Here is a 236,890-nt window from a genome sequence, read left to right on the forward strand (position 1 = left end):
ATGTAGCTAATGGCTTCTTTTTCCATTTTTTACTTTTTCCATTTTTTTTTTTTTTTAAAGGAATACTTGCTGGCAATTTCATGTTTTTTCTTAAACATTCAGTAAAAATACACTCGATCAATCAGTTGTTCATTGAGGTTTTTTGTAAACATATCCCAGATCATTTCTTAATCAAATTTTGCCAGCCTTTCTCTTGTTAATCCAATACAAGGGGTAAAGCCATTCAGTTCTTCGATTAATTTTACATTGGTCAAACAAATTTCTATAGAGGATGTTTTTTCTTACTAGTGTCAACGGTTTATGGACTGTGACAACTAGTCACAGTAATGAAACACAAGAGTTGACTTCACTCCAGAGACTGTAAACAGGCATCTATCCTTGTTTAATTTTATAGTAAATAAGGTCTTCTATACAGTTGTAGTTTAAGCTATTTTATTTCAATCTCTAATTCATATGGCTTTGTAAATACTAATAGAAGACTATGCTGAACTGCTGCAAGGTAATCACATCTCCAGTGGAAAAGCAAGAAAAGCCACTGAATATGTATTCCTAAGTAAAATAAAATAAACGGCTACCAAGAGAGAACAGAAAATGCATTAATTTCACTACCTCTCCCCCCATCCCTTTGGCACTTCAGGGAACACTGAGTTGGTGAAGATGAAGCTTCTTCAGGAAATAATAGAAAAAGACAATTATTGGCATACTATTGCTGCCAAGTGCAAGAGGGAAAACTGGCAGAATATTAGAGCAGCAGCATGTTTTCTTCATTGCCTTGCTTTTTTGTGAAAACGTGTTCAAAAGGCTGATGGGGAAGGCCAGCAGCATCTGATCGATGGGTTGTGGCTGGCACTGGGAAGGCATCACCTTTTCTGTTTTGTATTCTACTGCTGCAGTTCTCTATGAACCTCCAGAAAGGTAATGATTCTTTATTAAGTTTCCAGAGAGTCTCTTTCCATTCTGTGGTCAGTTCTGTTGTATGAATTCAGTTTTTTTCCATTATTTCTCCACTTCCACTTAATTTATAATTGCTGCTTTCTCCTCCAAAGCTCCTGCCAGTCAACCACCACACTGGTGATTTGGACAGCAGTAGCGCTGAACAAGCTTTAATGATGGACCAGGGACCCTGCTGTGCAAGGTAGCCTGCAGACAGAGGAAGAAAGAGTCCTTTGCTGCCAACAGCTTGCAGTCCCAGCCCCTTCAGTCTGTAATGCTTTGTCTTCTGAGTCTTAAAATGTTATTCAGCAGCATCCAGCCAAGATATTGCTTCACACGCACACACCTCGGGAGACTTCCATTGTAGGGGATGCTTCAAAGTAACATAACAAAGTGGCCTCAGAGTCTTCATTCAGCAGCTTTTTTCCTTCCTTCTCCACTGATTATACACCCATGCTCCCAGTGCTCGTTCCTGTAGGCTGTCTTGACAGGTTGCCTTCTCCAATGCAGCAACATCCTCTCCGAAGCCTGTCAGTGTTCCCCTCCCTTAGCTGGGCCCTGTTGTGTTATAACAACCTCTTTGTCCTCCTCCAGGAGAACCTCTCCAAGCAGCACCTCACGCAGGGAGCCCACAGACTCACTTCCTGCCAGCCAAATTCACAGCCAGCAAACGTTAATCTTATGCTCCCATGGATGCCCAGCTCAGCCCCAGTGCTTTGAGCATGAACAGCACAATTCGGAGTTTCATCCAGCTCCTCTCAAGAACTGGATGCAAAGGACATGTGTGCACTGAACTTAGTCACTGCAGACCTACAAAGCAACCAGAACCACCTCAACACACTGTGAAATGGGAAGAACTCCCCTGCATACCTCACAGCAATCAGCTGTGCAGATAGGAGGATGCCAGCTCTGAAGGCTCCATGCGTTTCATCACACACACAGGGCTAACAATTTAAACACACAGTTAAGAAAGGATAAAAAGTCTCATTCCAAAGACCAAAGCAAAAATGACATTGGATATTATTATATCAACAAGAAACTTATCATTCCTGAGATGAAACAGGAGAGAGAGACCAAAGGTGACAGGGTCTAATGGCTTCTGAGGCTGCAAGGCAGTCTTCAGGAGCTGGGTATCATTTTTCAGTCACTAACATTAAACCACAGTGACCACAAGTACCCACAGAGGATGCAAATTAAATAGAGCCAGGAATGGCACCATGAATACAGAGAAACAATCAATAAGCTTTGCTATCAAAGATATGACAAGACTAGGTGTTAGATTTAATGAGAATTGTCCACTTCCTTTCCATTTTGAGGTAACTTCTGTTTCCCTCAGTTTTCAGGCATTTTCTGATAAAATCATGGAAAGGCTTGGGTTGGAAGGGACCTCAAGGATCACCAAATTCTAACTCCCCTATCACTGGCAGAGCCACTGCCAGCCACATCAAGTACTAGATCAGACTGCCCAGGGCCACATCCAACCTGGCCTTAAACTCCCCCAGGACAGGGCATCCACAACCACTCTGGGCAACCTGTTCCAGCATCTCATCACTCTCTCAGTAAAAAAACTTCCCCCTGACATCTAATTTGAATCTCCTTTCATTTTGTTTAAACTATTCCCCCTTGTCCTATCACTAATGATGAGGCAGGCACTGGAAGTTCCTCCTTTCAAATCATTATCTCCCTCCAAATAAAAGGGTCCTCCCTTCCAGCCTATGAAGGCAAGCAGATGGCAAAATCAAACACAACAGTATTTTAGAAAGAAAGTTTCCAGTGTTCACAGTTCCACTGCTTCCTATCCACAGAACCTTGTGTACTGAAGCAGGCTAATAATCTGTGAAAGGCTATAATTAAAATTATCAGCCAGTTTACCAATATTACGCTTTGGGGAAAGGACAGATCACCCAACGTTATTAAGATGAGGAAAGAAAGCATAGAAAAATTCCTTCCTTTCCAAGGGAAGATGTGGCTAATAGCCTTATACTGAACATGTGTTATGAGAATTTCTAAAAAATACTCCTTACAGGAAAGCTAATACACATTACAAGTAAATTTTGGTCATGTTTGTATCGAAAGCTTTATATCCAGAAGAGATAAGAGTAGCAAAAACTCAGAGTTGTTCCATATTTTGAAAATAATAACATTGATATAATTCTATAACTGATAAAAGAAGGAAAAAAATCTTTCCAACACTTTCGTATACCCCAATGCAAAACTCCAGTAGGTAACTACCAGATACTGAATGACCTGACTTTCCTGATACAACTTCAGGATGACCAAATACAAAGTCTCTTCACCTGAGAACATTAAACCCAGCAGGGCGCCCAACAGCTTACTAAGACCGTGAAATACATCGATACATACTGAAATATATTTATAGTTCAAAAGACACTGAATTAATACATTGCCAAAACTATGCAAGCATCTAGCAGAACACAGAAAATCACCTGGTCCAGCTCAGTTAGCTGCAACACAAAATATTCCACATCAAAGTGTAACTAGCAAAACAAGGTCAAAGTGAAAATTAAAAATGCAGTTCTGTTCTGAACTCATCATAACTCAGTATTTTCTGCTACTGGGAGTTCAAATATTTTACAGATCTAATTGAGAGCCTACATGAAAACTTTGAAATCGCGTTTTCCTGTAGGAATAAAGAAATTTTAATTATTTTTTTGTGAACGAGGTATTTCCTTCCCCATTCCCCCTCTCCATCCCCCTTTCCCCCTTCCCCCATTGAGCTGCAGAAATTGTTAGTCCTGGCTCCAAGAAATCCTCCAAACAGCCACAGAATTGAGGGAGAAGCAAATAGTCCGCTGGAATCAAGAGAGCTCCCACTGTGAAACTGAAACAGAAGGCTCTCAGTCAAATCTCAACCTCCACGTCTCCAGCCAGTGGTGCCAAGCCAGCTCTGCATACTGGTACTATTGCTATTAATCTCAGTACTGTGAAGAAACCTCCCACAAGGCTACATGTGAAGTCCCTGCCCAAGAAAACTTCATCTATGTTTCAGCAAAGTCCACTGAAGTATGAAATAGACAATAGGCTTATCAGGACAACAGAAATTTCTTTAGGCCCTACATTTTCCATAAAAATTAGGAAATTATCCAAAAAAAGTAATGAAAACTACACTGCCTCTCTTCTTAAAATGTTAGAAAACTAGATTACCATACTTGGATATTCCTTCAAAACCCAGTCTTCTCTATCTACAAGCAATTATTTCAACATGAGGGTTCAAACATACAAACTGTACCACCAAGGAGTGAAGTGTGAGCAGCCCTGCCCAAAGATCTAGGCTTGTGGTCAGTACATGTAATGACGAACATCCTCAGTCCAGCACAGCCACAGCCTTCCATTACTGGCCAAGTGAGCCACAACTGTAGATGCTGCCCTAAAGAAAGTTAATGTTCCCAGCAGCTGTTTACAGAAGAAATCATCCCCTAAATAGCCACAGCCCATGTAAAAGAGCTTCAGTGGAAGGGAATGAAGGTCCAAACTGAACTGACTGGTTCATCACAGCTCTAAAATACTGAGCCTTAACTTTCTGTTACAGGATTCTGATGATCTCTAGAGATATTTGGTGGAGAGAGGTAACCAGCGAGAAGCATCACCTCTAGAGAGTCCTGCCCTCTGAATTTTGTAGTCCATACCTTGCCTCAAACATTGATTTCATACTTTTTCATGAGGCTTAGGTGAGCTATCTCCAAGTGTTCTGTGCCTCTCTGCTATCTTTAGGGAGATGCATGCATTCACTTCATAGTCACCAAAGCACTGTCTTGCCCTTCTCCTTGTTTATAGGAAGAGGACAGCAGTGAGCTTCCACGTTTTCCTAGCCTTCACTAACATGCTCTCCATTCTTCCAGGAGCTGCACTATTACGTGATGCCTTTAGCAGCAGAGACTGGAAGCCAGCTCTGATCTAGGAGCCAGCTAGCCAAAAACATGCACCAGAACCTCCAAACTGCTTTCTCCTTACCTCTGAACTTGATCTTGTTTCAGGGCAATCACTGCATCTTCAAACAAGTCTGGTCACTCATATTTTAAAAAGAGCCCTGCAGGAGTCAAAGGAAAAGCATGCAAGCACTTTCCAGCAATGCTTTTAATTACTGATGTAACAGGCTGCTTTCTTTCACAGACAGTAATAGCGAATTCCCTCCCACCTCTCTAACTAAAAATTAGGGTTATAAATGAGATGGCACATTTTAAAAGAAATCTATTTTGATTTTAGAATCCCACACTTATCTTTACATGCCGTGTCAGGATGCCTTAAATTGTTAAATAATTCCCTGCCATCCTCCTCTTTGCAGAAATGTCATTCCTCTATTGCTCCCTCCTCCTCCTTTGACATTAATAATTATAATTGACATTATTGTAGTGGCCTAGAACTCAGATTGTCTTGTGCTATGTTTGAGCTTTGCAGTTTTCTTGTATGACCTTGGAAAAGTCATTTCATAGCTGTGCTTTGATTTCCATGTGGCCAGATGAAGGAAATTTTACTTTACATCCTCCTTCTTCTCTTTGGCAGAGAGGATGCGCAGTGCTGAACAGAATACGGCCCCACTTTAGTTATCACCAGTAGCCATTACTGCTAAATAAACCCTGCTATGCTGCTGTGCATCTTTCCCACAAGTGTTGCCAAAAACACAACGCAAAAACCAATGAGCCATAACCCAAGCCTTCTGGTGGCAAAGAAAGGGATGATTTTAGGAATCAGTTTCAGAGGGTAAATGTTTCCATTGCAGAAGAGCTCCATATTCAGTACTAGAAGATCTAATCATGACACCCTCTAACAGATCACAGCTACAATCAGTAAAAAATAGCACCTAAAGTAGTAAAATATGTAGTCAAATGCCACTGAACATCAGTGGGATCTCAGTGGGAGATCAGTGGGATCTCTGCGTCCAATTCACTTCCTGCTGCTTTGAAAGGCCAAGATGGAAGAACAGTTGATAACTTTCGGAGCTTCCATTATTCCTGCTCCCCATTGCGCTTCTCTCTGTACAGTGGGCCCTCGTCAGTGATACTCGTTTAAGAGCACTCTCCTCAGCAGAGGCCAATAGATGCACCTAAAATGAATTGCTCTGCTAATCAGTAAAAGCTGAAGTTAAAGGGCTGAGTGGCTCTGTGAATATAAAGAGTGGCATTCCATCTGTGGGATGCCATCTGTGGCTTAGGCTCAACCAGAGAGCCTATGTTTAATTAATGTGGTAGTAATTTGCTCAGATCTGAATAGATCATGGACCATTCCACTTAATCACAACACACAATTTGGCATATTTGAACCATCCCACATGATGTTCTGTGGGCTGAGTGGACGCAGAGATAGAACTACCTCTTACTCTCCATCAAAGTCCAGATCACTGCAGAGGTCAATGCTGCCTCAAGAATGGGAAATCTCAGATTGCCACTGCCTGTCCTGTACCTGACCTGTAAATAAACACAGGATTGATGTGCCTGGCTTTGTCACTGCCTTCATGCTGAAAAAAGCAGAGGTCTCACACTTAAAATGTGAGAGCAGTTCCTGCAAGTACAGTGAGGAAGAGCAGCCCAAGGCCAGAAGGAGAGAGACGTCATGGGTAAACTCCTGGATTCTGGAGCAGCAACAGTGAGTAGTGTTTGCAGCAGGAAAGAGGGGATTTCTGATTGAAGGTTGTGGTTAAACAGAGGATGCTGCCAAAAGGGGTGTGAGAATGTATAGGATATGCATGGGGAGGAAAACGAATTGTACTCCTTCACACTAGCCTTGCTCCTTTTTCATCAGGCATCCTCCAAACTGGGCTAGAATATACATCATCACATATATATTTTAAAAAATCAAAAAGTAGGCAGCTACAGAGTGTCTCCAGATCAGAAATCATCATTGCTTATTAGCCAAGATACATGATTAATGTTGCTGAGGAACTGAAAAAATAACTGAGCTGTTTCATGAGTTGTTAGCATAACTCAACGTTATCTTTGATAATAAGGCCCCACATTAAAAATAATACCTTGGCCAGCCTAAATGGTGACCCCATATTCCCGCTCCTTTCCAAGACCCAGTAACCCACCATTCATTTGTTGCTGTTCTCCTTTCAGCCACATATTATTCACTGCCAAAATTTAGCAACTGGTTTAGTGTATAAATGCAGATAACAAAGCTTAATGTTTGAGCAACCCAAAGCTAAGAGTCAGCTGGCGAGTCGGTCCATGCATTGCATTGATGGTGCTCAGGGCTGAAACAGAAGAGAGCTGAACAAACAAGTTGATCTAATTTGGAAAAAAGATCCTCTTCTAAATCACATATATATACAAAGGCTAACAAAGTAGAGGGCTTTCTCTATATGCACATCCAAAAACCATTAGGCTCTGGGGACCATACAAGTGCATGTGTGTAAGTGCACATACAGACAGAGACAATGAACAAAAGGCAGTAAGATCCATTTAGGTGTTTCCCCATTAATGTAGGCTTGTGCTGGAGCTGCTAAATATAAGGTGACAAGAAAACACAAGTTCTCTGAGCACTTTCTTTTTTAATTTGGTTTATAACACAAACGTGAGTTGCAGCATAGGATTGCATATCGTCCTCTCCAGTAACAATGAAAAGGTGTCAGTTCATGTTAACACTCGATGGGGAGCCAGAGATAGACAAAAGCTGCTTGAAAATAAGCACCAAGCAGTCCTTTTCTATTGCTGCTTGTTACAAAACTAAGTGACCTACCAGAGCCATGGGAGATCTGCCAGCATCTGAAGTCCAAACACTTCTCCAAAGTGCTGTTCCCAACCAGTCGCTCTAACGATGGTGTCTGTGCCACCAGTGGGAAGAGACCCAGCATAGAAGCAGTTGGTATCACCTAAAGCTGTGCCATCTGCTGGCTGTGGCATCCTCAGCATCACCTCTCTACACCATCAGCTCTGTGTTGCAAAAATCTGAGCACAATGGCTTGTAAACAGCTCTGGAGCAATACGCTTCTAACACTGCCTTTCTCAGCCAGCACTAAATCAGTCTCTCTGGCATCTCTAGCATGTACCCATGGATCACCCTGAAATGTCAGCACAAGTGTTTCCCAGCAGAAGTAAATCCATCAGTTCTGCCCATATCATGCCTGAGCTTTTGCAGTTTCAGCTACGGTTGTTGGATCTGATGCTCTCCGACCATACAACTCAGTGCACAGTTTCACTGTTCTCCACGCCATTTGGAGTTGTTTCCCATTACTCTGAGCACGTCTCTCTAAATGACAGCACCACTCAGCTGTGGGGACACCTTCCATAACAGTGATGTTCTTTCCAGCTATTGTTTTCCATTTCAGACACTCACAGTGCCATTCTCACAAACCCTGGCAGCATGCATGGCCCTACACTGCACTGAAGGTAATGCAGAGCTTTATCTGCCTGTGCTTATCCATCATTTTCTACATATGCAAGTTGCTGCTGACAATCTGGTTTTCAGCAGGGAACAACTCTTGCTGCACCACTGATGCTGCACCAAGCCACATCCAGGCTGAGTCCCGGCCTGTAGCCCTGTTCAGCAGATAGCTTACAGGACTGGCACTGCTTCCCTTCAGCCCACTGAATTACAGATAATTGGAATTAGCAGCAATATGCACTCCCTGCAAACTGCTTAAATATACGCCATGAAACTCTGGATTGCTGTCAGAGCTAATATGTCTGCTCAGAATAGATGTGACAGGTTTCATCTCAGGCTTTACTGATCTTCTTCCAGGAGGACAGGACAGGGCTATCAATCCAGCGTGGTCCCCCAGCACTGCAGCTCAGTGGGTTGCTTTCAATGGAAAATACCTTGAACGACCCTTTCCTTTCTAGACCTCCTGCCCTATAGTTTCTTGGATTCCTGTTTGCTTAAAATGTATTTCAGTTTTGGTTTTGATAATTTTCTTTTTCAGGCATCGGAGAATGGTTTGAATGGAAATGTTCCATCTCCAAGACACATTTCCTTGTGACTCCAACCCTTTGGGGCATCAACATATGCTGCAGAGGGGCAGCAACATACACACAAATGGCTGGAAAAGACTTTCCAGAGCCAGAACAATGCATTGTGTATATCAGTATCAGTGGTAGGAGGGGGAGATAGAAAAATGCCAGCACATAACAACAGAATCATAATCTCCTAACAAAACAATCAGCAAAACAAACAGCATCTCTCCAGCACAGAGAGGACATGCATGGAGGGAGAGCCTCAGGGCGCCAGAGATAAGAAAATCACATCTGCTGTGCTCTCCTGATGGGGCTGGACTGCAGCCCTGAGCCATCCCCAGCAAGGCCATGTTTATGTCCCTGAAGCAGTGTCCGCAGTTTACCAGCTGGAACGACAGGCACCAAAGTTAGAACCCATCCAATTTCCTCCTGAAAAATCATCACGAGATTGTTTATGTTTAGGCGATAAAGTGATTTCATCCTTAACAGATGGACTTTAAAAAGGTTTAACAAATGGTCGATATAACACAAAAGGGTCGCTAGTGTTTCTGTTCCACAACACAAAGCCCCAGTGGTAGCTGTATCCGTGCCATCCAGGAAGGGGAGGCTTTGCCCCCTCCCGTGAGCTTGTCTTTTGCTGTGAACCAGCAGCAGAATGTGGGGAAGGTGAAGCACACAGTACGAGTCCAAGGGTGCCCAGCCAATGACAGATGTCTGCAGTGACCATGCACACACGGCCCAAACGGGAATGGCTCAGCCATGGGACAGGGAAGCAAAGTCAACAGACTTAGTAGTGCTGTTCATGGAAAGGAAAAGGAGAACAGAGAGAAAGGGTTAAAAAACATTAGAACCAAGCTCTGAGTTGGAAGAGATGCACAGAGAGAAAGCAGAGTCGAAAAGGCAAACCAGGAACTGAGAAGATGCCTAATTTGTAGCAGCCAGACAGCATCACTCCCACCCCTTTAGCAGCTGGAGCATCGGGCAGCTGAACTCTAATGGAGTCAATTTGCTGCTGGAAATAATGACTAAATTACTCCCATTTGCCCAGTGAAGAGGCTGAAGTCTAAGTAGATGAACATCGGGAGGTAACACACTGTTAGGAGCAGACTGATGTGTTGTGAGGCTTTATGTGCCTGCAAAAGGGAGCTGGCAACCCCCGGACCCTTCAGCATCCCTACGCTCCTCTTACTACTGCAGAGCCCTTCCCCCAGTTAAACAAGTTTGTAACTCAGCTCCTGCCAAGCCCTGGGGAAAGAGAGCTTGGCCAAAATGTCAACTAATAAATGAGGGGGGTTATTTGAGGAATAAACAAGGCTTGCAGTCACAGTCCTGCACTGCCCACCCTTTGCAGAGCACTGAGAAAGGGTCAGGATGCTCCTGAACTGGAGAGAGCTGGTTGTTTGCCACTCTGCCCAGACAACAGCAGAGTGAGCTCCTTGCTCTCACACTACGAGGTGACTCGATGGCTCCCTGAGCTCAGGGAGACAGATCCCTGTAAAGCCCTCTGGGACTCTCTTGAAGCTGACATCTCAGCCCTGCAGGATGCTTGCACTACATGCTGAATTGCGCAAGGAGGCTGGGCAACTCATTCTTAGATGCAGTGACGCTTGGCTTTCAGGAGTGAGTCGTCCTCGAATCTTTTCCTAAGGGCCATCAAGATGTTTTTCTCCCCATCCCATCCAGGCATTTACTCAATTGCTGTTCCCAAGATAAAACCAAGAGAAAGTCCTTGACTGCATAAGACCTGTCTATGACATGCCCCGGGAAGCCCTGTCAAAGGGGAAATGAGACTGCAGGAGCCAGTAGCTGATGATTCATATGCTCCCTGTCACTCAGTACGGGAAATATATTGCAACAGTCCTTCAGCATCACCCAGCCCTAATCCACACAGACATCCTTCAGCCAGGCAAGCTCTAGAAATAAGGCAGCAGCAGGAGCAGGGGAGGAATCCAGGATATTCCACACTGAGCCTCGACCACCTAAGGGTTGCTAGGAATATATTCCAGAAGTCATGCAGCAATTTGGCAGCAGCACAGGTCTGTGAGCTCACTTGTCCCCCTGGCTTCAATCACTCCTGTCACTCCATCCTTCCAGTGCATCCATTCAGGTAAAGGATGCCTGCAAAACACCTTAGCACTAAATTTGGCTGTTTAGCATTTTAGGAACACATGTTGTTTTATTTCTTAAAGGAGTTCGGAAGGTATGAAGTGCCAGAGAAGGAGTCAGAGGTGACTTCCAACAGTGTTCTGCCCTGGGAGATAGTGAGGAGCTCATCTCCAAACCTTGCAAACATAAACCAGATCAAGCTGTACACACATAAGCAGCATCCCAATCGTGCTTACAGGATGCCTAGCACATAACAGGACTGACTCCTCCAAATATTTACCTTCAGAAGGGAGGGGATCTACCAGCCCATTACACGCTCTCAAAATAGCTGCATTTTCAAAGCTCTCTTTAGCTGTCAGCTGCAATGCTCCCTCCCTGCCTACAGGACACCTGCTGCCAGGCAGGACCAGGATGAGGTGGCGATCCCACCCGGGGTGCTGCCCCATCACTTCAGCAGACATGCTAGCAAGGATGCCCAGAGCACTTGGACCACCACTTCATCGCTGGCTTTGAGCTTCAGCCTCAGGACACTGGGACACGGCTCAATCTGCTGGCAAGCAGGCAGTTGGCCCCAGCACTCAAATCTCTTGTTGTCATCTCCCTTGCATGGGTCTGTGGTGTGAGTCATGCATTTAAGCAGATTAGCCATCCAGATAAGGTGCTCCGTGCATTAGCCATGACAGAGAAGCAGGTAGTGGATGATCAGAGCTGTTTCAGTCATTTTCTAAAAAGAATGATCTTTCGCTCTTCATTACCCAGCCTTCTGGACTGCAGCATTAGCATGCATGTCCTAATGACTCTCAGGGTGAGTCACCAAATGTAACATATTACAGTGCAACCGAAGCTTTAATAAACAGGGCTCTGATTTTTTTAACTTGATCTCTATTACCATAATAAAAGCTTTCTGTTATTATCTGTGCATGTACTTGTCAAATTAGAATATTCACAGGGATATTCTCAATTCCCAATCACTCAATAACTTATAAAGAATGCAGTGCAGACACAAAAGCCAGGACACCTGGTCTTGTGTTCTGGAGAACAGAGCAATGCAACCCTGAGTACTGTATGTCTTCCTGGAAAGGCTTCCCAGCCTGCGTCAGACCCACATGCAGGAGATGAACCAACAGCATCTTATTCTCAAACAGAAAAACTCTGTGGTCTAGTTCTGTATAAAAGGACACTGGTAGACACCTACCTTTGCTTCCCAAGCAATGTAACTTGGCAGTTTCCATGCTAAGCTAGCTTAGAGAACCCTGTCTCGTGGATTTTCTTGTATTTACCTTATGCACTCAAGACTTCCAAGAATCCTGAATAAGGATCCGAGACATCTACAGTGGGGTATAAGTCTTACAGAGTAACCAAAATGTCTGCATGGTCTGTGCCTCGCTCAATGCTGAGATATTTATGTCCTACTTTCACTTGCAGAGCTTACAGGATACACCCAAGTTAGTATCTTTTCAGTAACGCTTTTCCAATTCTTCCTCCTCATGAAGAATCCTCTTTAGTCTACATTTGTGCTCTGTCCACATTTAGCATCACACAAGATTTCCACGATCCATTCTTATCAAAGCAATGAGCTCTTATCTGTGAACGCACAGCTTTGGCTCCCTGTGCCACCAGTGGAGATCCACAACACCATGTTCACATACCACATCCTGGTCGGTGCCATGTTTCTCACTGTGCAATGACCATGGTGGCCTGGACCTCACAGCATGTTCCTGACCAGGTGCTGCAGCATTGCTTCTAGCTGTGGTCAAGAATAACAGATCCTAAACAGTAACTTTTTGCAGTCTCTTCTTGCCTCCATTCATTCAGTGTGAGCTGTCTCACCTTGGCTCAGAGACAGACAAAAATCAATACCTGACCTATCTTTTGGTGACATGCCTGACATATCTCTCTGCTGCTTCTCTCATATTTGTTTACCTCCAATGAAGTAATGTTTTCAAGATTTTCTAATCAATATTAGACAGGACATTAAAAAAGGTGCTGAGCAAGATTATTTAAAAAATAATCTAAATGAATCAATGAAGACAGCTAGACTACCAATGAAGTAATTAGAGTCATCTCAGAAAGCAAGGGGGTGCTGGGTCAGGCTGGAATGTTGTGAGTTTGCTCTGTGACTGTGCAACAGTTCACAGGACTGGGCTTCAGTGAAACCATTATAAACAAGTAGAGATGGTAATTGTGGAAAAGATACAGCAGGGCCCCAGACAACGGGTCTACATGTAGACCTCCTATGGAAATCGGTTTCACAGAATCATAGAAAAGCTTGGCTTGGAAGGAATCTCAGAGATCATCTAGTTCCAACCTCCTGCACTGGGTGTACTCTTCCCCCTTGCAATGACAAGCAGCAAGCAGATCACAGTCAGTTCAGATGGTGAAGACCAATAGTACAGCATATAATCCTTTGCGACATCCTAAATCCTGGGAGCTAAAACTACTTGAAACAGTGAGGGTTTCAGGCTCAGGCTTCACTGCTCAGCAAATCCTGAAACAAGCTCTGATAAATTCGGGCTCGTTGTAGCAATACAAGAACAAACTGCCTCCATGGAAAGGAAAGCCATGGAAATGATGGGCACTGCAAGTCTGGAGCTCAGCAGAACAAGTGAACAGCCATCAGGGAAGGTTCAGGTTGAATATTAGGAAGAATTTCTTCTCAGAAAGAGTGGTGGTGCATTGGCAGAGGCTGCCCAGGGAGATGGTGGAGTCAACATCCCTGGAGGTGTTCAAGAATGGTAGAGATTTGGCACTGAGGGAGTTAGTGGGCATGGTATGGATGGGTTGGGGTTAGACTGGATGTCCTTAGCAGTCTTGCTAACCTTAATGATTCTATAGGGACTGCCTATAGATTCTATAGGAGACAGCTCCCAGGGTGAAATTATCTCCAGAATAATACCCAGACTTTGACCCAAAGGGAAATAGCTTATTGTCTCTGAGGGACTTTTTCATACCAGAGGAAACATCCATGGCAATCGAGACCAGTGAGCAAACCAGGGCATTGGCTTATTGTGCCTCCAGGAGTACAAGATATTTGTGAAAAAGGTAGTTGCATCTTTGGAGAGAAAGGAAGTGGAGAATCTAGCTTTCACACTAGCAAGATGTTTAAAAAAGGGTGAGGGAGGATGCAGATCTTGACAACCCCTGCCTTGAACAGCTCACAACAGTCACAACAAATGGCAAATCTGAATTTCCTTCCACTTTACCAAAGGGAAGTTCTTTCACCTTTTTTGGATCCAGCTGAAGTGTCTCAGCAGGGCTGTGTGACGCACTGACAAGACATTCTCAGAGCAGCTTTTTGTGTCCCTACTAATTACCTATATTTTTAATTACAGAAAGGGAATTTTGAAAGCCATACAAAGAAGAAAATCTAAAAGCAGGTTAGTTAAGATGAAATAAAAATGCCCTGAAAGTATATGTTCAGGTAGCAATAAAATGACTTTTTTATCGTTACTTAGAGGCATACAATAAAAGTGTATTTCCAGTGCTTGGCTGCCACAAATAACTGTACTACAATTAGATGTGTGTATTATAAAATTGTGTGGGTGTGGTAATTATCACCCTTCGCAGCAGAATATATTTATACAGATCCTAAATTACAGCACAAAGAAATATAATTTGAGAAAGTAAAAAAAAAAAAAAAAAAAAAAAAACCAGGGAGGGGGGGATTAAATTTTCCATCTTATTTTGGGAAGTATTCTATGATAAAATGGGATGCATCACATATAGTGCTGAACTCTAAAAGTGAACTGCAGTCAGATTTGGGTCTGGGAGAGGCAGCCTGCATACGTTTCTCTTCATTCATCTTAGCAGGGTGTGAGAGTGTGTGCACACATGCACGTACACCAGAAGACCTTCACAAAGCTATTTTTAGAGCCACACACCATGTGAAATCCTCCCTGCAATAAGCTGTTGCCTAAAGCAGCAAACCAGGCCTGGATTTGGATGTACAGTCACACAGTGCCAGGGGGAACTCATACCTGCATAACTAGGATGAGAATGAGCCCTGCTCTCAGCAGTGCTTTCTCACCTCATTGCGACTGCATCTGCAAATACTTCTTCCTTGGAGACACCCACAGTCAGGTTGGATGGAGTTCTGAGCATCTGATGGAGCTGTAGGTGTCCCTGTTCAGTGCAGAGATGTTGGACTGGATGGTCTTTAAGAGTCACTTCCAACTCAAGTGATTCAGCACACAGAATAAGTCATGGGTATTGCTGCATGGAGCAGCTGGATCCATGGGTTAATGTCTCCAAGTACGTACTTTGCTTCTTAGTCTTTTCAGCTCCAAACGTGCATTTGGTTTCCAAATGCATGAAGCTCTTGATCCTAAAATCTACTCACTGTATAGCGGGAAAATTAATTGGCCTCTTATGCTGCAGTTCATACATAGCCTCAGATGAATCCATCACAGCTTCCAGCTTTGACTCTACTGTGATTCTGGGGAGATTCTCTTTATCCTAAGAAGTGCTTCTCCTACATGTGAATCCGTCACGTTTATCTCTTATATAAGACTGCTTAAGCACTCACTTGCAACCTCTTAGCATCTGCCTAAAGCCACTACAGCTCTTTGCAATGAGATGGAGCTTGACTGGGAGCTTTTTATTATTTTGAATTCAATATTCCCAACTTGCATATTATACTCACAGAAGCCTTGTGAAGCTTTATAAAAATTCTGTCACATATATTCTGATCATGCTATTTTCATTGTGTTTCCACCTCTATTATTTAAGAATTGTCTAGCTTGCTCTCCCAAATGCCATTTTCAGGCAATTTCTTCTCCTAATTTGATGAGCATCTACTACGTCTCTCTCACTTTTTATAGAGCTCTGTTAAAATTTCCTCAAAGGTCAGCATAGAGGGCAGGACGTGCTCATGATAACAGCTGTATTCAGGATTTTCTTAGCTGTGTAAATGAAATTAATACATTATCCTTCAGCAATATTGTATTGACTGTCCTGCTGAAGGCTGTGGCCTTATTCGGTCCCAGCATTGTTTGCCTGAATAGGGGGCCAGAGGTTAGTAAGGTCATGACTTTACCACAATAGCACTGTCTTTGTGTGCCTCATTTCCTCCCCCGTACATCGATGTTTTCAAAGGACTTGCAGAGCCGGTCTGATGAAACATAGCTGTCTGCAAATTCAGTGCTGAGCAAGACACAGCACTGCCTGGTCTTTGTGCTTATGCCACGTGTCAGGATGATGCTACAGAGGTGTTTTAGCTCCTCCTTGAACTAACTCACAAAGCTACCACTACTCCCTGCTCCTTCAAATGCTTTCTCAATGCATATTTTATACGATACCTACAGCAATGCACCATATTAAAAAGAACAACGCACACCTTTTGCAGACCCACCATTAGTACTATCCCCAGCTTCCAGAGTGTGGCAGCTCCCATGCTTTCAGCCCTTCTCATATTATTGGTCCTATGTGACACCTGGGACAGACCTGGCTGAGCAGCTTTCAGGTCTCGTGTCTGAACTGCAGGTGCCAACTAAAACATTAAATCAATATCCCCTGCATTACTTGCAGCAAATGATTTGGCAAGGCAGCTTTTTCAACTTGCAGAAGTAAAATTCCTGTTGTTTTTAATTTCCCCTAAAAACTTTCAAGAAAAATAACATTTTGGCTGTAAAAAAGCAGATGCTGCAGGTCCACCCAGGAAGCGTCCTTCTTTTCTTGGATTCTCCTTCCTGCAGAGCACAATCCTCAAACGCAGTCTGTTTCCCACAACATGCATCCAGGAGAAGGCAAGCAAGAGACTTGAAGTACAATCAAAAAGGAGGGGTACATCTGGAGGACACAGAATCACGGGGGCACAAAGATCACATTGAATCATAGAACAGTTTGAGCTGGAAGAGACCTTACAGCCCACCCTGCCCCAACCCCTGCCATGGGCTGGTTGCCACTTACCTGATCAGGCTGCCCAGTACCCCGTCCAACCTGGCCTTGGGCATCTCCAGGGATGGGACTCTGGGCAGCAGTGCTGTGGTCTCATCAGCAGTGAAAGATTTCCCACTGACATCTAATCTAAATCTGGTGGGGGTAACCACCAGATCACAGCCCCACAGCAGGGGGTTGGAGCTGGGTAGGCTGTAAGGTCCCTTCCAACCCAACCCCTTCTATGATTCATTCTACAATTCTATGATCCATTCTGGTGGTGATGCAGTTTTAGCTCCTTCTCCAGGTTCCCTGAGTGTCTACAGTCAACAATTATTTTGGGGCCAATAAGACATTTTCCTTTGTGATGCGACAGTAAGATTTATAACATGACATTCTGCTGGAATATATTTATCCCTTCTCCCAGCCAAAGAAGTCTGAAGTACCAGTAATACTGCTCTACAAATAGCCATGCAAATAAATAAATAATATTTGAAAATGTGCGGATGTTTTATTGCACAAGTTTTCCCCCTTCTGCTTGTACTTGATTTGTTTGATGAAAGGAAGATTTTAAGAAGCAGCATCTTCTTTCCTTGAAATTTTCCATTTTTAACTGAAAAAAGAACAACCACTTCAGAAGAGAACAAGAGCATTCAGCCAAAACCCTTGAGATTTTTCACTGACGATTTGTTTTGGGGGTACATTGTTCCTATGCTGATGAAAAATCTGTGCAAGAATGTTTTTCCCCAGCCAGTTCTGAAAACGAGAATTAGACGTTCCTGCTTCTTTTATTGCATTTTTCTCCAATGAGCCCTTCTCAGCCAGGTTTACTATATTTATATTGTGTCCCAGCTGCTAACTAAGCCTTGGCTTAGTGATCTTACTGCAATGATGAGGCATTTCCATTTCTGATTTCTAGCATATGTTGCACTTAATATAGCATTGCCCTTGTGTACCAGTTACCCCGGAAAAATGTCTGTGCCAGCAATGTAACAGTGGTATGGTCCCTGGAGAACCACTGGGTGTCAAAATGCAGATGCCACGGTTAATAGGACAATAATATGTCCTTGAACTATATAGAGAAGTATTTTTTATAGTGTATACAGAAATATGTTTGATACTGTGAAGAAAACATCTTTTTTTGCTTTGTCTTAAATGAAAAATATCTGCAAAAGAGCCGAGAGATAATGACAAAAATCTGAACAATTAATTCTGGGGAGGAGATACACACTGAGCTGATTATTTTTCCTCTCTTATGTTTGTAGCCTGGACCAGCTGATTGCAAAGACCAGGCTCTTGCACATGATTTATGGGGGATTTATCCCTTCCAAAGAAGAAAAGATACACTGCAGCAAAAGCTCCCCATGCAAAATATTTCAGGACTTCTGCTTTGGACAACCAGAGCAGAACATCTGAAAATGGAAATAAAAGCAAAGATTTGAGATCACTCTTGAACATAAATAGTTGTTCATTTCTGATCTCCTGGCCCTGGGACTCGGTGCAGATAGCCTTTGTGAAGGCAGAAACTAGAACTCTCCCATTTATTCCAGACTTCTGGGAAATTCAGCTAAATCTGAACAACAGATCTACCTCAAAACCCAGTTTTTGGTTGACATAGGAGTTTTTGGAAATAACAGTTGCCTCCCACCCATGCAGTAGAGCATAAGTGAGATGCAAACTCAGGAGAAGCTTACCCTGCTGCAGGAGTAGCTGTTTGTACTTCCAGCTAAGGTAAAAGTCAAAGGAAATTCTACCCTGGAGATAAACTGCATTACGTAAGATTTCATATATTCTAAATGGTCCTTAGATTTATTACAGCTAGAGAAAGGCTGTTCTGTCTGTTGGCATAAAATATGGACTTTGTTTTAGGAGGTTAGTGAGGAAGAAATAAATGGTGTATTTGGGGTTCCTTGCCCTAGGGCTTTCCATGCAGGGACCTGTCAAGGTTTTGGAGCTGAAAAGTTTAAAGGCATAAAATATAAATCTCAAGCAGGAGGTTTTGATCCATTTTGCTTGTATGAATAATATTAAAACAAAGCATTAAAGAAAAAAAAAAAAAAATCAAACTTCATGTTCCATGGTAAATTCTGGTCATTCACTGTTTGCTTTTCTCTTCAACCTAGAGAAAGAGCTAAAATATCAAAGTCCTTTTTAGAACTGAGTTCAATGATTATTTAAAGCATGGAAGATCTCATTTTAAGCTATTTGGCAGCAATGGAATCATCTGACAGTCCTCAGCGCCTACTGCAAGTGGCCATCTATGTGTGTATCACTCCTATCCTTTCTGTGGGTTGATTGTCATACCTAGGATGCATTTCCTAGGATGCCTCCACAGGGAGGACCTCCATGATGCACCACAAAGCCCCAACCAAAACCTAAACAGCAGTCAAGGAGCCAAGTCTGTGCAGCAGGCAGCACTTTCATGGCATGGACCGACCCAATATAACAGTGAGCTGGTTCGAAACAGGACTTTTCCATTGGGTTCAACAAACTAAATATTTTTATTCATACATACTGAAGGTATTTTTCCCACCTTGTGGTTGTTTTTAATTGTTTGTTTGTTTTAAATAAGAGGTTTCCTTGCACATTATGATTTTGTAGAAACTGTGTGACGCATTGGAAAACAAAGTGTACAGTTCCTTGTCAAATCTTACAAACAGAAATGCAAGAAAATAAGCAGATGATTTTTTTTTCCAAGTGAAAATTAAACTGTAAAAACCGACCATCTCAATTCTTTGTCTTATAAGCTGATACTTTCCTTTAATGCCCACAAAAATCTCAATGTGCAGGAAAGACAATGAATCTTGACTGGAAAGACAAGGAGCCCCGTCAATAAACTCAGATCACAATTAGCACCAGCTGTAACCCAAGTGAACTCCCCAATTTAATGGTTCACAGGAGAGCATACGCATACAGTAAAAGCTACCAACCAGATCAATTCAGTCTCCTTCTCCCAGACTCCTCTCCTCCCCCAAGTCCTGCAGACAAAAGTCTGTTTCCCTTCTTAGTTGTTAAAAATATTTTTAGAGCTCTTCAAATATGGAAAGCAGAAAAGGAAGAAAAAAAACCAAAACAATAGAATCTGACACAAAAGCACCCTTCTCATTAGGGCTTTTTAAACAGCATTAGAGCTCATTGAATTTCATGCACTAATAACATTCCTACTCAATCCAAGGCAAACCAGTCAAATCTAAATCTATCAAATTTTACAAGGAAAGGAACATTGCCAAGTTCTAATATTTCTCCTGCATTCACTATCAGAATGGGGCAAGGACTGTCTTCCAAACTCCACATTTCTTTTCTTCAAATCCTTTTAAAAGCTACTGCTCAGTGGTGAGGAAGGGAAAAAAAGGAAGAAATAAAATCTCAAGAGCGACATCTATACAGGATTGTCAGGCGCACAGTGTTTTTGGAGCAAAGCAGTCATGAAGCTGGCTTTAGCACAGCAATCAGCCAGGATTTGAGATTAAAAAGTTGCTAAGATCCTACCAGACAAAGCCCTTCGGCAAATGAAGCCGATTGTGGCAATAATAAAGCCCCCAGAGATGCAAAGGATTGTCTGAATCCTTGATCCTTGAGTCCTTTGGCCATTTAACACCAAGCACATCTTCAGCTTTGAAAAGGAAGCCAGCAACTAAATCAGTGAGACCAGTTCCAGGCTTCACTGGGAGCATGGGATATTAGAATCATAGAATACCCCAAGTTGCAAGGGACCCAATACAGACCATTGAGTCCAGTGTATGGGTTCCCCTGGGGATCCAGGACCCAGATTGTTGCTGGATTGGGCCACTCCTGTGGGTTCAAGTTGTGTGGCTAATGGCATAGACCGACTGTCCCAGCCTTCCTAGAAGTGCCAACCACTCACAAGATGTAAGAGATGTACGAGATGCTGTACCAGCTGGGTGTATGTGCAGCACATTTTGATAGAAAGACTAGCAAATGTAAGTGATAAGGTGGACTAAAGCATGTCGTTAGAGCTCATTTTGTATGGTGCTCTGTGTCTTGGGGGTTTTTATGTGTTTAATATATTCTGAGTTCATGTTGGATCTCAGCACAGACCTCCAGATGAGAACATCTACTTGAGATGCAGGTTGCACTACAACTCACCCATAATGACTATAACAACTTGTGAAGTGGATTTAGAAGTCATTGAGTTATAGATTATTTGGGTAAACGGGGTGCAAGAACTGTAGCAAGAAACCCATTTAAATATTAAGGAGAGTTATAAACCGAGAAGAGAACGAATGGCAGAGTAATATCAGGCCAGAATATGCCCTCCAGAGAAAGACCGCTACTGCATATAGATTAGAAAGCACTCCAGAAATCACTGAAAACCCATAAAATTCAGTCATAAATGTGGTCAGAAAAATGAGCATGTAAAGAGAGATCCAGAAGACAAACCAAACTCTGCCCATCTTATCAGATGAGTAACCACACAGCAGTTTCCTCTCTGTGATCTGTAGTGTCTGCACCAACACAGTATTAATCTATTGAGTAGGAGTGCAAGAGTCAGGCCCTTGGACTAAAACATCTCTGGAGGATATATCAGTTCTGTAAGTGTCCACATGCATCTTTCTTGTGTCCATAGGATCATATCTCAGGAAAGGTAAAATCCTGCTTTGTAGGAGTCTTATTTTTCATCATGTCCAAAAGTTTGAATGACTTTGAATAGGGACCACAGAATTAACCCTCTGCTGGAAGAATCCAAGCTGCTGTCTTTGGGCCTACCCACCCAAGGAAGGGCTGCAGAAGCAGCCCCTGCCAGACAAGGGAATGGCAGAAGAAATACTCTGTATGGAACAAGTGGAGAAGGAAAAATTAATGATCAACCGGTACAAAAATACCAATGGTTCTTCCCAGTTATGCCCATAATGTAAGCAGCAAACAGGCTTTTCAGACTTTCCTGGTGCATAAGCCCTGCTTAGTTCAGAGGTGTTTCATTAAATTTTTAGAGCCTCTCTTGAACCCAGCACCATCCCTCCCTGCTGTGCTATGCACACAGACACAGTGAGACGAGGCTTTAAGAACTCTGTGAGAGGTGTCAGCAGCAGCCAATTCGAGCTCACGCAGGGCCTTGAAAAACAAGAGGTTCCTGTTTGGCGTGCAAAGGCCCTTTGAAATACAAAAGCACTGTTCCAGTCACTTATTTTTGATTTGTCTGCCTTTCCCTCCCCCCCAGCTCTGTTTAGAGAATTCTCCCCAATTTTTGCAGAATAAGGGAAAACACTCTACATCTGGCTATCTGGCTGATGGGCCAGAAGCACCTACGAGCAGCTTTAATCACGAAAATTGAAGATGCTTTGAAGGACAAACCACTCTACCCAGCTGAAATAGTGCTGAGGAGCAGAATTCAGAGTGAAGAACAGGAAACTATGAAGGTGTGAACTGTTGCTCAGCCAGCAGAAAAAGAAACAAGCTCCCAGGGAGACACGGACTGCACAGAATGGATGACTCTGTCTCAATGCTACACCTAATGTTAATTTATAGCATGACATTATAACCAGTAATAATAACGAGAGGGCATAACTGGCACTTTTGAAGCTCTTGGATGTGAAGGTCACTCATTTTATCATCAAGACAATCCTTTAAGAACACCGTTGCCGTGAAGGAGGTGATCAAGGCTTTTAATCTAAAGCCCTTTATCAGCAGAGGGCTGCACGTCGTGCACCTGAAGCATGCTCCAGTGAGCAAACAGTGCAACAGTGGCACTTGAATCAAATCATCCGAAAGGAGGCTTCATACCTTGCAGGCCATCACTTTGAGTGGTGGCCTATGGAGGGATGCAAAGCCAAATCCCTGTAACACAGCCCTGAGTTGGCACAGTGGAGGCACCACACCAAAGGGATTGCTTTCATTTAGGTCAGACCCCACCTGCAGCAATTAGTATCAAAGCCCAGTAACAGGATTAATTATGATACTGCCAGAGAGACTTGCTCTGTACTGCAGAGCTATTTAACTCTTTTCTTGGACAAAGGTTTCTCAGTGACTTGTGTGAGCGCTCAGCAAGTCAAGTGCAGGTGTAGCCAAGAGCAGTAGGGAGGAGTGGGGTAGCAATGGGCTGTAAGACTCGTTTATAAAGCATGTGGGCAAGATCCAGCCAGACTTTGCTGTCTAAAGCCATGCTATCCACCAGAGGACAACAAAATCCCTTCTCTGCTAGTTTTCTGAGACCCAGAACTCACAGTTTTCTCATGGATTAGTTAGTAATTTATATGAAGAATGAAAAAAACCAGCATAGTTATTTTCCCTCTGCTGTCACACTGAATTCCTTTCAAACCAGAATTAAGATCACGTTAAATACAATTAATCTAGTGGATTAAATTCTGTATTTTAGCTTTTACAGACACTTACCAAAAAGAACTGCTTTCTCAGGCTTTTTTTGTGTGTACAGAAGTGGAGATGTACATACTCAGATCTCACTTATATCCTTCCTACAGTTTATAAAAACCCACAGCATTCACATGAAACTTAAGGAACATTAATTAATGGATACTCCTCCCAAAAATGAAGCAATAATAATGAAGTCCTGAAAATGTGGTGCTTTGCATTTCACTATTGCCCTGGGGTCAAGCTTAGTGATGCCCTAAATCCAAGGTATGACCACTTCAGTTCTGCTGCAGGCCGCATGGGAAAAATACACTCTGGTTGCACACAGAGCTGTGTTCTCGGAAACATTCTTCATCCCTAACTCTGGCAACAGGCCAGCACTTCAAACATTTTTGGTTACACTGGAATCCCCTAGGACTGCATTTTGGAAACATCAAAGCACAACATGCTCCCCAGCACTCTCCAGCTGCTAGTCTGGCATGCGGCAATGAAAGCGTAGCTGCTTCGTGTTAAAATTGGCATGGTTTCACTCTCACCTACTCCTTGAAATAAGTTTTAAATCAATTGTTGCTGCTGTTTTGAAATACTGCTTTGAAAAGCATGTCACATTCTGCAAGTGTGAATCAAGTCTTTCTGAATGCCTTTGGCACAACCCAGCAGCCTTGCTGAGAGCCTGGGGTCCTTAAACACCCATCTGGGAATTGTGGCTCACCGAACTGATAAGCAGACAGACAGACAGATGAAGCAAGAAACTATCAGGAGCTCCCTGGAGAAGTCCAGCAGTGGAAAGACCTCCATGAAAATTCCAGGTGCTGGAGGATGTTCAATTAGTCAACAGCACTCTCATCCTGGGTACCCCCACACCAAGCAACTCCTGTAACAGTTCCAACAGGGGGAATCGCATGCTATCCTGTTTCCTGGAATTGTACCACTACAAGCTCCAGTCACACTAATTGCTGCTTAATGTTCACTGTCCACAACTTTTACAGCTGGATTTATTTTACCAGGTGCATCCAGCTTCCCTGGAGGAAGAGCCTGTGCCAGCTCTGGGCAGGTGCTACATGGGAGGAGCTTGGGCTCAGAGCAGGGAGGAGAAGGGAGGCAAGGAGAAGATGAGTGGGAGCAGTGGGAAGTGAGAAGAGCTAAACGTGAGTGGAAAAAGTCTGGAATAGCTAAGAGAAGATTCTTCTAGCCAGCTGGGATCTTCAATTTCCCCCTGAGGGGGGCATGGTAACATAACCATGTACAAGGATAGCGTGCACACTGGCCTCCACCACACAGCACTAATCATTAGAAAAATCTCTCATTCAGGTTTGGAGAGGCTTGGCAGCCTCTCTGTCCAAGCCTGACATCAGGACCCAGTTCCCCATCTCACAGCAAGGCTGCAGAATAAATACAGAATGCTTGCTCCATCACCTGAGCAATGAAGCTTGCCAGCGGGCTGAATAATTGCTCTTCACCTGACGTGCTGAGCCAATATCCAGCCATTCCTCATTGTGAAAGAGTTGTTCACACTGCACATTTGGGGTGCTGGGTCACCATCATGTGTTCCCCATGCCTTTTGTTCTCTCCTTCACTTATCTGCATCAATTTTATTTTTTTTATTTTATTTTTTTTTAGTTAGAGCAGTCACTCTGCTCTGCCCTGGCCTTTTCCCCCCACCACCAGGATGATTTAAGTAAAACAAATTATTTGTTTATTCCAGGAAAGTTTTTCCCATTCAGGAGCCAAGCAAGAAGGGGAAATAAGCTTAATTTAGAAAGATTTGAAATTCCTGAAATAGATGACAGCTGAGAGAAGACTGGCATGTTAAATCATTCCACTTCATAAACATCCAGCTCTCATTTGGGCTTGACAGATGTAAATGCTACTTGATGTAGGTACTACCTACCAGTAATGCTGTCTTTCCCTTATTTATGCAAATACATAATATAAAATCCTTTTCATGCACATTAACTGTCTGCAGAAGAGCAGATCTACAGCCATATTTTCCCCCTAGTTTTTCATATACGTCATACATAGTGGTGGGAGGACAGCTTGACATCTTTTTCAGGTTAAAGGATGAAGAGATTATCAAATGCTTCACTTTAACCTCACAAATCATGTCACATGTGTGCCAGTGTCCTGTGCTGAAGAATGTGTTCTTTTCATAGTGATTGCATAAGAAAAACGTATAGACTGGGCCTGAAGTAACTGTGGTAAGGAGATTGCAGGATGAATCCCATCCCTAAGAAAGGCAGTCTTTGCAAACATATACCATACAAAAATGCCATCTGGCAAGATAGGAAATTGAAGCACACTATCCATTTAGAAACCAAGAGGGGAAAAAAAAAAAAAAAAAAAAAATTCTGAGCCAGACTGAAATTCAAACAGAACAGGTTTTGAGGCTACTGCCAGATTCACCAAGCAGCAGCACCTTCTGCTCTGCAAAGCAGAGCCTGGTTACGCTGGCAGCCATAGAGCTGCATCAGGCACAGCACTGAGGTCACAGCACTGCTGTCCTGAAGGTCACCCTGAACTTAATATGCTCCAGAGACTTCAGTTATCTCGGCTGGATTTGCAGGGGGTGGAGGGGAGGATGCTGACATACTTCAGATAACCAGATCCCCAAGTTTTACGTTTTTCACTAAGACAAGATTTTCCATCAGGGAAATTCCCTGCTGCAGTCTCAGCCCCAGCAGCTGTCCCTTGCTTACAGGATGGCTGGCTTCAACAAATAGCTTTCCAACCATGGCATTTTCTTGCTCAGCATGGGGGCCAAGCAAGAACTTGGTCAAAACTGGCTATCTTAGAGGAAGAAAGTTTTGTTATTGCACTGCTCCCTACTCTGCAGGGATAGGGCAACCTGTTGTGGGAGGGGGAATGGGAGCTTCTTCTCATTTTTATCCTGACATGGGATTCAACCAGATTGAAGGAAAAGGCAGTACCATCTGCCTTATCCAATGGTTCCTGCCATTAGGACAGCCCATACCCCGAAGAAAAATGTCTCTGACACCCACCTTGGGTGCCCAAGGGCATCACTCAGAATCAGAACCCTGCATCAAATACCATCCCATGCAACCACCCCCACCCATACCAATACCTTAGTCCTTCCTCTCTCCCTTCTTTAGCTCCACATGTAGGGTGAAACCAGGCAGCCTGTCTGGGTCTGACACACAGACCCTTCGCCTTTCCCATCACATCACTCAAGGTGCTTTGGGAGAGACAAAACATGCCCAGATCCACTGGTCTGCACACAATTTTTATTGTAATTAATCTTACTCTGGAAAGTACTCAAAATTTGGCCTAAACGAATGTTTCCCAGGAGAAAAAAAAAAAAAAGATGTGGCCCAGACATGACAGAAACCCACTGCATCTGCAGTTGGGCAGATCCAGTGCTGTGCATTAGCTCATATCTGCAGATGGGAATCTTTAATGGTATGATTCCCATACCATTAAAGATGGTATAATTCAAATACCCTCTTCTCAAAGCACAGGCAGATAGTGAATTGATCTCAGCTCTCACTACTTATGGTCTTCACTGAAGGATTGTCCCAGTGTTTCTGACATCCCTCCAAAAAACTAAGGAAGAAAACAGCAGTGTTGCTCTCCTCACCTCTTTGTTAATTCCGGTCAGCCCCATGCTCTTCTCATGTTGCTCAGCTCTTCTATCTGGGTAAGAGAGGCTCTTGTAAAGGGACAAAAGGATGCTTAACGCATCCTGAGAACTGCAGGCAGTTTCCACATTGCCAAGCACAGCTGAAAACCTTGGGGGCAGCAATTAGGAGGGCTGCAGGTTTATGCCTGCAATGAGATGCAATGCCAAGAAACAGGATACAAAACCTGCCCCAAAGAAGCATATCTCAGAGCAGCAGATTCAGTGCCATCAGCTCCGTAGGGGTAAGTAGGGCAGAGCCTGGCCCCAAATTCCCTGCACAACCATTCCAAATGCTGTGTGGGGGCTGCCAGGACATGTCCCCATGGCTCACCATGCCGTGTCCTCTCTGGTGAGATGCTGGGTGAGATGCCTCTCACTTGCTTGGCCCCAGTGGGATCTCACAGCATTTGGCTCTGCCGAAGAGGTTCCCAAATATGGGTAAGCCCAGGAGTTTGGCCAACAGGAGTGGGGCCATATTGAATTATGACTTTGCTGCAAAGGTACATGTGCCAGACACTGTCCCTATATATAATTCAGAATACTCAATATAAAGAATGTAATATTTTATACAGAACATTAAATATATAGAATATCTAACCCTGCCCTGCACTGCAGAACTGTAACATAGCTGGGAAGCCTTATGGTACAAGCTCCAGTGGAGATGCTTCACTCCTACTCAGCAGCTAAGCCTATTGTCCAGGAAAAGTTCCGAGGGGCATTCCTCAGAGCTGGGAAAACTTTTTAAACCTATCTGTAAATAACCCTGACAATCTCTCAAAAGAAAAAAAAAAAAAAAAAAAAAAGTATTCTGTTTCATTTGGCTGCACTTCTCCTTCATACCCAGCTGCTCTCTGTGCCCACCCCGGCAGACTCAGTTCAGCCCCAAATATATCAGGATCTCTGGAAGAAGCAAACCCCAAAGAAAGCCCTGTTCTTCCCCTTCAGATGTGTGGAAAAATCCCTCCCTCCCTCCCTGCAATGCAAATTCCAGCTCTCTATGCACCTTTCACATGCCCATCTTTGCTACCACCCCTGAGTTTAGCTGCCACCAAGTTTGACTGATGAAAGGTGACAGCTCTATTATATTAATTCCCACCAGAAAATAGGGGAAAAATCTCACATGCTTTTCATATCAAACACAACACATTCAGAGTTTCTCTGTGTGTGCTGCAGCACGAAGGAAAGGCTCATCTGGCTCTTCCTCAGCACGAAATGTGGCCACTGAGCAGAGCGCTCCCCAGACTAGGGGATGCTCTTGTCAAACAAATGGCAAGCATTCATTTCTTTCCATATTATGCACGCATGCAAGAGTAAATATGCTTGTCCTACACTGGGCTGATCACCGCTTGCAACTGCTCTTGTCTAATGGACCCGAGCCCTGTCTGCACTGCCAGAAGGGCGTATTTGCAGAAGACAGCCCTCAGGCTACAGTGCTTCAGCACATGGATTCATACCAGAGACTGTCTTATCAGAAAGTAAACAAAAACAAAAGCCCCAAACTTTCTCAAAGTAGGAAACTTTCCTCTCCAATCTGTCGAACTGTACAAACTCAAACGAAAGCACATCCTATAATTTCATCTTCACTTTAATGACAGCCTGCTTCCATCCCCACAATTCTCTGCCCATAGCGCCATTATGGATGCTTTTTTTACAGCTTAAACACCATCTTGATATCAGCTAATTGCACCAATCAGTGTGAAGTTTCTCCACATGACAGTAATTCCCCACAAATACTGCCATTAGATCTCACGTGTCTCCAGATTTTCCTTCAGCTCCCTTTTACAAAGACTCTGCTCTGGTTTGTCCTGAATGTGCACCCTACCTGCTGGCAAAACTCCCTTTTTGCCTCCAGATTAATCACAAGAAAGGTTAGATATTGAAATAAGCTTCTCCAAAGGAGTGGTCGGGCACTGGCACAGGCTGCCCAGGGAGACAGCAGTGTCACCCACCCTGGAGGCATCCTAGAAACATGGAGATGTGACACTGAAGGACATGGCTTAGTAGGCAATATTGGTGGTAGGTGGACGGTTAGAGTAGATGATCTTAGAGGTCCTTTCCAACCTTAATGATTCTATGAAAAAGTCTAGACCAAAGAACCCATATCATCCAATAAGAAGGTTATTTATCAACTACCTTCACTGTTCATTCAAGCCAAAGTACAATGAGAGAGAAGGTTGCCTCTTGCATCTTCAGGGACGCCAACCTTTGTTGATCTCCCCATGGTACATTTCCTTCTAAGAAAGGCAGCTCATGCAGACCTAGCCCTCAGCAAGGCATTTCTTGGTGGAAACTTTCAAGCCCATAGTTTGCTTTTGAAACCAGAGGAAGATGCTGAAAAATGGCTCAGTCCCAGCAGAAGTAAAGCAAACATCTCCAGGACACCAAACTCATTTCAAGAAACTGGCCCAGGCACCTAGCTTTGTAGTAAGCTTGAATCAGTCAGAATAGCTGAAAACACTTGACTGTTGTCCTCTCCATCCAGCTACAAAGGAAGGAACAAAACTCCCAGACTGCAGTCACAGCCCAAAGACTCATGATCACAGGGGGTCCCAGCTAAGCCTTGGCTAACACAGGCAGCAGGATGCAGAAACTTCCCTTGGCAGCCAGACATGCCTTTGACAAAAGCAGGGGAACTAACAGTGTTTTGCCACATTTCTTTGCCAAATCCTCAATGCTAAAGCCTCTTTGTGTTGACCACCCAGTGGAACAAAGGGCTAGGGGACAGCCCCAGCTTGAGGCTGCTGCTGTGCTCGCTGGCAGGAGGCTCTTCCTCCAAACCCCTCCCAAGACATTTTCCTTAAGACTTGGTCCAAAATCCTCTGCTCTTTGTGGACTGCACACTATTCAGCGTCCTCCAAGCCAGACCTTTCCTATACCTTACCCTATGGACCACAGAGGTGGGAAACATTATACAGCTCCTGGACAATTCAGAAGAAAAGCAACAGGTGGTCAGACGTGGTTCACCTCCTTAGCACAGATTTCTGGTGCGGAGTCCAACCAGTGGTGCGTGTAGGAGGCTGACTCCAACCAAAAAGGGTTATTTTAAATCCTAACAAGAAGAGACTGTTCTTACAGTAAAACAAAAATTAGAAGTGAAAGAGAAGAGCAAAGTCTCCTCTGCAGTAGTTTCTCGGGCACAAGAGGGGACATGAACAGGTATTGCAGGAGCCTGCAAAGAGGAGGGGGATCTATACTGTGCTAAAATACTGTGCTGAGAAGAGAGGGGTATGCTCTGAAGCTGGGAAACAGCAGATGTGAAAATGGATGAAAGTGGATATACATGCAGACAGGCACGTTCATACAGCTCTGCTCCTTGGGGCTCTCCAGCAAGTATCCTAGTGACTGCAACTCTCCCTGCTACAGCCTGACCTCACACCCAGCTGAGCTGGATTGTGGACCCCTGAGCATGCGAGGGAGTGGGGCTCTCCAGAAGGAGCAGTCTCTGTCACCATGTCAGACCATACCTCCTGCTACATTTTCCTAGCAAAGGAACAGGCCTGCTGACCTCAAAAGCATAAGAAAATACGCAAGTTTTTTTGATGACAAACTGGAACAGAACTGGAACATCTGCATCAAAGCCAGGCAGAGGAGGCAACGTAGGAAAGCAAAGGACACAGAGGCACTTGGGGACAACTGCATTCTGCCCTGCATTGCTCCAGCACTGAACAATTTTTGATAACTGCCCTCCATTTTGAGCCCCAGCTGCTGTAGTAGGGCTGTGCATGTTCAGTGCCTTGCTGGAATCAGAGCCTGACTTTAACTGAGCTTTCAAGCAGCCTTTGGAACAAAACCTGGCTGTGGCACCGATATGTACGACTGCTCACATGAATTTACTGTTTCAGGAAATTCACTTGCTGGTGGATTTATTGAGGAGGAAGGTGCCACAAAATCATGCCACCCAACCCCATCTTTGAAGCCACTGGATCAGCATCTGTTCTCCCAAAGCCAAATCTGAAAGCCGTGAAAACAAGTTCCTTGCCACCAGAAAATTAGGAAGTCCATAAACTCACCCACCATGATCTTGTCTTACCCGTTTTCTACATTAGCTTTGTGGCATTGGTCTGTATTACAAGCCATGGTTCACTGCAGTCTTGGGCAAAGCAGCAGAAAAGTTTGGGACTACAGTTTCATCCACAGCTCAGAGATATACCCAAGGAATTTACCTCCCTCCCTTTATTAGTTGCACTGAAGTGAGGGTTAGGAGCAAATCCATTATCTCACTACAGTCTGGGACAGAAGTGTCAGTGCTCTCCCTCCCTGCTCTCCCCCTTGGATGGGAAGTGTAAACACCTCTCCCTCACACCCTGGCATGTGGAGGGACCAAAGCTCTGTTGCAGAGGCAGCACAGCAGAGTTTGGGTTTCTTGCCAAGGGAGCACAGGGGCAATCCAACATGGTGACAAAACACCAGACGGATGCACTTTGAACTCCTCCTGCTCTGTCTCCATTGACTCACCTCTCACCCAGCTGCTGCTGAAAAGAAAAAAAAAAAAAAAAAAAAAAGCTCTTGGAGTGCTCAGAGGTTATGTAATACGCTGTGGCTTTTTGCCAATTCAGTGAAAAATTATTTTTTTATCTTACTTTTTAAAATTAAGGCTTTAAAACTCCTTTAAGAACCAAGTCCTGCAAAACAAACCTTCGCTGGTGTGGCTTTGAGGCCAAAACATTTCGTCAGCCAACACAACAGCCTGGCAGCAACTAAAGAAATGCTGCAGCTTCTTCTTGTGCTCAGCTCAGTTCACAGATGCCAAAGTCATCAGTGGATGAAGCTGCTGGGAGATTTTGGGATGAGATAAGTTTTGTCAAAAAATCCAAGTTCACTGGAATGGGAGTTACGTTATTCAAAGACTCTGGACTAATAAACTTGGTGCAAGGCAGAAGCCTCCAACAGGTCAGCAACGAGAGTTGGGAGCATTCCTAGGGCAGGTGACAAATACAGTCAAGACAGCCAGGCCCCAAGCAGCTGTATAATGTCATTGAAATGTTGGCCACCATCCTGGTAACAAAGCTGCCTTCACTGAGCAGCTGCAGGGTCTGGGGACATCCACTTTGCCAGAAAAATGGAAATATTTCAGTTACATTCATAGTGAGATCAAAAGCAGACATAAAGAAACCAAAAATTCCAGCCAAACAGACCGCCTGGCTGCCAGATATCTGTCTTCACAGTCTTAGATCCATCTCCCTGCCTCCACCCTCTTTACACTCCCGCAACCTCACTCAATTACCTTGTCTTCCGTGGCACTCTTCTGTCCTGTTTCTACTCATACTTTCCATATAACTTCTCTGAAGCCCATCCACTGTCACCTGTTGAGTGGATCCCACTGGGCTCTGCCCTCAGTGCTGTACTCTCCACTGTGACTTGCCTCTGAGGCAGCCTCCACCCTGGACAGAAATTCAGCTATCCCCTCTACATAGGTGACTCCTGTTCAATCCTGACTCCAGACCTGATCAATAAAGCCTTGAAGTGTCCCTCAAGCAGAAATCTCAATCATGTCCCTGAAACAGACTCCAGTCTTTCACTTCTTTCCATACCAAAATTCATAAAGATGCCCTTGCAGGCACCATTTCCAGTTACAGCCTTTTTCAAAGTCAGCACAGAATCACTGAAACATAGGGGCTATAAAGGACCTCTAGTGATCATCCCCCTGCTAACACAGGTTCCCTACAGTAGTTTTCGCAAGAAAGCATTCAGACACCATCAAGATAAACCAATGGTTCTCTCTCAGTTTAGACACAGGACAAGAGTCATATATTGCCAGTTTGGTCTCTGAAGGACACACAGTGGTAGATGATGATCTAGAGGATCTGCAGGGTGGATGTTATGACTCTATGCTGAGGTCCCTGCTCTGCAAGTGAACAAACTGGCTAGCATAGACTTGTACCAAGCAAAATGTTGTCACTGCTAACCAGCCATCACAAGCGTCACCGCATGACCCTGTGCAGAACAGATATGCCAGCCTGCTCAAAGACTCACATGTGAGCTCCATTCCTTTTGTGCAAATGTGCCCTCAGCAAGCTACAGCCATGACCCCACCTAGAAGGGCTAAACATCAGCCAGATAAGCAGAGTTGAGGTGTGGTCATCTCTGCCTACCTTTTCTTTTTTGTCCTACTAAATGTCCTTTTGCCTTCACTTTCTGTCACTCTATACCAAAGACCACCCCTCTTCCTGCAAAGTGTACCCCACTATTTCATACTCCCTTACCTACTCATGAACTGTCCTCTGTATCCCAGCCTCATGTCTCCAACATGTCTAACTACACTGTAGGTCACTTACTTTCTCGCTGAGTCTCTCCCTTGGTATCCCCATCAAGGACAGAGACTTGCCTTAGCTGCAGGTCTCTTCACACACCATTGGAACACAATCTTAGAGAATTAGTAGGTCTGTCAATATCGATCTTATCCAGGTTTGCAGGCCTGGGCCCTTTCACACTGTCATTCTTCACAAGGCACATTCATCATACTGGACACAGTCACCCAGAATAGAGGCGAAGCAAAATAGCCATAGCTATGTTTGAGCAGAACTGAGACTGCTGAAGCTGCCAGGTTGGGTACCTTGGCCACATCCTGGCTTTGTATTGGAATTAATTCCATTCAACTACCTTTCCCATAGCACTCATGTTTTCTCTGGAAAAATAAATAAATAAATAAATAAATAAATAAATAAATAAATAAAATCCAAGCATGGAAAATTGACTCAAGTCTGAAAACAAAATTTTTCTTTTCCTTGCAGGGTGGTTTGCCTTGCCAGGATAGAAGATGAAAGATGAAAGTTAAAGGGAGTGCCACATCAAGAAGACAGCCACTGTAAATGCCACAGGCCAGAGGCTGATGTGCTTAGATGAACAAGTTTTCATCTGGTCATCAAATGCTATATGAGAAAATAGCAAGAGGCATAAATTCAAGTTCTGGTGGGAACTACATATCGCATTAATTAGGTGCTGTGCAGTGCAGAATGGAATGAGGGCTCTTGCAAATGACAATCACACAAAAACACAACCCAAATTCAAAGCCCAGCGTGTCTGGAGGATGGGTGCACCTGCTGGACCACAACAGAAAGGCAGTAAAGGCTGTGCCCTAAGGGTGGCCTGCATATTGACAACCACTCTCTCCAAGAAGTCAATGAACAAACACCAAAATCTAGATTGCCAAAAGATGCAGTTACTTGTGTGTAAAAAGGAGATATACCCAAAATGCAGGCAGGGAAAACTTGTGAGAAATAACAGAAGTAAACCAGGATGCTATGAATACCAGCTCTAGACACATTTTTGGAAATATTCTGCTGACCCAATGACCCATGTCATTGTACCAGAACTGAATCTTTCTCACGTTTTTCCCCAGTACACGATGCACAGAACAGCAAAGGATCTCCAATGTAAGTACCAACTCTACCCAGATCATCTTTAGCTCGTAAAGCTGTTGGCTGCTTCCAAGCCTGCATTTCAAAACAGCCAGAAGAAATAAACTCACTCAGGTGTATATGAAGAAAAGATAAACTGCCTAGAAAGCAAAAAAAATGAAGTCTAGAGAAAGGAAAATAATTCATAATATTTCTTGTAAGAGAAACTTGTATGGACAGAGGAAACAACCTGGTACTGAGTTGAAAGGCAGTACCAGAGAAATGAAAGACTCCCATCATAGCATTACCCAAACAGAAAGTGGACTGCAAAAAGCAGATAAATCACTTCAGAGAAAAGAGCTGAGGAGCAAGCAAGCAGATGGCGTCACTGACAGGAGATGGGCATCTGAGTGCAGAAGAAAGAGGCCCCACGCTCCTCAGATTTCCAGCCAACAACAAAGCACACAGCCTGCTCACAGACCAAGATGGCACAGCCAAACCCAGGACCACTAACACCAGGACCTGCACACATACTTCTGTATCAGGGGAAAACATGCTGCTTTATTTGATGGAACCCCAAATCCATCAATGGCAACTTGTGGGATATCCAGACAAAGGGCCTGGAGCATCACTTGGGCTCTGCAGTAAACAGGAAAGGCACAAAGGAAACATTGCACAAAAGCCTCCAGAGCCTCCAGCTACTGGTCAGAAACTATCTGCAGCTGGCAGTATGATTTCCTGCCGCCAGGAACTGAACTGGCCCTTTTTTAAGCATTACTGACACACAGTGTTCAAACACTGTGAGGCCTTCTGCAGCACATTAAGACTGGTCAGAGCCTACGGAGGTGGACTTCTGACATCCCCATATGCAAAGCCTTCACCCACACATCTGGGAAGTTGCAGGAGAGGTTCAAGTTGGATTTTAGGAAAAGTTCCTCTGAGAAAGAATAATAATGCATTGGCACAGGCTGCCCAGGGAAGTGGTACAGTTACCATGCCTGGAGGTATTCCAGAAAAGGGTAGGTGTCATGCTGATGGACATGATCTAGAGCAGTCACAGGCATAGGCTGATGGTTGGACTAGATCTTAGTTGTCTTCCCAAATTTAATGAATTCTGTGATTCTATGATAAGAGTTTCCATACAGAAATCTCCGTCTTATCAGGTTTACCTCCATTTTTGCTTTTTGCTGGAGGGGAGAAGTCCTGCCCATCTCCATGACTTTGAAGTTGACTTCCAGCAGTATAATAGCTCAGTCTTCAGTCTCCTCATGTATTATGCCAATTCATTTCCACTGCCATAAACCATGTCATTAGAGCTAGGTGCACAGGGAGACAGGCAAGCACAGAACTAACAATTCTTAGGCTATGAAAGGAGAAAGCGTTGGAAAGCTCCCAAAAAGAAGTCTTATACAGGTCAGTGCAGGAGGCTGAGCCCCATACCAACACAGGAGGAAGTAGCTTTGCATTACCAGTAGGTGAGGTGTGTGAAAGCACAATAAACACCTCAGCAGCAGGATGCTTCACCTCACACCCGAATTAGCACGTCAGAAGCAACATTCATGATGGTGGTAATGCCACAGAGCTGCTACAGCAGAAGCATAGGGTTTCAGTGCATCAGCCCTCCCTGGAAATCATAGCAGTGCCTCTCACTCACAGAATGGCCCCTTCAGGTCCATCTGGCAGAGAACGGTCTCACAGCAGGCACAAACAACGTCACATTCATTGCAGTGCCCTTCGTGCTGAAAGGGGCCCTGTAGCACACACGGAACTCAGCCCAACCTATTCTCTTCAGGGACCAATACAGCCTGCATTAGCACAGTAAACTTTTTCTTCCATAAGAAACTGGGTTCAGAGGACAAGAAACAATTTAAAAATGTGTAAGTTACAAGGTTCCATGGAATTTTTCTTACAGGGCTGTGACAACAATTTCCCCCTTGTTAGGCAGCTTTCCTTTATTAGTATGTTCTTAAAATTTCTGTTGAGTCTGTATAGCACCTTTCAGAAGCACAGCTGGATTTTCAGTCTAGGTGCACTGATAGAGATGGTCTCTTCTTAGATTAGATGTCAGGGGAAAATTTTTCACAAAGAAGGCAGTGAGGCCCTGGCACTGCTGCCCAGAGCTGTGGGTTCCCCATCCCTGGAGCTACCCAAAGCCATGGATGGGGCCCTGGGCAGCCTGAGCTGGTGGGAGGAACCCAGCCCACAGCAGGAGATTGGAGCTGGGTGAGCTTCGAGGTCTCTTCCAACCCACCCATTCCACAATTCTGTGATTCATTTTAAGCTGATTTCTTTCTCTATAGTCTGGGGGGTGGGGGGAAATAACAATAAGCAATGGCATTGGTCTTCCCTAAGCCCAAGGCTTTTCAGATCTAGGTTACTGCTGCAAAATTAGTCATATTCATCCACAGCCAATATCTGCTTTCCCAGAAACTCCACTGGGAGCCTAGCCTTCCACCACCAAGCCCAAAATGCCCTTCCTTCCAGGCATCATGATCTGTTTACAAGCGGCAGATATCGCTGCAGCAGAGATTTATCTAAGTGAAGCCACACCTCACCCCACACGATCGGGAGCCCCAGGCATTGCTGCTGCCAGGCTCTGCCCTGGGTACGTGAGGATACTGGGACCCAGTGCCGAGCGTCTGGCTCGCAGACCGTGCCCCAAGTGCTGCAGGTTCACACGCACCCCAGACAGCGTGTGGCCGGGAATTGGGTTAGCACTGATTGGGGAGAGCTGGAGGGAGCATCCTTTGCTTTGCCCATAGACGGGCAGTCACACGAGGAACAGCTGGAGCGCACACAGAGCCTTCTTTAATTAAAGTGCAGCTCGCCATTTTTCTGGCAGGGTGCCCGGAAAAGCAGTAAAATGGAAACGGAGAAAACAAGCACTACATAACATGCTCCCACTCTCCTTTATGTTCCCTAGCCCCCCTCAAACGTAATCATCTTACTTTCTTTTTTTATTATTATTCTTTTCTTTAGTTCTTTTAATAACCGTTTTTCATGTGTGACAGGTTAGGGAAGGAAAAGGTCAGGAGTGAAGAAAAAAAGGGGCAGGAGAATTGAAGCAGGCATTCATTGCCACTCGTGATTAAACACGTGGAACAATGTACCTGCTTATTAGGACACCTCCTGCTCTGAGAAAACATCTGCAAAGCACACACACACACCTTCTTAGGAGACACATGCAGGTCTGCATCTCAGGGGGATGCTAACACAGCTCACATCTCAGTTGTTTTGGTAACATTCAGTTTTTTCACCCATCCCACAGCTTCTTCCTCAGATCTAATGCTTACACAAGCTTGGAATTTCTAATACACTGAGTGCTGCCATCATCTTGCAAATTTGTCAAAGCTCATTTGGTTTTTCTTCACTTTTCTCCAAGCTCCATCTCCTATCAGCATGCAGAGCTGCCCTGTCTTATGGCATACAGCCCATTTCACAGACCAAGCTGTTCCCAGCGTAAAACCTGGCTGAAGCTAATAATAACCACAATGCTATTTTGGTTGGTGATGCTGTATTATTAGCTTCTTCTCTCTACAGGGCATGGAAGGAAAGACACAGGCACGCTCAGAACAGAAGTGTGAAACCAAAGGCAGGTACACGCTGCTCTCGTTATAAAGGAAATGCATAATTGTGTCCTGAACAGGAGCAAGGTTGTAAGGGACACGTGTGCTGAAAAAGGGTATTTCACACTGGGAAACCACCTTGGAGTACTCTTCTCGTACCAGCAGTGTAACACTGGCTCAGTGGGACACAGGTCTGAGAGCATCTCCCAGTGCAAGGAAGGACCTAAATTAGAAACCAGCCTCAGATCCTCAAATCCAAAGCTCATAAAGGAGCTGATCTGAAATAGAGACTATCAAATCTGGAACAGAATTTTTCAGCTTGAGCCCATCTCTGCATCAGATTTACAGTTTGACATGTTTATATTGAAACAAGATGGCTATAAATGCAGTCTATTTCTCTCCCAGTAGAATCTAAGGAGAGAAATATTTAAAGGCACTCAGCAGGGGACCAGCACTGCTCCCAGTGAATTTAATTATAAACTCTCCCTGCTTTTACTCCAAGTAGTTTAGGCTGGGAGCAGTTAGATTGCTTTTGAAAATCCCGCTTTATTTGTGTAGAGCTACAAATCATTTATATTTATATAGCTGGAAGTGCATCATAGAACATACACAAGAACATATTTATTAGTGCACACCAGGAATTTTCCAAGCAAGTTTTTTTTTTTTTTCCCCCAATCTTTAATTCAGGGGCTGAGGAAAAAAATACTAAGGGAATTGAGTCCATAACCAAAAAACAGTGATTTTTGACAAAACAATTTGATATAGTGACTATTCAAACGTATTCATAGAATCTTTTGAGTTGGAAGGGACTCTTAAAGGTTGTCTGGTCCAACTCTCTCCAGCTCAACTGTGGCTGCACTACCACCTCCCCACTCTGGTGGCATGCCCGTGGGTGATGGGGATTGAGGGATGGACCTGTTCTCTCTGGGCCAGGCTGGCTCTGGCCAGACCACACTCCCCATCTTGCATCGGTCTCATTACTGCTCTAAAAGCAGCCTGGTATCATTCTGAATAAAACCAACACTGCTGTAAAGTAGGTCTGTGTTGCTCAGTAAGTTGTGAGGTTTATCAGATTTGACTGATGATCCATGGCAGGGACATGAACCTGTTGCTAAATTGTATCTGTGGCCATGTAATCCAACACGATTACTTTTCTCATTGTCAGAGCACAACTAGCCTGTATCAGAAGCATTTCTGGCCCTTTGCGCTGCACAGAAAGAGCCAATTTTAAAAAATGAAAAAAAGACTGAAGGCATAAAAGCTATTGTGGCTATGCAGAGCCCTTAATTATAACACTTCACCTTTAGAGAAAACTATTTTTCATTAACTGAATGGGTAATAGTATATGATGGTGATTAACTTTAATGGAGCTGAGTCCAAGCAGGGGGAAGATAAAGTTAGAACTGAGAAACCACTTTCAGTGTAAAGCCAGCTTCTGTTTGGAAAGGTGTTTGATGAAAGCCTACATTGCTTCTAACTAAATGAGACTTCAATAGGTGTAATTCTGTATGTATTAAAATTAAGATTCCTTTAGGTATAAGCCATGCAAGTTTCCATGCAATTACTGCTCTTGAGAAACAGCAGAGAGCATGCATATACCAGAAAGAAAATGGCACTTCCTAATTTTATAAATGAGCCCAAATACATGCTTTTCCAACAAGAGAAGAAAATAGATCCATCAATGAACTAGACTCAGCCAAAATAACCAAACAAACTTCAAAACCATTCTCACCAGCAAGTTTTGACCCTTTTTTTTGTGGGTGCCCTGTCCCTGGAGGTGCCCAAGGCCAGGTTGGATGGGGCCCTGGGAAGCCTGGTCTGCCGGGGGTCAACCAGCCACAGCACAGTTTGGAGTTCAATGATCTTTATGGTCTCTTCCAACCTAAGCCATTTTATGATTCCAACCTAAGGGAAAGGTTTTCCTCCTTCCTCATTCCAGCACTGCTGATTTGGGCTGTGTCACATATCACTGGGTCACTCTCCTGCCCCATGTCCCCAGCTGTAACCACAAGGCCACGTATTTGCACAGACATTTTGCATCTTTTACCTGCCTCCACTCCTGCTTTTAACCCAGCAGTTTCCCATGGGGAGAAGGAGGTACATGTTGCAAGTGGGAATTTCTCCAGCTGGGGCTAATTTGGAGTCAGCTCCTCAAGGGCAATGACCTACCCCACCATATCTCCAGCATTGCAAAACACATAAAAGACCGACTTTATCATTAACCATTGTCACCAGACAGCCAAATAATAAAGAGAGAAGACAATAAACAGATACCATCTCACAGGGATGTCTTTAAGAGACAAATATCAGATGCCTAACAAAACGCATCCCCTCTTAAGTGGCATTTCTATATTTAACACCAGCTAAAATGTGATAATTTACCCTGTCACAACATGTCTCTTAGAAACAGTCCCATTTCATTCACAGTCACAAGAAGTGGGGAACTCAAATTCTGACCTCCTTTCTAGAAAGGCAAAAAATGAGGGGAAAAAAAAAAAAAAAAAGCTAACATCTGGCAGAGCTGGATATTTATTAGCCTTTATAAAACTCCACACTCCTGTTATACATAAGACAGGCACAAAAGGGGCCCCCAAAGTGTTATTTCCCCACTAGTGTGAAACAAGTGGCTTATTCAGTAAGTTTTCAAAGAACAGAGGCAAATGGATTATCTCAAGGCAAAGTAAAACACAGAGAAACGCACTGTAGCCTACTGTTGGGTTTAGCTGCCTGGTGCTTGCGGAGGAAGCAAGGGGAAATCTATAAAATCCATCATCACGGTGTCCAGCTGAGACTTTACACTTCTCAGGGAAATCTGAGCTGTGAACCACCAACAGCTGCTTTTCTCCCAACCTGTGAAATCACCCATGGAAGGAAAATGTTTTCTTAAGAAATTCTCAAAACGCAGCAAGGAAGAGCCTCCTAAATCCTCCGTCTCCTTACATCGGGTCAAGCCGACAAGATTTCTCCAGCCAAGCTGTGACCATCAGGTGCAATGAGCTGTGATTTGCAACTAACATAGCTGTGCTGGCAACAGCCTTAGTCTGGTGAGAATTACGTGAGCTATTGCTTGTTTTCCTTCTTTGTCACTAAAGCACAAGTTGCCCACTGACTGCCAGCACCTCAGGGTGCTTTGGGGCCGAGATCTCCCAGTCTTTTAAGGCTGAAGTCTATAAAGGAAGTCCTAAAGTGAAGGGCACAAGAGGGCTGGTGGGCAGCTCTGTGGGATGAGCAGTATGGTTGTTCGAAGAGATAGAGCTCTAAGACATTCTGGCTCATGTCTGGCTCTGAGAATGGCATGAGTCCCCTTTACACCGGGGCAGAAGCTGAGCCCATTCCTGTGCACTAGTAGAGCTAGGTCACTTCTCCTTATATACTCACATAGTCAAGTTTCTAAAGATTCTCTTTCAGCCAATCTGGAACGGTTTGGGTTGCACTCACCAAATACTCTTAAATGGGTAAACAGTTTCAGGGCATTTGGCACCTTTCACAGACGGTGAGACACAGCTGATGACTCTTCTATTGCAATATCTCATGCACTAATCTCAGTTCACATTCCCTCCTTCATGAATTCAAGGTCTTTCTCCTCTGGAAACAGCCTGATCATCCAGCTACAGGGGACACCCGGGGTGGGCACAGCACTGTCTCTGTGGAGACCAAGATTCTGTGCTTCCCTCCTGGGCTTGGCTGGAGCAGATTAAGGGTAGAATCAGGTTCTCTCCACTATATCCCCTCATGTTTCTCACAGCCTACAGGCAGGGAACCCTGCTGGAGGACCTTGTCCTTGTCCCACATTACTATCACATAACAAGGAGCCATGTGATGAAAGGAAAGGAGAGGAAGGGTTGGGACAGGTATCTGCTCCTACTCTGTGATTCCAGCCCTTTGGTCTTATTTATTCCACTCATACATAATTCATTTTTAGTCAAATAAAGCATTCATTTAACCCTGAAACACCTCTTTTTTTCCCTTTTATTTTGCAAATCCAAAAGCAGTCAATTTGATGCCAACCTAGGTAATTGCAATAATTGCTTTAAGGTTGAGCTATTGACTCAACCTAGATCAACTTATTCAGCCTCTCCCCTTCACCCCAAAGCCCAGATTTCATACCACCAAGCCCAGAGTGTCCCTACAGCATCCCACTGCTCCCAGGGGTGGCCCCTGCCCCCTCATGTGTCAGGTCCACCCAAAGCAAGAGACTCAAGCAGTCACCTCTGTCCTTACTCTTTCTGCAGCAGAGATGTGCTGGTTACCTAATGGCATCAAATTAACAAATGAACAGGTCTGGTAGAGCAATTAGCAGGGAGTGCAAGCAATTTTCAAACAGGCTGCAATTGTCAGCTAATGACCTTGGGAGAAGCTTTTTTTCTTTTCTCCTTCCTCAGAAAAGTCCACATTAAAACCGAGCTGATAGCAGCTGAGTGTCACTTACTGTGCTTTCATCTCATAGAAATACACTGGATTAAGAGGAAAAAAAGAAAAAAAAGAAAAAAAGGACAAAATCGGGAGGCTGTGTTCGTGTAATTCAAGCAGCACCTCGGCTGCTTTACCAGCCGGTTAAGAGGGCCACAGCTTTGCTCAGCAGATGTATCAATTTCTGGGAACAAGGGCATCTCCACATTGAGTAATGCACCACACACAAGCCATGGGGGCTGTGAATGAGCCAGGGAACAGCAAGCTCCCAAATCTCCATGTGAGCCCAGGCCATCTCAGCAGCCCAGTGATTTTCCCTGTTGCTCCTCCTATTAAAATAAAAAAAGGAACACCACGTGACCCTCAAGAAGTTATGCACCTCCAACCTTGTCCACTTTCATCCATGCACATGTCACGTCAGGCTATCTTTGGACAGCACAGACATGTACATGCAGTTGAACAAGGTGGATGTTTGCACAACAGTGCATCTTGTTTGAGACCATGGTTCCATGTAACTGCAGTGTGGGTCACTTCCAGGGAGGTTCAATTTGGATATGAGGAGATGTTTCTTCTCAGAAGGTATGGTGAGACACTGGCACAGGCTGCCCAGGAGGTATTGGAGTTACCATCCCTGGAGGTATTAAGAAAAAGGTAGATGTGGCACTGAGGGACACAGCATGGTGGGATGGGTTGAACTAGATGATCTTAGTGATCAACCTCAATGATTCTATGTTATTCCTCCAGCCAGCCCCTTCTGAAGAGCTGCAATCAGTCCCAAGGCAGTGAAAGCACTGACATCACTATCTCTTGAGACCTCCAGGCTAAAGATGGAAGGTTAGGTCATCAGGTGGGGAAAGCTTTGAGCAACCTGCTCTAACAGGAGGTGTCCCTGCCTCCCATTAGCAGAGGGGTGATCTTAATGTTCCCTTCCAAACCAATGTATGATTCTATGCCGGCATGGTGCTGTTGAAGCTAGCGAAGTCTCAGTGATGTGCATCATAAGACACATAGAAAAGAAAACCCAATGTTCCCTGAGTGTGCTGGTTGTGTTCTGCATCCCTGCAGTGTGGCACAGCAAAGTCTTAAGACTCTGAGCAACTCAGATCAGGTTTCTGGTTTATTTGGCATTTCCTACTTTTCACATCTGGTAACTGCATCTCATGATTCCCAGTGAGATACCACAGGAGATGTGAGAGAGCAAACAAGGGGGTCCAAAAGAGCAGAATTGCACCACTGCTGCGTGGTTTTCTGGAATGCCCTGGCTTTTGGTAAACACCTTCGCAACAGTCCATGTATCCTCACACACTCTCTCAGGTCCTTCCCTCACCACCACCCCACCTGCCTGCACTTAGGAAAGCCATGATTGAGTCTGTAGTGGTGACCCCCACAGGGCTTCCTTCTGCTGCCAGTTTCACAATCCTGATACTGGAGGTATCTTTGAGATCTCTCTCCCCCTGTCAGCTGCAGTTAGCATCATCTGAGAGGCTCACTCTTATTAAAGGTCAAGGGGAAGAGAGAAAGACTGCAACTATATGTGTCTTATTTCTTTAGGAAAGCAGGTTAAAGACAGGATTGAAGTGATTAAACTCTCTCAGAACATTTTTTCCATTTTTACTGCATATCCACAACTCCTCACAGGAGAGAACAGGATGTTAAGATTTTAATGGTTATTTGCCTAAGAGAGACAAATTATGAATTACTTCTGGCTTGGATGCTACTGAGTAATAGATCAGACCAAAATGAGTCTGATGAAGGCTCTGTAATATCTGCTTACCACAAAGTAGTAATAGTATCATCTGTCCTGCAGCATCAGGGTCACAGCTGATTGTGTAAATCAATGAACTAAACAAGCATCTTTCATCTGAATCAGCTATTCTGCACATTGTTTATTTGGTAGAGCACTGATTCAAAACTCTTAATTTTAATTCTGTTATGGGACCTGAATGGAGACCGTAGCAAGATCCTGTGCCTCATTTTTCCCATAACATAATGGGGAAATCCATGTCAACCCAACTTGAGGAAGGGCTTTAAAACATAAACTGATATTCAAGTGTTACTGTGAACTACAGTCTCCTGCTGTCACATAGCCTTCAACATTAATGCTTTCTTATTACTATAATTTAAAAACAAACAAGAAAGTCACCACTCATACAGGTGCAGACAAGCTGTCCTTTAGACATCACCAGAAGCAAGGAGAGAGCAAAAACAGACTGCTGTCCACCCTTCAACAATTTCTGTCTTGGAGTTGCAAGCATAGAGAGACCCATAACCAAGGGATTTGCTTCCCCCTCACCCTGTCCTGGTCCCTCAATACCTGGGCAGTAGGACAGGCCCAGGTACCCACACAGGGTTTTGCTCCCCTTCTCTCACACAGCAATCATCAGGTTAGTCACAACGCTTCCACAAGCATAACACAGGTATTGCCAGTCCTTGCTCACAGCAGGGAATTAGCAACGTAACTCCACAATAACCTATGACCTGTTGTACACCAAGTTATTTTGCACAAGTTCTGTCCCCACATTAAATCTAGAAAAGCACAAAAACACTCATCAAAATAGAAGAGTTAGCCAGAAAGATTAAGCGTGAGACAAGACATTTTCTACTGAGATAAGAAGTGAGATGATGAGCTGAGCTGATAACTAAGGGAGATTTTATGTGGCTATGAATACATTCTGTTTATATTGCCTTATACCATGAGTTAATAAACAAGACGTACTTATATGGCTATCTATCACATCCAGCTGGTGATAAGTACAGTGTAATGACATAGCTTTATATCCCATATATCCAAATACAAATGCATTGCTTCTTTCAGCAATGTATTTTGCTCCTAGTGGACATAAGTGCATCTGTTTGGTATTTACTTGCTGTATATTGTGTGACTACGATTACATTTAATCCACTTGACCATGCATGCTTGCACGTGCTTGGACCCCTGCTACAAACTTCTTCAAACCCCTTAGGATTCAAGCACACTCTGCTCCTACTGCCCAGAAGCTCACCTACACATTCCACATGAGCAAAACACTGAGTTCACAGCACCATGAGACTGCCCAGAAATGAATACCTTAGTTTTCACTCCATCACTTTGAAATCACACTCAAGGTAAGCCAGGCTAACCCAACACCTAACAAAACAAAACTCTAAAGTGGAGCAAAACATTTTAAGAGCTTTTGAAGACAACCATTGTAGAAAGGAGAGAAAAGGGCACTTCAAATTGCTATTAGTTCAAAACCAAAAGAAAACATCCTCCATCATGGTTAGTTAACAGTCTGGAAACATTTATTTACCTCACCGTGTGCTTGGTCACAAGAGCCTGTCTGCATTCTTAGTTTGCATTCACAGGAAGGAAAAAAACAAAAAACATTAAAAAACCAAACAAATTCTAAACTCATGAGGCATCTCACCCTCTTAAATGCAAACTTCTTTTAGTCATGGCATCAAGGAGACACGACTCCCTTCCAATAGGAGGCAATTTCACTAATACTCCCCCTGGGCTGAACAGAGCTCTCCCCTCTTTGTAAATGCACATATGCAGTCGGGTGGCCAGGTGCAGCCATCTCCTGTACTTGAAACCCATTAGCAAATCATTTAACTCCTAAGGAAGCTGATCTTTCCTACCTGGGCAGGTGCTATGCAGTCCTCAGCAGGAAGTCTTTCTGCGTACTTTGTCAAACGAACGTGTCAATTGACGGCTCGATTCTGCCTGAGCGTGCACATATGCTAATTCCTGGTGCTCACAGATGCCTCTTGTTTGAGATTGGAGCCAGGTGAAATCAGTCTCTTCGGGATGCAAATGGATTTAGGGGGGACTATTCCCCCGCTCCCGTACAGAGGAGGTACTGAGAAATGCTCCTGCTCTGTAGGGGGGCGTCCCTCTACCCCTTCTTTGCTTCTTTACCATAAACTGCATTTGTAATTTATTTGCACTTGGGAAAAAAAAAAAAAAAAAAAAAATTCAAACTTTTAAAAAGTTAAAGTTCGTCTGGAGTTGTTGAATTAGTCAAAGGATGTTTCCATTCCCCCAATCAGATAAAGGGATCAATTTGCAAAAAAATATTCTCCTTTTCATCTTTTCTTCCTCCGGTTCTCAAAACTTCTAGCACATCCTCTTTAGCCCTCACTATGAAATCAGATATGCTTTAAATTTCGATAATATGCCTAAATGACCCCTTTCCTGATAATGGTGTGTTATAACTAATGGGGGTAAATCATGTAAAGTTGGGTACCTATGTGAAAGCAGTGAGTTATCCTCCAGACACCACTGCAAAAGCATTGCTTTTACTCTGCCTTTAGCAGGAGGAGGAAACGTTTAAACGCATTAACCAATTTAAATAGGCAAATGAAAAAGGAGTAATTTGCTTCACAATCTATAATGCACTGATAGTCAAAGACACTTTCTGGAAAATGCAGTAGACATTCAATAACAGATAAAAGACAAACCAAAAGAAAAATCAACTAATTGCTATAGAAACAAACAAAAAAAAGGTCAACCTGGTTTGTTAGATCTTTGCTCCTCAGGCACAGAAAAATGGAAAAGGAAACAGGCACGTAGGTCTGGTTTCTGTCTGCCTCAGTCCATCCAGTGTGTGCCCAAAAGATAACCAAGAAAGAGAGTTTTGTCTGTGCTGTCATATATGTTTAATATCTCAGTGAGCCAAAGTGGTACTGAAGATCTTAGGGAAAAGAGCAGCCCTGTTGGCCCACCTTTGATCTTTCGTACAGGAGCTACACAAAGAAGACAATGCATATGAAAATTAGTTTGGTCTTTGAGTTACTAGGATAGAGGCAGTGCTGAAGCAGAGAGATGACTGGAAAGTCAAGTGATGCTGGGTCAGAGGATGGTGAGCACGCGTGGTGACATTTGAAGGCCCTTTTATGTGACAGATGCCAGCTGAGGTTACAGACTGGTCGCACTGCAGTGATGCAGGTAAGCACCCATTCATTCTATCCACCTTGTTGCAGTTGGGTGCAGGACTGCTGCACAGGACGTAGGTCTCATCTGATACTTTGTAGTAAATAATAGCCCTGATTAGTTCTGATTCTCTCTATTAAGGCTTTTTTCCAGGACAGCCCATTTGGCCAGCCTGGCTCCAGGATGGCCCAGCTTCAGGTAGAGAAGCATTGCAGGTAAGTGGGGTGAAAGCGTGCTTCGTCCCTCAGCCCACCTTGCAGCTACCTCATGTCACAGCTTAGCATGTCTTCACTTTCTTTCATCTCCGACGTGGGACATGGATCTGTGATTTAAATGCCTGAGAACATCGCTTCAAATTGCACACATCCCTGCTGAGAGCCTGAGACAGATGCCAAGGCTGCTGCTGTATAGTCAGTAACATCAAGGCTGACTCAGGTTATGAGAGAAACCCATCCTCTACTGAAATCAATGAGATTCCTTCTCAGAGTGCCAAAAACTGTTCATGAACTGTTTGGTTTGTGAAGCATGGGGGCCGGGGAAGCCATTTGGTACAAATATTTTGCTGGCCGTGTCTCATTACGTGGCCACTTGACATTTCTTCACAGCAGCACCGCCTTGCCATAATGAACGGACTTGAGGTATGAGTCAGTGCTGGGCAGCAAAAGAGAGCACTTACAGCCTTCCCTGTCTGCAGGGAGGGAAAGGAGCACAAATGAAGAGAAAAGCACTTGTTTTAGCTGAGAATAACGGTGTGATCCTCCATGCAGCATACTCTAATGCCCAAGGTCTGCTGGCACCAAGGCCAGAGTGCTCCTGCTGCCACAGGCCATGCAGGTGAGGTGCTGGGACAGACTGGGCAGGAATGCGGCCTCGTTGCCCTTGATATCTCCATTCACTTGCCTGGCAGCAACTAGCACAGGAAAAACTCAAAGAAGTCTTTAAGGGAGAACAATAGCTCAGGCTTGGGGCTGAATTAGGATTGTGTGAGCAATCCTGAGCCTGGCTGGCCCTGACACAGACCAGCACAGCACTGCACGCAGCACTGGGGTGTATGGGGAAGCAGCATGTAGCAGTTCACACTAACAGGACAGTGAGTGCAGCGATGTGGATAACTGAAATACTCCTACACACTGTTAGTGAATTCCACTAGCTTTCCTATAGAATTAGGAAAAAAAAAATAGGAGCTGAATGTCAAGTCATTCTTTATTCATTTGCTTCTGATGCTGGAAGCACTCTGTCCCATCCTTTGAGGACTGCTGCTGGCCCTTGTCTTCCTGATCCCTATGCAAACCGAAGAGCCTCTTGCCAGGAGCACACCACAAGGAAACCACTCTGAACCTCCCCTTATCTCCATAGATCTGATTCACTGGGAGTCCAGCCATGATATGACTGTACCACAGCCCGGCCCACAGCCCTGACAGCTATGGGATCAAGACACACGGATGCTTGTTGCCAACAGAGCCTTTTGACTTGGAGTTTCTGCTCTGAACAGTGACCCAGGTGCAGTAGGTCCTCACTTTTAGCTTGACTCGGGAGCAAAGCCTTGCATCAAGGCTCAGGTTTATCTCCAGAGACACCAGAGGATCTTCCTATACTGCAATGCAACTAAAAAAAAGAATCAGGAAAATGAGTGAGACAAAACTAGATGCAATGTTCTTCTCCAAAAGCATATATATATATATATATTTAACAATCTACAATCCCAAAGGGTCTGACCACTTCTCCCTCCTCTCCGGCTATTAGATTGGGAGCAACGCCTCTGCTAAGTGGAGTTTTACTTTGTTAACAGTATCTTCCTTTTTTTCCAGGCTACTGCTTCTCTTCTTCTTGGGGACATTTGCCATCTGTTTTATAATTTCACTATTATCTGATGGTAGGACTCAATGACCTTTCTAGACTTTAATTAAAACTTCTTTCTTTTTGAATCTTCTTCATCAAATCCATGTTTTCAAGCCACCTTTCTTGTGAATATTTTATCATTCTGACTGCAAGGAGATACATGACAGAAATATATTAATTACTTTTTATTTTATCAAACTGATGAATTAATCTGTGATTGGGTGTGAAAAGGGTAGAAAATGTCTCCCAAAGACTATATAGATGTCACATTAGTCAATTGATGAGTCACTTTACAATTTTTACACTATTTGAGTTTTCAACTGCGAATGCAGCCTTCAGCAGTTCAACAAATATGTAATCACCCAGTTACACTGAGCTAAGCATTTACTGCATCCAGACTTTGCTCCATCACACAAAGAGGAGTGGAACTGCAGTGTGTGCTGAAGGTGGTGGAAAGGAGCTAAGGAGGTTATTATCTACCTCGGTTGGATGGGCCAGGAGGGAAGCAATTGAAACACAAGCAGCCTTAGGCCTCTCCTTGTTTCTGGGGCATGTGATTGCACAGGCAGAGCAATCCGAACACTCCCCGAAACCCAGTGGCACCTCCTCAGTGCTTGACGTGGCCCTGTTAGTCAGTGCAGTACCACTTAGCTCCTCTGCATGGGGGAGAATTGCTCCAGCGATGAACTGCAGGCAGAGACCCAGCTGCATCTGTCACCTGCAATTGATGTCGAGACAGCTGCATCCTAGAGCACACACCTGTAAAATGCAAATTTCTGCAAGGGCTGAAAGGTGGTGCTCAGATTAGGAACCACATTCCTCATTTTGCCATCTGTGGAACTTCGTTGTTTTTCCAGAATAGTGTTACACAGAAATATCATAAAAGACTGCATTTAATATCTCCATAACACAATGTACAAGGTTTTACCAGAGTATCTCCGGAATGAAACTAGAGGCACAAGTAGCCTAATATTCAGACTTTTATGTAGTTAAAGAATAAAAAAGAACTAATACTCAACAATGTCCCAGAGAGAGGGAAGAGCCAGCAAGGTGAGCCCAGCCCTCTCTGCTCCCAGAGCATTACATGGTCTCCTGTGTTCCATTTCTGCAAGCAAGGACGGACACAGGGATGGCACAGACAAGCCCAGACCTTTGTAATTTCAGATGGCATTGCATTTCTTTTGTGCCTTCCCTTCCTCCATGGTAAACACCTGAGGCAAGGAAATTCCAGCTTGAGTTAACAGAGGATGATTCCAGATTCACCTCAGGGAAAGAGAAATAGAAACTGAGACATTACACTCTGAATATTGAAAAATACCCAGACCATTCAAAGGGTACTGAAGTGTGCTAGGGGAGCTTGTCTCTGCTCCATACCTCTCCTGCAGCACAGCCTTCTCTCTCTCTCCCTATTGCCCTGCCAGTAGCACAGAGCAGAGCAAAGCACAGGACCCCGCAGAGCCATTAGTTGTTGTGAAAGCAAACCTTTCCCTTCCCACAGCGGGCTCAGCAACACACAGCAGCCCCCCGGAGAAGTAACTCAGCTCCATTGCAGCCATCCATCTCCCTGATCACACCAAGCAGCTCTCCACTGATTTTATGGCACAGCCCAGTTGTGCTCGGGCTTTTCCCCCTCTGGTTGGAGGAGTAATTGCATTTGTCACCTCTGTTCCTACACCCACTGCAAGCGAGCCATTATTCTCATTTACAAACAGGTAGGTAATCTCTTCTCACATGCCCTTAAAAATCATTGTGCTATCAGAGCAGGCTGTGCAGATTAGCCGATACTGGGAGATTGTCTTCAGCAAAGCAGTAAAAGCTCTAAGTGCACTAGATTGGTTTTTGATTGACTTTCGGAGGAATAGTATATCAGAAGAATCCCAATAAGCTCTCCCTGTGGTATTTTAAGTGGATATAATGGTCAGAACTGACAGACAGTAATGAGCCTTGTAGACAGGGGCAACTGTATGTTATTTAATTTCCACTAAAGAAGATATCTCAGCAAGGAAGCTCAGCTTAAAGACAACACACAAATACTCCATGGCCAGATTTTGTTTCCATCAATGCCAAAGCGCAGGGTGGTCTGTCTCCTTCTACGGCTTAAAATTTGGGGGCAAACATCTTAAATGTCACCAGTCAAGTAAAAAATGACTTCCTCTTTGGAAAGACGGAGCGAGTGCAGCTCCTGCACAGCCTGCTTCCTAGCATCTAATGTCTTTCACACAAATCGTTTCAAGCTGAAAATGTGAAATCACTGATTAGCACCTGGGGAATTTCAGCTTGGATGTGGGAGAATGAATCCCCTTCGCATCAAATGTCAGGCAGTGAGGCACGGACACCCTGCAGCCAGAGGTGCGGGGGGTTTTTGCTTTGAAGTTGCAAGGCTTGAAGGAGAGTTTTGTGGAGAGGGCAGATTAATCACCCTGTCAGGGCTTGGGAGGGTCTCCTTGGTTTTGCGTTCTCCACAAAAAGCAATATTAAAAATAACCTTTTAATGGACATTCCTGATGATCCACAAAACATTCTCTAAAATAAACAGGACCGGTTGGAGGCCTTCATCCGCTCTACCAAAGATGTAAGCAGGTTCTTTTCTGGCTCGTGGTGCTGTTGTTTTCTCATGGTTCCTTCCAGATGGCCAACCAGCAACTGGATTTCAGCTCTCCAGGTCCTAGTCAGCAGTGGAGTGAAACCAGGCAGTGACATTGGGAGGGGGAAACACCACCTCCTCTGTGCCCAGGCCTCTACTGGGAGGGGAGCTAGTGCTAGCCCACACCATCATCACTGCCCTGACATTCAGCACAGGTGTGCCTGAGGGTCAGGCCCGGAGGTTAGGGAAAGGCTGTGCCCCAGAGAGTGGTGGGCATGGCCCCAAGCTGCCAGAGCTCAGGGAGCATCTGATCAATGTTCTTGGACATTGAGTTTGGATTTTGGGTGTTCCTGTGTGGAGCCATGGGTTGGACTCGATGATTCTTGTGGGTCCCTTCCAACTCAGGATTTTGTATGATTCTATACTTCTTCTGCTGCATGTCCACTTCCCCTCCTCTCCTTTCTCCTGACTTTTTAACTAGATGCAACCAAAGATGTTGAGCTCCTTAAAGATTTGGTTAAAAGCAGCTTAAGACCTAAATGTATGCCTTTATGATGAGAAAGTTCAGTACAGTTGGGCCTGTCCTTCACCCATGATGAAAGGCAGCAAGCAGCTAGCAAGCAGCACAGCCAGCATCGCCCCAAGTACATCAGCATCTGCTGCTACTCCCACCTGACAAGGAGCTAACAAGGCTGGAGGTGCAGCAGAGGAGAGGATGAGGTGAAATCTATAGGAGAGTAGACAGCAGTAATTCTGCTGGATTAATGAGGGATTCATGCACTGGGGCTCAGCCTGTTCTAGGAAGAAAAAAAAACAACACCAAATCTTCTGCTCAATCCATCTACAGCTGAAACAGAAAGACCAACACAGAAAGATGCTGCTTTCATGCTGCAAGTTGTTCCTCGCTGTATCCACAGGCTCCTATCTGAAACCAATGGAGTCTCATGCAGGCGACAGCACGTGAGCACCCTGACAGCCTGTGCCTGGAGTCACACAGATGGACACGCTGTCCCCCGGCGCCAGCGGATGGATGCTTTTATACAACGCTTTTATATGAATGCTTTCATATGCCCCCAAGGGAAGGGAAGATGCCCTGATGATAAACTCTAGTGAAGTTCAGAGCAAGCCTCAACATGGCTCTGGGAACTCCATCCCAGAGTGGGAGAGAAGCTGCTTTCCCTTCTTCCTGCACTGGCTCAATAAGCCTTGTCCCTGAGTAGAGCCTAGAAACACTAGCACATAGAAGATATAGCAAAATAGGCTTTGGCTTTCTGCTCAGGTTGGGAAGGAAATGACTGAAGGGAGCTGTGGTGAATGTCTGTAAGCTCAGGAGTGACATGGAGAGGGAGCATGGTGAAAAACTTCTCACTGGTTCCATAGCACAAGGATGAAGTGGCATTAAATGAGTGGGCAGCAGGTGAGAAACAAAAAAAAAAGGGGGTTTTATTCAGTGATACAGAAGACATCTGGAAGTTCCCTGCAGCACTACCCTGGGAGGGCTGAGGGATTACCTGGCCTTGAAGGAAGAACAAGCATATCCACAGAAAATAAATTCTGTAAGGATGGTTACACATGTAGACACCACAAGTGGCTGGGGAAGTCAAAGAATCCTAGCCATTGGAGTTGGATGGGACCATTAAAAGCCATCTGGTCTGACACCCCTGCAATGAACAGGGACACCCACAGCTCCATCAGGTGCCCAGAGCCACATCCAGCCTGACCTTGTGTCTCTCCAAGGATGGGGCATCCACCACCTCTCTGGTCCCTGAGCCGAAAAGCAATAGGGGCTGTAGGGACACTCAGAGGAACAGTTATCCCACATCTGCTCTGAGGCCTGGCTTGGGGTGGCTGTGCCTGCGCTCACCCATGGATCCTAAATGGAGGAACGAGTCCACAGTGAACCTTATTTGAAGGTAGCCATGTGCTTAAGGCAGGAACTGCTTGCATTAAAACTGTCCATCGTTAAACAGCCTAAGCCAGCTGCTAGAAAAATGCGTGGCTGAGAGCAGGCTGGGCATTGCTCACTGCATGCTCTCCAAGTGGCTTCATTTCCAGCTGTGGATTCAAAGGGAAAAAACTATCAAGTGCTTAGATAGTGGTTTTCATTTTCCACTGCTTTCTAATCAGCGACTAATTAATTCTCAATGCCCCTGTGAGGTAAATATATCTGTTTCATGCATTAATACATATATACATTATGTTTGATCTTTCTTTAACAAGTCCCTGTAGCCCTGAAAATCTGCCCTGAAAAGAGAGAGAGAGTGGGGTTGGGGGGGGGGGGAAAACAGCACCAGCTTTGAAATCCAAAAGATCTTCATTTGTAAGTCAGGCTGGAAGTAGAAAGAAAACAGGCAGGTCTGTTCCCACTGAGGGACTGGTTTGCCTCAATTTGTATTTAGTAAGTGTACCGCCAAAAAGTATTTAATGCATAATGTATAATATAACTAGCATGACACTAAATAATAACCTGTGCCTTTAAACATTAATGACTGTTTGTGACAATTTCTTTTGACTTTCAAATTACACTGAAAATATTGTCAGCAATAAAAATAAGCCTGCAATAAATAAATGAATTACTGGTGCAATAAACCCAAGTCATGATGGGTCTATTTAAATGCATATACACCTCTGTTTAATGGAGAACAGCAAACATGGTAAGATTTTGTATAATACTCTACTAATATGTATACTACAACACAGTCAGCGTCTTCTGCTGCAGAGGAATTGCAGTCCAATAAAACAGCCACAGGGTACATTTATACATTCTCTCTTCTCTAACCTTATGTTTTTTTGCACGAGGAAATCCTTTCACCCATGTACAGATAGATGGGAGGCTTCGTATCAAGGAGTATGTATATGTGATAAATCCAATTATTACTAGTTCATTTAATTACAGTTCTTACATTTCTGGAAGCTGCGCACAGTGCTCGTGCTCATCATCCAAGCTAACAACAACTCCCATAGAAAGGTTAGAAGTTCCCTCCATAGGGACTTCTGGACAGCAAAAAACTGGTTCTGGAAATTATAAGTGTATAAGGGAACACATTTAATCATAGAATCATAGAATGGCTTGTGTTGGAAGGGATCTCAAAGACCACCTAGTTCCAACCCCCTGCCACAGGCAGGGTTGTCAGTCAGTAGATCAGATGTGTGATTAAATGCTGACCTGGATAGGGTTGTGTTGAATCAACTTCTGGTTTGGTTTGTGTTTGTCTGTTTGTTTTAATTGGATTCGATATCATGCTCAGCTAGCAAAATAAGATAGATGGATAGATGCAACACACAGAATTCACTATGACAGTGACGTAGATCGGTGCCTAGGAGTTTGTCTATCTCAACATGTTTAGTCCTTCTGTTGCACAGAAATCTCCAGCTCTCTGGGAAGCTGCCCTGTGCTGTCCCCAGAGACCATCCAAAAGTTCTCACTGCTCAGCAAAGCTGAAGTCATGCCTGAAATCACAAATGTGCCTCACCCAGAGCTTCCCCATGGGACACAGTGCCAGAGGCAAGGCCTGGGGGCAGCAGACCGGGTGCTCCTCATAGGGAAAAACAGCCAGAGAAGTTAAGGTGAAACAAGAATTTACTACAAAATGAAGTTTTCAAGATGGTCAAATTTTATTACCTTGGAATGAGTCCTCTGGTTTTGCTCCAAATTTGAAAGAAAAATAAAAAGTAGAGGAGTGGAATTCGTGGAAATTCAGGCTTCCTTTTGAAATATGTGGCTTTGTTTCAAACTTGATTATGAGAAAAAATAAGAGTTAAGGATCCAAGCAGTTGGACACTACACTCTCAATAAAACACAGCATTCTGCTTAATGTTTCACCTTGCAAAACAACTTCCAGAAAATCAAGTTTGGATTATCTAGCTTGAGCTTCCTCTTCAGCTTCCATGTAAGTCAATGAACAAAAAAAAATCTAGTATTTGCATAGTTACCTTATGTTTGCTATGAGCCAAACCTGACCTTCCACTCCTGAGATACCTGGTGAAAGGGATCACTCCAGCCCCTATATAGAAACTGGGCACAGGCAAGTGTCCAAGTGTCTCAGAAAGCCTCAGATATTCTGTTTCCAAGTCAAAACCACAAAGTGTGAAATAATTGCAGCCATGCACTCTGGAGTTTGCTGAGAGCCCGGGACAAAGTTCTCAAGGTGCCCAAGCCAGCAGCTGAGCTCACCAGGCAGCCTCACTTCTATACACCTGCAAGGCAACGTAGGAAAAAATAAACGATTTTATTAGCTGCTTATCTTTATAACTAGCAATAGGGCAAGGATGTGAATTTTGGTGCACACAGCTTAACTGAAGCCAACTGCTCTGAAAGTGTTGAGCTCAATGCAATGCTCACCTACAGGCACTCCGCAGCGCACACTTGGTGGGGTGAGATCATGCCCAGCTTTGTGAGCCATTCAGCTCTGAGCCACTGCAGTGACCACTGCAGACAGCTATTCCCAAAACAGAACTACACAGCGCATTATTATGCAGCTCTACTGATTTTAATGAGGCTGCTTCAAAGAGGTACAGCGGACACTCTGTGCTTTTACAAAGAGCCGCGCAACCTCCATCACCTGCACCTCAATTATCCAATTTCCCTGCTACCTGGAAAGGCAATTCATGTTAATTACATTGAAAGTTATTTTCGTAACTCAATCATTCAAATTTTGCAAAGCTTCTCATAAATTCAGAGGAGCCGAGGCTATGCTACAGACATGGGCGTGTTCACATCACCTTTATGCAGCTAAGAAATTAAAGACTTGACAGTGACGTAGAAAATGAGTTGCTGAAGTTTCTTTTAAAGACAAAGCAGATGAAAGGTGTGAGGCAACCCGGGGACATGCTGTCACTGTTAACTATCTTACAAAGGATCACCCAGCCAAGCCATCAGGTAGAGAATTGCTCATAAATGTGTAGGGCAGTTCCGAATCCCCCAGCCTCACAGCAGGAATCACAGAACCATAGAATGGTTTGGGTTGGAGGAGACCATTAAGATCACTTAGTTACAACCCCCTGCTATAGGCAGAGACACTTCCCTCTAGACCAGGTTGCTCACAGCCCCATCCAACCTGGTCTCAAACACCTCCAGGGAGGGGGCATCCACAACCTCAATGGAAACATGCACATGTCATTTACTGCAGAAGGAAAAGAGCCCTCCTCCTTCGGAGTGGTGCTAATCTCAGAGCAAGACAGCTGAAGCAGGAAAAGCCATTTAAGTAATGTAGTGTTTAAAAGGCCTGGGCTGACCTTCATTTCTGTCTATCTGCTTGCTTGCAGCACTGCCCCTGAAGTGCTGTGCAACATAAATAGCATCTACCCTGGGATTTTTAGCCTGAGCTTAGCAGAAATCACTCTGGTGGCTGCAATGCACCTAACCTTTCTCTGTGATTAGTCGCTGAAGTTCTGCAGTTCTTCTGACATTTGGTGCACATGTTACACTTCTATTTATCTAGTCAGGCCTGGGGAGGTGGCTGATGAGGTGTGGCATAGGGCAGTCTGCTCAGCAAAGCTCTGCTCCTGGCAAAGTGGAAAGCATGGAAAGTGGGAGGCTGAGAGCTGAGAGGCAGCTTTGGCATATGCTTTCCTTCAGTCTCTAAGCATCTTCTCAGAAAGAGTGGTGATGCAGTGGCACAGCTGCCCAGGGAGGTGGTGGGGTCATCATCCCTGGAGGTGTTTTAAGAATCATGGAGATGTAGCACTGAGGGACATGGTCAACGGGCATGGTGGGATGGATTGGGGTTGGGCTGGATGATCTTAGAGGTCTCCAGCCTTTATGATTCTATGATTCTATGATCCACAGCACAAGGGAGCTTATAATGGCTTCTCACCGTGGCACCTCTTGCTCATGACCACAGGAGCCCATCTCTAGCAGTTGGTTGACTCATGCACCCCACCTGCCTTGTGCAGTTTGGTGATGCCACATTCAGCCCTGCAAGGTCTCAGCTTCCAGAAAGAGAAGCACACAGCCATGACTGCAGCAAACTTCTCCACACAGAACAACCCAAAGCATTGCAGTTTTGATAGCACTTCTCTTCAGTTCATCACTTCCCACCTGAGTGCAATTGCAGTGCCATCCATTTCCTGAATGACGCAGCTGCTGCCTACATGATGCTCTTCCCAAAGGCTGCACAAAAATGGCCTTATTAGCTTTAACAAGTAGGTTGCTTTGTCCCTGTGATGCTTGTGGACTTCGGAGGGGCTGGCAGGCAGCTGTGGTGCCTTCGTCCTAGAATCAACCATAGAACAGGTTGGAAACCACAGTTTGGAAAAGACCTCTAAGATCATCTAGTCCACTGTGCCCACTGAGCATGAACCTCAGTGCCACATTTCCATGGTTCTTAACACCTCCTAATATCAGGCTCTGGAGAGCAAGACATTGCTTCTCAGAAGAGCTACCTGGTACACCAGGAAGCAGGATCCTCCCACTACTCCCCCCTGAAAAGTTGGACTTCATGCTCTTGAAAGTCTTCCAATCTAGATGATTCTATAATTCTAGGATTCTGTGTTAGCAATTTGCAAAGTCTTGCTTGAGGTTTCCCTTACAGTTCCTGCCTGAACATAATACACCATATGGACTCCTCACGAGTCCGCAGGCACTCTGTGTGGTGTCACACACAAGAACTGCTGCCTGAGCCCTGGGTTTTCTTTCTGGGAAGCCTGGGGAGGTGAAAGATGGGCAATGGGAATAGCAGCATCCTCAGGCTGCAAAACTCAGTGTGACCCCTGAACAAGTGGTGACTATTCAGTACTCTAGATCTGGGGTTGGTTTTTACCCTGGTCTAGAAGGATGTATAATACCATCGGGGGTTTGGTCTTTTGGGACACACAGAAACCCTCAGCCATCATCGGGCTGAAAAAAGGCACAGTGATCAATTTCTGACACATTTGTCTTTCTGTCACATCCATATGAGATAAAGAAACACCAAAGAGCATGAAAGCACTTCTGTTCTCTCTAAAACAAAAACAAAAATGAGAATGGGGGCCCAGCTTCTTCCTTCTGCCAAGAGCAGCTGAAGAAAGAGTTATCACCCAGGGGTAAAGAAACCACCAAAGAGTGTTTCCATTTCTCTCTCTCCTTAGATGGAAGATCGTAGCCTCCTCTAGAAAGTCCTGGAGCAACACGTCTCATCCAAAATCAACCATCCTGAAAGGGAGCCTGGTGTCAGCGTCCAAATCCAAAGTCCAACGTTGCAGTCTTTAAATAAACGGAACATGAAATGAAAACAGAGAGCAGACAGGCAGCATTCACTGTTTCCAGCACATTTCCAGGGAGCAGTATTCCCTCCCCAAAATTGAGGAGGAATCCAAAGAAGACAGCAGGAAGATGTTAATAAAGTTTTTTTGTGTGTGATTCTTTTCTGGTGCCAAATGTCGTCCCGTTTGCTCATCTGGGATATTAATAATGCAAATAGTGCTAAAGGTTGCTTTGCTCAGAGTAAGCCACAGGAACTTATAGAGTTCATTAGACTCACGTATTTCCTCTCCTCCCATATAAATAAAGAGAAGGGATGCCTCGCCGTTTCCTTTCACACAAAACCGTTGGGCTTTGGCAAGGTTCTTACACTGTTTAATTAGCCCACTCAAATTTTCACTGCATTGGGAATATTCTGGTGACAAGAATGTCCCACTCCTGCTGAGTATCAGAAGGTGGAAAATAAAAAGCTCTGTCATGCAAGCATGGCCTCAACAACATGCCTGAGATGGTCGGAAAATACCATTCAGTCACATTATTCTTTCTGTGAAGTTGGGGAAATGAAATCAAACCGGTTTTTGCCCCTCTAAAACCTGCTGCCGCTTCCCCCTGTGAAAAGCAGCCCGTATTTCAGCCTCATCACTGTTTGTATGATATCTCATAAACCCTTGCAAACATATCTTGCGATCACAAAAAACAACAACAAACAAAAACAACACAAAAACCCTAAAATATGATAAGCAGCCAATAAGCATGATGCAGAGTCTAATGTAAAATATCCCTCTGCCATGCATCGAAGTTAGCGAGCAGACACATTACTCACTGATTGATATATTATCCTCCCCTGCCAACGCATCTGGGCACATCACAAACTGGAAAACAGTACATTAATCTCTGTCAGAGGGAAATCAATGGGAATCAGGCACCTAATTCCCTTAGCTGCTTTGGGAAGTCCCGCCCTTCTCCACTTACCATAAATCACATTTAGGAGGAACCTTTCCCCTGCCTGTGTGCATGCTGTGACCCTGCTCTGCTCCTGCTGCAGCGAGGACCCTCATGGCTTCGTGCTCTCTGATAATCTCCGAGCAGGGGAAAACTAAAATGGAAGTGACACCTCAAAATAAATATGGAATGGAGAGTCAACCATTAATTTTGCAGTCAGGTACCGGCTGGCTGAGTTATTCTGCTCCTCAAAGCACTGTGGCTTCTATATGTGGTAGGAGCATTTGTCAAAATCACATTTGTTATTTGCTTGGTACCAGTTCAGCAATTTAGATACATATCTATGAGCAATCACTTTCTCATTCCTGGCTTACTACGTTCTGGGTTGGTTCTGCATAGGAAAAGCTGATTAATTACAGGAATGGAAGGATAACATCAGATGGGCTGAGCGAGGCAGACAGCTGGTACCTGGTGGGTTTGCCTGCTGCATGTGATGGAACTGGATTCACAGTGCCATAGAACTTTCCCACTGCCAAAAGCTGCAACAGTTCACTTCCCAAACCACAAGAGCACTGAGCAGCCATGCCGGATCCAAGCGAGACGCACCACAGCCATGCTACAGAAGCCCTGCTAGATGTGTGCAAGCTGACATCCATCCATCACAGAAGGGCCGGGGTGCTTACAGCCCTGCTGTCCTTGTTGCATAGGGAAAGAAGACATCAGCCTCCATTGTCCACTGCTGAGCAGCACCATCCCGGTGCTAAAAGCAAACAGATTTTCCTTTTTTTTTCCCCAGGGTTTTTTTTTTTTTGTTTGTTTGTTTGTTTGTTTGTTTTGTTGTTGTTGTTGTTTTGGTTTTTTGTTTTTTGGTGTTGTTTTTTTTTCCTTTTAATCTTCAGGAGCCGTTCATTCATGTTAAATTGTATGGAAATAATTCTCTTTTTACAGCACCACCCAAAACCCTTTCTGTCAAACCGGCCCACTTCTGGCTTTATGTCTATTCATTGCCTCCTTCAGAAACCAGCAGGAACATGGGCAGGGGCTGCTCCTGGGAGACAGAGCTCAGCCAGGAGCAGGGAGCAGCACACAGACCCAAAAACACAGAGTGCATCGCTGCAGAATGCTGTGTCCTTGCTTCAGGTTGGATATCAGGAAAAATTCCTTCTCAAAAGGAATGGGCTGCCCAGGCACATGGTGGAGTCACCATTCCTGATGGTGTTCAAGGAACGTTTAGATGTTGTACTGAGCATCTCGGTTTATTGGAAAATATTGGTGGCGGGTGAACAACTGGACTGGATGATCTTGGACGTCTTCCAGCCTTGGTGATTCTTCGACTCACCTCCAACGTTGCCACTGGAGGAAAGAAGCAATGCTGGGGCAGAGGTTCCAAAGGAGCAGGGATAGGTGCCAACATCAAGGCAGTAGAGTCCCCATTGTCACCAGGAGACTTGTTTGTTCAGAGCTTGTGTGATCAGAAACACAGATTCAGATGGGCCCAAGAAATTCACAAACCTGTGACAAATTTGTTAAGGCAAAAGGGATCCCAAAGGGATGCTGGCAGGGGAAAGTCTGCATGCTGTTTCTTAACAAAAAACATATTTTAACTTTTCTTTTTAAAGCAGTATTTCAAAAGTTTACTTACAGCCCCTCAGTTTAAATGTTAAAGCATGTGTAACTTAGTGGAGGGAGGATGGAAATAAATAAAATACAGTTTATCTGAAGTGTAATGAGACATCTGGATTTAGACCAAGCAAAATATTTAGAGCTGCATTTCCCTTCAGCATCCTGGCTCAGCTGGCAGACCCAGGCTCTCAGGCAGAGATGGGGTGCTGCCTGCAAAGCCACCATTCCCTGTCAGCCTGCAAGAACTGCAAAGGAGCTGAAAAAATATACGAGAATGTGAACCCTGTCACATCAGGGCTGTTCATCCATCTGACAGGCTCTGTCCCACACAGTTAAAACAAATCTCCCATACCAGCAAGGCTTCCCTCGAAACAAGCGCACATCAAGTGATCAGAGCATTTCACTTTCTTGCAAAGTGCCTGCTTCCCAGCAGCTGTTCTGAAGCCTCTCTCTGATCTTGCTATTTTTGCATCTATCAAGACTTCAGTCTCCCGCTACTCCAGCAGCACGGTGTGTGGGTATGGTTGGCCCTTTTGGCTGTCAGCACAACATCTCACCCTTTGTCAGCATCCTGCACATACCGTGCAGGGAATGTGGATGCACCGGGGTAAGGAAGGAAGTTTTTTTATTCTAAGGAAAAAAAAAAAAAAAAATAGAAAATTGACCAGGTTGTTTTGAAGTATACTTTTGCTCAATCCCTGCATTGGTGGGTCCATTCATCAGGTGATCAGTGTGACACTGCAAGATGGAGTGTTTTAGGAACTGGGAGAAGAGCTTGCAGGGGAAAAGGCAAGAACTACAAAAGTGCAAGGCAAAGAAATCCCAAGGTAGGATTTCAGCTGTTGACACACAGCTCCAGTGCAAGTGGCAGCAAGCAGAGAAAGGAGCTGGTTCCCCCATGGACAACCACCACCTGGCAGCTGTTCAGCAGGAGCTTTTGTCTCCCACAGGGCTGCCATGGGTCACAGAATCACTGGATCATTGAGGTGGGAAGCAACCTTCAAGATCATCAAGTCCAGCCAGCAACCTCACCTACTGCATCCCACTGCTGCACCACATCCCTTAGTGCCACATCCACACACCTCTTAAATGCCCCCAAGCACAGGGATTCCACCACTCCCTAGGCAGCCCATTCCAGTGTTGAGCCAGGCCCTGTGGAGCAAAGAAACCTGCACCCTCCACCTCATTTCAAAACTAGGTTTGTTTAAATTGAATACCAAGAGTGAGCATCCAAATCAGCACAGTCCTATTCTTCCCCTCACCAGCTTCATCTTCCTGTGGCATTTTTCTGTTTGATTTAATTGACCCCTCCACTGGCCTCACACCTCACTGCTGCCAGGCCAGGTGTTGTACCACTAGTGCTTGAACCACTGGAGAAACTGCCAGCAATGGGGATGCCAGAGGTGGGACGGAGGCGGGTGCTGGCTGTCACAGGGTGCTGGCAGGGCTCGGAAACAGACATAAGCACACTAATTTTATGCTGCTGCCAGAAGCAATCAGCAGCAGGACGGTCAGCAATGCTGGCAAGTACCCAGTTGGTCATTATGTTTCAGACTCATCCTCTGGGATGAAGGCTGCAACCTTTATCTCTCTCTCTCTCTCTCTCTCATAAACAGAACATAAAACCGGGAGAGACTTCACAGAACACCGACAAACCTTTCAGTTTTCAGCCTAGATTAGCTCGTGGTTAATTTATTCTTATTTATTCTTATGCAACCTTATTTTCATTGCTTTTTCCTTCCCTGGTGTTTGCCCCTTTGAAGTATTTATAGATTGAACTCAGATCCCCTCTTTGCCTTTGCTGTCTGAGGCAAGCCACGCTCTTAGAAGTCTCTCAGAAGAGAAATGCTCTATTTTCCTACCAATCTCCTAGCATTTCCATCCATACTATTGGATTGACCACGATATGAGGTTGGTTATAGTTGCCTACCAGCTCTCATTTGAAAGCATTTTGGCCATTGGCAGGTGATGTCCCAAACTCACCTTTGGAGGCAGGGCTGTGGCCAACCCTGTGTTGCCGAGCCCCAGGCAGCCAACTTTCCCCACTAAGGCCCTACCTCGCATTGACCTCACTCACTCAGCACCCTATGGGCCAGATGTCTTCTGGGACCAGAGTGCACAGCTGCAGCCCTTCCCTCAGCCCCGGCGGCTGGCACAAAGCACCCAGACAGTTTATTTTCCATCGCTGCTCTGCTCACACCCCACCAGTTCAGCCCCTGCCTGTTTCATCTTTTCTCTCTGTCAGGAGCACTTACGGAAATTTCACGGTGATGAAAATCCGCAGTGATCAGCCGTGTTTGTCTGGGAAACAGCGAGCGGCAGAAATGGTCTAAATACTTTCAGTCCTCTGGCAGTTCACAGAGCAATACCCCAGGCAAAGAAAAAGATATCTTGATTAGAATAATTATAATTGTCTTTTTCTTCATTCTTTCTACAGAAATTCCAGGCTAAATTATCATCTAATTTCAGAGAGCTCCATGACCGAGATTATCTATGAGTCATTTGTAATTATGTGCCAGATTGTATTAAAGCATGAAAATACAAAGGTTTTTCATCAAATACTAAGAGGGGGGGGTGAGAATCAAATTACATTGGAGCAAGATAACAGTCCCAGGCACTTTTTGATTCACAGTGTCCAGCAAACGCAAAGAGAAAGGAGAAAAATCTCATTTTAATAATTGTAGAACTGTGAAAACTGAGAAATTACAGGAAATTCCAGTTTAAGGCCAACATACCTTCCTCTTCCCATGCTGCTCCACAAGCAGTGTCAGGCACCATCTGACTCTCCCACTCTGGCTCAGCTCTAATTCCCATGGGAATTTCTACTGCAGCTTCACCCTGACTCTGGGTTTAGCATCAAGTGGAGACAGGTGCCATTGAGAAACAGCCCAAGGCCTTCCCAGCCTGGCTGGGAGCAGCACAGAGCCTTGCTATGGCTGCGAGGTGGATTTTGGACGACCATTGGGAAGCAAAGGAAGACAGAGGTTCGCAGTGTTCAGGATGTGGCTTAGCTCAGCTCACATGAACTTCACATTTCATTGATGGAGCTCCAGTTAAATGTGCACGTGTACCAGGATGTGACACAACTTCAGCAATAAAACCACAGTGTGGGAATTGCCAGAGAAAGAAGCTAGCAGCAGCACTTAGCGTGCAGGGCAAGTAGGCCAGCTGCAATTTGTTCTGCATGTGCTTCAGACATCTCAAATTGTCTTCATTCCTCACAAAGTTTTTGCAATGCCTGCCGCATGAGTGCATGTAAAACACCAAATCTTATCTTGGCAATTGACTTCTTTCAGGATGGGCCTCCATACAAATACCTGCTCTTGGACAGAGCAAATGGCACAACATGCCAAGAGTCTTTATTACCAAAGAATAGCTAAGGAACAAATAGAGGACTGTAGGCATGTTGACAAAATGATGAATGTCGCCCATTTGCTACTTAATATTAGCATTGCTAACATACTTCCTGCTGGAGGTACACCTACACACTCAATGTGCAGAGAAAGAAGAAGGCTTTTCCTAATGACCTGTGCAATGCGTATAGCTGCATATCTGAGAAATGGCTTCTGAGATTAGATTAGATAGATCTGGAACAAGCAGAAGGGTGATGGCCTCCAGCAGTGCAAAGAGGTGATGCTGAAGCTCAGCCAGTTGTACCAGGGTCAGCAGACCAGGGCAGGACCAGAGGACAGTGAAGTTTGAGAAGGTAGACACTTGCTCTTAGTGGGCATCTTTTACTACTTTTATCGAGCTTCATTCATCTTTTATTACGTTTGGGGACAGTCAATCCTGTGCCTGTGCAAATGAATCACTGCACGCACCCATGGGGCCAAGACCCTACATGGCCAGAACAAATCTCTGGAAGAAACAGCTCTGCATGCCAGCAACCAGTCCCATGAAAAGCTACAGCCAAGAACCTGTATGCTTAGAGGAAAATAACCCATCCTTTCACAGAGTGGGAGCTTATTCCAGATGTGAGTATATTTACCAAGAGCCTCTGAAAAATGTGGTGTTGGTTGCTCACAAAAGAAAGAGGCCAGGACAAACCACCAAAGCCTTGAGATTTTGGGTTGGTCGTTTCTTGGTTTTGTGGGTTTTTTTTTTTTTGACAGCCATAGTGCTACTTCCAACATTACTGCCTTGTATTTCAGAAAATTTAACATTGGCAGGAGAAGGAAGTCAAAACTAATCATGCTATTCCACATGATAGTCAAGAAGGGGCTGGCATTCTGCTGCCCTGCCAATAAGCTTCCCCAAAACATCCCTTGACCGTGGCAAAGGAAAGAGGCAAGTATCTGAGAAATGTAATATTTCTCCTGAACTGCATCATGTTAATCACATTTCACTCTCCCTTTGCACCTCTGTAAATCACAGAGTAACTGTGGAACTCAATGATGTTACACTGATGCAAAACCACTCTCAGGAGGGAACCAGTCAGCATAAATCAATCCCTTCTATTTCCTTGTACATAATCTGGTGCCAAGCTCTGCCAAATCAAGGAGAAAACATTCCCAAGAATTTTCCAAAGGCAACAGCCTGTCTAAGCACAAATTTATACATCTGCCATTAAAGTTTTCTTTATCTCATTAAAATGACTTGCAAAACCATCTGCTAGCTAATAAAAGACTTTTTAAAGCTTTAATATGATATTTTATAATGAAATATACTAGGGGAAAAACAGGACATGTACTTAGACAGAACAGCAACAATCTGCAGTTCTTTCACTGAAAGCCAATGGTGTTCACTCCCGTGACTAATTAAAGAGACTGAAGACTTCAGCCCTTTGAATATTTCTTGTACAAATACCATAATTCCTAAATACACACGCATTTTTATTCAGACTACTCCCAGACACTGCAGCTTTGCTGATATCACACTGTTTTCATGTTAAAAAAAGGCAGATTTCCCTTTCATGTGTGACTTTGTTCCATTTTGTTAGCACTTTACAAGTCCAATATTTATTACATATCTGAGGGGTTTCAGTGGGTAATTTCCCTTCTCCCACAGACATTTCTTGCTGTCAAATACGATGACCACAAGGGACTTACACTCAGCCATAAGCGTGCCTCAGTGGCACCAAATTCTTGCAGAGGAAATGAGGTATTTCAGGTTAGAGCTTACCAGAGCAGGTCTCTGCTGTGTTTGCAGCTTTCTTCTCCTCTGGTGTGGGACATCCCTGGCTCTGCCACCTGCAGCAAACAATGCGTTCACATTCCAAGTCTCACCACAGTTCTTCATCTGTGCTGTTTTTCCCCTCTCTTTCTTGTACCATTTGACACTGCTGCTCTTCAGTAGTGATTGCTCACTCCTGCTGGGCACAGAGGACTCTGCTCGGAAGGAAAGCTGCAAATCACAGCAATGTGCAACTTACAGAAATGGAGGGAATAACTCAGGAAAAAAAGAAAAGACAAAGCCACCTGTGCCTTCAGCCAACTCAAGATCTACTCAAGAAGTAGATAGCTAAGCTTGGCTGTAAAAGCAAGTTTGAAACGACACTGGCACAGCCACAGCCTTCCTTCCAAACCTTGCCTATGTCCTGCAATAGCTCTGTATTTATTCTGCCCACTTCCAATCTTTACTTGAGGTGCCTCAACTGCTTATCTCCTGGACATATGTGCTGTAGTAGTAACTGTGGGTAAACAGACGGGACTGATCCATGAGCTGAACACAGCCCTGGATCTCTGCACAGTGGTATCAGCACATTGACATCTCCTCACTCAGATCTGCAGCAGATGGGGACATACATCATCTCCTTAAAGATGTACCCACAGAGCACAATCACCTGAGACGTGGCCACTTCACACCACTGTTATGCCCACGAGCAGCAACAATGCTGGGGTCTGAGCTGGGCTCCTGTACAAAGGCTGGCAATGTCCCTATGGTCAGAGATTCTGCTTCACAGGCTAGAGGAGACCGGAAAACTGCATGAATACCAAGCACACCAGCTAACAGTGCTTTAGATGGCATTTTGTTAATGCAGTGCAGCCAGCTTCTCTGAACCAAACTAAAATATACAAGGAAGATCAAAAAGATGAAAGATCCTTCATCTTTCCACAGGCAGCAAAACACACTCAGACTTTTTCTCTTGGTGCTGGATAGTCCAGAAAGAAAATACAGTGATTCACATCGCACTGCCTTGCTGCTGGAGACCTCAGAGCTTACGGTAGGTCCTTCTGATTTAATGCAGCATGCAGCCGTGTCAAACAATTTCCCAGTGGCCCTGTGTAAGAGTTTGCTTGGAAACAGTGAGTGGAGTTTCAAAACCATTTGCTTTAGCTGTATTTTACCCTGTGTCAAGCCATGAATCTTATTTGAATTGTGCTGGTGTGTTTGTATAGACTTTCCTTTGGTGAGCTCTCAGCGTAGGGGGAGGAATCAAAGCAGGTACACGGATCTTGCCTGCTTCCCAGACACAGCGCTGCTCTGAAGAATCATTATTCAATTACAGATATGTGTCGGAGTAGTCTATTACCACCTAGAGAGAGAAAGTTTTGACAGCTGCAGCCATCGCCAAAGAGAGCTGAGGAGGAATGCATTATGTGCTGCACGCTACAGCTGTATCGCCACTGAAATTCCATTTTCTCATTTATTTTAACATCACCAGAACAGGTAACTCCACTCTGCTGGTTAATGAGGAAAGGCAGACTGATGGGCTTGACAAATAGAGCAAGAATTGGCTTTGGGCAACATACTGCATATCACACCATTACGTACCCTGGGCACTTTTCTCCCTCTCCTGCTGTTAGCACCCTTGGGACTGTCATTAATGGCACGGACCCTCAGCTGATGTAAAGCAGCAAAGCTTACTGCCTGATGCAAAGTCACAGGAACCAGTTTGCAGTGACTGTGCAGACCTGTCACGGATATGTCCACGCATCCCTCTGTTTTTATGAATCTTTTGCCTTTTGGGGAACTTAAGACCCCTCACTACCAACAGACATCTACTTAGAGCAGGGCTCACACTCTTCACATAGGATTACGATGTTTGCTCCAAAATCCTGATCTGCAGAAGGGCATACAACCAAGCACTTCTGACATAAAGACAGATCAGGGAGACCACATCAGTGCAGGGGACAGGAGCTGAAGACCTGCCAGCCCCACCACTCAAGATGCAACTTTTCTACTTTTTAGTCTCCCTGTACAAATAGTTTCTACCGTTCTCACAGAAGAGCACTGAAAATCACTTGGTACGAGCAGTTGGTGCCGTTTCTTTTCATTGCTTTGTCCAGATTCCTCTAATTTGCAGTATTTTTCTGGTTTTGAAGAATTGAGAAACCTCACTAGGAGCACTAAGAGCAATAAGAAAGCATCCTTCTTGCAATTGTGCAATGGAGACAGCTAATAAAACGCCTGCCGTCCCGGTGTCTAGTGCAATGCCACTTACTGCCAGCCCATACAACAACAAACACAAGATTCAGACAAGAAGTCATTAAATCACGTGGCAGGATGGGATTTTCATTTTGCATTTTTATGAAATGTATCTGCCTCCCTCATTTCCATGAAAATGCACAACGGTCCCAAAAGAATAAAACAATTAAGATGAAGAAACTCATCAAGTAGATTTGCTAGGCTGTAAGCATTCCTCCTGCCTCATTTCTCAGTGCTTCACCTCTCTCACTAAACAAACACCACTCAGGCAGGCACCAGGGCAAAAAATCATGGAATATCATCCTACAGCTCTTCTTATGTGTGTGCCCAGAGTAGGAAATTACAGCACCTCTTCTATTACAATATTACAAACAACCCAAACACAAGGACGTTACGATCTGCTGCTGACAAATGAAGCTAATATAAATCTTTGCAATATTTCAGCTTTGTTAATATTATTTAATTTTCAGACCCTTAAAGGAGGCGTACTTGATGAAGGCAGTTGGGAGGACAGAATGGTTTTGGCTATGACAGCCTGATGTGGTAGGAAGACAAAAAATTACAGGACAAAGGTAATAAACTGCACAGCTTGGGAAAGGCAGTAAATATGAGGCTGAGGCAAACAGTACTTCATTGCAATTTAGATATTATAATGGAGAGAGCACCAGTGATGGACATCACTGGAGAAATTCCCAACCGCCATTGGAAAGGGTTGGAATAGCTGTAAAGAAACTACAAATAAAAACATCCTGATGTCAAAGAGAGCAAGACTGTACCTAAGGGAGATGAAGGGAATGCAGTAAAGCTAGAATGAAGCACGTTCAACATCATATCATAGAATCATAAAGGTTGGAGAAGACCATTAGGATCATCTATTCCAACCATCCCACCATGCCCCGTCACCAAAACACAGAATCATTAAGGTTGGAAGAGACCACCAAGATCATACAGTCCAACCATCAAACCATCCCCATCATGCCCACGAACCCACAGCCCTAAATCAAAACTACTGGTAACTGCTCTACTATATACTACATACTGCTTTAGTCAGTTAATTATATAGCTTGGTGCTAAAACCTCGTTAATGTAATGCAGTTTACAGAAAGTATCTACATTTATCAGCAGAACAATTTCTTGTAAGAAACACTTACCTCACTTTTAGAGACAGAAGAAAGCTCTGAGTTAAAAGGATTTCTTCCACTGTCAACCAATCAAAAAAACATTCACAAGAACGAAGACAGAAGAATCAGAAATCAGTAGAAGAGCATCATAAAAGATGGGTTCTGCAAGGGTTTTACTTTTTATTTGCAGCAAATATATTACAGTAAAAAAAAAAAATCTTAACATAACTCACATTGTGGTTGTGTAAGGAAGATACATGTGCTTACATCTAACAGGTTTAACTTCCCTGGCACTAAGTGAACCAAATGCAAGGATTCAACATGAAAATAAGAAACAGAACATTTATTAAGCAAAACTCTACATTAAGCGCACACGCATTTGCGAAGAGAGTTTCAATGCAATCCAAGGAATACAAACGAGCCATCAGGATGGCAAGGACTTTTTAGACAAATATGTTTAACCCTCAAAACAAGGCTGTCTGTCTGGCACCATTTCTGAGTTGCTGAAGTGAACACAGCAGTCTTAAAGAAACGTCATGGATGATTAAGACACTGAAAATACAGTCGCCCCAGTGAAGAATCTTATTATTTTCCTTATTTCTTTCATTTTTTATCCCCACAATAAAAGATTGTTAAAAGGCTGCATGGCAGACAAGCTGGATGCAACAGCTGGAGAATTTTGCCTGTCAAGCAAAGTGACTTGCAGCAAGAGACATGCTTTATGCAAGAAAACCTATCATCTACAGCTTGTGTGAGTTCAAGAAAGACGACCCAGGGACAACAGATGTTGAAGCCCTATGGTCTATCTTTGTTATCATCGGAATCCTGAAAAAAGCAAGGTCCAAATGATTCCAAGAGAATAAAGGCTCACTTACATACAACAAAATAGTCCAGATACATCAACAGTAGTAAACAGAGTTAATGCAGTGTTAATCTTTTTACATTTTAATGACTAGCTATAAAAACAGAAACTAGCATGTTCTAATCTGTTTACATTTCCTGAGCTTAGTTAAATCAAGAAGGAATGAACATTATAAAAATCCCGGTAAGTCACCAATAAATTAAAAATATACATAATATATTATGAGGAAAGGTTGAGGGAACTGGGCTTGTTTAGCTTGAAAAAGAGAAGGCTCCGGGGAGACCTCATTGTGGCCTCCCAGTACTTGAAGGGAGCGTATAAACACGAGGGGGAATGGCTGTTTACAAGGGTGGATAGTGATAGGAAAAGGGGAAATGGTTTTAAACAGGGGAGGTTTGGGTTAGATATGAGGAGGAAGTTTTTCACACAGAGGGTGGTGAAGCACTGGAACACGTTGCCCAAGGAGGCTGTGGATGCCCCATCCCTGGAGGCATTCAAGGCCAGGCTGGATGTGGCTCTGGGCAGCCTGGTCTGGTGGTTGGTGACCCTGCACACAGCAGGGGGTTGGAACTGGATGAGCATTGTGGTCCTTTTCAACCCAGGCCATTCTATGATTCTATGACTCTATGATAACCACTATAGATTAAGAAGCCTGCAATGCTCAGAGCAATACCATGGCTCTGCCTTTAGGACTCCTGTGCAGAAACCATGCCATTAGCTTCACCAGCAATACTGAGATGCTATGGGTTTGCAGGTCCTTTTTTGCTCTCTAACTGCCCTTCTAGCAGACTATGAGATAGCCTTCTCCAATCAGATCTCATGAGAGCTTCCAAAATCTGCAAGTATTTTCCTGTCTGATACAGAAAAGCATTCGCTGCTCCCAGTGCAGGAGACAATGTTCTCAGAAACACAACGTGAGAACAAAACTAACATTTGCTAGCAGGAGTTATTCAAGTGGACTCTCAGCTCTCACACATAATGTCCTTACTTTGGCAGCAGGTTTAATATTCTGTAGGGCTAACAAACCCATGAAAATCGACACAGAAAACTGCAGGAAAGACCCTCAGCAATACGGAACTCAGCCGTTTCTTTACGCACCAACATTACGCATTTGAGAAACGTTCTCGACCTACATGAGTCATACACATGTTTATTGATGCGTGTTTATTTCCTGCATGGAGAATAATGTGTACCCTGGAATAAAACCCAGCTCTGAGAATACACTGAGAGCACGGTTACTTGTAACAGTGCTACTGACAGATTAATTCAAACCCCAGTGCTCAAACTCAGCTGTCTCAAAGACTCGCAGACCATGAACTTTGATAAAACAAACTACTTTTTTATTTTTATTGTCAGCTTATAGCATGATTTTGAATTATGGTATAGATAAAAGAGAGGTAGAAAGGTTTATCTCCTCCATGAACTTTTTTGTGCAGTGCTTATAAAGTATCCGAAAAAAAATGCTATGGCTGTTTGATGAAAGCACCAGCCGCTTCCCAGCAATTATAAGGAATCTCTTCAGTGTGCTGCAAACTGAAATCTGATTCAGAAGAGCTTTTATTCCCATTAGTCTTACAACATCTTCTTCTTTATTATTGCATTTTTTAACCAAGCTCTATTGTTAAGAGAGATCACTGAGAAATACTCCTATTTGGGACTCAAAATATCTAGCAAATAAAACCTAGTCAATACACTACATTTACCACCCAAACAAAATCAACTCTGTGCCTAAAAAATGCACTCATTCTGGCTCTATTTACATGATCCCCTTTATGCAAGCTACTGAAAGGGACAGAAGAAGTATGGAAGGTCCTTTCCCTTGTTGGCAATGGCCACAGGTATGAGAACCATCACTCCCTTCCTCTCTCTGGGGTTTGTCCCTTCCCAAGGCAGCTTCTTCTCCTGACACTATCCACCCTCTGAGGCAACAGAATTACTGGTGCCTTAATGAGTGGTGCTTTAAAATGGTGCTTCAAAATCCCAGAAAGGGTAGGAAGGAAGAGCTAGCCAGGAAGGCCAGCTTAACAGAACCCATAGTGGTAAGATAAACATCCATCTTTGCCCGATATAAGAGAAGTCTGCAATACTAAAGCATTCATGATTGTCACAGACAAGGGAGAGAGATGAAAGCACCCTATCTCCTGCAGCTGCAGCCATCAAGACGGCAGTGCATCTCACACTGGGCTGGGAGCCTTGGAGACCCAGCAGTGTCAGGGAAAGGCAGCACAGAGGCAGCAGGGTGGGATCCAGCACTGCAGATCTGTTCCTGATCCACTGTCCCACCACAGCGTGTGGATTGCTGATCTGGGTGACAAGGATCTGCCTGTTGACATTTTGGGGCACATACAGCTGAAGCCCCAGCATTATTCATGTAGCAGAGACTGTTTAAGGGTAGGATTTGAGCCATGAAATTCAGGCTGCTGCATGGTGACCTTTAATTTACCCACAGAAAGTTAAATATATTACATAAAATTAAATTCAGCCAAAGCAGATGCTAGCTTATTTATTAAAAAGCTCAGCTTTCTCTTGCTTTCAACCGGTTTTAAAGCCAGGCAGCTCTTGGAGCAGACCTGCACTCCAATTCAGTTGGATGGGAGCAGCTCTGTAGAGATGGCTGGAGTCACTCCCCTGCAGCAACACCAGCCACAACACCTCCTGGCTGCCCCCAGTGACTCTAAAGGTACGTGACACCAGCAGTGTCTCCAGCTTTCTCTCTCCAATTCTTGCCTCACCCAGGGTTTCTCCTTCCTCACACGTAAATATCTGACTTACAGCGTAAGTCACTTCCTCACTGCCAACATTACCTTCTACTGAGACAACTTCTAGACATCTATGAATTGATTAGTATCAGTAAATATTTACTCCATTTCAGAGAAACAGGTACAATACATAACTTGTTGTCAATTTATGATAGGCTTGAGCATGGAAGATTGCATAGAATGACAAGGGCAATTTGTCAGTAAATGTTGGAAGTGTTCTCTGTTGGCTGTAGTATTTAAGACAATTAATCCTGGTGTACTCAATCAGGTGGTGAGCTTCTCATTTTTATCCATCCCACTGTCTGTCCTTCTGTATGCTCCTTTTCAATAATGTGCACTAAGCAGAGTCATATAACTCTTTTTACGTTGCCTATTTTGTCTCTTTCTTTTGTTGTCTGAAAACATGACTCCCAATAATTTTATTCTCAAACCACAACCACCAAAATAAAAATAATTCAAGTACAAACCCAAACATTATTGCTGGGTTATGAGTCAATGTAAACTGACCAGAGCCAATGCAAAGCTAAAATTCACTTTACAGAAGTAAGGATTGCTTGATAACATTTGCAGACCATAGACTGCTTCTTTCACCATTCACACAGTTTGAAGATTGCAGTTTTTCTGGGAACAAGAAATAGTCCATGTCTTTAGAAGTAAACAGAACTAATAGCCATCATCATCGTCCATATCACAGCCATAATCTGAAACACATGAAGACAAAGATAAATAAAAATGCAAATATTCCAGGTAGGTGGAACATTCAACATAAGTACTTGCAAGTTTCAGGTTGTGTTCTTGCTGTCCAGCTAGATGATAAATTCTGCTATAAAAAAGCATTTTAAAAAATCACATATTTTCTTCGGGTTGATGAAAAAGTTCTTCCATTCTTCCTCCATGTAACAAAATTATTTGTAAATGTATGTGTATAAATATTTCTACTCACTTGTCACTGGGACCTCATTACATAGAATAGAATAGGGTCCCTTAGGGTTGGAAGGGACCTTTGAAGGTCCCCTAGTCCAACTCCCCTGCAATGAACAGGGACACCACAGCCCAGGGCCTGATCCAGCCTTACCTTGAAAGCCTCCAGGAGTGGGTTTCTGTCACGCAGTGTATCCCATACATCTGACTCAGAACTCCCACACCTACTTACTCCTAGAGGCACAACTTAAAATTTTGTCAATTTTTCCAATCCTGTTCTGTTTCCTAAAATGATGCTGGCTGTAAAGTCTGTGTGTTCTGGGCATTAGAAGGCACGCTTGTGTGTTTCTAATGCACAACTTCTCTTCTCTGTCCTTCCTGAATAAAGTGAGAAAGACATTTTCTGTTGCAAAGTCAAACCTAAAGATAACGATTACATGTGAGCATTCCGTGATGTTAACCTTTATATTCCAAATTTAATATACTGCAGCATTTGATCCAAAGTCAAGCAAATGCTCTGAAGCAGAAATAAAGTGTAATCTATAATAATTCGTCTAGAATGGATGATGTTCAGCATCTGTAATTCCTGCAGTTATTCCAGGCAGACAGGTCTAAAATCCATAAAGAAAGCAGTTAGAAAGGAGTTATTTGTTCTGCTAAACAGCTCTGCACACCTGCATTTGAATTCTGGGAATAGTCCTTTCCTTTTTTATTTTATTTTATTTAACTCTGATTTTTCAGCTGTTGTCCAAACCAGACAGGGAGCAGCGGAATGTTCTCAGAATGGTTTTAAAATAGTAACATTTACAAATAAAAAATAGCTCCGTGACCTTTATTCTATTTTTGTTGGGGATTTATTAATAAACATGGACCCACCCTCCCCCACATGGGTGTCTTTTCTTGGGAACATTATTCTAATAATACATGCAGGCAACAAACTGTTTTTTCCTAGGGTTCAGCAATTATTTTGAAGTGGAAAAATCAATTTAAAAGCAACACATGCTTTTATGAAAACTATATATATATATATATATATATATATTGTTCATGAAAGGTAAATTAATAGTTCTGGAAACATTTTTGCAGTAAATAACATTTCAGGAGGAGACTTATCCTCATCTTGCTTTTTCAAAACCCATAATTAGCTACCCTCATTTCAAAAATATTTTTGTATATTTTCAAGGCTTAACTTCTGAGGGGAAGTTTTTAATAAAAGATAAACATGGATGTGTCCTGCTAGGAAGAACACAACAGAAAGGATACTGCCCTTTCCTGTCAGCAGAGAAGTCCAATTAAGTGAGAGGCTTTGCTGGGTAGCCCAAAGAAATCAGCACACATCTGCATACCATACAGCACACCACACACTATCGATATCGTTTCTGAATTTGGAGAACTCCTTCCTCTGACACTTATCCCAGAAATAGGCTGTGATGACTGCCTTGAGCTGGGCAGTCAAGTCTAAAGGGCCTGTGCACCATTGTGAGGCAACAAGCCCCAAACTCTTTTAATAGAGGGGTTACTTAATTCTTCAGATTCACATTAATAAATGTCATTCCAAAGAAGGCCCAACGTCAGTTTCCTCTTGAGAAACCTTCCTAACCTAAAGATCGAGACACAGACTTTTCTCTGGAAGAGTCCCTAAGGAAGTCCCATTTTTGACAGAGGTGACTCCAATCTCTCACAAGAGCAAGCTCAGCTTGGAATGAGCTGCCAAAGCGCTGAGACAAGTACAGGAACCCCGTCTGTCCTGAACTCTGCACCAAGAAACCTGACAGCACCAGAGAAATAAAAGGCTGTAATGCAGACAGCATCCCAACTTACCGTTTCCTCCCATTAACTGCAATGCACTCATGCAGTGATCATCTTCTTCTTCTGCTTCTTCCTCTTCCACCTCTTCATCAAGGTTATAAGCTATTGGGCCACTCTCCACTAGCACAGTCGCTGGCTTTTCTAAGTTAGAGGCTTCTGCTTGTGCATTTGGAAAGGTCACCTGCAAAACAGAAGACAGGGCAGTAGGACAGTCCTTTTTATTCAGTATTCTTACGTAATGCTTAGCAAGAAGAGAGCTGGAAGCTCACATCAAGTGCTGGAGGTGTAGCCATTCCAGAGAACAGGCAAGTCAGAATCACAGAATGGCTTGGGTTGAAAGGAAACTCAAGGATTGTGAAACTCCAATCCCCCTGCTGAGTCACCAACCTCCATATCTAACACTAGACCAGGCTGCCCTGGGCCCCATCCAATCCAGCCTTGAACACCCCCAGGGATGGGGCATCCACAACCTCTCTGGGCAGCTGTTCCAGTACCTCACCACTCCGAAAGAACTTTCCCCTGAGGAGAAGGTATGGAGAAATTTAGGCCTGAGGGCTCCTCAACAGAGCCATGCAGGAAAGCTCACAACCTTTTCCTTACTGTGCTTGACTCACATCAAGCCTATTACACAGTAACAATGCTATTGGCGCTTCAATGATGGTAAAAATGTACCCTCCAAATTAGGAAAAAAAAGAAAGACTTTAGCTTTGACAGCTCAGGTTGGATTTATTTGGAGGCACAATGAGCTGTGAAACAAATGGCACTCTTTAGACAGCACTTAATGCTATGGTAGAGCACTAAGTTCATAATACACAACAGCATCTGTACCATTTCCTTTGAAATATATCAGAATAACAACCTCCAAGCTCTAATCTGGGAATTGGTCACTGCTGGACCTATTCCAGCATCTGCACCTAGTCAGATGCTCCAAGGTTAGGTAGGACACTGGGAGAGAGAGCAACAGCAGCACACAGCAAGCAGACAGCAGTGAATGTGGAGGAGCAAGTAATGCTGTCTCCACTTCAGGAATGGGGCAGGCACCAAATCCATCTCCTGCAGCAATGTGCCCTGCCCTATACAGCTTCCCTCACCCCTACCACAAGAAAAGCCCTGCAGTGCTCCAGGCTTTAAATCACATCACACAACCACGTACTGCTGCGTCTTCTTCAGTTCTGCTGGCAATAAGGTCTGTCGCAGCATTGTAATTATTTATTTGGTAATGTATTTACTTCTGATACAGAAACTCCCAGAATCTTTCTAACTCCAAGCACTTTAGAGGTATGCCATAACAGAAAGTCCCCATATCAAAAAGCTGATGGTCTAATTATTTAAATGTCAAAGCTGCTCCTAAAATTGTCACATATCACATACCATGCCAGTCAAGCAATAATATGTCTGAGATACTCACAGCCATCTATGGGTTTGCTTCAATAGCTCATTAATAAGCCACAAGGCACCCATTAATTTTAGCAGAAAACGTTTAGGTGTTTGGATCACTCAAAGGCAAGTTTTCATTATTTCGAATGCTCAAATTAATAATACAACTTAAAGGAACTTCCCTCCAGTTTATTTTGTATTTCCTACCATTGTTTTTGCCTCTAGACTGATGAAGTTGAGTCCATCTACGTTTCAGGTACAAGCAGAAATAGACCCAACCATTTGACATGAATCATAATGTCTACCAATTTTTATGCTGGAAGTATCCATCTGCTCTGAAAAAGTGAGCGAATATAAAAGAGCTACAATTGAGTCATTATTTTTTAAAATTGCACTATGCTAATTAAAATGTGACCTTCTTCTAATTATCATGTCCATTTCCAGATTGCTATATTTCTAAAAATGTGCAGGGTTTTCTAATGAGTGTAACATAAGTGAAAATGTATTTCCCTAGGCAGGATATCAAACTGTTTCTGAAACTCAGTGGATTTTAGTCATTTTAAAAATAAAGCAGTCAAACAACATCTTTAAATAGAGCTTCCTGGACTCACTTCTAGACAACTTGGACTTCACTTTGGCATGCAACTTTACATATGCATGGGCATTGTGAAAGCACATCAAGCTATCAGAGTTGGCCAGCACCCTTTCAAAAGGGCATCGGTATCACCCATACATGGGGAAAAAAGAAAGGAATGACAAATTCCTTTGGTATATTAGGAACAGAATTGTCAGACACACAGTTCTTTTATCATCAGCAAAATGCATGTGTTTACTTTGTACAGTGTAAATATAAAAGCAAAGGAAAGCTGTTACTGCTGTGAGTGATAACAGCCATGGCCCTTTCAGCAGAACATTCACATGCACAAAGCCACCCTGGGAGGGTTTCTGATGGTGACCACTTACTAGCTCTAACTTTTCAATGGAAATATAATTATTTCCAAAGCAAACCAAACAACAAAAAAAAGAGTAAGCCAATTTATTACCGGGTAAGCTGTCACTTCGTGCTTCCTCACTGATCTCTTTAGGCAGGCTCCAGAATATCAGCCCTTCCCTTGTGTCACCACCAGCTCCACAGAAGCAGCACTTATTATCGTCCCCCATTTCTGTGGGCACAGTCCAAGTGATGAAACAGGCACAAAGCTCTGCCTCTCCTACTACTCGTTCAATATATACCCTTTTAGATGCTTGCAGAGAATCTTTCCTTTTTTCCTACTGAACTAGGGGTTATGAGGCTAAAGTTACTGACGGGTAAGTAAAGGCAAATCTTGTTTAGAAGACACAACTTCAGTGTTGCACTGCTTGTAGTAACCAGCTCCTGCTCTGACCGCTGACACGAGTCTCATTTCTTTTGCCCATATTTACTACACAGCCTGAGACAGGCTGAGAAAAGCTTGTGGGAATTTCCAGACCAACGGAAGAGGTTCAGAGGAGGTTCAGGTTGGATATTAGGAAAAATCGTTTCTCAGATAGAGCAGTGATGCAGTGGCACAGCTGCCCAGGGAGTGGTGGGGTCACCATCACTGGCGGTGCTCAAGAACTGTGGAGATTTGGCACTGAGGGACGTGGGCAGTGCGCATGGTAGAGGTGGGCTGAGATTGGACTGGGTGATCTTAGTGGTCTTTTCCAACCCTAATGACTCTACAAAGAGTTGAGCTTTGCATACCTCCTCAGTGGCAGCCTTCTTAGCCAGCTGTGTAGAAATCAAGGGTCTTAACCTGCAAAAAAGGAAAGAAATGGTGAACATCAGAAAAGTTACACAATATACAAAAGAGCTTGATGTATAGTATGCAAGGAACGAAAGCACTTTGCTAGTGTTCTGCTGTGCACTAACTTTTTTTAAAACACAAAGCAAAGCTAACAGCAGACAGTCACAAACCATACAATAGTTAGTACACACATTCCCTTCTAAGCATCTGCCCCAATTCAGGATCATGGAGAAAAATGCCAGTCAACAAGCACAAAATTTCAGCTCATCCTGAAGGTCCATGAAAGAGATGTTTTGATCAGATATTACAGAAACAAAAAGACTCAAGGAAGCGGTGAGGAAGAGAAGAAGCAGGCAGCCCTCACAGCAATGCCTCATCCCTCTGCTGCCGTTCCAGTGTGCAGCAGCAGCACTTCCAAGCACAGCAAAAGCTGCACCTGCAGGCTGCCTGCCAGGAAGGAACACAGTGGGCTCAGAGGGGCAGGTCACACTTTGGGGACAAACAAAGCATTTTTGGAACAATGCAGACATGGCAAAACTGAGCCACCTTCTGAATTACCCACCACTGCTCTGCAACTACTACCCTTCATTTGATGACATATGCAAGATACCAGTAAGACTCTATACACAGGATTCCATAATTATCAGATTGAACGTTAAACTCCAGTTATGGAAATCATCATCAAAAACAAAGGGACCCTGCATACCTGGAATAACAAGTGACAGAAACTGAACATAAACTTTTTTTTTTAATTGCATCAAAGAAGACCTGCATATCCGAGGAGAAAAGATGAATCAGTATTACACCACAGCTGAGCATTAAGTATCATTCTTTTCTGAAAAGCATTTCACAGACTGTTGTCTCCTTACTGCCACGAAGGCTGTTCTCAATCCATCAGTTATTGTTGCTTTTCAGGCTTTCCTCCTCATCTAGATACATCCAGTCGTGAAAAGCATGACTTGTTTTCTACTGAACCACGGCTCTAACAGCTCCTCAACTATGTCTTTTAACTAACTCTACGCAAACAACTTAATGAATACCAATTTCATGTTTCTGGAGATGTAGTCTTTTATGATAAGCAGTATCTCTGCTCTCCCTTTTCTATTAGTCATTCCTTCCTGTTGACACACAGATATCAGTTGTTTTCCTACTTATTTATTTATTTCAAATAATCAGCAGGAGGAAACATAACCCCAGAGAACGAGCAGGGCGTACTTCAGATCATTATCTGTGATGAAGAAGACAATATTAAAATACAAGGCGCTGGCTGAGCTCCAAAAACGGTCATCTCTGGAATGCTTTGCAGGACCCGAAAGGCATTTCAGCAACCAAAGGAGTCCAAGGTGACTCCTTGCAGCAGATACAGATGAAAAGATGGTACAGGAGTGCTTTGGGAGCTGCACTGCTGCACGATCCAGAACACATTCTTCTGTGACAGACACCTCTTGTCATATCTTATGATGATCAAAATCTTCAAGAAAGAGATCCTCTTGACCTACATAAATTATCTATTACTTACAATTCCTGGCGGACTTCTGGGCTTAGAGAGAATGCATGTGAAGGCACGGGCAATCTTCACCCCAAGTGCCTGACCGTCTCCTTTCTTTACCTAGCCTGAATTGTACAGTGCTCCCAAAATTTGAGGCTACCTGTCAATCTGTGCTTTCCAAAAGTCACTCTGTTCAAACATTTACAAAAACACAAATGCAGAGGTGCCAAAAGGTTAAGCAGCTGAGGGATGCTAATTATCATCCAGGTTGTATTTCACTGACATAACTGAGAAAAAGCCCAACGGGGGTAAGCAATGAAGGACCTTTATTTTAAACCACTAGAAGTGATTATTGTAATTAACATTGCACCAAAGATAGCACCTATTGCTTCATGATACCAAAAGGCTTCAGACCTCCCTAGAGCACCCAGAAATCTTTCCTCCCCCCAATTAAAATCAAGCTGTTGAGTAAGACTCACAAGGTAATCAGAAACTGCTGACACTTCTTTTAGAGCAAATTATGCGAGTGCTCACACAGTGAAGAAAACCATCACAAGCTACAGGAAGCAGAAAGTAAACATTCCAGTTTCACTTTAATTAAAATGGTCCCCTAATGAAAATAATAAGATTCACACTTACGAAAAGCCTACTTGCAAACTAATGCCATATCCAAGAGCCCTTCCATGCCATTTTTCAGCAGTGAGTGACTCTTGCACCCGTTCTGAAATTAAAGCTGTATTTCTGCTCCATGCCAATTGCTCACAAAGCGTATTTCGTCACTTCATAACTAGAAACACAGCACTGTCATCCAGTTTAGGTAATGTGGTTTCTCTCTCAGCACACCGTTTCATGCACCATAAAGCTCAGGGCCGGGCTGAGCCCTCTGCATTGTGCTACTGCAAGCTACAGCAAGAACTGAGAAGAACTAAAAACCATCCCAAAAACTTCTTTTCCCTCTAAAATAATGCTTTCCAATATCATTTAAAAAAGAAAGTAAGTTGATTTCTCTCCTTTTGGTCTCACACCCATGGAAAAGCTTGCTATTACTGTACAAACTCATTCAGGAAGGCTTTATAGGGATGCCTAGGTTTGGTTAGTTCCTTAAATGCCCCGATGCCCTGACCTCCTTAAACCAGAGCAGCTGCAGCACACCGGCCATATGGAGCCATCAATTACTGGCTGCCATGGCTACCCATACGGCTCCTTCTGCTGCCTGGCTGCACTACAGAGCATGAAGGAGAGGGGTGCTGTGTGTCCTCACGGAAAAGCACGACTGCTCCTGAGGTTGAGACAGGTCTGAGCATTATGGATCAAACAAGCAGCTTGAAAAAACAGGGAAGTGAAGAATCTCACCCTACTTTTAATCTATAATATGCTTTCATGGGATGCAGAAAAACCCTGTCCGTTGAAGTCCAAGAGCAAGACCCCTAAGTGAGCATCCCATCCTGCATTAAGGTGTGATCCCAAATACACGAAAGCAACAGCCTCTATTTCAAATGTAATGCTGTGACTGGAAAGCAGTGGTGCTCCTGGTCTTCCCAAACCTTCCACCAGTTGCTCGTTAGCAATGACAATTTCTAGCTTGAAGCACTTCTGTTATGAATTCTACAATCAAAGACAGTCAGCACACTGTATTACAGTACAGTGGGAGGCAGCAACAAACCAGCAACTTTCTGAACAGCAATACGAGCCATCAGAAGGAGGGAAGAAAAAAAAAAGAAAAAAAAAAAGAAAAAAGAAGACTTCAAGACTTCACACAGCCCTAAGTGTTATATCCACATTTCAAACTGCTTCAGAAATTATACAGATCTACCAATGCTCGTGTCAGCCAACACACGTAGCGCTGGAAGCAGATAATGTTGACATGTTCCCGACAAAACCAGCAGCACAGTACATGTCATCAGAGGCTGCTCCCCACCGAATCTGCTCCGCTCTCGGCTGAGATGTGCACGATAACATCGAGGTTTGTCCTCCAGCTGAACGATTTAAAAGAAGATGCAGTATAATAGCTTCTGACAGGGCTAAGATCACACAGACTGAACTTTCAAAGGGAACAAATTCTCTGGAAAACAAGCTGGCTGTGACAAACAACTGTTTTTATTTTGCTTATTATTTAATAACAAAAGATTACACTGCACAGTACATAAAATAGGAGGAGTACTATGAGGCAATAAAAGCACGTAACTCGCATCAGGCTATTTGCCCACTGAAAAGGTTTATGATTCCATAACAATCTCCTCAGCAAAACCCTGAAAGTAATTTGGAAACTCACCCAAAGCTGTGTTTCTTACTGAATTTTAATTTAGTCAATCCAAGTAGGGAACATCTTACTGCTGCTTACCACACATACTAATTTTATACACAGACAAACCTAGAATACACGATTGGAAGTGGAGCCTGGAGCCACCAGCATGCAGTACCATTATGCAGGTCTTCCAAGGCAAACGTGTACAAAACCTGTCTAACTCTACTGCAGGTATTTCATGTGTCTGCCACTTCAGTGACAGAAAAAGCCATTTAGAAACAGTCCAGTGGGAGTTGGGTCAGGTTCTTCATGCTGGTTGAAATACCCCTCCCACCTGAGGCCAGATGGTTTTGCCTCAGGAAGTCAGTTTACCAGACATCTGTGTGAGAAGGAAATTAATATAAATGTTTATCCCGGCTAAAAGTGCCCTTTAATTAGGTACTGTCAACGTTATCCTTACCAGAAAGCTGGGAATTACCTCTCTGAGAGGTTTTAATGATCTTGTTGGAAAGAAAACAGCATCAGGAGATGATGACCCATGGTTCTGCCATTTCAGCACAAGAGAGAAGTGACCTCCCTGGACAAGGACCCCAGCTCTTTTCCAGAAGGCAACGCAGACTGGAATATGACAACAATCTCACAGTACTTCAGGGTTTGCATATACAGCTGCAGACCCACTGCTAGCTATGAGCTGGGTGCTCACAAGAGTCATTCCCTTCCCCCAGGAAGGAAGCCAAGGCACATGGCCGAGGCCATGGCCGGTTATGACACTGACCAATGGCCATCTGATGCCTGGAGAAAATGGACTGTGGTGCGAGGGTGCACCGTGGCATATCTAAAAGAGCCCATAGAAAACATCAGCTCTATAGAATGACAAAACATCACTGATGCTCACACCTTGAAACCATGTGCACTTGAGTTGTTTGACTTTGAGGCAGCCATGCTGACCAGCCCTTCGCCCAGCCCAGCTCATCATCCACATGAAGGCATCAGGGAGTTTCTCTGAATCACTCTTCCTAGCTATAGGGCCGCACAGACCTTAGCTAATGACAAAGAGATGCCAACCAAAAGGTTGTGGCACCACATGGCAGTGACCTCAGTTCATGCACAGCAAGCTGCTTTACGGCTATACCACTGAGACTGATGGAGTAGCAGGCAGGATATGAACCCTACCAGGGATCCTTCTCTCTGTGCATGAAGTATCATAGAAAGAGCCATTTCAAGTGGAAAAACACAAAGCTAAAATGACAACAAAAAATAGAGTGATATGAGAAATTGTTCCCACTTTTGATTCCCACTCAGTTCTCTTTAATGCTGGATCAGAGGAGCTACGCTTTCATCAGCGCAGCATCAGACAGCACCGCACTGAGAACCTTCAGCACTAATGAGGTTGGCCTCTTCTAGCAAATACCCAGGCTGAAGTATTCAGGCTGTACAAACTCGCAGAAGTAAACTGGTAAAAAAAATAAGAGCCTCTATTATCCGGTACAGGAAATGTCCATCAGCAAAGAAATAAGCACCTACATCATTCACCAGTGCACTTCTGAATGTCTCTTGAAAAGCCAGAAGTTTGCTAATGTACGGTGAACTAAGCACTGATTTCACACCGCTCTGAGAAGGGCAGAGGTTGCCAACATCTGCTGTCTTCACTAACCCAGCTCAGAGTGAGCAATATTCTCCATTGCTGCAGCACTCATTCCTCAATCAGATGCTGTAAAATGGCAACTTGCTGTTCTTTCCACTAAAACAAAAGGTTTTCAACAACAAAAATGGAAAGAATGACATCGAAGGCCACCTTATTGGGACCAAATGAAATTATACTACAGCAGCAGATCCAAAACAATCTCTGCACGTATCTGATTCTAAAGGAAATTGCTGCAGACCATGGGAAATTACAATTGCTCCAGGACAAGAAGGGCTGACTGATTTAATATTTCTGGCTGACACACCTTCTTCCTGGCCTTGTCAATAAGGATACTGATGAGCTCATCTCTCCACAGGTCAGGAAAACATTAGCTGAAAATACGCTATTCCTTTCGCCATGCTAATTTTTTCAGATAAAATGATGGCAGAGAAACAGATTTGTACCTTGCTGAGAAAAGCTATTTAAAATAAGGAAGCTATGAAGCATTTTAATGAAGGTAAATGAGTAATCATGATGGTCTCAGTTAAGCAAGCCTAATGACTATGTCATTTTTAAAACACAGGTGTGAGACATCTCATGTGGTGATGATCCAGATATGTCCAACTACCTTGTAGCATGGCCTTACATATGCTAACAGTGCAGAATTTATCTATAATGGCAGAAATTCAACAATTAGCAGATAAGGCAAACATAAATCATTTTAAAATCATGCCTGGATCTATAGTAACTGGAACAAAATTCAGAAAGTCAAACAAAAACATTACCACCTCAACAGAAGCCTTATGCTATTGAAACACTCTCAGCCGTCGCACTGCTGCTTTTATTTCTGACACAAATGCGTTTTGCTAGACTCAAGAAAGGAGGATTACAAATATTTGCTTTTGGACAGGTGTTTTGATCAATCTCAATCTCATGAAAACAGTTAATGAGGCAAAAGATGAAAAGAAAAACATCTCAGTAACCTGCAGCCTCTGAGAACAGCCCGTCGAGATCGTTATACCCAAAGGTGATGGCAGATCTTCCCTGGTGACATCACGAGGACAAAAATAACACCAGGCAACATAATAACTCGCCTCTTCCACCACTACTGATAGCATGCAGTACTGAGCAAATTAAGTTGCTCCCATCAGATTATGCAACAAAATCAGTATTTCAAAAATCAGGTATCTACAGATTTGCACAAGCAATCCATCAAGGAAAAAAGATGGATGTCAGATTTTTTTTTCTTGTATCTGGCCTATTCTACATTAAAGAGTAATTTAAACTGCCAGCCATCTGGAAATCAATGTATTCCAAGCTTTATTTTATGATTACCAACATTCCCTCTCGTAACTCATTTCTAATTATAAGCAATAAATCATTCCCTCTTGCTTGTAATTTGTAACAGCCAATTAAGGCAAACCTCTTATTTAAATAGCAAATCTAGCTTTAAAACATCCCATATTTTGAGGTACGCATGGAACACATCTAATCAAGCAGACAAATGGCATTCGACAATTTAACATGGCTGTAGAAGTCACTGAGGAGAGACACAGGAAAGCACACGGCCTTCTCACATGATTTAGGTACATCAAGACTTTCCAAAACTGAAGACACGGCTCTTATCTGCCTGATCTAATGCAGAGGAGACTGACATGTTGCCACATGAGCCAATATGTTCCTCCAGGAAGTCTGGTGTCAAGACTTCCCTTCAACATATCAGGAAACTAATAGAAAGGCTGTAACAAGAGAAGAAGCTGTAGGTTGATCTGGTGAGAAGTTCTGGATGTTTTTTTAATTCCATTTGAACGAAGGTGAAAAGTACACAGCACTAAAATTAAGACTAAAAAACCCAATTAAAGCAGCTTTTCTTGCGAGTACATTTGATTAAGATATGGCCTGGACTCCACCTTCCAAGCCCAAGGACACCAGTGTATACTCCTAGATGCTCACCCTCTCAAGTATTTTCTGTTGTAAGATTTTGCAAGTTTTAGCCCATAGTGTCAGGCTGGGCACAAGAAAGGCACCCACTTGAATGACTCGTCTCCATCCAGGATCAGGCAGATAAAGCAATGTGAAGGAAAGGCATCAGCAAATAAATCCAGATCATCCCTCAGGGAGAAGTCTTTAATGGTGATTTCCTATGTAACTCTTACCAACGGGAGAATATGAAAGAAATGTGGTGGAAGATTTCAGACAAGACAAAACAAGGTGGGTCTAGCAGCACTGGCAAGGACACTGAGAAATTTTTACACGTATTTGCTCTTCAGTGTAGGTCTAAAAAACAGGCATGTGAGAGCAAACACAAGAGAGAGGCTTCCTATAAACAGCTCTGCTGGGATTTGTCCGTTAGAAATAAAAACAACTGTTGTCAGAAAAGTATTTGATATAATTTTAGCTGCAGAATTTATTACATGAGAAACTGATCTTAGGAACGTGGAAGTGGTTTCCACTGAGATTTTATTTGGTCATCACACAGCTCAAGTCTGTTCCAGCTTCGCATCGTGTCATCTGGTAAGCGTTTACAGTAGGAATCAAGGGAACTGGATTTGGAAAAAATCCATCTCAACTGACCTAAATCTGATCTGACCTGAATAATCAAACTAATACAAAATTCAAATATGGCTAGACAAAAGCAAATAGAGTAATTCATTAGCTGCAGTTCTTTCAGGAATTTCCTGCCCTTTCCCACACATGAGGGTATGCATCCCACTCTGCTTTTCTTCCTATAAAGCAGTGAAGGTGAAGTGGGCATCTCCTTGTACCAGAGATGTCAAAGGCTGAGAGCAGAAGCCCTGAAGGCTCCACTGGATTCACTTTCTCCTTCAGACACTGAAGGATACGATGCCACAGCACTGTCACAACAGACACACTCTGTACTTACACTGTCAGCTTCACTTTATTCCTAAGAGTCTGAGCTGAAGGCATGCAGGTGCAGCACTATTCAAGCAAACACACAGCAAGTCTCCATAGATGGATCAGCACTCATATAGATCCTGCCCAGAGTGTTTAACAAAACTTTCAAGACTCCTTAACTTCTTTGCACAAGAGATCTAAGTATTGCTATTCATCTTCTCCAAACACGAAGCTCAAAGACATCTTAGCTGGTTTACATCTGGCTTACTCTCTTGGTGAGACTGAAGAAGAAATCTCACTTGGAAGAAATCTCAAAAATCACTGGTTTGATGTTGGTGAAACTTGGACAGCATTTCTGGCAAAACCTTTGGATGAGGATGCAACATAAAAGCGTGAAGGGAGGGAGAAACAGACACCAAAGCTTATACACTTCAGTTTGAGAATAAGGCATCATTCTCATTATGCCTGTGGATGTGTATCTTCCTCATACGAAGTTTTACAAGCTTTATATAAACTATACTTCTAAGCAAGCTTGTAATTAGCAAGGGGCAGGCTTGGTTCTAATTATAACTTGCACAGACACACATTATGGAAATACTTAGCTAATAACCATAGCAATGCTCTGCTGATGGCTGAAGTCAGGCCGGCATGTGATTGCCTTGTTACCACTTGCGTACTTTCTGTCTTGTGCAAACTGGGCTCCCTAAGAAGCCTGCAGGACCGGTCTGCCAGCTCTTCCTCCCAGCTCTGCTACATAGGGTAATCCAGGCTTGGCTTCCATCAGTGCTGTGATGATCTGTCTGCCTGCGTCCAGCATTCCTGCTCCATGCAGGTATGCTGTGGGATACCTGCTCTCACCTCACCAGGCATGCTGACACCAAAAGGACCAGAGAACCTGACAGATGTAGCCAACTTTGCTCCATTTTACCAACAGACTGTGCCCACTGTGAATATGTGCACATTGTTCCTTACAGCCTTTCTCAAAGTTAAAATGAAAGACAGTTCAGCATCTCATCTCAAAGCCAAAATATTTGAAAAGAAAAAAGCAACAACCAAGAGCCCGATTGGATGTTCAGCTACAAGAACTTCCCTGCAAGTCAAAGTCCCTGTAAAATCATGCACGTCTCTCACAACTTTGGATATGAATTCTGACACAGCAAAGGTCCAGAAAATAAGTGGTACCCTTTAATTCCAACCCTGGAAGCTACGTGCATTGCAATCTCTACTTGGGTATAAGCATGCATGGTTAATAAAGTACAAATATGGTACAAATAACTGGGAAGGCAGCCATTTACCACTGAACATGACATTAGTGTAAAAGAAGCATTGCTACACACCGCAAGTCCTTGTTTGCACATACTATTATATATTAATGAGTCACTGAACTGAGTCTCAGAAGCCCTTCATGTTATAAAAAAAGCCCACCCCCTCAGCAATGCATTTGTTACAGAAAGATCAGTATTAAAATGCAGCCAACTTTCCTATGGAAAAAAATATCTAAGTAGAAGTGTTAAGAAGGAAAACAGATCTAATTGCTGTTTTAAAATGTGTACAATATTTGCAATTCCTTTCAAGAGAGGATGATACAATTTCAAGTGTAGGGAGCAGACAGCATCATCTCCTCCAATGCACTGTGTAAGTTCCACGCTGTGCTGCTCAAATTAAGTTAGGTTACCTATTGAAAGGGAATCCTACATGGAAAGCTGAGTTATTTTCAGTTAATAGTGGCTTTAATACAGCTTAATACTCATGCTAACATATACACATTAATCAATGAAACCTCATTCAAACTACAAAGGAGATGCCTCTTGCAGCATCCTGCGCTGGTTTCACCAGTCCACAGGCCTGCTTCACCACAGAATCATAGAATCATTTGAGTTGGAAGGGTCCTTTAAAAGCCATCTGATCCAATCCTCCTGCAATGAACAGGGACACCCACAGCTCCATCAAGTGCTCAGAGCCCATCCAGCCTCACCGTGTCTCCAGAGATGGGGCATTCACCACCAACCCGGGTAGCCTGTGCCAGTGCCTCACCACCCTTATTGAAAAAACCTTTGTTGTAAATAAAGCTCAAACAGGTCCACATTTCTCCTGTACTGAGGACTCCAGGGGTGAAGTCTCATCAGTGCAGAGTAGAGGGGTAGGATCACCTTTGCTCTCCTGGCCACGCTTCTTTTGATGTAGCCCAGGATACAGTTGGCTGTCTGAGCTGTGAGGGCGCATTGCTGGTTCATACAGAATCATATGATTCTGTGATTTTGTGATTTTGAGTCCAGCTTCCCATCCATCAGCACCCTCAGGTCTTTTTTGGTAGGGGTATGCCCAATCCTTTCATCGCCCAGCTTGTATTGGTGGTGAGGGGGGTGGGCTGCCTTGACCCCGGTGCAAGACTTTGCACTTGGATTTGTTGGACCTCATGAGATTCATGCAGGCCCACTGCTCAGCCTGTCTAGATCGCCCTGGATGGCATCCTGTCCCTCAGGCTTGTCAACTGCACCCACAGCTTGGTGTCATCAGCAAACTTGCTGAGAGTGCACTCAATCCCACTGTCAATGTCATTAATGAAGATGTTAAAGAGCACCTGTTCCAGTAATGAACCCTGTGGGACACCACTTGACACTGATCTCCATCTAGATATTGACCACCATCCTCTGGGTATGATCTTGCAAGCAGTTCCTCATTCATCGAACAGCACACACAAAACAATATCTTTCCAGTTTGGAGAGAAAGATGATATGGGGGACCATGTCAAAAGCCTTATGGAAATCCACACAGATGACATCAGCAGCAATTCCCTTGTTCACTGACACAGTTACACAATTATAAAAAGACATGGTCGGTCAGGCAGGACCTGCCTTTATTGAAGCTATGCTGGCTATCCTGTATCACCTCCTTCTCTTCCATGTGCTTTAGCATAGCTTCCAGGAGGATATGCTCCATGTTCTTCCCCAGCAAAGAGGTGAGGCTGACAAGTTGGTAGTTCCCTGGGTTATCCCTTCTACCCTTCTTAAAATGGATGTGACATTGTCTTTTTTCCAGTCATCAGGGGCTTCATCTGACCACCATGGCTTTTCAAACACCATCGAGAGTGGCCTGGCGACTATGTCAGCCAATTCCCTCAGGATCCTGGGATGCTTGGGCCACTGGTCCCTAATTTGGCTCAGTCAAAACCAGCTGGGTCAGCCTAAATAGACTGTTGCTAATTATTGCCTTTTGAAATTGCTGGAGTTGCCAAAATGGGTTAAAGGGCACATACAAAAGCAGGTCAGCCGACTGGCCCGAGGGACACGGGGCTGACGTGGCCTCACAGCCCTTCCAGATGGCTCCTGACGCCTCCTCTCTCACCGAGCTCTCTCTCACCTGCACAGGCAGAAGGCTGACCTCAATCTTATAAATTCGGGAGGCCTTTCCCTTTTAAGATATTGTGGTCCCCAGCCCCTTTATTCTTCAACCATCAAATATCCAACTGCTCAAGAAGGTCAGCATAAAAGTGAGGTGAGCAGCTCCCACTGCCATGCAGCATTCTTCCTCCCCAAACAGTGGCTACAGAAGATGCATTAAAAGAAAATTGCTGCAGCTCAATCGTGGGATTGCTCATGCACATCCTTAGCTCTGTATATATATGAAAACACTGAAAAGCTCTAACAGTTACAGTTATCTGTCAGTGCTCCCTCAGAAATGTACAGCTATGACCAAATTGGGTCATCTGAGGAGCAGTAACACACATGTTGTGCAAGGTACCTTCCTATTATAAGGAACATGGGCTATGAACGGTAAAAGGAGTTCAGCTGACCGTGAAATGTGCAAATACTACAATAAATAGGTATTTATACACTGTCTTATTTATACGAAGCCCCTCATTCCTAAGCCATCATTTATATTTTGACACTGAATTCTGACAAGCTTTTCAGACAAGTGGTGATGTGCAGCAGTTCTTAGTACTACTCTAGAAAGAACGAGTAAATCATGAAGCAAACTTTATCCATCTCGAGTAAATCCTTGCTCCTTCCTTTGTACCTCAGAGAGCTTGCACTGCAACTGCGTCACGAAAAAACAACTGTATTGAACAGAGGAGACAGTGAATTCCCACTGTAGCTTAAATCCTTCTGCATACTAAGCTCTGTTTGAAGATCAAAAATGTACTTTCAGGTTAATCTTGTGCACTTTGAACTTTAACTCCTTGCATAGCAAAGGAAAAATTCACGGAAAATAACCTAATATTCCTACAAGCCCTGAGCTACTTCAAGTTAAGTGCTGGAGAGCATTGTGACACTTCGTATGCAAAGACCCTTTCTAGCCTTTGTGCTGTTTGCATCCCTCTCCAGAGCCAAAGGGCTCCCCGCTGCACACAAAGAGAAGGCTGTTTGGGCTGGAGTCACAACTTCAAAGACCAGCAGCACAAAATTTGCCAACTTGCTTTGCCATTCAAGCAAATGTCAACTGGAACAAAAGCACACAGAGTAAAGTTGTTACAGAATGCCACGCAGGGAAAATAATGCAAATTTGTATCAATGATCAACTTAGCCTTAACTAAGTCTAATGAGCAACTTTGCCTTTGTTCTTTTCCATCATCACACTCATTTTGCTCTGTGAGTTTGAAAAGGCATTTCTGAAGCATTAGTTAAAAAGCCTAGCTTAAAAATTTAAAACAAGCTCCCACCTTTAAAAAAAAATAAGTTTTGAATGTGTCAAGTTTAGATTTCCTACATTCTATACTTGGTAAAAATATGCAACAAATGCCTAAGAAGTGCTTGGCCCCAGCGAGACAACAGTCAGCACAGACTCACTCCAAATACGTCTGCCTTTCAGTTGTTTAACCTCCATACACTGCATTGCCTTTATCAGCATCACAGCATCGTTCCAGTTTGCCTCAGTTTTTTGTCCTCAAAATATCGTGGGAACATCAATAGTTGGCAAACTAACACTTGGGCTTTTAGCATGAGGCTACAGATCTCTCTGCTACTTTCCTCGGTCAGTTAGCAAAAACTCACAGTAAATAAACAGATGCACAATATATATATATATATTTAATGTAATGTAATGTAACTGCCATATTGTAATGTAAACACATTTCACAGTGTGCTTTTTTATGGAAGAAGTTTTTTAGAGCAAACTGTTTTAAAGGAACTCAATCAAATTTAACACATGCACAATACATTTACATTTGGAAAACAGTTTGGTAGCGATTTATAGCCCTTTGACGTGAACTTTCACAGTCATTCTTAGAGCAAGAATGCACTATAGTTCAGAAGTGTAATGTTTTGGCTGGCCTCAGTGGGAAAATTAGAGCTAAAGTCTCTCGAAGGCTCTTTTTACCTCTAGGACTCTGCATTTTAATATCTTATTTGAAAATCTTGACAGACGAATAAGAAAGAAGAACAAATTGCTAGTTTCTTCATTAACAAAATATACACTTCCAGCACGAACTGAAAAAAAAGTATCACCAACAACTACCGACAGCAGCAAAAAGTTGATCCATGCAATACCAGAATTGTTTATTGCCTCTGCATCTTCCCACTGGATTACAACATTGTACAGGTAGTCTGAACGTTCAAACGCCTCAGTCAATCTCACCTAACACAACTGGAAAATGCATGCTTCAGAAACAGCATATGCGATGCAGTATTTTTACCAAGTGGCAGCACGGTGCAGAGAACCATGGCAGATTTCTCTCATCCCACTACAAAAGCAATGCATGGAAGTCATTGAGCAAGCGCTGCCCCAGCAGTCCTACCCAGGGGTCCTGGCCCATCAGCACTCATGGTAACACAAGAAGCACGTTTGGCTTGGGAAGTTGGGAAGTTGGGATCGCCAACTTGTTTCCTGCAGACATCACCCAAACAATTTGTGCAAGATAAGGCAGGAGGTGCTGAGCTGACGCCGGCTCCATCCTCTCCTCATATAAAAGACAGCTCCATCAGACTCCAGTGGGAACAGTATTAGGAACAACCCAACGGACACAACCAAAGCTCCCAAATGCTGGTATTCACTATGGCCAGTAAGAAAGTCCTGCTGGGTATTCTCTCACACAACCAGTATTTTTGCAGGCTAGCTTTTGCTTTCCGTTCATTATACACGTTAGCATTGCAGTTTTTAAAGGAATAACACTGTTAGTTGAGTGGGTGACTTTAGGAGGAAGAGCTAAAAAGTTAGACTCTAGATGTCAGACTGAAATGCAAAGTTAGCTTTAGTTCTGACATAAATAGCATACAAGTCTCACGTTTGCTAACACAGATGAAACAATTCCCAATTCTTTTTGAATAGCAGAACTACTGAAGAGACCTGGTGGAGTTTAGCACAGTGGGAGTTACAGTCGTCTATTGCTACAGATTTAAACACTTGAGGACTTTGCGATAAATGCTGAAATGAATTCACCATCAAAAGACAAAATCCATGTTCTATCTGCCAAAACCTTTAGCAGCCTAAACAGAAAATGTCACAATTGATTTTCAGCAGTGGTATAAAAATAAAAAACAACGTTTTAAAGTCTTCAGGGGAAAGATAGATAGACAGATAAACAGCATGACAGACAGATGGATTTATCGCTATAGGTAATTTTTTACTCTTCTTAAGCAAAAAATCAGGCTTCAAATGGCTTGATACAACTAAACAGATTAATTTAAAAAAACACAACTAATGAGTAATTTTATTTTTAAATTCACCAGTCTGTCAGGGTCATCAGCCTGGAGGTATAACGCTAACAGAATTCTGTTACAGCACTGCTGGGTTTTTTTGCATTAAAGTTAAAGAGCTTCCTCTCTCCTTGACTGGTGTCAGCTGTAATAGAACAAAAACATTTGAAAGGGGGAAAAAAAAAAAAAAAGCCAAAAAAACCCGGGGCTATTAAAAGTGCTGTTTTGGAGGCTCTTTTATTTCCTTTCTCTTTCAGTCAGTCAGTTACAAATTAAACTCGAGGCTCAGTTCGCACCCACAAATCTGCTGCTCAAGGGAAGGTCTGCAGGTCCACCACATCCACAGACCCTCTGCCAGGAAGAGGCCATTTTGTGGGAGGAGGCAGGGCTGGTGTATTCACAGACCCCTTCTTCACTCTAAATTTACCAGGATTTACAAATTCCCAATTTAAATCATGTGGCAAAACAGAGATGGAAACATAAGACAATGTCTTTAAACTCTCAAGGTTGTCTGCTGGGCTGATAAGCTGTCAGCCATGCTTATAGACAGGTTTGCACATTTAAAAGGACTGAGAAATAAGCAACTTTATCATTCTGCTGCAAAAGGATCAATGCTAATATTAGCATTGAGTGTTTGAGCGATCAGCCTTCGGGAAATGCAGTTTTAACTAACAGCAAGATGGACTACTCTAGAAATTAGCAAGTAAACAACCTGTTTTCATACAGCCTTTAGAAGATGAGCAACTGAAGTGCAGCCAGGATTACTGTAAGTCAGATTTTAGTTTTACTTTCCACTTGCTGCATGGAAGAAAACTCATCAAATCAATCATTCCTACTTAAAATGGAAAAATGTCTCTGAGAAAGGCAACTGGAGTGGAGAAATAATTACCTGCAGGTCGGTCTATTTAAGACTAAATTCACTCAAACAGAGTCAACAGAAGCACTGTTGGAGAAAGGCAACAGGTTCCCTCTAGACCTTCTCTGTGCAGAGGCTGCAGGCTGCTGCAGCCTTCCCACATGGCGGAGCAGGTGAGAGCTCATCTCCTGCAGGAGACACAAACTGGCTCCTGTCATTTACAAGTTTCTTTTAAGATGCTTTTAAATTCTTTCACACTCCTACTTGGCTTATCAGCTGAAAAAATAAAGGGCTGAAGGTGCTGACTCCAACGCATGAATATGAAATGGAGCCATTGCTGCAGCTGCGCACAGCAGCCCAGTGCCCTTCCATCCCAGGGCCTGGCGTATGGAACGCCCAGAAGTGACAATGTTGTACAGCACCCTCTGGATTGCCACAGTGTATTTAAGTTTGCCTCCAGCCTCAGCGGACCCATGGGATCACATGCACGCTTCATCATTCCAAAATTACAGAATCACAGAATGGCTGAGGTTGCAAGGGGCCTCTGGAGGCCATGCGGTACAACACTGTGCTCATAGGGTCACCTACAGCCCACGACGACTAAGCTATTTCTTCAAGCCTAAGAATACCTCAAGGATGAAATTCAGACTTGGTTTGATCAGATGTAGCTCAAGAAAGACGCAGATCTCATTATATCTCTTCTGTACCTGGCCCCAAACCTGTATTTTGACTATGCTATCTTCAAATATGGCACTCAACCTGACCACCAACATCTGCTGTTCCACTGAAATCAGTCTTTTCTCTGGTTTCATCCTACTTCTGCCATGCCATATGCAGTTGCTCCACTCGTCCTTGCTTTAAATGTCTGTAGTGTTCACCTGTATGTAAGTTTCTATTGTGAAGCTCTGTACCTGTATTTCAGCATTTCCTCCAGATCATCACCATTTTATTTCTTGCTGAAATCATCCTAATGACTCCAATTCTCTCATCCGCAGAAACGAGTGGTTCTCCAAGAAAGGCCTAATGCCCCTCTAATCTGTCACGTGGTGCTTCTCCAACATGTGGCCCAAATTGGTCCTTTTGTACAGCCTCATATCTAATTTGCAGCCCGCTATCTCTCTATCTTTTTCAGCCTTATGGCTTTTACAGCTTGTGCTCCCATGTATGTCTGCATTTCAGATTATATTTCTTTGGCTGCATTAGCCTGGATTTTTTCCAAGATGCTCTTTTATTTCCTGCTCTCAGTTTTTTCTTAGTGGCACTGTTTTGCATGGCTGTTTTCAGTGTTCTTTGCTGTATGACTCACTTTATTGTCTCCTGCAGATTTCATTAGCACAGTTTTCTGTGTCATTATGAAGTAGGACTGGGTTTCACACGCTGTTCAAGCTTTCCACTAAGCATCTTCTTGAAAGCTAGCACCATTCTCACCATTTGCTTGGGCAGATACTGGTACTCCTCAAAGGAAAGATCTTGGGGTAAGAGAATCTGTCTAAACAGTGCAAGTTTCCTGAAGTGCTGGGAGGAAAAGGGTAACGGAGTGGAGAAGCAGGGTATGCTAACATCATTAGCTCCTGGAAGATTTTTTTTTCCCATGACCTGTTTTGTTAGGTATTCAAAGGTAACTTCTGCCAGGAACAGATGGTGTTCAAGCAGACAACTGGCAAGTGGTCTCAAAGAGTGCACTGAGATGGTGTTGTGAGTAAGTCTGGTCAGTTATCCAAAAATCAGTATGAGTACAACAGGAGCTGCCAAAAGGCATTGTTTCTAAAAGAAAATTTAGTAAGTAGGACAAATAAACCCATAGGTAATTTTAAGAAACTTTCTGAGAGAAGGATGGTGTCTGTTAGCAGCTCCGCAAAGTGTCTGTATCAAATAGTTTATGGATGGTTGGAAGTAAGTTGCTTCCAACTTTGATACGTGCTTCGATACGTGCCCTTATTAAAGAATATGATAATGATCTTCCAGAGATACGATGACGAAACTAAAGTAATAGACACAAGAAGCACTTTTTGAGAAACATTTTAAACAAACAAGCCTTAATCCTCCATATTCAGTCTTCAAGTGGCTGAATAAATTTCCTCCCAATTGTTACTCCAATATTCTTCTGCTTTAGACCAAAAAAGGCTAACATAGACCTTCAAATGAATTACACTATACATTATTTATGTGTTTCAGATAATCCCTGCTAACTGTCCAAAAAACATCTCATTTGCAGAAATTGCATACTCTCTCAGCATAAACATTACTAATGACAGAAAATAAAACCAGAAGGGATTCATCCCCTTTTTAATGCTAAATATTATGCAAGTAACTAGCAGCTATGTAACCTCAATGCTGCCTCAACACAATTTGCAAAATTGTATACAAAATTGAAAATAAATTGTTAGGAGATTATTCGAAAGAACTATCGCCGGTAATCTCCTAATAAGACGTGCTGCTTTCACCTTCATGCATATATTTTAACACTTTCCCTTGCTGCAGTGTTTCTGTGAGCCTAAGTGCCACGAGGAGCTCATTTAAAAAGAAGTCTCTCCTGCATTACGTCTCAACAAGCCACAGGCTTGAAATATCCATGGAACCGTTTAAAATATTTACAGTCAGCAAGGTCAAGCTGGAGATCCCGGACAGAAATCTATCACACTCTGAGAAATGGAAGGATTCCTTTTCACTCCCACCTCCCGCATCTCCCCAGAAATACATTTAACAAAGACTTCAAAGCACTGTTACAAGCAAACCCTGCAAATGCAGGGAAAACCATGCAGAATGCGTTTTCTCTATCCATAACTGACCTCTCTGCAACACACAGATAAAATTAATCTTTACATGTCCTCTATAAAATCTAGATGGAAGGGGTCCTACCAACAAGATTTCAAGCCTTTTCTGTATTTGTGGGAAACAGGGGATGCTGCCAGTGGGAAGACACAGACTGCAATACAGATCCAAGTGCCAAACACTGAAGCAGAAAAGCCACATAAAGCTGTTTACCAAAGATAGCCCTGATACACTATTACTCATCAGGGGATGGTAGGGCCAGAGCAGCAGCTGCACTTCAGACCGTGATGTAATCCACAGTTCAGTTGCAGGGGCTTCACTAAATGCCCTGAGGTTTCATCATCCTTTGGATGACAGGTCCATGTTTCTCTCATACCAGTTCATATATCTAGCATTTAACAGACATGGAGGCAATTCCACAGTTTGGAACGCCACAATTCATTCTGAATTTGTGTCCCTAAAGCATCCCTCCTTGGTACATAATCTGTACATGATTTTGGAAGTGGTGCCTTACGATGGTTTTGATTATTATATGATATTTTCACCATCTGGTGAAATGTTCTGGTTTTCCATAGGTACCATTCTGAAAAAAAATGTTTGCCCTTTTCCTCCCACTTAAGCAGTACATGCTCCTTCTTACCCTAACCACAGCAAAACAAACAAACAAAAACACCAGTACAATCACTAACTCAATATTTGCTGGGATCAAAGCAAAAATTTAAAAACATTAAAGCCACTGAAAGCAAATCACAGGTGACCCAGAATGTCACAACACTCTCAGAGAAGAAGAACTGTCAGGAAACTAAAGCTGACAACTTTCCTGCCCATCAGGACACTGGCAGAAAAGGCCTAAAGAAATCTTGTAATTTTTTTTAACAAGATCTTAGTCTGTCTCACAAGTACGGTTTTCCTCTGCCAGATGGTCGATATGAATGCTAATGGAAAGAGTTGAAGCTGAAATAAATCTGCCACTTTTAATCAATCACAGATGACTGTGTCATCAATAAGCGACTCATGTTATGACAAACTCCCTTTGGTTAGCTACAAGCAAAGCTGATGAAATGCATCATGCCTACGTATTCATTGCCAATACTCGGCAACTTTAACACAGGCATTTTGAGGCTTAAAGATTATTTTTCCCACCTACGTATTCATTGCCAATACTGGGCAACTTCAACACAGGCATTTTGAGGCTTAAAGATTATTTTTTCCCTAGGAGTGCTGTGATCTCGGATTCACAGTGAAAATTGCTCAAAAGAGCAACAGTTTTTAACTGTTGGAAGCTATTCGATAGTAACTCAGCCAAAACACACACACACAAACACACACCAACCTTAAAAATCCCCTTAAATCAGAGGAATAGAAACCCACTCATGAGCAATGTGCGAGGTGCACTCTCCACTGCACAGCAAAGATAATGGTATAGGAGGTGCTCACAGCGCATCCAACAGTCATTCACTTCACTCTAACCCCTCCACCCATCCACGGACCCCAAAATGTAACATGCCCTTTGTGGAAAGCGTAAATGGGAAGCAGAGACCCAAAGATATCCTTAAGGGAGAAAGTAATGAATCACAGAATCGTAGAATGGTCTGGGCTGAAAAAGACCATCACGATCATCTAGTTGATACCACACAGGTATCAGCTGGGCTTTAGCTACGTGTCACACCAAAACAACCCTGGTTGAGTTTGCAGGAAAGGCTCACAGAGCCTAAAGAGAGGTGTTGCTCGAGAGGAGAAAGGAAGTGACCGAGGGTAAAATGGTGCAAGGGGTAGAAGCTAAACTTTAATGATTACACAGCTGGCGAGACAGGTTGTTTTCTGTCCATATTTTTAACCAGCTTCCAAATCCACCCTCGATTAAGAATTCTGTCTTTTTGCCTTCACTGACTTCACTGTCCATCAGTGTTTTGAAATATAATTGGAAAAACAAGACTCTAAGATTAGGCTACGGAAATTTAATATTTTCCCAATTTAGAGGCAATATGGCACTCAGTTGCTTGAAAGGAAAAAGAATAAATGAAAAAAAGTTACTACAGCATAAGAGCAAACAAAGTAATTTCAAATCCACTTACGGAGACACAGGAAATTACAATTAGCCCAAACTTCATAACTTGTCTATCAGCACAGGAATAAGTCTATCACTAAAAATGTTGCTCTCTCTCCACCAAATTATAAACCCCCAGAATCCAACTTACAAAGATCAGAAGTCATCACAAAAACTTTCAGGTTGTTTTTGTGGCTCTCACTGAGCGCAGCTGTGATGACACAGATGCTCTACTTCTTTCTCTTCATCTCCCAGCAAAGAGGGATGAGACCTTTATAATGAACGAGCACCAGATATAAACCAACCACATTTTGCTTTCTCCAAGCTCTGCTTTTTTTTTCTTTTCTTTTCTGGTGTCCATCCAAGCATGACCGTGCTGGACAAGATTGCTGGAACAACATGATCACCTTTCAATATTGTTTTGAAAGAGTACTGTACTCCGAGCACACAAAGAACACCCTTGATCCATTTTATGAAATAATGAACACCAGGATGAGTGTTCCAATATCTTCAGAATTTAAAACGACCCATTTTTAGTCCAGTAATAATACTCTGAAAGATAATACGTTAGAGATATTATAGACTGCCACAGCATCCTAGATTAGTCCCACAGTATCGATCTTCAGGAGACCAAACAGCTGATATGTGAATGTTCCCTGCAGTTTAATCAGTCTGCACCTTTCAGTGTTTCTGAATTATTTCTCGATTTTCCTATTTCATCTTCATTCTGTGCTTTTGAAGTCCTAAGAAAAACACAACTTTTTCCTGTTTGTGCGAATCAAAAGGTCCTTTTCCTAGGTTTTGAGAGAGACTGAAGTCCAAATGGCACCTATGAGCTCAACAAAACAAAAACAGAATAAATAACACTGACAGATAGCTGATACGAGCTAAAGCAAGGCAAGACCATTAATCACAAGGCTATTCCCAAAATTACTGCACAAAAGAAAGGAAGAGAAATTATCTGTAGCAATAGGCATGGAGAGCATGTTCAGTAAGTTATCAGGGAAAGCTGTAACACCCGTTGGCAAGAATTCAGGTATTCTTAAGTGGATTGTTTTACCATTTCCTTGCAAAAGCGTGCACAAAGCCTGAGAGCATGCACTCGACCAACGATGTGCCTCGTTAGGGACTGACTCTCACAACTCCTTGCACACATACCAAAACACACAGCACCACGTCCAGACAGCGTAAACCAGAGCCAACTGAGGGCAGTGGGACAAAAGCCAGCCCTACATATGTTACCATGCAGAGAATCTTAAGGTGATTCACTAATAAAAAGTTGGAGTGATTGAAATCACTTATCTAAAACCTTCCCTACCTCACCTTAATGACCTTATTAAAGCAGCTACAGTTAAATTCCTCTTTAAAAACTCCCTTAAAAATCAGCACTTCCACAGCTCCTGTGACTTTGACCCTCCAGTTACGGTGGTAAATTAAGAGCGTTTAAATCATTTCAGATTTACCTTATTAAGACAGTTTAAATTGGAAGCTAGCCAGATCTCTCCGAAGCTGTGAAGTGGAGCAGCATACAAGAAAGAGGAGCTCTGCTATGCTCTGGAGCCTGCTTGACTAAAAGTTACATCTTCAACAACAGCCTGAAAATCTTCCTTTACAATGGCCTGAAACTAGAGCCCAGCCACAGGTACCCTCAGCCCCAGTATGTCTCCCACAGCTCTTAAAACTATGGGCCATAGAGATGAAGGATATTGAAAGCATGGATTACTGTAATGAAAAAAATCCTGGTTTCATTTGCTTTAAAACGGGTTCTAAAATGAAATCAACAGTTACTGAGATTGAAAAGAGAGGGAAAGTAATTTAGACAAAAATGCATCTGTTACTGAAGTTGGCCTCCTGTAAGCTCTCTGCAAAAAACATCTAAAATCTAGATTTCCCTGAATTGCAAATCCTATCTGCAAATGCTGAACTGTAAACTTGAGTTTTCTGGTCTCCAGTCTTCACTGAAAAGCTAATATAATGCTGTGCTTAATATCTCTTAGCTACCAACACTGCAACAAAATAGTCACTATATACTACTCACTACTCACAGACTCACTCCAGGCTCAGAATTCCCTAATTTAAGACCTGCTTATGTTTTAAAGAATAATTTCAAATTGCAACTCAAAGCTAATAGAAAAACTGCAGCCTAGCAATCACTGGATCTTAGAAATGTTTTCTGCCAATGCTCCTGATGAGGTAGAAGTAAATGCAGAAAAACTGCATCTTCCTGCAACAGCTATTTAAGGGACATTTTCTGTACAACTTGTCTTTTTTCTCTGTATCCACATACATACATATATATAATGAATATACATGCGTGTGAATATATGTATGTATATGCATATACCTATATAAAATCCAGAAACAGAAGATTACCATGTGCTGAAAGATGCAAGAACTATGAATTTTATCCACTCCTGAAGAGAACTCAGGAAGCACCTGAAAATATCGATCCAAGGAAAGCAGCCAGCCCTCCATCCAGCTTTGGGCAGATGACTCAGGGGGTCGGGCTCCCCATCCATCACACAGGAGATGTGCATTGTTCAGAGCAGGCAGAGGCTGCAGACTGAATGCCTGCCCGACAGCAGTGGTGCTGCTCTGTGTTGTTGGTGCCAGCGGGTGAAGGCTCCGGAGCAGGCAGGCTGCTGCCTCCTGATAAATCACCCCGAAGCACAATGGGACCCTTGGAGACAACTGTGTCTGTGGGTCCCTTTTGATGTGAAGAGCTTTCTGATCTCTTCAGGTTGGATAGACAGAGTGGCAGCCAGGGTCTGCAAAGGTCAGCAAGATGAGGTTTGTTTGTATAAAACAGTCACCTTTCAACCCAGAGCTCTCCAGCTAGTAAGTCACTTGCCGGTAAGTTACTTTACATTATATAAAATTCATGATTTCTCATGGCTTATACTCAACTCACTTCACATGGGACTCACTTCATTAGTTACAGGGAAAAAAAAAAACAAGCATAAACCCACAGGTTTAGAACCCTTAATTAGACATTTATTTTCCTTTTCCTCCATCCCTCAGTGCAGTGTAACAGAACCACAGAATCGCAGGGGTTGGAAGGGACTTCAGAAGATGACTGAGTCCAACTCCCTGCTAAAGCAGGTTCCTGCAATAGGTCACACAGGTAGGTGTCCAGACAGGACTTGAGTATCTCCATAGAAGGAGATCCCATAACCTCTCTGGGCAACCTGTTCCAGTGCTCCATCACCCTTACCATAAAGAAGTACTTTCATATGTTAGTATGGAACTTCCTATGTACAAGTTTTAGGCCATTACTCCTTGTCCTGTTGTTACAGAAGGGCCTGGCCTCTTCAATCCTAAACAGAACTAAGCTTTGTCATTTCATGCTTTTAGTGTGCATGAATCAGTCTTATGTTCACGAGATGTAAGGCACGGTCTATCTGAGCTGTAAAACATCAACGTATTCTGACCAGTAGCTCATCAAAAGCATTCAGAAGGAACAAAACTGCATAAAAATGTCATATACAGATCAAAATTGATAACAACATTTTGGCTGTATGGAATAGTTTTGTAATTCTTGCTATACATTATGCCATAAGACCAAGAATGTTCACAAAGCATCTATACACAGCACCAGACTGACCAAATGAGATACATCAATACAATCTTAAATGGATTCTATGAAGCACTATTGTTAAGTGTTAAGGACACTTTCTTAACCTGGTCAAACCAAATTCTTTTGCTTCCCCGACTCTTTCCTGGTGAGAAGGAACAAGAATAATAAAAAAAAAACAACAGGAAAATGCAAATATGGCTCCCCAGATGAAAAGTAGCTTCTGTGTCTACAGGAATGAAAGGAAATTTAAGTCACAGAATCACCAAGGATGGAAAAGACTTCTAAGATCATCCAGTCCCATCATCCACCTACCACCAGTACTTCCCCAATAACCACGTCAGTACAACATCAGAACATTTCTGTATTCAGAATATTTCCTACGATGAGACTGAAGCTTTTTCATCAAGTCCTCTCTTACAGTTTAGGAGTACAGTGCATTCTGATTTTAAATGGAAGTCATATAAAAAATTATTGGGTCTTAAAGTCAGATTTTATGTTCCTGATTATCCAAAGGTAAAAATCTCATTTGGACTTGACCAGGTCATAGGAAAAGAAAGGTCGTATTTCACCAATGCATTTAGAGGATTTGAAGAGACAGATCCTGTATCATAAATAAACACATCAGCAATAAACATATGGCACATTACTGAGAGACAGTAATGATCCTAATGTCCCAAACATCGCCTGGAGGAGGAGGAGAAGAGGCTGCAAACAGCACAGCCTGGTGTAGGAATGCCCATAAGAAATCTACAGGAGGCATCAATGAGTGACATGAGCAACCCAGATTGCTCTCCTACCTGAAATGCTCCATAAAAAACCTGCACAAAGAGTTAACTTTTCTTCCACTTTGTTCCCATAATCTTTTTTTTCTGCAATATTTTAAAAGGTATGAATGAAGTGCAAACATGTTTAAGACGTGCTATTATTTGCTGATCATTTTTGAAGCCAATATTGCTTAATAAAGAATGCTTGCACACAGTTAATTTGGCAGAAAATAAATAGAAAAAGAGCAAGTAGTGTCTAAACCAACACTATTGAAGTAGTGTGCTTAGGCACAAAATTAACCCATGGAGTGGCTTTTCAACCCAGTAATTGGAAGGGCCCACCTGCAGCCTCCAGGAGCTGGGCAGCAGGTGATGCTCACTGCATATCCCACCTTCCTGCCCTGCAATAACCAGTCCTACATCCTAGAACACCCAGATTTCTGCTTTGCTTCTCTCCATCTAATCACTTGATTCTATGCTGATTTTAATCTCTGCTATTAATTCATCAGCTGATTGATTGATTGAACTGCACTTTAATGTGATGATTGTGTTGCTCAGTATTTTAGTTAGGATTCCAGGTTATCTACTTCTTTACTGCTGCATGATAAAATCCATGCAGTACACAATGCCATTTTTCTATTAAAGCTATCACAACACCACTCTAGTCAAGCAAAGATAACCTTATAAAATAAATACTCCAGCCACTTTATTCTCCTTTCAAATCTATACATTGTTCCTTCAGATTTCAGATCCCCAAATGCTCAGATTAAATAGATAACTTTTAAAAGACAACTATGCTGTCAATATATTTCTTTCATAAAAGTACCACATTTAAAACAGTTTCTGAATACAGACAGCAGACAATTAATGTATGCCCAGTACTTCTGTCCTGAATGGGACCTCAGAGCACTGTGTCCAAGGTTCTTCCTATGCTTGAATGTTCAACTTTGAATATCAATACAGATTCCAGATCTGTCACACCACGTGTCTCTCATCACATCCTTTCCCTGCCAGCTATCACAGCCGTGCTTGAAAAGAAGCATCTCCACACAGTTGCAGTTTTTGACAGCTGCTGAGGCACGGGATGCCTTGCAAGAGCACAAAGAATGAGAGGATCTTCACTTGAATGTGCACTGGGAAGACGGGCTGTGGGACTTTGGGTCCATATATACTACGTTCTATACCATCCCATCCCACCCCTGCAGCAGCACAGGTTTCTTCTCTGGTGTAAAAACATGGAAAGAGGAAAACATATGCAGAAGTCAGTGGTTTGCTCCCTTGCACCTTTCTGAGTCACTCGGTGGGGACCTGTATGAGAGAACACGTACTGCTCTAGAAAGAGTGGGGAAGTTAGCTTGGTTGCTGCAAATGTTGAACACAGCAATCACTTTGTTCAGTCCATTGCTGGAGGAGGGTGCAAACGCTGGGCTGGAACTTTTGATTTAGAATGAATTGCAAATTCAACAGCAGGAAAGTTGAATTTGCTGTATATATCTTCCAAGAACACATTTAGAAATAACCTCAATGTGTTTTATCCTATTTTTAGTAACAAATGCAATAAGGTAAAACTGAAATCAGTCAGCCTGCCAGCAACATCACTGGGTAATGGAACAGCACTTCCATAAATGACTGAGATACAGAACAGTGGCCCATTTAAAACTAATTATGCAGATTCTGCTAAATATTCTGTGAGCAACAAAGTACCTCAAGTTTTACAACAAACTGCCATAACTTTCCAATATTTTATGCAGCTGTGGTGAATGAACAGCAATCACAGCCACACAATGATTGCCAGTTACCCTGTCTGGTAATGTACACAAACATCAAGAAATAAAATGCTTCCCGTAGCTGCTCTCCTGGTTTGAGTATCAGTATTGAAGAATAATGTATGGCCTATCCTACAGAGAACAAGGCAACTTGTGACTTGTTTTGTCCCATTTCTTTGAAGAACTTAATAAATATCCACTGAAAACTCAACTTCATTGGCAAATGTAAAGCACATCAGCTTTAGTCTTCCTTTGTATTATATAGAGAAAATTAGCAAATACATACTGTGAAGATCAACAAAAAGACCCAAACAAAAAGGACTAGAATCAAGGAAAATATAAATTCAGAAATCAACCGTTTTCCATTCATAAAATAAAAAAGAAAGCATAAAAATCTACAAACTAATGTGAACATTTCACAGCAACCGAGCACTCCTGGCTGTGGCAGCAGAACATACACCTTTAGCTCTGGACAGCAAGAACCACTGCACTTTGTATTGCCTTCCTTCTTCCCACTGCCTTCCTCCCCCAAATCACGTACAGCTTCTGCTAAGACACTATTGAAATGTGCATACATATTTATATTAAGCCTCCTGCTAGACATACCGAATCCAAATTGGAAGAAAAGGATCATAGAGCATTTTCATCTAATAAACCTGAAAATGAGAATAGAGACAAACAAGGAGCTCGCAAGACAAGTTTCATGCAAAATTATCTTCCGGGCTAAAACCGCTCCTCTTTGGTCTTCGATGGAAGATGAAATTACTTGAGACAGTCACAAAAATCCATCTGCATTTTTGCACTGCCCAGCTGACCTCCCCTGGAATCTGACAAGGAGACGATTTTCTTGAGTGGGAGGCGGAAAAGCAATATCCAATTTGTATTAAACAAACAACAAGGCTGCTGTAAAAAGAAGGAGCTTTGACCTGGGTATGGGCCACGAGGTCAGCCAGATCAATGCCTTTTTAGTTTTAAATTGAAGGCCTTCTAATTATTGTGGGTAAATGGAGCCAAGCGCTGAATTTGGCAGAAACTTGTTACAGCTGAAACCCTCACACAACTCTACACGTGTCTTCACCCTATCTTGAAGGGTTTATTTTTATAAGGTTCTCCAAGTATCTCGTAAGATTAAACAGCTCAGGAATACTCCTCCGCAGTGGCACCAGACCGTATTCCCTTATGCTTACACTAAGCCAAATTCTGACAACATTAAAAGTCTGTACTATAAAATTTGAATGCTCTTAATGAATGATGTACAACTAGAGATGATTTGCAGCATCACTGAACTTACATAAATTGGTTCACATTGAGAAAGCTTTTTAATGCTATTTCTTCTATCATTGAGCCATAGCAGGGGCTTTTGTCTCCGATTATATTTTACAGAGAGAAAAACACAGACAGCTTTGTTGCAGTACTGAAATTTTAGTATTTTAAATTCCAGTGCTCTAAAGCAAATGACTCCAGAACTTTTACGGAACTCATCTTCTAAACAGCTGGAGTAACCAGAGTAAACATCCAGTCCTGACAAACACTCCCAGCTGTTGGATGGATAGGTTTGGGAAGTTTTAAAAGAATCTTTCCTTCTGTCTCATCTCAGTGTGAAGAGTTGGAGGGAGAGGAACACCTTTCTCCTGGCTCTTCTCTCCCAGGTGTCTCACTGCTGCCTAGCTCTGCATATGCACAAGTGGTGCATGTAGAAGAAATGCATTTCTCCTCCCCTGTTCTCACTTGGTGAGGAGGGAAACACTGAGGTCATCTGATTTGAGCACTCATAGATTTTAGCATACATGTTCACTTTACCAAGTGTTGGGCCTGATGAGTTTCTCCCCAGCTCTCGCCTCTGGTTTATCTCCTTACAAAAGGCTTCTCAGCTCACACGAAGAGCAGGAACCAGCACCTCCAGCCAGGCTACAACGTTCTGATGGGCTTTACTAAATCAACTCCTCAAACTTACTGTGAACAAGCAAATAAATGCGGGTCAGCTGCTCCCAAGGCCCTTGGTAAAGCTCTCCCCTAGACAGCCACATTTGCTAATGCAGATGCATGAATTGAAAAGCAGAGGCTTGGAAGGGCTGAATTCATTTCTCCTTGGCTTTGTTGTTTTTTTTTTTGTAAATAAAATACTAACCATAATTTGCATAAACGTGTCCCTCTAAAGTTACAAAACTGGAAAATACTTGCAGGATTTATTTTAAGTGGTGGTACTTATCAAATGTCACCGTTTTCCTGTTTAAAATGACTAATCATTTTGATTAACCTCTGATTTAAATGATTATATACCACAGCAAAGCACAAACATACATCAAATTACACTCCACAGAATTTCTCAAAGCAGGAATCACATAAGAAAACAGTTATGTCGGAGTGGTTGGAGAATTTATTTACCAAGTGCAGAAGATTCAAACTGTGCTGCCATATGCCCACATGGGAAGGCTCTCGCATGCACACTCATACCCAGGAAATAGAAGTGGATAATCCCACAGCCAACAAGAGGGTGCTTTAGGAGGAAACACCAAAACGCCAACGAAAAATAATCGTGCAACAGAAGAAACTCCTAGCTACCATCTCAACACACGCTCCCAGTATCTTCTGTAAGGAATTTTGTCTCTGTTGGGAAATTTGTGCTAGCACATTTGTCACATAAGAAAAGAAGGCCTGAAGCACTGCGTAAAGATGAGAAATAAAGTTTAATATCTCACTTTGAGTAATACATATGAATTCCAAGCCACGTAATAAGACTTCAAAGCAGAGAGGGAAAAAAACAGCCTATCAAAGGTAAATTAGACAAAGAGCTGAAGGCAATACTGAAAAAATAAAAATTAATGGTGGAAAAATTAAAGAATATAAAAACACTCTTAAGATCTCATCTCAAAGGACCAATTTGTAAGGAGAATACATACTAAAGTTGGTACAGAAAAGACTTTCAAAAGCCTCACATCTGCCAGACATGAGGACTTCTCCCTACTGAGCAGCAAAGCTTCGTGACGAAGAGCTTGCCCATGGATATCCTCACAGATGCCTGGCAGCCCACCAGCCCCCACTGTGCCCCCTACAATCAAAGGACCTCTCAGATACCCTCTTCCAAATCTCTTAAACTATTGCTGCAATGTTATTTTTCCTAATTAGAGATTCTGAAACAACTCACTTCTATACACAACAAATCAAGGATATACAGATGTATACATTCTTGAATTAATGAATGACCATTTGAGTCTATTTGGTGTAAAGGATAGCTAGAAACATAACAGAAATATCACTTTCAGGGTTTTGCAGACATTCAGGCATCCCTTGGAATACTCAAACTGAGTTTTGTCTCATGCTCTGGATTGATATAAGCAATCTGGAAAAACTGAGTTCACCCTCTTCCCCTCCACAAATACCAGTCTGGTAATATAAAATAAACTAAAAGTACTGTGCATTAAAAAAAATAAATCTGTCTGCTTTGAGTTTATAAAAATAAATCATAAGCCATAGCAAATGTAGAACAAGCATCATGGGCACTCAGACTTGCAGTTGGGTTAGCAGCAGTGCAACAGTACGGCACTCAGCACCTGCCTGGGCAACACAGCTGAAAATAAAGAGTTGTCATTATCAGTAATCCTGGATGTGGGGCTTCTTCTCTTCCTATTCACAGGAAAAGAACAGACAGGTTCTGCCAGGTGCTCGCAGAGTTAATAATTACATGGAAGAGGCAGTGTTGGGCCAAGCACACTGCACAGTGCTCGCTGCCCTCGCATATCCAGACCAAGCACCCAGTAAGGGACAAAGCCTGTAGCTGCCAATGCTTTTTCTCTAAAACAACTCTACCAAAAATCAGTAAATTAGGCTTCTGCTCTTATTTTACCCCTTATGGGAATCTGACTTCAATCAGAGCCAAGAAAGTACCAGGCAACATATTGTGAGATGAGACGCCAAACATGAGGCTGTAGAAAGCATCCGATATATTATCCCTCTTAATAAAGGAGATTTTTCATACAGTTATAGAATCACAGAATGTCTCATATTGGAGGGGACCTTAAAGATCACCTAGCTCCAATCCCCTGCCATAGCAGGACTGCCATCCCCCAGCTCAGGCTGCCCAGGGTCTCATCCACAGCTTCGGACACCTCCAGGGATGGGGCACCCACAGCTCTGGGCAGCAGTGCCAGGCCTCACCGCTCTCGGAGTAAAGAATTTCTTACCTAACATCTAAGATAAATCTCCCCTCTTTTAATTTAAAGCTCCCTCTTGTTCTATCACTATCAGACTGTGTAATACGTCTGTCCCTCTCCTGCATGTTAGCCTTCAGGTATTGGACGGCCTCAATGAGGTCTCCTCAGAGCCTCCTCTTTTCCAAGCTAATTTTTCTGGGGTTGTGACACCCCCTGAGAAGTCAACAAAAACACAGCTGGAGCAGATGCTAAGCCAAAGCATCCCTGAAGGCCAGGACTGAGTCCCACAGCCCCAGGCACTGCACCCTGCTGGAGGGAACATTACCAGCAAAAGGACACAAGTGAGACCATGTAGAGAACCTGGTGGTGAGACTCAAAATTTAATCAAACCTGAAATCTCTACCAAGGGCTTTTGTCGTATTTGCAGCAAGCTTGATTTGGCTTTCTATTATATATTCATATGCCTCCATTCAGAACAACCTTGTTTCATTACAGTGGATTCAACTGTGCTTTGCAGTCCTGCTCCACTTCTTCCAAGGCAAATTCTTTAGGAGATTAACCTGACACATTTATTCCCCTGATGATATATCCCATCCTCTCTAATATCGTTACCAATTTCAAGTACACAGCAATAAATGGGCATAAAATTTTTAAAAAGTAGTGACTTGAAAGCTTTTTTGTTCCCACATTTTCTTGGAACAACACATTTCACTTTGCAAGCAAGATTCGGCTCAGGCAAATACAAAATAAATTATTTAGCTTTCAACCAAAAGCTCGCAGACTCTGTTTTTAGTGGACTTGAAGCTCACACTGGAGTTTAGGTTTTAAGTAGCTCAAAGTGGCAACTGCTCTTCGCTAGGAGTTCAACACATTCATCTTCTGTGACGCCTGTTTCATATGCACAGAAGACATTAGTGAAGATAAAATGTGCAACTGGTAATTGAAATTAAAGTCGCAATCTCTATTACGGTAATATCCACTGTGCCACATCTCTGTAACACACAATGAAACAGCTTTTGCTTCTGAAGCAGCAACCACGATATCCACCGGAACCAAAAGAAACCTTGCCTGATGCACTGAGAAATGCAGTGAAATATACTCACAAAAAAAAAATTTCCTGAAGTTGCTTACATTGTATTCACTATTTTTACATTCTCTTGACAAATAGATTAAGTACAACTCCAGTATACTTAGGGAAAATGTGTCTGTAAAAAAGCATCTCTTTTTCTTACACTCTGAAAGTGGCACAGTTTTCAGTTTTTCACTCAGAGGGTGGTGAGGCACTGGCACAGGTTGCCCAAGGAGGCTGTGGATGCCCCATCCCTGCAGGCATTCAAGGCCAGGCTGGATGTGGCTCTGGGCAGCCTGGTCTGGTGGTTGGCAACCTGCACACAGCAGGGGGGTCTAAACTAGATGATCACTGTGGTCCTTTTCAACTCAGGCCATTCTGTGATTCTGTGATTCTACTCACAGTAAAGAAAACTGTTCAAAAATCCAGTTTGCTTTTGAAAATACTGGTGAATATGGATATGCTCATCTAAAAAGGGTGGACTCCGCACTATCCTTGGAGTTAATTCTTCCAATGTACCTTCCTGAGGAAATTTCAGAAACAATTCCCAGATTTCTAAATTGGGAATTTTGAAGGAATAGTGTTGAGATATGTTCTTTGGCTCCAAGTAACTATTAAGTTAATGCTGATTATAATAGCTCTGATGTGACTCTGATGTGACTATGCCACTGGCGCATGCTCCCTGAGGATGGTTAGCATTCAACAACTTGCAAATCAACAACGTTTTACAAGGTTTAACAGACCAACACTGCTAACTAACTACTATTTTACATCACATTAGAAAACAAAGACACTGCACCATGTCTGGCTGTGGCAACCACATCTTCAAATGAAGATCTGAAGTCCTCTTCCCAGAAATACAAGTGCAGCATATTTTACAGCAAGAGACCATATGAAAAATGGAGATAAACCTCCTGCTTCCAAGGTGCTACCTATTGGATAGGAGGATGGTTTCTGAGACACGTGACAAAGCCAGCTGTGTTTATAGGACCTCTGCCTGCACATAGAAAGCAATCAAATCTACTTTCCCAATCTAATACTTTTACTGGAGTAGTGCTTTAATCACCAAGAAGCAGTACTCCTTTTCCTAGCCCTAATTGGGATCAGGACTAAATCAGCTGCTCTTTAAATCCTGACTACTTCTCACACAAACTAAAGGACTGCATCAAAGCACCGTTATGCACGGTGCTGCTGCAGTCACACAGAGCTTGCTAAATATTTCAGACATATAAAGCTGAATAGGCTGGACTGTAAATCACTACAAACCAAAACAGTTAGCAAGAACTCCACAAATGCCTCCTGGATAACGCTACATTATGTGCTTCAATCATTTTCTAATGAGCAATGTTCCACGTTTTTATTATTATTAATTGCATATAAATTGCCATTATTTTTGTATCGCTGGGAAAGTATTTAGCCATTCACCTCTCAGAGGAACAATGCTGAACAAAGGAAATGAATGCATGGCATATTAGAACAATACAAAACACAAAAATTTATGCATGCCATTTAAAAGACATGGCATTCAGACTACTAGCAAAAAAATCAAAAGTATGTCATAAATCTTTCATGGTAAGAAATAAAAAAACGAACGGTTTGCCAAGTCCTTGATATTATTTAATCAGAAATGTTGCCTACTTCTGGAGTGCAAAATCTTAACCACGTATCTGCATGTATCACCAACCTTCTCTGAAGTGCTCTGCTGCAAAATTCATTGTATCTAAGATCTGCTAATCATCATCAGGAAACTGTTATGCATCTTAAGGACATACTTTAGGCACTCAAGAGGAAAAATAAACACATTTTATTAGCTGCTTTTGGAAAATACTGATTTGTGTATTTATTTAGAAACCTTTTCAAGTTGCCCCACTGTTAAATTAAATATTTATGGCATGATTTTCCAAAGAGTTTAACACCTGTTAAGGTGCTAAGGGTTTAACCTGCTGGCTTCAACAGGAGCTTCAAGTGCCCAATGCTGTTGAAAAGCAGGCCAGGAGGGACACAGGATGGATGTGCTGAAGCAGCAGCTCGGGTGTTTGTGTTACTGCTAAGTCCTGAAAAGCAGTGGGTCTCATACAAGTCCATACTGCCCATCACAGCAATCCATTTCTGCAACTGCATCAGAGCTGTGCTTCACTAAAAATTACAGAAATATGACTCACTATACCTGTCAAATAAAAAAAACATATGTCAGTGCTGTGAGATAATCCTGAATGCATCTTTACTTTCCTTCTATTAGAAAATGTGTGTTTAGGTCATTAAAGATGACCTGAAGTAGCAACTCATGTAGGAAACTAAAATCCTCAGTGAGTAATGAATTGGAAACTGTTGATATTAGAGAGGTGAGAAGCTGAATGAGGACAAAGCCATTTTGATAAAACACGGGATGAAGAAGGAAGAGCAGAAAAATAAAAGATGTTTGTTACACTCCAAAGATCTGTATCCCAGTGACAGTGAGACCAGACACAACTTTGGCTGAGAAGCTAAAAGCATTGGCCAAAGCCAATGCAATTGGCCAAGTGCAAACCAGGTCATAATCACGGGTTTGTGTATAGCCATGTCCATAGCAGCTGCACCTCCACAGGTATGCTATGTCCCCACTCCTTTGCTAATGGATGAATTCTCACACCTTATGGTTGCCTTTCTCTCCCCAAAGCTGCTTCATTTAGGAAGGGAAAATATCACATCTGAAGCACCTCCAGCTGCAGCTCCTTCCTGATTTTCACTTCAGACAACCCCAAGCCTCCCATGGGCCCTGCCCACCTCAGTGCTGCTGCAGGCAGTGCTGTCACTGACCCCAGCTCTCTGCTCCCTCCATTCCCTCCCCTGCCCTTCACTCTCCAAACAACAGTATGAAGATACCATCTAGCATTTCTGTACTAAATCTCTGAATTTCCTGGTGGTGTAGAGCTTTGAAGCAGAAAAACAACATCTTTTAGGCAGTAAATAAATATCTAACAACTAAATAAGAAATTACTATAGAGAGAGATCATCCAAATGATCATCCAACACGATTTCAGGAACTGCAGGCTAATAAAACAGTTGAATATTGCAGATAGGACATATCAATCTCCTTCTACACATTACAGCACACCACAAATCTGCCCAGCAAGTCTGAATATTTTGCACATTAAAATAGTAGCTTTCATCACACTATAAAACATTTGCAAATGCAGACCAGAAAACCGACGAGCATATTTACTGTAAAGCTTTATATCTGTGTCACCAATTAACAACAAAAGTTTGGAACAAAACTAAAATAAAAGCTAATCAAAACAGCTAGCTGTCATAACAGATGGGAACTGTATTTTTCAAATGAAGCAAAAAGCCAAAGCTTTTGAGCATTTAGTGTCATGTCAGCAGATACAGACAACCCAGAAAGGGAGGACACCAAATGTCAGAGATATATGAAGAAAAGCTGTTTGTGGCCCAAAGATTGATGTTTATGAATTTCCACTGATTTTTTTTTTTCTCCAGAATGATTAACTCACACCAAAACAGACCTTTGATATGCGAACCATAAATAAGTTTCCACTGTGACACTGCAGGCAAAACAAATAAAAACAAGACCCCAGCATTATTTTAGCCTCAGACAAATGTTTCAGTACCTACATTGTCTGGCTCAGAAAGATACATAGACAGTCTCACAGACAGAGATAGAAATGAACAATTGCAGTACCTTTTTCCCACACTGTTTACAGGGCTGGCTATATTCCTACTGGCAATAGATTTTCTTCTTGACAGCTTCTTGGTGTTGGTGCTGTCATCAGTGCTGTCATCCTCTTTCTTTGGTGTGTTACTTCCTTTGCTGTTCAGGTCCCTTAGCACATTATAATTAATTTTACTTGAGATTTTCTTCTGTTCTAACATCTTTTCAATTGCCTCTCCTGCTGTGCTGGCTTGAATTGGCTCCCGCTTCTTTGCAGCTTTCTTTGGCTTAATTAAAATATAAAATTAGTGATGTAGAGACAAACAAAATGGTTGTGCACAGAAGGGCAACCTGTGGCTCAGCAGTCCCTGCACAGGTGCTGGTGACTCGGGGACAGGATGGGCGATGGGGCAGAGCCAGGTCACACTCTCTGGCCTGGGGCTGAGCAAGACTAAGGGACTTCTCTTTCTACAGGAATTCAGTGGAGGCTTTCCCATTTTTGCCAAATGCCCACACAGTTTATTACAAATTCTTTACTGCACATTTGTACCGCTGCCAGAAAAGAAACGTGGGCCATTTCTCACATGTGAAAAAAGTGGAGAGAGCTCCCGTTACGGGAATAGGGACCTTGATAACATCACCCAGCATGTAAATAAATTCCTCTGTTAAAACTACCTTCCAAGTGAGAGTGAAGCTGGGGCACTTCCCTAGGCACTGACAACAGCATTTCATATGAAGTCCAAAAGCTGCACATCCAACTCTTCCTCAAAATAGAAAAAAGTCAAGAAAATTAGCAGCGGCTTGCTAAGCAATAATGCTGTTGGAGAGGAAGCAGGACGCTGCAGCAACATCACCTGCCCACAGAGAGAGGCAGCTTCCCTCGGCCAAGCACTGCAAGCCCAGCATTAACACTGCGCGGCAGTTTGATGCTGCACAGACCCAGACAAAGAGAAATGACACCAGGGAAACTTCTATCTGGGACCGGTGCCTAGCTAGGTACCAAAAAAAAGATCTTCTGTTTCTCATTCAGCCCTTTCCTTTTCAAAGGAAGGTTTTAACACCAAGCTCCGCAGGAGATTTATTTTTTAATGCATAATAGCCCCTCTGTTTACCTACATGGGTCAAGTGCTACCTTGAAATTGGAAAGCACTATATTAATCAAGTTCTACTCGAGCTGTCAGAAACAATACAGCTAGAGAAAAACTCCCGTGTTGTCAGAACAAAAAGGTGGGTTGTTCGGGCTACTTCTCAGTGCCAGAGAGTTATACAATTTTGAACATTGCTGGTAGAATTCCACGGCCCTGGAAGGGCGGGATGAATGAGAAACTCTGAAGCATAAAACAGTGTTTCATTGTCTGGTTTTGTTTTTACTATTGAAATACCTAGGGGAGGTAGGAAACTGTCTTTCACATTAGCCAGAAAAGAAAGATACAAGATACACACATTAAAAACGAACACGGATTTCAGTTGCATGTGGAAGATTTGACTTGTCACTTGCTCAATTACACAAAACACTAACAATATAAATTGTGAATATATGGCCAATTAGGTTGCTTTAAACTGCTAAACATGGAGACAGGATGAGCCATTTGTTAACATAACCATCGCCTTCTTTATGAAAGGTACAACTAAATACTTCTTTAAGTGGCTGTAACAAAGACCTCTTCAGTTGTCCATAAAGAAATCATTATAGCAAGAGCAGAGGAAGCTGCTAAAGTTAGGGCAAGTACAAACAAATTCCCCATGCACACATTAAAAAAGTCAGGCATGTCCTAAGAACCACATTTAAATAAGTGAGCATTTAGGGCTGCAATCCTAAATGCAAGAACTAGCTCTGATTTTACCATGCACTGAATTTTTTCCTGATAGTAGCTCAGAATAGACATTTGGGCAAGAAAGTGTTTTACTCATCATCTGAGAAATTATAGTGTTCTATCTATGTAATGCATAGAAATATACTGGGTTTGGCTTGTTTAGTGCTGACCCATCCCTTTACCCCCACATCCTACACAGGGTGATCAACAGATACAAAGAATTTCCAAGACATTTTCAAACAGACACAATTAGCACACAGTTTGATACCTTGTGTTCCTTATAAATCCCAAGTTCTTTCTCTTTTGCTATTCTTGCTTCCTTTTCTGAAAGATGACAAAAGGGTAACCAGCATGAAGATTACACAGACTGCATATTTCAGTAACCCTGGCCAAAAGAAGAAATTCAGTCCTATCCACTTACCTTTTTGTTCCTTCAAATAATCTGCATTTTCTTTCATCCACAGCTCTGCTTTTATCTGAGCTTCTGTTTCGTTAAGTATATACTAAAAGACAAAACAAGTTCATCTGCTTTCAGAAATCGACTTAAAAATCATAGTGCAAAACTGAACTGAAAAACCACTAACAAGGTCAATTCATATTTTATTAAAAAACAAACGAACAAAAAAGCATGAAAGAAAACATGACCAAGATGCAACCATCAGAGCATTTCCAGCAAATTCTAAAGCTGGAAAAACAACGACCTGCTTTCAAAACACAGTGCTGGCTTTCCAAATTGTGTTGGGGTGGTCGACAGTCATCCAGGACTCATTATACATGATCGTAATACTTGATCCATAATTAATCTGGAATGATCTTGTTTTTATGATCTTTTTCAGATGATGTAAGAGAGTGTCATGACAACATGGCAGTCTGCAAGTAATTCTGAGAGGTGGTGGTGGTCTGTAATTCAAAACAGTATGGGAACCACTGCCTTGCACTACCAAAACAGAAACATGTGTCTTCTAGGTAGGTTTCTGGGAAGGTTATGCACAAAATTATGGTCTGAGTGAATGAAAGCAGCTTAGTTTGTTGGAGGTTCAGTCCTCTAGACTTCAGAGCTGGGTGCAGTATACACATCTAAACTTCCTGCAGTTAACCCCACTAAATCACAGCAACACTGTTAGTAAGCTTGGAGCTGTAAAGCAACTAGAACTATTCAAGTAAATCACAGGAATAAGCAAATAGGTGGGTAGGTAGGCAGCAAGCAGGCTGGCAGATTGCTAGATAGATGTCCCCTTCAATTTCTCACACACAAATATAAGCCCAGCTGTCTGCAAAGCAAAGGTTCTGTATGGCACATGCTGTCTGGCAATGAAGAACTTCTGCAGAATGGAGAAGAGAAACCAGATAATCTTTCATAAAGAAGACAATTTACTTGTAAGCAATGGACCCCAAACTTGTAAAACAGTGTTTAAGTGCTAGAAGAATAATCTAATTTTCTCTGTCTTACAGGATTTAGTAGTCCAGATTTTCTCTGAAGTAAAATGTAGACAGAAAAATGAGAAAAGTAACTCCAGGCAAATGACACTAATGTAGGGAGGGGTCCTTCCTTGGACAGCAAACAGAGTGAACAAGCAGCTGCATAGGTGCTGGTTTATCAGGCCACTATTTCACTATTTCATCTGTTTCTATTAAAGGTGGTCATAATAGTAAAACTTCCTCATAGCTCAGTTATTCATCTTTCTTATGCTTTTAGCGAGTTCATAATCTTGGGCTTACAATATTACAGTCTATTGCCATGGAAATGAACATGAGGTCATAAAAGCAGAGTTATGACCTCACTAAGGGCTACAAAGTGGAGAAAAGGTGCTTTTTTCTTTCTCCGTTTTTGTTTTCAAAGACTGATCTGCTCTTTCGAAGCCCTTCAGAATCAGCTCTGGGAGCTTGCAGGTCACCAGCTTCCCTGCCCTCCATCTCGTGCCTACTCCATTTTCAACATGCTCTTCCTCACACCCAGCTCAGCTGACCGCAGGCTGAGCATTTGCCTACCTCTCCATTCCTCACCAAGAATAGTCTGCAGATCAAGCCTGATTCTCAACAATCTCTATGAAACCCTTCTGTTTCCAGTGACTCTGTACCCCAAAAAGGAGTTTTTAGTACCAGCGTTATCCATTCAAATTGCACTTTTCATTTCCAACTCTCATGGCAGCTGAAGAGGACATCAGGCCCTGATGGGAGGACTCATGCATTAACCTGCTGTGTGCCCTTTAACAGGCCATTTCCACAGCTGTCTTTTATACTCAGGCTGTTATGGGAAGGGTACCTTGTGCTGCCACACCAATAATAATAAATCCAGAAGATGCTACGGGTATCTTTTTAAGCACACAGAAGCTGTATGTGCTGCTTCTACATCATGGTTTCCATGGCAGCCTCATACGATGAATATATTGCAATTAAATAATGATTTTAGAGATCCACCAAACTTTTAAAAGTTCTTCTAAGGATAAAAGGCATTCTAAAACATAACTACACCAGCACAGTATGAAAGCAGCAGCAGCAGTCCCATACATACATAAAATAAGCACTAAATTCACAGGCTTGCATGAATATTAGCTTTGACCCCAGATCACTGAAATCACTTGAACCTCTCTGTAGATCAGAGGCAAGCACTGCCAGAGTGAGGAGGCAGAGATGGAGAGAATACACCAGATAAGAACCATTTTTTTCTTTCTCAGATATGCAAAGGCAGAGAGACTCGGGATAAAAGCGCATCTTACCCTATCTATTTCACTGTCGTCAATTCCACTGAGATCTAATTCACCATCTCCTGTATTTTCACCTACATAAAAGAACACATTTAATTAGCTAGACATTTCTTCAAAATCAATTGCAATTCAAGTCCTATGGTAAAGTAACACTTTGCCTTTCCTTCTGCACTCATCGCAGTGAGGTTTAAGCAATTGCTGAGTATTTTTCATTCGAGGGTATCCACACCAACATGCACCACACTGAACTAATTTCTAATTCAGGAATCAGAATGGTTCTCTTTAGGACCAAAAATCCACCACGCATTTCTAAGCGTCCTTTTTTTTCTTTCTTTTTTAATTTATAGCCACATTTTTTCACCATGAACCTGGAGAAACCATTTCAGATGACACCATTTTTCATTCACCATAACATGGATTTCTCCACCAAAGCCTACATCCTGGTGATTTATCTGTAAATTACGGCTTAGAAAATATTTTCTGTTTACAAGGAAGCAGCACAAATCAGTGAATAATACATCACACTGACAGTCATACCATGGCTCTATTCTTAATTCTGATCTACAGTCATTCGAACCATCTAACTCATATCAGTTCTGTAAAAATATGCATTATTTTTTTCAAAAATGGGAATTATGAAAACATTTCCAAACCTTAAAATAACTTGAAAGCTATGGAAGGGTCTAAATGAATGTGCAGCAATAATGAGTTTCTGTAATTACAACATCACTGTCATTTTTATAGCTACATATTTACTAAGACTTCTCCCGAAAACAAGAATTTTTAAGATTCATTCCATTCATTAAAAGTCATGACAGCAAAGAACTAAGATCTAATTTGGGACCAGCACAACTTGCAGCAGCAAAATTGATTTTCCACATCATGTTAATGTACAGTAGTAATATACCATTAGTACTGTCCAGGTAGAGAAGAAAATACATTATTCAACACAGACTTATTCTGAGGAATGAAGAAAACCCCTTGATCATCTCCATTACATCTAATCAAGATTGGACAACAGGCGACCCAAGCTGATGATGTGCAGGAAAAATAAAGTTTCTGCAATCTGCAACAGCAGGAAATTGTATGGAACACCTTAGTAACTTCAGGGACATGGTTCCCCATTCCTGAGCACATGCCCCTCAGCTTCCCAAGGCTGCTGAATGTTTCGGTTGCCTGGGCTGGTGGCTCCTTGCAGAGCAGAAAGCAGGGCCCTGAGGGGCATCAGATGGAGCCATCAAGCAAAGGGAGGAATGCAGAGCACAGCAAGTGATCCTCAGCTTGGCAGAACCCAGGCATTAAAGCAGTTCCTGAAGTACATAAAACCATAGGGCTGGATTCCAACCCAAACTTCTGCGTAGGAATGAGGGCTGAGCTCTTTGAGGTGGTGCACAGGATCAGCCCTATAGACATTACTGGTATCAGACACAGAGCACTTACAGTTTGCTTTTCAAAATTCAACTTAATCAACAGAAAGTTTTTAATTCTTTCCACACCAAATCATACACAGAATGACTTTCAACCCAAAGAAAATGTCCTGATGCAAGGAATCGCCCAACACTTTGCTTTGAGTTTCTTCTGAGATTGTTTCATACAGTATCAACTTTACCAATTCGGATAATCTCATGCAAATATGACTGAACAAGCTTTCAGGAACGTATCTCACTGATATTACATTTAGAAATTAACTATACTTTAGAATCCCAGGGTGTGAAAGTTTTGCTTTATGACTGTTATAACTATTAACTACGTAATTGTTCAGCACATATGCTTATCTTCTGCTCTTATCTCTACACTAAAGTGTGCAGTAAGAGCACACCTTGCCCTGGGGCCTCCAGCTCCTCATTCAAGCACCCACTACCACAAACACAGAGATGTGGCCCAAGGATGCATGGCTGGATCTTCTCTCAAAGAGTGGTGATGCAGTGGCACAGCTGCCCATGGGGTCACCACCCCTGGAGGTGTTCAAGAACAGTGGAGATGTGGCACTGAGGGACATGGGCAAGGGGCATGGTGAGGGTAGGTTGGACTTGGACTAGATGATCTTAGTGGTCCTTTCCAGTCTTAATGGTTCATAAAATCATAGAATCGCAAGGTTGGAAATGACCTGCAAGATCATCTAGTTCAACTGTCCTCCCATTACCACTGCCACCACAAGCTACTAGATCATATCTCGTAGCTACTCATCCAGACACCTCTCAAACACTGCCAGGGATGGTGACTCCTCCAGCTCCCTGGGCAGCCATTCCAGTGCCTGACCACTCTCTGAGAGAAAAAGTTCTTCCTTATATCTAACATAAACCTCCTCTGGTACAACTTGTGGCCATAACTAGACAACAGAACTTGGTTCTTTGACTCTATGAAAGCATGCCCTCATTCGAGGTTGGAAAGGAAAATCAAAGTGAGAAAATACATCCAAGTGGTTTGTTACCTCTTTAAAATACCATTAATACAACTGACTGGATTTTTTTAGCAAGCTGTAATCATGCACAGCACAAAGAGGATTGGTTGTGTGCTGCATCCCCAACGGGAGGCTGGGGCATCCAGCCGAGCACCACTGCCAGTCCCTCCTGCTGGAACCGATACGTGAATTTCCAGTGAGTGAAACGCTTAAATAATCACCGAGACGAGGAGTGAACTCTGTAGTCTACTGTCTGAGACGCCTTCCCAGGAGACAGCACACCTGGCTCTCAGAAAGGTTTCATTAGGTACACAAAATAAAATAACTTGAGAGCAGAAAGCAGGAGTGTGCCCGAGGCTGAGTCATCCACCTTGGGTTAAGGAGTCTGTGCAGAACCGGGTCTCCTGCGCTCCGGGTAGGTGCTGCAGGCACTAAGCTGTAGGACAGAAGGATGGGGTTTTCCTTCTCTTTGTTTCACCAGTCTCTTTTATCTTCAAGATTTTGGGGAAAAAATAAGCTAACATATTGACTACTTATACATTAAGGCCAAAATTAAAAAGGAACCAAACTGAAAGATCACTCCCTGCTAAGGTCTGTACATCATCACAGGCTAGAAAACCAAAATCTGGCAGTGGTGTCTGAGAACTGCTCTTATGTTAAGCTCAACTTAACATAAAATTTTCTGCATCCCCAAAATATTTGCTGCTAAAACTGTCACGGCGTTTTAGGAACAATAAAAATATCCCAGCAAAATCAACTGCCGCTGCTTTTATTTGACATTAAACACCTTGCTTCCCCTATATTCTGCCACATTTTTGGATCAGAGGTTTAAAATTTAATATGGCACAGTACAGTAGATGACTGTTTCCTTATACAGTCCTACTATGCCAGACTGAAAATGATGTAATTTCAGGCACCATGAACAATTTCACGTGTCATTTTAAATATAACTTGTTACTGAATTAGGTGCCAGTTCTTCTCATTAGATCAATTAGCACAAGGGACAGAAAACTCATTCTCCAACTGGTAAACTGCAGAGAAAAATCCAGAAGCAAGTTGTATATAATAAGCATTTCTTAGACCCCATAACAGCAGCAGAGGGAGTAATTGTAGGATATCTACTCTGCCTGCAAGTAGCCCTTTCTTCTGCCTATGTGATAGGCATTCATTAACTGCAAGGGGCTTTTCAGATGAGAAGGAGCCTTCAATTCTTTAGTTTAACACTATCACTGGGAAAAAAAAAAAGTGTTTTGTTACACAACGCCGATTCAAAGAATAATACATCCACTTTGATCTGAGAATTTCCATGGCAGTCATGAGCACACCCTACCAGCCACCATCATTCATCTGCTCGCTCCGGGGCACTGAAAGCATACCCCTTTACTTTTATTATACCAGAAAGATCTTCCCAGCTGCTAAACTTCTCGAAACAATTTTCAAATGATAATTTTCCCCTTTAATAAAAGGGTTGAAATGAAATTTTCAACAAAATGAAAACACAGATGTGGCCAACATCTGGTCCAACCTCTTAAAAGCTTATTTAAAAGCAGTAGTGCCATGTGACACGGCTCTTAGCGGGGATTTCTTCTGTTAAGAAAAACAACCCGCTCTGCTGCAGGGCACAGACAAAAAATAAGTTCTGCGTTCAAAAAAAAAGCAAAACCAAAAAATGCCATGTTTAAATGAAACTACTGTTGGGCAGAGAGGACAGAGAGCCAGAAGGAGAAGTGGGGCAGCCGGCTCCTTCCTCACTGCATTTCTCACTGCAGGCAGAGGAAGAGGAGCTCCCAGAACTTTCATCACGGTCAGCCACATCCCTGTAACTTACTGTTGCCAGTCAGACAGCCGTCTCCCTGCATATTTAAAAATAAAAAACAAAAAAGCCCTTTCTTTGCAGCCTCTTAACATCTTTGCCAGCGGACTCTAATAGACATGAGAGCTACAAACAGACATTCGGGATTAGGTTTGTAAACCTGCAGGATTATTTACTGTTCTTGTCATTACTAAATGCATACTAAGCCCTCTTCTAGCACTGCCTCCCCCTCTCTGTATATCTAGTTAAATGTATACATAGCACGCTATTACGGGGATTTATTACAGAAGAATAATTCCTGCTGATGTACTTTAAAAACCCGCATTTTCGATGACAGACATTTGAAGAATGTGTTTTTCTGTTTCTCGCACAGGAGGCACAACTATTTATTGCGCTGCCCAGATAAGAGGATTTCCTTACAGACAGCAATGAAGGCTGAACACTTCCCAGGAAATCCTCTGAAGCTCATGTAATAGCAGGCGCTCGGCCCTCCTGTCCCACGCAGCGCCCACATCCTCTGCCACATGACTGCACAGCAGTGCCAGAGCTGAGGCTGCAGCAGAGATCCCCAATGCAAAGCACGCCACAAATGAAAATCGAAATATAAGGACGCAGTAAAATTAATTGCTCTTAGTGGCAAAATAAGTGTCACAAAAAATGTATGGCTTGTATTTTCATGGTTAGGTAAAAACGAGGCCTTTCTTTTATTGTACCTGAGGCCACCTTGAAAATTACAGCCTACTCCTTCACAGTGCCAATTCCACATCGCAATTTCAGGCTAAAGAACTACAGAGCACACGAGGCCATGCATACAGTATAAAGATAAATGAAGTCTGTCACATTATTATTTCCTTCTGCCAAGGCAAGGTTAAGGGGTCCTCTCCAGCCGAAGCCAAGTTTCCAGCCTGCCTGCTTCTCAAGAGAAAGAAAACACGGCACGTCGGGAGCAGCCAGGGCCCTTCTTCCCAGCAGTGCTCCCTCCAGCCGACGGGAGACAGGCGGACACGGCACAGGCTGGCGCCAGGACGCCCAGCAGCACAGGGACAGGGCTGGCACGGTCAGCACCTGGCATGGGGATGGGAAGGAGTGCAAAAACGAAGCTCAAAATGGGGCAAAGGAAAGGCAAAGAGGGAAAAAGTCTGAGCTAATAAAAGCAAAGAAACGCCACGTATCTGCTACATGTTGTGCTATTGTAAGCATGAGGTAACAGCTTGCAATAGCAACCTGCAAGCCTTAATACTTTGTTTGCAAGGTAAGCCCTTCCAAAAATGGGGATGTACAGGCTTCTTAGTTTTGTCTCTGCTCTTAAGTGGGACCTCATCACTGAGCAAACAGGAATACAACCTGGGATCAGCCTGGCTGGTTTGCAGTCACTGCATCAGGCTCATCTACCTCTGCGTGTGCAGAAGGTTTTCACAGAATCACAGAATCACTAAGGTCGGAAAAGGCCACTAAGATCACCCACTCTAACCTAACCAGCGACCACGTCCCTCAGGGCCACATCTCCACTGTTCCTGAATGCCTCCAAGGACACTGGCTGCACCACTCCCTGGGCAGCTGTGCCACTGCATCATCACTCTTTCCAGTAAGAAATATTTCCTAATACCCAACGTATAAGAACTGTTCCTGTGAGTCTCGATCTTAACACCATGCAGAACTACAAGCCCAGCTTTACCAAGCATCTGCATCTCCATTTCCTCGCACTGGGACTCAAACTCCAGGTGCTGGGCTTTTTTCTGCAGCAGTTGATTGACATCCGATGGCCTTCCTGCGTTTGTCGCTTTCATACAGCAGCCGCAGAACAATTATCCCATCACAAGAACAGAATTTCAAATTTGTGTGCTTAATGATATATGTGAATGAATTACAAGAAAAGCTTTTCCTGCAGTCAGTCATCTCTTACAGAACTTCTATTAGATATTGAGCACGTTTTTATAAATTAAATTTCAATTTGGGGAAAATGAAGAAACCTACTGCTGCTTTTCAGCAGTATATCCGTGCTGAAAAAAAATCACTGTTGTTTCACCTCACAGTGGATGAAGCTTCTAACTGATCCACTTCCATTTTACATCCATTTAAAGGTTATAGCAGTGGTCTCACAGGCATGGAAAATTGTTAATTCAAACACTTATTCATCAGAAAAACAGTTAATCATTCTATTCTTTACAGAAATCTCTCCTGCAGTACACATTTGTAAAGAAGGCAGTAAGAAAGTAGCCCACAAAAAACAGTGCCTCTGTGATTCTGAAAAGTTGGTTTTTTGATTGTAAATTCATGCTTCTCGAACCACATAGCAACATAAGAAACCCTTCAGGATCCTTTCAACCTCCCAAGATAAACACAGCAGAAAGTTGAGCTTTTGAACTGAAGAACATCCTGATAACTGTCCTCAAAACCAGTAAAAACATTCTGCTTCTTTAATAATTTCCATGTGCCCCAACACCTTTTAAAAATAGTGAGAAAGAGCATCCTTTATGCAACCCACTTGATGCAGCTCTTCATTCCTTTTCAAGATCACAGCTCTGCTGTCAGGACCAAGGGCTCAGATGATGGCAGCTTTCAACATCACGCTGATTTCTTGCTGATGAAGCCAACCACCACTGCTGACCACCCTGACAAATACACACTCAGATACACATTAATTACTTATCACAAATGATATTTTTCAGCTCCAAAGCTCCCATGCAAAATCACAAGGCTTATATAGCTTGTGATTTCTGCCTCTATCAATTCCAGCACTCTCCACAGTGTGACTGTGGAGGATGCAACATGGCTCTGGATACACGCTCACATCTCAACATTGGGCCACACATTCACCTCTCCAGTCCAAATGCTTTTTCAAATGGAGACTATAAAGACAGCAGCTCTCCCCACTTCTTGCTCTTTTTCATCTGATTCGGGAAAGTCACCAACTCCCTGCTACGTTTTCCTCCGTTGCCTTTCATGCTGTTCTTGGCATCTTTTCTCTCCTTTCCCTTCTCCCATCTTTTCTTGTTTTTGGTGCCTTCTGGCCTATATTTTCTGCATTTTTTTAGATCTCTGCAGGGGTATCCAACAGTAACAGTTTAAATAAAGGGAAAGGCCTGGGAGAAGAAGTGACCAGCATCTCAATCAGCTCCTCTCTTCACACCCGCAAGTGCGAAGTGCTGCTGTATCTCCTGCAGCAGCCTGACTGCCCGGAGAGCTGCCAGCAAAGGGAAGCGGGCTGAGATCACAGCCCTCCGGCTCACTTTCTCTGTGTTGCCAGACCACTGTGTAAAACAGCAAGAGCACTTTACACAGGAGCCAGCCATAATGGAAACAGCTGGTTTTGTGTTTAAGTGCTGAGCACCATTTCTGCAACTGCAGCGAGGTGGTAAGCAGCCAGGTCTTGCTAAGCGCTCCGCCGTGCATCCCTGCAAGCCCACCTGGGCTCCTGCCCCTCCAGCACTCAGCCAGTGAGCAGCGGGCATGTGTTCTACTGAGAACTAAATCTGCTCCTGTCTCCATACCCCAACTGAAATGAGAGTTTAAAAGCAAACCCTAGCATTCTCCTTGGATTATTCTTATCTACAGATTCTTAATTACAAACCAAACTATGTTCTGCCAACCATAAATATGCAGTTTTCAAGCCGGATGAAATCAAGAGGGTCTGAACAGTATTTGAGAGGCTCCTTTTGGCACAATGGAACTTAAAAGCAAAGCTAACTTATATTCCTGGATATCAGAGTAAATTCCTCTCAGAGGAGAGCCCAATAATTTGGAGCAAATATCCATTAGCTTGTACCCCTCTGCTGAGTTCTCTCTCTGCTGAGTACCCCTCTGCTGAGGTTCAGAGCAGGTCTGTAGCACATCAGATGACAATCTCAGTGCCAGCCACCAGAAGCCACTCAGACCACAGAAATGCTTCAGCAGGCAATTATTAGCATTAAGACAACAGCATGATATAGCATGTTAGCTTGTGTATCCGACTCCTCATTCAGAGAAAAAAAAAATCAATTTGTATTCTGGCCATTTACCACTTTATCCAGGTGGGCTGAATGGTGAGAAGCTGTTAACTGAAAGAAAATTATCAGGTAAGAAATTTCTCATTTTGTTACCCAGCTTCTTCCTGCCTTCATTGCTAATGAGAAATCGCAAGCAGGGAATTATAGATATGAGGAAAGAGAAGGTAGAAGTTTATTATTATTATTATTATTATTTATTATTCTCACAGTAAAATAAACGGCAAGAGTGGAAGCTCCTCTACAAAAGCAAAAGCTTTTAAAATGAAGCCAGTGGGTGGGAAGCACGCTCAGCATGAGCCCTGCCTTAGGGACCAAGGCATTATGGTGTCTAACTGGGTAGCCTTACAAAGCACAGAGGGACGGATCCATCCAGCATAAAGAAGGGTGGCTGCAGCTGGCAGTGGAGCAGGGCAGGTTCACGTGGTCACCTCACCCAACAATCCACAGTGCTTCACCAGGCTTCTCAGGCTGACGTGCTCTGGTTCCCTCTGCCTCTCCGCACACATTCCAGGGACTGGAGTGAACATCTTCCCAGATGTATGGTAGACAGCAGCAGAGAACTGTAACATTTTGCCTGCAGGAGCTCTGAGGCCCCAGTGCCTTGGCATTTGATTAGACTGAACTGAGCACAGTGTAATTAGCATGTGCACTCCATATGCTTGAAGTGCATCAGTAGAGCATTGGAATGCCCTCCAATACCACAACCTTCCGAAAGAAGAAAGTCTGTGGAGAAGTTCCGAGTGAATAATTTGTCTTATTCTCCAGGAACTGGGGAAAAGCGCCCTCCTGTTCACGGAAGGTTTCTGGAGAAATAACCTTTCCCTGACAAAGCCCAGCAGCATGATTCACCTATAAATAATGAAGCCAGTTTCAAAGCCGGCCTTTCAAACTAACGGCTATCAGAAAGGCCAGCCATATGCTTGTACAACCTGTCACTCTGATTGATCTCAACATCTGACTGTTGTATACAAAGTTTATAAAGTAGCAAGTCTATATTTCACGTGTCATTTTAGCTAGGTTACATATTGCTGATTTTACAGATTTTCAGCAAGGTTTTCTCTGGGGAGTAGGCACAAGAAAGACACAGCTTAAATGTGGCTCAGACACAGCATGAAGCAACGAGCTTCGATGATTTTACTGTCTCAAAAATCAGGTAGACTGGTAACAGATTTGAAAGAGAGCACTGGAAATGCTAAGGTCCCGCACCCTATTAAATGTAATTTATTTAAATACATCAGGTCTTTACTTAACATGGTATTGCAGAGGCAGGAAGAAAGTCACAAATCATGGCTGTCTTACATGCACTAAGAGGATTCATGGCTCTTTCCGTCATGCATCCATTTTATTTTACAACATATGGCATCGTATCAAAGTCATTCTTCTTTAATTTACTGAATAACGATGCTTTCCCATGAGGCTTAATCTAAGTTCACCATAACATACTGTATTATGGCAACAATTCTCAGAAACATGACTACGTGTCTGCAGCCCATTTGGAGAGAGGGATGTGCATTTCATGTACCAATCCTTTTAAACACATTCAGCATTAAATGCAATATTGATTTCTTTGAAATCATTAATGCTTACTTTACAGAATAACAGAATCGCAGAATGGCTGAGGTTGGAAGGGACCTCTGGAGATCACCTGGTCCAGCCCTCTGCCCAAGTTGGGTCACCTACAGCACACTGGGATTTCTGGGAGGCAGGGTCTGAATATCTCCAGGGAAGGAGCCTCTTTGGGCAGCCTGTTCCAGTGCTCTGTCACCTCACAGTGAAGGAAGTTTTCTCTCATGTTCAGATGGAACTTCCCATGTTCTAATTTGTGCCTCTCATCCACTTGGAAGCCCCACTTGGAAGAGCCTGGCCCCATACTTTTACAATCTCTTGTAAAATAGTTGTGTACATTGATCAGATCCCCTCTCAGTCTTCTCCAAGACAAACAGGCCCAGTTCCCTCTGCCTAATGTAACCCACTGGCCTTCTTGGCTACAAGGGCAGACTGCTGGCTCATGGCTCACTTGCTAACCTGGACCCCAAGTCCTTCTCTTCAGAGCTTTAAGTTAACTAAAACTAAAAGCTGCCTTCAGAAAATAAGATTTGGATAACTTTCGTTTTACCATTTCACTACGAAATGAAATTAAAACCATAAGATCTTCATTTCAAACCTAGACTTAATTCCTTTAGATAAAAATATAAAAATATGTTCTTCAGATAAGACTAGGATGGACTGTTCTCTACATTAGTTTAACTAGGCAAACTCTTTCCAAGGAGACTTAAGCATCATTAACTGTGCAGCGAAATAAGCCCAGGAAATGTGTTCCCCTCAGAGAGACGAGGGAAGAGCTAGCAAGCAGCACGGACAGAAGCCCTGTCTCCTGAAAGGATAAAATTTTGAATCCTACTGGCTAGATAAAGCAAAGAACACTAAAGACCAAACAAAAAATCTCCCATGCAATTTCCTTCACACCATAAAAATCAACATAAAAATCCTCAAATGCTGAAATAAAGCCTAACAGAGAAACATCACCGTCAATGACTGCCAACTAAAATGAATGATCTGCACTGAAAGCATTTGCTGATGTAGCAAGAAGCTGCCAAAAGACTTTCAATGCAGTGGCAGCAAACTGGTCTGTGGATCAGCTCCTCACCTCCTGCCCAGGAAAGCCTGCAAACAAGACAAGCAGGACATGTCAGAGGCTGTGAAGGCAGCATCTGGGCATCTGTATTCACACAAGTTTAAATCTCAAGGTGTTCCTCAAGCATTATTTAGGGCTGGTTTCATCCCTGCAGTGACACTGCAATCAGCTTCACAGGATGCGATGGCGGTGCATCTACAGACCATAAAAATTTACAGACTGTGATATTCCACGTTCTGCCCAAAACGAGAGGATAGATTTGAACATGCCAAGTCATCTAAATCACGGCCTTAATTACACTGTAACTTAGAATAAAGAAAGGAAACGAGCAACAATTTCAAGCTTTTGTGTTACTTTTAGACGCCGCATTTTTCTCTGCTCCTTGTAAAACTACAAGGAGAAAACTTTGGACACAACAAGGAGAAAGAGGAAGCTTGCCAAGACTGGGGGAACCGACAATTAATACAGCAGTATTTCATTCAAAAGAGTAACTGCATGATACTGTAGGGTTCCATGCGAGTTCCATCCCAGTGACTGAAAAACTGGATAAGCAAAGAAAAAAATAATCTTTGTTTATTTATTTCTAAATCACCAGCACTGCAAACTCATTCTGGTATCTGAAAGTCAATGCGAGCTCTCTCTAGTTATGCATCCTTATTACCATAGACATTCCACAATTGGAAATTACTTCTCGTAATGCTTACGCCAGAAAGAAAAGAGCTGTATTGCATCTGCAGAACCAAAAGCAGTAAAACATAATAAACATTTATCTTTGTCAGTGGCTCTGCAAAACCGATCTGTTCAGCAAGGAGGTGCCATTTTATAGAGTTGCTTTATTGCTACATAATTATTGATGCATCAGCCAAGCGCTCTCTCAAGGAAAGACTGTTCTTAAAAATGAGCTTGTTAAAAGTTTAAGCGTAAACCGTAGGATAAGAAACAGCCGCTAGATTTCATCTGATGTAAACTTTTAGAGAGAAAAAAGAGAAGTGGAGGGATGATTTAAAAAAAAAAAAAAGTGCTATGTTTGAGGCAGGCATGAAATTGAAACAGACAAGACGCTTTAATGTGATAGAAAGAAAGAATTGGGGACATCTGTACCGAGAATACGTTGTAAGTAGCAGGAGGAATTATCAATCTAGTGATGTGCCAGCTCTCCGCATTTCAATTGCTTCACAGGCTGTACCATAAAAATTGTTTGCAATGAAAGCAGTATGAAGAATTCCTAGGCTTTATTGCTCCCAGTGATATTCTACCCAGTTTGTGTACATGGTTTGTATCCTTTCAAGTTCAGCACCGTTTCATATTAGTACCTCTTTAAATTGCTTGCCCACAAATACCGTTCCATGTTCAAAATGCCTCAATATTAAATTTTCTGTTTCAGTCAGAATACCTTCAGAATCAAGTTTTCAAAGGCAAGAAGGTTTCATGCAAACTTTCTGAAAGTCTACGTAAGGCAACAAACTTTAAATTTAAAAGAAGGCTTTCTCAGGAGAGAATTCAAAGTACCCTTTTGCGTCCCTTCCCCACCTTGTTAAACCAAACTTCATCATTCATATGTCTCTTACGGGCTTCAAGTATGAATTTTATTCCCTGTACTATGAATATAAAACAATGGTGGGTAACAGCATATTTGAAAACATTGCTCCCGTTCACTGGAGGGCTCAGAACCCTTCCCCACAGCCTCCAAAACACGTTCCCTCTTACAAGGCACAGATGGGCAACTGAGGGTCTGGTGGAAATTGAAACAGCTTCAGCAGCTCTACAGGAACCCCAGCAACAAAGCTCCCTGCAGGATGACCACACACCAACACTGGCCACGTGGGAGAACTGGAAGAGCTGGTTTCTGCTTTTGTCTGTGGTCTTGGGTTTCATCTTTGGTCTTGGTGAAGAATTGAGTCTACAGAGCAGTGAATGCTGTGAAGACATGGAAAGCAGCGCTTCTATAAAGTGCTGAAAACTCTAGCTTGAAGATGAAGGGGGACTTTATGGAAAAGCAACTTCTTATTGAAGTATGTTTTAATGAATTGGAAGCATGGACAGGATACATCAGCACTGCTGGTGACACAATGCAATGTTTACAAGGATACTGCTGCATCTCAGCACACCGATTTCTACAGAAGTGTAGAAAAATACACATTCTTTACCTTTAACAAAAAAACAGTTAGGAATGTGAATTCCAAAATCAGCCATTTGTTTTGTTCCTATAGAACTGTTAACGATCTGGTCACAGAGAACTGTTCTCCCTCCTCACCATCTGTGAGCACATGGTGCTTTCACCACCATAACTGAGTCAAACACAGAATTTAGGTAGTGAGTTTGCTTGAAAATGGTGCATCCTTTCACCCCCTGTACAGACATTTACTTTTGGCTTATGTCTTCACATCTATCTCAAGAGCATTGCTTCTTGTGTTGAATTTCTTTCCTGGTACTACTGTGCAGTATTATTTACTCTCCCTCGTTTCATATTCTTTCCCTTATTTCTAGTATCCCTTTGTAAACTGTCTTTCATCACAGAAAACAACTTTTATAATCTTCTGTGTAAACAGACATCTTGATTTGAAAGATGAGCCCTATCTTCAATCTGCTACCTTCAAGTATTTTCTACTTTAGCCAAACTTAGCTGTAAAAAATCCAATTTTTTTGCAATTGCCCCCAAAATTCACAAGCAACCCTCTCTAGAACACCTGGCTGATCCACCACTACAGTCCACACAAGCCTCAACAAAACATCACGATTTTTGCTATTAATAACAAACCCACAGCAGGTCTTCTCTGTCAGTTTCTATTGCTTTGCGCCGCTGCAATTAATGAACACCGAAAACTCTAAAAGCAATTTCTTCAGCCCTCCTGAATGCATTCTGGTGAGCACACATGAAAAAAATAAAATTGAAAAGCTGAGGAGTACAGTAGCCTCATGTTGACAGGTCACTCTGATTCCGAGTCAAAGCAACATCTATTTTTGGCTGCTTTGATTATAATTGCTGACGGAACAACAAATAAACAGCAATTATCTCATTGTCACACAAGACAAAAGATCTAATAAATGAATCCATCCTAAAGTTACACTGGAAAACACATTCAAATGCAAGGAGGAGTAATAAAAAGTAATTTTGGAAACCAAATTTTAATTGCCAACATTGTCAACATTAACGTTACTCCTCTACTGGATAATACATCCATTTTAGTCAATGAAAGCATTTAGCAAACCAAACATATCAAACTACTATCATACAAAGCCAAGTTTGTGACAGTTTCCACCAACAGTCCATACTGTCATATCTGAAAATCCCTAATTACACAGGTCATCTATGCAAGTCTGCAGCCCAACCCATAATACACAGGTTTTTCTTGACCACGATGCCAGCCCTGGGATTTCAGACTAGCAAACAAAACAGATGAAGTAATTAGGGGTGCGATGTAGATAATCCTTAAGAGGATACAGGAATTAATTTTTCAAACTAAATTCAAACCTGCCACAGAAAAGCAAAAAAACTCCAAACTGCTACAACAAAACCAACCCTCAAACCTTACAGAAATGGCACATCCCTGGAAGGCTCTGCCTCCTTGCATTTTTAGTTTGCAGGTATTGCCTGTAACAACTGAGCCTGAATCGTAAGAAAATAAGGCACCAAGTGGAGAATTACTTCAGCTCTTTCAGAAGATGCAAGACAAACATGGGACGGACAGGATCCACTGCAGCACTGCACATGGATTTATTGTCCATCATATTAAACTGAAAGTAGCTAAGCCGTGCAAATCTGTCTGTGCTGTATTTCCTCCTTCCAAGGGCATGTTTTGTGGCTTCTTGACCTAGGTTAATAAGTCTTTATTCTCAATAACAACTGCGACCACGAAGCCTCCCTGAGCTCAGCCCGGCTCTACACTCTGACACTGCAGATGCCATGATGGATTGCTTAAATAACATTCCTCCTCGCTGTTAACTTTCCATCCTAACTTGACATTCTCTGTCCATTCTTTGCACATTTCACTTTCCACAGCTCTCTAATGAACAATTCCAGTTTTCAGCGAGTTTTCTGGTGGAAGATTTTTCTTCCCTGTTGGCAGCAGGACCATCCGCTCCTTCTGAAAACAGCGCACCGAACCAAATAGCTGTGAGCACTAATAGGCTCACATTTTGGCAGGTGCAGAAAAGGAAATATCATTTAATTCTCATGCTGGTGGGGAGCTAATCAGGCTTTTTAGCCAGGTTTCCTGTGTGTGTGTGTGTCGTCACCCTCCCACCACCTCCCCCAGTTTTTCTTTAAATGACAGCCAATGTCAGTGATTAAAGAGCAGGGTAATGGTCCTAGAGATGGCTGCATTTCTGCAGGTCCCCAGAGACATCAGCCCATGGAAAGATGGGTGCAAATATAAATGCCCCTGAAAGCACTTCCACACTGAGAAGCAGCACCCTTTCAGACATCACAGAGTGCTGACAAGGAGAAAATCTTAAAAAGAAGCCCCAGCAGAAGGAAAACACAAACGAGCACCTGTGAATGACAAAGCACCAAAGACAACTGTGAATATAGCTCTCCCTCAGTATCTGGTGAACAACTGGTTCCGTAATTACAGTTATTTATGGGCAAAGGACTGTTCCTAAAGCCCCAGCCAAGTTTCCCCTTTCTCCCTGCCTGCACTGTGCTGCTGGACAGAAGTGACACACACTTTCCTGTGAGGAGTGTCCGTGCTGATAAACCTTTGGAAAATTCCTAACACATATATCCATCAATGCTTAAAAAAATGCATTCATATGATTCAGCATATGCTGTCACTCACATTTATCTCCCGAACGCCTCTAATAAATGCAGGTTTCTCTCCAAAACTCCCTTCTAGATTTGCTTGAAAACCTTTCAGCTAAACTATGCAATAGTTCTCATCCCTTAACCTTCCCAGTTACTCAAGATATGAATATGGAATGAATTTATAGCACCTTTAACTTTTAATGAAATGCAAAGATCTCACATGACAAAATACGTATTTGTGGATTTTGGAGTAATACATGCACAGTACTCATGTGGGAGTGATATATATAGTCAGGCAAGAAGATCATGTCATCTGTAATTCCCACCAAAGATTTCAGGTACCAAAAGCTGCATCTGAAGCAGCTGGTGGTCTCCTATTACCATGCTGGCTGCAGCGAGCACTTCACATCTCATTTAACAGCGTAATGAAAGCTCCACCAGCAATACAGCCTACCAAGACTGCCAAACACAAGAATACAAACACTAGATTAGAAAGATGAACTAGCATCATGGTTTTTATTGCCTAGTTCTAAGGATTGGTAACGAGCTAGTCCTGCCACAGAAAATACTCTCTGGTGATCCAATGGCACTCAAAGATGAAGAGCAGAGCCTGAGAGGTACCAGAGGAGGAAGGTGGCACTGAGGAGGTCACTACACTGCTGCTTTCCACAGGCAGAGCTTAAAACCACGGAAGTGAGAGCACCATTAGAGTCAGAGCCAGAAGAAGCCATCAGGATGGGGACATGCAGGCTTACACTGATGACCAAGTTGTACTTTGCATCTGTAACACAATTAGCGCTAAACTCAGCAGCTTTATTTCTCATGTATGTGGTAATTATGGTTTAATAGAGCTTCATAATGTTCTCTCTAATTACTGATTATATCTTCTTATATACTTTCATACGTGCATATACACATACATTCTCAAATGGTTGGCACTGACGTGCTCAGAGAATAATCTGAGAAAGAAAGGGAGACCACAGAAGAAGATATGAATACCCAGTGGGACTCAACATGCCTCCATTTATTGAAAAGTAATGGCAAGAAGCAATGCAGGGAATCTTCCTACCCATCACAGGCAACCAGACTGGGACTCCCTGATGGGAAGGAATCAGCCAGCCTCCCAGTCACACACATTGCTGCCAAGTGCCATTCCTTGACCAGTTTCCAGATCAGGACAAAGATGGGAGCAGAAGGCAGCCGGAGAACACTGTGGTAGATAAACCCAACCCTTGCCTTGTACAACTTCATCTTCAGCAGCTTGCCACATCCTCCTTGAACGAAAAGTTGGTATATAGGGATGCTGACAACCATCCGATCAACGACTGCTGTCTGCACGGGGTCTTTAATACCCACACAAATCAATGGAAACATCTTTGGACCTCAGCCCATGTGTCAGATTACGCCTGTAGCAAAAAGGGAGGGATAAACACAAGGAGTAATAAACGAGCAAACTATTAATTATGAACAAGCACTAAACCTTTCTCATGTATTCTTTGTGAAATTAGCCCTGAACGCAGTTAGCTGGATGCCTACCCAAGCACAAGATGGTACATGCACAGCGATTTCTCACTGCAAGAGCCACTTACTTTCATGAGGACGTGCAGAAGCCTGCTACCATTGCCTCACGTACAGGATTTGAAACTGTTGCCCAAAATGACTGCATGTGAATTTTGATTCAAAACAAAAACTAAATGAGGTCTGAAACACTATCAGGATAGCAGACACTAATGTATATGAAGTTAGTTGGTAACTTAAACCCTGTAGCTTCTCTCTATCTCTGTTGTTATCAGACATTTTTGGCCAAAATTCAGTTCATGACTTTTGGCTGATGTGGCATAAAGAGATGGACTGGATGCGTGCGTGGGAAGGAGAAGGTGACAGTCAGCAAACATTAGGACAGAAACACCAAGAAGAATGATAAACTGAACCCATGGTGTTTAACTGTGATGGCCTCCTGAAGGGAATGGTGTGCTGTTTGGAGGAACTCCAGATCCACAAAGAATACCCATGTACATATGGGGAGGGTGCAGCAACGCTGCTCCACCAGGAAACTGACAGACTGATCTCCCAGATTCACCTCTGAAACTGTGATCCCACAATAAAGCTCTTTTATCACAAAGAATAAGCAGCAGTTTGCAACGACTCAGAGAGATTTCAGCTCAAATATCTCTGCAAATTATTACACTTTGTAGGAGAAAAAACTGTCAAATGCAATGTTTATTCTAAGCCTCAGCCTCATTAACCCAGTACCTTACATGCCCTCTTTGTAATGCAAATTTGCTAAAATACTACACTTTCCATAAAACATTCATATAGACAGTCTCATGTTGCTCAAACACCAATTGTAAGTGAAGCAAAAATAGGCAGAATTTCTCTGAATACCTAAGCTCTGCACCTAACTCTTATCTGCCAATGCAGCCTGTGAGGAACCTTATGCTGTTGCTGCAGCCATTGTAGCACAAAGGTGGAAGATTTCCCAAAGCAGCTGATGTAGGCAATTATAAACTGAATAACCACGTGTAAGAGCCAAATAAAAGGACTTTGCAGAAGGCATCTACAGCAGAGCTTTTTTTTGAGGAACAGAGATTATTACAGAGAATCGAAAAGATACCCTGCATTTAGGAGGCTACACATTGCACACAGTGCACCTGCTCATGGCCACCTGCCCAGCCACACCATGTATCACCATGAAGGTTTGCTGTGAATTTTCCCCAGGCAGAAACACACCTGCAATATGCCCATCCATCAAGTGCAGCCCCAAGGAGATACAGTGTTGTCCTGACCAAGATCTCCAGTCCAACATCGTCCCAATGCTCTGCACAGTGGAAAATGTCTTTGGGATGGAGAGGGCTAAGGGAAGAGAGCAAAGCTCCTGTTCTGTCATTTACACAGCTGTGGAGATGGCAAAAATGTCACCTTTGGTGTGTTATATTGACTCTCTACTTCCTCCAACGTACTGAGACACTGGAATGTGAAGTACCATGGCAAACTCATATTCAGTCAAAATTCACAATATAAATTGTATTAAACTAAATTCAGATACACAGGATGAATGCGGAAATGTTACCATCTTTGCTTCCAGTCTCCACAGGTACAAGCCACTTTTGCTTCCTGAGATGATCTCCAAATGTATTATCTCAAATTAAACTTGGAGCAACCGCTTTCATCCTATTTTTAGTTTTGAAAGCTGTCACTTCTTTTTTAGACTTCAAGGAGGGCTTGGAAGGCGTCTGATTCTTACAACTACAGTAGTCAGCCTGACAGAAGATCCTACCTCTGTATACAAACCTTTCCCAGACTCCCCAGCATGGCGAGGCAGAACTCCAGGCATCAGTGCCTGAAGCGATGGAGATACCTACAGCGTTTCCAATGGGGCTCAGTGCTATGATGCACAAGTGACCAACGGGGGGCATCTCTACAAGAAGTTTTCTTTACACAGAAACATGACTTCCCAGACCAACTGCCAGACCAGGCTCTTGGTCATCCAAAATACACCAAGGCTCCATTACTGTTCCTGTACCCAAAGGTCCTCAGAAATGACGCACTTACACCACTCAGTCATAACACTGGAAGGGTGCAGAGACTGGGAAGTGCACCAGAACGTGCCAGTACAAAGTCAACCAGATTTAACGTGGAGATAAATAGCATCTGTCACTCAAAAAAATAATAATATATATATATATATATATATGGAACAGGATCTACAATGAAAATGCAACCAAAACAGCAATTCAGCATACCAGCTTCACAGCATATTACAAAAATAAGTACCTGTTTACCATGCCCACAATCATTTCCCAATTTCATGAAGAGAATGAATATACTGAAACCTTTTTATTTTTGAACATTTCCTTCATTTGGCACATTCCCTACTGTTGGGGAAAAAAAATAGAAAAGCAGAACACAGAGCAGCCATAGCAGGAGTGGCCATGCTTCTCCTGCCCACATGCCTGAAGCTCAACTCAGAGGAACAGACTGGCTGTACCAGCTTAGCTTCATCTTTAGAATCTCTCAGTTCTCAGCCCAGCCATTAAAATGGTCAATAGCAGTGCCAGCTGAGAAATGCCCATCACTGGAACTCAGTTTTACAGGTCATTGGCCAGCTAGACAACAACAGCTTCTAGCCATTACTGACCTCTCTTCAACACGAACCGCTGATTTCCCAGAGAAAGACAAGCCATGAGCCATCCATTTTCTTAATCGTAATTAAAGCAAACACAAAACCACTCAACTGTTTCTATATGCCTTAGTTCATACAAAATACAAACATGCAATCATCCTGCTACGTTTCTGAGAACAGTGACATAGTAAGAATCTGAATGCATTCAGCTCATCTATGGAGGCAGGGAATACTCTATTAGAAGTAGGTGCAGTTGAACAGAAATTAGCATCAGAACAATTCGGGCAGCAAAACGTTCTGCTGGATCTGCCCCCAAGCTGACAGAACAGATTCAGGCAGGTGAGTCTTACGACGGAAAAATTAACTGTGATAATGAACAAAATGCCCTTTAGATACATCCACATCTCAGTGACATTAAGATGCAGAAGAAATTTTAAAAACGCCATCTTCAAAATGCTCAAGCACACAAAGGAGAAAGCAAACAAACCTGCCTGAACGACTGGCTGTTTGCAACACTGCCTGCTTTATGGCTCCGCCAAAATTGGATTCTTTCATCAGTCCTGGTCTTCCTTTTCTGCACAGAGCTATTTGGTGTTTTTTTAAAGATAAAACAGTAAACACACCAAAACAGACAACAAAGCCTGGATCAATGAAAATACATACAACTAGTTATTTCACTTTCAAACATTTTAAATATTTGTCGTTTGTAAATGGCTGAATATTCTTAGTCAGACTGCATCACATCTGGCTCCAGTAAAACATGGTTGAAAATTTAGATGAAAGCCTGCCTTCATCTAAAATTCTCATACTTGGTTATTAATTTCCAGTCATCCTTATAGAAATCTGCTTCCTCCAATTTTCTAATTGAGACTGCATGGCTTGAAATATGCCCATCAGCTACCGTATGGTTGCAAATCTACTCGACTAAGAAATACACATTCTCAGGCTTCAGAAAATCATCAGGCACTCCAGATTTTCCTGAAGCTTCCTGAGCAGCAGATGTCAATGACCAATATCAATGTCTCAGACCACTGGTCTCGACCAGTCTCACAGCTCCTGTCAGTGTTACAGCGACTCATGGAATTGCTGTCAAAGTAACCATTAGGATGCCTAGAAAATACACAACCTACATCTGGCTGCATGCATCCAACATATCCTCTCACAGGTTTTCTTGAACTGATGTTTTACTCACCAGGCTCTCGGTCCTTAGAGGAAATACACTCTTTTATGGACTCTGTTATGCCAAGACTAGCTGCGGTGGGGAGTGGACCAAGTAAGGATTCCAGTGCGGGTGGTCTTACAGGAGCTTCATTTCCATTTTTGCATTCTCCATCTTCACCTGGTTTTAACCTATCTTTCTCAAGAAGTTCATTACAAAAGTCTTTGTTTAAGTGATTAGCAGCTGCTTCCAGTTCTTCATCTTCTGCCTCTTCTTCTCCAAATATGCTTAACGTATTATCTTCTATAGAATCTGTAAGGAGAAAACAAACAAACAAACAACAAAAACCCCAAATCACTGCATACCATCTGTTACATAAACTAAGTAAATAGAGTAAATAGTGTAAATACTCCATCAAAGCAAAAAAAAAAAAAAAAATCAGCAGAGAAAATCTGTAGAAAACACACACTATTTCAGTACAATGTATGAATGTAGAGAGTTTCCAGATACTCTTCAAATTCATGACTCTGGCTATTAAAGTGTATTTTTGTGAATAGAGTCACTGTTTAAAATAGAAGCATTGTGTTATCAAATTATGGCAGGTAAAAGGCCTTTTCAAAAGAAGCCAACTACCTGTTGGCCAATGAATGGCCAATTAAACCTGCACAGAGAGCCACCATATCAATTTGTCAACCAGGGCATTCACTGACAGAAGGGTCTGTGTACTGCTATTCTGTGCACTCAACACTAGTGATGAAAAGAGACATTCTCAGGTATCAGTGCCAAACTTATAAGCTACCGAGAATGAAAGCGATTGCTGTACTGCAATTGTAAGGAACAAGTTTCATTTTTGTTTTTATTTTGCTTTTTTTTTATTATTTTTAATTTTGTATTAAGCATTTTGTTCATTTGAAGGCTGACAACTGAACCAACTAACTGGCAAGACGAGTTGAAAAGCAGAGAGAACCCTCGTACAATAAACAGAGATTATTTACTACCAAAGCATTTACATGATCACATTTATCACAATCAAGTTCACAGACTTAATACTGTCTGCAGGATATGAACCTATTATTATTTAAGCAGTCACAAGATTTTATACTTACCACTTTTAGATAAATTTGCAAATACGCCTTTTGCTTTTGGTCTACTATTTTCTAATTCAATCTCTATTTCATCTTGATAGCTTGATATTTCACCTGTGGTGATGAAATAAAAATAAAACTCAGCAATCATCAATGCAATTTTGAAGAAATGAGTGATCTGTTACACTAAACACAACTTATACCTTCAAAATCTTCCAGCTTTTTTGATAACGCCTTCTCAAGCTGAAATGAAAATAAACAAAAAAAAAACAACCATGAAATTACTTCAAAAACATCTCTGTACTATTTCTGAACTGTATACACAGACACAGAATCACAAGGTATTTTAAAAGCAATAAGAAGATTCCAAATCCTAATTCAAATTATTTTATATCGCCATAGGTATCAAGCAACTGGCCAATTTAAAACATTATGTCAGAAATCTCTATACTTCAAAAGGAACTTCTACTTCAGCAAGCTGCATATAGAAGGCTCCAGTCTATAGCAACAAGCTCTATGATTGTGCCTGTAGATACGAGCAAGTGCAAGGACAGTCCTGAAATTGCTGTGCATAGGCCAGATGTGGCACACATGCAATGTCAGTCTGCAGCACTGACCTACAGCATCTGACTGACTCTTGAGAACATCATAAACACATCAAGAGCCCTTTAAATGATAGCATATCTAGAATATTAAATACTACTGCCTTTTAAAAAAGCACATGGTTTCTGATCCAATTACAAAGCATGCACCTTGGCCACACTCTCTTAACTCTGGTTAACCAGAAGAGCACACACAGCACATACAAGAGAAGTGCAGGTATTAGAACAGCTTTTCAAGACCTGCATGCTGTAAGTTCAGCTTAATTTGTCACATGAGAGGCTCCAGTTTTGCAAGGGCATAAAGATGTGATGCTTCAGTAAAAAGTCAGAGCAGAAGAAGAGAAACATGCAGCAGGAAATGAGCATTACGAAGGGAAAGTAACTGCATCATCTGGCACACAGGGCAGCACCCAAGCAGAGTGCACTGGGCTCTCATCTACAATACAGCAGTTGTGCTTAGCACCAAATACTGGTATCCTGCAAAACATGGGAGCTCCACAGGTGCTCATCTGTTCAAACACCCCAATGTCCCCATCTGACCAACAAGAGCAGTGACACCGTGCTTCCTGCTGGGGTTGATTCAGACTGGAAAGACATTTCAGTCCCTCCTCAGAGGATACTTAAGGCTACATTTGAAGCTACGCATCTCTGGATGACACAGAGGTAGTAAAACCATATCCTTTAAAAAAAAAAAATAAATATATATATATATATATATATCTTAAGTTAATGAGTGTCATATGTACTAATGCTCACCATTCTCTTAAGAACCTCAATAGATGTAACCAAATTTTAAGAGATGCTAGCCAGTTAGGATTTAGTATTAATTGATCCAAAGGGAGAAAAGAGGAGAGAAATGAACAGAGCATCAGGTTTAGAATTTACCTGCTGTATCTTCAGCTTTTTTTGGCCAGCTGTGAACGAAGGGGGATCACACTCTTCTTCCAAGTCAATCCTCATAAACTCATCTATGGTTAGCTGACTCGTTGGCGTATACTCAAACTCTGTCAACCTATCAAAGCGTACACCGTATTACCTTAACATCTTTAAGGTCTTCTTTACAAGTCACAAAATTCATCAGATTTCTGACTTGCAGAATGAACATTCTGTAAGAACCAGAAACTTTGGCTCAAGTACAGAAAAAATTAAAACTGAAGCGATACTAATTGTTTCATTTGCTGCAAAGTAAGTATCTTTTCATATCACAAATTAGCTTTTGATTTATTAGAGTACACAACACACACACTTTTTTTTGATGAACAAAGACTGAACAGAAATACAACAGCCATTACAATCAATTATGTACAGCCTGACAAAACAAGAGAAATGCAGTTTGTCTCTCCTGTCTCGCTGCTTTTGGGATGAACAACGAAAACAAAACAGATTCCCAAACTAAAATATCTGCCACCAGAGTTTAAGAGATGCTCAAAAACAAGAAGAAATCTTCCCAGGACACAAAGAAACAGTAGTAAAATAAAGGGATCATCTCCCTGTTGCATAGATAGAATAGATGAATGTATATAATTTTATAATAACATGCTTTGTATTTGTTTAATGTTTGCATTTCAGAAGCTCCTGCTTCTGTGAGAGATACGACTGGCTCCATAGGGAACTGCCATAAAAGCAGCTAAAGCTTTCAAAGAAACTGACTCTTAAACGACACTGCAACATCTTAACTACATCCACAATTTCCAGCGTTTTATACAGGTGGTTGAGAACCATCACATCCATCTTACAAATGGAGAAAACAAGACAAAAGGTTAAGTGTAAAGCCAGGTCAGGAAATGTCTGGCAGAATGCTTTTCTGACAGAAAGTGCCCTTTTAATAATATCAACATTTTCCATGGGAAAACTGCATTGATAGGTCTGCAGCTGCTCCACTGGAATATTCTCATCTTCCAAAGGAAGCACAGTTAATGACCGTTCCCATCTGCAAAGCTGGACACAAAGCTATTGCAGCAACCCCAGCTCAGGACATTTCAGAATTTCTTTCTCCCAAAAAGTAATCATGATTTTTCCCTTTCACTTTTTATCGTAATAAAACTCCTTCCAGAGTCTCTTCTTCCAGAGAAGAAATTTTCTGTAGGACACAAACTCCATTTCCAACCACCTCCAGGACCAGTGCCAATAGCACCTGACAATTCTCTCTCCCTATATTCTTATCACTATGTGTATTTGTTTATTTTTAATAAATTGAGGAGCAAAACAAAACGGCTATTATTTTAATTCAGAATTCATTTAATGCCAGATCCAGACATCATTTTAGAAGCACAGTTTCCCATTCATCACAATGCAACCACAGTCATCCAGCTGTTGACATATGAATCAAGCACTTTAGAGGCGGTCCCACTTCAGCAAGACTTCCCCTCCCTACCAGCCTCACCTACTTAAATTGTCATTCTCCTCCCACTGTTATGAGCCAACACACTTTTTGGCATAGACATCTGGTTTGTCCACGCCATGCTTGCTCAGTGTTTGAGATGAGGATCCAAATCAAAACAGCAACACCTTGTAGGCATGCAGAGCAACGTAGAAAATGTCAGTGGCAAAATGCAGGTCAGTGACAAGATGACTTGGATTTCAGCACTGAACTCCGTGCACATCTCCTTGCAGACACCCGAGGCTCCATCTGCCTGGCTCCTTGCGACCTTGTGTGACTCACATCACGTACTCTGTCAGACATTAGCCCAAGGGTGTGCCAATGTTCAGTTGTCATCAGTGTCGTCTCAAGAACCAGCTTCAACCCTGGGTCAGAACAGCAGCACAGGCCCATCCTGAGACCTCCAGTGTACCTGGGCCAGGCAGGGCAAACCTCAAGTTTGCTGGCCATGCTAAAGGGGAGCTTAAATCCACAGCACAACACAGTTGTAATCAACCAGTCTGGCCATGAGCTCCCATGCCCACGTCCTTCCCTTCCTCAGTCCTGATCCAAGCTAAACCAGCTGAGTGCTGACCAGCCTGGCTCTGAAATTGGTTGCTATGACCATGTAGGCACAGGACCCTGACTGGAAGCTCAAATCTACCAAGTGTCAGATCTTAGCCACAGGACCGCAACCTTCCATCCTGAAATGACAAACACCCCCTGAAGATGACCACAGCTTGAATTAATTATTAATTTAATAAGTTCAGTTAATTCCTAAGCAATCTCCCTAGCAATAGTGCCATAAGTCAAGGCCAGGATGAGCGTCTGACCCACAAAACACCGCCAAGCACGGCTACATGTGACCCCTATTCTACATGGGCTGAAAATACAACCCCATACAGCCCATTTCACGCCAGCAAGCGTGTGCAGAAGAAGTAGGAGCAAGGCCATACAATCTTACACTCAGCATCACGCTGTAGCAGAGCAAGCCATTCCCTCAGCGTTTTCTCCTTTAACTTGATATAAATAAATATCTGCAATTGCCAACCACTTTTCTGCCTCAGCATCTTACATTGGCTGATATCCTGTCTGCATATTTCTAAACATTTCTTTAATTTTATCCAGTGTTTGGACACATGCCACCAAGGCAACAAACTGATGCACACAGCAGTCTACGCTGCATGGAACAAGGCAACAGCAGTTTGGCAGCTATGAAAAACTGATGCAATCTTAATTATAAGCATGATAATTTCAGGGGCAAGGGAGTATCGTCATGAAAAAAAACCCACCAACTAGCTGCTGGCTATTTTTTAAGTTCTGCATAGAAATGATATCCAAGTTCACTTTGTAATTTTGTTAATCTAAAAAATGAATAATAAATCTCATAAGAGTAGCCATTTTAAGTCATCCAAGGGAGGAAAACAAACAGATACACAAATTAAGATATTATTACCTTGGCATGAATTCAAAAGGGCTCCAAAAACTGAAATTTGGCAGACAAGTATGTTCTATTTATAGCTGAAGCAGAGGCAATCAGTTCAGGCTAAGATTCAACTTCCAGTAAAAACCTTCCTCTTACAGTTTCTCACAGACTCTTTCAAGCAAGCTCCTTTGGGAGCAAAGTTTTTCCAGGGCTTGGTGTCACTGTTCCTATCCCCAGCCCTTCTTTTTTTTTCCCCAAAGAAAAATTTCCACAGCTTTTGTTCCACCCCTTTACAGACAAAAACACACCTCGTGCTCTGATCAAGCACTTTTGTGCACCAAGCAGTAAACCAATTCCGTTCACACTTAATTTAGCTCCCAATAAGGGAAAATGGGTCAGTCACTTTGAAGCCGAGCAATGGGTTTTTTTCCACTTTGTTTTGTTTCAGGAACGCTGTCCAGTGTAGACTTATGAATCCAGTCTACAGCTTAGGGGATAAAAAACATGAAAAAGGCTTCCATGCACAGCTGAATGCTCAGTTTTAGTGGTTACTTGAAATTCTGCGGTGGTGGGGTGCAACAAAGCATTCAAAAGAGCAAGGTCCTCTGGAGGCTAACTCACAAATGCTTCGGGACTTCAAGTTCAAAGTCCAAGAGGGACTTCTGAGCAGGGACAAATTGGAAGAAGCCGCACTGCCCTCTGCTCCCTATTCAGAGGAAAGAGGAAAAGTAGCTGAAAGTGCCAGCAAATCTCAGCCAGGACCAGAGAAGCATGGTGAGCTACACAGCATCTGATTGCACTCTTACGTACGCACAGTCAGTGCCCAGCTCTAGAAAGCAGGTGGTGCAGCAGAGGTACCTTGTGCTGGATGGACCTCTGCATAGAATGGCAGACAGATCAGAAACTCGGAGGCATTCTTTTAAAAAATACTGTAGTGAACAAAGCAGCTGATTTGACAACTCCGACATTTACAAGCTGAAGAAAAGTAAAGGACTTACTGTTATGTTTTACTTGAGTACAAAACTATTTTACTACATCCCTACTGTCTTAAGGGTGCTCATCTGTGCTGCCTACCACTCCAAACCTGTGTGCCCACTAACATAAGAAAAGGTCAGAATTTGCACTGCTGTGGCAAACGGTCACTGTTTACTAAATTACAAATGTCTACTGCATCATTCTCCTCTACCCATTTTTTCCAAGCTATACAATGTTTATGCATGAACTATTTATGGAAGCACATAAACTCATAACAGTGATACTTAATATACAGATGAAATGCTTCCTACAGGATATAAAAGTTTTCCAGTATCCCATAGCATGTAAACAAATAGAACTGTAATCTCCTTTATATGCAACTGTCGTACACAAAAGAGATGCTCCGAAAGTAATACCTCCTATTTTATTCTATTGACCCACGATGTCTAAGGCAGATTGGTGGTGGTATGGCAGTAGAGGACGGACCTTCCCACCAATATCCCACTACGTGTTGTTGCCGTGTGACAAGGTGGCAGTAGAGGGACAGTCTGACAGAACAGCATCTCACGTGGAAGTACAAATGAAGCTGAGGGGTGGAACTGAATTCCTCGTTGCGGAAAAAATGGCACCCAGTGACATTCATCGACAGTAAGTGAACATTGACAATGACCAAACAGTGGTTGTGAGTTTGGTGAGGCAGTGGGTGGTGCATTTCAGCAGTGAGTCATCTCTGTTGGTGCAGACTGTGACTAGCACTGCATGCAGGCTCTTGTTCATTGCTGGAGAAAATGCAGAGCTAGTGGTGGTGACTGTGTGAAAAATACTGTTTTGTAACTGAAAATTTGCTCTATCAAACAGTGTTATTGTGCTCTTTGTAGCTCTTGTTGTTTCCTTGGAAATAAATAGGAGGCATTACTTTCAGCCCAACCTACATCTGCATAACAATATACAACTTGCAACAACATAAAAAGAGATACTTTTGAAGCTTATTGAGTAGGTATCTCACTACTAAAAGGTGGAGACTAAATCAGAGGTCACCTGATTGCTGTACTTTTACCATGTACAACTTATCATCTGAGCTGTGCTAAATTACCCTCCCTGTGCTCCTACCCCAAAACACCTAGAAATATTTTCTCTTAAACAACTCCCACAGTGTCTTACATTAATACATTTCATCTGCTTTTGTGGTGGACTAACAGTACACACAACACAGTCATTTACTGCAAATTCGCTGGGAGCTGATCATTTACGGTGCTCATTTGCTAGTAATTCTTTCCTTTTTTTAAGTATTAAACAATAGGTATCTCGAAAGATTTGTTCTTGTACGAATCAGAAGCGCCCTTAGGAATCAGTACGTTTTGCTTGCTTCCACCAAAAAAAGAGATGTAAAATATCACAAATTTGTTATCGTTATTTTTTTCAATTCCACAAATGCTTACACACAGTTGTCAACATCTGTGTGCAACAACTAACCCACTAATCATCCCACTGATGGGCTGTCCTGAATCAGTCCAAACCCACTGGAATTCTTTGTCCTTGTCTTTCCCCCAGTTCCAGTGTTCACACCACAGCAATAAAACGCTACAGCACTACTTAAAATTGTACTCCATTAGCATGGTTCCTCCACTGCACTCTGTCAAAACATTCTGTAATCTCCTGGAAAAGAAAAATAGCATGTGGCTTCATTTCTTAGCAGAGCCGCTCAGACGAGCAAAGTCAAACACAGAGAAAACTGTTTACAAGATCTAAGCCCGAGTTAGTGCTAAGAGTTAATTATTGTATCAAAAGTAACAGCCACCAAATAAATTTGAAATGGCAGTTTTTAAAATAAGCATGAAGTACTGAAACATATTAGGACTCTAATTAATGCATTAGCTTACGAGCTGTAAAGAAGTCAGATTTATAAAAAGTAACACAGCTGGCAAAATTGGATTCATCAAAAACAAAACCTTTTGTCATTACAGTAGACAAACAAGCTTGCAAAAGTATGCAATACCAACAGGCACAGGTCGAGCCCCATTTGACTCACTCTCCTAGACAGATTGCTAGAAATCACCTATAAGTCATTTGAATATTTAACTTGGGACGTCAGACATTTCTCCATTATTTAACTTGAGGCATAAAGTATTTCTCCATTTGCTCTCTCAGCCTGGCACAGGGTTTTAGTACAACTGTACATGTATCAGAGCAGAACACCAACTTCCAGGCAGCCTTCCCTTCAGCTGTGGCAGTGATACAGCTTTGGTATTCTGGAAGACCCGGCCCTGCAGCCAGCTGTGCAGCATCCCCATTACCTTCTCTCCCCATCCTAGCTCTGAACTCACGTACCAAACCACTCCTCTCTTTGTTTTTGCTTGCAGAAATCTGCCCATCTGGAGACTGCTGCAGGAGTTTGGACACCAAGTTTATGAGAACTAGATATTGCTGCAGTGAGAACAAGAAAAGCTACGGCAGCTTTTCTCTGTGCATAAGTCATTCATTTTTCCAGAAAACTTCCAAAGCCGTCATTGAAAGAGCTGGAGCTGGATCCCCAGAACACAACCCAAAGGACCCTGCTTAAGAAAGCCCCTGCAGCATCTCCACCCTGAGTGGTAAACAGTGTTCTTTTATCATGAGGTTTTGTCTTCCTCTACCGCTCTGTTGTGTGAAAAAACATTTGCCTCATAAATGAGCTCTGGTGCTGTTCTGGCCTTTCATTTCAACTCCTGCTCAATCAAGCTTCACTTCTGCTGATACATTACTCCGTCTGAAGTTCATCACAAATAGGCTTTTAAACAGATAAGGACTTCGTGGAACTGAGAAGAAATTTTTTTTAATGCAAAAAGCAGCTTATTTAAAGATAAAGAGAGAGAACCAAAGAAGTAAAACACAAGTGTTAACAAAGATAAGCTGATTTTTTAAATTTCTATTGAAGTAGTGCCTAAGATCTTCAAACACGCGTAAGGGCCGCACCGTATTACATAATGTACAGTGGAAAATCACAAAAATTATTCCTACTGCACGAAGAACATAATTTAGTGTGCAGAAAAAGTATGCAGTAGGTGAACAAACAGACGAGGGGCAATGTATGTAAATGTTAAAGAAGCAGAAGCGAAGACAGGTGCATTAAACAGGCACAGTTGTGAGAATAAAATAAGAGCACTGAGTTTAGGAAAAGTTAATTTCTGTTATCTCCACAGAAGATTACACAAAAAAAAAATAACAATTTGACTAATTAGTTAATATTTGTACAGTACTCTGAATATATAAAGTGATCTGTAAGTTAATATCATTTCAATTAGACTGGAAGCGAGACAGAATTATCAGTACGTTTATTAATATTTAATGCCTTCCCTTTCAACAACAGCAACAAGCTTTACATTTTAATTGTGTGCTTCCAAACCTAAAGCAAAAAGGCTCTGTGAAGTAACTACAAAGTTTTCTCACTGAGCCCTTACCAGAGCCACACGTGCTAGAAATAAAGTCACTCCGTTCTCCAGCCAAACAGTTAGATTAAGATCTCCTGATTTGAAGATGGATGACAGGGTCTAAAGGCTACTTCCATGCTTTGTTGCTTCCTCCTTTCAAACCAGGTTCCGTTTATGATCATTCATTTTTAAGGCCTGAAGGTGCAGCGCACGTTGGTGAGCCTCCTCCTGAACCCCACTCCCTGGTGCCCAGCTGTAAGCTTAACACAGCCTTCTTAAAACCTGTCGTTCCTGCCTCCTTGCCCACTGATCTGTACAGCCCTGTCTACCCCACACGTGGAAGGGAGGGATGTGAAAATCCAACCACCACACAGGGAGAACCTGGAGGCTGGAAACCTGGACTCTATCTTGGTTTCCTTCAAGGGCTTTCCTAGGAAAGCCACCAGCAGCAAGCACAGCACCCCAGGCGGCCCATGAACGCTCTTCACCCAACCACACTCAGCTGCTTCACAATGCACAGAGCAGCAGCAGCTCTTTGCAGATTGAGAATTGCTACAGTGACAATTAAAAGGAAATAAATCTACAACACACTGAGAAGCAAAGATTTCTTAAGAACATGAAACAACTGCTTATTAATTCAGACAACTTCTCCTTGATGGCATCCTGAGAGGAATTCTTGAAAGATGAGGAAAAAAATGGGGAGCAGAAACAGTTATTCAATGGTATTTTTTATTTGCCTTCATTAAGTACCATATAACGTGCTCTTATTTGAAAAACATCAATCAAATTTATAGATTCGTGATAAATATAGTTGTAATTATAGCTGCTTGAAAATAATTCAGCTGTCACGTTTACCCTGTCAAAGTAAATAACGCTGTCATTTCAGTTGATGTGTGTGACTTGAGTAAACATTTCAAAGCATGAATTTTGAAGCAAGATCTCTCCACTTGAAACAATTGCTCAAATTAATTTTCCTTCCAACTCCGGTTTATTATGCTTATTTTCTCAGTACCAATGAACTATTCAACCACGTAACCAAGGTGTCTTGGAATCGACTGTGGGTGCATAAATCATCAATTCTAAAAAAGCACATTAGAACACATGACCTGCTGACCGGAGGAAAAAAAGTGGCATTTGTATTCATTCATCCTAACTGTTATAGTGCCTACAGCCATTTAAACAGTTTAAATGTATCCCTGCAGCACCCAGGCAAGGCAGGGAAATGTTATCACTCCTGCTCCACAAATGAAGATCTAGAGCAAATATATTTTTCATGATTAAGAAGTGAATAGTATTAACAAAAATTAGATCCAGCTAGATGTGTCTGGGCCAGTCTAGACGTGGTGAGAAAGTAAAACACCAGGGGAACTTTCTGAAGACAAAACTTTGGTTCAGCCAACTTCAAAATATTCCGCTGGTAGAAAAATTTTGTACTGGGGGCAACAAAAAGTATGGCTTCACAGTTAGGTCAATTTTCACATACCTAAAAGAAAAGGCTACAGATTTTCAAACCTGGGAGAAGTTGGGTAACTGCTACTAATGCTGACTTCATCAATACGTGGAAGCGTTAGTAGATCTGTTCAACAAAAACCAATTCAAAGGTGCAGACAAAATTCTTACTTTCTGCTGATAACACCACAATGAATCCCTCTGGTGAAGTTAAAGCCGTTGTGCTGTCTTCCATTTATTAGCAGTGCAACAATATTGAAAATGAACGTTTTATCAAAATAGTTTGTACAACAAAAGGACAAGACTTTCCAGCACAGTATTCTAGATCAAGGTAAGAAAATCCTGCAGGACATCCTCAGCTTTGAGAATCAATCATTTCCTCTGTTAACACTGACGACCGAATACTATTTGACTTAAACTCCTCACCTGTGAAACAGGCACAGTGCTTCCTACCACCTCTGCTAAGCATCTGAGGCCTTGCATAAGAGGCAGGGTTAGTACTTCAATATGACCAGCTAAACACATTGTACTTATTTTATTCCTGGCACTCGTGAAAAGGAAAATAACCTGGCTTTCTCTGATATGTATCCATTTTAGACAACACCACTTTTCAGTTCTGTAAACGAAAGATAAAAGTAATAAAATGGCACCGACCTTTTCCTTAGCGTGGACTCACAAACCTTGACCACCCTGATGACCTCTTTAACAGTGCGGCGGAAATCGTGCATTCTCGCTGCCACTAACAGAGCTGGAGAATAAGCAGGGACAGTCAATGTCAGAAAGAGGAAAATTTGCTGAAGAAAAGCAGAAAACAGGCAGATAAGGACAGCCTCTCTTTGCCCCTGCCTTCAGATAAAGAGCACTAAATGCTCTTTATAACATAAGTTCAGCTGCATCCTTGAATACATGCGATTGACTCAACTTTACAGACCTTGTTCCTACCCACTAAAACGAAGCTGATTGCAAACTGCACCCTAACAATTTTATGCTTTAGCTCACCGTGGAAACCACAGCTATTTCAATACGGCACAAGAGCTTCAGACTGATCACACATTGTCAAAGTGATCATCTTTTTAGCAGAACTTACTAGTTGAATAAAAAGCTTTCCAGTTAAATCCCTGGAAGCAAAACACAGAACCTGCTTAAGCTGTTCTCCTCAGTGCTGTGACCACTACCACCAGCCTGCTGGTGCACAAGTGCTGGTATGCAAGACCTTCTACACAGCCAGACAAGTGCAATTGTTTGCATTTGCATTAGTGTTTTGATTCAGAGTAGCAGGACAGTAGACAGAGTAGCTGTTTTGAGGCATCAATCTCATTCATTCATCACATGGTGGTTCAGTGGGCAAAACAGGTTTAAGCATGCAGAAGTGCCTTTCTCCAGGAAACAAAACCAGAGCTCCACTTCAGGCACACGCAGAATGGCTCCAATTCCTAATAGGAACATCAAATGACTGCTCCTTCACACAGCTCCAGACAATGCGTGGCACAGACATGTAGGCCAAGGAACCAAAAGAAGCCATGAACTCCATGCGCTGTTTAATGTGTGGAAGGATGTAGGAACTCAGCACCTCCTGCTTCAACTTATAGAATGGTTTGAAACCATCTCCCCTTGTCCTGTCAAAACAGACCCTACTAAAGAGTCTGTCCCTTCTTTCTCACAGCCCCCCTCTAGATATTGAAAGGCCACTGTCATGAGTCCCCAGAGCCTTCTCTTCTCTAGGCTGAATGGCCCCAGCTCTCTCAGCCTGTAAGAAGATTGCATAGTTTTGGGTTCCCTATGATTATGCACCATTCAAGCACATACAAGACCTTTCAAATATAATCAAGTGCATACACCAACTTTATGGCTACATGCACTTCTCATTAGTCTGACCTCACTAGCTGATGTCAACCTGTAGGTTTTTCTAAGCATCACGCCTGCAATGAATCTTGGAAAAAGACTGAGAAAAAAATAATTTTACGTATTAGGTCAGAGAGGGCATTCTTGCATAAGAATCAGTGTAAAGATACATATCCAAGTGCTTGCACGAGGGGTGCAGTTTTAGCTGACAAAAAGTTACAGCTTGCAGAATGGGAGTGAGAGGAGCCCCAGAAAGGTTAAAATGCAAGAGGTAAAGGATTTGAGCAAGGAATGTGGGAGCAGAACTGAAATTTGAGCTCCTAGGAAATCGGAAAGTCCACAGATATTCCCAGTTCCCAGAACATCTTTCACAACCTGATTCAGGTGTAGCAACATACTTCACATCTCACATACCCGGCACCCTGTATCTCACACATCTGGCACCCCACATCTCCCACATCTGACATATCTGGCACTCCACATCTCACACATCTGACACCCCACATCTCACACACCTGCCCCGCAGAGCCCAGACGGCCGGCGGCCAGTGTGCATCCAGTCTCGCTTCATTCTCTGCAGTAGCCTGAGAGCCGTCATGGACACTTCATGGTTCTTATCCCCAAATTCCAGCATATGGGCAAAACGAGGAATATATAAACACGGATCTGCAAAAGAAAGTAACACAATTACTCCTAATCCCAAACCTTGATTTATGACACACAGAACTGCGAGGCCGTCATGGTCGGCTTGCTTCACATCTCAGGGAACAAGCAGAGAGCAGCACAGATGAAACTTTAGGATCACCTTTTCACTACAGGCATAGCTAAAACAAAATCCTTCCTCGCTTACAGACAAGAGGCTTTTAAAGCACGTTGTCCTCAGAGCTTTCCAGGGTTCAAAGCTGTATCCAGGCACAAATTGCTGGAACCCAATTAATGTCAACAGCCTACGACGATTTACATCAGCCCAGGATGTGTCTCCTGATGTATAAACTCATTTCAAGTGTTGGTGTTATCAGGTTCAGACCCACCGAAATCTGTCAGCGCGGATTGTGCTTTGCCTAACCCAATTTATAATTTATCAAACAATCTTGTAAAAGCCGCACGTAACACATGTTTACTCTGATTTGAGGTATCAGCCACTCATTTCCTGCCTGCCTTTTATCACTTGACCGAAAATCCATGATGTAAGGTAAATTGTTAACTATTAGCCCCGACTCAATTTCCTTAGCTGATCTCCTATGTGGGCACTTACACTGATAAAGATGAAAATTCAGCTCAAAGCGCTGCAGCAGCCACACAGATTTACAACTAATCAGAGCGCTTCCACGTAGCACAGAGCTCTGACAACGATGCCCTGTTGCTATCCCTAATTACCCACACCAGCAGTACATGGCTACACAAAGGCATTTACATGAAGCATCCTGCGGATTGAGCAACGACTTCCAAACACGTTTCCCTCAAACCTTAAGATATTAAGCCAAACCTTAAGATTTTAACTTTAAAAGCAGTAACCTCCTGACCATGGCCATAAAAACCAAAGTGCCCGTTGCAAGTGAGTTGCCTGGGAGAACAGCTTAAGGAAACCCGCTTCCAAGTGCTTTCATGTAAAAATGAGTATTGGCACAAATACAGCCTTAGGAAAAGTGTGATTTTTTCATGCTAGTAAATAAAACCGACCAATTCCAAGATGCAAAACGCTTCCAGAAGCACTACTCAAACTTAGTGGACATGCAACTTTGCTACTGACGTTGCAGCACTGTGAGCAGTGCCAGCAGGCAGCACCCGGCCCATTCCTAATTGCCCTGCAAGGGTTGGGCTGCCCTGTATGGGATCTGACTGCCTTACATGGGGTCTGTGCCTCCCAGTATGGGGTCAAGGCTGCCATAAAGGGCAGGGACCCAGCTCCAGGGTGAGGCAGAGGAGTTGGGGGGTGTTTGCATGCATTCTGCACAGAAACTGCTCTGAGTTTTCTGCCAGCACTTGTGCCCACAGGTCATTTCACAAAACGTAACATGCAGTTATAAATTCTGAAAGCTACTAACAGCCAGAGTATGAACGTGTGGATGGTTTTGAATGAAAAGCCAATAGCAAAGGAGGCCATAAAAGGTCAAAAAGTAACGCCACCAATATATAAATTAAACCGGGGCCAAAGTTAACATGACTGTCTGCCACATGGATTAAAAAAATAATAATGAACAAACACTCGTAAAATGCTGCTGAAACCAACAGCAGTCCTTCCATACAGCACAGCCCCTGCCTACAGAGAGACCCTGGGCTGAGGGCATGGCATGGAGCTGTGGAGTGAAGGGTGGGGGTCTGCGAGGGGCTGCAAGGCAACAGAGGAGGAAAATAAAAGGAGGAGAGATTAAAGAGGGAGAAAGGCTAAAAGGGGTGGGAAATAAAAAAGGGACGATAAGAAGAGGAAAAAATAAAAGGGAAGGATGAAAAGTGGGGTGACATAAAAGGGGAGCAGACAAAAAGTAGGGGAAGAAAAGTAAAAGGAGAAAAAAAGAAACAGGAAAGCAGAAGGGAACAAAAAAACAAGGGAGAAAGTAGAATTGGGGGAATGGAAAGGGAGAAGTAAAAGGGGAGGAAAATACAAGGAGAAACGAAAGGGGAAGGAGAAGGGAAAAAGTGAAAAGCAAAATAAAAGGGGTGGTGAAAAAGTAAATAGAGAAAAATAAAACGGTGGAGAAAGATAAATGGGAGACAAACTATAAAAGAAAAAAACGAGAGAGAGAGAAATGAATCAGGAGAGCAAGCCCTGCAGCAGATCGCAGCGCAGCAGCCCGCGCTTCCCCTTCTTCCCGCAGCTCAGCCCCGGCCATGCCCCCGCCGCCGGCCCGGCCTCCCCCCACCGCAGTGCACGGCGCGGCGGCGCCCCCGCCCGGGCCGCCCGAGCAGCTCCGAGGGCCGCCCGCCCCGGGCCGCTCCGCGGCGCCGTTCCGGCAGCGCTCAGCACGGCGCCCCCGAGCGGGCGCAGCGGGGAGGAGCGGGCGGCGCTGCCCGGCGCACGTCGCCGAGCGGGGGGCGGCTCTCCCCGCCGCGCCCCGGCGCTCCCCATTGGCGCGGGAGCCGTGACGCGCGGCGCGGCGCTCCTCTTAGGGCGGGAGGAGGAGGCAGGGCCCGGCAGAGCCGCGCCGAGCACAGCCGTGAGGGGAGCGCCCGGGGCAGCGCTGCCTCCGCCGCCGAGCAGCCGGGGCGCCCCGCCGCCAGCAACGCCCCCGGGGCGGGAGGGAGCAGCGCGGAGAAGCAGCGCCGTGCGGCGGCGGCGGAGGAGGAGGCGGCGGCCGCCGCGGGGAGAGGAGGAGGAGGAGGAAAGTTGGTGCGCCCGGCAGCGGACTGCGGAGAGCCGCCGCCGCCCCGGCCCGGATGTGCCCCCGCCGCCGCCGCCTCCAGCACCGGGAGGGGAAGGACGGAGCGGAGCGCCGCTGGCAGCGGGGAGCCGGCGGCGGGCGGTAACACCTGGAGAATCTGCGGATTGACGCCGTGCCCTGCTGGATCCGTGGGGATTGTGGTGGTGTGCTGGTTTTTTTTTTTTTTTTTTTGGTTTTTGGCTTTTTTTGGCTTTTTTTTTTTTTTTTTTTTGCTGGTTTTTCTTCTCTTCCTCCTCCTCGGGGGCCGGAGCCGCCCGCCCGCACTGCCCGCTGCGAGGTGAGCACCGGAGCGCTCCGTGACGGCGGCCTGGGAGCGCCCATCCACAACGCGGGACCTGGTTCGGGAGCCGGCGGTCCCTCTCGCCGATGCCACTGCCCCATGGGTGCCTCAATGGCAGGATCATGAAGTGTTTGACTTTTTTTCTTCTGCTTCCAGAGACCTTAAAGAAGTCCAAAAAGAGCGTCAGGTCAAACGGCAAGGCGCCAGGATGCTCTGAGGCAGTGCCCCTGGCCCTGAAGAAGAAGATGGCCGCAGAACTTTACCCTGCCAACACCAATATCGCCAACAGCAACGCCGCCGCCGCCGCCGGCAGCAAGAAGCCCGCGCTGCAGCTGCAGCAGAGCGCGCAGCCGCCCCCGCCGCCCCAGCTCCAGAACCTCAACAACAACAACTTGGAGAGCGCCAGCTGGCAGTCGTGCCACCCCACGCTGCGCGAGAGGTGAGGCCGGGCCCCCCCCGGGTCGGGTGGGTGCGTGGGTCCGGGCCGCCCGCCGCTAACCGGCCTCTCCTTGCCCTCGTCCGCAGGAACGCGCTGATGTTCAATAACGAGCTCATGGCTGACGTCCACTTCATCGTGGGCCCGCCGGGGGCATCCAAGAAAGTTCCTGCCCATAAGGTTGGTGGGGAGCGCGGCTCGCTGCGCGCACACGGGTTCCGCGTCTCGGTTCTCCTCGTCCCAGCAGCGCTGCGCGCGTGGGGCGGTCGCAGGGAGAGGCGCGGTGCTGAGGTGCTCTCTGTTTTGCAGTACGTGCTGGCAGTGGGCAGCTCCGTCTTCTACGCTATGTTTTACGGCGATCTCGCCGAGGTCAAATCCGAAATCCATATCCCAGATGTGGAACCCGCAGCCTTTCTAATCCTATTAAAGTAAGTGGCCGCTCCGAGTCTACTAATTATGTGGATGGAATCAAAGTGGCTTATAGAATATGCAGCTCCCGCTCAGCGTCGTGCAAGCGCACATATTTAATGCTTCATGAGCTGTCAGATGCTGAATGTCTGACTAACAGCCAGCAACGATGACTAGAGATGAGTTTTCCACGGGCTGTGCCTATATGCTTTCCCTTAAGAAACTTCTTTTCTCACCTAGATACATGTACAGCGATGAGATAGACCTGGAAGCCGACACGGTGCTGGCGACGCTCTACGCTGCCAAGAAGTACATCGTGCCGGCCCTGGCAAAGGCATGTGTCAACTTTCTGGAGACGAGCTTGGAGGCGAAGAACGCTTGCGTCCTGCTGTCCCAGAGCCGGCTCTTCGAGGAGCCAGAGCTGACGCAGCGCTGCTGGGAGGTGATCGATGCTCAGGCCGAGATGGCGCTCAAGTCGGAAGGGTTCTGCGAGATCGACCTGCAGACGCTGGAGATCATCGTGACGCGGGAGGCCCTCAACACCAAGGAGGTGGTGGTGTTTGAGGCCGTTCTCAACTGGGCGGAGGCGGAGTGCAAGAGGCAGGGGCTGCCGGTGACGCCGCGCAACAAGAGGAACGTGTTGGGGAAAGCGCTGTACTTGGTGCGGATCCCCACGATGACTTTGGAAGAGTTCGCCAACGGGGCGGCCCAGTCCGACATCCTCACGCTGGAGGAGACGCACAACATATTCCTGTGGTACACGGCTGCCAACAAACCCAAACTCGAGTTTCCGCTGACAAAAAGGAAAGGACTGGTGCCGCAGCGCTGCCATCGCTTTCAGTCGTCCGCGTACCGCAGTAACCAGTGGAGGTACCGGGGGCGGTGCGACAGTATTCAGTTTGCTGTAGACAAACGGATATTTATAGCGGGACTGGGATTGTATGGGTCGAGTTGTGGCAAAGCTGAATACAGCGTCAAAATTGAACTGAAGCGCTTAGGAGTTGTCCTTGCTCAGAATCTGACAAAGTTTACCTCCGACGGCTCCAGTAATACCTTCTCGGTGTGGTTTGAGCACCCGGTGCAGGTCGAGCAGGACACGTTTTACAATGTAAGTGCCATTCTGGACGGCAATGAGCTCAGTTACTTTGGGCAGGAGGGAATGACTGAAGTGCAGTGCGGGAAAGTGACCTTCCAGTTCCAGTGCTCCTCGGACAGCACCAACGGGACTGGGGTACAAGGAGGACAAATCCCTGAGCTCATTTTCTATGCATGATGCATTTCACCGTGATTGTATTCCAGTACTGCAACGCTGCACATTAAGGGATTCTTCAGTTTTACTACAGAACTGTACAGCAGTATGGAATGTTACGCTACTTACCTATCTGCTACATCATGCTATACCCAATAAGTGAAGGAATGCTCTTGAATTTAATCTTATTTTATTTATTCATAAGCTATTTGACTTAATTAAGACTGCAGTGAGCAGAAAAATGTTAAATTTTGCACATACAGTGCATTTATTTTGTATATAGATAACTAACTTGCAGACTGCAGCTGACTCAAACAGAATGTTCTAAACTAGAGCAGTTTATGAATCGGTGAAATATAAAACATTTCTACTTGCCCTAAATCCTGTGTGCTGCCCCTTACTGACGTTATGGCTTGTCTGTTAATTCGGCTACAGTGTAGTTAATGGGTGGTAACACTACTGGCTGCCTGTCCTCTGCAAGGTGTGAGCAATGCTGCACATAGAAAGGCTCCCCCACCTGCAAAGCCCATCCATCAGGCGGCCCTCATTGTCCTTCACCAAGAAGGACAGGAGGAAGGAGGCTCAGAGGTTGGCTGAGGGTCACCTAAGCTGAACAGAAAAAACCTGAGCACTGATGAAACCTCGTGTGTGTTTGCATTCTGCTTTTGGCATCGTGTGTGTTAACCACCATCCTGCCCAGCAAACAGCAGCAGTAACACCTGCACTGTCAGAATGCACCAGACTTGAGCAGCCAGTGTCAGGGCAGACAGATAAAGCCTCGTGCAGTCACAAGCTGTAACACTGACAGCCACTACTTAAATATACATCACATCTCACCTTTAGGAGCAGACAGACTTACAGTACGGTCACTCAAAATTACTGAGGGAAGCCACCATAAGAAAAAGCTGTCAGGCCTTTTTTCTCCCTGTGTAGTTTTGGGGCTATCAGTCATTTTTGTAGCTAGCATCCTTCAGTTTTCTCAGAGACTAAGATAGGTATATTCCTCAAGCACCTGACCACCACTACAGTTGAACCAATGGGAAGTTCTTGCTGTTCTTTATAAAAATATTGTAATCATACAATGATCCAATTTACCATTTTTTAGCACATATAACAGGTACCTCTACCTTCAAGTCCTCTGTTTGTTTTTCACCTGAGCTGCATTATTCTTTTCTTACCTTTAAACTAAACTGTAATAAAATTTTGCCTCTCAGAAAAAAAAAAACAACAAAAAAACACAACAGGAAAAGAAATAAGGGAACTGAATTATTGGAAACAAGATGTGTGTACAGGACATCAGGCTGTGCTAACTGATTTACCAGCTAATCCTGCTCACTGCAACAATGGGAGATAGCTGTGTCCTGCCTGTATACTACTTTCTGGATACCATTATGATGATGCTCAGTATGGGAGCTGCTGCTTCTCCTGCTGCAAACTGAAAGAGCAGGAACACGGTTATGTGACCAGCTGAGTACATCTGAAGGAGGGTGCATGTGTTCTTGAGCACAAAGGCATCTGGTTCTCTCAGTACAAATTAAGGAGAGTGGGAGTGATGGTGGGTTAAGATACAGGGAAAAGAATTCTGCACAGAGGTGGGCAACAGTCACAAGACCTCTCTAAAAACTTTTTTATAGCAGGAATTGGCATGAATTCCCTTGGCTCAAAAGCTACAACCTAGACAAGAGCTTTTCACCCTTTTGACACATAACACTGTGTGCTTGATTTGAACACTGACTTATTAATTAAAAAGCTATTCAAATAATACCTGGGAAAAAGCTGCATACTTTGAAAATGCTGCACCCTGTTTTCCTTCAGGTCACTTATATTTCAAACACTGAACACTGCAACTACAGTGATGGACTGATAGTCTGTTTAGCAAATGCTTACAAGATGTTCTTGTGGAACTGAAGTTTTACAAGCCAATGCATACTTGCAGATAAGCACACATTTGTCATGTATCATCAATTTTCTTAATATTGCCTAAGCTACTTGCAGAAAAAGCATCAAAATTGTAGAAGAGGACAGCATCCACCACCTCTAAGGTCCTACATAAAGGAGATCAGTATTGACGGATTGATTCCAGTTTCATTTTAAGTTACCACTTCAGTAAATCAGTACTACACATTCATAACAGATTCTTCTAAAGAAATCATACAAAAAATATACCCAAAAGTCAAAGTGTAAAAAAGTACCTATGGCTGGAGCATTTATGCAGAGTTCTCTTGCCAACAGAAGGAAAGTTTTTCCCAGCACATAGACGTTCACCTGGTAAAAGACAAAAATCATTATTTAAATCTTAAACCACAAATCTTTTCAACACACCTTTTAATTGTAAAGGAAAAAAAAAAAACAACCTTCCAAAATCTTAAACAACTTGCTTTAAGAATTTCAATTAAAGTAATACAAGAAATTCATAGGTACAGAGCAGAACCTGATGCCCATCAAAAGCTGCACAAGTGTTGGAAATCAAAGCATGAGTTGATAGTGAAAGAAACCTACAAAGAGCTGTTCATTATGCTCCTCAGAGGACTCAGTGGTGTTCTGTGGTACTTGGACAACTTCTCAGTTGTCACCTAACATCTTAAAAGCAGTAAGTAGATTTTACAGGGTCATTTATCTTGTGATGTAACAAACCCTCAGGAAATAATCACAAGTTAGTGCAGATTTCAGCTCTGTACAATCATGTTAAGTGAGATAATTAAGTGCTGCACAGGTGCAAACCAAACTTTTCTACCAAGGAAGGAGCAGTGCTACATGTCCCAGGTTATTTGTTGGTTCTGATGGGTTTGGACATTGACCCACATCACTCATCAGTTAAAAAAATAAAATCAACAAACCAACCCGAAAAAAAAAAAAAAAAAAAAGCAACTCTAACGCACAGCAAATCTAAGGAGCCCAGCACAGCCTCACTTTCCAAGCCACCACTCTCTGCTCTCCACCCCAACTGCTCAACTCGGAGGATGTAAAGTGATGGGAGGAGCTGCTCTTCATACTCTGATTTGCAATTTATGGCATAGGCAATTACAGCTGTGTTTGTAAAGTCTGAGGAAGCTTTATTTCGCTATCTTAAGATGTGTTTTGTGGTCAACAAGAAAGGCAGGATATTCTTCAATTCCCAATTAGCTCCAAACATTCCCACGAAGCTCCATGCTCACCTTGCTTCCCAAGGCACTCATAAAGGTTGAAGTCAGTATTAAAAACTCTATTCTCCTCCTGGACAAACAAAAAGGTGGAGGTTTTTATTTATTTATTTTTCCTGGTAGTGTGTTCTCTATTGCTTTCATGCAACAGAACTGCCTCTCTCCTTCCTGTGCCATGGTGATGAACGCGTTCACTAAGCAGCCAATGACACAATGGTGTTGTCCATGGAAATACATAACCTGTTACTAAGCACTGCCCTTCAGTTTAAGAAAAGAGCTTTATCAGTTTAAAAGCAGCTTTCCCTTCAAGCACGTAGATGTTTCACCAAGTTAGTGACAAAGCAAACAAAATACTGGCACGCTTTCACCCAGCCTTGCTCTTCTTCATGCGAAAACTTTCTTAGGGTAATTTTTTTTGGTGTGTGAATTCAAATGTGAAAAAGGGAAGATTTCAAATAAATCCTCAGAATTATCACACATCCTGAAAGTAAATGCTCAATCAAGTAAGTGTTCTTGATATGGCATTAATTTAGTCCATATTTAGTGGAGATCACTGGATACATTCCATGCTTTGTGCGACTGATGGTTAGACTGGCCCATCCCATACAGAAGTGCAGTCTGAAATACGACCATCCTTTTGCCAGATGACATAGCAATACTATTCTATGGCAAGGAAGCAAACAAAATATAACCTCTGAACAAGAAGCGTACTCAGGAAATAAGTCATTGAATTCAGCAGAGAAAAATAAGCATCTACTGAATCTGGCAATTCATACAGGAGCTTGGGAGCACGTGACTTTCCATGAGCCACAGAGACATTACTAAAGCAAAATAGCTGCAGTGTTTCAGCTGGCTTTCAATGCTCTACGTTCACTGCAACTTTGGAATGGACTGTTTTGACCTTCTGTCCAAAAAATATTAACATAAAGAGTGGGGGTTTGGCTGTAGTTTCAGCCTTCTAAGTTGGCCGACTGAGTTACTATAAATCTTGAACCTCATCGCTTAGATCTTGCTCTGCAAGGATGATTTCACTGCACAAATCAATAAAGTTACTTCAGTGGAGCCAAGTACATGCAATGTTTCCATCAGAGCGTCACAAACTCATCTAGTTCCTTCAATTTAGTCTAGAGAAAGCCTCAGATTCAGTCAAGTATTTTTCCCTCTGGATTTTCTGCCAGGATATCCAAAATTCTTCATGCGTATCCCCAAATAACCACGTCATTATACGAAACTCCTCCCAAGGAAACTTTCCAGAAATGCAATCATCAAAGAACAAATAAATACAAAGAGACATAAGAAGGCAGGGTTTTTTGTTTTTTGTTTTTAAAGCTATGTTCTAACTAACAAAACAAGTGCTGAATTAAAGCTGAAGCAAAGAAAAATGCATTATAAAACTGCTGTGACTTTTTTACTTCAAAATTCCCATCCTCGCCCTGCCTAAAGGTCTCCAGATCCATGCTCTGGGAAACAATACACTCAAACCCAACCTGCTTTTCCACCTCACCTGCGTCGGCAGTGTTTTATGACCCGACTGCAAGATGTAGGCAGTGTATTTACACAAAATAAGAAATTCAAATTGAAATGGTACATCAGGGTATTTCCTTTGATCACAAGAGCACTTGGCAGTATCTGGATGCTACCAATTCAGAAAGAAGGTATGATACTCAGTGCATTATGTGCTCTGTATTGGAGCTCACACTTCTTGAATGTCAGTGTAAAGGCAAAGAAAGAATCAGAAATACTCAACTGGTTCCAGTTTTCCTGGCAAATCAGTTCAAGAAATACTTCGGGCCCCGTAAAACAAAACACTGATCATCCCTGGAACTTACCAGATATTCTAAGCAGGGTATTCAGTACAGCTTAAAGCTCACCCCAAAATCAGTAATGACTTGCTCAACAAGGCACATCATTTCCACTGCTAGCAGAAGACCCTCACGCTAACATTTAATAGCACCGTCACTGATTTGAACCAGTATACACACACACCCCTCCTGTGATAGATGGAAAAATTACAGGTATATAGTAGCACACAGAAAGAGCCTATCTTTATTCATCTTTGGTACATTTTTTGCACACCACTAAGCTTTGAAAATTAAAGGGATTAATTTAGAGGGCTACATGAATGTCTAGTTTTCGTCGTTAAGAACTTGTAATAAAAATTCATCTACTCCAATCCATCAGAAGCTTCATGTTCCAAATTTAGAACCATATGACATTTGCATTCATAAAACCTAATTTTACGAGTTCTTAGAATGTTGAATAAACAAAAATGCCCTTCTACAACAATGTCTCTGGCTTAGAGTTGAAGAGCAGCAGCTTTGAAGCTTACACATTAACTTTGGTCTCTTTTCCCCACTTCTTAAATTTATGAGAATCAAAATGAAAGCCAGAATTTTCCCAAACTCTCTTCAGTCAAAGTGTAGCAATTGTTTCATTGACTTTCCAAAGACTTGTGATCCCTGTACTGTTCTCATATTTTGACCAGATATTAAAATTCCCTAAATTAGATGCAAGCATTAGGCCTGAGCAGCAACACTTAATACAAAAAGAAAGGAGCATCAACCTCTTCTATAGTGGGTATTCCAAAATATCTGCACATCCTCATATTTTACTACATTATTTTACTTCCGTTCACATTTAACGGAATGCACTTGTAAGCATATGGATCTGCCACCACGTCCTGTTTTTTGTCCTTTTTTTCTTGAACAGTAACACATTTTTTCAGACAAGAAGTACACGCTCACCCGGGAACTGCAAAGCAACCCATTTCTAACCTTAAGTCTCTACAGGAGAAATCAAGATTCTACAAGATGTTGTCCTTTACCAATCACTTCTGTCTTGTTATAGAACACTCTGTATTAGCTAAAAGTGGCACTTGGAGAAGGAATGGTTTCCAATTATTCACTTAGATCTTTATAGAAAAATCCTCCTACTTATTATACTCTTTGCCCTTCACAGTATTTTTCGGAGACAGAGTCTTTTCATTTCACATCTATCAGTCATCAGATGCTGATTTCAAAGGGACACTTCCATAGGGACTCTTATCCTTTCATAATTTCCTCTTGATTTCAGATCATGCCCGACATGTTCACAAATACCAATATACTTCCACTTCTACAAATAACAAACACCTCCATACCAGCACCATGGGAATTCAGCTGTCCATCAGCCTAACACATTCCAGAATTTTAAACTCTTTTCAGAAACAAGGGAATCCCCCATTCATGCAGGTCCAGATGCATTAAATTCTGGACAGTAGCAATCAATAAAGTTGTAATCACAGTCAAGCAAAAGTCCTCATTCATGTTTCTAAATTAATAAATCAATACCCTTTCACTACAAGCGATTTCTAAAAAGGCTTTTCATGACCATCGCACAGCATCGTGGAAAAATATTACAAGTGCTGATGATGGTAAGTTCTTCCATCATTCAGAAAGATGAAGACTGGGCAGTTGGAACTCGATGAGAATTCACACTGTGAAACAACCATGGCTGCTTGCCTAAATAATTAAGCAAGCATGAAAAGCAAATGAGTTTTTAAGGAGAGTGTCTGTTGCTGGGGGAAGAGGCACCTGTGGTTATTTGATTCATTATTAACATTTCTAGTATAGTAATGACTGAAGGTCCCAACCAGGTTGTTTAAATTAACTCAATCAACATAGCAATTTGCAAGGGGGCAATAAAGGCAATGCAGTCAACATGCTAATATTTTTAAAGGAACAAAGGGTATTAAAAACTCAAGCAAATAAGTACTGCCTAAGAACTAGATATATATATATTCTTTCACCATTCGCCTGAAATGTCTTAATTTGGGGGTCCATATCAGAACCAGAACATCACATTTAACCTCAAAAGAGAAACAATACAAGAAAACACAAATGTGCCCAAAACCCAGCTTGTCAGAGTGCAGCTGAAGAAAAGACACAAATCAAAATTAAGCAGCTTCTTTTCTGCTACATTTTAAAGCTCTGCCTTCATTCTAGGGACCCCGTAGAGAGAACCCACTTTTCACTAATCACATCCTAGTCCTACCATTCTTCCTCCAACACCACAGCTGTACAATAAATCAGAATTATACCATTTGTGCAACAAAGTAAGGAAGGAATTGGTGACAAGCACAGAAAAATCAGCAAGGCCCAGTGCTGCCTTAAAAATAAAATAAATAGTAAAGATAATAAATACATGTACAAGCTTCCCAAAATAACTTAGAATAATGATCCTTCTGGACAATGAAGCATTGTTACTTGACTGCACAAATTGAACAGAAAGAAATCGAAGAGGATAAGAGTTATGTTTTGAAGTGGAAGACAGACCAAAGTACCAGACAGACAAGTAGCACGTGCTGGTTTTTTCTTCTTGTACACCTTCTTCCCTCACCGTGAATCGTGGCATAGCTCTGGTAGGAAGGGATCTCAGGACGTCTACAATCCAACCTCTGCTCAGAGCAGGGCCACTGCCAGAACAGAGCAGGTGGCACAGGGTCTGGAGAACCTCCAAGGAGGGGACTTCAAAACTCCTCTGAGCAAACTGTTCCAATGCTCGACTATCCTCACCGTGAAAAACCTTTTCTTGATATCAAGGCAGAAATGTCTCATTTTCATTTATTATGCTGGTTGCTGCTAATCTTCCTGCCGTGCGCTGCTCTATAGGGCCTGATTCTAACATCTCTTCAGGCAGCATTAGTCTTATTTAACAGCAGGACACACCATACGGCGCACTAAAATGATACTTGACAAGGCTGAAACTGGAGATCAAAGCAGTGCCAACATCTCTTCCTGAAGTCTTTTATGATTGCACTGCAAAGACCATGACACTGGAGATTACAAGAGGCTAAAAAAGAAAGTGGAGTCTCCTAGAATTGGAAAGACAGCATTCAAACATGAGCCAAATAGTTCTTCAGGTGAATGGAATGAACACTCTGAAACAGATGAGCAAACTCAAACTGTTCAAAAGTTGGGCCAAGGCAAGACAAGCTTCTCAGCTCCCCTCAACAAGCAAGTCCTGTCACTTCGATTGGAATAACAAAAAAGCAAACAAAGGGCCTGATTATAGACCGCTCTGAAGACTGTATTTGCAAGTAAAATGCAATATCTGAAAATATAAGCAAGTACTTTCCTGTCAGGGACTGGTGACACAATCAACATGCAGCATGCCTTTCTGCTCTGCACAGGGAGCATGGAGAGCTGCTCTGCACATTTTCAGTTCGTTTTAGCTAGTGCTTGTAAGTCTGAGTGTACCAGAGGCACGCTGAATCTGACACTTTCAGTGGGAGGTTTCCAACACATAGGACGTATTTCATCTAGAGATAAAATGGAAAGCAAAATACAAAAAGCTGGCCTTTCCAATGAAAAAAAAGGGGGCATTTTATTTCATTCTGACAGCAATTTTGAAGTTGCTGAAGTTGTTATGAAACGGAATAGTTCTCCAGTGGAATAAGCCAAACTCCCCCATCTCAGTCATCAGTACAGGAGAAAAACTGTGCCCAGCTGCAAGGTGGTAAGAGAAAGAAGCGGATGCTTTTTTTTTTCCCCACAGGTTTTCCTTTAAGCTTTTTGCTGATAGATTTGCTTTGTTTTGCTACTAGATGAAGCAGTGCACGAAAGGTAGTCGTGCTTCCTCCCATCACCACTCAACACATCAAAATCTATCTCAAGGTGTTCTGCGCTTACTCGGTAGCCTCCAGAAGGATGCTTTGTTAATCTTCTTCAAAAGAAACACTGGCAGTAGGACTAAATGATTTCTGAAGGTGCCTTCCAACCAAACTATTCTATGCTAAACAATTCCTACCGTCACACAATTAACAATCCTGTAGATCAGTTTACCTCCTGCAGCAACAGAGCTCTACTGAGTAGAACACTTAACAGAAAAAGGTCAAACTTGGCTGTTAGCATCTGCACAAGAGTTCATGAAGGTCTGGTACCCATTTTTCAGACTTATTTTTCCTGATACAAATTTGCCACCTTTCTTATTTCACCAGAAAAACAAATGCTTACGTGCAGTACAAATGTTGTGCAGGTAGCTCCAAACATGCTAAATATTTTGGAAAGTAATATCACTTCTGCTAACAGCCTTCCTTTTTCTTTAATGATATTCACATCCCAACTTCACAATAGCAGAGCTGTCCTTGAATGAAAAATTCAATTCAAGGTAATAGTATCATCCAATAAACCAATTGCTTTTACTTTTCATACCTCCTGCAAGCAAAGACTGATCTAAAGCACAACGCAGGGAAGTTTTTCTGTCTGGTTAGTAAATGTTTTGTCACTAATTTTAGAGGAAAACAAAGCATCAAAGACTAAGAATCACCTACGGAGCTTTTATTGTAGGTAATTTCATTTTAAGCATGTATATGCTGTTGACTTAAAATAGAAAATGGAGGGTGGTTGGTTTCTTTTTACTTTTTTGTGTTGTTTAATAAAACAAAGTGGGATTGACAGGAGAAATCTGGAGGAAGTCTGAAAAGCTTATTTCCGGTTTCCTCAGCACAGCTTTCTGGCTGACTACAGTTAACAAGGACATTTAAGATTTCTTTAGCTCAGATTCATCTTTAAGAAACTAGAAATTGAGGCTGTCAAATCCTCGCACAGTTAAATACGTAAATAAAGTTCATGACAGAGAAACACTGCATCATCTTCTCCTTTCCAGGGCTATTTCCATACCACTGATCTATTCCTGGCTCTCCCATCTCTTCAGCTACCCCCCTTTAACCTTTTGGATCATATGTGCCCCATCTCGACACCTTTTCAGGCTGGAATGTACAGAAGGGACAAAATCAGATCATCCAGTCTTTGTCCCTGCCAACAGGACATCCTTTTCTTTTTCCAGATTCAATGCCTCTTCTTCACATTTGACAGATATACTCCATATTACTGCAATCATCCTATTTCATAGCAACTACTATGTAAAATCACTTCTTTAATAGGAAATAAACCCCCCCAATCTACATATGCAGTATTTACTTACAAGCAATCAAAATAATTCAATAAGAGCTTGCAAAAAAAAACAAAAACAAAAACAAAAAAACAAAACAAACCTTAGTAATTTTAAGAATTAAAGATTCATTTGATTATTGTAATTCCAGTAGATTGCTTTAAGCAATAAATAGTCTTCAGAGGGATGCCATTTACCAAGACAGCTGGGAGGACAAAAATAGATGTAACTAACCTACTCATATTGTATGTAAAACAGCTCGAACGTGGAGAATGCAAGTAAGGCAGCGTATGTCAGCAGAGCTTTCTATTTCCACACAAAGAAGAAATATATTTTGTTCAAAATATGGTTCGTAAAACAAGTCCCTGGCATACACTGATCCATGTGCACCATATTACCTACAAAGAGTTTTGTCGTCTTCTATTGTTATGTTAAAAATGCGTAACAACTGACCTTGTGCCACTGCAGTGACGCTGAACCCCGAAGAAAGCATCAGGCTGACTCTTGATACATTACTTGCAACGTTAAAAGCAAAAGATACCTTGATATTTAATTTCACCGAGCAATTACTAAGTTACAAACCCAGTGATTTTCCAATTCAGAAATCTTACAGAGAAATTAAAGCATTACAAATAGCCCACGCTGACAGCACTTTGCTTGAAAGTAACCTTTATCATGAGAATTTTCCCATAGAAAATAGATACAATACCTGAAGAAGATCACTGAGGTCCAGTAACATGTCTGTGAAGAAGTCAAGGAATATAAATGCTTACTGAATGCAACTGCTTCTAAATTTCATTAGCAACAAAAAATGGAAGATCAAGCCCAGGTTAAACTGCAGCAGAATGCAAATACAGGTGAGGTGCTGGGATGCAACACTTCTGCACCCCAGAAACTCCTGCCAGCACTTGGTGCTGCAGTCACTGCTCAAGCTGCAGATGTAAGGTAGTGGTCTGAAAGAAAAAGACACCTTGTGCAATGTACAACTACTCACCCTATCTTGCAGCCTAGGGAGAGAACAGTAACAACAAATAACAACATTGTAAAGAGATAAGTAAAGTGTGAAAGTATTTTAAGAATGTAAAACATCAACTCATTTCCTAGGCTAGCTTACAAGTTCAGGACTTTTTCATGAGCTTCAACACAGCCCAGTGCAAGGTCTTGCACTTGGGTCGCAGCAACCCCTACTAGCAATAAAAGATGGGGGACGGCAAGCTGGACAGGAGCCAGCAATGTGCCCTCACAGCCCTGAAAGCCAAACGTATCCTGGGCCGCATCAAAAGAAGCGTGGTCAGCAGGTCAGGGAGAGGGGCGATCCTGCACCTCTGCTCTGAGCTGGTGAGACCTCATCTGGAGAACTGCATCCAAATGAGGAGTCCTCAGTACAGGAGAGACGTGGACCTGTTGGAGTGCATCCAGAGGAGGGCCACACAAATGCTCCAAGGGATGGAACAGCTCTTCCAAAGGACAGGCTGAGAGAGCCGGGGCTGTTCAGAATGGAGAAGAGAAGGCTCTGAGGTGACCTGAGAGCAGCCTGTCAGTATCCAAAAGAGGGCTGCAGGAAAGGAGGGGACAGACTCCTTAGCAGAACCTGTTGTAATAGGACAAGAGGAAATCATTTCAAACAAAAGAGGGAGATTTGGACTGGATATAAGGAAGAAGTTTCTTGGTGTTTTTTTTTTTTTTTTGGCTGTTTGTTTTTTTACAGTAAGGTTGCTGAAGCATTGGCACAGGTTACCCAGAGAGGTGGTGGGTGCCCTGCCCTTTGGAGACATTCAAGGTCAGGCTGGACGGGCTCTGAGCACCTGATGGAGCTGTGGGTGTCCCTGTTTATTGCAGGGGGGGTTGGATTACATGACTTTTAAAGGACTTTTCCAACTCAAACGATTCTATGATTTTACTTTCAAATTCATCATTACCCAGTACTCAACTGTGGGACCAAGTCACCAGCCACTACTCCTTGTGACCACACCTGGGACTTACAATAGTTCAAAGGAGCCAAAACTACCTTAAGTTTCCATCAGATTTTACTGAAAGTAGGCCCGTTTTTAAACATGTTGTCTTCAATCCTAAAAAGGAGGCCAAACAAACATTAAGCTTAAAGGGCAAAGGTGGCCCTCTCGCTGAGACCAAAGTACTGCTCACGTGCTCCAGCTATCAGCCAGCCAGGGCTGCCTCACCTGTCATAAAGGAGTCCGGATTTACCATTAAAAGCAGCATCAAAGTAAGCCTAAGGAGGGAGGCAGGTGAAGAAAACACGTAGGCAGAAATTTTCTATGGGGCAATGCATGAAGAAATTCAGTATTAAGAAACACTGGGACATCAGTACAGTTTGGTACATCACAGCAATGCAAGTATCAGTAATGCAAGCGTGTGATGTTTTTAGGGTATGACACTGTATAAGTTTCTCCTAAATATTATCAGCAGTGGAATCATTCAGATAATGTAATTGCTCTATACATAAACATCTGTTCACTAAGGAGTTTTATTCTATCCTTAGTTTGCATTTTAAATTACATGAATTTAGTGCTCCGAATTTACTACAAAATCCAATACATTATGTTAATATTTGGTGAAAGTGAATTTTAGCATTAAAAGAAAAGTCACAATAGTTGGATATTTAATTAGGTGAAATCTCAGTCTCTGAAAAAATCCCAGACCTATTATAGAAAAAAAAATACGTAAGGCATTAAAGTAATCTTTAACACAGTAAGAAAATTGCTAACACAAACAGTCTGTAAAGAAAAAATACAGCTTTGAAATTTACACAAAGTAATACTGAATTAAATGTGACTTTCTGGCCAAAATAGTGAGAAAGTGGAAAATGGAAGGAGTTTAGTAATGAAACTGCCAAGAAACCACAGCTCTTGACAGCTCCTCAAGCAGATCTAAAAAAGAAATCACAACAGCAATTTTACGCTTGAGAAATATTCTAGATCTAAAAGTGTTCCTACCGCATTACTGACTTGAAGTGTCCAGTTACCATTTGCCCATCACTGAGATACCATAAGATACTGAGATACTTCCACCACTGGGAAAACTAAAATTATCACTTGTACTTGGCAGATTTGGTCACAATTTAGGGATAAGAAAAAAATTAAATGGAGGAGTTAAAAAAAATAATAATAATAATCAAACAAAAAGCAGCTGATGGGGGTTCTTGCAACGCCAAAGCAAGTGGTCGCAGAAGCTGCCATTGAGACTGAATCACTGCCAAAGGTTAATGCACATCGTAGGGGAGCCAGAAAGCTACTTTTCTAGCCAAGGTATTTCAGTTAAGAGTTGTGAAATCTGTACAATAATTTATTCTTCACCCTCATCAAACTGCAACTGTTGGAAGAGCCAAACTTGATACTGCAAGTGCTCAGTTTTTATGACTGTAAGAAAAATAAGCCTACTCTCTAATCTAAGTTAGGAGAAACAGAGAAGGTGCACACAATTGTAGGGACACAAGACGAAAGCTAACAAGTTGGGAAATTCACTTGCAGGGTTCAGGCAACAATTTAGAACCACACTATAGATGCTTTAGCATACAGTTGCTTTGCTTCATAGAGAAGTTGTCCAGTGTCCAGTGTCCACTAAAATGGTAAACAAAGGTCACAGTAAAAATGTGGCATTTCTGGATTTCATTTAATGTAGCCTCCAGCAAACTCTCTCAATGATTAGACGTGTAGCTTCTACAGCAAAACAAAAGCAAAGGGGAAATCTGAGTCACGCAGTAGCAATGGGTTGGCCTTTACTGTGAATATTGTGAGCACAATTATCAGCAGGAAGTAGTTGTAAAAACAGGCAGTTGTTTTGAAACTCCTTTTCAGAGCTGGAACAGTTCAGGAGAACATACAACAACAGCTGAAAACTGCAGATAATACTCAATATGTGCTCAAAATTTATACAATCCTAAGATAAATGTTTTCTTTGAAGCAGAAAGAAAACAGCGATAATTTTACATACAGAGACTGCTAGTACATAGAAAAGTTCTCCAAGAGACAGAAAGCTACTGATATTGTAGATAGATATGTGCAAAGTAACAGAATATAAACACAAGGGCTCTGGGGTTATAAATGTGCCCAACTTAAAAAGAAAGAAAAGAAGAAAACTTCGACCAGTTTCAGCTGCTTTTTTTTTTTTTTTGGTGCTTATTTTTTAGCTGACTTCACCAAGGTATGCAAGCTGATCGGCCACCTCTGGCAACCTTCAAACCAAACGAGATGAATCTAAAGGCTTAACTTCAAAAGATTTAATTCAAGGGAATCCTTTGACCAGCGTGATGCAAGAGGTCAGGCTGAGCGGTCAGAGCGCTCCCCTTCTGCCTTTATAATCTGGTAATCTGTGGATAATGTGAGCACACAATGAATCACTGTAACAATGATCTTATTCTCAGTACCAAAGGAAACAAAAGTTCGTGATGAAATGAATACTACCAGAAACCTAAAACCCAAAATACCAAAACAAGCATGCATTTGTCTTTTAGACAGGCCTACATTTTATATATGCCAGCAATTCTAAAGTACTTATATGGATAAAAACCCCCTTGGGTTTTGGGGATCGTTAATCAGGAAGTAAAAATGCCACCTGACCAAGTTTATACAGAGATGCAGGAATACGCAGGAGATGGAGTTGTCACCCCTCCTAAAAATGTCTTGGTTTTAATGTGTGACAGAACCTACAACAATCAGGAAGCCCGCAAACAATTTCATGGCTTTTTACTGTGCCCACCTGAGTGTGTCAGAGTGCAATATGTAGGGTCATACTTGGAAGAGATAGGTATACACAAGCAGCACAGAGAGGATGGAGGCACTGCTATGGGTTGGTGAGGTCCTTTTGTTTGTTTTTTAGGTTTTTCTGGGGGAGAAGAGTATATTCATTCTATTTTTGAAGTATTCTTAAGTTACCCTTCAAGTTTGTACTTACTGCTTACAAGCTTACTACACAATCAGTGATACCACAGAAAGATTAATGCCAAGGAATTGTAACTGCAAGCCACTCAGTAGAACTGTGATGTCTGCAAGAGCTGTGCTGTCCAATAGTGAAGCTTCACTCCTTTCAGCTGAGGCTAAAACACTTTCTGCTTCTAACAAAAACTCCTAACAGATTCCAAAGGCATGCAGGATAGTTAAACCTGAATTCCTTCTCTGTACTCCGTAACAGTGATTCAGCTGGCTGCAAACAAACAAACAAAAAAGCAAAGCTTAACAAGACAGGTAAGTGACAAGCAAACAACAAGCATTCTGAATATAAAAATATTTTTTTCTCAAACTTCAAATGAAACTTAACATTTGCAATTTCAACATTATGTTTTGTACGAGCTCCATAAGAGATGACAACTTCCCAGAAGCACCAACGATAACAAACACGTGGAGATAAGATAAAAGAGCTGGAGGACAACAAAGAGGAGTGATACCAGGGTGAAAATTAGTGACTGCCTTTGCCTGGCCCTGAACCCAATTCTCCATCTTCCAGTCCTATATCCTTGCCCTTCTTTATTGTCATACTGCAAGTGATTGCTAATTGTGACTTATCGCAACAGAATCTCTGCTGCTTTACAAACTTCCACTGTTTTAATTAGCAATTAATTAAAAGTGACTGACAGCACTAATTGTTTTCTAAAAACATTTCTCTTCCCAACTACACTGAACTAACAGGATTAGAAAATAATAACCCAAACCAATTCTTTTGTAGAAAACTCATTTCTTATAACTCTCACAAAGATTTGCCTTGAGGCTGAAATCCTATGGAGGCAGTTTCTAAAGTTTCTTAACTTTGCAAAGAACAAGTTTGCATAGCACTTGCATATACACGTAAAGACAGCACTTAAATCAAACTGGAAAGTACAAAAGCTTTTTCATTTAAAAAAAAAAAAAGCCATCTTATGTGAAGACAAATGCATCAGAAAAAAAATTGCATATTGTCTGTGATTTGGGTTTATGTGGGTTTTTTTTTGTTTGTTTTGTTCTTCTTTGCACAGAACTGCATGTCTGTATTGCATAAAACCAGTACTGTCTATATTGCATAAAACCAGTACTTTAAACTCCATAATTGCTGAGGACAAAAAGCAGTGCTGGATCGCTTCCCCAGATCAACCAGCATGTTACCACCATAGCTCCCTTTCTGAATGTAGAACACCTCTATATCCACAGTTATAACAAAGCCAGTGGTGGTAGCCCAGCACTGTACAGCCACCTACACGGGCAGATCTATTAAAAAAGGAGACAGGCAGACATTTCAGTCTGCATCCAGTCTGCGTGATCTTGTGACTTCAACTACAAGGGTGACAAGAGCAGCCTTCTGGCTCACCCAGGGGCTGAGCTGGCCTCTGACACCAGCTGTCTCCCTCTCCTACTGTACATACCTGGCAACTAAAGACAAAATCTAGTGCAAGAGGGCTTCTGAATTCAGCACAAGATCCACAGGATGAACCCACTGCCTGCAAGCTACATTAAGTGTCTAATTCCCCAACACATGTATAACTCAGTGGTCACAAAATTAATGCTGTTGCTTTTATTAATAATTTTCTTCAGAGTCATTGCCATTTACAGTAACATTTCCAAAAGCAATCTAGGCTAGCTGAATATTCAGTCAGTGTTCAGCTCTTTTGAAAATGCTGCCCTTAGAGAATACAGTCTTCAAAGAGTTCAGGCCAGGCTGCAGCCAAAGAGTTACTGACTCCAAGTAAACAACCTGCTTTGTGTGATACTGTGGAGTATTTACAAAGTCACATGTAAATTTACAGCTCAGTGCAACACAACCAAAAAAGAAAAACAGAACAAAATAAATACTTCTTGTCCAAAAAAGCTTGCTGCCTCGTTTATTCAGGATGCTATGCAAGGATTACATGAATGACACCACCAAAAGATAACCTGGTTAGTGTGCTTGGGGAAAATTAAAGCATAGAAAGAAAATGTAAATATTAAGTTTTTAGAGACTTGAGTTTATCTCCAACCTGGATGATGTGACCATGTATAAACAACAGCTGGCTACATTCAGAAAACAAAACGTCTCCAAGCAAGAAAGGAAGACCCTCTCCCCTTGAAGAGTAAATTGAACAGCACTGGTGAGGCAAAACAAGAGAGGTTGCTAGGAGAAGCAAGTTTTAAGGAAGAACTTAAAAGAAGAGTGGAGCTGGCAGACAAGAATAGGAGAGAGGCACCAGGAAAGGAGCAAAGCTCACGCTGCAAGAAAAAAAAGAAACTGTAAATAGTAGAAATGACTGCAGAAAACATTGTGTGCCTGAAAGGAGTTCAAACACATAAGTGAGGGTGAAGCTATATAGTTCAAAACCTGCACAGCATGGCCAGTTAGTAACAGAGAGGGCATAAAAAAGCAGCTGGGAAGGAGGACAATAGTAACAACTTAAATAGGAGTTCAGTTTTTTAGTTTGTTCTTTTTCCCCACATAAAAAGCCTACAGTGTTTATGACTTGTATCAGGACATTTCACAAAACAGAAGAGGTGCAGATTTGGAAGAATTACTCTCAGCTAACAATGGGGAATTCTACACAGCACGAGTCAGCCAGGTTTGCAGCTGGAGAGAGCACTGAATGAAACCAGGAGCAGAGAAAAATTACATCCAGCCAAGCGCAGGCAAAGGAAAACCAGCTATGAGCTTCACACTCTGCTTCTCAGGAAGCTCCAAATACAAGCGTTAAAAAAGATTTAGGAAATGATAGATGTTAAGGCTATGGTTTGCTTCCTGGCAATTTGCACCACTGTGAACAAAGCATAATCTCAGCCTGGCTCCATTGCAACCTATAGCCACCACTTTCCCTGCACTGCTACCTGTGCAGTGATGTGGCAAAACTGCCTAAGGAACCACCTAAAATAAATATTTTTCGTTTTTCTTTTTTGGCCTGTTTTCAACTGGATTAACTCCCCAGCTCACACGTAACTGCACAAACACCTGGGCTGATAGAAGGCAGGGGACAGACTGGGGGAGGAACAAGCAGGCAAGGGCAAAGCAAGATGATTTCTTTCTGAAGCTGTGCCAGCTCACACTGGCTTAAAGCATTCATCTCAAACACAGCCTGAGACAAACTCTATCATCCATCCCACCTTCTCAAATTTCTCTTTAAAGTAACACTGTTTGCAGAGTCCTCCCGGGCTAGCTCCAAAACACAAGGACCCACCTTATCTGAAAGAGAAACTTTAAAATAAATAAGGAGCAAGAGCCTGCAGAATGGCTGATTAACAGTAAACCAGTCTTAGAAAACTGATAACACCTCTCCTGTTTTAAGCACACATGTGATTCCTGCTCAGAAGTTAACACAGCATTGCTCTGATTTACACCTGGTCAACACCCAGATGTACCTATAGAGTAGCACTGCTCTGCTCTGTTAAACCAGAACCAACCCAAATTTTGTAGATACAGAATGGTTTACGTTTTCTGTGCTAGAAGTCAAGCATTACACCTTTGCTTTCACGCCCATACGGAGCCCAATGCACTGGCATTACCTCTGAATTTTGGTGGGATGGGAGAGTGGCAGCTCCTGTGCAACTGCGCAGGGGCACATGAGAGCTCACACAAAATCCCTAACGCTGCTCTCCTGCCAGCATCAACGAACATGATTTCTCCATGCACACACGTTATCCAATCCCTTACATGTAAAACAGAGCCATACAGTAGGAAATTCCTGACACTGGAGTCTTTTTTAAACAACAACAACAAAAAAAACACAGCAGCAAAAAGAAATGAACGGTTTCCTTGCCACTCTGAGACTGCTGACTTCCTAACGCCCTTCAATGGAAAATCCAACAGTTGGCTGCATTATGCTTCAGCTTCCCATTTTAAAAGATCCTTCACAGAATCATATCAGTGTAGGTCATGTAACACAACGAGAAAATAAAGCTCTGTTGCAAGCCCTTCTGCACCACGCGCAGGTAGGAACATGCCTGGGGAAGCCCTTTCATTACTCGATCTGGATACTCGCCACAGTGCACTGAAGGGAGCTCCTGGATTCACAACACACAAGAGAAGCATTGTCCATTTCTGCCAGCAGCTCATTCCAGCTGACAACAAAGCCCACCTGAGGCAGTGAGCTCACTCTGCACTCCTGCAGACATCTATGTTCTGAACTTTGATGGAAAACCACCATCACAACTGTGAGCAGCCCTCCGCCAGGGCAAGGGCTGAACAACACTGAACCATTCAGGTTGGAAAAAACCTGTAAGATCATCAAGATCTGCATCAGCTGAGGCTCAGTGGAAGTTTTGGTCTTCTTCATTCTTCAGTTTCCTGCTCCTGAGCATTATTCTTCACTATTAATTAAAAACACGTGTGAAGTTTTTTCTTCACACACTATTTAAGACATATTTGGCTAGGTTGCTACATACACCTTGCTGCTCGTTGCTCTTTGGAAAGGAGAGAAGAGCAGCAGAGCCAAAGCTGCGGCTGTCTTCCACAAATACTACCTAACTGTTAATTACTTCTCAAAGCAAGTCTGATTACAGGCATTACTATAACTCACAGCAACTTCCTCAATTACTTACCCATCTTTGCTGCACATCTTAAACACAGCACGGAGCTGAAAACAAGGTGTTTAGCACCAGTTCATCAGCAGGCTTAACAGTCAGCACATGTCCCTTTTCCACTGGCTGAACTCCTCCAGTCAGCCCGGTTCAATGAAAGGAACAGAAAACATGGAGCTGAACTGAAGCACTGCATCAACGGGTTGAGAAAGCCTCAACCCATGCCTTCACTTAAAGAAACGTCTGCATTAAACATTCAGAAAAATTCTACATGAGAGTATCGCCTGCTTTGGCAGGGGGGTTGGACACGATGATCTCTGGAGGTCCCTTCCAACCCCTACAATTCTGTGATTCTGTGTTTCCTTCAGCAGAAACCTCAGTAAGTCATACCAGCACAGAGGAGTACGCAGTTTACTGTTCTACTAAGAAGTTCCACATGATTGCCGTATTTGTTCAGAAGGTATCATCAGTTCTTGAGCCCAATTGCATACGGCTCAAGAAAAAAAGAACCCTAATAGCTTTCCTAACTTAAAATTGTTATTTGATATTTTTAAAGTACCTTTCAGGGCTAGAGACAAGTGATGCATCATGCTATGAAATGGATACAATTCTCAACACGACACATTCCCCCTCAAGGACATAAAACACCAGATTTCAAATTTAAAACAAATTTATGTCTTGAAAAGTTGCCTCTAGAAGAAGATTAAATTTGGTCCTTCTGCAAGCATAACACTGCAGATGGAAGGAGGAGCTCACATTGCGGGGAAGAAAGGCAACGCATCTGAGATTTTAAGGTAGCAAACTTTTCAGAGAGTTCAATTACTAGAATAAATCCTCACCGTGATCAGTTCAGCAAGGAAAACACAGTCATGGGCTCTTGATATGCTTTCTGTTTTACCCACCTGAAGGGGTGGGAAGTAAAAGTTTCTCATTTGGAAGCAGTTTTCCCCAGGAAAAGGAAAGGCAGCCCAGAGGAACACTGGGCAGCAGATCAGGAATACTGCATTTCTGTTCCTAGTTTTGTCACTGCACTGCAAAAACATTTTATCTGTCTGTATCACGTTATAATAAACAAACAAATAGTTCTCCCTTCTGTGGTAAAATGCTCTGAACTCTCCTGATTCTCTTACTAACGCAACGATCATTTTGATTCCACGGTTCCCAGCTCTCTACAAAGGGGCAGATAAACTATCTGACAACTGTACCTTTGATATAAACTCCCATGAGTTAGTTTTATGGTAACTTTTTCAGACCATCTCGCTGCCCCTGACCAGACTAAGCCGTGGGTTGATCTAACGAGCAGGTTTGTGACTTACAAATCAACACAGTAATTTGCCCACCTGTCCCAAACATGCAAAAAGGGCTTAAGAGCTAAGTTACATTCCGAGTTCCTGATGATGAAAATAGATGCAGTGCATATCAGATATTCCATCCCCCTTCAAGTATGCCAGTCTTAATTTCCACAGACCTGTTATCCTAAATGCATAGTTAAGCAGCTCCCATAATAAACTGAAGGAAGAAATGTAAAGTTAAGATTTAATTCAGCTTTGCCCCAATTTGCCCTAAACTCATTTTATATATACACAGACCACTTTTCAGTGTTTAGATACAGCAAGTGTCAATTGCTTGTTAACAGATTACTCATCTTTATGAGGAGATCCTTGAGGAGGAAAACAAAAGCACTTTACTGGGGTGGGGTATGGGAAGGGGAGAGCAGGGAGGAAGTGGCCAGAATACACATACAGATATCCTACTGACAACTCAAACCTTCAATAAGCAACCTGCTGCAGTTCTCACATCACAGGCACTGCAATTCTGCTTACATTATCATCAAAATTTGCTTCACTTTAACAGGAACTCCCAAAGCATTTCAAAACAACCTTGCGTAGTGAACACACAGGAGTTAATTTGCTTGCCAATGGCATTTCACACATTATTAGAAGTTAACCTTCATTAAATGGTTTTAATCAAGATGGAAAAAGAGGAATATTTTCTTGAAGTGTCATTTTAAACTTTTATCCCTGTATTATCTTCTGAATGCTGCAGCAATGGAAAGTACTTATCTCACGTCTCCCTTACAGCACAGAGACTGCTCTTTCATTATCAGTTTTTAAGAAGCAGTAAACTTATCTCAGCTGCTGGAATTCTTCACCAGGAATAAAAAAACGAAACCAGTAATGATGTACATATCATCTGCCTCTGGGAAAATAAAAACTGCCAGTGATATGCTGGGAAAGATCTCCTTAGACTCCTTTCACACAGACTTGCAGCATTTTTATTGTAACCACGCAGTGTAATTTCAAATAACATTCTACAGCAAGCTCCTAAAATACGTCTCTACTTTGAACAACAACTGAGAATGCTATTGTGGGTCCCGTGTCTACAGCTGCTTGCTTATTATGTCATATTTGCAGAGCTTTCAAGAAAAAAAAGACAGCGTTTCTTCCCCCCGCTACCCAGACTTACCAATTCAGCCTAGGCTTTTGATAACAAGCTCAGGACAACAGCAGAACTTGCTCTCCCTCACAATTTTAACTGCACAAATACTGTTGGAAAACTATGTTTTGGAGTCTTCATGATATCACACAGGAGACAGGTCAGGACTCCTACACTCTGGGAGGCAGAGCATGGCTGCGTGTGCTTTGGATGCACAGGGGACAGACACGTCTACACTGCACCACTGCTCTTACTGAGCAATGCATCACACTTCTGTGCCTTCACCTCTCCAACCAGAAGATGAAGACTGTAATAGTGACCTCCTCCACAGAGCACTGTAAATTCTACCCTTCAGCAAGGAGGGAGCAAACTGGAATTACAGCCCTGCTGTCAGAGCTGTCTACATATTAGGTCACTATAACCATATTTAATAAATGCAGTAGGTAAAAACAAAACAAAGAAGAAAAACACAGGTAGGAACGATCTGAGAAAAAGCTGAACCAGGTATACACCCTCTCAGCTAAAAGTCCACCAGTCTACCCAGATTATTGGAACATGAGGATAGACAGCAGGATTACAAGGTAAGCACAGGACTAGATGCACTGCCAGGCTCTAAGGGCTGGATTATAGCATAAAGTCCAACTCGCAGACAGTCACAACAGGCATCCCTCAGGGCTCTGTCTTCATTCACACTGAGCTACCAAAGCAGAAGGCACCACAGGCAGGTCTGTAGCTGACACACCAAGCTGGAGGAGCAGTCCATCCACCAAAAGGCAAGGCTGTGCTCAGAGGAGCCTCAGCAAGCCGGAGAACAGGGTGGGCAGGAACTGCATCTGTCTTTACATTTAAAAAGTCCTCTGCTTAAGACAAAATAACCCCTTGCTGCAGTACAGGCTGGGACTCACTGGCTACAGAACAGCTTGCAGAAAAGGAACTAGAGGTCCCCATGGACAAACTGAGCAGGAGTCAGCAGCATGCTCTCACATCAAGAAAGACTAAGCACATATTGAGCTGTATCAGCAGAAACTCTGCCAGTAGTTAGGGGGAGTGATTATTTCCCTTTATTCAGTAGTTATGAGGCAGCATCTGGAGGGCTGTGTTCAGGTCTAGGTCCTCAAGAGAGACAGATATTGATACCCTGGAGTACCTACAGTGACCAGGTCACAGGGCTGCAGCTCTGTATGTGTGACAGAGGATGAGAGCTCGACTTGTGCAGCCTAGAGAATGCTTTTGGCAAGATCTAACACTGTCTTAACCACCTAATGATGGTGTACAGAGCAGGAGCCAGATTCTTCTTGGACATGCACAGTAACAGAACAAAAGGCAACTGATGCAAGGAATGCAAGGAAGTAGAAAAGGTTTACCATGAAGTTCAAGAAGAGTAGGACTGATTAGAGGTAACAAAAGCTCTACTTGAGTAGGGCTTCAGCAACCGACTGATGACATGAGCGGAGAACTGAATTGAAAAGGCTCCCTCCAATCTAAATTATTCTCTGATTCTACATGGGACACTGGCTTTCTAGATAGTCTCTGCATTTTGCCAGCTTCAAATACACTGCCTGTGTAAACATTCCCCTGCATGCATATCCCACCTTCCCTGTGTCTGCATGCTGGGAAGCTGGTGGAAAGTTCTTTATCTTCTCTTCCCTCACATACTACAACCCTCTGAATGTTTTGGTAAAAGGGATTCTTGCAATGAACTTTCTTTTTTTAAAGTTACTTTTTGTGCAGTTTTTTTCTTTTTTTGACACTGCCCTTTGGTTCTTGATATTGCTCCCCAAGCAGCACTCACAGCTCCTGCTCACACTCCCATCTTCTCCAGTTGCAGCAGCAAGAAAAGTGACTCTTTTACTGCTCCACAGGGAGGGCTGCCAACAGTATCAGCAAAAAACAAGAACTGGAGCATTCTCTTGTTTCATCACTGAATGACTATGAGAAACAGCTGAGACAATGAAGTAATTGGTTCAAGGACTGAGGAATGAACATAGTAGCAACCAATGTTTGAGTTTCTCTGCCACATTAAGAGCCTAGCATCTGAGTGAAAGAAGGCAAAAACCAATAAATATTATACTGAAAGTTTACAAAAATATTTTTCAGCTGAAAAAGTGTTATCTGAATAAGTGCTGAACATAATTATTGGCAATGAACGGGGTATTCCAGATGTGATAAGAATGCAGTGATTTGGGAGTCCCTAAGAAACAACAGCACAGATGCAGCCCATCTGTTGCATTCCCTAGAAGGCTGATCCTTTTAGCACCAGAAATTTTCATACAGAAAATTCAACTTAGATTCTGCAGAAGTTATTCGCACTCACATGGGAAACCGAAACCTTCAACTCCAGATACACACAGAAAAGAATGTTCTCTGATTCTGGGTACCGACTGAGACACTTCAGCTGAAAACTCCAGATGTTTCTTTAGAATAAAGATTCTTCAGTATCTTCAGTAATAACTTACAATTATTTTTACATTTTTTTCCCCCGGTTCCCTGAAGAAGGACGGTCCATCAGTAATTCCTATGGAAAACTGAAAGAAGAAATATTCTCAGCGCAGCCCATTCAGTTCTTTTGCCCCAGAGGAAAAGTCACAGATAGAAAAAAAAAAAAAAAGCTTCTACAGCCTAACAACCTTTGGAGCTGAACAGGCAGAACTTCATTACTCTGAGGCTACAGCTTCATTAGGAAGAGAAACAAAAAGAAGTGTGCTGCTAATACACGCTAGCTAGAAGGGGACAAAATCCTTGCAAGGACACAGTGCTCCTTTCTCACAGAGCAGCAAGTTCAGGTAACCTCTCACATTTTCAGCAGCCTAACCTGAATCACCAGCTCTTTGTTTATCCTACAATTGTGCCACACATTACATTACCTGAAATGACAATAAGAACTTTGTTTCCCTGTGGAAACTGTAAGGCTAAAAGGCTCTCTGAGTACAATAAAAAGTTAAAAGGACCAATTAGACTGGGGAAAAAGAATAAATCACAGAAACACACAAACCACCAAAAAGCTACAGAACTGATAAGGAGAGAAAACCCCCCCAACACAAAGACAGAGGCAATGTTAGGAGTTCAGCACTTTCATGTCATAGACTTAGCACTTCAGGTAGGACACATCATGTTGCTGAACGAGCATTTTTACTGCATTATTTTCTCATCACATTAAAAAGACTATAGAACTTGTGAAATAAGTTAGATGTGATTCTTTGCCAGGTTTTTTTGTTGTTTGTTTCCCAACCTACGTAGGTAAGAGATCTTTCCCTTCTTTCAAAACTTGCTTTCCATCATTAGCAGTTCATGTGCAGTAGCATACACACATTCACAGTTCCTCCCTGCTTACCAATACAACAGGAATCTTAAGAGAACTGATTTCTACTCCCTGCCTAAGCACAGGACTTTATTCTTGGCACACAGGCTGTTCCACCACTGAAGAAATAGTTATACATCTCCATTTAAAAATACCGATTAGCAAATCTCATAGCACTTTACCAACACATGCAGTCAAAACATTACCGAGACTACTGCATTTCTCCTAAGTGGAAGGATGTTGAAAACATAAATGATTCACTTACAGCTGATCTAAAGAAAAGAGCTCTGCAATTTATGTTTTATTGTCAAATGTTTAAAGGATCAAATCTAAATAAAATACACAATACACAAACTTCAAAGCACACATTATCTGCAACATCTTATTTCCAATTAGCAAGTCAAAATAAAGAAGGCGTGGGGAACATTTGGCTTCAAAAGCAGAGCTCTGGAAGAAACCACGATTTTGGCTGTTTCAGGTCTCATTTAAAACTCCTGTTTTCCTCAAACTGCTGAAACTGGATAATATGGAAAAGTGATCCCCTCTCTCAAAGGGGGGAAAATAGCAGCCATATCACCATGTGATTGAGCGTTACATCAGTCATGCTTACAACAGCGCTGAGCCAATCTGCCAGTTCAACTTAAAAAGACGTTTTCTTTTGCCTTTGTGGAAGGATGTGGACAACATGGACTGGCATAAAGGCAGGATGGCAGTGCGGAGGTAAGAAAAGGCTCAGCTCACAGTTTCACTCAGCATGTTACACAATGCTAACATACACATAGGCTAAAACACGATCAAAGATTGTGCTATTTCTGTATAGTAAAACTACATCATGCAAACAAAATCCTGGTGGCAAACATCTGAAAAAATAAGATGGCTCTTAAAGGCTTATACTTTATTTAGATGTAAGAAATCATTCTCAAGACTACTACCAAGATACAAAGAAAGGCCGATATGAAAATGACTTGTTTTACCAAAACAAATGTGCAAGGCAATATTGCTTCTCTGATACACCTTCACTTTATTCTTCAACATCAAAAAACATAGAGACAAAGAAAACCACGTAAGACTTAAGAGTGTGATGGATGTGGGCACGGTTTTAGAAGACCTCAGCTGAAGTAGTATTTGCAGATAGCAAACACAGAAGTGCTTATTGGTCTCAATTCAGTGGATTTTATTTACTCTGTTTGGCATTATCGATCTTAATTAAACTATTTAAGAATATGAAATTGTCTTCTAAGGCATCATTCTTACTGCATTAAAATGCAAATATAGAATCTTCAAAATGATTTGAATGGAAGAGAGAGTTTAATTTTCTAAATGACTTCTGAAGTATTAAAATGCAGAAATCATTAGCAATGGCTACAACCAGGAATATATTTTTCAGCGAGCGCAACAAAAGCATCAACAGTGATTGACTGGCTTTCCTGCCAGGGTTAATTTAAACAAAGAGTCAGGTAACTTTTATTTTTCTTTCAAAGAACGGGAGAGTGGGGGCACACAGAATGAACCAAAGCATCTCCCCCACAGCCCACCCCACAAGCAGTGTATGCTCTGACAAAAGCAAGAATGTGCTACACAATGACCAGCCACACCACGCTGCTTTTTATTTCGCTGGTGTTTGCAACTTACAAGCTCCCACCAGGTTCAAAACATTACTCAGTTATAATGCTGGTTTTGCTGACATAAGCACCAAAATTCAGATGCGGAGAGAAACTTCTGAATTAAGCAGAGCCAACCTAATCATTTTCTCTTTCAAACAGCCTTTAAGATGATTGTTAAATATTTATTTCACAACCACACAAGGATAACTGAAGGTCAAAGACATCAGAGGTGCAATTCCATTCCTTATCATCCTTTCTTTGTATTTGTTTCACTTGCAGGAGGCCTTTCTGCCATCACATTTCCCTCCCCTCATTCATCACCCCATCTATCGCTCAGGACTCCATTTACCTCCTCAGATCCCGTGTCTGCGGCTGGTTCAATGCCTCACCCCCAATCCTCACTGCTGGTAACTTAGGGCTGCCCCTCATATTTTCACCTCGTTGCTGTCACTGCCTTCACAGCTTCCTTGTTCTCTACCTTCTCTTTCTTTCCTCATTTCATCTCTATCACAGGAACGTCTCACCAACTCAAAAACTCCAAACTGGAATTCAATTACTAAGGCTGCAGAACATACAATGGATTTCAACAGTCCGTTACTGCATACATAAAAAAAAACCTGGTACAGATTCTTCTGCTGCAAGTATTTCTGTTACACAGGGCCCGACACGGTGAGAGCATGGGGCTGCCAAACAATGAGAGCATTTGTTCTACCTGCTCATAATGCGATTCAAGCCCACAGCAGCAAAGGCTTCGGTGGATCTAATCCAGAAATGTACAGAATAATGGTTGTTCCTTCCAAAGAGGGACCTGAATGGTAGATTTTGTCCCAGCACAGGCAGGTGTGACAGGCAAGGGCCTCCAAAATTAAAACACTCCAAGGTGCAAAAGCTCTACTGTAATTAAAAGCCATGCTTCCCAGCAGTCACATCCATCAACGTTATTTTGAGAAAGAACTGCTTAGAGAGAGACATGAAACATTTTGTTCTAAAGCAAAAGAAGTAGTAATTCTGCAGTCAGATTTCAGAAAAGGATTATTTTGACCTTTACTGTTCACGATTTCACTTGAATGGGGAAAACAGGAACAGCAAAGCTATGAAAAACCACCTAATCTGTAATCTTTATGGGCCATCTTGTGACCCTGCCCCCTCCCCAGTCTTTGCAGAGGCTTTGTTTAAAGCTGCATTACAGAACAGTTGACAATCTGAGCCACCTGCTGGGTGCCAGAACCCAGAGGGAAAAAAGTTGGTCACTAACGCATAGAAGCAGTGAGAATTTCGACATTGAATTTGATGGGGCAGAATCAGGTCTCCTCCATGCCAGCACCAGAGGTCAAATACTTCTCTATCCCAAATTAGTAACAAGTTAATAAAAAAGCAGATTTTCAGAGTGTGCAGTTCTTAAACAAAAGATTAGCCTCAACACACACAGACAGGCAAAATTACAGTCCTCCTGCTTCTTTTGGATGATATATTTAGAAATCCTATTAGCTGGAGAGATCAACATTCTTATCTGAATTTCCAGGATGCTGTAACATGCAAAATTAGAGCAGCTCTCTTAAGTGGGTCAATTATCACTACTGCACTTACAGCAGCTTTTCCCCTCCCTCCCTGCAGCATCCATAACGGGCATTTAGCACAAGAATTTAAATGGCAAGATGTTGGCTTGACACACTTCACAATGTAAAGTTTCCCTTCTACATTGTTTTCAAAATCCTACAGTAACAAAGAAAATCATCCAAGTACAGAGTCTCCGCATTAAAATTGTGGTCAACCCCTGGAAAGCTACCATGACTTTCAGACAGGGCACTCTGCATGATAATTCCATTCAGAAGCTGCACTCAGTATTTTCCTGCCACACCTGAGTCATGCACAAGTGAGGTTTTTGGCTTTTTTTCCCCCAAGGGACAAGAGCAGAACCTGAGGGCATTATGCCCCTGGGGCTGAGCCATTCTGCCAGTCCAAAAGGCTTCAGGTCATTTTCTTCTTTAGAGGGAATTCCCATTAAAAGACACTGCAGGAAATCAGATACAACTGGAACAACTTAAGTGTTACATGCAAGTACCCATTTTCATTCTAGATACCACAAAGACATCCATGGGGACTGACAGGTATGGCACAAGACATAAGGGAATCATGTGGTTTTCTTTTAAGCTCTTGACATCATTTTATAAACTCATGGCAAGCAAAACCAGAGAGAACAACCCTGCATACTGTGTCACTGAGCACGTGGAAAGTTTGCCCATCTTTCCCACCAACAGAAAACATGAAATATTCCCTCAGCACTGTGCTTCCATCTCTCCTCATGGCAAAAAGCAGAACTGTCAAGTGAAAAATCTTATGATTCTTCTTCACTACGTGGAAAAGGAGACTGGATACGTTAGCTTCAGGTCACAAGCCCAGCTCTGGAAACCCAGCAGTACCAACTCTAGAAGAAAGGGTTGGAAAGGTTGGAACACAGGGAGATACAGAAACTACATTTCTGTGAATGTCCCTGACTGTCTTCCTCCTTACATCTTCAGCACTTCTTCCTGTGCTATCCAGTAAGAGTGAACATACAAGCCACACACTACAAAATATACGAGCTCCTTGAAAGAAGATGCAAGTAAAATGAGGCAACGTATCTGCAACATACTAAGGAGGCAGGTTGTCATTAATAGGGTGAAACTTCCCAAATTGAAATCCAGCCATACAAAAGCCTGCCAACTTTTAAGTTTCATTCTGAAGTGAGAAAGGGTTCCAGTCCAAGCATCTTCTTGAGGAGTAAGACAGTGGTGCCTTTTATAACAAAATAATAATAATAATCTGGTGAAATGAAGCAATTTGCTTTGGTAAATATTACATGCATTTTTAACTACACCATTTTAAATCAGTTTTTAATATCTTATGCCCTTCTCAAACTTAATATTTGAAAAAAAAAAAAAAAAAAAAAAAGTTTTGAATGCAACCATACTTAATTAAAAGGTCAGTGACTAAAAAGACAGCCAAAAGAGAAATATAAACCATTTTTATTAACTTCCCTAACTGGAGCTCTAAAATTTTGTTGATTAAAGTCTAATTTCAAAAGTTAACTTTTTAATTGGGTATACTATGGCCTGCTGGCTCCAGGAAGTTTAGTAGAGGTCGAAAGATTGCTGGAGATCTAATTTTTCATTTCTATTGAAGAAGGAAATCTTGCCCTTTTCCTTGCAAAGGCAGACCTTGAAGTGTTAGCAGGGAAACAAAGAATGTATCCATCAAAGGCCTTCATCATAAGGTTACATAGCCTCACAAGGTGGTATGGAAGCCAACAGAACACAATACCACTCCAAAGAAAATTAGCTGAACATCTCACAGAGTCCAAGAAGTGAGAAAGGTTCACTGACTGGTGCCTAATCCAAGACTGAGGAGATCAGTTCCATCTCAGATTTTGTGGGTGACTTAGAATGTGTCACTTAGCTTTGGTTCTGCAACTGGAAAATGAAGATAAATACTGTCGGCTTCCCTTATAGTGACATGAAAATAAACACATGAAACGGGAAGACATTCAAACAGCTTGGCGAGAGAGTCTAAGCATTGCAGACAAATAGGAAATAACCAAGTAGAGCCCCACACAGAGAGGAGATGCTCCACAATCCTTCCTGAAACAAAAAAAGAACAGAGGAAGCAGGGGAGAAAAAGCACCTGGCACTTTATGACTCAGTGCAAGTTTACACACAAGAAACCAAGGCACCAAACTTTCTCCCCTCTCCTTCTGCTCCCAACACTCACGTTTAACAGGTTGTTTTGCTTCAACATTTAGCAGGAAGGCTCTTTTACAAACAACTCGGAGAAGAGGCCTCACTTGGCTGCCCTGCACTGACCTGGAGGAACTCATCCCATTTCTCTGAGTACAAAATGCTGCTGAAGCCGCCTGAAAAATGTGGACATGGAGCTGAGAAAGCTGCCCAGGGGAGAAAAACCCGCCCTGAACTTACCTCCATGGGCAAACTCTGGGATATTTACACAAGATAGCTGGCAAGGGAACTCTGTAAGGACTCTTCTCATGTGGAAAAGCTTTTATTTGCTAAGGTTTCATACAACAGGATTTGGTTTACAACTAAGGGATCATTTTCCAAAGAGCTTCAAAGGGGGAGGGGGGAGCTAAGGTGGTGGTGCTGAGAGAGATAAAAGACTTTTACCTTGTAAAATATGACTGATAAAAGGCCCAGGTGGTAGCATTGGAAAGCATTACAAACAAAATCGTGGACAGTCACACAGTTCCTATCGCAGCTGCGTATAGCAAAAAAGGACCACAAACAGAGTGAAACATTCCCTGATGGAAACAAACCGATAGTGCACCTGGACGGCCCAGCCCGCATTGTTCCCAGTGACCCCGGAGCCCTGCAGCCCAGCCCATAAGTCACCCCCAGCCCGGCCTGGCGCTTCCCAGCTTCTCCCTCCCGGAAACGGCAGGGCCAGCTAAAGAGCCCTTTGTTTCCATTGAAACATATGTAAGGGTGGAAAAGCTGTTCAAAACATTAAAGAGAAACAACCAAGGACTGTTGCTATTCCAAGAAATGAATTACAAGCTGGAGGCCGCAGTGCCCTGAGTGCTCGCAGTGCCAGCTGCAGTCAGATGGCCTGGGAGTGCTCAGAGCTGCTCAGACCATGGGAGGCACCCAGCTCACACAGACCTGGTGCTTCAAAACCCACCATCTCCTTCGTACTGATGGCTTTTTGCATTATAGCTCTGCTTCTGACACTGGAAAGGTTTTATGAAGAGAATAATAAAGTTTCTGTAGGTAGCTCGTCAGAAGGGTGAAGCTCCTCCCAAATACTGCCAGCAGCTAATAAGCCATCTTCCTTTAGAACATTAGCACTGGCAAGTAACATAAACAACGTAAATGAAAAGCTATGTCAAAGTTACTGCATTGTGGGTTTCTGTGTCAAACAAGATAATGAAAGCCATAAACTGATGTAACATGAGTTCAGGTTGCAGATAAAGGATTAAGCTTTACAAAGAATTATAAATAAAAGATGTCACTGAGAATTTTTTTTTTAAATCTGAAGTCTATAACTTAGAGGGAACTAAACACTTAGTTGTATTACATAATTTGCATTTTTGTATTAATTAAATGGCACACAGGAACCACGAACTTATTGTTTGCCATTTCAGGCTGAGGGTGTTCAGGCATAATTCAGAATGCAGCAGCAGACTTGGCTAGAATTCTACTCACATTTTCACAGAGGCTGGCTGGCGACACGTACATTACAAAAAAAGAAGAATAAGCAGATATCCACGTAAGATAAATACATTCCATTCCCTCAAACTGCACTCAATGCAGACAATTAAATCCTGTTTTCCCTCTCCAAATGCTTCCCACTCCTTTCATTCTGACACTGCCAAGCACACACCACCATTTTTTGCCTCTTCAGCCCAACCACACCCAGCCATCCATGCCCAGGCCACATACACATTTTGCTCCTTCTACCACACTATTTTTTGAAGAAACGCATTGTCTTCCATTTCAAAGACTACCCTGTTAGTCTCAGTGAGAACTAAGGGAGAGAGAACCAAGAACCTAGTTTAGCGACAACTATTGGTGGGTGATGGTTGGACTGGATGATCTTGTAGGTCTTTTCCAACCTTGGCGTTTCTGTGATTCTGTTCCCATCTAATCTCTCTTGTCCCTATGACTCCTGAGTCACTCCATTGATTCACTTGGGCCACCCAAAACCAAGGCAATATCTCTATGTTTTGAAAATGCTGCTTTTTGCATCTTCTTCCATTTTGTCTCTTCCCTCTAAAACAGACAATGAAAGTATTGAATTTTCTTTTCCCTCTCAAATAATGTTGCCTTCTTCCAAGTAACTTCTTCATAAGAGTTCTACATCCAACACAATGACAACAAATATATAAAGCACTGTAAATCTCTTTAGCAGTTCTACATAGATCTCGAAGTGTTTAAAATATTGTATATGCTTCATACATTGTATTTCTTCTTTTCCCATACCATCCTCTACTCAATTCTCCAGAAAACCAAGTCCAATTGCAGGCTTACTGTCTGGAATGTGCATCTTCATTCCTGCTAAACCATCTCATCACTTTGCCATTCTACATATGCTTTTGATTTCTCTGGATTCAAAGGCTTTAGGATCAATTCTGCCCCATAGGACATTTGCACATTGCCAAATCAAGGCTGAAAATAAATACAATACGCCAACAATGATCACTGTAATTAATCAGCAGGGACTTGAATATATTTTAATTTCAAAGGTAAGTAATACGCACCTGTCTCTCAGGTTTTCAAGTTTCTAATGAAAGAGTAAGATACCAGAAAAAGCAACTTATAGTTCAATGTTAAGAAGCTCTAATTTAAGGTCTGATTTTCAACCTACACTGGTATTAAGTGCTTAAAAATAAAAACAAGAAAAACAAACCAGCAGAACACAGGCAGAGCCAGAACTCACTCTCTCAAACGCACTTACATTTTTTATAACAGTTACAAAATGAAGTTTCTGATTTTTAAGAAAATCAGCCTCAACAGAATTGAGCCATACAGTCATGCACTACCACATTCTGAATCCCAGGTGGCACAGTAACCACGTATGTAGAGAAGGAGTTCTGTGATATTAATACAGAAAACAGAGGCCATCCATGCAATCTCATTCATACCATGCTTCTACTATTTCATATGTAAGATAAGACACAGGAAATGATCTCCATTTAATGAAAAAGGTAGAAAAATGAATCTGGATATTTATGAAGTGTCAACCAGACCAGTATGTCTTGCATGTAACTGAGATACATACAGAAGTACTTTAAAGAAGGATATGTCAAACAAGCAAAGAAGTTGTTCTTTTGTTAGAAGAATAAGCCACACTTACATCACTCAAAACAGCTCATACTATTTCAAATGCTTTTTTTATTATTCTTTCCATCATTATCAGTGAGGAAAAATGGACTTGCATATTAAGGCTAGACTATGCTTAGAAGTATCAGATAATGACTATAAATAAATTGCTTTTAAAATGTGACACAGGCATAAAAAATACTGGCTATCTTGCAATTCAATGCTGTCTTTATGGTAACTGTTGACTTGTATCACTCAAAGTTTGCACAAAGACTACATATTAGAAGAAACTAATGTAATAGACAAGTCTTGCTTTTAATTTAATGATAGCTGTAAAAATTAAAAAAGATACGTATGCATTTATGTAATGACCACAACATTACCAGAAAACAGTAATTTTAAAATACTGCATGTAGTTTCCAAAACTAAAAAAATCTCAGATCTTAAAAGAAAATCTAAATTCTTCAACTGATAAAAAAAAGCACGTGAACAAACAATATGAGGTCAGAAAAATATCAAACAACACTCATGGCACACACAAACTACTTTCAAGCAGAAAAGGACAGTTAAAATAGTACAGAAGTATTGCTTGTATTCTCTTGAGTTTGTGCTACTTATCTCCAAATTCCAGTTAACTGCAACAGAACGTTAAAAAAAGCATGTTTAAAACAAATAAGTTTGGATAGCCATCAATATTTAGAAGTTACAAACGTTTTAAAGATGTACAGAAGAAAAATAGGAATGCGTAGAGTAAGAGTACTCACTTGCAACTGTAACCTGTGTGCCATGCTACCTTCTGACATGGATTCCCTGCATGATCTTTAAGTAAGTTTCCTAGTTTATCAAATGCATTTTTCCTCAAAACTCAAACAGTGGTGATATTGTCCTTCCCACATTACAAGTACAAGCATTAGAAGAAAGAAATTCAAGTACTGCGATGGAAAATTCAGAGGAATCGAGATCTGTTTTTTAATGCTAAAAGTGCAGGAGGCAAACCAACAATCCCTAGCAAAGCACAGGAAAAGTACAGTTTCACTAGAAGAAAATTCAGAGAAACAAGAAGTTACTGAGGGAATGCAGAGAGAATTCGATGGATCCAAGAAAACACTAGTAAATATTTAGAACAGGAAAACTTCTATGCGTACCACAGGAAAAACGTCCCACTCCTTTCATTACACAAAACCAACACTAACAAACTTCAGTTCTAAACACTTACCTTTTCCAACTTAGAAAAAAGATCTAGCTAGCTTGCTAAAGTATGGTTTGTACTGTTCAACAGTGAATGTTTTCTCCTACCACATAGGCATTTTACGTAGGGTACCAAGTGATAACTTTCAAATTGCACAATTGTGAAAGGATACGAGGAGTTCCTTCTGTCCTGCACACCAGGTAGAGACACGCAGCAATTACATGGGTCATCTTCCTCCCCCGGGTTAGATGCTTGCTTACAGCCATCTTGAAAAAATTGAAGGCAGTATCCAGACAATGTTGATTGAGTTGAAGCTGGTTTCCTAAGTGGTGAATCTGACGTTTTCCTAAAAAAATTAACAAGGAAAAAATTCTGAACAACTTCACAGTCACTTTTTGGGGATTGAGGGAGTTGAAGACAAAACCAAAAGAGCTGATTTGGGATTTCTCTGTGTTAAATAGAGAAGTTAGAACACAGCAATCACTCATGTTCCTGGGAGCAGCATCATTTCTTAGGAAAAAAAGAAAAAAAAAAAAAAAAAGCCTTATTTTGGACTCCTATAACTGAAATGGGTTCCATCAGTGAGCCCTGGAAAATGAAAGCTGCATTCATAAAGATCCTCCAAGAGAGAATCCAAAACATTGCTGAGGCTACTCAGATAAAAGATTACACACCCCTCCCCAAACACAGTTTGAAAGTTAGCACTATGGAGATGAGCTTCTGAAAACTTCAGATCACTGCACTTTTGACATTAATGTACAAACAAATGAGACATTCTGCTGCATCCCTCCAAGAACTGATGAAGTTTGCAGTTCCTCTGACCACAGCCTGAGCCTGTAAGGAAAGGAGCTGCTCTGAGAGCTTGTCTGTGATTACAGAGATAGGGAGGCACTTCCTTCCTCTGAACACTTTCACAGCAGAGCCTTCATTTAAGGTTCGGCTGCCGGAGTGCAGAGATTCGTTTGTGGCTTCAGGAAAACAAATGTGCCTTCATCCTTAAACAAAATAATGAAAAAAAAAAGTGCTTCAGATGATTCATAGCAGGAAGTGGTACAGCTGCTAAGACAGATGTGGAAGGCAAAGTCTCGTCCATTCTCACCACTCCAGCTACAGAAAAGTACGTCGAACAGACAGCTTAAAAAGAAGATGGGGGAAGTCATGAGGAAAACAGTACTGAAGTTAGGCAGCATTAGGGGTCAGACAGCACATCAAGAGAAATCCTTTAATTCAATGTGTTGGACAGATGTTTCCAGCACGTGTATGCACAGGAAACACTCATCTGCTCCTTTCAGAGATGTTACGAGCAGCTTTGCTGAAGCTGGCACAAAGCCGGCCCTGTGCCTCCATCACCTTTCCTATGGAGAACGACTGCACGATGCTCACCCAAGTAACACCCACAAACATTGCACTTCTTAATTTTATGCAAATTCCCCTATAATCATCACTAATAACACAGTGAAACATTTAACCTCTGAACAACCTTCTGCTAAAGCGCCGTTTCAATTTGGCTTTAATAAAGACTCCAGAAACCCAACCAGGGTCAGTAAAATTCCAGACAAACAGAATCTACAAGAAAGCTGCAGCTTCTGCTCTCAGCACACACAGCAATTAATGCAATCATCAGAGAGCTCTCCTCTAAGTCTCTTTGAGCAACCAAGTATAACCCATTCGGATGAAGAAGTAATGACAGGAAGGGTATGTCACCTTCCACAGGAGGCACTGGCACAGTAAGCTACTCAAGAGTAATCCAAAGCCCATCAAGTGAGCAGTTTTTCCACTAACATCAGCACACACTGAACTGGGGCTCTGATGTCATAGTTTCAAAAAAAAAAGTAAATAAAGTAAGATGTGGAGAACATTTGAGAAGAGTTTTCACAAAAGCATAAAAGCAGAAGCTCCTATGCGAATGATGAGCCACTTGCACTCCTGAATGTTTCTAGGGCTAACAGCAGAACTGGTAAGCAGAGCCAGCTCCACAATGGTGTGCCCCACAAGGGAGTGGGTCTAACATTATGCAACCATTAGGCAAGCACTGATAAGCAAGCTTGCCATGTCACCACTAGAACAGCAGCAGTTGATGCAGTCCTGGGCACACACCAGAGAATCCAGGGTGCCTGGGGTTCTTCCGGCCCAAATGCAAAACCTTGCACTTTGATATATCATTGATATTCTCTAAGTAGTTAACCTTCTCATAATTTCAAATGTTGAAGCATAATTCATCATAATTCATCCTAAGTAAATAGTACGCTTGTTTGAGTAATACAGGTTTTTTAGCTGAGCTTTTCATCCAGCATCAATATTTTAAACGCAATTACTTTAGGGGTGGCCAGTTATTGTCTAGTGACAAATACCAAGGAGATCAGAAAGCCCACAATGCTACTCATCCACTTAGGAAATGTTATTTCATTAAGTGTTTCATTTGACCTTCAGCAGACCACTGAATGCTTTAACTCTGTGTGCTGGTTGTTTCTGAAGCTGCTCTGCAGTATTAAGGCATTCATACAGTTAAAGCAAAAATACACCAACTGTGATAATGCCACTGATCTCCAAATGAAGAACTTAGAACAAAAGGTGTCTTAGAAGTGATGTGCATCTCTATGACTAACTTGGTTTTGTCCTTATCTGTTACAGGAGAGGGAGAAGGTACTATGTATAGCATCAACGATAAATATTTACATGTTGCCCATCTCTCTTAACTTTACACAACAAGCTTCTATTTTGTTGTTATCTTAAGCAACAGAAAAAAAATACAAAAAGCCACTCACACCTGGAAAAGTTAATATATTAATTGTTCAGGATTTCTGCACAAGGGACACAAGATACATAGATCACTCTGAAAGTAATTCCTAACTATTTCCATGGAAACTACAACAGGTACAAAGAGCACAATAACACTATTAAATAGAGCTAAATATCAGCTGCAATACATAATTTTTCAGCTATGCACTTTTGCCAGCAACGAACATGAGCCTTCATGCTGCACTCGTAACAATCTGCACCAGCAGAGGCGACCCACTGCCACCACTGATGGACTCCATCACCCATCACCTCACTGTGCTCACATCCACTGTATGGTCTCCAAAAATATTCAGCAAGCATTGATGATTGCCAATGGATGAAACATTTTCTGCAAGGTGGAATTCAGCGACACACCTTTGCTTCCTACGCGCTTCCATGCCAAGCGCCATTTTGTCAGACTGCCCCTCTGCTGCCATCTGTCACACAGCAACAAAACGTAGAGGGATACTGGTGGGAAGGTTCATCCTCTACTGCCATGCCACCGCCATCTGCCTCCAGTGTCATAATAAAATAGGAGGCATTACTTTCGCAGCAGCCCTCGTACTTCATACCCCGATTCCTCCACAGATACAAGAAGTGCTTCCACCTAAAAGGTAACTGCCAGGAAAAGGCAAGTATCAGTTGGATGGTTATTGCCTCAGTAACTAGGATCAAAAGTATATTGTTCGTGATTTCCAGTCCTTTCTGCCAATCTCAGTGATCTGACACTTCCACAACTGAGAAATTTTGTTTAACTATCAATACAGCAATTGACATCTGAAGAGCAGATGTTAACACGTGAGAGAAACTGTAGCTAAGAAAATAACTGATCAATATAAATTCTCTACCCAATACTCCAGTTACAAAGAAAAATACAAACTGAGACCAAATACGCTCTCACATCACCAATCCTCAACAAGCAACCCCCTCCAGCAAACCTACAATATGCATCATGCCCCCCAGACCTGGAACGTACTTCTGCTCCCACTGCTCCTCACTAGTTGGGTGGCATTTTCTTACCTTTTATTTCTTGTTCCTCTCCTGACTGCCCCTACAGCTGGCTCTACACTACCAGCATGGCTTCCATCAGCCCTAAATGCTGGCTGATGCCCATTCTGCCGGTCTGACCATATGGTCCCAGCGTGCAGCTAGTTGCTCCAGCTACCCACAAGAACACATTAAGCCTCATGGTCTCAGCCAAAACAGTAGGAATATCCAACACTGCAACACAATTTATTAGCAATCTGTTCAACCCAGTGTACACCAGATTACATCGCAGCGTTACAAACTCATCAAATGAACTGAACTGTTCTTGTGGATGGAAAAAAATTGACATGCCTTTAAACCACATCATGCTCCAGGTCATAAAGCAAAATACAACTTCCTGACTTTCTCATCCATTTTATCCAGTAGAATGATTAAAAATATAACAGTTAGGTACCCTCTCTTGTGTTGTCAGCAGCACGCAATATTGGTCGCCTTTCTAGGGTCTTACAGGAAAGAAATATTTTCCTTTAAAGAGAGAAGGAAGAAGAGGTCTAGAAACAACAGAAATACCAAGCAGCTGCCATTTATTTCTCTAAGGCAAATCACACCATTGGGCAGGGTGGGGAACACAAAAAGGAAAGGACAAGAGACAAAAAGCAGCTTGCATTTCTGTGAGGATCACACAAAATCAAATCCCCAGGCTACCAAGTAGTAAACTTTATCACACTCCTAAATTATCATCTAAAAAATAAAAGGCCCTTTTCTGTTTTTAGGACCAAGCCCACTAAAAACATGCATATATCCACTTAATTCCCAGCATGCAGGAAGGAACACAGTTGTCTTCTCAGCTGATGCCAACCTCAACACTTCGAGCTCGCACAGAAGACTGAAGTTCAGGTAGGACAGCTGAACCCTGTTAACCATTTGTTTCAGAAATTTTCCATTCTTTGGGCTGAGAAAACTGCTGTAATTCCAGAACAAAATATAGAAACTGCCGCAAAAATAGATGTGAAGAAAAACCTGGCAATATTAAACACTTACACAAGAAGAGGTTGGGAGCAAAACCGCAGCTTATGTTCTTCAGAAAAGGGGCAAAAATCAGATCCATCCTTTACAAGCAATTTTCTTTCTTTTATGATCTCGTTACTACAGAAACATCTTGTTCTTTTCCACTGTTCTACAGGGATCATACCTTTTTTTGGATCTCTTAAAAGTCAGTAATGTCAAGTAGCTGCAGCTAAATATTACTCTCATCTGGCTTCTGCCTGCTCATCTGCAGCCCTTCCCTCAGACTGACAAAGACTAATGCTGCTATTTCCAAGTAGTACTTTTTTCAGCAAGAAGTTTCCAGGGAAATAACAGGCAGTGCACAGCCAGAGCTTAAATGAATTGTTATTACAATACTAAACTGCATCAACAAAATCAAGGCATACAGATTTCCTCCCCTTCTGCAATTTGCTCCGGGGGCTCTGGCAGCTAACAGTACCTGAATCAGGCAATGGAGTCACATTAACTGCACTAATCCTTTTCTGCAGAAGGAATTGTTATGGTAACAAACACTAGATTCTATTAAAAGAAATGTTTTGGGTGATTTTTGCTCAAGTATTCATTTCCAGAAGCTGAATTACTGCACTCACTGAATTTTATGTGCAGATTTTATTCTGCATTTGGGTTTAACTCCTTTTATTTTCTTGCTTTGATAAAGCTCACCAGAAGAGCTCCCTAGAAAGGGGAAAAAAAACAGCTCTTATGTGCGGGCATCCCCGCATGCTTTGTCATATCTTTCAGTTTCTTTAAGTCCCAGCTCAAAGCCTGAATGAATTTCCTGCTCTTTGCTCCATGCCAGGCTTCTATGCTATTTGTATTATAAATAAGTCAAACAAACAAAGCCACAATGGGGAAAGCGCAGCACCATCAGTAACATTTATGAATGCTGCTCCCAGAAGCCTAATCAAGAGGAGGGTCCCATGATCAAAGACAAGAAAAACATTTAAAATAAAACAAACAATGCAGAGAAGAAAAGAGGAAACCACAGCGATGACTGCAGCACTCGCACAGAGCATCGCCAGTACTGGAAACAGCCAATGAGCAGCAGAAGCAGCAGCAGCTCAGCAGGGCACTGCAGCAGCACTGACCAAGGACACTATCAACTGATTCTGCTAAGGACAGCCACGAGTTACACCCCTTAACACCTAACTGCCCGTAAGAAATGTGATTTAACATGATGGCTAGATTGATGCCACCACTTTCTCCTCTTGTGGCCAGAACCAGACCACCTCCATGCAGAGACCTGTGCTCGGTGTTCTTGCTTGCTGACAACATGCATCCCTTTGGCCTCCCTGAGAGCACCCCGACCATCAGGCAGAGCTTCCCATTCATCCTAGCACAGTCCTTTCACCATGCCTCAAACATTCATGCATTCAGCTACAGAGAAGCAGCAGGTACCATTAGAGTTAATGGCTTAAAAATTCAGACCCTGGTTGCTGCCTCAATCCTTTCTTAATATTTGATACTCAGCTACTCTTCTTTCACCCAGAAAATCTGCTGTTAACTTCTTGTCCCAGCACTTGTCTGTATTTTGTGCATTCATTCTCTCCAAACTGGCCCTTGTATTCCATCAATGCTAAAACCAGCCTCCAAAGTGCCCATGGAACTTCCCCCACCCTCCTCTTCAACCTTGTTTCCATTCCCTGATGATATGATATCACTCCCACATGGACAGACTCTTTTTATACGCTGCAACTGGCTATTTGAATTAATTTGCCTTACAATTCTGAAAAACTTGGCACAGTGAGTAGTTCCTCCAATTTCTTACATTCAGTTCCTGGAATCCCGTGAGAGCAGGAGGTAATGCTCTACCTTCATCCCCATTATGCAAGTATCAACTATTCTGGGTTCATCAACTAAAAGTTGAATCCATATAATCTATCCCTGGACTGTACCTAAACTGGTAACTCACCCTATCATCTTCAGACAGCAGCTTGCCTGCTTCTTATCCTTGTTTGTTGTTTTGTTTTTTAAATGAGGTTAAAGAACTTCTTACTAATAAAATCCTTCGCTTCTGTTATTAAAAGCTGGAAAACCACACTCAGTGCAGAACTTAGAACACCCCAAAGCAACAGTCGGTAGATTCTTTGACATCTGAAGGCATCATGACTGTTTGAAGTCAAGCCAAAGCCCAAGCTATTGCTGCAGGCAGCACTTCCCCCCTCCAGCACTACATTTTTACAGCCACGTGCCGATAGAGATCAGGGAACCCACCCTGCTGCCAATCGGCCTGACCGAAAGCTCAGTGCTCATTTGGAGCAGCTCTCCATAACTCAGCAAGCACCTCCCAGCACCGGCAAAACGTGGCTGAGGCGAGGAGAACAGCTGTCAGCAGCAGCCTACACGTGGATCGACTTAAAGCAAATGCGAGTCTGCAGCCTAAATGGGTCAAAGAGAAAAGTACACACGATACCTACGCTTCCTCCCATTCCTCTGCTACTGCTCCCGGCCCTTGCTGCTCCTCTGATGCAACGTGCTTACATAAAGGCTGACTTAGAGCAGCATACATATGTGCTCACGTGCTCTTTTAGTTGTTTGTGCACAGAAATGCTTCAGGTAGATTCATTTTGGCAAGAAAGGATTTTTTTTCTTTGAATTCCAGAAGTTTTGTCAACTTCATTTTTTTACTCACATACGATGTGCATCTGTTTCAGAGATGAAACAGCTGGAAGGAAGGTGGTACCACCAGCAAGAACTGAGAGCACAGGCATGATTAGTGCAGGATGGCCTCCACCTGTCTGACATTAAAGGAACTGGAAAGAAAAATGTAAGACACCGGGAGCCTTTAGCTAATGGTTGGTACTGCATATGCAAGCTTTCCTTCTGATGGCACCACCAGTTTGGCTGCGCTTTAAATTTCCTCTGTTTTGTTTGGACAGCAATTTTTTTTTTAAATTACATTCTACATGACAGTTTTTCTATACCTATATGCAGGTAGAGCTTTTTTCCCCCCACACTTATCAATTACCAATTGTTACTCCTGTCACAACAAGAAATGAAATATTCCTGCTGTCACACAGCATTACTGCTGATCCAAGCTGTACCTTCAGCCATCCAAGATCATTTCTACATCACAGTAAGAAAAAAAAAAAAAAAAGCATATGACATAATCTGACAGTTTGGGAAATATGTATATGTATGTATTAAATTTTAAAAGACAATAATTCTAGCATTATTATGGAGATTAGAAGTTGTTTCACACCTCCAAAGCAAAAAGCAGTTAACTAAGATGCAACTCTGGTCAACCTACAAAGCTAGAATAATTCAAGAACACAGAACCACATGGCCAAATAAATAAATAAATAAATAAATAAAAATCTGTTGCCTGTTGGTAAAAGTTGTCCAAAAATCTTCAAAACAAACCAAAAACGAAGACTGAACACAAAAGATTCACTGCTGCAAAAGAATACTTTTACAGACGCAAACAGCGTATAAATCAGAGCAACGTTATCAGCTTGCTGACAGTGAGTTCTAGCTCCTTCCCTACAGATCAGAGCTTTTGCAAGGCAAAGAAGTACAACCTGGCAGGAGCCATTTTTCAGAGCCCTGCAGGCAGCAGGGGAGCAGGCAGAAGCCCCAGTGACCGTAGGGCTTCACATGGCAGGAGGAGGCCGAGCTGGAAGTGTCCCCAGCCATAAGTGCAGCTGAGGTAGGACAAGGAGACAGAGACAAGAGAAGAAATTGAGTCACCGACACTGCACTGCGATGACTGCTTGCTTAAGTCACACAAGGATTGCTTAAAAAAAAATTTAATCTTTCCATTTAATGCAAACACAACAGCCGCCACTCTCTTCCCATTCAGACCATACCCAACTGATACACGTCTGGCACAGCAAGCCCAGAAGTAAAAACTTTGTAAATATCGACTAATTGGCAAATTCCTTACATCTTCTCAAAAATTGAAATGTGGTAAGAAGGCATCAAGTGAAAAAGGATGCAGACAGTGAAGTAAATGAGGGGGGTGAAGAAAAAGAGGCAGTTATTAAAGACATCAAAGGGATAAGAGATAAAACATGATCTAAAAATGGAAGCAGAGAGAGAAGTAAAAATCAAGCTGGGAAAGGCACAGAACCATAACAAAAGCAAGAAAGACTGTGTTCAGTTAATACTTATTCAAAGTATTTCTATATGAGACTGACAAGAGCGGTCAAATATTTCATTCCTTTATCTAGGAAGGGATAAGAAACCCAGCAGTTAGGTAACAGAGCATCAATCTTAACTCAGGCTGCAGCTAAAGAAGAAAGTTCTGCCCTCTGTTTGTCCCCGGTAGCCAAGTCCATCAGCTGCAGATAACAAGTAAGGGATACGCATTTGAGGGAGCTGCTCTTATTTACCACTACAGCTCTGTTCAGACAGAACTACAACTGCCCTTGGTAATTTTATCTGTGCACAGCCGCAGGCTAAGGAAGAAGTTACAGACAGAGCTTCATCCTCATCTTTCGCATTTCCTTCCTTTCAAAACTAAGAATAAAGTGAAGGTTGCCACAAATCTCAGCTAAACAATGAAGTGGATCAGTGATGTTATTTATCAAACCTGTCTCTCATGTTATCTACTTCAGCATGGAACTGAAAGGAGATTTATGGTCAAAGAGTGAATGCACATATTTCAGAAACAATCCTACATTTCTTTAAACAATAACATTTGTGTGAGTCAGATGTACAGGCTGTTCCAGTAAAGAATTAGAACCACAATGCCATCTATGTATTTCTACAGAGCCAACGTGGCTCTCTTCAGAAATATTTGGCATATTTGAGCAGTATCCATCTCTACGTATGTAATCTTTTCCATTCACATGAACAAGACGTATGGGAAGGGAGAATTCTTTCCAGAATTTGTTCTCCTCAGGAATAGCAGTCACCTTCAAAGGAAACAGGGAGAACATGGATGCTTGGGGGGAGGGACAAACATGATGACTGCTGAAGACCCAGAGACTGAACTTCCAGTCATCTTTAAATTACTGAACATGATTTATAAAGAGAAGAGCACAAGATCACTAGATTTCTGGAAGATAATGGAGGTTTAGGCCATAAATAGATATGAGCATGAGCTCATAACTAAGAACAACATGAAATTAAAGGAAAACGTAAGTATCGTATTAACAAGAATTTACAACACAACTCATTGGACCTCATAATAGTTTCCCAAGGGAACTCTTGTAAACTCCCACTGCTTGGAACATATGAATGCAGGAAGAACAAGAGACAAGAAAAACGGATGATATGGAATGATCTTGTCCAAATACAAACAGACCATGCTGATTTAAGAGGTTGAAGTTCTCACGCTTTTGCAAAATCATAAAGCATTAAGAGAGGGGGGGCAACTTTCTACGACAGGATCATTGCACACTCTGAATAGGTATGACAGGAAAGTTCCTCCTCCATCCTCCCTAAATTGCCACCCCTGCTGATTCAGTACAACAGTGTTTCAGCCTGCTGGCATTTCCATAGCTAAACAATACAGATGACCCAAAAGAACTACCTGGCCTGTAGAGAACAATCCATATACACGTACTTAAGATCTCACCTCCTTAAAAACCTTTTCCATAGTCCATGGAAATCTATTTTAATTTTCTCAAATTAAATATTGGGAAAAACAACAGAAACAATAAAATTGCAACACCATACAGGTCCATAACCAAAGCTTTGGATAGCAACTTCCTTTGCTGTTCTAGGTGACTCACTCAGCTTCAGCTTGCCAGACCTTAGCAGTTAAAGAAAATTTCAGGTAAGCACAATTACATTTTCCTCTTCAAGTGTTAAACCTCAAAGATCAATTACAGCACAGCTTTCCCTGCAGTATGACTCCAAGGTAGGATGTGAGATCATCCATTAAACATACATGTCCAAGAGTAGATGCATTATTAATTCATTTCTCCTCAGGTAATCTGACATGGTGAAACAGAGCTTCCAGAGAACACACTGACTAAAGACTTAAACAGAAATCAGTGGATTTATACAATGATTGCCATGCAGCCACCTAATGAACCTCATTAAAGGAGACAGGGATTCTTCTCCCCTGATACTGTCACTGCTCCTACAGAGTTGACACTGATGCTTAACACAAGGAAGAATATTGATTGTAACCCTCCTCAGAAAGAGTTTTTGTACCAGTTGTGAGGATGATCCATTTCAACTTAATAATGCCCAAGTCTGACTACAGACAGGTCTCCACTTCATTCTTCTGCTTAGTTATAGCATTTGGAATCTTTCCTTTAAGCAATTATCTGTAAGGCATTACCTGCCTCAGAGTTTCAATCAGGCAGCTGCTCTAAATACCAAAATGAATTTCTACTTTTGTCCTCTTGGACTTTGTGGAACTGCAATCAAGGAATCACTTAACATCAGCATCGTGCTGAACCTAAAAAAATGCATTGCTTTGGTAGAGTTCACAGAGTAAATTCTACTTACTGACCTCTTAACATCCACAAGAATAAACAAACACTTCAATCAGCAGCCTGTCTCTGATCTGTTTATGCTACCAGCAGCCTCCTCACTGAAGGCCTTGCAAGTTCTACTGCTACATTAATTAACCTCAAGGACCACGCTTTCTCTCCACAGAACAATTATAATCTGTTCCTTTCTCCTTCCTACCTTTTGAATTTTACTATGAAACGGAAGAAAAAGCAGACAGGCAGATAAAATTTTCCCTGGCTTTGTGCAAGTTGACTGTATATCCACCTATCCATAGGCCTGGCCACTAAATCAACTACAGAACACACTGAAGTAAGCATTTCTGCATGATCAAACTCCATCCTCTTACACTATCACATAACAAGAAGCATAGGCTCCGCTTTGTTCAATCTGGCTTTAATTACCATAAGGTTCAGCATTCACCTTCCTATTGAAAGTCATGCTCACATAGATGGGGAGCTGAACTTGAAACAGCCAAACGTTTTTTGAGGGCTCCAAATCCATCATGGTTTTAGCTTCATGTAGCTCTGCCTATTAGCTTTTGAAATTGTGACACTCCAAACTTAATAAAGCATTTTGTTCCAAGTGGCAGCTATTGTGTTGTCTCTCTTTTGCACTTTCCAGACTAAATCAGGAAAGGATATCTGACATAAGGATCCTTCTTAGCTCGATACTGAGCGAGTACATCTGCAGGAAAAGAAAAATATATATATACTGTTCTCTACATTGAGCACTGAGGCAGGTGACAGTCCTTCACTTCTGCTGCATGATGTAGGGATGACATTCCAAAGGGTTTGATTTTAGCTTCCACGTCACCACTTACACTCCCTTGTACTCACCTTTATCTTCTGCTGAAGTTTCCTTAGGACTATATTTAATATTCAGTGCCACTGTAAGCTCAGTACTTGACTTTCCTGGCATGACAAAGTGTTGCTCAGAAAGACAAAATGACTTCAAAGCTTTACTTCTCTATGTCGAAGACCACAATCAACTTCAAGTTTCCTCTCCTACTTAAAAAAAAAAATAATAATAATATTCAACAACTCTCTTAGAAAAGAAAAACTACCCACACACACAGTAGGAAAAGTATCTATTCAGTGGCAAAAGGAACAAGTAAGCAGCCTTGCAACCCTTCAGAAAGAACATTACTTCTATTCCCTGCTCCATAGGGTCAGAAATGGGGTGCAAACAACCCTTGAGGAGACCATCTGCAATCAGAGCGTGCTAGATTTGCTGTGGACTGAGAACAGAAAGAGATAGAAGTGCATCTACAATCCACAGGATGTCTAACAACTTTATTTTGACCAAAGCTACAGATACCCACTTGCTCTCAAGAAAGAAGCTGGCAGCAATCAAGAGTTAACTTCCAGTATAGGGCCAGCTGGAATAACACAGACCACTCAGACTACAAACGTCACCTCACAAGCACCCTGGATTTGTTCCAAAACTCACTTGAAAAGTGGTATTCTTCCCTGACACGCTCAAGGACTGATTCAGTGTGCATCAGAATCGGGATTTGTTTCTAGCACATGTTAGGAACTATAGCTTCTAAATCTATTTTGAGATCATTTTGAATAGTTTCAGGATCCATATTTGCCCATCATTAGGCAAGCTGGAAAATTATTTTCCTTGTATTTCAGCTTAAAAACAAAGATTTCACACAACTGAAAAATGTCAGACTAGTTCATCACCTCCGACTCCCCAGAAGAAAGAAGGCCTTAGGTAAAACATTGTTTTGAGGTAGATAGAAGGAAATTGTACTCACAAAGCTATTCACATTAGTACTGCTCATAAAATCACTTAGAAGATTTCAGCTGACGCTGAATAATTTTATTTCCAGCTATTTCCCTGAGCTCACAGAGCTTGCATGGCCACGGAAGCAAGCAAATATAACACCTGCTTGGATTTGGCAAGCTACATGGGGCTCAGAATAATAAGGCATCCCTCTAACATCTCCTTCATTTACAGATGCCAATTTGCTGATGATAGGACTATAGCTGCGCTCACCTTTAGAAATGAGGAAGAATTTGGATTAGCAAATGCTGACAATTCATCTCGCCCTTAAGACGGAGGTTAGTAGTTAGAGAGGAGTGACTGATAAACCCAGAGCCATTACTAACTTCCTGACACAAAGCCAGCTTCCTCCTTTTCACTCCATGGCAGGCCTAGGGTAAGAAACAAGAGAGGTGATACAAAAAACTCAGCCTGAAGACTTGGTGCAACTGGAGCAGCTGGGGCTCTGCTCTTAATCCTTTGTATTTTGTAAGGGCTTTTGCCTAATCTTCCAGTGATTAGAAGGAATCTATGGGGGGTTTTGTTTTGCTGTTGATGTTTTTTTTTTAACATAGGAGATGAGGTAAATTAGAGGATGAATTTACCTAATACATTGAAAGGAGAAACCTCAGCGCTGCCTTCCATCTTCCTCCCCCCTCCCCAACCCAACATACCTCTTAGAGCTCCCAGTGCAGTGAATCCCAGTCAGATTTTGTGCTGACCACTAGGCCAGGAAAAAAGAAAAAGAGTTTTCTACAGGCTGTCTCACTTCTCCCTGCCCTGACAAGTGCAAGAAGTTCAGCAGCCTGCCTGGAGAGCTGTTCAGCAACATGCAGCCCCTCTGATTTGTCTACGAGGTTAACAAGACTCTGGTAAGAAGAATTTATAGCTGCCTACTGCCTCAAAATGAGCAGCATACATAGTCTGTGAGCAGACAAATTAATCTCCTAACCTGATTTAGAATGTGTCTTTTCCCATGCAAAATGATTTCTGCGTATTATGCTTGCATGCCCCTGCACACGTGCCCAAAGGAACCAGAAATGCCTTTCTGCTCCAAGCGTCTCTGCAACACCACAAACATAAGGAGACAACTGCTAACAATCAGCACCCACCTTGCTATGCCCCATACAAGCGAGGATGAAGACTGCAGTGCTTGTATCTCCCTTTCAGACAGCACAATTGATGTGCCAGCCTTTCTGAAAGCACCACAAGATGGCTGTGTTTTATACATCAATTTTGCAAGGACAGGAAAGAGGTGACCTTCGGGTTCAGTATGCTCTGTACTACCATCAAAAACCTCAAATCAGACCTCAAGTCTGGTTTCTGGAAAGGACCTCGTTCTCAGAAATTCATCCTGAATGGGCTACAAAGGACTAACTAACCCCTACACAGCTTTCTTTTGAGCAACACTAAGTTCATGCTTCCTACCATAAAAACACATGGAATGTTTTCCCCAAATAATGCTTTATGAAAGCAATCAAACAGTACATCTAAGGTATAAATGTAAACATTTGCATACATTCTCTCTAATGAACGACAACTACACATGAGAACACGTGCATCTAATTCCTGTACCAGAACCCCAGCTCTGTGCATACCCCTGGAAACCACAGCTATGATCCTAAGCTGCTTGCTTAATACTACACATTTCATAATATACTATCCAAAAGTACTGTTAATCAAATGTGTGGGTTTGGAGCATGTAAGGGAAAGAACGTACTGCTTTCTTTGAAAAATCCAATCTCTAATTGATTTTGTTTTAAAAAAAAGTTCATTAGCATATTCCATGTGGAATCACACAGTTGAACATAATTAGGCACTTGTTTAGCTGTGTTTAGCACTAATGACCTCTCTTTTGCAGAAGGATCTACTTCTGTTTGATTTTTCTACTGCCCAAACTTAAGAGAAGCCTTTCTGTTGAAAATGCAGGAGTAACCTGAACTGACTTTAAAACAGCACAGCAATCAATTACCTTCTCACTTAATTCACATTGTGTTTGTTTGGGGCAGTTTTGTTTTAACACTATACAGGCTTTAAATGGAGGTAATTAAAGACAGACTACTAGACACACATCTGGGACCCCAAACAACACTGTCAAGCAAACACAGCTTCTGCTAACACCTACAGTCTCATTTAAAAAGCGCAGCTCAAAAACAGCCTTAAGGCTGAATCCAACTTCTTACCCTCACTGGAGCTCAGATGAAGGGGACCATGCTGTACTTACACAATCACAGAACCATTATGGCTGGGGAAGACATGAGGATGATCCAGTCCAACCCCACCCCATCATACCATGCCCACTGACCACGTCCTTCAGTGCCACATTTCCATGCTTCTTGAACGCCTCACGGACAGTCACTCCACCATGCTTTATCTCTATTTTATAGATCTCATTTCTTTATAATTTCCATTCAAAACCAATCGAAGCAAAAAATAAGAAAAAACATGTATGAAACAACTCATTTTTGAAGCGTTACATTCTCAACGTAAAAAATCATAACTAAATTGACAGCAATACCAATGCCTTCAGTACCCACGGATAACCCTTTCCCTGCCACAATTACTCAGCCTTAATTCCTTTTTACCTGCATAGCTTCCATCGGCACCGACCAGTACTACATCACCTGTATTGCCTTAAATTATTCACTTGCTAGAGTACAAAAGGATAATACAAATCTTCACCTGAAAGAGCAGTTTGTAACATTAAACTCATGATTTCCTAATCCACAGTTTATCTACACAGAGCCACTTCCACAAGAATTTAGGAAAAAAACAACTTTAAGGCTGCAATTAATGTATAACTTTAGAAGTAACAAATGACTTAGGAAAAATTTCACTTTAAAGACCTGATTAAAGAAACGATCTTTCTTGCCACTCCTCCCACAAAATTACTGTTCAGTAACTCTGACAACAGCATTTTCTTTCAGAATTTGAACTTTTCAGAGAAGTGCTTTGAAGCAGGGTGTCACAGCACCACCTGCTGATCTCAGCAAGTGCCTTGAAAATGCTGCACAGTGAAGTTAAGGCACAGTGATTAGTATAGAACATTTTAATTCTGGGTCTGTATAATTTTCATTATTTTTAACTAGAAATACATGCTTTTTTTTTTTTTTTTTAGTATATAGAGACATTTTATGATTCTGCAAAAAAGAGAACAGAGAGCTAAATTCAACTCTGGCATCTGCTGATTTTTATTTTCCTATTGGTAAGTGAGGGAAAAGCTCTTGAGACAGCAACAGCCAAATTAGTAAAATTCTGGAATTCATTCAAATGTTTTAGCATATCAGGTTAATGAACTGTTTATTTAATGGCTTCGTTTATAGCACATCCAGACAAAAGGCCACCCCAGAATTAGAAACAGTCAAGCCTAGTTTATTAAAATCACTTGAAAATCAAACTGAGTGTCACGTATGCTGTATGTTCTGAATCGATTAATATATAAACAGAATTAGCATTTGGGTCCGAATGCATTAAGAATTTTACTGCTGTTCTGGTGAAGTACGGCAGAACAGCTAACACATGCTGCTGAAAAAATCCTTAGGGATCCTCAAATGAAAAAGTACTCCCTGAAGACGTAGCGAGAGACACGAATTCTATTAGAGGAGACCATTTCTTCTTCATCATTCCTTTTTAAGTTGCGACGAAATTAGCACAGCCTGCACGCTCCAGGGTGTGTGCTGGGAGGAGGGCGGGGGGATCAGAAGATATAAAGGCCTGAGGCACTTCAAGCAGAGAGCATCCATCTGCTAGCAGCAGTCAATGAACAGAACGCTTCTAAAAAGCTTCCCACTGACATTAAGTCAAGCCAGAAGAACAGAAAACACCTTCCTTCCCCAACTGTGCAAGACTGAGCCTAACAGGACAGTGGATTATAAATACATGTTATAAAAAAAACCTACCTAACAACGTGGTCCTGCATTCAGCCTCCCCTGCAGCAAGGCTGGTTTAAGAAGCCATAGAAATGATCCAAGGGAAGGAACGTCTTCCTGTGAGGACAAGCTGGGAGCTGGGGATGGTCAGTCCAGAGAAGGCTTCATGGAGAGCTGAGAGCAGCTTTTGAGCATCTAAAGGGGGGCTGTAAGAAAAAGGGGTACAGACCCTTAAGCAGGGTCTGTTGTGACAGGACAAGGGAAAATGGTTTCAAACTAAATGAGAGGAGATTTAGAGATACAGTGAAGGGTGGTGAGGCACTGGCATGGGTTGCTCAGAGAGGTGGTGGTGCCCCATCCCTACAGACACCCAAGGTCAGGCTGGATGTGGCTCTGAGCACCTGATGGAGCTGTAGGTGTCCTTGTTCACTGGACCAGATGGCATTTAAGGGTCCCTTCCAATTCAACAGACCCTACGATTCTGTGATCTTTAGTATCTGTTTTTTCATCCACTGCAGTAGCAAACAGAGGAGTGCAACAAAAAAAGGCAAAATGGGGGGAAAAAAAAAAAAAAAAGAGAGATGGTTTGGGTTTTTTTTTGTTTTTGGTCACGAAAGCCAAATATTTTCACTGTCATAGTGAAACAGATGCATCACCCCAGCCAAGGGCAGTTGAGCCCTAGCTTCAGCTTAGAAGAGCGAAGTAGAAAGGGCTGAAGGGATAGAAGGCAGGGAGCAAAGTAGCTTTGCTGCTACATACATTTATCACAGAACCAGACGGCAGAGCGGTAGCTCTTTGAAATGAAGGCTTCTGATGGCAACATCACTCCAAGGAGCTCCCAGCCCTTCAACACAACACCTCACTGTCACCCACGCACCACGGCATGTCAGCTCCCAGGCTGACACAACCACCCACACAAATGCAGCAAGTCACAGAGACCATCCAGCTTACAAATATGCATACACAGTTCTCCTGGTTGGCAAGGATTTATTTTCCTGGGGTGTTTTTGGTTGCCTTTTTTTTTTTTTATTTTAAGTGGGAGATGGATGTAGGTCTGTGCTGCTGCACTGTGCAACTTACGGGGACACTGGGGGACCCTCAGACTGAATGCATACTGCATACTTGGTACAGAACCTAATAGTACCTCGTTTCTCACTAGATGTGACTGGGCAGATGTCACAGCAACAGAGTCGCATACAGTATGCCAGCATGGTCAGACCCAGCACAGGAGGTCATGCCAGCTGGGTCCCCACCAACAGGCATATAGTGGTTCCAATGCAAAGGGCACCCAATGTTCACACCATGAACCATGACAAGGAAAAAGCAGCTCAGGATCATAGCATAACCACAGGTGGAAGCGAGCAAAACACATCTGCAAGAACATAAGCAAGTCAGTTGTCCTAAAAAATAAAAATAATAATAAAAAAAAAAACAACAACAAAACAGCATACAGAGGCACTGCATCACTCTGCTACTTGTTAATCCCATGGCAGAGAGGTCCAGAAGCTCAAGGCTGTGGGCATTACTTAAGAGTAGCTAACATCCAGAGAACTGCACCACCACCAGCAGCAAAGCACACTTTCAAATCCTCAGGCTGAGACAACGCTGCAGTGCTGTGTCGCAAGATCTCCACCTTATTTCATAGGGAAAAAACACAAAAGCACTTTCAGCACACCAAGTGAGGAACTGAGTGCTGTCAGAGCACAGCATTGAAAAGAAAAAAAAACACTCTCCCAATCAGGTTTGGTGTCACAGTGCCTACAAATGGCACAAACACTCCAAAAATCATCTTCAAGCATTTATTTAAAAAGTCTTATGCCGTGAGTGACATATTTTCATAATAAATAAAAAGAAAGAGTGGCATTTACATAGAACTGAAATCAAAGCTCCATTATTTGAGGTGTATTTTAAAGCTGTCTAAAAACTTTCCAAAGCTAGAATGGTTTAATTCAGAAGCTGGTCAGAAGACGCAGCACAGAAATGGGGAGATGTTACGAGAGGGGCGGAGAGAAAGGCAGCTACTTGTTTTCTGTGACAGCGTGCAAGTAGCAAGCAAGGCATACTCATATCTGAGCCCATCTCCTCTTGAACAGTGCTATAGAAAGCGAATGCTTTAAAAAACATTAGCCCACTAGATAAACCATCTTTACTTAAGGGATTGCTCTCAAGAGAAATGACAGGTTCCAATTACCTCCACAGGCTGGAGGGAGATAAATCTCTGTCAGTGAATCCTGCAAATGTGATACGTATTGTCCCACTCTGTGTCACGTAGAAACTGTCAGAGTTAACAGGGAAAATTCTGAAGCCACAAGACACCAAAAATCTTAATACCCAAGTACAAAATTTCACGAGTGTACGTAATTTTAGGAAGTACTGACAAAAAGAAGTAGAGCTTTGTGCTTCCTTGGCACAACAGTTTGCTTGCCCTCAGCCAATTATTACAGCAGGAGACAGAACAGAGACAGGAGAGGAGAAAGAGCAAAAGAACCGTGAAAGATGCCTTTAACACCAGCCACAGCCAGGCCAGCTCAAAGCACTGAACACTAAGAGGTTTTTGTTTTTAATTAAGACGATAGAGGGCATCTGTTAACTCTTAAGACTGATTTTTCTTCTCGATTTTAAGAACAATCTTCACAATTAATAGAAAATAGCAGCAGAGATTGTCCTCAGACCACGTATAGATGAAATCAATACCTCCAACAGATTTTGGAGACCTCTTTTCCAACTTTTCCTTTTTGAGGACAAGAGAACACAGGAACAGTAAGAAAAGTAAAGGCTGGTTTGTGTATTTCAGTCAGCTGGCACGCTGTGCTCAACATGCTGTTGTCATCCTCATGGCAAAATCCTACCATTACAGTACCTCCAGCAGATCCTCTGCTCTAAAGGATCCCAGCCCCTCTTCACTAGAAATCCTGAGAGGACAAAGCAGCATAGCAAAAGCTGAGGACGCCTTTGAGATAGCTACTTCATTCATCACTCATCACTCTCTATCAAAACACATTCAAGAATAGCCAACACTCAAAATTTTTCAAATCTGAAGTCAGGTAGGAAGCAATCAATCACTCCCTAGCCAAAAGGTTGTCCCACATCAGCTGATGAACCTGACAGGTCTCTCAGTAAGTAACTGGAGACCTTGCAGCAGAGCCATCTGAAATACATACACCGTGTGCTGGAGAGGCTGCATACAGAACAGCAGTGCCAGTACGAGTCTGGTACTCTCAGATGCCTCTGAATCAAACCCTATGTCTCCCTAAGAGTAACAGAGAAAGTAGAGGGAAATACATTAATCTGAAGTTCTGAGAGGTGTGTAAGCTACTGAGATAGCCTGAAGTTCAGCCATCAGGAGGCCACCATCAGGCCATACTTCTGTGACCTACCGGAGCCTGCATCAGTACACAGGACCAGGAATATCTACAGAGACACAGAGCAGCCCAGTAACACCAGAAACGTTCCCTGCTGAAAGGTTATGTGACAAGTAACAGTGATCGCAAATGAAAAAAGGGCAAACGGGATGGAAAAAAGCATTCCTTTGAAAATTCTTCCACGAAAAGTTTGAGGTAGCAAAGGTTGAAGATCCCAAGTCACAAGCTGCCGGCCTTCCTGACTCCGCAGTGTCTTCTGATCAAAGAGGAAGAGCAAAGGTCAACAGACCATTTGTGCAAGAAACAACATGCAAGTGTTACGTCTGAGACCCAACCACAGCAGAGAGGATGGGCCTAAAGACAGAAAGATGGAAAGATGTGCATAACCTGAAAGGGAGGAAGCTTGACCTCGTTAACATGCAAAAAGCAAGACAGTGGGATGTGATTCAGAAGTTCAGTTCTGGCCATGTTAAGTCTGTGTCGAGAAAATGATCCACAAACACAGATGGCAAAGCACAGGATTCATCACTCTTATCAGCAGAGATGAACATCTGAGCTTAGTCTATCTAGACTTCCTTTCAGTGGGAGAAGAGAAACAGGCACTTAGAAGAATGAGTCATATGACTTCCTTTTGGGCAAAATTAATCACACTCTCGATCTGTCCACCTCTACTTAGAGACCCTGAATGGAATTCAAGATGACAAGCTCACAAAGACATCTAAAGTTTGCCAGCCAAATCCCAGCACAAACCACAACACGGGACTGGATGGAAGAGGTATGTCAGGAATTAAGAAGTTTTTACCAGGGGAGAAAAATCAACCCAAAAATAAGAGAAAGAGGCCCTACATCCTCTCCAAGGAGGCACAAAGGAAGATGACGCATCAAAAGAAAAGATGAAAATTAATCAGACAGAAGTTGTTAATGATAACAAGGGACTCATAAAGAGACAAGGCGTTAGCTTGATCAGAGGGTAAGATCAAAGCAATGGCCTGGCTAAAAGAATAATCTCTCAAAGCCTCAGTGAATAAAGGAAGGAGGATACAAGACAAAAGCAGAAAAGGAGAACTTCAAGCAGTGGTTAGTTGAAGAGGCAACAAAAGAAAATGAGAGTATTAACTGACGGTGAAGATGCAAGGACGAGCTTGTACCACAACAGAAATGAATGCAAGAAGGACAAGAAATGGCACAGATTAGGTGTTCCATAATTACAATCCAAGCCATATTACAGTTGCTCAACTAGGCAAACAATTTTTTTCTTTTTTTTCTTTTGCACTTGTGATAAAAGAATCACAGGCAACAGAACAGGCTAAGGAGCAGGTTGGCAGAAAAGGATCTGGAGTTCTCCTGGACAAAACGATGAACATGACTGCAGCACCTAACTGCAGTGACAAAGGCTAGAGCTACATACTAGCCCATACTAGAGATGCATTATTAAAAGTATCGGGAGCAGGTCAAGAGAAGGGATTATTATCTCCTAGTCAATGCCTGTGAGTATATATTTAGAGTACTTTGTCCAGTTCAGGACTTCTTTGCACAAGAAAGGCACTGACATACTGGAACAAGTCCAGCAGAGAGCTGTTAAGATGATTAGGAGACTGGAGCACATGATGCGAGGCCAGGAGCTGAATTTGTTCAGTCTTCAAAAGAGATGCTTGGGGGAAAGCATTAGTGGCATCTTCAACTACTCAGTGGGAGGTTACAAAGATGGAGATAGAATTGTTGGAGGTGCAAAGCAAAAGCACAAGAGGTAAGAATCACATTAAATACAAGGGACACATTCTTCTCACTGAGGGGGGTCAAGCTTAAGAACAGGTCGTCCAGGGAGACTGCACCATATCTATCCTTATGGATACTCAAAGCTCAGCTGCACTGGGCTCTGAGCAGCTTAACACAACTTCACAGCCACCACTTTGACTGTGAGTCTCCAGAGATCCATTCTGTCTAAATCATTCTATGATTCTGCTGTCCTCTACTCCCTTCCTTTACGTTTGTTAAATTAAGACGTGTTCTTCATTTCTCTCCTTTGGCTACATCTGTTCTTCATGCATGTAATATATTGTTCTGGCTTAATTCACACCGTATAGTTTTGGTTGGAAGTTTATCTTCCATAATCACTTGTGATAAACTAGCTATGAAATTGTTGATGACAAGAAATGTGAAAGAATTAAGCAAATAGTGCACATATAAACAGGCAAAAATGCATTAAAAAACATCTTCAGAAATGCTTCCCTATTTAGGATTAAAATACTGTTAGCTACATTTTGGCGTTTAGAAGGACTGAGGGAAAACACATTCATTTAAAGAAATGATTAAAAACACAGTGCAACAGTTCAGAAATTGGATTAAGCTAGATGCAGCTGCGATCTTCAAACTCAGTTTTAACCAAAATTGCAACTGAAGCTTTCGATTTATAATCATGCCATTGACCTTCCTCCCCCTCTCCCTTTTCTTTTTGGCCACTGAAGACTATTGAAAGTATCAGAGCTCCAAGTCAAGAACAACTCCCTTGTAACTATGGATCTGACGTGGATATAGCAAGAGCAGATTGCCTGCAAGGAAGCAAGAATAAACCAGCTATTTAGAGAGGTTATGTAATGCAGCACAGAGCTGTAAAATAAGATTTAAAGAGACAGAACGCTCAATTTCAGCCCTGTAAGTACCCATAAAAGTTGGGCACTACTGCAGCAATTTGAAGAAGCCCAGACAACAAAGAAAGAAGTCTTGTCAAAGGTTCCCTCTCTGAGCTGGTATTTTATTTGCAACTCTACTTTCTCACAGAAACAGCATCTTGTGGCTATTTTTTCAAACCTTATAAAGCAAGCTGAAACACCTCTTTGTACCATCCCATGGATGTGCAGACTCTTACAGCAGGCGAGCTCTATAGCAGCAGAGATGAACCATTTTTGCAGGCCTGAAATTAAGGAACTGGTGGAGCTTCACACATTCAGTCAGCACAGAACAGCACACTGGAAACCAAACTGATGATGAACAAACACAACAGTATTAAGCCTTCCTTGCATACATATTTTAACAAGTATAAACAAGACTCCCGTTTTCATAACTGCAGCCAATTCCCAACCAAACTCCCACAAACATCAGCTGGTTCAGTAGAAAAAGGCAGAGAATACAAACTGCCAGGCACCACCACCTTATAAATAGCAAAGAAAAAGAAAGCAAAGGCGTGTGTGTTACAGAGACTGGCTTTGTGTACGAGACATCCTTACGCACCTGGAAACTGTAAAACTTTGAGGGTTTGCTCATGGCTGTACTGAGAACATACATGTAAATATCAACACACAAAATAATGGTTTTGCACGAGAGTCTGGAAGTGTTCAGCAGTTGTATGGAGATTTTACTGTGGCATTTCTTTCCTTTCAAACGGAAGGAAAAGAAAAAATCCACATACACGATTACTTTAGGTATTCTAATGAAAAACTGTTTTTCATCTAATTCTGAACGTCTTTTAATTACAAGCCTCAAAAACCAGCAGCATCATACATTTAGCCAACCCCAGCTGCTTTACTAGTGATTAAATAAGAGACAGTGAGGCCAAACCACCTCCCTTTCACCTCCCTTGAAAAGACAGACATTACAGATGGGAAGAACTTGGCCCGAGCTACATGCAGGAGGAAGGGAAAGTAGCAGGGGGACTGCGGTTTTTTTTTCTTCATAAGAAATAACAAGTTCCTGCTTCGCTGCTGGACTTTTCCCCGGATCATGTCAAGCTTGCAGGTTGCTGGCAAGCAGAGCAGGCACACTCAGAGACCTGCCAGCACTCCCAGACCACACACGCGCCGCTCCCAGCTGCTCTCAGACACTGGGGACAAGCTGCGGAGCTCTGCCGCCCGCTGCTGCTTCCCACCCTGTCTGGCTCTTCCTTGCAGCAGCAACCTATGCAGAGCACCACATGGAAGAAAATCGTGCATGTATACACTGACCTAAAGCCCTGACCTGAGCATCAGCAGTGGATCCCGAGGAACAGACCTCCTGGAAGCCATGGGAAGGGCGCTTACAAGCCGTGCTGCACACTCATCCTGAGAGCAGCTCGTTGCATCTGCAACTTGGGGAACTCTGGCAGTGCAAGCACATTGAGAATACCAGCAAATAAATAATTAGCACAGTAATTCTTCTGATCAGCACAGTACTCCAGGGAGAGCTGATTGTTTTTAATACAGCCATCTATCATGCACCTCAGCTTTACACAATGAACAGCCTCACACATTTTCTTTTAGACATACACAGTAAGTTTGTTTACCTTGCTACACTTTCAAGTGCAAATACAATGGATATTAACACAGTTTTAAAAAATCATGATCATGGGCACAGAGTGACAGGGTGAGATTCTATAATCTCATTGTCGCAGCTCAATTTGTAATTAAGAACTACATAAAGCTAAAAATGTATTTAAATGCAGCAGACAATCAGCTCATGATAGAGCAGCAGAAGGAAGGGCCTTTCCAGCTCCAATTGCTCTACCTGCAATTGCAGCTGCTGTTGTTGTGCCCAGGACAAAACAAGCTCATGGAAAGAAACTTTCTCAGATTGGCAGCGTCACAAATTCAGGTTGGCCTCAGAAATCAAAGACCAAATGCCTTCAGTTTTGTTGTTGTTTTTAATATAACGGATAGCCACAAAAGAAGGAAAACCATAAAGAGCCTTAAAGAGGTAAAGCTAAAAAGAATTATTTTCCCCTTTGTGAATGGTTTGGTAGACAATTTCATTTCAAACAATATCTATGATATCTTTCTCTGATACACTACGTACAATGAGGGGATCCGGAGAAGTGCAGCACACACAAAACCTGTTGTGATGGAAGATGCTCAGACATATTACATCCCCAGAAGTCCAGTCAGGAAAGAAGGCAGGTTTAGCTTCCAGAACAATGCCCACATTTGGTTTAACTCCAATTACTGAAATGAGTTTTAAAATGATTCCTACACTCCCAACAAGATGACAGCATTTTCTCACCTCAGCGTTTCATTTTTCTACAATTAAAGTCAAGTAACTGAGCAGTTCCTACACACAACCAATTTATTATTAAAATGCCTGCACAAAATTACAGCTACGATTAAAATGCCTTCATGAGATGACAACTCTAATACCATAAAAGGTGTTCTAGTGGTTTTATTCCACTATTCCAGCGTAGTTGATACAGACACTCTCAGAATTCACAGCCATTTCAGACATGACACCGAAACCTGCTCACAAAGCATGAGACTTACTTTGTCAAACAAACAGGGCTTGATACTTGGTACAAACAGCAGAATAAAACAGTCTGGATAGCAAACAGCTGCATAAGGCTGATCAAAGCAACCTGAGTGTATTTCAATACCGCAGATCAATCTTACCATTTCTGTAATGCTGCAGACAAAATATTGAAAGCATAACACTGATCTGATATCTATGCAGACACAGCATCACCCAAGACCTTATGTTTTAGTTGTAATGTTTAAGATTTGAATTGAAGAAAATGCCTTTATATAAAATACCCCCCCTCCCCCAAAACAAAGTTTCACTGCTATGGTGCTATTACATCCCCTGCTTAATTACACATCAGCTCCTACATCTTTCATATAACAGTCCATCAGCTGTCATCTCCAGGAGTTATGAAACAAGAGTATTAATTATAAAAAGACAACTCCTGTCCCCTGTTAAACACCAGCAAATTGGAAGGAACTGGAAGACCATTTCTGGAATACAAGCTGTTTTTATTCATTCTCTTCAAAGACTGTACATGAAGAAGATTTCAATTGAAATGTACAGCTTGTAATGAGAACAAACATTCTCTGGACAGCAAAACCTTTCTCCATATTTCCTTTCTCTGTTCAAGAGTCACTTATTAAGAATGCAAGTATTTTTTAAGTGTGTTACTACAGGTATTGATTATTATATGTGCATTGCTTCACTCTTACATAAAAACAAAAGCATTTGAGCACTCATAGTTAAAAATAAACATGCATAAAGCACCACAGGAGCCCTGAAATTTGATATAAAGCCACAGTAAGTTGAGAAAGAATAAAAAAGTGCAATGGGCACATCAACCTTGAAAAAGCTCTTTTAAACTGATAGTACTGTAAGGTGTCATTACCCTTTGTCAGCCAGCTACCTGACCTCATAAATCAGCTATGGCAACCAAATGAGAACACAATGTAAAATCAGCACTATGCTGACTTGTCTACTACTGACTAGCAAGTGGCTTCCCAAGGTTTTGAGGTCACATTCAAAACTACAAATTTACTGCAATCAATCATGTTAATTAAAAAAAAAAAAGCAAAACAGAATTAAAGCTTGCAAGTACCATTCTGTAGAGTTTGTGCTCGTGACTCCTTTCCCAGATTCGCATGGAATCCTCCTCCCAAAGTCGGTGTTTTGCCTGCACCTATTGAGGAAGAAAAAAACCAAAAACATGTCAAATGCAATACCTGAATTAAAACACTAGACCAAACTTAATGAGCCACTGTGCTCCGTATCTGTATAATTTACAAGATGATAGATTACAGTAAGGAGAACTCTGTCAGGTTCTTAAAGGACTTAAGATGGAGCGCGAGCCCTGTGCCACTCAGTTCCCCCTCAGGACCTCCCCAGTCTCAGCTCCAATTACAAACATTGCATTCCTTATTTGGGGCAGAAAACAAAAATCAGTGTTGTAAAATATTGCTCCAAGTAAAACAAGAAAATTTCTTAATTGTATTTTCTGTCTGAAAAATATTCAATACAGAATTTTAATAGCTGATTACTAGCACTACAGCACATAAAAACATGGTTAACATTCAATACTAAGAGTGCAGGCTACTATAGACATAACACACACTTAAAATAACTTCAGTTTAGCATCAGACGCACAGAGAGAAGCTTAGGCTACAAAATGTGCAAGTCTGGAACTGCTACGTTTACACCCTGAAAGGCTGGAGTCTAAAATAAGTCTGCCTTGTGAATTAGCACAAACTAGAGGCTGGTTTATGCATCTGTGCCAACGCTGAGACTCTGAATGCAGAGTCCTCTGGGAGTCAATGGAGCTACTCATGCAAACGAATCGTGCAGAGCAGGGAATTAAACTACTGAGGACAAAAACAGTCTCTTGTTAAAGCAGAAAGTTTTTGTTGTTGTTGTTGTTGTTTGTTTGTTTGTTTTTTTAAATAATCAGGCTTCCCCATGCAGGATGCTAGAATCGATCAGCTTAACAGTGAGACCAAAAAGCCAAACTGCAAAGATTGAAAATCAGTAATTTGTTGGTAATTGCACTTCAGTTCTGCCCTTCAGAATAGGAAACATCATCTTATTTTCTGCCATGCCTACAGTTCTCCTCAAGTTCTTGTAGCTATGGCTCCCAATGTCACACCTGTGAGCATCTCAGGGCACTGCAGCCACACACCTGGATAAGGCACCTCCAAAGTGGGCCCAGCAAAAGAGAAACTGCAGCCTCTGATTAGATTTTCCTTACTAGCCTCTGAGCAGCATGTAATAAACATCTTGATGAGAAAAAATAGAAAAGCTTATATTCTGGTACAATCTTCTGCAAGCCTTCCAAGCTGATTTCTCCATACAGCCTTTAAATTAGGTTTTCAATGCTGTTCACAACAGAAACTGACTTCACCTTTGCTTCATTAACAGAGCCTTTCAACACACAATAATCAGAAGCTCTCACATAAATGCCCCACAGCTTAAGTACTTCAACATCCTAATTAGAGAGGAAAATGTTGGGTGGTGACCTCCCTGCTGGATGCAGACACTGGCCTCCCAGCCTTGGGACTGCTGCAGGCTGCACACCTTGCTGCTCTCACAGACAGCATCTCTCCTTTCCAGGAACACTCCAAAGCAAAGGATCCGGCAAAACAGGGATTATTACCACATCACTCCGGCACTGACACAGGTTTTGGCACACAATTAATACTATTGGTTTATCTGGCAAAAATACAGATATGGCAACAACCGTTTTATGCACGTTTTCCTCAGCAACAAATCTAAATCTTCAGAAATTTTCTTTCCTAGTCTCAATTTTTTTTTCCCCTCACATCACTTTGCTATAGGATGGGCTCTCACAGGTCCTTCAGCTGGGAAAGCAGCAGCTGGCCAAAGGCACCCGTGGCAGCTGCCTCCTCCTGGCCACATCACCTCAGAACACTCACACAGTCCTCCTCCTCTTTGAATACGTAAAAATACCAAACTCCATGGACTATCGTTGTCAAAATGGCTGTACTGCACTTTTACACGTCTCTGTTACTGATGAGAAGCTAACAGTCACATGGCAGTGAATGCTATTAAAAAAAAATTAACTTACTCAGAAGCAGAAATCCAGAAAGATCATAAAAGAAGATTAAGATGAGATTTCAGCTGTTCAGATCCCTTTCATTACATACCATTTTAGGCCTGGTCTAAAAGCCTTTTCTTTCAAAGCTATAGAGTCCGCAGCAGATACTGACAGAGCATTCTGAAAGACAAGCTCTGCTATCAGAACTGACGTGTCCATTTCTCAGCTAGTTAACTGGAAACACTGTACAGCTTGAGTTAGCACTTGGCTTTGAAAAATCGACAGCAAACAAGTCTGTTGGGGACTTACCCTCTCACAACTGCCAACTAATGCTGTGAAGTCTCACCACCAGCTTTAATCTTTGCAAGGAGAATGCAAACCAAACCCATTAACACAACTGTACAGCTGGGTAATAAGAGAAACTATTAAAAAAAAAGACTAAAAAAAAAAGAAATCTGTGAAATCATCAAATTAATTTAGAGACCAAATAAAAACCCTACAGAGCCAGTCATTAAAGACGTACAAAGAAAAGGAACAGCAATCGCTAGCAATCACAACCATATTAACATTCCAGCTTAACTGAAGTTTTTACATTTCTTGACCTTTTCTGTTTTTCCTCTACAACTTCAGAAGTGAATTAAACAGGCTCTTGGTTTTTCACATTCAGCTTTCAAGACAGAAAAAAAACAAAAAAAAAAAAAACAAAAAAAAACCACCACCCCACATCCGAGAAGTATTTGGTGTCTGCAAGTACTGCCTGCCAAGTCTTCAACGTTAACACTAACATTTCCCTAAGCCAACGCAAATACCCTCCTCCGGGAGGTGGTGCCTCCCAAGGCAAACCGTCATCTACACGTTATTTTTGGAAACTAAACAACTCTCAAGCTGTGCTTCACTGAAGGCTTGCTTCCTCTTCCAGTTAGCTTTGGACACTGTGGAAGTTTTGAATTAGAACAGTGGAGTTGAAAGGGATCTACAAAGACCATCAAATCCAACCACCTACATTTTTGCCTGGACAACGGAAGGCATGGAGAGGTATTCCAGCCAGCTCAGCAGTACAGCTGCTCAGTTTTTGTGGTCCTCTCAGCAGGATACAGTGAGGCATAAGACAAGGAGAACCAAAGATGATGGACCAATGGACCACTCTGGCAGTGTTCTAAGCCAGGCTGGATAAGGCTGTGAGCAACCTGCTCCAGAGGGAGGCGTCCCTGCCTAAAGCAGGGAAATTGGAAGATCCCTAGAGGATTTTAACAGTCCCTTCCAATCCAAACCATTCTATGATATTCCTGGAAACTTGACGACGCTTGGACAAAACTCAGACAGATCCATCTCAAAACCCCACACCCACAGCAGGGGTTTGGACTAGATGATCTCAAAACATCCCTTTCAACACAAAGCATGCTACCCCCTTCATTACCGCAGCGCTGAAGCACCATGCCTACCTACTTTGCAGCCAACAGCTGCCATCCTCACATCTGCTACTCTTGCCCCATGCAGGTCAGGCCCTGGCACCTTGGCCAATTCTGTTTTGCTCTACTGACTTGCCAGCAAAGAAATACACGCCACTCAGCTTTTCTACGAAAGAAATATTCCTCAAGATGTAAAAAGAGCAAGCAAAGGTTGAATTCTGTGACAACCCTGAAAGACAAACAGATGACAGCAGAAACAGCACTGATCACATCCTCCCATATAGAGGGTGCAAAGAGCTGCTACTTGGCACCTGCAGCAAAAGGGCAATTTCCTGCGAGCCACCGAAATGCTGAGTTCCACATTCAACAGCTGGAGAAGAAACAGCACTAATCCCTGAGTTATAGATTTTGTTTCCCCTAAACGAAAGAGCTAGTGAAGACTGGGAATGAAGCAAGTGGGTCTGAAGTATGCCTGCTATTTGCCAAGATCAGGGTTATGAAAATTCTTCCCTGCAAAAATTAAAACTGAAGAACTTCAGCCCTTTCTTATGCACATGACAGGAGAAAAAGCTTCTGTCTGAAAGCCACGTACTTACAGACCCAACATAAAATCTGTACACAATGCAGACTGCATCACACCAGTTGTTTGATAGCCTGGGTCGGCTCAGTAGTCCAACATAAAAAATTAATCAGCTTCCCATTAAAGTTAACAGTAAAAATCAAAAGGAGAGTAGGTCAATGTTCCATCACATCTCATGCCCACAACAGCAAAATGATGTAATTAAAGTCTTCTGAACACACATAGCTGCTGTGACTGAAAGATGTGTTTTCTCAGCCATTGTTACAGGGAAGCTCACAGGCCTGCATATATGCTCCACATCTGCTGAAACGCTACTGCTGAATACAAACATAAAGACAAACTTTTAATCTAGTGCATCATAGCTAGTTATCTCTGTGCTTATTTCATAACTACCATCCCAAGGGATAAATGCAGTGTTGCATCCACCACACCCAAATTTAAGGCTGCACAAGTCTATGAAAGATGGTCTGTATCCAAGTTACGTGCAAGATGGAGCATTTACACGACCGACAGCAGTATAATCTGCAGCACTCCAAGCAACTGCTTGTTGCCACCACAAGGACAGCATGTAAAAGACTCAGCACTGGGGGGAAAAAAAAAGAAAACCACAACCCTATACACTTAGCTGTGATGCAAGATTGCCACCTTGAGGATTTCAGAAGAGAAGCAAGAAGTCAACAGCTCATCTCTCTGAAATGTAATTATTTTCTGCATGAAGAAGATGCATTTCCCCTCTTCCTTCCCAACTCAAGATGATTATTAATTAGTTTTGTAATCAGGAAAGTGAAAACCTGTGTACCTGCTTCAGTTTGTTCCACTCTTCTGAACTTCCCCAAAAGGTCTGAAAAGTCCAGTAAACTCATATTTTCTTCTGTTTTGCTAATTATATTGTGACCACTCATGGTTTACATCATCTCTAGGAATCTGGACTGCAACTAAGTGGAATTCTGCTGATACTTTTATTTTCAGATCCCAGTGATTTATTTTAAGCATATGTATTACTGTTGGAATCCACTTTAGGATTCAAGGCTGCACTGTAACTAACATTTTATGTCAGGCTGTCAATATACCCCGCATAAGAACTCAATAACAACTAATAATTTAAAACAAAACACCTATTCCCACCACCTCGGAAATATTGAAAAATGCATAACAGTCCTCTATTGTCAACTCAACAGACAAAAAACACAATCTGATACTAATATAGAGACCATCCTCTTTGTCAACTGCCTCACTGCATTAGTCCTTCCTATCAAATTCTAGAGGAAAGAACATACAGAAAGTGAATACTTAATAAGCTCAGCTTCAGTTTTAGGAAAGCATTCTCTTCCCTGTATGTAGCCCCTCTTCTTTCCAGCTGGCTGACCACAGCTTTCCATTGTTCAACACACTTCACATCCACAAACCCCCAGAGAACCAAATACTTTGATCAAGTCAAACTGCAGGCAAGCTCTGCACTTGAGGTCCATGTAACAGTCCTAGATGTAAAGACAAAGAAGCAGTATATGCAGAATCTTACAGTAAGCTTCTATATGCACAACTGAAAAATGGAACATACCACAGCTATACAAATGTGTAAACTATGTTAAATTTGTCAAGGGACTGGAGAGTATGAGTACATGTCCAGAGTTCAGAGCAGTGCACACGGGTCTCCGCAGTAAGATGATTACATTCACGTGAAAAAAAGTCAGCAGGAAGAAACTTTTCCTTGACATTCTAATATTGGTAAAAGCCTACTTACAAGCACTGTGGAACCTCCTGTGCTAGAAGTTCTAACAAAGTTGTGGGGATGCCCCATTGCCCCCACCCCAGGAGATGCTCAAGTTTAGTCTGGACGGGGCTCTGAGCACCTGATGGAGCTGTATGTGTACCTCATCATTGCAGGGGGTTGGACAGATAGCTTTTAAAGGTCCCTTCCAACTCAAACAATTCTCTGATTCTATGAACAGACATAGAATTGTGAACTACTGTGTTCAGCACTAGCAGTTCAGAATTGTCATTTCACCTTACGAGCAAAAGTACACAAGTAACCTCCCACAAGTGATATTTCTTCCCATCAGCCTCCACTTGCTATCTTACAGTTTCATGTACAGTTGGAGATAGAGAATCTTACGTATGGATGCTGCACAAGAGCCATGAGCTTCATTTGATCCTGACTCAACTCTGAAGTTGGACTAATGCTGCCAATACTCCTTGCAGACTTCCATTTCTACCAGTGCCTTTACAATTGTCACTATCCTAAAACTTTCCAGCTTAGTCATTATTACATAAGAATGGTTAAAAGACTTGAATTCACACTAGTTATTGCACACCTCAAATAACAAATACATTCTTTATTTTATCATGTATTCTTAATCAAAAGCCACCAACACAAACAGAAATTTCAAGTAATCAACACTAAAACTGTAAGCCTGGTTCAAGACAGTCACACATCTCCAACACCAAATGCAGGTCAAATCCTGTGGGGCACAAGCCCCATTTCAGCAGCCAGCCTACAGTCACCTCATAATCATCCTAGTGAGGCTCCCCATGGAATTAATTCAAGGATAAAATATCCTGTAGGTCTTATCTGGAGTTAGAAAGTGCCCCTAGTTCCACCAGTTTGTTGTTTCCACCCCCTTATCTTTTCCACCCCACGGTTGTCACCAAAATGACCGTGACTAAATGGACGTACGATTTCATTTTCTGCTGCTACGAGCTAGCAAACTTGGAAATAGAAGGTCAAGACAAAAACATTCAAAAACCCACCACCTCCATTATAAGCCAGGGACCTTTTTAGAGCAGCAATTAATGAGGGTGGTGAGACACTGGAACAGGCTGCCCAGAGAGGCTGTGGATGCCCCCTCCCTGGAAGCATTCAAGGCCAGGCTGTAAGGGGCTTTGAGCAACCTGGTCTAATGAAGGCATCTCTGCCTATAGCAGGGGGGTGAAACTGGATGATCTTAAAGGTCCCTTCCAACCAAACCATTCTGTGATTAATATCTGAGCAACAGCCCCTTCTTCGCGTAACTCCACAGTAACCTTCTTGACTAAGCCTAATGTGAAATGAACAACATAAATGCAAGACCTTCACCTTGGCACAAACAACTGTAGAAGTTTGAAAACTATGAGGTTTCTTCAGCTTTGTAGAAGTAGGCAGGTGGTTAGAGAAGCCAATGCTAAGAACTAGTTAAAAGCTTATGGGAAATAACGATAATTTTTACACGGATTTTATAAGAGGCTACGGAGCCCTGGTACAAGGCATCGAGCCGCTCTATATGACCAGGGATGAACTGAAGCCAGACAGGACACTGGGCTGTGGCTGAGGGTCAGCATCAGACTCAGTGAGGTGAACCAAGGTCAAACACAGCCCAAGGAAGGCCAAACCGAGCCTGAGGGACCAGCTGAGACCAGGCCAGGACAGCAGCCTGCAGGGGCTTGGTGGGGCCATGGCTGGGTCCAGCTGCAGGGAGCTGGGGATCAGCCTGGCTGAGGCCCCACTGTGACAGGGGCTGACTGCCCCCTGGACCTGAACTGGGCTCCTGGGCCTGTCCAGGCAGGGTAGGACAGCCCAGGCAGACACTAGTCTGAGCCCTGGAAGGAGACAGCTCTCACTGCACACACAGATCCGTGTCATTTCCAAAAGGCAGATTTTCAGACTGCCTTATGGTTTGCAAGAAGCTTATCAGATGCTATTTCTTTCAGATAATTATTGAGCATTTAAAGACTTTTCCTGGAAGAAAAGAACCTGAGCTTCCCCAGACGTGAGATCTTCTGGGGTCACAAGGTCAGCATGCCTCAGAGAACCATTTTTCTGGGCTATATTTTCTTGGTTATGTCTTCCAGCTTGCCACTGCATTGCTCGCACAGCTCCCTCAAATAGGGCTGTTTCCATCTCCTTTGATTAGCATCAGATTGAAGCCCTAGATTTCCACTTTCTCATCTTTAGAGAAAAACTTCCTGGAGAGATCTGGATGATTAAAATCCGCATCAAGTTGAGCCTTCCTCCCCTTATTCTCTTCACTTTTGTACTTATTTTGCTGCAAGCTCTGGCAAAGTTATTTGTGAAAACTGTTTTCTCCCAACAAGTACCACAAGGCCGGTGCATTACTACCCAGATGTGGTAAAAGAGTGATTAGGCGATGTGCTGCCTTCAAACAGTGCACAACAATCTGGCCTTCTCAAAAACAGCGGCCAAATATCTTTGCCACCACAGAAGGGCTCAGTAGAGTTCCTTTTTCCTGTACACAGATACGGGATAACTAAGTGATAGAAATACAGCTTATTCTCAGATACTATAGTGCTGGATTTTACTGCTGGAATTCAAAAACCATGACCAGAAGAAATCTGTTAGGAGCTTGGGTACAAAATAAAAACATCACATTAATTTCTGTTAAGAAAGTGGGGAATTTCAATTCAAACACTTTACAAATCTGGTACAAAGACACAGAACAATATTTTGGAATATTTTTGTGAGAGTCTGAACCAGCTCTCAAGTCTAAAGTAGATGTTTAACAAAATTTGATTTGTGTAGTAGGAAAAGTATACGGCTCAAACACTTTGTGTGCAAATAACAGCTTCTTGGAGCTGAAAAGTGCATGACAACTCTCTCCCACGAGTATCTGCTGACTCTTGAAAAGTGTAATCAAGTTCAAGAACAACACACTCATGAATGGCCTTCAAAAGTTTCAAGAGAATAACATATCCAGGATTGAGGGCTGATGCTTACCTCACTGCAACAGAATTTAAAAGTGCAGATAGCTGGAACACATGGGGCTCATCAAATGCTTCACAAGCATGTGTTCTCTGAAGATTTTCCTACCAGAAGATGACAGACACACACTGTCCCTCTTTCTAGAGCATGAAGAGGGTGTCCCTTCCCTACTGAAAGAATTCACCTGCCCATCTCCCAGCAAGTTCTTCACAAGACATTGCCAATACCATAGCAATGAAGGGGCACGATCTTGAAGAGAGTGTTATTACATTGCAACAGACAGATCATGCCCATCTACAAAGGGTGTCTCATCAGCACTGTCACAGTCCATCTCCCTCTATGTAATGATATAAACCACATCATATTTTGTACAGCCAAGCTGCTGTTAGGGTAAGATTTCATGGTCATTTTACAAAGTACTGCACGTGCAATTTGGTAACCACTACACTAAATAAACCTTTGTTTTGCAGTCTGATTTCTGGACACCTGGTCACAGACTTTCTCCTACTTGCAAGTATTTCTATTAGTGACTTCCCAGAAGAAAATCAGAAGGCTTAGTTAATCATTTTCAAAAGAGAACATGCCTATCTAACATCAACATCAGAGAAGTAGCGTTCATCATTTAGCAGACGTCAAGCTGAAAGAAACCATGATACTTTGGAACACCTATCTTTGTACTGCAAAACCTCTGGACACCACACCCTTGGACAAGCTTTAAAAGAATGGTGGAAACACTCAAAAGTATCTTTGCAAAGCTCAGAAGGAACACCACCTCCCTCAGAACAGCTGTGCCAGCTCAGGCCAAAGGCCTATCTAGTTCAGTAGCTTACCTCTGAACGGTAATGACCACTGATGTACGTGTCTGCAAGACAGCACAAAACCTAAGTGCAAACTGTTGTGATATATCGTGTGTAATCATCCAGATCCTACAGATCCAACGCTGAGGGACTGCAAAATTCATAAACAGCATCTCTAATAGTGGCCATGGCTCATTTCTATTCTGTTTGTTCAACACTTTGAATCCATGTAAAACTTCTAACGTCTACAACTTCAGATTCACAATTTAATGAAAGGAAAAAAACCACCTGAAACCATTCTTGATGCTTCTGAACCTCCTACTTGCTACCTTCAAAACAAACCATCCGGTAGCTTCCTTAGTGCTGCCTAGCTTACGCAACACCAAACAACTGCTCACTGTGGCCACAACATTGTACGGTATTCACAGATCTCTACCATATTCCATTCAATTACCTCTTTTCCAGTCTGAAGAGGCAGAATCTGTTCAGTCATTTCTCACCAAAGAGCTCTTCAAGAAACCCTCCTCTTGATCACCTCATCTCCCTCTCAATCATTTCTAGCTCTATTATACTTTTTTTTTTTTCCTGTTTACGGAGAAAACTACAACTCTCAATCACACGTGCTTCCCAGAGTAGCTACCCTACTACCCAGACTAATGGCAACCTTATACCATACTGCCTTTACTAGCCCAAATAATTTAGCATTGCCAGCCCATCTCATTAACACTCCATTCAGTTGCAAAAGGAAGTCCTCATCATCTCGCTTCTCCAAATACTGGTTTCTTTAGAAAGCTCCAAAAAGATCTGAAAAGCATGAATTTACTTTGCCAAAAAGCATTCTTTCCATGTAATTACCTGTACATCCACCTATTTCATCCTTCACTGCTACTGTCCTTTTCTCCAACTGAAGGCATTTTCCCAAACTTCTCCGCAGTAGCTATGCAAGATCTCTCAAATCCCAGCACACCACTGCTCTGCTGTTAAAATTCTCCCAACAACAGAAAGCACAGACTCACAGACCCACACTTAGAAAGCACTGGCTGTACCAATCCTCTGTGAAAGGCATCAGCATTGAGGTTGTAGCTTCCTGTGCTAGGCACACCAATATCTAAACTTAACACTGCCTGTGCAAATGTAATGGTGATCCCACACCTAAACCTTCCAGGCCAAAAGAAGGGATTTCCCATACACTGTGCTGAAGCAGCCAGCCTTACAATCAAGGTGTGATGTAGGCAGGTGATTTTGCATTAATATAGAGAAGCACAAGACTCTTCCCTCCCCCAGCAATCAAATGCAAGATTCTGAATACTCAACCTGCAGCTTCACAAAATAAAAGGTTTTGTGAGATGTACCAAAGAGAAGGAACAGTACCTCAGTGCTTTCCATACCCAGCTGGTTTTTTTTTTTGCTTGTTTGTTTGTTTGTTTTGGAAGAATTAAGAATAAATAATGAATAAAGACATCTACTTGTGTGCTAGTCTATGTAGAATAGCTATAGAATCTCTCACAGAGCGCAGAAAGGTTTGGGAATCTCACAAAATTTGCTGAACAACCAGGAAATCCAAACTCCTCAGCCTTTAAGAGCCCCACTCAACTCCCAGCACCTCACCAGAGAACCTGACATTCCTCACACCTTGTTAAACATGGGCAATGGTCTTCAAGTCACCCATGCCTCCTAACCAGCTGCCAGGGGCTCAAAACCAGCAGCCTGGCATCTCTGACACCACAACACTGCACAGTAGAGCTGTCTCCCTGGACTGCAGCTTGATCCTCCCAAGTAGATGTAGCCCAACGCATTTCATACACAGGGGATTCTTCAGAGCCACAGAGCTAAAAAGCCTACAAGGACGACAGGAGGTGTTTAAAAACCAGGAACTTTGATAGAAACCTGATTATGTAATCAGAATAATCACTGAAAGCTACAGCTTACCAGAAATTGTTGCTTTATGACAGAAAATGTGTATTTGAGGCAAAGAAATATACACGCCACTGGATATTACTCCGATGAGGCAACACAGAGAGGGATGAATTCTGTTTTGCTTATACAGGAAAGGAATTTTTCTACCCATTCCCAAGGACTTAAATCAGCATCATACTGACACAACATACAAGCATACATCACAAAGACACTGTTAGTACAGTTCAAATACATCTTTTCAGATTAGTGTGTATTCCTCAATTTAAAATCAGCTGAAAAAAAGATTATTCACAGCAGAAGTATCTGTCTTGGAACATAAGAATTTTATTAGTATGTACGACCCTCAGCCAAACTCCCTTACAATATTTACTGCATAAAATAGGGCCCTTCTCTTGCATTAACTTTGCCAATCCACAAACAGCATTGTTCTCAGAGTTGTGTTCTTCACCAAAATGCAATCATTAACGCACACAGCGACCTGTTATCAGCACACAGTGAAGCTCCTGCCATCACCTCTTGTGCCAGCCACATAAAGCACCATAAGCATGCTAGAATGTGCTTCAGTCAGGTTTCCACTTTTACATGCCCACCTATCCTCACAGTGCTCATCTGTCTTCATGGGTAACAAAATTCCTTCAGTGTCATATAATAGATAACTACCTGTACAATACCAAGGAATCACACACTATCTATTCAAAAGGAGCAGCCAGCTACAGCATCCCACAATTTGCACAGAAGGGAAAAAGTCTCTTGAAGAAACTATTAGGAAACCATTGTACAATTCAGCCAGGGGAAAGAAAGAGACTCAGTATGGTGCAGATCTCTATTTTCTTCTTGATATTTTTTACAGCTCCCAAAATGAGCTCAAGCTTGCATGCCATCTGTCCTGCATAATTTTGGGTGGGAGGCAAAAAGCTGTACCAGCCCTTAAAATGTAGTCTCCACATCTCTACAGGAAAAAGTGAAGGATGCAAGACTGACTGATAAGCTTAAAAGCGAAATACAGCGTCAGTGCCCTGCGATGGAAGATGGCAACAGCACCAGGCAACATTTAGAGAAACCCTCACCTGCAATCCCTCTGGTTCCAACGTGCTGTGCTGCCCTTCCCACCACCATTCTCTCCTTCCTCAAACCCATTTCACAGAATCACAGGATGGCCAGGGTTGGAAGGGACCTCAAGGCTCATGAGTCTCCAAGCCCCCTGCCACATGCAGGGCCACCAGCCTCCCCATTAAATACCAGACCAGGCTGCCCAGGGCCCCATCCAACCTGGCCTCGAACACCTCCAGGGTTGGGGCACCCAGGGGAAGGTCACATCTAACCAATGTGGTGTCCTTCACATAGCAACATCCCTATGTACCCAGCCCTTCCACACTGCACTTTCTTAGACATTAGAAAAAGGCTGAACATTAAGAAAAACTTCTGCATAATAGTGGTGAGGCACTGGAGCAGGCTGTCCCGGGAGGCATCCAAGAAACACACGGTTGCAATACTGAGGGACAGGGAGTAGCGGGCAATAGGTGGACAGCTGGGCCAACCTTAACGATTCTACGACTCTCACACAGCTCCGATCCTCGTGCGCCTACACCTGCCACACGCGGAGCATCCCTCCCACCTCTCACATATACCTTTCCTCCATTCATCCCATCGCAAACCACACCTTCCCCCGTGCCGACCCTGCCCACCTCACGCTGCGCCCATCTCCCATCTCCGCCGTACCGCCGCTATCCCGTCCTTACCTCCCACACCGACCCCGCACCCCGCCCCACTCCACGCGCAGCCCCTCGCCCCGCCGCTCACCGTCCAACGACACGAACTGCCCCACCGCAGAGGAACCGCCGCCGCTGTTCTCCACGAACTGCACCTCGGACACGATGATGTTGTCTTCCAGCACCGAGCCGCAGCCCGTGCACACCGCATCCCCACGCGCCGCGTCTACCTCGATCTCCGAGCAGCCGCACGCGGCGCACACCCGCCCGCCCGGCATTGCGCCCCGCAGTCCCGGCCGCGGCCCGCCCGCCTCCCAATGCCGCCGCCCGGCACAGCACGGCCCGGCCTCGGCGCAGGCCTCGCTCGCCGGGACCGGCACGGGGAGGAGCGCGGCGGCGGCCGGCCCTAACAGCTCTCGCGAGACTTGGCCGCGCCCTCCCTTTCCGCGCGCCGGTCCTCCCTGATAGCGGGGCGGGCGGAGGCTTCGCTGCTCGCGGCGCAGGGAAAGCGGAGAGCGCTCTGTAGGTGCTTTTAAGGAAACAGCTGTGGGTCCCGCTTACCAAAAAGACCCTTGTAATGTTCTGCCGCTGGGGGCAAACATTTAGAAGCGCAAGGCAGTGCACGTAGCTGTCAGTGCTCTGCAGTCAGCGTGAAGGATGGGGAAGCAGTCAGTCTCATGCTTAAGTCAGGCCCTCAGGACTTGCTGAGGCTTCCCTCGTTCTACCACAAGCTTCTTACCTGACCTTATGTAAGCTGTTAATAAATTCGCACTGTGGTTTCTGTACAATAAAACAAGAGCGATGACACCTTTGTACCAATCTCTGTTCGCCCTCCCAGCTGAGGTAGTTTGATTTGGGGGGAAAGGAGTTCATGGCTAAGAAAGGAACTTGCACCCAGTGAGCAGTGTGGCTTTTTTTGACGTGTAATAAAGTCTGTAGTGATGACAGAATCACAGAAATGCACAAGTTGGAAGGAACCTCTGGAGATCTCCCAGCCCAGCCCCTGCTGAAGCAGTTCACAGAATCGTAGGGGTTGGAAAGGACCTCCAGAGATCATCAAGTCCAACCCCCTGCCAAAGCAGGTTCCCTACAGCAGGTCGCACAGGTCGGCATCCTGGCAGGTCTTGAACATCTCCAGAGAAGGAGACTCCACCACCTCCCTGGGCAGCCTGTTCCAGTGCTCCGTCACCTCACTGTAAAGAAGTTCTTGTGCAGAACTTCCTATGCTGCAGTTTCTGGCCTTTTCCCCTTGTCCTGTCTCCACACACTGCTGAAAAGAATCTGGCCTCGCCAGTCTGCCCCCCACACCTTAGATATTTATTATTTATTTAACCCTGGATCAGGTTCACAGGATCAAGGCTAAACAGACCCAGTTCACTTAGCCTTTCTTCTTAGGGAGATGCTCCAGGCCCTTCACCATATTTATGGCCCAAAGTTGCCGACAGCAGGTTGCACAGGAAATATCTGGGTGGGTTTTGAATATCTGCAGAGAAGGGCACTGTGCCACCAGCGCTCTGTAACCTTCATAGTAAAGCAGTTCTTTCTCATGTTCACATGGAACTTCCTGTGTCCCAGTTTGTGCCTACTGCTCCTTGTCCTGTTACTGGTCACCACTGAAAGGAGCCTGGCCCCATCCAACTTGGCTCCCATCTTGCAGATATTTATAAACAATGATGAGATCCCCTCTCAGTCTCTCCTGCAGGCTGAACAGACCCATATCTCTCAGCCTTTCCTCAGAAGGGAGATGCTCCACGCACTAATCACCTCTGTAGCCCACTCGTATTTCAAAAGTATGTTTCTGCAATGCTTTAACTATTACTAATTCATTATTCACATCCAATTCAATCATTTTATAGTAACAATAAACAGAAACGTTACAGAACATAATTAATCTGTTTCAGTAAAGCCCTTTGAGTTTCGTCTTACTGAGACACCAAGGTATTAAAGCCTAGTGCATTGTAACTTGTGGCTGTTAATTCTAGAAACAGCTGAACTGTATTTTGATCCAAGAAAATGACTGCTCATTTTAGTACTCAACCGGGGTGGCACTCTGCAGACTGAAGCTGAGCCAAATAGATATACGTAACACTACAATAGAACAATAAAAGCTAGGTGACAAAGTCTCTGGCTACAGTAAATGAGAATGAGACCAAATGCAACAGCCATGAATACAGAAATGAACAAAAACAAACAAACAAACAACACTGCTTACCTTTAGAAAGCCTCAGATAGACAGAGATCTCCAGCAAGAGATGCCTTTGCCTCCACTGCCAACATGAAATGAGGTCTGGGAAAAGGTGGATCCTGGCTCCACCCTTTCCAGTCACTCAGGTACACTGCTTCGCTGCTTGCACCTGAGCTCCCCTGGGTTGGCCCTGCCTTCCACCAGGTGCTCAATCACTGTTTCAAGCTGCGACTTAGCATTTCTACTACAGATATTGCAGTAGGGTACAGACTTTCACTGTTGGCATTTGAATACAGAAGCCCACTAGTGCATAAGCATTTGATCTTCTTACAAACTCACTACTGTCAGTATGTCTTCCCCAAATGGCTCAGATGTAGCCATATATCTACAGGCCATATACAGATCTCTATGAACTGCTCATACACATGGTACAAAATTACTTACAGCAGCACATTTAGACACACAGTATGGCACATACTAAAGCTGTTTGTGCCACCCAGGAAGCTAAGCATCTCTTAGGTGTGAGCTTTTGTCATATGCCTGGAGCTTTGCGGATTCTGGGCTTTAGCAAAAGGAAAGCAGCAATATCATCACAGAGACTGTACTGCTATAGACACAGTTTGGCTTTCCTCTTCCTGGACTTATTCTTCCGTTCTGAGATCGATTTGTGAAAATAGGAACTTTAGGTTTCTGAAGATTCTTCTTTTGGAGTTTCCTTACTGAAGCTGCTCCTGCTGTTCGTGATGCCATGACTCCAAGTGTGAGCTCACAAAATTATAGCTCATTTCAGTAATGTCAGAGGAAAATGATATCCCCAATACCAAATATTTTTTTATTGTTTATAGGAGAAGGAAAAAAGAATTAAATATTTTTCTCCCTCAGAAAAGCCTCCAGAATGTCACAATATTTTAAGTAAAAACTGCTGATTTACATTAGGTCATTTGTCATAGAGAGTCTCTGACAGGCATAAACAGAAGAAATCCTGCAACAGTTATGAAATACCTTTCCATCAAAAGGTTCCTTCTTATCTCAGATGGAAGTTAATGTGGCCTTCATTCATTATTTAAATTTTCATCCTCATCCCAAAATTATTGGTGATTTGATTGCTGACGTTATCAGACTTTTCTGGGAGACCCAGATAAGTTTGGAGTTTTCCATTCTCAATATGAGCAGCAGAGGGCTCTAGTGAGAGCATTGCATAGCTGCAGAGCAAAAAAAAAGAAAATCTCATCCCACGTAATAGTGAATAAGGACACGAGTTTTAATCTTTGTCTTCTCATAAGGTGAGGTTAGTGCTGGTGAAAGATGATGTGCTCCC

General features: G+C 42.6%; 2 protein-coding genes and 1 long non-coding RNA gene across 7 annotated transcripts; 1 reads left to right on the forward strand and 2 right to left on the reverse strand.

Moving 5' to 3' along the window:
- Positions 1 to 69,825: 69,825 nt before the first annotated feature.
- Positions 69,826 to 235,689, reverse strand: BRF1 (BRF1 RNA polymerase III transcription initiation factor subunit). 3 transcript variants are annotated; one of them, XM_052696023.1, is made up of 18 exons: positions 235,600 to 235,689; positions 220,333 to 220,413; positions 193,980 to 194,153; positions 169,717 to 169,748; positions 161,130 to 161,202; positions 153,701 to 153,850; positions 151,998 to 152,091; positions 142,613 to 142,739; positions 141,329 to 141,368; positions 141,147 to 141,239; positions 140,074 to 140,352; positions 119,192 to 119,253; positions 116,896 to 116,977; positions 116,743 to 116,798; positions 114,691 to 114,947; positions 79,121 to 79,172; positions 76,033 to 76,201; positions 69,826 to 73,991 (listed from the first exon to the last, which is right to left on the reverse strand). In XM_052696023.1, exons 3-18 carry the CDS (start codon positions 194,071 to 194,073, stop codon positions 73,954 to 73,956), a joined length of 1,698 nt encoding a protein of 565 aa, XP_052551983.1. In that variant the 5' UTR covers positions 194,074 to 194,153; positions 220,333 to 220,413; positions 235,600 to 235,689; the 3' UTR covers positions 69,826 to 73,953. The 3 variants fall into 3 exon arrangements, with proteins under 3 accessions (XP_052551983.1, XP_052551981.1, XP_052551982.1); XM_052696021.1 differs by lacking the exon at positions 235,600 to 235,689 and adding an exon at positions 233,479 to 233,658; XM_052696022.1 differs by lacking the exons at positions 193,980 to 194,153; positions 220,333 to 220,413; positions 235,600 to 235,689 and adding an exon at positions 162,093 to 162,150 and having other exon boundaries at positions 169,717 to 169,739.
- BTBD6 (BTB domain containing 6) lies at positions 156,365 to 160,178 on the forward strand. Of its 3 annotated transcripts, none has more exons than XM_052696028.1 (5): positions 156,365 to 156,707; positions 157,001 to 157,283; positions 157,370 to 157,460; positions 157,590 to 157,708; positions 157,929 to 160,178. In XM_052696028.1, the coding sequence occupies exons 2-5, from the start codon at positions 157,090 to 157,092 to the stop codon at positions 158,959 to 158,961; spliced, it is 1,437 nt and encodes a 478-aa protein (XP_052551988.1). In that variant the 5' UTR covers positions 156,365 to 156,707; positions 157,001 to 157,089; the 3' UTR covers positions 158,962 to 160,178. The 3 variants fall into 3 exon arrangements, with proteins under 3 accessions (XP_052551988.1, XP_052551987.1, XP_052551986.1); XM_052696027.1 differs by lacking the exon at positions 156,365 to 156,707 and adding an exon at positions 156,736 to 156,841; XM_052696026.1 differs by lacking the exon at positions 156,365 to 156,707 and having other exon boundaries at positions 156,854 to 157,283.
- LOC128086950 (uncharacterized) lies at positions 192,674 to 193,704 on the reverse strand. The gene is made up of 2 exons (XR_008209611.1): positions 193,396 to 193,704; positions 192,674 to 193,206 (listed from the first exon to the last, which is right to left on the reverse strand). It is a non-coding gene; the product is annotated as an uncharacterized LOC128086950 (long non-coding RNA).
- Positions 235,690 to 236,890: the final 1,201 nt, after the last annotated feature.

Source organism: Tympanuchus pallidicinctus, unplaced genomic scaffold (assembly GCF_026119805.1).
Source record: "Tympanuchus pallidicinctus isolate F22 unplaced genomic scaffold, pur_lepc_1.0 scaffold3, whole genome shotgun sequence".
Taxonomy (NCBI): domain Eukaryota; kingdom Metazoa; phylum Chordata; class Aves; order Galliformes; family Phasianidae; genus Tympanuchus; species Tympanuchus pallidicinctus.

Coding starts and splice junctions, on each gene's coding strand:
- BTBD6 (XM_052696026.1), top strand. CDS start 156,931: ATGCCACTGCCCCATGGGTGCCTCAATGGCAGGATCATGAAGTGTTTG. Junction 157,284..157,369: donor CACCCCACGCTGCGCGAGAG/GTGAGGCCGGGC, acceptor CCTCGTCCGCAG/GAACGCGCTGATGTTCAATA. Junction 157,461..157,589: donor AGAAAGTTCCTGCCCATAAG/GTTGGTGGGGAG, acceptor TCTGTTTTGCAG/TACGTGCTGGCAGTGGGCAG.
- BRF1 (XM_052696023.1), bottom strand. CDS start 194,073: ATGGCTGTAAGCAAGCATCTAACCCGGGGGAGGAAGATGACCCATGTA. Junction 140,353..141,146: donor TGCAAATTTATCTAAAAGTG/GTAAGTATAAAA, acceptor TTCTCCTTACAG/ATTCTATAGAAGATAATACG. Junction 116,978..119,191: donor ACGACAGTGAAATAGATAGG/GTAAGATGCGCT, acceptor TTTGTCTTTTAG/TATATACTTAACGAAACAGA.